Source organism: Cyprinus carpio, chromosome B3 (assembly GCF_018340385.1).
Source record: "Cyprinus carpio isolate SPL01 chromosome B3, ASM1834038v1, whole genome shotgun sequence".
Taxonomy (NCBI): Eukaryota; Metazoa; Chordata; class Actinopteri; order Cypriniformes; family Cyprinidae; genus Cyprinus; species Cyprinus carpio.
In genome coordinates, this window is record NC_056599.1 from 34330060 (window position 1) to 34582449 (window position 252390).

Consider the following 252390-nt stretch of genomic DNA (forward strand, 5'->3'; position numbering starts at 1 on the left):
AGAAGACAATGCAGTGAGACTGTTCTTCAGGTTTTTTTTTTTTTTTATTTTTACTGTTTGCTTCGCAATGAGAGGAATAAGACATAATTCACCCCAATAAAGATGTGATGTGGTTGAGGACTTGAGATTTGGATTTTCTCAGAAAAAAAGAATGAAGCACTTTATTCAGCAGAGATCATAAACATGAGTAAGTCTCTTTTTATTTATTTATATACTTGTACTAGTTTTCACATAACATGTAAACATTTTACTAGTTAGACTTTTTCCAAACTATATTTCCTGACTAAATGTATAATAAAGTGAAACATCATGAAGTTTCAATAACAATATACACTACTATACCATTCAAAAGCTTGATGTAAATAATATAAATGTAACAAATAAATGTAACTGTAACAAATGTAACAAACAATGCTGTTCTTTTAATTTTTCCCCCTCCCAAAAAAACCTGAAAAAATATTCTCAGCTCTTTTCAACATTATTATTATTAATAATAATAATAATAATAATAATAATAATAATAATAAATATTCTCATAACAATAAATGTTTATTTTTTTTTTTTGTAGAAAATCAGATTGTTAAAAGGATTTCTGAAGGATTGTGTGACTGGAGTAATGATGCAAAAAATTCAGCTTTGAAAGTCAGCTTTGATTGTTCCTAATAAACTGTTTAACTGCACTCGCAAGTGGATATTAAATTGTGTTGTGAGATAATTAAATATATTCTAAATAAACTACAAACATAAAATTATATACATTTATTTTGTCCTCACATTCTTTCTTGTAACTCATCCCTCTCAGTGGCACAGCTGACTGAATGGCTCATTTATGCAGCTCATTATGCAGGCCTTTGTCTTCTCAGGTGTGAATCACAATTATATTCATGATAGTTGACGCCTACTCGCATATGACTTTTACCAACAAAAAGTGTCTTAGAAAATTTAAATCAATATATTGTTTTCTGTGAGTGAATAAACAAGATGATTTTCACATAATTTAGAAAGAAAAATTCTAGGTTACAAGCTCCAGTTCTCAAAAGTCCCGGGAACCAATGTTCTGTATGTGTTTTATGTTTTTTTTCAAGTGATTTAAGATTTTTAGTTTTACACTAACCACGCATAACATTTTTTTTCTCAAAAACACAATCATGTACATACATGCTGCTCACATATTATTATAGCCCAGTTTGTGCTGATTACAGTGAGATTAGACTTAAGCCATTTAGATATTTATAAGAAACTGAAAAAAGCACAAATGTCAGGGCATAACAAAACTTCTCCAGGCCCCAAAAATACCCTTAGACTCCAGAGGGTTAATTACTGTTTATGTTATTTTGTGTTTTGTGGCGAGAATAAAAGATTCTCCTTTCACTACTCTGCATTTGAGTCCTCTGTCTATCCCGCACCCTGACAGAATCTACTCACCAATAAATGGATTCAGCAGAGGAAACGGAGCTGCGCCGAGCTCTCCTGCAGCAGGGCTCTCTTCTGGGTCGACAGCAGGAGGAAATTGCTGATTCTCGTCGCGCCTACTCGGAGATCTTGCTCCAACTCAGCCAGCTAGTAGAATGGCTTGACCAGCTGCAGGCCAGCCCTTCAGCAGCCCAGGCTGTCCCAACCGCTCCGGGTCGTGAAGGAGCGGTTCCTCGCCACGCGGAACCGCGGCTTAATCCACCCGCTCCATACTCAGGTGAGCCCAACTCATGTTGGTCATTTCTGTCCCAATGCTCGCTGACTTTCACTCTCCAGCCTTCATGTTTCCCCACGGAGCAATCCCGGGTAGCGCTTGTCATCACTCTCTTGGTAGGTCAAGCGAGAGAGTGTAGGACGGCCATGTGGGACAGCAAGCACGACTGTTGTGTATCATTTGAGGCATTCTCGAAGGAGCTGTGCAAGGTGTTTGATTGCTCGGCATGTGGTATTGAGGCAGCACGAGCATTGTCGCTGCTTCAGCAGGGAGTGCAGTCTGGTTCCGGTTGCTACATTGAATTCTGCACGCTCGCCACATCCTGCGGCTGGAATGAGAAGGCTCTCTGGGATCACTTTCTCCATGGCCTGGCTGAGCACGTGAGGGAGGAGATCTATTCTCTGGAGCTGCCTTCTGGCTTGGATGAGCTTATCGACCTCGCCATTTGGGTCGACGACCAGATTGCCCTCCGTTCTCAGCACCGAAGAGAGGGGATTCGCCATGAACACGTCACCAGGGCTTCAGTATGTTTGGGGGAGCTATTTTCCAGGTTTCAGCATTAATCGACTCTGGAGCGAAGGGCGACTTCATGGATTCCAGATTGGCAGCACATCTGGGGATTTTGGCCATTGAGCTGGCCGAACCTATTTCTGCCAGGACCCTTTGTGGCACCCATCTCACTAATATTACTCACACCACCCAGTTTGTCACATTAACTTTGTCTGGTAATCATGCCGAGGAGATTAGATTTCTCCTTATTCACTCGCCCACCGCTCCAGTGGTGTTGGGTCACAACTGGTTAGTTAAACATAACACCCATATTGATTGGGCCCGCGGTTCTATTTTGGCTTGGAGCCCTTTCTGTTTAGCTCAGTGTTTGGGTGCTGCATTTTCCCCAGTCTTGTCTCATTCTGTGTTGCAGGAGGAGCTGGTCAACCTGGCGGATATACCGGAGGCTTACCGTGAGTTGAGAGCGGTTTTCAGTAAGTCCCGAGCTTCATCTCTGCCTCCGCACCGCCCGTACGACTGTGCGATTGACTGTGTTGCCTGGCACTGATTGACCTGTTGCCTGGCACTCCTCCACCTAAGGGGCGACTTTACTCTCTGTCTGGTCCGGAGAGGGAGGCCATGGAGAGGTATATACACGATTCTCTGGTAGCAAGCATTATCTGTCCCTCTTCCTTTCCAGCTGGGGCGGGGTTCATCTTCATGGAGAAGAAGGATGGATCGTTGCGCCCCTGTATTGACTATCGGGGGTTGAATGACATCAAGGTAAAGAATCGTTATCCTTTGCCGTTGATGTCATCAGCCTTCGAGCTCCTACAGGGGGCAACCATCTTTACGAAGTTGGACCTTCGCAGTGCTTATCACTTGGTTCGTATTAGGGAGGTAGACAAATGGAAGACCGCCTTTGATGTCATCGCCGTTGATTTTGAATATTTAGTTATGCCATTTGGGCTTTCCAGCTCCCCAAACGTCCCCAGACATGGTCTTTTGTTTTTGTTTACATTGCACATCGATCTTCTCCCAGAACGAGTGCGATCATGTCCAACTCCCAGGCGAGTGCTCCAGCAGCTGCTGGAGAATCATTAATTCGTCAAGTTGGAGAAGTGTGAGTTTCACGCACAGTCGGTTCCGTTCCTTGGTTTTATTCTCTCGCCTGAAAGTATCCGAATGGATCTCACCAAGGTTCAGTTGCTGATTGGCCCACCCCAGATAGTCGTAGAGCGGTCTATCGCTTTCTGGGGTTTGCCAATTTTTACATTCGGAACTTTAGCCAAATCGCCCTCTGACTGATCTCACCTCCACAAAGAAACAATTCTGTTGGTCGTCGCAGGACAGGCGGTTCATTCGGAACTTAAGCCAGATCACCCTTTTGGCCCATATTTTAACGACCCCTGACGCGTTTCGTCAGTTCATTGTGGAGGTGGATGCGTCTGAGGTGGGGGTTGGGGCAGTTTTGTCTCAAAGATCATCTTCGGACGAGAGAATACACCCCTGCGCCTTCTTTTCTCATCATTTAACCCCCGCGGAATGGAACTACGACATCAGGAATAGGGAGTCACTAGCTGTCAAGCTGGTGCTGGAGGAGTGGCGTCACTGGTTAGAGGGAGCAGGGTTTCCGTTTATCGTTTGGACTGATCATAAGAATCTCAAGTACATTCGCACCGCCAAGAGAATAAATTCAAGGCAGGCTCGCTGGGCATTATTTTTTGGACTTTTCAGGTTTACCATTTCTTATCACCCTGGCTCTAAGAATGGTAAACCTGACACGTTGACATGGGTTTTTGAGGCTGAGGCTAGTCCCACCCTCCCTGTTGCCATTCTGCAACCCGAACGGGTAGTGGCTGTGGTCGCCTGGGGGGGTGGAGTCCAAGGTCCGCACGGCACTACACGACGCTTCTGTTCCCACTTGATGCCCAGAGGGTCTGCTCTTCGTGCCTGAGTCAGTGGGGCCACTCTTCTAGTCTAGCTTGCCACCCTGGAGCGACTCGTACTTGTAGGTTAATCAAGCAGCAGTTTTGGTGGCCATCTTTGGTTTGGAATGCTCGACGGTTTGTGTCGGCCTGTCCGATTTGTGCTGCGGGCAAGGGATCCAATCGACCCCCAGCAGGGCTACTCCAGCTGTTGTCGGTCCCTTCGCGGTCCTGGTCACACATAGCGATGGACTTCGTTACTGGCTTGCCTACGTCTAGTGGCAAGACGGTAGTTCTCACTGTAGTGAACAGGTTCTCAAAGGCGGTCCATTTTAATCTTCTCCCCAAATTGCCTTCAGCGAGGGAGACAGCGACTATTGTCTTAGATCACGTTTTCCGTATTCATGGCCTCCCGGTGAACGTGGTTTCTGACAGGGGTCCCCAGTTTGTGTCTAGGTTTTGGACAGAGTTCTGTCGACAGCTGGGAGCACCTGCGAGCCTATCCTCCGGATATCACCCGAAGACTAATGGTCAGGCCGAGCGTGCCAACCAGGATTTGGTGAGTGTTCTGCACTGTGTGGCATCTGCTGAACCGTCATCTTGGAGTTCCAGGTTGACCATGGTTGAGTGTGCGCATAACTCCCTGCCGGTCTCGTCTATGGGTTTGTCTCCCTTCCAGTGCTGTTTAGGCTACCAGCCACCTGTATTCCCCTCTCAAGAATCTGATGCTATTGTTCCTTCCGCGCATGCATTTATTCAGAGATGCCTCCGTACATGGAGGATCGCCAGAGAAGCCCTCACTCAGACTGGCGAGAGGAACAAGGTGTCGGCAGACCATCACCATACTAAGCTCCCACTTTACGTGTGTGGTCAGAGAGACTAGGAGCCAGTCACAAAGTGTGGGGTGTAGTCCAAGTACAAGCAGATTTTGGGTGAGTTTGTGAGGGATGACCATATGGAAGGCGGATCTATAATCAATAAAGAGCATCCTGATATAAGTGTCCTTATCTTCCAGGTAAGAGAGGGAAATATGGAGGGCAGCAGCAATGGCATCTGAGGTGGACTTTTTGGGCCAGTATTCATACTGCAGTGGGTCCAATATGTCTGGCACCACTCTCTCAATAGTCTTCTAGGTAAGTGAGGTGAATTTTGCTGGCCTGTAGTCGTTCAGACAGGTTGTAGATGTTTTTTTTTCAGATTTTTTTTTTGAAGTATGTTTTTATTTGATATGAATTTATTTTTTATTTGATTTTAAATTTAATTTAATGCTTAAAGGTGCCACATAATGCAAAAAATCACTTCTATAAGGTGTCTGAACACAGTTGTGTGGCTGCAGTGTGTGAAAACATCCAGCCTATAATGGTAAAAATCCACCCACTCATTGTTTTATAATCACAATAGAAGCTAGTCCTGTTGGAAAATGAAATCTGCATCTCCATAAAGTTGGTCAGCAGCAGGAAGCATGAAGTGCTCTAAAACTTCCTGGTATACGGCTGCGTTGACCTTGGACCCTTAGAAAACACAGTGGACCAACACCAGCAGATGACATGGCACCCCAAACCATCACTGACTGTGGAAACTTTACATTGGACCTCAAGCAACGTGGATTGTATGCCTCTCCTGTCTTCCTCCAGACTCTGGGACCCTGATTTCCAAAGAAAATGCAAAATTTACTTTCATCAGAGAACATAACTTTGGACAACTCAGCAGCAGTCCAGTCCTTTTCTGATGCTGTCTGTTGTTCAAGAGTGGCTTGACACAAGGAATGCGACAACTGAAACCCATGTCTTGCATACGTCATTGCGTAGTGGTTCTTGAAACACTGACTCCAGCTCCAGTCCACTCTTTGTGAATCTCCCCCACATTTTTGAATGGGTTTTGTTCCACAATCCTCTCCAGGGTGCGGTTATCCCTATTGCTTGTAGACTTTTTTTATACCACATCTTTTCCTTCACTTCGCCTCTCTATTAATGTGCTTGGACACAGAGCTCTGTGAACAGCCAGCCTCTTTTTCAATGACCTTTTGTGTGCCCTTGTGTGTCATGGTTGTCTTTTGGACAACTGTCAAGTCAGCAGTCTTCCCCATGATTGTATAGCCTACAGAACTAGACTGAGAGACCATTTAAAGGCCTTTGCAGGTGTTTTGAGTTAATTAGCTGAGTTAGTTAGCTAGAGTGCGGCACCAGGTGTCTTCAATATTGAACCTTTTCACAATATTCTAATTTTCTGAGATACTGAATTTGAGATTTTCCTTAGTTGTCAGTTATAATCATCAAAATTAAAAGAAATAAACATTTGAAATATATCTGTCTGTCTGTTTCACTTTTTTAATGGAATTAGTGAAATCAACTTTTTGATGATAATCTAATTATATGAGCAGTACCTGTATGTATATATATCTGGTCTTCTGAAGTCACCTGACAGCTTTGTGTGAGGAAATAATAACTGGCAAAGAAGATTGGGACCCTCTGTGGAACCTATTTAAAGTCACAAGCCAACATCTACTGTTTTTTCAATACGCAAAAGTCATACACATCATTAGAAGCACATGTCAACAGTATCTTCACAAAGCTATATACGAATGCTGGTTTAATGGATACTGCTCTTGTGAATTACTGGCAAGACTTAACAAGAAATTTCCCAGCAGCATTAGCCTCGCGCTTGATAGGCAGCTCCAGCATGGTCTGGCAGGCTGAGATGACTGCAGTATGGAAGATAAAGGTTTATTGGAAGACATGAAGTTTCACATGGAATCATTGACTATTTGAAGTCAGATTTCAGAGCTACAGATTTTCTCTGCCTTGAGCTCCTCACACTATCATTTATTTATGTATCCATCCATTTTACCACTGCAGAGATCCAAGAACCCTATGTCACCTACAGAGTGCTGAAATAAACAACCTGCTACTGGCGTAACAGACAGACACATACAGACGGCAGTGAAAACATCAAGGGGCCAAATCTCTCATGATTCAATAGTTATGAAAACTGACAAAAACATATGTGTTTTAAAAAGAAGGCAAAACCTAATCTGTTTTCTAACAAATGCTCAAGTAATTATTCAAGACTTTTTCCTTCTTTTTTTCCTTTCACAAAGGCATCTTTCTTGTAATATGAATACGTCTCCCTTGGGTAGCTGCATAATTGGACCTAATGAAACATTCATACGGCAAATGGCATGTAGTATTTTAGAAATAGCGATGGAATACAGCACCAAAAATTGAGCAAAGTGCAAAGCTGGGAACATAATTGTCATTCAGTTCAGTAGATAGCATAAAGTCAAGCTAAGTGATTATCATTTGAGAAACTGACACATTTTGCATTTCAAAATAAGCAGGCCTGCAAACTATCTTGATTATTATGGACTGAGCAATATAAGTTGTTAACACTACTATTGATCCTCAAAGAACAATGGCTATTCAGAACACTTAAATTCCAGAAAAAGACTCTAACTTGTATTTTTATGAAGAGAAACACCTCTTATGTGTCTAAGAGTTGCATGAGTTTCTGTTCTCAGCAGGTTTCTTAGAGGATGCTGCTGATGGCAAAGCTGCAACTTCACCAACAGATATCCCAGAATGCCTCATGTTTTGCACGTAGCAGAAGTAAACAATGTACAGGTCCTTCTCAAAAAATTAGCATATTGTGAAAAAGTTCATTATTTTCCATAATGTAATGATAAAAATTAAACTTTCATATATTTTAGATTCATTGCACACCAACTGAAATATTTCAGTTCTTTTATTGTTTTAATACTGATGATTTTGGCATACAGTTCATGAAAACCCAAAATTAGCATATCATGAAAAGGTTCTCTAAACGAGCTATTAACCTAATCATCTGAATCAACTAATTAACTCTTAAACACCTGCAAAAGATTCCTGAGGCTTTTAAAAACTCCCAGCCTGGTTCATTACTCAAAACCGCAATCATGGGTAAGACTGCCGACCTGACTGCTGTCCAGAGGCCATCATTGACACCCTCAAGCGAGAGGGTAAGACACAGAAAGAAATTTCTGAACGAATAGGCTGTTCCCAGAGTGCTGTATCAAGGCACCCTCAGTGGGAAGTCTGTGGGAAGGAAAAAGTGTGGCAAAAAAACGCTGCTGCACACGAGAAGAGGTGACCGGACCCTGAGGAAGATTGTGGAGAAGGACCGATTCCAGACCTTGGGGGACCTGCGGAAGCAGTGGACTGAGTCTGGAGTAGAAACATCCAGAGCCACCGTGCACAGGCGTGTGCTTTTGAACCCAGAAACAGCGGCAGAAGCGGCTGACCTGGGCTATAGAGAAGCAGCACTGGACTGTTGCTCAGTGGTCCAAAGTACTTTTTTCGGATGAAAGCAAATTTTGCATTGTCATTTGGAAATCAAGGTGCCAGAGTCTGGGGAGGAAGACTGGGGAGAAAGGAAATGCCAAAATGCCTGAAGTCCAGTGTCAAGTACCCACAGTCAGTGATGGTCTGGGGTGCCATGTCATGCTGGTGTTGGTCCCACTGTGTTTTATCAAGGGCAGGGTCAATGCAGCTAGCCATCAGGAGATTTTGGAGCACTTCATGCTTCCATCTGCTGAAAAGCTTTATGGAGATGATTTAGTTTTTCAGCACGACCTGGCACCTGCTCACAGTGCCAAAACCACTGGTAAATGGTTTACTGACCATGGTATTACTGTGCTCAATTGGCCTGCCAACTCTCCTGACCTGAACCCCATAGAGAATCTGTGGGATATTGTGAAGAGAAAGTTGAGAAGACGCAAGACCCAACACTCTGGATGAGCTTAAGGCCGCTATCGAAGCATCCTGGGCCTTTTAACACCTCAGTAGTGCCACAGGCTGATTGCCTCCATGCCACGCCGCATTGAAGCAGTCATTTCTGCAAAAGGATTCCCGACCAGTATTGAGTGCATAACTGAACATAATTATTTGAAGGTTTGATTTTTTTTGTATTAAAAACACTTTTTCTTTTATTGGTCGGATGAAATATGCTAAATTTTGTGAGATAGGAAATTTGGGGTTTTCATGAGCTGTATGCCAAAATCATCAGTATTAAAACAAAAAAGACCTGAAAGATTTCAGTTGGTGTGCAATGAATCTAAAATATATGAAAGTTTAATTTTTATCATTACATTATGGAAAATAATGAACTTTTTCACAATATGCTAATTTTTTGAGAAGGACCTGTATATATATATATATTAGTGCTGGGCAACGATTAAAATTTTAATCGCGATTAATCACATTATTGTCTGTGATTAATCACAATTAATCACATTGCTATGCACAAAACTAATAATGCATTCAAAAGTAGTGTATTGTGCAGTTTATTTCATTTAAAGGTTGGCCTACTGCTATATGAACAAAAGTGTAATAACATTTGGTTTGCAAACACTTTAAACAAATAAAGTGCTTTTTACAGCAGTGTTCCTTTTACATAGTAGCAGTTAAAATATTTATTGTAGCCTAAATCTCAACTTATAACATTAATGTACTTAAATTAAATATAAAACAAGCCTTTTTTTCACTGCCAGGACATTAAAGTTTTTATAGAAAATATTTTATAGTTAGAAAAACAAGTTATGCTCAGAGTCCAGAGCCTCGATCATAACATTATAACAGGCACCTTCCTATTAGAGACCTGCATGATCGCACGATCCAACGCAGCAGAGTGCGGCATGGGACAACACTTGATGGGCGAGTGGAGACACGCGTGTGCGAGATGCGGGAGAATAATTAGGGTGTGCTCACACTAGGCAATCTTAACCATGCCGGAGCGCGTTTGACCCCCAAATCCTGGTTCGTTTGACTACAGTAGTGTGATCGTTCCGTTTAGCAGTCCCAGGTTCGGTTGGAAGAGTTGGGCAAGATCGCAGTTCAGTTATATATAGATCAGTGAGTGTGAGCACTAACCGCGCGGGAGTGCAGATCTTCTGAAACGCTGAATGATTGCGTGAATATTTCTGAGCGGCAAAAGCGATAGACCTTTAAAGCAATATATTGCAAGGGACGTGTGTTACCGCGTCCCATGACTCAAAATAATAAACCACAAAGTTAACAAAACGATTCACTTATTGAGCGAGAGCACTTTTCTGCTGTCTTCACGTGCTATGGGAATCTTCCTATTTCCAACTTATAAAGTCATGATTATGAGCTCGTTGCATTCTTTTCTGTAAAAAAACAGTGGACAGTGGTTTGTGACTGTTGATGCCTAATTTGATAGGGAACCTCCCCTCCTGTGACACACGATTTGTCTGTATGTGTATTCAGAGCCAGTGAGCAACGGACTTTCATAATAATAAAACTGTGTTAACGCGCGATAAAATAATTGTCAGCATTAATCAATTAATGTGTTAACGCGATAATAATGCGTTAACTTGCCCAGCCCAATAATATATATATATATATATATATATATATAAATAATACAATAATAATAAAATAATAAAATAATAATAGTATCATATCGTAGCTCTCTCTCTCTCTCGCTCGCTCTGATAATACAATAATAATAAAATATATATATATATATATATATATATATATATATATATATGTGTGTGTGAGTGTAGCCGCGGTTTCCTGGGTTCGCCTTGGGGAACAGTATACCAATGCCGCCATGCTGAAGGGAGTGAATGCCAGAAACCACGGTGAGCACTAAGTACTAACTATACTATTGCCATGGGAGTTGCACCAAAGGAAGCATTGATGGCTGTCAGTGACATTATCCTCTTCAGCCAAGGGCCTGAGCTGCATACCCTAAAAGAACTTACCTGTTAAGGGCTGGGCTAGGAAGCCCAAGCCTAGGGCAAAGCTCAAGGCTTGGAATCAGAAGAAAGGGATTCCTTTAAGGGGATACAGCCAGGTGTCTAAAAAAACCACACCAGACCCTGGCCTGCCACACAGGGGGCTACCACAGATTCTGAATAAACCTGCTCAAAGAACTGACTCAACAGATCTTTGGTAGCAACACCCTGCTCAGAAATGTATCATCCGAGATATATAAGTTGAGTGGAGCCCAAGGCAAGAACCGGGACCTAAGCTAACTCAGAGAAAGAGAACGAGGCTGACAGTGAGTGACCCTTACCATACTGGATATTAGAAAGTCCGCAGAATGCTTAGCGTGCACACTTACCACAATGTGGATTTTAGAAAGTGCACAGATGCTCATGTGGACTTATAGCATGGATTTAGAAACAAGGGGTAAATGAGGCTCTATTAAGCCAGCCTAGGGGCCCTATGTGACTGTAGCACGCTCAAAGAACTGATTCCGAAGCATCTGCTCACAGATGTCCTGAAGGGAGCGGCACACTTGCAAGAGGCCCTTCATGGTGAGGGAAGCACAGCTAGCTCACTTAACAAGCACCCTGCCAGGGTGGCAGGAGATGGCCCAGCCGCCTGGTATAATTGTTATACGGAGCTCATAACAGGCCCAGCTTCAAAAATAGAAGGGGAAGTTCATATGAACCCCCAAGATTATTGCTAAGCTCGACCCCAAGGAGAGTGCCTCAACAAGGAGGCGAAGAGAAGCCTAACAACCAGAGGCCACTATTAAATGAAGCTCAAATGACTCCAGCTCGACCGAAGCAACCAATAGCCCAGGGTAGATGACCTAACTCTCTAGTCAAGAGTCTGTCCAGGACTGGCAAGCTCAAAGGTACCCTCCCACAGTAAGGGGAGCACAGCCATGTCTGGGGAGCAGATGGATCACAAATGGGACATCAGAAATGGGATCCTGCAATAAGAGGATCCCACATTTCTAAGGGAATAACAGGGTCCCAACATAAAGGCAACAGACCAAGAAGGCGTCAGAGACAGGCCTAACACTTAGTTTGTTGCAGATGGGGTTCTCTGGAGCAGAGCTAGATTAAAATGGGTAACCCAGCAGGGCCCAATAAGGGACAGTCTACTGGTGCAGCTGGACATGATCTCATGCTCTCTATCTCGATAGAGAGCGTGGCTCCTGTATAACCAGACCCAATAGAATCTGAAGAAATAACAGGACCCAGTAACCATTCATAGGTATGGAGCTTCTCAGAGCAAAAGCATTCAACAGGGGTTTCCGCAGAAACACAAATCCCTCTTACCTCAGGGAACGCAGTGTACTCAAGCCCACTCTGTAGAGGGGTGATTACTGGTTCAACCATAAGGGCAGTGTGACAGGGAGGACCCGCAGACCCGACCATCTATGGAGCGTTGAGCTCCCCAACGCCTCAGCGAGAGGAGCTCTAGCTCAGTGAATGTGCATGATGGTTAAGGAATGACTCGGGAGACCCCTCAGGGTGATAAATGAGTAGCGCACCCTGGCCTGAGGATAGGGAGCATGCCATGAAGCAAGCACTCAAAAAAGTACTAGCCTGCAAGGTCCTGAGGTTGCAGCACTATACTGGGGACCTGATGCTGGGAGACATCCTTAGGAACCCAGGCTGCATGTCCAAGCTGAAGATAAGGGCTATCACAAGCCTGGATCCAGAACCAATGAGTGAAACCATCACTATAATTGGTCAACAGCAGGAGGTCCTGACTTAGTAGGCAGGTCAAACCTTAAAGTCAGAAAACAGAACAGGTCCGAGTAGCACTGCAGAGAAAGGCTAGCACTGAATACACAAGAACTAGCAATAGAGTAGATGAAAATGGATCATACCCACCAACCATGGCTCCCGTGCATGACTCAGGCTCATGGATCTAGGCTGGAGGTGAAGTCCGAAGAGCATTGGGGTCCGGACCATCAGTAGGTAGAGACTGTAATATAAGCACAAGAGGTTCCTACCTAACCTCAGTCAGGAGGAAAGTTTTTTATGGGAATTAAGGGGACGAAGATGATAGTAGATGTAATACCCTCAGAGGGAGGTGAGTAGGTGGCTCAGGTTTTACGAGAGCATCGAGAACCCCTAGTCTGGATCACCTCCCTGAAATCTTGCCTGACACCCTTAGACCCACTCCCCTTATGAGTCCTACCCGCAGGCAGGGGAGGTAGGGCTGCACGATATATTGCATGTGATTGTCATGCACATCTTGTCAGTAAAGCCGGTTCTGTGATTAATAATAAATCTCCATAACCTGCTTTCAGATGATGCGGCATTTAGTATACAGAACTATGCAATTCACGCTATATTTTCTGAAGTGGTTAGTATAAAAAGTTTGACAAAAAGTCTTCTGAGCCCACCTTTGATCCTTAGATCGAGAGGGGCCAGGACCCCTTTGATGTTTGGGCTCAGACCTGGACCTTCATGGAATGAAGGCTTTAAAGACAGCTGAGCATGTCTTGGCCTCCTTAAACTTCTCGAACACCATCTTGATGGAAGTGCCGAAAAGCTCAAAAGTGGGAACTGGCGCATCAAGAAGAAAGCCCCTCTCTTTCGACCCAGTATACGCCAGATTCACCCACAGATGTATCTCCGTAACCACTCCACTATGTAACTCAGCCACCTTATCAGGTGATAGACCCTGGCCTTAATCCAGGTCTTTCAGCAGATCAGCCTGATAAGCCTGAAGCACTGCCATGGTATGCAAGACTGCAGCCTGACCTGCTGCGTATGCCCTGCCATTCAAACGAGATATTCTGAAGGGGTTTGGATGGCAGGGAGGGAGCCTTAAGAGAAGATGTCTCCCCCATAGAGATATAGCAGGCCAGTGTATCTTCAACAGGGGACATTGCTTCATAACCATTCTCACACATCCACTCAATGTTGGCATAACTAGTATGCTGGAATCTGTGAATGTGGGACTAAGCTTTCTCGATCTTCACATGGAGATCGAAAAGGAATGGAAGGCTCACCTGAGCTGGAGGGCTATGGCTAGAAAGAAAACACTCATCGAGATGGGCTTGAGGCGTCACTCTCCTTGCCCGCTTCCATGGCAAAGTCAATCCATAACATCAAGCAGCTCATCATACGTGAGGCTGGAGGTTTGGGAGGACTCAGTCTCGACTTCTTCGTCCTTATCTGACATCTCCAGCTCAGCCTGGTTATGAGCCAGCAGATCACTAGCTGCTGGATCAGGTGATGTGAGAGAGATAGCATCGTCATTCAGCAGCTCATTCTCGTTCATGACTATTGAGCGTGAAAGGGATAGACACTTTTTCAACTCATCAGTCAGAACCATCTGCGATCCCCATAAGCTTATTTTCCTCCATGCCTCAGCAGCAGAGGTTCCTGAAACACGGGGAGCTGATGGTTGTCCCTCCTTCCTTGAATAGAGAGACAAACAAGAGTGGAGATTTTTCATAGAAAAAAGCTCACAGTGTACGCAAGTTGCCCCTTGAGGACACTGCGCGCATGCTCTTCACCCAGACAAAAGACACAAAGATTGTTTGTGTCATCAGGTGTCAAATAAGGAGGACATGGATCCACATGCTTCAAACAAAACAGTCCTTGAAGATGAAGAAGAGGATATCATGTTCTCCCAGTTCTCTTTTATACGTATGCTTCAGACACCAGTCACACTGAAGGCGTTCCCCAATGCGACCACTAGAGGACACAGTTTGAAGTTCCCTCGAAAGGGAACTATATTAGCGTCCATTGGTGGACGAAGTACACAAATCAAGTACTTGGATAAAGTTAGAGGTTCTTTTGATAGGGTATTATTTTAGTGTCAATTTTTTTTTCAATTTTACTCGAGTGAAAGTACAAAAGTACTTGATTTTTTACGTACTTAAGTAAGAAGTACCAATAGATGAATGTTTACTTTGCGGTTTTATATAGGTGACTTTTATCATTTAATTTTCTATTACCATTTTTATTTTTTATATAATCCTACTGCTCAAAATACCTCGGATTTTCCCAAAATAACCAATAAGGAAATAATGAATATAATAAGGAAAATATCATTAGATTTTCATAATGATTTTTTCCTTCTCAAACCTTGTCTATGGTGTAAAAACACCTCTGGCCAAATGCCCCCAGAGGTCATCACTTCCCACTTTGATAATTACTGTAGTTACCAATACCATGTTCTGAACATAACATCCTTTCTTTTTCCCTCAGATGTAATCTATCTAGGTGGTTGAATAAAAATATTTTAACTTTATTTTTTAAAAAAAAATTTAGCACCAGCAAGCTCGTAAGCTAGACAGTTAGCATAAGCTAACATTATTGACTTATTTTCAGCATGGTTATGAATAAACATTTATATTTGTCTGCTCGGCTACTTGATCCAGATACATAGGTAACTTAGGCTATATGTGCTGACAAACAATATACAAACAAAAGTCACATAGGGCTAAATGCATAGCATTTTAGTGAAACTGCTAATGTTACAGCTGCGGGGAAGATGAATGTGCATGAGTTATTTTATTTAATCTGTTATTTTAATGATATTTGACCTAAAACATATAAACTCTGATGTTAATGTGTCTGCATTCAAGAATTTCAGTGGGCTTAAACAGATCCCTTTACAGCAAATTTAGTTCACAAACAACTGATAGCTTTGATCTAAATGTGATTTTCAGTTACAATAATTAATCCTAAAATTCAACATTAGTAACTTACTTTTAATAGCATCAGACGCACGTGTGCTCACAAGATCTCCCGGTTCTTACTTGTGAATTCAATTCACTGGAGACTCGCACTAAATGGATCATTTGAATCAGTGAGTTGTCGACTCGAGAACAGTTGCGATCGGATCATTCCAATACGTGAATGAATCGTTTGGTGCGATTTGCTAACCGAAATAAAGGGTTCATTGAAAAGAATCAGTTCGTTCAAGAGCCACCGCTTCTGCGTCTTGGAGCACGTGATATATTATAAGGAGTAACTGTAGTTTCTGTAAAAAACATGTTTTACTAATGTGTCTCATTACAAGAGATTTGTACATTTGTGCATTGAAAATGTGTTGGAACAGTTCGAGAATGGAACCTGCAACCAGGGGCGCTTTAAGGGGAGGGAAGGTTAGGACGATTCCAAGGGCCCAGCGTTAGAGGGGGCCCCCGAAGGGGGGAAGCAATTTCTAACGAGGGGAATCCCCCCGCACTGTGTTTTTTTTTTTTTTACCGCCGAGAACACGGAATGTGATTTCTACGGAGGGGGACCCTAAAATATTAGAACCAACAGCATTGTGCATATAGTGTGATTGTGCTTCTGGTGATCCTTCAGAGTGTACCAGCTCTAGGTCCTTTCTGGTCCTTTCTAGGTAGTTCATTTTTTGTCCTTTCTAGGTCCTTTATATATATAAAAATATACAACATGTATAAACATAATAATATATACAACTTATAAATCCTCATAAAATATCAACTTTGAAATGGTGATATATTTTTTAATGAAATATTTTCAATTTACAGTTCAATAACAGTGGGGTTGTAAACAAAGTGCACAACACTATTCATTAAACACTTATTTAATGTATTCAAATGAAAGTTTACAATATTAACAAATTATTCACAAGCAGTGTTTTTAGAGCCCCCAGCTACACTGTTTACATCAGAACCCTAGCTAAACATTGTATTTAGTAAAACAAGTAAAATCAAATTAAGTACATTTTTATTAAACTAAGTAAAATCACAACCTATCACAAAAGGTCAATGAATCTCTACCAGAAGGGACAATGCAATGTAGCAGATGAATAATTCCTTACCAATTTGCCAATAATTAGCTGTATCCTTGATGACTCTACGAGGGAAAAGAAGAAACAGTTTACTGAAAAGTTCTTAAAAAGCAGGATTTCATTTTATACCATTTCTTTAAACCAGTGGTTCTCAAACTTTTTATACCAACCACTTCAAAAAATATTTGGCTCTCTAAGTACCACCATAATGTACAAGGTTAAATTTGAGATTATTTGTTGGCCTAACTATTCAGCTACAGCTCTGCAGTTCAAAAATTACGCAGTTTTATTCCTAATAAGAATATTTATTGTTGTCAGCCACTTTAACATTGTAAATACACAGTTTGAATATTAACACTTTACTGTGCTTACAGGTAAATTAAAAAAACTTAAATAAAGATTATATTAAAATGTGTTATAACAAAAGTTACATAACTGTACTGTAATGTAAAAAAAAAAAACCTTAAAGACTAAATTAAAATGTATTAATATTAATTTATATTTAATTTTGTAATTCCTCTGCATACCACTAGAGGGAGCCTGAGTACCACTAGTGCTACTCGTACAGCACTTTAAGAATCACTGCTTTAAACAATCTTAATTCATTTAAATGGTACCGACATTTGCAATTATATATTTCAGAAAACATGAACAGAGTATGTTATCTTTGAGACTATAAGATTTATATCTTATGTATATATATATAAAACACACCTAATGCATGTGATTCATAAAAGGAAAATGTGGAAAAATCTCTAAAAGACAGACATAAACACATAATTTACCAGCAACACAACATCAAATGAGCATCTAACTTGAGCATCTGTGACAAAGCAATACAAAAATACACAAAGAGGTATTTATCTTCTGCAGGTTACATGTCCTTTACACATTTGTAAACTCTGGTAACGTTATACTTTACTATTTTCTAAAGATAATAAAGATAGCGATTTTCTTACCTCATTTTGCCAGTATGTTTGCAGGACCTTGCAGAACACTGACCCTTCTTGTATTCAATTTAGTGTTTGTCCTACATTGACGTCACGACTTAAATTTGCTCAAAAAAATTATGTTTGCAGGATTATTAATAAATTAATAAATAAAATGGCAAATATAAAATAATTTGGGACTGACCGAGCAGTTACAATGAGCAGCAGCTCACAGTCAGCCACCTCACTCACAGAAATATGATAATAACGGTCATATCTTCAAATTTAGAAAAGCGCGAAACCTTTTGATTGTACAGTTTCCTGGATGACAGCCAGATTAACCAATCATGATCAAAGCAATAAAGTAAAACAACCAATAGGAATTGTTTCAGTGTGATAACAAAGCGAAATGTATTTAGTTTTATTGTTGTTAATGATGATAATATTTAACATATACCTTTAGATTTTAGAGTAGGTTTCATGATCAAATTATTGTAAAATGCTATTAAAATAATAATACAAATAAAAATTTAATATTAATAATTTAAAATGCAGAATTTATTTTGTATGCTGTTGAAGACATTAAGGTGATTCAACATATAGATCTTTAAAAAAAAAAAACTGATTTACAAGTGTTTTTGTTTACCTTTTTCAACCATTTAGCATTAAACATTTTTCAACGTTGTTTCAATGTTGAAATAACAACTGTCATTATTTCAACCATATTTCAACATCGAAGGTTGGTCATGTGCCAGCTGTTTTTCAACCGTTCAGCATTAAACGTTGTATGTTGATTCAACGTTAAATCAACAACTGACCTTATTTCAACCATATTTCAACGATGAAGGTCGGTCATGTGCTGGCTGGGATGCTTTGGAATGTAGTGAAGTAAAAGTAAAAGTTACTCAAAATAAAACTACTCCAATAAAGTACAGATACTTGAAAAATGTACTTAAGTACTGTAGCGAAGTAAAACTATTTTGTTACTGTCCACCACTGTTAGCGTCCACACTAGTGGATGATATCGTCTGTTTATTGTCAGCACATTTTTTATCTAACCCCTTAAATTCTCTAGCTTGTGACAGCAGGATTGATTATGATTGGCTGTCAATATCGTTCATCAGCTGGAAAGTGAAAGTGATTCCAATGATATTGTTTCTCTGTGCCTTTATCGTTATAGCAGTGGTGTGGACTGTTATTATTTAATGTTGAGAATGAGTTTTACAATCATATCTTTATGTTATCTTCATAGTTAGGCTATTGTTCCTAGTGTGAACGGGCCTTCAGAAAATGAGAATATCGTAGCTTGATCTTTTCCCCAATGGAATTAGACATGGTTTCTCAGGAATGGGAATATGCTGGTTTTAAGATAGAGCAAATCAAACATTTTCCTCACACAACATAGAAAAAACTCCATTGCAAATTGGTTTCACCTTGGCTGAATCTACAGTAGCTACTTACAAAATTCATACTAAGAGGTCCTTTGGGAAATCCAGTTCTGTCCAAATAGGATGTCAGTGATTGCGCTATGTTGTTATTTCCCACAACACTTCTCCTGGTTTATTCTGACCTTTGTTGAGTACTGTAACTCAGATTTCCTCATGGAGTGCAGATTGTCTGCTACACTTTCATAGATATAGAGAAGCAAAAAATCTCCAGATACATGGATCTCCACATTGTGAAATAGAGTTTACCTCTAGTCTTGTTTGAATGGGTAACCTGCATTAATATAACAGATGTGAAATGTCCAATGTTAATAACTGAAACTCAAACATGGTTTGGAAACCTGTGATTTATATTTTATCTAATGGATATTTTATAACTTTGTTCTCACTATGTAAAATGACTGACATTCTACAAAATCTTGTGATCTTTCGACAATTTTTTATTTATTTTTTCTTATAAAACATATTATTTATATATGAATAAATTTATATAATAACTTGTCCTTTCTAAGCAGAAATAATAGACAAACACACTCATGCAAACTCAGAGAAATTTAGAATTTGTTGGCATGTTTAGTAGACAGTTGGTGCCCTGGACATAAATAGCATGTTGTTTACTTATTTTTTAACAATACAGAAGCAACAGTGTTTGTTTATTCATGGACATAACTGTGTATATCAGGCCATAAATCCATAAAAACTATGCATGGGTACTTGCTTGAAGTTGCCACCCCTCATAGTCCTTATGCCACTTCTTTGTCAACCCAATAATCATTTCCCAGATCCACCACTGCACTCAACACATTTTTGCGAGATTCTCTCTCTTCTCAATAAATTATTAATTCTAGTGTTGAATAGAATCATGAAAGAGAATACCACAGAGAGATTTGGGAAGGACAAAACTAGCAACATAACAATGCTCTCTTATTCCTATTTCACACATGTCCTTCTTGATATAATTTGTGTCAAACCCCAGTTAAAAACCAGACAAAATGGCTCAAAACCAGTTACATAAAAAGGGTAAAGATTAATGGGTATAATGTTAGTAGACCTTCCTGTTGCAGAATTACAAGACCGCTTGCCCTTTTTCAATGGTTAAGGCACAAAACAAATGAACTGTCATTACGAGCAAAATGACATTTGGGAAATCAATGCAAAGGCCTTTTAGTAAAACGCTCAAGATTTCTTTCCCTGTTTAGAAAGCTGTCGTTATGGAAGTGGCAGCAGTGGATCGATATGAAATAACAATACTGACAGAGGCCATAAACCAAACTGCCATACTTCTACTCTTACTATTTCTGCAGTATATAGTATGTCTACAGTGCACAGTATATACTATAATCATTTTTTCTATATGAGTGGGTAATGTTCATCAAAAAGTTGAGTCCACTTGACCATCTATTTCCATTGTAATGAATGAATCACATCATGAGCTGTGATTATGACTCTGTGACGAGAGTGAGGCAGGGTCGAGAGTTGTGGGAATGGAGTGAGGAGTAAGTGATAATGCCCTACACCTGCGCCACTCACCGGTCTCGAGTCCCACAGAGGAGCTCTGGAAGGATAAAAGGAGGAGTGACTACAGTGTAAGACGAAAGAGGACCAGGGGCTGTTTCATAAAAGATGCTAAGAAAAGTGGGGATTAAAGTCCAAAACCTTACTTGAAATAACCTAACAAATCAATCGGGACTAAAGCAGTTTCATAAACGACAATTTAAGTTCATGCAATCTCACTAATTCAACCCAGGTTCAATGAGTCAGGATAATTTGATGTGCACGCTTATTATTTAGTAGCCCTTAATGTCGATCATGGATCAAATCGATCCAGGGATGGACTGGGAGTAAAAAACGGCCCTGGATTTTCTCCCAAATAGGCCCTATCTCACAATATTACACCGAACAATGTATTGCATTTATGGCAAATAACACTACAAAACCCACGGTGACCCTGCTGAAAAAAACAATAGAAACCATCACAAAAATTCTAATGGTTTCCACTACAAATACCATTACAAACATTACAAACCATCAACTTTTAATCATTAAAACCAATTAATGGTTTCCTGTAGTGTGTTTCGGGACATGTTCCATTACGATTTAGTTGTTTTAACAATAACAGTATATAACAACAATAACAGGCAACCAATTACCAGCAGAGATCAAAAGGGTCCATTACAATTTCCATTAAAACAAATACAATTTCCATTATAACCAGTAAAACAATTAAAAAATTCTATTGACGGTGTCTATTGTTGTTGTGTTTCAGCAGGGGAATGAAATAAATGTATTATTATATGAACTTAAATACTTGAAATCTACATAAAAAGAGCAGAAAGCAAAAATGTATATGACATAGGCTAATAATAAACATAAAATCCAGAAACCTGAAACTACAGAATTCTTCAATTTGAGTATTCATATGCCTGTGTGTGTGTTTGTGTTATGTTAATAGGAGCAATTACCTTATAGGCTGCATAGAGTACATGTACTCTATTTTCTAACTCAATATCTCATAAGTGTAACCCCTAGTAGAATCGCTGCTGTCTCTTTATGAATGAATGGAATATTCATGTCAGACAATGCAGAGTTATAAATAACATTGGACACAAGGACTAGGGGTGTCCTTGGATTTTACTATAGTGCTATAGGCTACGTTCTCTATAGCAAGAGAGGCGTGCAAAGGTAACCTAATGTAACCGTTCACTTTTTTTTCTTTTTGCTTCTCCCACCTGCGTTTATATTCACGTCTTTTGTTTGCCACCACGAGCCCTCTCTCCTTTGTGTCAGTTTCGGTTTATTATGAGCAAAAATAGATTGCATTAGCGCCCCTTTTTGTCAGCCGTCAACGTCACTTAATTTGACACCTTTTCTTTGATGATGAACCAGCAGGCAGAACATCCAGATAGCCAGTCCGGCCCTGAATCGATCCACCATGGCAAACCTTGAATATTTGTGCTGTTTAATGCATTTTAGACATTGTGTTTTTCTCAGTGCATAGCTAACATGTCACACAGGTGTATTTTTCATCTGTATGTTAGAAACTCATGCAAAATATCCATTTTGCTGTCAGGAGTGGGCGAGCGCTGCTGCGCGCATGCGTGCTAAACAGATGAACCGCAATAGAATAATAGCACAATAATTCTGAATAAAATATGTATTCTGCTAAAATATTTACAACATCCAATGGGGAGGGTGGGGACTCTGAAGGCCTCTAGGAGCAGGGTTACCAGACAAGAGTCCTCCAGAGCGGGCGCCATGGTGGATCTATCAGCTCCGGGAGCAAGGCGGAGTAGGGAACACAGGAGAACATGGTGGCACAGGCCCAGCCCCCGCCTGGAGCGAGGGGAAAAGATTTGATTTGGACCCACAATTGAGCGAACTCTTGCGCTGGAGCCGACACTGGAGTGAGTTCTGGGGCTGGGGAAGACAGGATTGTGGTATTGTTGTTATTTGGGAAAGGAGTTTGGAGAAATCTTTGGGGTGGGGTCTGAGGCTTTATCCTATTCTGTTCTCCTCTTCTGGATCGGGGGAAAGGCATGTGGAGCCATCACTGGAGCGAGCTCTGGGGCTGTAGCGGACACCCTTCTCCCCTTCCCAAGTCTCCTCTTCTGGAACGGGGGGAAAAGGCTTGTAGTCACCGGGCGGGAGTGCTGAATGTCCTGCGGGCTTGCCACTTTAACGTCCAGAGGGCTTGCCATATGAACATGCAATGGGCTTGGCCGGCGAACTTGACTCAGTGCGGCCGGGAAGCTTAACATCTGGGCAGCCAGTAGGCTGGTCTTTGGTCTGGAGTGAGCTGCGGCTGGCGGGTATGACAAGGGCAGCCTTCGTACCGCGGAGACACACAGAGGGGAAAAGAGCAAAACAAAAGACTGTTCAAAAACAAAAACAAAACATGGGAGAAGGGGTGCCACTTACTGTTTTTTTTTCAGCCGTTCTGTCACGTTACACACACGAGGAACACAGGAACGAAGGAGCAAGGAGACACAGAGTAAACAAATCAAAAGGGTTTTATTTACAAGGGCATGTAGGAGATCACAGGACTCGACACATCAGGATGACATTTAACAGCTGACCTAGACTCAGGGAAACACAGGGTTTAAATACAAGGGCAAAATAGGATAATTAATTAAACACAGCTGGAACCAGATAAACATAACGGGGGACAGGAACAGGAAACCCAAACAAGGCCATGGAAACCCACGGGGAACAAAACACATTTGTTGATATAAAAAAACACATATGTTGATATAATTTTTTTTTTTTTCACTTTCACTGGTTTTTATATTAATATGATAATGTTTAACGGGAAGTCTAAAGCAATTAGATTAAAAATATATATAATTTTAAAGTAAAGAAATCTAATAAGTAGTCATAATACATTACCTAAAATGAGTAACAGATTACATTACTAACTACAGTTTTCATTATGTAATCTGTAATCAGTATGGACTACAATTTACAATTTGGACTACAAAGTAATCTACCCAGCTGTAAAATGAAATAAATACTTTAATGTTATTTCTACTGAAACATCATTTTTAAATATATTTTAATTACTATTTGTAATGAAGAAGTTTACTCTTTTCAAGTAGCCTACACTACAAGGACACATTTAATACACTTTATTCTCGCAAGGGCCTAAACCACTCCATATTTAGTAAGGAGTAAATTTGTATTCCATTATAAAAAGGCTAGCTACATCACTAAACCCTTAAGAAATGCATGTGGATGTCTCTCACAAAATCTTTGTGACTAAAACATGTATCACCATCTGAGGATATTTCGTTCACATTTTTGGCGCTAAAATGACAGTAAACAACATGCATCATATTTGTTATTATCAGAATGTGAGTTACCAGTGATCGAGTGCTGTGACTGATAAGGTCAGAAATGAAAATGTGTTGAAACTTTCATCATGATGTGAACTGTGTAACAGACTGACAGCAAACAAAAAGCAATTACTGTCTAACAGGAATGGAAAAAAGCAGGATCAAAGCAACATTAAACTGACTGGATGACGTGAAATCTTCAGAAGAGTTTAGGGACGCCACTGCACAGATGGTTCCTACAGTACATGACAGCCTGTCATACACGCAAACATCACACAGCCTTTCAAATCACTCAGATAGAGGGAACAGCATTGTGATAGTGCACACAACAATTAAAATGTCATCCTTTACTCACTTTGATGTTTTTCTGTTGACTTTCTATTGTGAAAAATAAGATATTTTGTAGCTTGTGAAGCCGATCTTTTCCAAGCTGACAAAGTGGACAAATTATACATATTTTTTTGTACATTTCACTCTTTTACCTTTTACAAAGATACTGTATGGTTTCCGAAGTCTTGAAATATTGTAGGGTGACTAAACGTGCCATTTTCCCAGGAGACGTCATGGCCACGATTTCTATATTGCCTAAAATATCCACCTTTTGGCTTTGTTTGTGCTGTGCAGACCAATTTTTGTATGACAAAGTACTGTGAAGCTCTAGAGAGCAGAAGGCTTCTTGTGCTTTTGAATCGCTCTCACGGTACTTTGATGTCATACACCAATCGGTATGCTCAGTGCTGCTTCAAGTCGAACACTAATATGTACACGTATTTACATTGCTTTGACCGTTCTCTGTAGATCCCACCTTCTCACGCACCACGATTGGTCAATTATGTACAATGTCTGCATGTTATTGGTCAGACGATCATTACCTTCATTAAGTATAGTATGAAAACAGGAAACCAAAGCCAAAACCTGGATATTTTTGGCGATATAGAAATCCTGGCCAGGATGTGTTCTGGGAAAATGGCACGTTTGGTCACCCTACAATATTGTGCATAGTGCATTAACAGTTTTTGACTTTCAGATTATTAGCCAAGACCTTTAAGATCTACCATTATTGTGTTTTCATTCAAGGTGACAGCAGTAATAATAAACCAAACAGAGTAATGTTTGCTGGTACTTTCCAAAAATAAGGTTTTTAAATGTATTTATTTATTATTACAGACATAAATCTCATCCTTTTGTGGTTAAAATACACAATGCAAAATGTATTTATGGAATGCATTTACTGATTCGTTCATATATTTTATTTTATACATTTATTTATATTATGGTGGTTACTAGAATCAGCCTTCCTCAAAATTTGTGTCAAACACATTAATTCAAAACACCATCATGGTAAGACACAAAAGAAGTAATATAAAGCCCTAATATACGTAAATGATAAGAAGAAAGTTAAATAAGATGATGAAAAACTATCAAATGTGAGCTTTAAATTCAATAAATGTAAATTTATGATTTTCACTGTAAATTTTAAGATGACTTGCTCTTTTCCGATTTCAAAAAGTGTTTTTTTTTTTCATATAGAGAACTTACTGTTAACTAACTAATTAGCTATTTTATTTTTGATTTATTGTATTTTATAACAGTTTAAGTTAAACCATTTTAGTGTACATGTGAGAAATTATAAACACAAAAGAACTAGTAAAGAGTTAACATTTTATTCCTTTCTTTTTTATTATTGTCCAAAATGTAATATTTGCCCTTCATCCTGTGTCACAGTATCTACTAAGGTGGAAGTTAAAAATACTTTTTAAAGATGATATACCAGACATGTAGCCTGTGCATGTGTTTGAGTGAAGTTATGTGTGCAGGAGCTGAATTGGGCCTTCATTTAACAAATTTGTGCTTGTTTTTTTTTTTTTTTTTTCTTAATTGACAGTGATCCCTAGGGGATTTTTTTGTTGTTGTTTGTTTGTTTTGGGGTTCCCTTTCAGTCGATCACTCTCAACGTCACGTCGGTGACTGATGAATTGGGATCTCGATTCGAAGGACCAGTCTACTTTGAGTGTAAACTAAATGAGCCAATGCACATTGGCATGCAATTATTGCAATGCATACCAACTTTTTGCTTCGAAGCCGAGCGACAACATCATTCTGCTCCATCCAAGTGTCTTCAAGTGAGTTACGAGTTCACCGTGCTCTTGGAAGCTTCTGGTGTTGGCAGTATGGTGCTTCAGCGGTGGTTGTTCTGTGTCAAGTGGGTTGCGCTTCAGCACTAAAAGAGCATTTCCCTGAAAGAGCAATTTTCTCTAAAAGAGCTCCATGGGTGAGTCTTTTAAAAAATGCAGTTTCACCCGTGCGTTTCTGGATGCAGTCGTTACCTGGCGCCGGGTGATGGCCACGATTGCTGCCTCACGTGTCTGGGCACCCACACTGAGGTGGGTTTCGTGGATGACTCATGTTCCCATTGGGGCTCCAGGGGGCAGGAGTTCCGTTGCCTCTGCTGCAATCTAAAGCTTGTCCTGGCGGCTGCCAGACTAGAACTACTTCTGGCAGTAGCACAGGTGGTTTGAGGGCCACAATGGTGGTAAATATCCTGCGGGGATCCTTCCAATGAGTAAAAGGCGATCACTGCGTCGGCGGGAGAGCTCTCTGAGGAATATTTGGCTGTGCTGCCACCCTCTGGGACGGTGGCAATGCCTGAATCGGATCCAGAGATGACAGCTATGCTTTTCCGGGCTGCCGAGAAGGTAGGGCTCGAGTGGAAACCTCCACTGCGTCCCAAGCCTTCAAGGCTGGATGATTGGTTTCTTGGGGTGGCCTGCACTGGTGCCTTTCTTCCCAGAAGTGCATGAAGAGCTCACCAGGTCATGGACGGCACCTTTTACTGCCAGAAACCAGCCTGCTGGTTCCTCCTCCTTCACCACCGTCGAGGGTAGTGCAGCGAAGGGGTATTTGGCGATCCCCCCGGTGGATCAGTTCTACTGGCAAAGGATACGATAGAGCCGGTCCATCCAGCTATATGAGGATGGGGTTTTACAGCCCTTACTTCATTGTACCCAAGAAAGGTGGTGGGTTAAAACCCATCTTGAAACGGGCCCTTTATTGGTTACTATTCAAGTTAACACAGAAATGCATTTTTGGGGCGTTCGTCCCAAAGATTGGTTTGCAGCGATTGACCTGAAGGACACGTACTTCCATGTGTCCTTCCGTGCCACAGACCACTTCTGCAGTTTGCGTTCCAAGGATGGGCATATCAGTACAAGGTCCTGCCCTTTGGGCTGTCCCTGTCTCTCTGCGTCTTGCAAAAGTCGTGGAGGTGGCTCTCGGTCCCCTCAGACAGCAGGGTGTTCGCATCCTCAACTATCTCGACGATTGGCTTATACCAGTCTTGGGATCAGTTGTGCGAAAACAGGGACCTGGTGCTCCGGCACCTCAGCCTGTTGGGTCTTTGGATCAACTAGGGGAAAGAGCAAACTCTCTCAGATGCAGAGGATCTCTTTTCTCGGTATGGAGTTGGATTCGGTCAAACAGGCAACGTGCGCGGTCGGTGCTGACTTGCTTGAATTCACTCAAGAGCAGGACGGCAGTCCCACTGAAACTATATCAGAGGCTCCTGGCCATATAGCAGCTGCAGCATCACTTACACTGCTAGGGCTATTGCATATGAGTCCGCTTCAGCACTGGCTTCATGGCTGAGTCCCAAGGTTGGTGTGGAAATGCGGCACTCATCGGGTCCACACCGGCCTGTCGCCCAACCTTCACCCTGTGGTCAGATCTTACGTTTCTCTGGGCAGGAGTGCACCTGTAACAGGTCTCCAGGTATGCTGTGGTTTACATGGACACCTCCACCACCGGCTGGGAGGCCACGTACAATAGGCACGCAATGTCGGGGGTGTGGACGGGCCCCCATCTGCACTGGCATATCAATTGCCCAGAGTTGTTAGCAGTGATGAATAGAAATTAGAAAAAGTGATTAGAAAAGTGATTAGAAAAGTAAAAAAAAAAATCTTTTCTAAGTACCTTTTGTTTTTTGACATCATTCATATCTGTGGAATTAAACAATGGGTTAGATGTTTGTTCAAATTACCAACTCTGAGTAATAATAGTGATGCTTGACTTAATAAACACCATCAGTGAGGCTGAATCTTTAGGTCTATGTTGATTTATTACAAAAAAAAACAAAAAACAAATCAGGCTCATTCTCACCCAGAGAGAAATATAGAGACATATTTTACAAATGACATGAAAAATGGCCTATAATTGATCCTACTCTAATTATAATATATTATGCATGTGGCATCTTAATGTGAGGTATGAGACGTAAAAATATTCTCCATTATTTATGAGGTAAATTTCAGGATTCTGTAGCTGTGATCATCAGTGCTTTATGCATCTCTGTGTTCATCTCTATTCATTACTGAGCTCACTGATTGATGAGCAGCTCTTTATGAAAGGTTCGCAGAGTCGCTGAGGACACACAGAGAGACACTGTTAGGTTTTAAGATACTCAGGAGGATTTCATGTTAGAGCTAATAAAGCACAAAAAAGAGAAATTGTAACACAAGTATAGCAGCTGCATTTTCTCTTTCTAGTTTTCTTTGGAAATGGGAATCACAATACAGTTGTAGGAATGAAAGTTCTTGCCTTACAGTTAAATGGCATACTCAGTTAAAGGGCTCAATTAAATTTTCCTTGATATTTTGATATATCAATGTACTATAAAAACCCCATGTAAGTTTCAGAACTCAAAACTTTCTTGTTAGTTCAAAAACAGCTTTTATTGAAACCAAGCTGAAAATGACTTGTTTTTGAAATTCTCACATCATGACACCATATTGCGATGAAAGACTACCTTTGCAGAAGAAAATCAATGGCTACTTCTACATTATTGCCTCTTAAGCCCCGCTTACTGATTTACACACATAGTAGGAAGAGAAGAAATACTAGAGAGATGCAAACACAGGATTACTGCATCAACAAAACCATAGATATCTTCCAAGAATTACAAGACACTTTATAGTGTGAGTAGGGGCACCTTAAAGAGCAGGTTATATGGGTTTTCAAAAAATATCTCTTTTGCAGTTTGTAAGGTAGCTATCCTTCAATGTAAACAGTCTGCAAAGTTGTTAATCAAAAAACTGCATGATAGATAAAGATATTGTCTCTCAAAAGAAAAAGTCGACTCGCCTTAAAGAATCGCCTTAACGAGTCATTATATTTTCGAATATTCTGCCTGTTACTGATATACGTCACTGCGTAATACATTAGCATAATATCCGCCTGCCTACGAAATACTCTCTGTGTTGAGAAGATGCTGTGCTCAATGATACCACAGCAATACAATTCTAACCTTTTGTTGTGCTCGTCATTTTACAGAGGACTGCTTTTCTTATCTTGCCTTTTATCTTCGTTGACTTCTTTATTTGGATCAACAAGCTTCTCTGAACCACAACCTGTAAGTACGATTCATACATTATGTGTACATTTTCAACTGAGTGCTAAAAATATCTAGTTTTTCATTTGATGTATACCTAGTGCAGCTTTAAGTTTCCAGGTAAAGCACAATATTACTATTTTACTGAAATAGTTCTGATGATTTGCTGTGAGCCCACTATTTCCTAAGAATGTGTCGATTAATGTAGACTATCGTTGTTCCAATTACTTCGTTTAATGATAAAGAATCTAGTGTAGCGCACAGACTTTATAATCATTGTGAAAGTGACGTTTATGTAGTTATAGGAGTGATAGACCCGGTAGAGAAAGACGAGTTAGTTAGGCCAGTGCGCATGTCATACATCTGTTCTGTAATTTGTCTGGTTCAGGCCTGATACGCTACACTTTTGTCTGTTGTTCTTCAGACATTACAGTAGACATATTTTGGATTTCAAACTGTATTGTTTCATCAGTTAGTCATGTTAGCACTCGGCTAATGTATCCACCATTACTGTTTTGTTAAGTGTTTACAGTTTAGCAGCTTAACTTTAGCTGTGGGCACAATTCGCTTGCATAAGTGTTAAAATGTTTTATGTCATTATTTTAAGAACGGATTGGAGCACTATATTATTGTTTTATGAAAAGGTGCATGCTTGGGTTGCCAGGTTGTCACAACAAAACCTGCCCAATTGCTACCCAAAACTAGCCCATTCGTGTTTTGAGGCAGGTCCCCCTTTAAAAAATTGCGTTCTGGGGTGTAAAATACACGCTTTCAGTTGGGGTTCCCCTGTTAAATTTGCATTCCAATGCCTAAATATGACATTATTGGGGTCACTACAACCCGCAACATCAAAAACAACCACGGACTTGACAACACAGATGGTAGCACTCGCTTACTTGCTCAATCGCTACTCTTTGTGCCAATCACAACAGACTTGGCCAACTGACAAATTAGAGCAGAGTAGGCTTATGGAAGGGAGGGGTTTACAGACATTTCACTCAGAACTGAATCGAACGAACCGTTTCGAAATCATGGACAAATGACTCTATGTATAAATTTATATTCTGTGAAAATCAGTGTTTTCTGACCTTAGATACATTTAAACCTGTTGTAGGGGACTCCAACACAATATTAGGACACTTTAAAAAACCATCTGACCTGCTCTTAAAGATAACCAGAGGCCCCTGGGCTACAGCATTACGACAGACCCCCTACTCTAGATTATTATTATTATTATTACCATTTTAGCTTTCTGACAATTATCTATGTTGAATTTAGACTTTTTTTCTTGTTGATACTGAATGCCAGTTAAAATATACTACAAAATTCTGCGCAAAATGTGAATATAAGTGAATATGCAAATTCAATCTTTGCCAGAAGGTGTTGCTTGTGGAACAGCAGCATTATAGAGGTTACATAAAGTAAACACTATGTTATCACAGGCATTATGCGGAGGTAATATGAAAAGAAAATGCCTTCAAAACTTTCCTGGCAGAAATGTTTTACAGGTATTACAGGTGTTTTACAGGGAGTTTACTGCTATGATTTGAAAATTATAAATTACACAAAAAATTCATTGTTCATTATCAGTAGATTTAACCTATCTCTTGGCAAGCTGGCATGCCTGGCAATTGTTGAGCGTCTGTAAGCTCAGATTTTGTGGTGTTCCACACTGTCTGCACTAGTTGGGCCCATCTTCGACTTTTTGCCCGACTGAGCATGTTGGCGTCAGGCAGTCGGTAAGAGAGATCTCTTTGATTGGCTGTTTAGCTTAGTGAACCAGTGTACGAGAATAAGTGATGAAAGCAATGACAACTTCAAGAGGGGACACGGAACAGACCCTTCTAACTTTACATTTTCATTTTCAAGTATTCAGTAAGCAAATTTTTTCATGCCATTTGTCTTGAATGAAGAAAGTGAAGACGAAGTGATCGACATGATTCATATTCAAAATGGTAAGCAAGAACTGTTTTGTCTACAGTTTGCATATCCATAGTCCTAGTTTTGCTTCCCATTTTAAATAACAAATATAGACTACTGCCATCTGTGCGTATGGAGTTATTTTCTCTTGCACAGGAGCAGAACATACATGCTAGTTGGTCATTGACTGTGTCTTTGAGGTGTGTTAAAGAGCAACTTTTTGGCCCAGATGCATACAACATTAAGGCGACAACACAGTTGGCTTTGTTTGTCTCTAGTACTTTGATGTCAATTTGGTGTGTCACGGCCTTTAAATGCTAAACGGTGCACAATTTATTGGCTCACATGTTCAGCAGGTGACTGTGAGGAGAGCACCTCCTCTCTGCAGAAGATCATTTGTCAGTTTGGAGAGTTTCTCTGGGATTCTCCTCCAGGGATACTTGAAATGCCAAATCCAAAGCCGCTGGTGTTTGTTAGCAGATGCTTCAGCAGAGAATGTGTAAACCACCAAAGACCTGCTGCTAAACTGGCTTCTGATATTTCATTATGAATTCTGGGATAGTTTCACCCATCCACATCTTTCATCTAGACACTTGAGAAAATGGAAAAAAAAGGGCACAAACGCATCACAATATCATGCAGGGCTCTGTTAAAATTCATTTCTGAGTGCTGTATTATATTCGAACCCTTCCATTTTGATAAAAGGCATGAGTAATATGAACAGGAATGATCTCAAAAGTGGGGGACACATTATAAATCTCATCAGCCTCTCTAAAATAAACATTGTAAATCTCATCACTTTACAAATGCCTAGCTTTTATGGATACATTTATATGGGATATCAATTGAAAGTTTAAAAAGTATTACAGTAAATTGAGCATTTCAGTAATATTTCAGTTAGGTCTAAAACATTGTTCCGTTAATGTTAAAAAATAACAATGCGAGGGATGCCAATTTAATACAGATAATTACAGTCACAAAAAGTACACAAAAAAAGTAGTAAAATTAATGTTTCATTAAAATATATGGTAACACTTTAGTTTAGGGACCAGTTTTCCCTCTTAAATAGCTGGTTATTAGCATGCATATTACTAACATAATGGCCGTTTATTGGTACTTATAAATCATATGTTCATGCCTTTTTCTGCATAAACATTTTTTTTTTTTATACTACCACATACTTAAAGTTAACAACTACCTTACTAACTATAAATAAGCAGCAAATTAGGAGTTTATTGAGGTAAAAGTAAGTTAACAGTGAGAATTGTACCTTCAAATAAAGTGTGATCAAATTAATAAATAAAAATATTTTTTACTTACCAGGAGCTGACTGCAGAGAATGAGTAAGGTACTATCTGTCAGTGGGGACTAGAGTAATGGCTGCTGAAAATTCAGATTTTTTTGGCAAATTGTAAAAACATATTCACAATATTACTGTTTTTAATTGCATTTTGGTTAAATAGAATGAAGCTTGTTATGTGATATTTGGCTATGATGTGCTGAAAAGTAGATATTGATACTCTTCGCACTGTGATCATGCAAAACAAATCTAATTAAAATACACCAATTATCCCCCAACAAAGTGTGTGTGTAAGCAGGGAAGTTTAGTAAGGCCTACAAGTGCACATATAATGGTTGCTGCACCGCTGAGTGCTACCATGGTTACATCAATTCATTACATGTGTGTTTGTTTGTCCATACGTCTCATTTCCTGTCCTCGCCCCCCATCCGAGACAAGCTCAGCAGAGTGATGTGACTTATGAACGTGTATGTGGAGCGTGTATCTGCTCTCTTCATCTGCTGGATGCATTACAGATAAGAAACACACATACTGCTACACAAGACTTATAACCGCGGGGAAGAGTCCGACACACAGCAGGGCGCTTACTGGAGTGTGCTGCTCTCTGTTTATTATCTCACTCTCTCTGTCTCTGTCAAACTAAACACACACACATTGTAGAAAAGCTTGTTTCAGCAAAGAGGTCCGAATGCAGATTACACTGCGTAAGACTGCTGATTACTCCACAAAAACAGAGAGATGTCAGCACTGCAAAAACAGCAAAGGCAGTTTGTGAATTGTTTTTGCCCTGGTCAACTCTGGAAGAAATAATTTCTTTTTGCTGTCATCTTGAATATATGTCTGTGGAATACAACTACACTTTAAGCAAATGTTACAGTGATATTACAGGAATGTTTCAGGTTCAGAAAATTAAAACAATCGCATTATCGCTGAAAACTATTTAAACTGTGGTTACAGTAATGAAGTAACAATGTAAGTAAACTGGATCAACATGGCAATGGCTGCTTCCAAGACATCATCTACTTTTGAATAAGCACTTACTTTGCAACTGTTTCAAAGAGTATTTCCTATGTAGTATACATGTGTGTAGTATGAATGTAATCTAGTCCTACTGTACTACATTCATCATGTTGTCATTGTAAGTTGCATCACTTCTCTGCCATTCACAACATCTCTCTGTGTTTTTCCTTCACTGTGCCTGTGTGAAAACTGAACCGAAAAACCCAACTGAAACCATGGCGACATGGCATGTGGTTTGGACGGAAGTGATGGAGGCTCCAAAGTTCTGGGTTCAGGGGTCTCACATGTTTATTTAGCTCGTATTGGGTAAGCAGTCAAGATACACTTTTTGAATCTGGTGATGCGTTACTATTTCAGTAGATGTGTAATAGTGTCCCTTACTGTATAAAAAATTAAAACATACACTAGATTGTTGGAACATTTCATCAGTGGTGAGGAAGGAGTCAAAGTACTTGCATTGTTCAGTATCAATGTTTTTATCATTTGAGCTAGTACTTGCATTTTTATGTTTTTATGTTTTTATCTTTTTGGCTTTGTGTTTTTTTGTGATGGGACTCCTACTACAGATCAACTTCTGGTTATGAATCTACCAGGTTTACCAGTGATATGTTGTCATGACATTAAAGTAATACATGAATCTGTATAATTTTGCACAGTCAGTGTTTGTAGTACAAGCAGTGAGAATAGTGTATTGAAAATTTAAAGAATGATGCACTTAATTACACTGAAAACTAGTCAGTATCTGGTGTGACCACCATTTGCCTCACGTAGTGCAACACATCTCCTTCACAAAGACTTGATCAGGTTGTTGATTGTGGCCTGTGGAATGTTGGACCACTCCTCTTCAATGGCTGTGCGAAGTTGCTGGATATTGACAGAAACTGGAACACGCTGTTGTATACGCCGATCCAGAGCATCCCAAACATGCTCAATGGGTGACATGTCCAGTGAGTATGCTAGCCATGCAAGAACTGGGATGTTTTCAGCTTCTAGGAATTATGTACAGATCCTTGCAACATTGGCCCATGCATTATCATGCGGCAACATGAGGTGATGGTCATGGATGAATGGCACAACAATGGGCCTCAGGATCTTGTCACTGTATCTCTGCATTCAAAATGCCATCAATAAAATGCACCTGTGTTCGTTGTCCATAACATATGCCTGCCCATACCATAACCCCACCACCACCATGGGCCACTTGATCCACAACGTTGACATCAGCAAACCGCTCACCCACACGACGCCATACACGCTGTCTGCCATCTGCCCTGTACAGTGAAAACCAGGATTCATCCGTGAAGAGAACACCTCTCCAAAGTGCCAGACACCATCGAATGTGAGCATTTGCCCACTCAAGTCAATTTCAACGACGAACTGCAGTCAGGTCGAGACCCCGATGAGGACAATGAGCATGCAGATGAGCTTCCCTGAGATGGTTTCTGACAGATTGTGCAGAAATTCTTTGGTTATGCAAACCGATTGTTGCAGCAGCTTTCCAGGTGGCTGGTCTCAGATGATTTTGCAGGTGAAGATGCTGAATGTGGAGGTCCTGGGCTGGTGTGGTCACACGTGGTCTACGGTTGTGTACTGCCAAAAACTCTGAAACGTCTTTGGAGACAGCTTATGGTAGAGAAATGAACATTCAATTCACGGACAACAGCTCTGGTGGACATTCCTGCAGTTAGCATGCCAATTGCACGCTCCCTCAAAACTTGCGACATCTGTGGCATTGTGCTGTGTGATAAAACTGCACATTTTAGAGTGGCCTTTTATTGTGGCCAGCCTAAGGCATACCTGTGCAATAATCATGCTGTCTAATCAGCATCTTGGTACCACACCTGTGAGATGGATGGATTATCTCGGCAAAGGAGAATTACTCACTAACACAGATTTAGACAGACAAAATATTTGAGAGAAATAGGTTTTTTGGGTACATACATTTGTAAATTTGTTAGATATTTTTTTAGATCTTTGTTAATGTGGTGAAAAATGGGGTGTTGAGTTTAGTGTTTTGTTTATTGTTTTGTTCAAAAACAATGTCTACAGTATTGCATGACAAACCGCCATCTAAATGTCATACACTTGACTGAACCAATGAGTACAAAGTGTGTAGTTTAAATGCACAGTATCTCATTTATAACTGTGTTCTTTCCTTTTTTTAACTGCAGGACTTTTTTTAATGAAAACAGTGAAGGTTTGTGAAATCAGTGGGTTCCAGTGCTGTTTGGACGTTCGTCATATCTTTATTTGTGCTCCACAAAAGAAAGAAAATCATACAGGTTTGATACTACATGATGACAGAATTCTCCCTTTTGACTGAACTATCTCTTTAACCATGGCAAAATCACTGTGTCCTCACCAGTCATGGTGCAATAAAGTTACAAGCAGCATAACATTTTATTGACCGCTTGGTTTCTATTTCAGTTGTGTCATGCTGGGTAGCCATGAATTCTAATTGGTCTAGCATCCTGTTCCTCATAACTGTAAATTAAACTTCTAATATGTCCTGGCTGTGATTGTAATTGTACCGTGCATCATTTTATAGACAGTTAATACAGTGTATTGGAGCATCTACCAATCTATGCTAACTGTCAAAGCTAACATGAGTTTCCACAAATTTTAAAGTTTAGTCTTGGATAAAGTGATTGAATCCTGTGAAGAAGTGGAAAAAGACACCAGCGGGATGTTCAAAATTAGTTTTGAAGGTGACATTTTGTTGGTGCAGGGTAAAAGTCACGAGAGATATGTTTTCTGACGAGAGTGTTTTGGAACAGGTCACTTGTGAATAATAAATTCAGGAGAAATTGTTTGTAGTTGTATTAATGTGCCTGAAGCAGTGTGGCAGAACAGCTTTTCCATCTCTGTGGTCCATAATCGACCGAGAGCCGACCAGAGTTACCTGAGCCCAGATGACCTTGTGCTGAGTGTGTTCAAAGCGCACCAGAGTAGAGCTGATAAGAGACCAATTTCCCATCCCCTGCTCGCTCCATCAATCATGTGTCATTGTGTGTGTGTGTGTGTGCATTCAGTCTCAAAGCTCTCACAAACACCATCTTCATCACCAACAAATAAGCAGAAAAAGGTAGACAATGTAAGTGACCCATGCACTATCCCATGAGTAAAGCTCAAAGCTTGCTATTTTGGTATAATATGTAACAAATATAAAGTGTATGTGAAATGGGAGACAGTGGGAAAAGAGGAAAATAGTCCAACCAGACATGAGCCTTATGTGATCATTTACTCGCCCCTCTGCTGTAGGTGTCTGTAGGATCATGTATGGAGCATCAAGATGCGGTGCACCAATTCTGACCACAATAATACAGAATACAGAGTGAGACATTAGAAGTCAGGATGAATTAGAACTTAAATACTATTGGTCCCACTTTATATTAAGTGGCCTTAACTATGATGTATTTACATAATAATAATAATAATAATAATAATAAATAAATGCATACATTAATTCATTAAATAAAATTAAAATTAGTATAATGTACTTATTGTGTTCATACTGTATTGCAAAATACTTTTGCTGCCTTTGATGTAGAATACAGATTTATGGATAAGGTTAGGGATAGGTTTGGTGGTAAGGGTAGGTTTTAAGGGTGTTTAAGTTGTAATGGATGGGTCAGCAGTATAAATATAAATGTAATTACAGAAATGAATTACAGATGTAATTACATCCATGTATTTTTTAAAAATGTAAGTACATTGTAAAAACGTATTTACACAAGAAGTACATTGTATCAGATGATTACTTATAATGTAAGTACATAGTAGCTGAGGCTACCTAATACAAAGTGGGACCAAACTATTCTGTATTGAAATTTGCATGTCATGTATTTAAACATATCTATGATTACACATTTGTAATAAGTTGCAATTTACTAGATTTAAGATATATTATAACATGAACATAATTGAATAACATACTACAGTTAAACTTATAATCAAGTACTTTTCATGATATTTAGTATGTTAGTCAACACATCAAAATAAGTATGCTTAAAATATTATTAAATCAATTGTTTAAAATGTGCTTGGAAGCAAAAACCTTAATTTAGACATTATTATTAAAAAAAAAAAACATTTAAGTGTACATAAGTGAGTTGAGAAATATAGTCATGAATGTGTCTCTCATTAAGTACACAATATTATATAATATTAGGTTACACTTTATTTTAAGGTGTCCTTGCTACAGTACATTTCAGTACTGAGTAACTGTCACAATCTGCTTACTGTGAGGAGACGAAGGACCAGGGTGACATAGGAGAATGCAGGAGAGTTACCATCATAACAGTCTTTATTTATCCACAGGAACAAGCGTAGCACAGGGGGTAGATGTATAAGGGTGACATAGGAGAATGGTATTTGTTTTTCCACTGGTAAAAGTGTTTATTTATCCACAGGCAGGGGGTAGATGTATAAGACCACATGCTAGATTTTATTTTTTCTTAAATAACTGTATACTGGAACTAAACAAGTATAATCATAGGGACACAGCTGAAACAAATGAATCAAAAAGAGTAAGAAAGTGGGTAAAATGGGGCACATAGGGAGAAAAACACATAATGCAGGTACACAGGGCTGACAGTAATATTATTAACTATATGTACTTATTATATGGTTAGGATTTGGCTTAGGTTTGCTTGCATGCAATTTTGCATAATTTATTGTTATTAGAATAGAAAGTACTTGTAATGTTTAACAAGGACACCAATAGAGTGTTACCCAATATTATATTATCTGCATTGCATTTTTTCTCCAATATATTTTTAAATATATTATATTATCTGCATTGCATTTTTTCTCCAATATATTTTTAAATATACTTTTTGATTTAAAGTATGTCCCATTTTATAAAAAAATGCCTTAATTTCTTTTGCAGGGTATTTATAACAAAAAGAATATATCAGAAGTTTTTTCCATTTTATATTTTTAAATATAATTTTTTGTTTAATTTATTTCATATTTAGTATTTTTTCCCCAATATATTATCCATTTATTGTGTTCATATTATCTTGCTCTGGGAGATATATTACTAAACATTTTATATTACTAAATCGGGTAAGGGTCAAACTGTCCATTTCTTCGATTACTTGGACAGGGATATGGGTAAGGTTAGGGACAGGTTTGGTGGTATGGGTAGGTTTAAACGTGAGTTAAGGTGTAATGGATGGACCACAAGTGTAACTATAAATGTAATTACAGAAATCAATTACACATGTAAATACATGCAGGTAAGTACAATGTAAAAATGTGTGTGCACAGTGAGTACATTGTACCTAATATAAAGTGGGACCTTCTATTGTTATTAACAGTCATGGAAAGCTTCTAAAAAAAGAGAGAACATTTAAATGAACATAACATTTTAATTTAGTATATAAAATGATTTTAATATAAAATCTACAAGTTTCTGTGTATGTATTTACATACTGTATGTGTGAGTGTTTGCATGTGGAGAGTGTGAGAGAGAGAAAGTGTGCTTTTCCTTTCATTTCTGCTGAAAATATGTTCAGAGCCCATGAATTCCCTGTTCATACACCATGTACTCTTTCTTCTGTGTGGAAGTGTGATAGAGGTTATTATCTGGATAACATCCTCCGGGTCTCATTAGCACAACACACTACTGTACGGCAGCTCTGATATGAATTCTGTATGACAACATAACGTTCTCCTACTGTGTCCTACATTTTTGATTTCAGCAGCTCTGTAATTTTTCTTTGGTTTTCCCTGTATAGTTCAGCCAAAACAGATCTATGGAAGCGCAGAAAACATGAGGTGGAATAATAGCATTAAAAATTCAATTAATTTTGAACATTGTGTTTTAACACATTATAATGCACAGTGGTGTATAAAATACCTAAAAGCCATACTTAAGTAAAAGTACAGATATCTTACCAGAAAATGACTTTGGTAGAAGTTGAAGTCACCGTTTAGAATATTACTTGAGTAAAATTCTTAAAGTGTAAGATATTTATTGTAAGTATGTTTATTCTTAAACATACTTAAGTATTGAAAGTAAAAGTACAAGTAAATGCAAAATGGAAAAGAAGCAAATAAATATATATAAAAATGTTCATTCACAGCTTGAGTAGCAAGATTGTGTTCAGTTTTAACTCTGTCTTCCATTTTGTATTTTTGGGTAAGAATAAGAAGCACTTTATCTGGTACTTGGTGTCTTTTATTCCAACATAAGAAAACATTTCTGGAATCTGCATCTGAAATAGCATTTAGATGTATTTACACAGTTATGTATCTCAGAGAGGACATGGATGCATTTAAACTGTCGTAAATTGTTGAATACTGATATTTGAAATAATTTAAAACATGAAAGAAATAGTCAAGATGTGAAATTAAAACTGCCAGTAGGTGACAGCAAGTGACTGTCAATGAGTGAGTTGTTGAAATTCAACTGATTCATTCAAACAGCTGATTCATTCAGAAACAAAGCTTTTGTCTGTGTTAATGGGTGAATCACTGAATCATTTATTCAACCGGTTTGTTCAAAAAGCTGATTCATTCGATAAGTAAACACCAAACACAACGTTCTGAGGTGTGCAATTATTTTCTGGGAAAAGCACGGTTAACATAGTTCCAGGCAGCTCTCCTGACCACATTTCAGTTCCATATCACTTTGCATAGTAAAACTGTAATAACGGAAATTACAGGACTAACAAAAACAACAACATGACAGACGATTTTCCGAAAGTAAATACACATGACAACAGCACTTACCATATCATCGCAGACGATGCTGATGCACACACCAGACTCGACTAGAGTGGAATATGAATCATCTGCAGTTGTGTGCACACTTGTTTGCACATGAGCATGAGTCTAACTTACCAACACCAGACCACTGATTCATCAAACCTGCTTTCCTTCAGTCTGTGTTCTTCTGACTTCTGACTGTTTTGCAGTAAGTAACGAATATGCTTCGGGGAAATGTATTGGAGTAAAAGTATACATTTTAATTAGGAAATGTAGTGGAGTAAAAGTTGGCTGAAACATAAAAACTCAAGTAAACTAAAGATACTCCCAAAAAATTCTTAAGTACTGTAATGAAGTATTATAACTTTGTTACATTACACCACTGATACTGTACATATATTGACAGTTCTCCCTCTCTCTCACAAACACACACACACATACATTCTGTTTTGTGTGAATTTTCAAGGGGTTGCTGGTCTGACCACTGTAATGAAGATGAACCCGTGTCCTATGTATTTTCAAACAGCATTTCAGTACTATAAGAGTCAGATCATGGTCCCACAGGCCCTAGTAATCAGCTAGTAATCCTCTGAGTGGCCCCAGGGACCCTAGTGGTCGGTGCAGAGGATATAACCATAGCAACAATACGCTGAATGACTGCTTTCCTTTAGGATCTGAATTGGACAGAACATTGATAGAAGCGCGGTGTTAGAGCTCCTGATATCAGAGCCTGCGGTACAGATATTTCTGTCTGTCACAGTCTTGCTCTCTTACTCTCTTTCAGTGTCTCTCCGGGTCCATGAGCACAAGCTTCATCACACCTGTAATTCGTCTTCCTGTCCAGAGGGTAATGAAAATGAGAGGGTCACCGGTAATGAAATGTCAGTGAAACACAAGCTCCCTCAGCTGTACAGAGCCTCATTCAACGGGAGTAGTGCATAAATGACGGCGCAAAAGTAATGCAAGATGGTGTGTGACTGTAGCTGTGTTCCAATTCCAACTATGTTCACTATTAAGCATGGGATATCATACTAAAAATGACTGACAGAGATAAATGTTATTTGGTTTATTTAGAATGTACAGGATTAATAGTCTAGAATTAAACCTGAAAATAATAATAATAATAATAATAATACCTGCAACAGTATAATAAGAAAACTTGTATATGATGTACACTTATTGTGTTATGTTTATTAAGTATTGCACATCATTTGTTTAAATTACCATTAATCATGGTTCCCAGTCAAATATATATTATAGTTGATTTAGCTTTTGTTTATGATGAAATTAAAAGCCAGAAAATATATATCGTCATATATATGTCATAATGGATAGTCATTTCATGTATCAGAATTAGGCTAACTATTTGCTCACACACAAGCAGATCCGTTTCCTATCGGGAGATGGGTTCAGTCTTTGCATTTACAAATTCCGCCATGTAAATAGCGAATTCCCCATGGCGTGAGCACAACTGGCTCTTAACCCTCTGGAGTCTAAGGGTATTTTTGGGGCCTGGAGAAGTTTTGTCATGCCCTGACATTTGTGCTTTTTTCAGTTTCTTATAAATATCTAAATGGCTAAAGTCTAATCTCACTGTAATCAGCAGACACTGGGCTATAATAATATGTGAGCAGCATGTATGTACATGATTGTGTTTTTGAGAAAAAAAAAATGTTATGCGTGGTTAGTGAAAAACTAAAAATGTTAAATCACTTGAATAAGGCAATAAAACACATATAGAAAATTGGTTCCCAGGAATTTTGAGAAACTGGAGCTTGTAGCCTAGAATTTTTTTTTTCTAAATGATGTGAAAATCATCTTGTTTACTCACTTACAGAAAACAATATATTGATTTAAATTTTCTAAGACACTTTTTTGTTGGTAAAAGTCATATGCGAGTAGGCGTCAACTATCATGAATTCACACCTGAGAAGACAAAGGCCTGCATAATGAGCTGCATAATGAGCCATTCAGTCAGCTGTGTCACTGAGAGGGATGAGTTACAAGAAAGAATGTGAGGACAAAATAAATGTATATAATTTTATGTTTGTAGTTTATTTAGAATATATTTAATTATCCCACAACATAATTTAATATTCACTTGTGAGTGCAGTTAAACAGTTTTATTAGGAACAATCAAAGCTGACTTTCAAACTGAATTTTTTGCATCATTACTCCAGTCACACAATCCTTCAGAAATCCTTTTAACAATCTTATTTTCTACTAAAAAAACATTTATTGTTATTATTATCATTATTATTATTATTATTATTATTAATGTTGAAAAGAGCTGAGAATATTTTTTTTTAGGTTTTTTAGGGGGGATAAATTGAAAGAACAGCAATGATTGTTACATTTGTTACAGTTACATTTATTGTTACATTTATATTATGTACATCAAGCTTTTGAATGGTATAGTAGTGTATATTGTTATTGAAACTTCATATATTTCACTTGATTATACAGGAATTTTAGTCAGGAATTATAGTTTGGAAAAAGTCTTTGGAAAAAGTCTAACTAGTAAAATGTTTACACGTTATGTGAAAACTAGTACAAGTATATAAATAAATAAAAAGAGACTTACTCATGTTTATGATCTCTGCTGAATAAAGTGCTTCATTCTTTTTTCTGAGGAAATCCAAATCTCAAATCCTCAACCACATCACATCTTTTTTGGGGTGAATTATGTCTTATTCCTCTCATCGCGATACAAACAGTAAAATAAAAAAAACTTGAAGAACAATCTCGCTGCGTTGTCTTCTGTTGTGTGGGCGTATTCAAAAGCCGCGCGCTTCAGTGAAACATTTGAATCTCAAAAAGCGCGCTCGGCGCGGGGGCGTGGTCGCATTAGAAGATAATGAAGGAAGACGTGAAAAACGGACATCGGGTTGTTTTCATATGGATTTATTTATCAAAGAAAATTTGTTTTCAGCAGCACTCGTTTAGTTTAAAAGTAGACATGTCAGGCTTTCTATAGATATCTCTCTCATGTCTCTTCGTTGAGTATTCACTGAGTTACAGTTCATTTTAATGACGCATTTGTATCTGAAGATCAGCGCAGACAAAGGCTGCAGACAGCACTCCTTGTTTGTTATCTTTTATTTATAAGTGCACAAAGTTTTGTTGTTATGATGTCTGTATACACAAAAAAAGTAGACCCTTTACAGATTCGATTGATGTATTGCTCTTCTCTGTACGATCAAAACTGAAAGTGTAATTTAAGTTCTTTTCGGGGTTATCAGGAGAAAATACCCCAAAACGCGTATACGCGTTAATCGACTCCAGAGGGTTAAAGGGAATCACCTTCGTTCATCTTCGGAACACAAATTAAGATATTTTTTTATGAAAGCCAAGAGCTTTCTGACCATCCATAGACAGCAATGCAACTGAAATGTTCCCAGACCCAGAAACGTAGCGTCATCGGTAAAATAGTTGATGTGACATCAGTGGTTCAACTGTAATTTTACAAAGCAATGAGGAACAAACAAACAAACAAAAAAACTTTATTCAACAATTCTTCTCCTTCATGTCACCCTAGGGTGCCATCATCTAGTGTATTACGACACATATGCGTATGTTCCTTTGCACGTAGACAAGTCTTAGTGCATACATGCTCTACGTAAGCAGCATCATGCACATGCATTGTTTTACGCTTGATAATGGTGGAAGATGTGATTTGGAGGAGAAGATTTGTTGAATAAAGTCATTATTTTTGTTTTCTTTGCATTCAGGAAGAATTCTTGCTGCTTTATAAAATAACGGTTGAACCCCTTATGTCACATGGACTGTTTTTTCGATGTCCTTACTACCTTTCTGGGCCTTGAATGTGTCAGTAGCATTGCTGTCTGTGGAGAGTCAGAGAGATCTCAGCTTTTGTAAGGAGTGAAATTATTTCCTTATGAAATTAATTCTTTGTGAAGACACACATTCAGGAACTCTCACAATGCAAATGCAAATGCAACAAGACAATGGGCTTTGATCTCCTCGTGGAGCCAAACAAACAGATAGGAAGATCTGGAAGAAAGACCATTTGCTCTTTGGTACCTTCACCCATCCTTCCCCCCAGGGCACATGGTCCAGGCAACTAAAAGTTGTTACGCTCACATAAAACATTTACTATATCTTCAGGATTCATGATTGTAAACTTTTCATGTTTGGTGTCATTTTAAAAGGTCTCTGTTCGATTGGTAAAATGGTCTCAATTTCATAGTAGTCATGTATATTATGAGAAAGATTGAAAACTTTTGTAGAATTGTGTTCTGCTGAGGAGGGGGGGTGTCCCCCTTTAGGGGTCTTTGTTAATGTTTATCTCCAGCCAGGTGTGACCCTGATGTGATCACGGGAACCTAAAGAACCAAAAGGTATTTTATGTTTTTACAACTGATTTGAAGATTTCTTTGTTGTCTGGTCTGAGTATTTGAGGGAAGTGACAAAACACTACTGGGCAATTCTGTAGCCAGAAAGCCTGTAGTGTGGAGTGTATTTCATATGCTCCATACTATGTATCTTCCTGAAGTCAGGTATACTATTATTTATTCAAAAATTTAATTGTGTTAAACACATTGTGCCTACAGAGCAAACTGTATAGTTGTTTGTGCTACTACATGTACACATTGGCTAGTTAAGTTTATTCTCTAAAACACCTGAGTGCTTTGCTATGCATTTTAGACCATGTGTCTTAAATTAGTATAACTGTTATATGTGTGACTATGTTAAATTTGTGTGCTTCCTGCGTGGATCACTTGGCCTTTCCCCATATGGCTACAGTGTCTTTGTGCAAAAGCAAAGTTGCAACACAACTACAATGTGATTTACAATTACACTATCCTTTCTAGATTGGCTTCTAATTGTTTTCGTTATGTAATTGACATGATACAATTTTACCTGACTGATAATAAATTGTTATATTTGATTTATTCTGCATTATTCTTAATTCATTATTACTAGTAGATTAAAGTGAAGGTATTACCTCAAATCTGTGTTCAGGATTGTACATATGAAAGGTTTAATAGATGGACCATAGGGCACATCAATTGAGTCCATTTTGATTTCTGACTATCACTGTGTTAAATAAGTTGCAGTTTTCATAAATATATAAAAACGTCTAAGGTTACGTATGTAACCCTGGTTCCTCGAAGGAACGAGACGCTGCGTCGGAGACTCTTTGGGGAACGCCTCCAACGTGATGTCTCTGAATCATGTGTGTAATCAGTCCAATGGATGGGGGAGACATCATAGGCGGGTGACCTCAGAGACCAGGAAGCATAAAAGCACGAGCGGCGAAGCCGGTATCCAGCCTCAAAGGATGAAGCAAGCGCTGGCCAGAGATGCCGATGTGTGGCACTGCGACGCAGCGTCTCGTTCCTTCGAGGAACCAGGGTTACATACGTAACCTTAGACGTTCCTCTTCAGGAACTCAAGCTGCGTCTGAGACGCTTTGGGGAACGAGAATGCCCACACCACTAGACTTACAAATCTCTGCCTAGTGTGGGAAACTGCACAGCTATGGCGAGAGAACAGAAGAGACTGGAGTGGCTCGCATGTCAAGGCCGTAAAACCTCACAAAGGTCAAGGGCTTGGACCAACCCGCAGCATCGCAGATGTCCAGCATAGAGACACCTGCTAGGAAGGCCTTGGAGGCCGCCACACCTCTAGTGGAGTGAGCCTTGACCCCCAAGGGGAAGGGGAGGCCAGAGGACTCATAGGCATCTCAGAGGACTCATAGACTCATTTGGCATCTACTAACCACCGACTGAGGGTCTGTTTAGTAGCTGGAAGACCTCTCTTAGGGGGACCATAGCAAACAAACAACTGGTCCGCCCTTCTCCACAGGGCAGCTCTGGGGAAGTATGTGTCCAGTGCTCGCACTGGACACATACGATTAAGCTTCTGCTGGTCTGGCTCCCTAAAGGGAGGAGGACTGAAGGCCTGGAGTATGACAGGCCATGGTGTAGAGGAGGGGACCTTGGGGACATACCCCTCTCGAGGGTAAAGAAAAGCTTTGGCCAGACCGGGCGCAAAATCAATGTAGGACGGGGCCACGGAAAGGGCCTGTAGGTCCCCAACTCTCTTGAGAGAAGATATCGCTAGCAAGAAAACAGTCTTTATAGTAAGGCGATCAGAAATCTCCTCAATTGGCTCGAATGGAGGATTACAGAGAGCTTCTAGCACCACAGCCAGGTCCCATGTGGGGAGACGAGATCGTAGCGGAGGCCTCAGCCTCAGCGCACCGCGGAGGAAACGTGTAACCAGGGGGTGTCTGCCCACTGACTGGCCACCGAGAGGGGCGTGGTAGGCCGCAATGGCGCCACGTAGACCTTCAAGGTGGAGTGGGTCAACCCTACGGAGAATCGGGCCTGCAGGAACTCCAGCACTGTACCAATCAGGCAGTTAACTGGGTCGAGCTGGCGGTCTCTGCAGCAAGAAGTGAAGTGCTTCCACTTCAAGGCGTACAGTTTCCTCGTTGAGGGAGCTCTGGATTGGAGGATGGTCTCAACAACCTCGGTTGAGAGACCAGAAGCTACGAGTTGTGCCCCCTCAGAGGCCACACCCATAACTTCCACAGCTCCGGGCGGGGATGGACAATAGTGCCCTCCGGCCTGTGAGAGGAGATCTATCCTGACGGGAATCTCCCATGGAGAGCCGTCAAGAAGGGAAATCAGGTCCAAGAACCATACTCGGCCCGGCCAGAACGGGGCTACCAGTAGCAGCCGGACCCCGTCCCGGCGCACTCTCGCCAGAACTCCTGGGAGCAGAACGATCGGGGGAAAGGTGTACAGACGAAGCCTCGGCCACGTCTGTACAATGGCGTCCAGCCCCAGTGGAGCTGGATGAGTCAACGAGAACCAGAGGGGACAGTGCGATGTACGAGTCGCAAACAGGCCCACCTGAGCCTGGCCAAAAACGGTGTGAAGCTACCATTCCCCGGGCCTCGGCCCCTGCCTCGACAGGATGTCTGCTCCCAAATTGAGATGCCCAGGAATGTGAACTGCTCTCAGCGAGAGAAGTTCGTCCTGGGACCACACAAGGTAGCAGCCGGACCCCGTGTTGGAGCGGTGTGAGAGCAGACCTCCTTGGTGGTTGATGTAAGAGACTACCGCTGTGTTGTCGGTGCGCACCAACACATGGTGACCTCTTAGGTCTGGGAGAAAATGTTGTAGTGCTCGAAGCACGGCCAGCATCTCCAGGCAGTTTATGTGCCATGTCAGATGGCGACCACTCCACAGACCGCGGGCAGGGTGGCCACTCATTACCGCACCCCAGCCAGTGAGGGATGCGTCCGTCGCTAGCGTCACGCGGCGACAAGGAGCTCCCAGCACCGGGCCCTGAGACAAGAACCAAGGTTTCCTCTACATGTCCAAGGCACGTAGGCAGCGCCGCGTGACCTTGATCATGCGAAGTGGGTTTCCCCTCGGGGAGAACCCCTTGGTCTTGAGCCACCACTGTAGGGGTCTCATGTACAGCAGGGCAATAGGTATCACGTTGGACGCAGCTGCCATCAGACCCAGAAGTTTTTGAAACTGCTTGACAGTGAGTGACCGGCCTTCTCTCACTCTCGCGACTGTGGCGAGGATCGACTCAATCCGAGCAGGTGACATATGTGCCTGCATCGTGGTCGAATCCCACACCATGCCCAAATAAGTGGTCCTCTGTAATGGAGAAAGCACACTTGTCTTGGCGTTTAGTCTTAACCCCAGCTCTTTCATATGGGCGATAACGACATCTCGATGCCGAACCGCCTCCTGCTCTGACTGAGCTAAAATCAACCAATCGTCAATATAGTTTAGTATGCGGATGCCCTGGAGTCGCAGAGGAGCTGCATCCACACACTTCGTGAAAGTGCAGGGTGAGAGTGCAAGGCCAAAGGGAAGAACCCACTATTGGTACGCTTTTCCCCCAAAAGTGAACCTCAGGAGCTTCCTGTGATTGGGAAGGATGTAGACATGGAAGCATACGTCTTTTAGAAAGGTCGTGACAAACCAGTCCTCGGACCTGATCTGAGACATGACCTGTTTGAGAGTGAGCATCCTGAACTTCAACCGCTTGACTGAGTGGTTCAACAGACGCAGATCTAAAATGGGACGCAACCCTCCATCCTTCTTTGGAACTATGAAGTACCGGCTGTAGAACCCGGACCCTCTGTTGTGAGGAGGGACCACCTTGATGGCCTCCTTCCTCAGGAGAGTGAGCACTTCCTGTTCCATAACCAGAGCCTGCTCGGGGCCCACCAGGATGGGAGTAATCCCGTTGAACCGAGGCGGAGGAGAACCAAACTGGATTCTGTAGCCTCTTTCTACAGTGTGCAGGACCCATTGAGACACATTTGGCAGTAGTTTTTCCATGCTGCTAAATGATCTACTAAGGGAATCAGTCTCTCAAGACTGACCTCTGGTGTAATCAGAACAGCTAGTTCGGTGCCCTGTAACGGCGGACCGGCAGGAGATGGCCGAACTAACTGTTCTAGAGACCTCGGCGGAGAGACCGCTGCGCCCTGTAACTCCGGCAGGGTTGGCAGACCGATCTCCTGAGGGCACTGAGGCGAGACAGACACCGTGTAATGCGGTGTGACCCGCTGCACCACAGAGGGGACTGCCCTCATAAGCCCCGGGCCAGTGGCGTCAGGGCTTATTGGCCGAGGACCTCTTAGTCTTAAGTACGGTCCACAGATCCGGCTTAGACTTAGAAGCCCCCGACCCAGAGCGTCGTCTGGACCCACGACTCTGCCTAGCTAGGGGAGCACGTGAGGCGACGCTCTGTTTCTGTGCCTCCCTGTATGAGGAGCTGGTACTCGGTGGAGGCTCCAGATTTAGAGAGCGACGCGGGAGGAACCGCTGGAACCCTTTAATGACGATGCCGCGCTGGGAGACAGATAGCTCGCGAGCGTCTGTTCAACCTGGGGCATCGCCTTATAACCACGCTCATTCATCCCAGCTACGTTGCCATAGTGATCAGAAATGGGGACGAAGAGGTGGGCCGAGAATGGTTTTCCCCACGATTTACACACCTCGGCGTGTAAATCGGGAAAAAAAGGCAGAGAGTCACGGGTTCTTGAATACGCATTAAACCTTTGACCAGGCCGCTGGATTCCACTTTTTGGGCCGGCGGGTGGAACCTTACACTTTCATTAAAAATATCTTAATTTGTACCCTGAAGATGAACAAGGGTCTTATTGGTTTGGAACGGCGTGAGGGCAAGTGACAGAATTTTATGACAGAATTTGTATTTTGGGTGAACTATCCCTTTAACATTTGTTGAAAGAAAATATTAGGGCTGCCCTCGATTAAGGATTTTTCTTGTCGACTAGTAATCGTTCATTTTAAGTATTAGATGACTAATCACACGTTTATTAATAAACCATTTAAATCATTATAACAAGCCTTTAATTGCCTACATAGCCTAATAAGCGCTCAAGCACACACATAAAGCTTGCCACAACGCACCAGCAGAGGTAATGATTATGAATGTGTCAGTGAAAAATAGTGAGGAGATTACATTAACATTTTAATAATTTGATCAACTAGTGCTTTCTTTGTTTTCAGCTTCAGAGATGAAGTCGGTGACACTGACTCTTCATCTTTGCAGTAGTGATGCACCTGTATGCGTTTTTCATATGGATTAGATAATCTGAAAATATTTGTTTTCCTTTTAAATTGGTTCATTTGAAAGTAGACATTTCACTCTCTCTATATATATTTTTAATGTCTGTAAGGCAAACATAAACACAGAGTTTTATACTCAAGTTCACAGACCGAAACTTCCTGAGATCTGTTTACTCATTATTTTACAAAAGCACGGTATTGTGAGAGCACACGAATAAACACAAAGTCTTTACAGATTCTAAAGATGTATTACTTTTATCTGTATGACCAAAAATATGGAGTATTTTAAGAGCAAGTGGCACCTCAATCTGTCCTGCAGTGAGCGCGCTACTCTTTACACTCCGACAGACTCTTAAATAGTGCACATTTCTGTAGGTTAACATTAGATTGAGCGACCACGTAAAGTTGCTAATACTTACATATTTCAGATGATAAGCCATATTTGATGTCGATGAATGATAGGCGAGCGTTTGAATGTCCGACCCGATGTACTGCATTACCAAAGACTAACCCTTAACGATTTGTTAGTCACAGACTGCATGACTTCACCTGTGAATTTTTTTTCTTCTGCGACTAAGGATTAATACATTTTTTTTTTGTATTTTTTCAGTGTATGATGCTCCCTATACGTCAAATTCACATGGCACTAACATATGATTGGAATGTATATTTTATGAAACATGACAGTGTTTATCAAAAGCTGTCCTCTAAAAACACAAACACACACAAAAAATTAATTCCCTAGAGGAGAGATTGATGATAAATTAGATTTATTGTGGTTTGACAGGTAGCATCAGTGTTTCATGTATTTGCTGTGAATCTGTGCTCTGCTTTGACACTGACAGCACACAGCCAGCGGGAATAAAGATGAGAATAGAGGGACAGCAGCTGCTGTGGAGGAGAGAGTATCATAAACCTCTCCACCAGCTGGAGAACAGACATCTGCCTATTCCCTACAGTGAAAACACATGAAATATGCAGTAAAGAGGGAAAGCCAATCAGAGCGTGCTGCATTAGTGAAATCAGTGGAGTACAGTGACACACCTATCAACTGATAATGGCTGGACACTGCATATTAACATGTCTTGAGTTTTGCAGAATTCTTTTTTCATAATTTGCTTTTTCTTGTTACTTGGGATGCAATCAGATAATCACATAACATGCATAAACTGTGATGTTACAGTTGTCTCGAACAAAAAATGCAGCATTTTTGTATTTGATTGTAGACAGTCCTTAAAGCTACTGTATGTGTGTGTAGCACTATATGACGCATTAACTACTTTGAGTGAGTACATAATGACAGTTTAAGTTTTTGTGTGAGCGATCCATTTAAACTGCATTCAACTAGCATTCACAAAGCTTAACATTTCCCTAAAATGCATGAAAATCTAACAGATTATGAAGAGAAAATAATAAAAAAGATTGAAAACTTTAAAGAGCACCTATTATGCATCTTTTTACAAGATGTAATATAAGTCTCAGGTGTCCCCATAATGTGTCTATGAAGTTTCAGGTCAAAATAGCTCAGAAATCATTTACTATATAATTCTGAAAATGCCTATTTTGAGTTGAAGCAGAAACACACTGTTTTCTGAGTGCACATATCTGAAAGAACATGCACAGAAAGCGGCTGTCACACTGCATGTGAATACTTAACCTAATAACCCACACCAGGATGCTGGCGCACTGAAATGCTCTTTGTTTGCCGTTCATGTCTTATTGCGCTTAAACGGTCAAATTCACTTACGTTTACGTTAAAATCACAGATAAGCTACAAAAAAGTTGGTTATGTCTGTGAAGGTAAACAGCTGGGAAAGAAATTACATGTTTATATTAGATAAATTATGTATTAAGTGGCAGCAGCGTAATATATATTCCCTATCTGTCGGTCACTACGAGTTACGTCGTGACGACATTAGGGGTCGTACTTGAGAGCCTGGATCCTCTCTGATTAAGAGAAAATGCAAATGAAATATGGCTAGTGGATTTTGCATGCTGAGCCACTCCCTGTGCATACGGGTATAAATAGGCGACAGGTGCATCCACTCATCAGATTTTTGCTTAGGAGCAGAATGGATGAAGAAATCTCAACATTCATCAGGCGATTTTTCTCATAAACTGGAAGAAAAGGCTGTTATTGGTGCCATTATGACACTTTCAGCGGCGTCCTTGTTAACTCAGTGATTCCCCTGGGTGTTTCATCTAAAAGAGCAGTTTCTGATCACAGTCTTTTTAAAGATGCTGCTCCGGCCGTGTCCTCTTGGGTGTAGTCGTTACCTGGCTTCTACTGATGGCCACGATTGTTGTCTTCAGTGTCTGGGCATCCAGCACGCTGAGGATGTGTTCGTGGATAGTCCATGCGCTCACTGTGAGTGTATGTCCATGACAGCGCTGCGATTGCACCTATCTCTCCTCAAAGGGAGCGGAGGGGCACCTTCTGTCACCACCCGTCCCGGTTTCTCTGCCATTAGCAGAAGACTGCCAGCTGGTGCTTTGGGTGATCTGAGGGTCACAGTGAGAGCTTCTCTGCCGGGTTCGTCCCTGCGGATCTCTCACTCCTTCCATAATGACTGTCCCATCTGGTTTCCCAGTGATTCATCTGAGCCATCTCGCGGCGGTCTCAGCTTTTCATTGGCAGGCCGAGGGAAGATCAGATGTCGATCACAGCATCGAGGCATGGGCTGTCATCTTCCGGGGATGAAGATTCATTGGGGCTGCCCCCCTTGGGTGTTGTCGCCACCAACAAATCGGACCCGGAACTGATGGCCATGCTTTCCCGGGCCTCCGTGAGTATTGGGCTGGAGGTTTGCACACTGCCAAGTCCTGAACCCTCACGGCTGGATGATTGGTTCCTCGGCGCGGGCCGTGGCTCACGACCACGCCTGCCCTGGTTCCTTTCTTTCCAGACGTGCATGAGAAGCTGACAAAGTCGTGGATGGCCCCTTTTTCGGCCAGAAGCCGCTCGTCTCCCTCTTCCATCCTCAACACCCTCAATGGCGCAGCAGCTAGGGGTTATGTAGACATTTCCCAGGTGGAGAGAGTGGTTGCAGTCCACTTGTGCCCACAAAATACCACCACTCGGAGGAAACGTCCATGTCTCCCCTCGCTGCTAAAGCCTACAGCGCTGCAGGTCAAGATGCCTCTGCCGTGCATGTCATAGCGATCCTGCAATTCCACCAAGCCGAGGCACTCAAAGACATGCACAAGGGTGACACCAACCCAGGTTTGATGCAGGAGCTGGGCTCGGTGACCAACTTTGCACTCCGGGCGACGAAGGTCACACCGTGGTTCCTAGGGAAGGCGATGTCCACACTTGTGGCCCAAGAGCACCATCTATGGTTCGACCTGGCAGAGATGAGGGACGTTGACAAAGTTCACTTTCTTGACACCACCATCTCCCAGGCTGGGCTATTTGCCAACACTGTCGAGGACTTTGCCAAGCAGTTCTCTTCAGTGCAGCAACAGACTGAGGCGATCCAGCACATCCTGCCCCAGTGTGATCCTCTAGCTGCCACTGCTCCGCCATGGGCCACGCCTGCCCGTCACCGAAGGTACCCTTCTGTGCACTTTAGAGTTGCTCGGTCCCATGCTGAGACCCCATCGAGGCCAGCGCATTGAGCCTCACACAGGAGTGTGGTGCCCCCCGTGTCACAAACAGGCCCTAAGTCCTCAAAGAAGATGACGAAGCGGCCCTGACATGGATAGCCCAGATGGACCCTATAAAGTGTTCCCTCTCTGTGAATCTGTGTTTTCCCTTTGACAGACCATTCTGTCAGGCTCTGCTGGCAAAGGTTCCTCCCTTTTCTCAGGTAGGACTGGCCTCCATAGCGCCCTTCTCCAGAAGGGTTGCTCCCCCATCATTACTGCCAAGCTGTAAACAAAAAACAGGAAAGGTGTGAAGCACTTTTAACAAAGGTTGAAACCCCTTCTTTTAAGAAATTATTTTCTATCGCAGGAACGGCGGCATGGCTGTTTCCAGCAGTGTACTCACCTTTGATCCCTTCAGATGCCAAGGTCAACGAATTTGCACTGGGGCACTGGGAAGGTTACGACCATTGCGTAGCACCTGTCTGACAAACTGCGGCTTTTCAACACTTGCAATGCAATGGGGTTGTGACTGTAACAGTGTGGTGCTTGAGGGAATGCATGAAGATGAAGGAGATAACAATATACAGTCTTCAATAATCCACAGAAGGGTAATCCACAGAGAGAAGGCAGTAACCACAAACATACGAATGTAAGACCGGAAAAAGAAACACTGAACTAAATACCCAACTTATATGGGAAGGATAATGAGGATAATTACTTGACACACCTAAACATAATGACACAATTGAGGGGAGACAGAAACTAGGTCAAGGAACACGAGGGATGAAATGAAAACAAACACAAAAGTCGATAACTGTGACAGTCCCCCCACGTCTCAGAGGGTGCGTCCTCACACCATGGAGACAAAGGGAGAGATGGAGGAGGGCTTAGGAGTGGATGTGGGATGGTGATGGGAAAAGCAAAGGGCTGGCAGGCAGACCAGACAGGTGGAGGTTTCAGCGGAGTACGGACGTCCCGGAGGAGGATGACAAACAGAGTCCAGGGAGGTGACAATGGAGGGAGGAGCCAGGGAGATGACATGAGGGAACTGGAGCAGGAGGAGTAGCCAGGTGGGACCCAGGCCACTGCCATGATAGTGGCCCATGGTGGAGCCGACGGAGGGAGGAGCCATGGTGGAGGAAGGGCTGACAACTCCAGGGGGCCGACTGAAGGTGGCGGAGCAGGTGGTGGAGGAGCCCAAGGTGGAGACAGAGAGCCGATGAGCCAGGACGACACTGAGTATCTGGAGGGCCGCGTTGGAGCTGGAGGGAAGGAGGAGCCTGACAGAGCCTGAGGGATAGCAGGATGAGGTGGAGCCAGAGGAGTGGAGTTCCGAGGCGGTGGATGGTCGACAACTGACCAAGGTGGAGCCAGAGGGATGATGAAGCCTGGTGGAGCTGGTGGACTGACGGGCCATGGTGGAGACGAGGGAGCCAGGAGCCACGGTGGAGCCGCTGGGTCAAAAGCCAAGGCGGAGTCAGGGACTCAGAGGCTGGAGGAGGAGACGAGGGATCCACCAACCATGACGCCGACTGAGACTGGCAGACCCATGGCGATCCCACCGCACAGATGGTGGGCTGATGGTAAGCAAAGGGGCAGACAGGAAACAGCAACAAAGTGGCAGATAATGGCAGGGCTGAGGCAGCAGTGATAATATGAGGCAGGAAAGGAAGGGTGGGTGGGGATCTGTGAGTGTCCACATATAAATTCATGTTAAAGTCAATAGATTCCACAGAGTTCAGCGGCAGCTCACCCTCAGCGTTGGTGCAGTGGGCAGGGCTTTCCTCCAAGCCCTCGTGCTCCCTTGCATCTGCCACCAGCTCACGCTCATTGCCGGCTCTTGCACCTGGTCAGATGGGACGATGGCTCGTCGGTCGCAGTGGGCTCTGGTTCTCTGCTGCGGTGGGCTCTGGCTTAAGCTCCATGCAGCAGGGTGATGGTTTGCTGGGCTCAGGGTCTGGATTGGGACTGGTGAGATGCTCCTCGATGGGGCCGATGGTCAAAGACGATTTGTTGCTCACCTGCACCCACTCCACAAAGGTGGCGAATGATTCCCGAAGTCCACCTCTGGACAACCGTGCTCTGCACTCCTCATTGAGGCTCGCCGGGAAGAACGTGCAGAGGCTGCTGTCCGGGTTGCTGCAATTGGTTGGCAATCTCCCTGAAGATCGCTGAGTGGACATTGAGAGGCATCTCCCCCTTCAAATAATCCATACATAAAATAAAAACTGACCAGGGCTCCAAACTGCGACTAAAACAGTCGCATTTGTGACCATAAATATTAATTTGCAAGTGACGTTTTTGCTGAGGTCGCCACTGGCGACTACCCGCCGAAAGCTCCTCAGGATTTAACCGCTAAAAAAGTTTTCTCAGGCGGATGATTTGCTTCATTCTAGCAGTGCCCCTTCTGTGATAAAACGAACTCGGGCCGAAGGTTAATACACACAACTACACCGAGTGTGGAACTGCCGCGTGTAGAACAGCTTTCAGCCGAGATCGGCCCATAGAGAAAAAGCCGTCTGTCAGCCAGAAGTGTTTTGTAGAGTCGGCGTGGATCTGGCCCATTATCTTCTCACCGATGCCAAGACTGAACCGACAGAGACGCATTTCAGCCAGAATCAGCTCGAGTGTTATTGCTATCTGGTTATATATTTACATGTTACAACTTAAAAATTTGAATGTAATGCCTTTTTTCCTAATTTTTTTGCGATCAAATCTTTTGTTATGTTTACGTATTAAACTGAGACGATGCGCATTAAAGTTTTAGTGGAAAAAGAGAGTTTCAAACAGTCCTCATCTCTGCCGCACATCAGTGCTGACGCACACAGTCTGATAAACGCAGCTCCGCTGTGCAGCAAGAGAGAAATGACGGAGACGTAAGAAGTGAAACTGCAGAAAATACAGCGCAACTTGAACAAACTAGAACAGGTAAAGCTGTCAGCTGTGTGGATATTGGCAATATCGTTAACAATTCTCGTTTATAATAATTACTAATATGGCTTCTTCTAAACAAGATCTTGGTCTCTGTTCTTTAAATGCGTGAACTTCATTATTTGAAGTGCAACTTCCGTCCAGTAATCGCAAAAAGCTCTGTGCTTTGTAACTTTTTAATAAAAAGTACCAGCTTTAAAATTATTTCGAATTCATAACGAAATTCAAACAATACAGTTTTGGCGCTCCTTAATGCGGCAGGCGTGGTCGCTTTAGTGCCTCAGTTCAAGGGCAAGTTGAGCCATTTAATCTTTCTCTTTACTACTGTAGTACATAATGAACATGAAATTAACATCAAAAGGTAGGCTATTTTATAAGAGAGCCTACAGTACAACTTATTGAAATGTCTCATGTAGGAGGAGCCCAAGCTACACTCAGTGGCCAAGTGATGCTTATGCTCCATGATACTGGTACAGATTCTGTGTAATGAACAATTCTTTGTGACTGTAGATTTCAAGCTGGAAAAGACATTTAGTTCCCACTTTAAGTGAACCTTAGTTCCCAGGTCATCTACAAGATGGATTAAAATGCTGATAAAGTCAAGAAAAGATGATACATAAACACATGACAGTATTATTAAAATGTTAAAATGTAAATAAATAAATAATAATAATCGTAAAATAAATAAAACACGTTTATTCTGTGGCACCTAAAAAAATTATTTGGCTCCTAAGTTTTTTTCTTATATGAGCCAATGGCTCCTTACTCGATTTTTTTGTTTGGAGCCCTGCTGACAAATAATGAAAAAGAAAAAAGAAATGGAGAGAAGGGGCATTGTTAATTTAACTTTTAAGGTCCGATCTTCTGTCACAGTGTGGTGCTTGAGGGAACGCACAGAGACAAAGGAGATAACAATATACAGTCTTTAATAATCCACAGAGGGGTAATCCACAGAGAGAAGGCAGAAACCACATGCATACGAACGTAAGACCGGACAAATAATCACCTAACTGAATACAACTTATATGGGAAGGATAATGGTGCTTTAATAATCATTAAAGCACCATTTAATAATCATTAAAGCACCAATGAGGATAATGACTTGACACACCTGAACATAGTGACACAATTAAGGAGAGACAGAAACTAGGAATGGTCCATAACTGTGACAGTGACGGGGTTCAGGTTGTGGCACTTTCCATAGACCCCTAATGTCATCACGACATAACTTGTAGTGACCGACAGATAGGGAATGTCTTGGTTACGTATGTAACCCTAATTCCCTGATGGAGGGAACAAAGACGTTATGACCCCACGCCACAACCTCGAACTATCACTGGTTGCCAGGGATGAGTTCTCGGCTCCTCAGCATAAAACCTGATGAGTGGATGCACCTGTCTCCTATTTATATCTGTATGCACGGAGTGGCTTAGTATGCAAAATACACTAGCCAAACACTTGTTGTTTTCTCTTAATCAGAGAGGATTCAGGCTCCCAAGTACGACTCTTAATGTTGTCACAACATAACGTCTCCATTCCCTCAATCAGGGAATGAGGGTTATGTATGTAACTGAGACGTTATCTATACTGCTGTCTACACTGTTAAAATGATCCAACCAATAAAATAAAAACAGAAAATCACTCATGGCTCTTGACTAAATAACTTTCATAGCTTCAATAAAAAGAAATATTTTATTTGAATGTTGTTTTTAAATGTTCTTGCGTGAAGATAAACATAGCGGATTGTGTTCGGCTCACTCAAGGCAGGGTCTCTGCTAATATTTCATTGTCCGTCAACAGTCATGGACAGGGGGTGTAAAAACTCTTTCTCTGAGACACTGCTTATTATTTATGGGGATTAAAAACAGAGCAGGTGAATTTTTATCATTATAGGTTGGTTGTGCACACACTGCTAACACATATTTAAAACAACATGTGAAAGTGAATTTTGCATAATAGGTACCCTTTAAGGCTTTTACTGATGGATTTGGTCACTTGATACTTTCACTTGGTCATCACTGAGTCTGAGATTCATCCCTCTGGCCATTCGTAATGAAAACACATGTACAAAGGAACACTTTGTCAAGGGCTGATTGAATGTGTGTGTCTCTTAAACACTGTGTGATCAGGAGATTGAAGGGAAGAATAAAAAGGTCCAAAGTACAGGTGCATCCTAAGGGTCCTCTCTTTTTTTTATGAATTCACATCTTGAAAGTTTGAGTTTTCTGTTCATGGTGCTGAAAGACCCAGTCAGGAACACTTGTTACTATCAGGGATCAAATTGGAGGCTAAAAGAAATGGGTTTTCCAGTAGCTGATGCAAATATGATGGTGAGATAAAGCTGATATATGCTGTATATATCTATATCAAACTTGTGAAATCATTAGAAAGAGAATGAATTTGAAAAATATTCACTAATATCTTAGCAAGCAAATTAATTGGATCTGAAGCATTCTAAAAACCAGAGACACAAAAAAACCTTGGGTATTTTAATATTTTATAAACCAGCTGTTACCAGCCACAGACAACATGAGTTCATGAATATTTAAAACAAAAACCAATGGTATGGGTGTCATTTATCAAATTATCTTATGAAGGGTGAATGACATAATGAAGACATGCTAATATTGCTGTTGTATCAGTGGCAAAGCATTACAAAATTCTATATTTAAATTAATTTAAAAATTTTAAAAAGTCTACCTCAAAGTTCCTATGATATTCTGGTGCCCAGGCATGGCTTTCATCTCTTTCAGTCTTAAATTTATATATATATATATTGTATATATATATTGTCATCTGTTTATCATCTGCCAAGTACAATAGCACATTTCTAGGTCAGTTATTCTTTAATAACACAACTTGAAGACTTTACCGAAAAATAATCTCAACTCTGTATCTTGAAGCCTGATTTTGTTATATCTATCATTTCAGAAAACTGCAGTAAAGATGATCAAGTTAAGTGTTATTGTTTAGTGAGGAAAATTGATTTAACGGGTCTCGCTCCTCCCTCTAACTTCCACCTCGAGGAGGTCCCACAACACCCCAATGAACGGACAGACAACCAAGATTAAAATTTAACAATTTTAATTATTTAAAAGTTTGGGGAAAGGGGAGGGGGAAACTTTAAAACTACTAATGACTCGTACTATTCTTCTGTCCACAGATACGGATTCCAGTCCTCAATAACACTCCTCTTCAGCCCTTGCTCGACACACTCCACTTCAGCCCTCAATTTCCAGCCGACTCCACTCCAGGTAAGTTTAAGGCAAGAGCCAGGCAGTTGACGTACAGGGATTTTCTGGCTCTAGGGGAGGGGGGGATGGACTTCAAGACCCAAGGCTGAGCTGTTAGCACGCAGGGGTTCTAGCTCTCAGATAAGTACAGAATTCAATACACAAGTGGGTATTCACAGGGCTGGGCTGTTAACGTGCTGGGGTTCTAGCTCTCAGGTAAATACAGAATTCAATACACAGGTGAGTATTCGCAGGGCTGGGCTGTTAGCGTGCAGGGGTTCTAGCTCTCAGGTAAGCACAAAGTTCAATACACAGATGAGTATTCACAGGGCTGGGCTGTTAGCGTGCAGGGGTTCCAGCTCTCAGGTAAGCACAAAGTTCAATACACAGGTGAGTATTCACAGGGCTGGGCTGTTAGCGTGCAGGGGTCCTAGCTCTCAGGTAAGCACAAAGTTCGATACACAGGTGAGTATTCACAGGGCTTGGCTGTTAGCGTGAAGGGGTTCTAGCTCTCAGGTAAATACAGAATTCCATACACAGGTGAGTATTCACAGGGCTGGGCTGTTAGCGTGCAAGGGTTCTAGCTCTCAGGTAAGCACAAAGTTCAATACACAGGTGAGTATTCACAGGGCTGGGCTGTTAGCGTGCAAGGGTTCTAGCTCTCAGGTAAGCACAAAGTTCAATACACAGGTGAGTATTAACAGGACTGGGCTGTTAGCGTGCAGGGGTTCTAGCTCTCAGGTAAGCATAAAAGTTCAATACACAGGTGAGTATTCACAGGGCTAGGCTGTTAACATGCTACTCACCACTGAAGATATTCAGAGGTCGGTGTTCCCAGCGGATACGGGTTTTGGTCGATGACTGACGGCTGGTGGGCCTTACAGATGAAACTGCGAACAACACTGGGCTTCCCACCCAGCTTGGCAAGGGGACACACGGGGAAGGATCGGCTGCTGTCCTTCGCTTCCCTCCTCGAAGAGACCGCACAGACGACACGCACAAGGCCGGTGGTTGCTAACAAGGCCAATGACACAACGTCACGTGGATGAAAAGGTAAGACTTTGATTTGAAAGCTTACAGAGATCGCTGTGTGGGCGACGTCATCCAAACCTCCTCCAGAGGCGCCTCCAACACGTCCAAGCTCCAGCTTACTTAAAGTAAAGGCTGTGGTTGCCACCAATACACTGCTCCTCTCTGTCAGGCCTCTTCCTACGGCCGGGGACACAGCCACAGACAAACACCACACACACCACAAAGGCACTACAATTCTTCTCGTGTGTACACTTCAATACAGCAGCACTCACCGCACTCCACACACTCAGTGAAAGAAGATCCGTGGTGTAGTCCCGTTTCGGGCTCTGAGTCCTGGCGGGGCGTGTCAGATGGACAGAGGCAGGGGGCAAACCACAGCAGGCGTATATATCGTACACCGGAGCCTCTCCAACCTTCCCAGCGATCTCCAACACAAGGCACTACTATCAACACTGAGTAAACACACAAGCACTGAAGATTATTAGATCAGTACAAGAGAGGGGGAGGGGGGGTGAATTACCCACTGCTACGGAGAAAATATGCAGTCGGAACCCTTTCTTAAAGGCAGTTAGTCTCCCTCCACATCCATCATCCACTCTCCACAATATACAAGGAATGTTCATAAAGTCTTCACCCACCAGTACACAGTGTTATCCTCTCCCAATACGAGTTCAGTGATCTCCTTCACTCAGGGGCCTTCCAAAATTAGGATCGCTCCTTCAACTCAATCCACAATAAGATGTAAACACAACATACAAAAGGTTGATAACTTAACTTCCTCCGTACTTCCAATCTCCCTTTTCCTTGGGTTCTCCGTTACAGCCCGTAAATCACAACATCCACGCCACACCAGCCACTTTCCGTATCGTGTGGAACACCGCGAAACAAACTCCTGCTCTGCTGTTCATAAGCCAACCCCTTTTATATCTCTGCTTCCTTCCCGATCCTCCAATCGATATCCGACACGTCCTCTTCCCACACCTGACGTGTATCTTGGATAATTCCCTGCCTTGGGCCAACCGGAACCGAACTCGTGTTTCACTTAAATTAGTCCGGGCGGAAATATTTCCCACACTTTAGTTCCGCCCGGAGAAAAAAAAGTTCCGCTCGGATTAGTCACCCGGTGACATTATCATTTCAGAAAACTGCAGTAAAGATGATCAAGTCCAGCTGTCCTTACTATATAGCTTTTGAAGGGCGCTTTGCCGCCAAATTTTAAATGTTTCACTGAACAGATCACTTAGATTCTCAATAGTTCTAGTGGGCTGATCGCTCTTAATGTACATGAATGAATGAGAATGTTTAGAGTGCATAGAGGGCGTTTGAAACACAGTGAGAGTAAATTAAATTTGATGAGTTGTGAGCCTGAAGTGCTTTATTGGCATCTAAACACACAAGTGACTGGCTGGCTTATGACGAATGGACTGAGATAAATTCCATTTCTGGAAGGCTGATGTAGCCTAAAAAATGTGCAGCTAGCACTGTTTATTTCTATGTGTCGCTTTAGTGATTTTTGACAGTGGTGTCATTGGCTGTTTGCTTTTAAACAATATACCAATTTAATGTTGCAGTCTATTTACATTAGGGTTCAAAACATCGGATCAGTAGCCCATTACAGCACTTTCACATCAATGTCATTCTGATCAGAGTCATATTGCATTATTAATTTGGTAACACTTTACAATAAGGTCCTGATAAGATCCCCCAAGAATCTGAAATTAGCACTACAAATCTTTATAAAATATATTCTGACTTTAAATTCTGATTGGATAAGCCATGCTCTAAACCACTGGAAAATGCTGATTAACTCAAAGAGTTCTACAATACCTGGCTAAATTAGCATTCCCATTCATTTCAATGGCAGTTGCTTGGCTGGCACAGGACCCCTCAGAATTAAGTGACCTGCATGCTGCTATCTTTGCTCATGAGCAGTGCTGGGGAAAGTTATTTTTAAAAGTAATGCATTACAATATTGTGTTAGTCCCTAAAAAAAAAAAAAAAAAAAAAAAGTAACTGATTGTGTTACTTAGTTATTTTTTTATGGAGAGTAATGTGTTACATTACTTTTGTGTTACTTTTTCTCACTTGGGCTGGGCTTGCTTAATGTTATATATATATATATATATATATATATATATATATATATATATATATATATATATATATATATATATATATATATATATATAAAGGTTCTATTTTCGGCAAATGTAAAAACCCTTTCATACACAAAGTGAAATGAATAAGCCTCAGCCTGAAGAAAATGTAAAAATGTACAGTAGAGGGCGCAGCTCAAACAAACCTTTAAGCTGTGCTGCCATTCTTGATTGCATCAAGAATAGGAAGCAGGAGAAGACAGTTCAACACTCTTCAGCAATTAAAAATAAAATAAATAAAATAAAATAAAAAAAATTATTATGATTATCTAAATTTATTTTGGCATGTTAAAATGGCTGAATTGGATCATCGAAGGTCAGCTGCAAAGACATTAGTTAATAAAATGGGATTAAATACATAAAAATGTGTTATTTAACATATTTACCCAATTATTTTAGGTTTCCGAGTTTGTATTTCAATGTTTTTTATTCTTTTTGAGGAATACTGGATCTGTTTTTGTCATGAATGTGACAAATATTTTTATTGTAGTTCTTACTGTAGTTCTAGATTAAATCACATTTTATCTAGAACTACAGTAAGCATCATGTTAACACAGCGCACACAACACCTCTGCACTTACTCCTGGTTTTTCTCAACATGGGGACAGGAGAGTTGTCAGTCAATAAACGGGAAAACAAAGTAAAATTGACTAGTTTTCTTGGAAAAAGTAATCTGATTACGTAACTCGCGTTACTTGTAATACACTGCCCCCAACACTGCTCATAAGCACTTAGTTTTGCCTGAGCCATAAATGTCATGTGACCAATCACCTCTGTGCCTGGAGGAATATGAAAATGCTGATTGTTTGATGACGCCACAAGAACATCAAGCTCTTCACTAATGACGTCAAACACGGCAGACTGAGAAAAACATGTCAGTTTCACTCTTTGCCTTCCAAAATATAATTAACTATTTGTGATGTATGTTGCTTGCAATCATGTCTCTACTCCAAAAGCTTCATTAACTACAGCTATTTGGGTCTGTCATTATTGGGGTTTGTGTTCCAAAGACAGGCTGCAGGTTATCAAGTCCAGACATTTTGTACCCTGCAGACTGAAGAAAACCTCATGTTCCTTATTTTTCTCTCATCTGAGCTGTTGTTTTAAAGAGACAATTATATAGAGAAATGAGGAGCACTTAATAGCATCAATCAATGCATGCTGTATGCCTGTTTTGTTAGGCAAGACACTCATCTTGTTGTTGTTCACAATCTCTGCATCTTGAAGTAGCCCTGAAACAATATGGATTCCGCAGCACCTGAAAGTTTTGTACACTGCTGTCCTTATTCTGTAGTTGTACTGCTGTACTCTGAAACTGTGGGTCTCGGAAATAGAGAACTATTGATTTTCTTTTCTTTTTTTTAAAAGCAGATCCTCAGTATCTTAAACTGTACAGAGAGAGGCTTTCATTAATGGCGATCTGTCAGACTCTCTGCTGGATATGAAGTGTGTCATCCAGAGGTGTGGGCTACACTGCTAATAGTCCTCTGGGTTCTCAGAGTTCAGAAATGATGGGAATGAAACTAGCAGAAACCATCAGCTGGGCCAAGAGACACGTATAGTTTGAAAATGCTTGACTTCCTTAGACCTTGTTCATAACTCTCATTATTGAATAATTATTCTCATTAGATTCTCATTACTGTTAATACTGAAACATCCTCTCTAGACACAATGGTAGCGTAAGCAATGTGTAAATCAGCATACACTAAAGGGAATTGAGGAGAGTGGGGTAAAATGAGTCACCATGTAATCTAGCAAATTGTGCATTTGTTTTTTTTTTTTTTGTTTTTGTCTATTTTTTGTATTTAGTATGTAGTATGTCAAATTCAAAACAAATAATCAATTACAATTTTTTTTTTTCACTACATTCAAATACAACATCTTATTTAATTACTATAAAGAATATACTCTTTTTTTCCCTTTAAACATGCGTTAAATTAATGTGCAAAGAAGACTTGAGGCCATACATTTGTGAAACGTTCTTCCTTTTTTAATTTAAAATGTAACTCACATATCCAATCAGTGGAATTGTGTTCCACTAAAAGCACTTACACAAAAACACGCTGCATACAGAAGGACCCAGTTCGTCATATCTCAGATCGGATAATCCGAGTAAACTGGTGGAAATCCATCGGATGGCGCTCTTGATGCCTTTTAGCGTGTGCACTGGGAGCTGTCCACGGCTCTGAAACTACAGAGGAGCGGTTTAAGCTTTTAGACGCTTCCTCTGGAGCAGCTGAACTGCATTCATGTTCATAGTTAACCACAGAGACAATTGTCTTCTCAAAGAAGGTGAAAGTGACGACTCACATCACAGAAAACGGCAGTCGTGCCGGTGAATTGGTCCAGTGTCGTCGCGCGCTGCGCAGGGAGTTCTGGTGTTTATTCCCCTCACGAGCTTCATTGATACTTCACTAAATGTACGGAGATGGACCTACTCTGGATTACTTCTGACGCTATTTGGAAACTATCATGAATAGTTCAACATCACCAACTGAATGACCTGCTGATTATTTCGCTCAGTAATCTTCGGATGCCTTGCAACTTCATCAGAGAGCGTACAGTCAGAATTAGGGCTGTTACTTTAAACTCGCATATTAAGAAACACAAATAATTCAAGTAAATTATGCGTTATATAGTTCGTATGTTGATAAACAGTCGTCGCGAAAAATGACTGCTGTAAATAGCGAGTGTATAACTATGACGAGAAGATGCCTGCTGACGTTCAAACCGTTCAGGTAAGATTTGACATAATCTACTGTAAGACATTTATGTTCAAATTATTGAAGAAATTGACAGTACACCATTCAGACAAACCTCGAATTGGCACTCTAGCGTTTGACCACTGTGACTGAGGTCTTCGTTTTGTGTCTGTGGTCAACCATCAAGTCCTTACAAAAAAAAAAAATAAAAAAAAAAAAAAAAAAAAAATGAAATAAATAAATAAATAAATGTAAAATCTTATTAGATTAATGTAAGATCTCAATACAGTACAACAACGTTAAGAATACTACTGTTAAGTTTCTTTTTGATGGCGTAGTATAACTAATATTTTTATTGTAAAGTAGGCTAATAGTTAAAAAAATGGCCACAATGCTATTATTATTATTATTTATTTATTTTATTTATTTTTTTGTAAAGAATAGTTCGCTAATAAAACAAACTTGACCTATTTAAATGTCTTTATCGAAGTTCTCAGGTTCTCTTAATTGAACAAAGCTGAAAATCTGAAATTTGTCAAACTGCCTTCGCTCACAGAAAAGTGTATCTAAAAAGAAAGAGAAATTACTGTCTTACTGTAAATAACATGGTGGTGGAGGTGGTACTATTCTCGGTTCTTGAGAGGGTTTCATTGATTGTGTCAGGAGACTTTCAGGCAAGGATGTGAGGATGGTGTAAGAACTGAGTCTTGTTGATGAGCTTTCGCGCTGTTTCTCGCAGTGGCGGGAATCCAGCAGCGCGAAGATGTGGGTCATTCTGTTCTGCAGTAGCCTACCTGAGCTCTGCAACTTAGAAAAAATAAATAAATAAATAATAACAATTGCTTGTGTTGTACTTTAAGCAAGCCTTTTCTATGAAAGGGTTGCAGATATTACAGAAATATGCCCTGCAAACTTATTTAAGACACATCTTTACACAATGGAAATAAAATGAAAAATGTCTTACATGATAAAAATAAGAGTTCATAATACTAATTGATGTTTACTGTTACTTTGCCACCAAACATGACGTCACTTTATAGAGAATGACGTCGGCTGGGACTAGTAAAAGTAGAGAATACTGTTTGATTTTTCTTTTTCTGCTGCCCAGTGAACACTACATATCTCAGACTTTGATCTACTGTAATATTCCAATATTTGTCTTCTGCAAGCTAAAATAGAAACAACTAATTATTACTTACCCCTAAATATTCTAGTAATCAAACTTCATTTTCAATAATGATGTTGGCATTCTGTAATACCACTTATTAATTTTAATTAAATTTTAATTCAAAACAGAAAACAAACAGTCCAAAAATATAGACCTAATCCCTACCCCAAACCTAACCCTACATAATTTATTCGTAAAATCAGAGAGAAATTATAGTTGAATAGAAGGGTGTAGAAGCATCTAACCCAGATTTCTTGAAAACGTATCCCTCAATTCTGATTGGTTGATTGGAATGTTGTTCCAGAATTAACAAGGATGTTGATCCAGGAACATGTTGTACTTGGTGAAATCATGTTCACCATAGGTTAACCTGACAAAAGATGTGATTTATCCTTAGTTTATGATGATATGAATTGCATACAGCAATGAAAAGCACACTTAATTTTTAGTGGGCTTCTTAAAAATGTACAAGGCCACTCATGATGACTTTATGCTTTTATTACAGTTTGAGAAGCATGAATAATGTTTTTAATTTTGCCTTTATTAAAATATCTGTAGTGCAAATGTGAATTTGCCTTATGGATACATAAAACTCTAGTTTTATGTAAACTGAGAAGTCAGTGACGTTTAAAGAAACAGTACACCCCAAAATTCTGCCATTGTTATGAGCCTATTCTGTCAATGCATTCCATTCCAAAAAAATTATACAGTTGTTTTTATGCAGTAATCTTCCATACAATGACAGTGTCCATGTCTGGGAAGCTCCAAATTGATAAAACACCTTTAAATACCATAGTAGTCCACATGACTCCATAAGTCTTCTAAAATCATATAATAGCTTTGTCTGAAGAACAGACCAACATTTAATTAATTATTATCAAAATAAGCATATAAATTCTGCTGCAACTTGGTCAGCGCACCAGTAATAGTGTCCTGCAAGGATGATGCATTTTTGTAGGCAAAACCTAGAAACGAGTCAGCATTTCAGCACTTCAGTCCCATCATCCTCAGTGGGTTTTTGAATGGTCTGTGGTTAACACAAGCACAAAATATATCAGTAATACCTACTTGTAATTTTTTTAAAAGCTTTTACTTGTCTTGAAAAAGGCAGTTGCAGTCAAGTGTCTAAATGGGACTACAGAGGTTGTCAGGGACATTAAAGGTCATCATGGCAAACAGTAAAATTCATCTCATTAGTACGTAAGCCTCGAACTTGTCACAGTCTACTTTTACAGTTGCGTTGCATTTATAATGATGATCTTCCAAACTATTCTAACTTAAACTTTCAAGGGAAATATGTTATTTCTTTCTTTACTTATTTTTTAATACTTTAAAGACTAAATGAGTTGTAAGAAGCTTAAAGGAATAGTTTGCCCAAAAATTAACTCACCCTCAGGCCATCCATGATGTAAATAAGTTTGTTTCCTCATCTGAACAGATTTGGAGAAATGTAGAATTACATCATTTGCTCATCAGTGGATCCTCTGCAGTGAATGGGTGCCGCCAGAATAAAGTAAGGCTGTGCGTCTGTAAGAGGCAAATCCATCATTATGGCATTTTGACTTAAAAGCACTGCATGTCCATAATCCATAATAATGCTTCCTACAGTGAAAAAAAATAAAATAAATAAAACAAAAAATAAAAAACAAAAACCTTCCCTGTTGTCCTCTAACATCAAACCCACCAACATCATTGTTTTAAATGGTTTTGGACTACTTTTGTTTGATCTGTGCATATTTATTGTATAAGCTGGAAGCAACTGCTTGAATATAAAAATATCTTATTTGTTTTCCAACTTCAGGGTTTGCATACAAAAATGTGTCATCATTGGAGCCCTCTATTAGTCTGATGGAGCGAAACATTATTGAGTTAATTGAATTAATAATTTTTTGCTCTGTTTGTTATACGGACATATTGTATGATGGAATATTTGGAATAGAGGGAATGAGTCACTTCGACCACGTTTAGTGTTTTTTATTTATGTATTTATGTATTTACATTTAAACTTAGCAGATGTGGTCACTGTGTACTACACTTTCATAAAAAACGCCTGTTTGAATATTTATTTATTTATTTTTTATGAAAAAATAAAAAGTGAACAGGTTTGCAACAGCAAGGTGAGTAAACAATGACAAAGCTTTAATTTTCCTCCAAAGGATAATAACTTCTTCTAACAGTTATACTTCTTCTCATAGTGGTTTCTCGTCATTGTCTGGGTTTTTTCTTGTTCCACCCCAATACATTCATACATCTATCTGTTTGTCTGTTGCAGGATATTTGTGGCGGGGATTGGTTTCTTCAGTCTGTGCTTCTTAATGACCTCTCTGGGGGGGCAGTTCTCGGCCAAGCGACTGGGTGATTCCCCATTCAGCATCCGAACTGAAGGTACATTAATAACTGGCAGCTCTGTACGTCTACCTGTGCTGACCGTATGCATGTCTAATTCATCCGGTGGCATTTAGAGAGCGTCATTTTATGGGATTTTTAATGGGGGTAATGAAGGGTTTTGCGCTGGCCTTTGACAGGCTTGATTATCCAGGGGTCAGTGTGCTGTGAATAGCATCTCTGGCTGCAGAAGTTCCCATTTGTCAGCAGTCATCAATTTTTATGCGTTTGAAAATAGATCACCCCAGAGGCTAGAGGTCTCGTTCACTGCAAATCCCAAGAAGAACCTGTCTATAAGAAAGATTCACCCAAAAATGAACATTCTGTCTTCATTTACTCACTCATCAAAGTTTATGAAAGAAGGATGGCTAAAATATAAAGATTTCGCAGCACAGTTTCTGTGTAGCCTGGCTGGGATTGTCTTCTCTGTAAAGGATACATGCGATACTGACTTTATTTAGTGGAAAAAAGAAGGTATCTCAGAAGGCAGCATAATTATGCTGTCTGCCTTTTGTGAAAGCTTTCATGTTGGGAGCGCACCTATAGTGCTTTAAAATTCTGCCTACATGGGCTCACCGCAGAGGTTTTGGAACAGAGCCAATATGTTTAATATTCAGTTCCTTTTTTAGTTTCAACACCGCTGTGCCCAACAGGAAATGGTGTACCCAAATGTGGCAAATAGCCATCTTAAGAGTTCCACTCGGTTGCTGGAAAATTGGAAAACTGCTTCATAGTGTAACCCCAGTAAAAAGCTGAAGATGATGGATTAGTGTTCTGTAATGTTGTGGGAGAGGTCACATGGAAGAAAGAGGGGAGAGAAAGAGAGGGAGAGAGAGAGAGAGAAAGCACAGTCTGATTAATTAACCACTCCCAGGCTGAAGCCTTGAGAAAGTATCTGGCTCTCGCTCATTAAACACTGCCTGCTGATCAGCCAGAGATGGACGTCACTGTGTTTTGGGATTCCAGTGCTGACATAGATGTTAGGGTTACATTAAAATGAATTACAGTTACAAATCACTAATTATGTCAAACTAATTACCTTTGAATTACTTAAAATATAAACAGTGTCCAAATTTGAATCTATCTATCTATCTACCCACCCACCTACCTACCTATCTACCTAACGGTGTTTTTCAAGCAGAATATGGTTTGCACTGTACTATTTATTTATTTATTTATTTATTTATTTATTTATTTATTTATTTATTTATTGTTATTACTATTATTATTTTATTTTTTTTATTTATTTTTTTTACAAAAAAAAAAAAAGCTAATAAAGTCTGTATTTATTTAATGAAAATACAGACAAAACTGTAATATTGTTAAATATTATTAAAAACCAAAATAACTGTTTTCCATTTTTAACTTTAAAATGTTATTTTAATCCTGCGATGAAAAGCTGAATTTTCATCAGCCATAACTCCGGTCTTTAGTGTCACATGATACTTCAAAAATCATTCTGATATGCTGATTTATTATCAATGTTGGAAACAGTTATTGCTGCTTAATATTTTTTAGAAACTTTTTCAGGATTTTTCGATGAATAAAAAGTGAAAAAGAACAGCATTTTTTTTAAAATATAAATCTTTTCTAAAATAAATTTTTACTATCGCTTTTTTATCAATTAAACATATACTTGCTGAATAAAAATATATGTATAAAAAGTATATAAAGGAATAACAAATAAATAAATAAAAATACTGCCCCCAAACTTTTGAACAGTAGTTAAAGAAGATTTCTGTTTTGAATAAATGCTGTTCTTTGTGTATCATGACACCTGACAACATAACAGCATTATACTCTGTTATTCTAAAATCCAGTAGTATACATGTAATCTCAATGGGAGCTGTTTTCTTTCGGTTCCTGAAAAAAAAAAAAAAAACTGCTGATTCACTAATCCTCTTCCACATAAGAGATCCTCCAGCTTTTACACCCTCACTCTGACCATGTTCTATCTTGAGTAATACCATGCAGCATATGTTCTGGGATTATGCCTCTAATGGATACTAATGGCTATTCTAAGAGAGGTTTGTTATTATACATTTTTAATGAAAGCTTGTGTGTGGGTTGATGCAGGGAGCACTTTGTCTGTTTTAAACAGAAGACATGTGTTAGTTAAGCAGTAAACACAGGATGCCAACTGGGTTTCAATATATCATAGCATTCATGGGACAGCATGTAATAACATTCAATATACAGTATCCCCTCACTGGACACACTCTCAGCCATTACTGTTTAAACTAAAAATATAACTCATATCATATATAACTAGATCTATATATCCATCTATAATATAGCTACCTGCAATATAGTTTGAAATTGCAGTTTTGCATGCTTCATTATTACTGCCGGAAATATAAGGATTCTTGTTACTATTCCACTTATTTAATGTTTCCATTAAAGGTTTAACAATCAGTCAATACAATTTGTTATCACTGCCTCACACATATATCCCTATTATTATTCTTACCATAAAACACAAATTGATTAGGGGTAAAATATCTGAACTTATCTTTTCTATGCAATGAAACTGTATAATGATATACAGCCAAGCTCAAAATCAAACAAACAACACAAAGAAAAGCAGGACTTATGCACTACTATATGTTCTGATATTATATTGTCTGATAGCTTTGCGTCACTCACATTTCATCTGTACCATGTTTTTCAGACTTACCACATTAAATACAATAACTTATTCCATTAAGTCCGGAAATGAATAAGAACTGATGATAGCACGGGTAGATCTTTGGTCGATCAATCATTGGTCGTGAGAAATTTGAATATTCAAACTATTTATTCATTTTCTACTCTTAAATAAATAAATAAATAAATAATAGTTCAGTTTGACCTTATTTTTACATGGCTTTGAGCTCTTTTACCAAACTGTGTTGCACAGAATTTGTACCGAACACTCTGCATCCAAAATTCAGTGCTGTACCAGGTGGGCTATCAAGCAAGTTTACTACATTACATTGAAAAAAAAGCAATGCATACACAGCTGATTATGTCATGCAAATGTTGAACAATATCAATTTACAAATCATGCACTATGGTAAAATAGTTTGGAGTTAATAACATAGAATTGTACAAGGAACCATTAACTGATCATCTACCATGTAACCATAAAGAATAAAAGTTGTTGATAACTGCAGCAAATTGTAGGTATAGGTACATTTTTTCGAGAAAAAAAATGGTGAAACGCTGTTTAATTCATCAACATTCCTAACCTCCTAATTTGAATTCAACATCCTTGCATTCATATTTACAGTAAGTAGCAATTCTGCATCTTGTTTGCTGGCTCTATTTTATCCTGAATGTTGCTCAACTCTGTTAGCCGAGTCTCCTGTGTGTTTCATTTGGTGTTTGGTTGCCAGTGGCATATACATCTGTGTATTGCAGGGCTTTGACATAGCATCCTCTAGGAAGGGCTTTAGATTTCAGTTGGAATTGTCCCTGTGCTCCATCACACTCCGGCAGATATCTGCACTGCTCTAAGATGAAAACCAGTGCTTCTTCTTCCTTTAGACAGTCAATGCAGGGTTTACAGACTATGGCCTTTGACAGTTGTGGCATACAGGCAGAGCAGGAGATGAAAACATAGATTCTATTAAAAGCCTATATCTTCTTCTTTATAAGAGAGGTCTTTTTTTATTGTCTTGTATATGCAGTGGGGTCCAAATGTCTAAAACCACATAAAGAAGAGGTATTTTTTAATTGTATTGTATATGCTGTTGTCATATATATGTTTTTAAACTTTTAATGTAGAGAGAAAATTTTAATTGTTTTAAAAAAGATAAAAGAGACAAGTCATGATGTAAAATGAATTAAAAACAAAGTTCTGCACTATTTCTGGGTCAAATGACAAATCAAATGACTGCTGCAAAATCAATAAAACTTTTTTTTTTTGCCTAATATTATTGTTTTTTAATTAAACAAATTAAATGAATTGATACTGAAATGGTCTACATATAGACAGAATATAGACACTGATATAATTATCCCCAGTCCTCTTAGCACAGGATGTGCCCTAGTTCATTGTTTTTTTATTATTTTTATCCATGCACTGTTGTGTATTTATAATGCTAAATGAGGGTCTAATGGGAACAGAGAATGTGTTCTTCACACACACACACACACACACACACACACACACACACACACACACACACCACACACACACACACACACACACACACACACACACACACACACACACACACTCAAGGAGTCTGCTGTTGGGTTCTTGGGGTGAAATTAACTCTGTAAATATTTGCTTCAGCACATTTCTGAAGACTTCTCTGTAATTAAAACACAAATTCACTGCAGATTAGATCAAACATTTTGGAGTAGACCTTAAAGTCAACATGAAATGCAGTTCACAACCCATTTTAATTCTCTAAACGGAGGTATTTCCTTAGTGAAACAAGATAGTCAATGAGGAAGAAAAAAAAAAGTAGTGCTTGTCTTGATTTTCTCCACTGGGAGTTGATTGGGTCTTGAGAATTATTACATACTAGACTGGAGACAGGTGGCTGGAGTGAAAGAACGACTTGTGAGTGTAGATAAATGAGCCATTGAAATGAATGTTAACAGGTAGCTTTCCAGGTATAATTGACACCTTTTTGTTTTCCAAATAGCAACATCATGTAAACAATATTAGATTAGATTTCATGTTGATTTTAAAATATGTGTGTGTTTATACCTCTTTGCATATGTATGCCTTCAAGCCAACTCATGCTAAATATCTTAGACAGATGTGGGCACACATTGCATTTGGAGCTAGTGATTTTGGAGCTGTGAGTTTGACCTGCTGCTTTACAGAAGCCCTCAGGTCATTTTACAGCTAGTGAATCATCAGAAAACTGATGCGGTTTCATGGCAAAATCTCTTGTCTTCTATCACATACACCCACAGTTGCTGTCAGACAGAGTCGAGCAAAAGAGCTCCTGAATTTCAGACTGACTCACTAGACGTAATCCGTGTTTGTTTTCTTCACATTTAACACCAACACACCTGGGGGAAAATAGATGGAATTACTATATGTAGTCAGTGCTTGAATTGTAAAGGGGGAAAATAAAAGATCCTCCTTGTTTGCATATAAGGACAAAAATATTGTGACTCACCTCTTAATTAATTCAGGTTCTTAATTAATTCAAGTGACACTTATATGTCAAAAGATCAAGGGAATTTTGGTTTCTCAGTTCATGAACATTAAGAGATGTGTATTTTGCACAAGTAGTACTCCAAATAAAGTTTTATTGTAATTTTTAATATCAGTAAGTCTCAAGCAATATGTCAGTAAATATGTTAATAGATTTGAACTATACTTAGTTTATTGTTATTATACTTAGCTTATTTAATTTTTATTTTTATGAGAAAATTCTTATTTATTCCAATTACCATCATGTGGATAATGTGACAAATGTCTATGTCCAATAATGATGTGCCACAAAGCACTGTTAGTTGTGCAGAAAGATCTTGCATTCATCTGACATCTCCAACAGTGAGAGGTGGATGAGCTGACTAAATCATTCTAGATCAGCGTTTTTTCCAATCCTTGTTTTGGAGTGGCCCAGCACTGCAAATTTTAGTTGTCATCATTATCTGACACACCTGAATACATTTACCAGCCCATTAGTGGAGAAGTAAACTGGGTAGATATTTGTGATTATTTTGTATATGTATATAGTAGGCCCAGACTTTATGTATCTATTTCATCAGCTATGATTGTCATATATTACATTTGAATGGTTCCCAGTGTTTTTACACTTTTACTGTGTTACCAAACTGTGGTCCGCCACTGAGAAAACATAAACTTTAAAAAATGGAGCATACTCATTAAAACGGAATCTACTATACAACATGTTGACAGAACTAGACTGAGTTTACAAAGTTCAAGGCTTTGACTTGTTAAAAGCTATTCAAGTATTTTAAATACAATGTGAAAAAAAGTGAGCAGATTCCTCTTGGGACCTTTCATGACAAAAATAAATAAATAAATAAAAATTATGTGCTGTTTTATAGTCTGAGATACTGTTGCATGAATTCACCTTTCGGTCAGACTGTGCTGGTAATTCTCAGTTTTCTGGATGTATTTTTAGCTCAGAGAGACAAGCTGATTTCTTGGTCCAACTCCATTAAAATCCTGAAAATCCATTAGGCCTCACAAAAATGTGGTTTGACCAAGATAAGACATAAAATGACTCAGCTCTGACAGGATGCAAACATATTAATGATGATTTGATGTGCTCTTGACAGGCAATTAATTTATACACCCTTTCCAAAGACATTCTGACTTAGTTCACAGTGGGTGTGATGGCTGGGTGTACAAAACTTCTTTTTTTATTATTTTTTGTTTTTTGTTATATGGTGGTCATCTTAATGGAGGTGGAGCAAATATTGCAAATATTACACACAATGTAGTCAATATTTTGTAATTACTTTTATGTATTAAATATATATATAATATGTATGTATATATATATATATATATATATATATATATATATATATATATATATATATATATATATATATAAATTTAAAAAAAATAATAATAATAATAACAAAAAAAACAAAGGGGGCATAGTAAAAATGACTGATGACCATACTCAATTCACATGACATTAATTGTCAGTAGCCTACAGGTTTTGCTTTTTTCAGGGAGATTAAGGACATTATTGAAATTCAAAATTAATTGATTTAGGCCATTACTGATGTCTTGTGTCTTATAGATTATAGTTATAGTAAGTCTTGGGGGCAGTTGCATAAACACAGCCCAGTTTAAGATTGTGTCATAAGAGCTAGTCTAACCAACTAGTTAGTCACTAGTTGTCACTAGTAATTAATCACTTTTTAGATTAAAATTAGAGGTTTTTATGTAACTGACCTACATAAAATATGTCTAATTTGAAATATGTATAATTAGGAATGTGATAAAAAAATAGATGACTAACCAAGATGACTAAGCAGTTTATGCAACCAGCCGCTATCTATCTATGAACTTTTATTTATGTAGGTTTTTATTAAAGACAGTAGGATTGTCACAATTCTGTTAGGTTGGACTCTCAGTTTGCTTTCTTTTCCTGTTGTCATGGTTATTGATTTGATTTTGTCATTAGGTTGAGCTGGGTCTTACTAATTATCCTTGTTTGGTCTGTTTATTTCAATTGGTTCAGTCTGTTCAGTCTGTGCAGTTTGAGTTTGTCGGGTTATAGTTAAAAGGGTTACTCCACCGCAAAATGAAAATTTTGTCATTAATCACTTACCCCCATGTCGTTCCAAACCCGTAAAAGCTTTGGTCGTCTTCGGAACACAATTAAAGATATTTTGGATGAAAACCAGTAGGCTTGAGACTGTACCATAGACTGCCAAGTAAGTAACAGTGTCAAGGTCCAGGGAAGTATGAAAATCATCGTAACGTTATGAAGCGACAAGAACACAGAGGAGAGGAATTGTTGAATAAAGTCATTATTTTTGTTTTCTTCATGTACAAAAAGTATTCTTGTCGCTTCATAACGTTATGGTTGAATCACTGATGGCAGATGGACTATTCTAACGATGATTTTCATACTTTCCTGGACCTTGACACTGTTATTTATTTGGCAGTCTATGGGACAGTCACAAGCCTCCCGGTTTTCATCTAAAATATACTAAATTGTGTTCCGAAGATGAACAAAGCTTTTACAGGTTTGGAACGACATGGGGGTAAGTGATTAATGACAAAATTTTCATTTTGGGATGGAGTATCCCTTTAACATTTATGTGTATGTGTCACCAGCCTTCCCTTTCTGGATAACCTGTGTGGATTTATTAAAGACTGTAAGCCTTCATCTTCGTGTGTGCGTGTTCGTCGACAGACTGTTACAAGTGAGATTTTTTGAATAAATCTCTTGATGATTAAGTGAGTGACTCATAAAACCAAGAAGATCAATAAGCATGATTTATTAAAGACTGTAAGCCTAATTTTTTGCTGAGACTCAATGAATCAATTTTGTGTTCATTGTGTTGTATGTATTTGGAAAAGATTGCTTATAAAATACTCTTAATGTATTGAAAAAGATAGACAAAATGCTTGTTTTTTTTTTTTTTTTTCACAAAAAATCGAGTGTTGAGTAATTGTTCTAGGTCAATGTGTGATGTCAACAAGAAAATTATTGTTTGGGTTCTGAAGTCAAACATTCTCATTAAGAGAGGAACAATATAAAACTTTAAGAATGCTGCAGCTTTTTAATGTGAATTTCAGACAAATTTAGTTTTAGCTTTTAAATTTCAGTTTCCATTCTTGCCCCTTTTTCTATTTTTTGCTGATTGAATTTACAAAACTGTGTTTCCCAAAATAGTCATTAGTTCCACTTAACTCCATTGGTAACAACGGAACTGTTGGTAATAGTTGATCTTTGGGAGAATAGTTGCTTTTTGGTTAATTCACAGATTTGACTTATATTTTTATGTTTATTTTTTTTTATTGTTTTTTATAGTTTTATAATTTATAATTTTTATTTTTTCTTATTTTAAGGTTTTTGAGGTCAACTCAAAGGCAATCAACATCTAAGCGAATAACGACTCACATTTTGCTGTTTATCACAAAAATTTCATAACAAATTGGAGTATACTGCACAAGTCATATTGAATACAAACTTAATACTGTACTTTCATGCTGCTTTTGCTTTTTATGAATCTTTGACAAATCAGACCCCATTGAGTTTGGAAGGGTGAAGTAATCATTTAAAGCCAAACCCACACTTGTGATACTAGGAGTGCATCTATGATAACTAAAATGTTTTCAGTAGCTTGTAAAACAGAGCTTTTGTTTTCCTACATTTGAATGAGATATTGGGATGGTGGCACGATGAGAGCCACTCACGTTCTTCTGTATGGCAGTGGTCATCGTTTAAAGCCATGAGAGCAGTGAAGTGTGTGATGAAGAGTCATTCCCTCTCTCTCTTGGTTTCTGTGGAAATATATTCCTGCACTCAGCTCTAATATTCTTAATCGTTCCACAGCTCTTTTCCCTTTTCTGTCACATGCTTTCTAATCCCTCCCGCAAGCCTATTTACTCCGATTTCATATCCCTGAGTGAGCTTTTGCTAATTAAAGCACACACACACACACACACACACACACACACACACACACACACGCACACACACACACACGCGCGTGACATAAATTAAATCTGCTCTCATCCCTGAGCTGTTGTGAGACACAGAGGAGACACAGTAAGACAAGACAGAGTGTGTCTGTGCTATTAGATTGTGAGTGTGAAGTGTGGAGCAGGTGAAAAAAACAGGATATGTTTATTGATCTTTATTTATATAATTTTCTCATCACAGAATGCTGAAAGCAAGGTATTAAATTTTCAAGAGAAAATTGAGAATTCATTATTTTTTAATTCTATCCTGCATGTACCTTCTTATTTATTTATTTTTTTCTCAAGTGACTTCATCCAGTGGCACTATATGCAAAGCTCGTTTTAATTTCACTGATATGGCACTTCACTTGGTAGGGAAGGACTTCAGTAGTTTTTGTTTTGACATGCCGAATATATCCACACCTGCACTCATAAGGTGGGCATTCACTGCGACTAATCATCATCACTAATGTTCGTTGGAGAGGTAAGGCAAAGAATTTTGATTCTTGTTTGTTTATTTTTTAAGAATTTTATCCAAACTACCTGCAGTTTGCATTCACTTAATGAGAATACATTATAAAACACTTGAATATCACACACACCTGCTTCGGTTAATCCATAGACTGGCATGTGTGGGTGTGCTTTCTAGCTACATTGTTAACAATGCCATACTTTTATTGCTCATATTTATAGTTGAGGTAGTTATCAACCGTCTTGCAAAAGTAGCAGCTACCTTGTTGTCTTCAATCCTCTTCTTACAGGGCCACTGTACTGCAGAATTTAGCTTCAAGCATAATTATACACATCTGAGCCAAAGTAATCAATGTCTTCAGACTCTCTATGTAGAAACTTCTAGGCAAGTGTGTTGGTGCTGGTTGGAGCTAAAATTTGCAGGACACTCCAGAAGCAGTATTGGACACCACTGACAGTAAACATACCATCAACTGCCAAGAAAACCCTAGCGACCACTTTGAACACCTAGAAACTGCTAGGCACACTCTAGCTTCTACTACTTTTAACATCTTATAAACCACCTATAACACCTTAGCATTAGCAACCACACAATCTTAATCGCAAACAGAAAAGTTAATCAACCATCCAGAACACCATAAGAACCACTAGCAAAACTTGGCTATAATATTATTTTGCAAATAATCTAAAATTGCAAAAATTACAAAAGCATGTTTTAGCAAACTTCAGTTTGCTAGATCAAACAATTCTAAATCCATGTCCCAACATTCTGCATATGTGGGTTTCTATGAAGAGAATGCGACTTTATTCTTCTGCCAATTAGTGATAACACATCTGTCTGTTCTGCAGGAGGAAGCCACTAACTAACACTGCTGGAAACATTTCTTCCAGCTTTTCAGAACAGAAGATTCTCAACTCTTAGAAGGCAGATGCACTGTATTGATCCCTGAGGAGAAGTTCAGGAGTAATGAGCAGTCTTAGCAGAGGATGAAGGATCTGTTGACCTCTAGGTGTTGTGCCCAGTATGCATCTACTGCCTCACTCAGCCTAAACTCAGCCCAGATGGGACTGAAACCCACAATCCTTGGTTCAGATGGCTTATGTCTTATGCACTAAGCCAACGGGGCTTACAGCATGCTACAATACCAAGCCACAGTCAATCACAGTGGTGCACTTTTCCATATTCAGGAGCTTGCAGCCAGCAGTGAATGTTTACCCAACAGCCTGCACTGACTCAGAGTGTTTACCTATCAGCGTGCTGCTTGAAGCTTATCTTGGAGTCTCCAAAAGATGCAATAGACTCTGAGTTCGCTGAAGGTTGTGTTAAGTGTTATCACAACTGTGAAAGTTGTATTAAGTGTTGCCATTGGCTTCCCTTACGAAGTATTACATGTGCAACTTGGTACTTTATTATTCGTGAACAAAAGAATACCTTTAACGTGTGGCAAAAGGGGAGAATCGTGGAAAACAGGATTACTCTGCACACTGCCTGGCCAAAAAAAATAAATAAAAAGGATCTAAATAAGAAAATACTGCAGAGTTTAGGATGCAAAACTGATGTGTACCCATGTCCATATTCCAGGATGAAAATGTCAAGATCCACCAGGCTGAATTTGTAAAACAGTGGTTCAGTGAACATGAGTAATCATTTTCTTGTATGAATTGGCCACCACAGAGTCCTGGGCTTAACCTCATTGAGAGTCTTTAGGATGTGCTGGATGTGACTTCACAGAGTGGTTCGATTCTCCTATTGTTAATACAAGATCTTGGCCAAAAATTAATGCAGCTCTTGATGGAAATAAATTTGGTGAAGTCGCATGATGTTGTCGATACTATGCCACAATGAAAGCTAAATGCAGTCTAATTAAATATTTGTCTCTACTCAAAAACCTAATTTAGATTTACAAATCGTCACAGTATTGTCATCACGACCATGAGCACATCCAGCATAAACCAATACAGATTAGTGCTGGTCTAGCTGGTGGACCAGCATTGTCGTGCAGTTCTCAAGCAAAACAGAGCTGGTTTGAGCTCTTGCCATGGTAGGAACTAGCAAACTACAATCAGCTTCCATGCTGGTCAGAGTTTGCAAAAGATACCTTATGCTGACCAGCAATGCTGGGTTTTTCAGCAGGCATATGACAATTCAGTATCCAGAAACTTGGCCTAGTCTGTTATAAACTAAAGCCCCTTCCCAAATACCATCCTCATCCCTTGTGTTACCACAATTTATTGACTAAAATGATACAAAGGTTGTTGGGTTGTAGACCCAACATAGCACAATCCCATAGTCTCATTTATGGATCTACACTAGTCTCCACAATAGGTTTAGACTGGTCGGTCAAGGATTTATTGGTTTGTTCAACTGTAATGGTCAGAGTCAGGATGGAAAATGGTCATGGAAATCTTGACTGTAAATCTGTAAATATTTTGTGATAGAGAATACTATTATTCTATTAATATAGTATTACTGTATTACTTAAACCCATTCACCCACACATAACATGTATAATGGCCTTAAGGATTTCTAACACAGACACCTGCATACATGCATACACTAGATCCTTCCAAGATCCGGCTCCAGTCAGCAGTATACAGCCGCATGTGGGTGTCATGAATCACTCTATCAGCCCTCGCCGTTTAACAAATAGGGGATTTTCAGTAAGCTAATAAATACATCAGGAAGCTGAGGCGGCATACGTTAGTGGGATTAGTAGGCACACGCTTTTCACATCGTTCACTGATCCAGAGCTTTGAAAATGGTGTCTGCATTAAAGTCAACCTTAGAAGAGCACAAAGATCAAATGTATCGCTTAAGGTTCAGAAGGGTTTTGGGAAACAGGGATAATGATTTTACATCTCAGCTGGGATTATACTGTGGTATAGTGAACATACTTTGAAATGTGTACTACTGTAATTCCTATAGACACTTTTTGCCAATCTGGAGACTAGTTTCATTGGATAAAACATGGAACAAGGCCTTAATGAATTTGCATGCTGCTAAGCTTGTTTATGCTGGTTGTAGTGCTGCTAGTAGACCAGCACAGACATGATCTTTAGTTGGTCAAGAAGGGGTCAGAATCTGTTTTTAAGTCAAGACATAGTTTAAGAAGATCTGAATGTCTTAGACCATGTAAATATGCTTTCCTTTAGGGTGAATGAAGACTGCTGGATAAAGTACTGAAAGCGGCACTTAAGTAAAAGTACAGATGCCTTACTAGAAAATGACTTTGGTAGAAGCTGAAGTCACTGTTTAGAATGTTACTTGAGTAAAGTCTTAAAGTATGTGATATTTATTGCACTCATGTATGAAAATTATTTTTATTTATTTTTTTAAATCAAAAGTAAAAAGCACAAGTAAATGCAAAATGGAAAAGAATCAAATAAACATATTTAAAAGATATTTATACACAGTTTGGGTAGCATTATTCAAAAAGTTTAGTTTTAACCCTTTCCTTTATTTTGTATCTTTGGGTAAGAATAAGAAACTCTTCATCTGGTAGCTATTTTTTTCTTTCATTCCAACATATAAAAACATTTCTGGAATCTGCATCTGCAGTGGCATTTAGATGTATTTACAGTTTAATGTAGCTCATTGGGGACAATGGGTGTATTTAACCTGCAGTTACAAATGCATAAATAATGCTTCATTTTAAACATAAAACCGCCTGTGGGTGAAAGCAAGTGACTGTTAATGAGTGAGTCATTGAGATTCAAAGGATTCATTCAAACGGCTGATTCATTCCGGAACAAAGCATTTGTCTATGTTAATAAGTAAGTCACTGAATCATTCATTCAACCGATTCATTAAAAAAGCTGATTCATTCAGTAAGGAAACAGTGTCCATTGCTCAGAGATGCAAAACCGTGTACCATGTAAATAAATACTTGAATTTACTAAAAAAAAATTAAGGTAAGTGGTTACAATGAATTTATTTTAGCTACAATTAAATAAACAAATTTAGTTGACTAACTTTTAACATAGTATCACTTTTTTCAGTGAAGGTGTTCTTCTGACTTTATTTTTTTAGTAAGTACCGAATATGGTTCAAGTAACTGTATCAGAGTAAAAGTTAACATTTTATTTGAGAAATGTAGTGAAGTAAAGGTCAAAGTTGACGGAAATATAAAACTCAAGTAAAGTACAGATACTCCCTAAATACTTAAGTACTGTAATGAAGTATTATTACTGCGTTACATTGCACCACTGCTGGTTTCATGTTAGTGTTTTGCAAAGCTCTGTAAAACACTCAAAATGTTCTCTGGTCCAGAGACATGATAGAACAGATTGGATCGTGTTCACAAATTGGCACGGACCAAAAAATGTAGCCCCAGTGTGGTAGTAGTTGAATCTAATCTCAGGTTCAAGTAAGGACAGATGCCAAATGCTCTTCAGTCCATGAAAGACTAAGGCCCTGTCCACACGGAGACGCGTTTAGTTGTAAACGCATACATTTTGTATCGTATAGGCATTTCGTCCACACGGATCCGGCATTTTGGGATAGTGAAAAATTAGCATTTTCGTGTGGACAGCGAATCTGTATATTTTCTGAAACGATGACGTCATCAGCCCATGTCTCGCCCCTAGTCAGACACCGCTACGTCACGTAACAGCAACAAAAACATGAACAAACACTGAACGATCGTCTCCGTTTTTAGTGTATCTCCTATCTGTATATTTTCTACGTTTTTTTAGACGGGAGGGGGGGGGGGGGTGGGGGGGGGTATCTGGGGGGCTTGGTAAAAGCTCTGGCTTCATGTTGACGTAGCCTAAGACTGAAAATACATGCTTGGACTCATGGCGGATTCCAGTCAACAGTACAACAACACTAGCTGGCTGACCTGGTTTCATTTGGAAGTAGAATAAGTCTGGATGGCTGCGTTTTGTGTGGACATAAGTTTTCTAAAACTTCAAGAAGGTAGATCTACCTTTTTGAGACATATGACTTCTCATCAGATTAAAAACCCAATAACCACCACGTATCATGTAATATACGTATAAGCAAATGCTGGTGATTTTCTCATGGACAGTAATGACTGAACTGTGCTAACGTTTTTGGTATCTGGAAAGTTCTGACTGTATAATAGGGTTGATTAACCCTCTGGGGTAAGAGGTGAACACAAAAGGAAAAGTTTTTTTGAATTTTTTTTCTTATAATTTTGTTGTGCATCTTATTGTTGTTAGATTTTATGAGATTAAGGAATGACGTAAAGAAATATTCTTTAACCCACTACATGGCCTCTGTCAAAAATCTCAAAGTAATTTTGTGTTAACCCTCAATATAGTGTATACAATCCAGACTTTGAAGTATAAAATATGGCATATGAATGGTACTTGTTTTATCAACCCAAATATTTTGAAAGTATAAAATTGCATGTTGGAATATGGATGTTACTTGTTTTTCAAAATTTTTTTTAATTTTTTACTTTATTTTCTCTGTGATGTGTTCTGTGTTTTATTCATGATTTGAATTTGAATTAATGGTAGTGGTAGGCTTAAGATAGTATTAGTAAGAATAAGAGTTGCAGATGGGTTTTGAAGTATGCATCTGAGCAGGCTTTCTCAGTTAATATTTCTTCTGGGGAAAAATAAATAAATAATCCAAACTATGGTTAGTTTTCTGTTCTTAATTTGCCACCACAATGGTTGATTTCTGCTTGTCTAGCTAGTCTGGTTATGGTTTTGAGCAGCTTAACACCATCTAAACATAATTCAACCAGCAAAGTCCAGCAGTATGCTGTTTTTTTTTTTTTTTTTTTTCAGTTTTTCAAGGGCATTGTACACAACCTTTTAAAGATAACTTTATGAAGCTATATTATTAAGTGGAGTAATGCAAAGTCAAAGTAATCATTAAGTAATTATGCTGCTAACACTTACATTAAAATGTAAACAGTAAGTGAAAAGGGGCTCTGAGGTTTAATTTATAATGTCTCACTTATTACTTACACAAAATGTACTCATCATCGCTGCTTGCTTAAGTAATAAACAAGAGTTCAGTTTAGAGCTAAGAGCTTCTAGTTTTAATCCCTGCAGAACACGTGCCTGCTAGAACTGACAGTGTCTCTAAATTTTCTGTTTATATATATATATATATATATGTGTGTGTGTGTGTGTGTGTGTGTGTGTGTGTGTGTGTGTGTGTGTGTGTGTGAAGAGTTTAGTTCCAAAACGCAATGAACCCATTTTGATTAATTTAAGTAAAAATGTGTTTTCTTTACCAAGAAAGTGGCAAGATGAAAACAACTATTTTCTGTTTTAGACTTTCACATAGCATCTTCAGGTTATGTGGACTTTCGATATATATATATATATATATATATATTTATATATATATATATATATATATATATAATATATATATATATATATAATAATTTTCTATACTCTTGACAGTAAATGAATTCACCCAGCATCCTAGTTTTCATCATTTACTTTGTACTTTGTGATCAACAAACAAGGAATGCACGATAAATCGCATGTGATTGTCATGTGCATCTCTTCAGTAAAGCCGGTCCCGTGATTAATATATATATATATATATATATATATATATATATATATTTTATATAGATATATATAATATATATAAGCAATAAATCCATGAAACTTTTTTTTCTCAAAATGCAATAAATCCACTGAATCAGTATGAAAGTTATTTTTCATATTGAAACTGATGAAAATACACAACAAGTTGATCCACATATCTTATTTATACTAATCTTATATACAGACACTAGACTAAAAATACATTCATCAGTCATCGCTTCCAAAATGAATTCAACGGGTCATCTTGTTAATTCTATAAATTAATTACCGCAATAAAATAAAATTTCATCACGAACAAGAATATGAACAACATCACATTAGACCACAGAAATTCCAAAATGACATTTCCTTTACATTCAACTTCCAAAAGTGCATTCATCTTTGCCATGTTACAGTACATTCATTTAGTTGACTAGTCTTATGTGCTATATTAACAAAAGCATTAATTGCATTATTAAAAACACTAACACTGACGCAATATCGTATTCATAATTGAATGTGATTCATCTATTGAACACGATATAGCGTAGCTTGTCAATGATACATGGCTCTGTGTATTAAATGCATCTGAATAATTTCCATCTGAAAGCACGTGATGGAGATTTACCGGTACTATTAATCACAGAACCGGCTTTACTGAAGAGATGCACATGACAATCACATGCGATTTATCGTGCATCCCTTGTTTGTTGATCACAAAGTACAAAGTAGATGATGAAAACTAGGATGCTGGGTGAATTCATTTACTGTCTAGAGTGCGCCATTTACTGTCTAGAGTGCGTGGAATGGTGCGCTGTGAATAGTTGAGAGGATATATCGCATTCTGCAAAAAAAGGAGACTGGCGTTTGTCGTGGTTTGGAAAAAAGGGAGAAAACATGACCTAATAACTCTGTGGATATCGCAGTTTGCGTAAAATTAAAAATCGACTTTTCAATACCCACCAGATACAATACTGATTTTGCCGGAAACTCCGTTTTTTTTTTTTAATGGTGTTTAAGCGTTTGGAACCAAACTCTTCACACACACACACACACACACACCAACACACACACACACACACACACATATATCTTATATATATATAGATATATTATCAAACTCTTCACATATATATTAAATTGAAAGACATTGAAACAAATCCAGTGTTCTTTTACTTCAGTTAAAATACAGAAAAGTGTTTCAGATGTTTGTCTGATCATCCTCAACTAGCGCCCTGCAGGCTAAATCCAACCCATTATGCAGTTTTACACATCTTCCAATTGATTTGGATGAAATCGCTATGGGGCCTGATAAATGAGAGTACTCTCTGCACAAAATCCAGTGAGGTCAAAAGCACTCAGTGGTCATTTAATTAGCAGACCAAAGTATCTGGACCAGAATGCTTTTAAACTCTTGCTGGACATAGTTCAAAAACTGTAGATTACCATATATTACCTATCATTGTTTTGACACACATATTTGACGTTTGATATGAAATTATAACTGCTTTCGAGCCAGACCTTGTTAAGAAATTTTTGTTTGTTAAATAAGGATGGGTCACAATAGTTATATTATAACTCCTTTTTAGGATGAATTTGTTGTTGGATTTTTGTTTGTTATTCAGTCTATATTCTAATTGCATATTATTGATTGTTCTATGAACAATTCATCCATGCATTTTTTTTTCTCGTAATTAAAATTTTCATAACTCGATCTACTGGTGACATTTGTTGCATTTCTCCAATTATTTTGGATAAACACTGTTCCTTTCTTACTACTGACAACAAGTGTCCCATGTTGTATGCGTCTTAATGCCCATTCGCTTTCAAATAACCACGTAAGCTGACTAATTATACAGGCTTCCTAATTTCCAATCACTATAGCTGACCTAGTATCCATATAATCAATGGGTTCCAGTGGACCCCAACATTCTTTTCTTTCAAATATGTTAATTTGTGTTCCACACAAGACAGAAATGCATGCAGGTTTGAAACAACACGAGGGTGAGTAAACAATCACAGATTTATGCTTTGGTGAACATGTCACTTACAATGAAAGTGCACAAATCCAACTCTGAGAAGTGTTGACCCCAAAATAATGTAGGTGGAGATGCCTTCATATGGGTAAAAGAAAGTTTTGAAAGAACTTGGCTATAATGTTCTTATAGCCTACATCATTAGAAAGATGCATTCACTTCAGGATGATCTCAACAGCGAGTGGGAACAGAGAATGTCAGAGCGGAGAGTTCTGAAGGCCTACTGACCTCACAGTTGTAGATGTGTTCTGTTTAATTGGCCAGATGAGAGGCATCCACTCACTTGCACCAGCCTTGTGGGAAACAGACGGCAGGAGTTCGGAAAGCTCTGAAATTAAACTTGACTGCCAGCCTAATTGGTCCCCTTCCTGTATTGTGCTGTTTGTGTCCTTTCTCCAGATATGAGACTTGAAGTCAGTGGCCTCACCACTCATGGTCTGGAGAAAGAGAGAGAGCCTGTGCTAATGAGACGCTTTTGAAATGTTGTTGAATAAAACCCTCAGCCTGTTGTTTGTATTATGAGCAAATACAACTAATATGCCAACGAATTTGCGTTCAGTCTCCATTTAGGCTCTTTGTTTTGCCATGACTTCGTTTTTGAGCCTTTCTCAGCAGTGAGTGCATGCAGCCCTAGAGTATATTTATCTCCGTATTGTGTTTTTCCTCTGTTGAAAATGGCTGGGTCAGGCATAAATTTTTTTTATTGATTGGTTGTTGTTTGTCTGCATGGGGACTCGTGTACCTGTGGTGTCAACTGTTCTTCCATCATTTATCCTTGTGTCATTCCAAACCTTTCTTTCATTTTGTAGAACACAAAAGATGTTTACAAATTCATGGCACACTAATCTTCCCTATACAATGAAAAGTGAAGTCGGAATGGGTCTGCTGAGCTTTTAAAATGACAAAAAGGTTTAGGTTCAAATTTAAGGTATCATTGAAGCTTACTGAAAAAGCAGTGTTGTGCAAGTTTATACTTTTATTCAGCAAAGATGTATAAGCTTATCAAGTGGAAATAACTTACTACTCATAACTACTTACACATGCATATTATTTCCAATAAACTCTATTCAAAATAACCCTGAAAAAAAATGTTTCCTCAAAAATATTAAGCAACACAACTGGTTTAATTATTGATAATAAAAAATGTTTAAGAAATTAGCTTCCTACCACTGATGAACACTCTCAGCAGCTCTTAAATCTTATTAATGTTCTCATATGTCCAATTATTTGTATTACTATTTATGGTAAGTAGTGCCTTTAGGTTGAGATACAAGTCATAATGGGGTCAGATTTGAATTATGACTTGTCAGATGTTAAAACACACTGAAATTAAAACAACATAAAATAGCCTGTATAAAGCATAGACTCCATTTTCACCATATCTCAAACAGTCTAAAAGTCTATCTGTCCACAAAAACTGATAAACCAAAACCCTTCAAGCCAGTCTCTGGGAAGGTAAGCACACAAACAGGGAAATGCACACAGTCAAGAGTATCAGTGATCCCCCACCCCCCACCCCACCACAGCAATCATTGTGTTTGGTGAAAGCCATTTTGATTGCCATGCTGCTCTTGGTGCATTTCCTAGTTTCCTGTCATGTGATTGTTCAGTTAAAATAAATGCATGCTCAACATGGGTTGGTACAGTACACCAAAGTTAGGGTTGCCAACTTCAGAAAAGGAAAATAATCCCTTTTTAATTAAATATATTATATATTATATATTGTAATATACAGTATATATTACATTTTTGGAGCTTTGGTGAACTGTCTTTTGTTCTGTTTTCACATGGCAGGTACATTGTGTATATTAGACATACACAAAAATACATATACAAAATCCAAACCAAGTCCTATATACGTAAAAATGATAATTAAATATAAAGTAGTTAAAACATATATTATGTGGCAGTGTTGCGATGCAGCAATTTTTTGATACATTTCTCCAAAATATATCCTTTTGCGTTACATGAAAGAATGTGATACTGGTTTAAAATGAGTAAATTATATTTATTTTTTGAGTTAACTATCCCTTTCTTTAACTCTCCTTGATCTTTTCAGCAAGGTCTGTAAGCATAACATGTTGCTTGTTTTATCTGTCTGAACTGGCATGTCCTCATTGTTTTGTGTGACAGTGTTGGGAGGTCTGGAGTCACGTGGGGTCCTGAGAAAGATCAGCGATATGTTGGAGATAATCATGAAGAGGATCGACACCCTATCAAAAATGAGCAACAGCAGCGAGTCCCACAGACTGGAGGAGTTGAGCTCTGCTCTCCACAGGTGCAGCTTCACATTCATGATTACACACAGCAGCAGTGACATTCTTCAAGTCAGGTGTCACTTGCTGCCTTCAAGTCATGTAGGGATAATCGTATTTACGAGATGAATGCACACGAATGGTGCCACAATGTTTTAATTTCCAGTTATCTCTATGTTTATCTTTGTGCGTTAGCGCATGGTTCAACTGAAAATGAAGTTCATCATGGCTTGAGGACAAATGAATCAAGTCTGTGAAACTAAAATGTAACCAAATGAGGTTTTGGATCTGCTAATAAACAAAGTTTTAATTTTAAGAATTTAACTCGATACACTACATTGATTTGTTTCTATTTTTACAGGTGTTTTTTTTTTTTCAAGAGCTCTTTCGCTGTGTGAAAACTGGTTTGCATATATTTTGTGTATGTGATGAGGAATAGTGATAAGTCTCGCCAGGAAACATTAGCATAGCTGCTGGATAATGAAGCAACTAGCCAGCATGACCAAAACACATCTATCATCATTTGCTGTGGCTGCATGAGAATGAAATCTAATACAGAAAGAAACATAAACTGAGAAAATATAGAGATTACTCTTGACCCTCACGAAAATGCTCAGTGCATCCATTTTATTCCAGCCACAGCACTTGAACACCCATCACACCACAGTGACAAGTTCAGAGTTTGCAAGTGGGAAGTTCCCAATAGGTCTTGAAGGCAGCAGCTGTCTGAACGTTTCAGACACAGTCAACTTCTTGCCGATGAGTTAGTTAAGACACTCAGAGTTTTCAGCTGTCTCCATGGAAACAGATGCCTGTCACATCAGAAGTTCAAACGGGCGCTGGTGACATGGCTTTACTTTGTGATTTCTCCAGACATCAAAAAATCTTACAGGATAAAAACACCCACTCACCTCAGCTCTACAATCTTTGATGCGGATTAAAGTATGATGTCAACTTTCGATTTCTTCTGTTTCGCTGAAAAGTAATCAATGGAAGTGATAGTTTAAAGCTGAAGTATTCCATTCTTGCACTGGTGTCACCGATGGAACTGCAAAAATAATTCAACTGTCAAAGTATTGATGCTTACGCATATGAAACCTGGTAAATTACCGTAAATTTTTTTGGTAAATAGACAAATGCTTTACTTTTTTTTTACCGCTAAAATACCATTCACACATCAGTACCAAAATACCAATAAACTCCATGATGTCAGTCAACAGAAATTACCTTTAAATGCTTCAGCGCTTTCTTCATCTGCACGGATGAGGAGAAGCGCTTTAGTTTCATCTGTCCAACTTGACAACATTTTTTTGAATTCTGAGTGACAGGCATGAGGGAATGATTTCACAGAACAAATTTTTGCTTGAAAAAGAGAGAGAAAGAGAGAGACACTACACCACAATATTCAGTGCAGAGCCAGTAGCTGTGTTTTCATCCACCTATTTCTGTGCACATTTTGGAATTTCGCATAAAAAAAAAAAAACCTTTGTGCACACATTTGAGTAGGATAAACTTTTTATCCGATAAGGAAAAATGTGCATAAACTACGATGGAAACACATTTACCAAATAAATTCCTCCATGCGCATCGAAAAAGTCATGTAACTTTGCACTATGAGATGGGATAACGGACTAGCAGCAGACCGATCTCTTTCACAGCATCTATATGTCGTTATGGTCATTCTGAAATGCCTGAGCAAAGTCTGTCGTCAAAGTATTTCTGTATAACTGTCTTCACGACTGTGTTCCCAAACAGCTGCATCCACCTCCGAAAGCATTGACAGCATTTATTGTGTTATGTCTGCTCGCTCTAGGGTGCAAGTAATTTATATCATACATGAAAATTATTATATTCAGTGGCTTCTCCTATATTCTTCTCGTATATTCCTATATTCATTCGCAAGTAAACATTTGTGTTAACTTATTGAGTCTTTGTAGTTTGTGTTATTGCAATACATGCTCATATACCAGTAATCTAATGTTCCGTTCATTATAACAGAAATTTACTGGTAATGTTACAACTTCTCATCCTGGAAAATTGCCATAACTCATTTACTGGCATTTTTCACAAGGTCCTGTTCCCACATGATTTCTAACTGGAAATTTACTAGTAATTTTCCATTAAAGGAGTATGTGTTACAGTTTTGGTTTGGTCAAGTATATTAGCATCGCAAATATACACACAATGCTTTTATTGTTATTTTTCATTTGTTATGTGGCAATTTAAGTTTTGTTTTTTTAAAGTTTAGGTTGTTAGTTTTGACTTTTATAAAAGTTAAGTTGAGTATAAAACATATTGATATAACAAACCCTTTCAGTCAAACACTCTCGACGCCACGTCGGTGACCAACGAAAATGGGGATATCGCTTCGATAGACCAAGGACTCGAGTGTAAATTAAACGAGCCAATGCACATTGGCATGCAATTATTGCATCCAGCTGACCGCTGATCACAGCGTGAGTATAATAAGGCAGCACAGGTGCAATGCATACCAGCTTTTCCGGCAGGGAGCCCCGAGGGTTAGTATCGTTTTGCTCAAACTGTGTCTGCTGTGAACTACGAGTTCAGCACACTCTAGTGGAAGCCCAGTGAACACAACCCGAGACGGTGCTTCAGCTAACTCCGTTTCTGCGTCGAGTGGCTTGCACACTTCAAGGCTGCATTACCCCCTGTCGTGGTTGCAAGCGGGCCAAACCCCCTGTGCACCTCAGCACTAAAAGAGCATTTCCTAAAGATGGCAAATTTCTCTAAAAGAGCTTCATGGGTGCATCTTTGTAAAGACGACGGATCGTCCTTATAAGGATGCCGTTTCATGGTCACGATTGCTGCCTCACGTGTCTGGGCAAACACGCTGAGGTAGCTTTTGTGGATGAGTCATGTTCCCACTGCGGGAAGATGACCATCTCGGAGCTGAGAACCAGGCTCCGCTACCTTCAAAAAAGGGGGCGGAGTCCCATTGCCGCGATCTGGGGCCTCGTTCTGCCTCGACCCGACAGCATGAGAACCACTTCCAGCAGTAGCATGGGCGGTTTGAGGATTACAGTGGTGGCAAACCCCGCAGGCAACCAACCCTCTGGGGACCATCACTCCTCAAAGCCTGAATTGGATCCGGAGATGACAGCTATGCTTTCCCGGGCCACCGAGAGGGTAGGGCTCGAGTGGAAATCTCCACCGCGTCCTGAGCCCTCGAGGCAGGATGATTGGTTTCTCAAGGTGGCTCGCGCTGGTTCTCAGCGCCCCAACCCGGTGCCTTTCTTCCCGGAAGTGCATGACGAGCTCATCAGGTCGTGGATGGCACCTTTTACTGCCAGAAACCGGCTGGTGGGCTCCTCCTCCCTCACCACCTTCGATGGCAAGAGGCCCCGGGACGGGTGACCCAGAGAGGTAGCCACTTTCTGGGGGATGGTGAAAGCACCTCTCCCTCCCCTGGAGGAGGGCCAGGTGGAGAATCTGGAAGATCTCGGCGAGAGAGCGGTTTTCTCTATCTCTGGGGTCCCAGGAGGGCACGGATCCTGTTGCGGCGCGGCCTTGGCGGACCTCTTGTGCATCCTCCTCCTTTGCCAGATGGCAGCAGCGGGCGGTTTGAGAGCGTCAACGAAGGCCCTACTCACACACCCTCTGCCAACCTGTGGAACCAGTTGAGCCTTGCACCCCAAAAGTCACACCCCTCTCCAGCCCCGCTCACAGCCGCCCAGTTGGGTCAAAGGGTTCACAATTCTTAAAGCCCCCTGCGGGTACTGCTCATTCTGTTGGTCCCGCTTGTATGGTTTCTAAGCAAACCTGGTCAGCGCTACCCAGCCCGTCTCGCTGGCTTTGCAGACCATCAACCTCGGCTATGCGACTCAGTTCGCCCGCCGTCCCCTCAAATTCACTACAGTGAAGATTGTCCCGATCCCCCCTGTTGGTGGGTAGAGATCGCAGTCCTACTGGCGAACGGACGCGATACAAGCCGGTCCCTCCAGCCGATATGAGGATGGGGGTTTTACAGCCCTTACTTCATTGTATCCAAGATAGGCAGGGGTTAAGACCAATCTTGGATCTGTGAGTTTTGAACCGGTTCCTTCAGGCTAGCTACGTTAGAGATGTTGATGAATAAAGCGCATTTCGGGTGCCATCCGTCCCCGAGACCGGTTTGCAGCGATCGACCTGAAGGATGCGTTTAATGGGGTATTGACTGTGTGCAATGACCTTTTCTGTGGTTTTCGTCACAGCTGGGCAATGATCAGTACAAGGATCCTGGTAATGTGGTGTCATTGCCTCCCCCGTGTCTTCACGACCGTGGGGAAGGTGGACTTTTGTAGTGGTCAATATCTAGACACAACCCATGATACTAACACAATCTTGGGAGTTAGTTGTGCAAGCACCAGGGACCTGGTCTCTGGCACCTCAGCCTGGTGGGCCTTTGTTTTCAACTTGGGTTACTGAGCAAAACTAAAGTTCCTTAGAGTATAAAATGGAGGTTAATAACAGTTCCTTTCCGTCCCCCACTCTACACCACGTCGGTGACCGACGAAAATGGGAAAATCGCTTCGATAGACCCATCTACAGCCTTGTACATTCAACTGAGCCAAAGCACATTTCATTGCAAACTTGCATCCTGCTTGCATGGCCTCCATTAACAGCTTGGGGATAATAAGGATTTTCGGTCGACGATGCATACCTAGAGTTTTCCCGCTTCGGAGCTCTGACGTTAGTAATCCTGCCTTAAGATGCTACATAGACTAGACACAAAGCTTCAGGGACCTCAGACCAGCTCTTTGTCTGTCACGGAGGCTCGGCAGAAGGGAAATGCCATCTCTAAGCAGAGTTTGGCGAGACTGGATTGTGGAGCCATAACCCTGGCTTATCAGGCACCGGTGTGGCCCTGCCCATTCAGGCTGCAAGGTTGCAAGTAGAAGTGTTGCATACTCCTGGGCGCTGGCTCGTGGTGCCTTGCTCACAGAATTTTTAAGAGCTGTGGGCTGCATTTCCTAACAAGTTTGCAAATTTCTATAGCTTCGTTCAGAGACGGTATCCTCCCCCTTCTGAACCCCAAATGGGTAGTGGCAGCGGAGCCCCGGTTAGTGTCGCTACCTTCTAAAAAGGGGGGCAGAGTGTCCGTATCTAGGCTCATTTCTGTTGAGATCCTCGATAAACACCTAGGCAGCTGGACACGGTGGAACATACGGCACCAGGCCTTCAGTGATGGAATCTGTGAGAACCATGGAACCCTCTGGGTTCCATATTGAGACCAAAGCGGTACTCGTATGCGTATAGATGACGGTATAGCTTTAGAACCCGTGTTTCCCCGGCAGAGGGTTCTGCCTTTGAAAGAGGGTTTGAATCACCTCGAATTTCTCCATATTGTTTTGGTTTCTAAATGGATGCTATATGTGTATTTGCAACCCGATGACCTCCTTCGGGAAGGATGGGGACGAGCGCAGCGTCCCCAGGCCACGTCCCTTTCGCCATGGTTGCTGTACCACGCTGAGCTGGTGGGTCTCGGCTCTGCTCCTCAGCGAAAAGCTGGCAAGCATTGCACCTGGTGCCTTATTAGACTCACGCCGTGATCAGCGGCATGCTGGATGCAATAATTGCATGCCAATGTGCATTGGCTCGTTTAGTTTACACTCGAAGTAGATCGGACGAGATCGAGAGCGTTTTATCCCATTCTGGGTCCCACCGACGTGGCGTCTCCATTCCCTCCTTTAGGGAACGAGGGTTACCATATGTAACCAAGACGATTTCAGTAGCCAGCATCTGTAGCCATATCTGACTCAAATTCAAGTTTTGTAGACTGAACACCATGAAATCAGATGAAATGAGTTATTAAGAACAACAATATGGTTAAAATCCCATTAAAAACAGGTTTTTGGACATTTGTCTCAATCTGAATAATATAAGATCCAATACTGATTTATTTATTTATTTTTGTCGATGTAGTATGTACTGTATGTACTGTAGTGTCATATATAATGTACAGTCTACAGTCATGCCAGATCTCATTTTTGTTCACTCTTTCACCATGTAGTGAACTATGTGCCGTTTGCTATATAGTAAATAGTGAATGACTTGACATGTTCGTGAAGATGTAAAATACAGCAATGCCTCAAGAGCGCTGTACTTTGTGTTGTTGCAGAAGAAAGTTTCTGGGCAACATATTATTTCCAAAGTAATTATAACAGAAACTAACGTAGATATAACGGATATTGACTACACCGTCTGAACAAACGGCTCCAATGTCAACACTCACGAAATACAGTAGAGATTGAATTGGGTGTAGTATCAGCAAAGCCTTAGAACTTCTGTTTTTGAAATGTGTCTGTTGGACTGAAAAATCACAACTGACGTTTTTTCTAAAGTTGATTTGATTGGTGTGGATGAAAGACCACAGGAGGTAAAAAGCTCTGACAGTATCTAAAAAAAGAAATCTCCGCAGTGCAGATATTGCGGAAGTCAAACATGCATGTGACAGCTCCGCCTGAACACTTTATTGTCTTTGGGTGTGAAGTCAGATAGGTCAGGGTTCAGATGGCGTGTTTTTCTGAGCGTTCAGCTTTGTGCCGTGCGGAGGTGACATTTATTGGAAGTGACAGAGTTGCTCACAGAGGGGGGCTGTTTGCTTCACCGTGTTGCTGATGTAGCTGCAGGGCACGGGGTTGCAGGCGGTTCATGTGAGCTGTATTATAAAGAAATCAAGCTCTTGGTGTGAAACAAAGATGACAATGCATCCCTTAAGCTTGCTGAAAGACATTTTTTCTCTCTCTGAAAGAGATTTTTCAAGTCACTTGAGATACCTGAAATAAAACCTATTGAGGTTTTATTGAAATACTTTTAGATGCAAGTGAAAAATATACTCAAAAATAACTAGAATTGTACAAAGCTTGAAAAGTACAGTGGGTACAGAGACAACAGTGACAGGTTTTTTTTTTTTTTTTTTTTGAATTAGTTTTTGTTTTTAGGATTTTGTACTTAAAAGTTATAGTGCAAAGTAAATTGAAGTAAACTAGGAACTAGTTTGAATTGTACTTAAGCAAATGCATAAGCATTTGAACTCTGGTATGTGTACAGTCACAGTTCTTGCTTACATTGAAACAAAGAGTTCTTTGGATTATTCTCTACTTCAAGATTCTCATTGCGGCTTGAGTGCTATGTGCTATCTATCTATCTGTCTGTCGGTCAGTCGGTCGGCCGGTCAGTCTGTCTGTCTGCCTGTGTCTGTCTGTCTGTCTATCTTTACTTGAGTACTGAACATCTGAACTTGAAAATTTTTGATTATTTGACCATTCTGTCTTTTTTTATTCTTTAAGGGCTAATATATTGCCAAATATTTTAATCATTTATTTGGTTGTAAATGCAGATAATTCTACTGTAATTTGGCCATTTTCAGTGTCTATCAACAGTCTTACACATTTTTGTATTCAAATATTAGTAAACTGACTTTCAGATATTAGTAAATTGACTGTTGGGTAATTGTTCTAAAATAATGAAAATAATTTAAGCATGCTGTATTGCACATAATTGTGCCATTATTGCTGGACAACAGTTGTTCAGATGCTTGATAATACTAAATACTTTAGTACTGGAGTACTCAACCAATACCTGCAATTCTGTTAAGGCTCATTTCAGCCTTGTCTTTCAGCATTATGGGGCAGTGAAGCATAATGGATAAAGATCTGAGCTAAAAACTCAAGTGTTCAAACTCAGGGATAGGTGATTCTTCTGTAGCATTACTGTGTATCCCATCACTAACTGTTCATTCATAACTTTGCACAAATTATTTATACTTAACGCCAAGGTATAGGTGATTTGGTAAAAAAAAAAAAAAAAAAAATCTTTTTATTATTGTTATGCTGTTTTAAAGTCTCTTCACATCCCCATAGCAATCACTAAGTTAAGTGGTCTAAATATCTAGATTATAATATATATAATCTGTTGAAGGCCTATAACCATAAAATGTTCACCCAATCATATCCCTCAGTCCGAGGGCTATGATAGGCTGTCCTTCCTGCCTGTCATCGTATGTATTTGCATATCTTGTGCAGACATGATATGTCATCAGCGCATTCATTATTCAGACCGAGTGAGAATGGAAGGCGTTATTATTGTAATATTATACATGCTGTATTGTAATGTTTTCTCACTGGTGAATAAGACATGAGGTAATCTGACAGTGTTGCATTCAGTCCTCCACCAACGCTGTCTCTCATCGTGTCTCTGTTATCCTCTGGTCTGCCGGATCGCGTTCATGTGTTTTGGAGGTGTGGCTTTGGAGAGTGATTTGCAGGGAGGTTGGGATCTTATGCTTTCAAACCCTACCTTTAAATACTGAAATGTTTTTTGATTGTGTTACGATCACTAGCTGGTGTGCCCATGAACTCCATTAGCCATGAGCCCGGACTCACTTGCTTTTGTTCTCTGGGCACCATTTCCCATGTGTTACTTGCCTCTCATGTGATCTTGTCATGTGCTACCCTTGTCTGTGGTTCCTTGGATGCATGTGTCATGTTCTGATTGGTTCCTTGGGTCTAGTATAAAAGTTGCTCACACACACCCAAGATCGCTGATTATTGAATAATTTACCCCTTAGTTTACCTGTGTTTTTTTTATCCTTGTTCTGTTTCCTAGTTTTTTTTTTTTTATTGATTGCTGCCTGCCCTGACCTTTGCCTGTTTGTGGATTACTCTTTTGCCTCTGCCTTAGATTATACTGTTTGCTGGTGCTCGACCCTGCCTGTTTTCACTCCAACTCTGCTGTCATCCTCCCCACGTAACAGATTGTTTCACACTTTTTGTGGATTATTTTTTACTTTAATAACTTAAAATGTGACCCTGGACCACAAAACCAATTTTTTTTTTTTTTTTTTTGAGACTTGAGACTTATACATCATCTGAAATCTGAATAAATATGCTTTGATTTATGTATGGTTTGTTAGGATAGGACAATATTTGGCTGAGATACAACTATTTCAAAATCTGGAATCTGGAAAAACAAAATATTAAGAAAACCACCTTTAAAGTTGTACAAATGAGTATTATAATTGGAGTGGTTAGTAATTTTTTTTTAGTGGGCTTGGTTACTGTTTATTTTAATTGGAATTTAATTGTGTGTATTTACATCCAAAAATAAGTGCAATGTACTCATTGTGTTTTTTTTTTATGTGGGATACAAGTAAGGTTAGGGACAGGTTTGGTGGTATGTGTGGGTTAAAGGGTGGGTTAAGGTGTAAGGGATGGGTCAGTGGTGTAATTATAAATGTAATTATATAAATTAATTAAATATGTAATTACATGCAGGGTTTTTATGTAAGTGCAATGTAAAACATACGTATTTAATTAATTCTCAAAAAATTAGCATATTGTGAAAAAAGTTCATTATTTTCCATAATGTAATGATAAAAATTAAACTTTCATATATTTTATATTCATTGCACACCAACTGAAATATTTCAGGTCTTTTATTGTTTTTAATACTGATGATTTTGGCATACAGCTCATGAAAACCCAAAATTCCTATCTCAAAAAATTTGCATATTTCATCCGACCAATAAAAGAAAAGTGTTTTTAATACAAAAAAGTCAACCTTTAAATAATTATGTTCAGTTATGCACTCAATACTTGGTCGGGAATCCTTTTGCAGAAATGACTGCTTCAATGCGGCGTGGCATGGAGGAAATCAGCCTGTGGCACTGCTGAGGTGTTATGGATGGCCAGGATGCTTCGATAGTGGCCTTAAGCTCATCCAGAGTGTTGGGTCTTGCGTCTCTCAACTTTCTCTTCACAATATCCCACAGATTCTCTATGGGGTTCAGGTCAGGAGAGTTGGCAGGCCAATTGAGCACAGTAATACCATGGTCAGTAAACCATTTACCAGTGGTTTTGGCACTGTGAGCAGGTGCCAGGTCGTGCTGAAAAACGAAATCTTCATCTCCATAAAGCTTTTCAGCAGATGGAAGCATGAAGTGCTCCAAAATCTCCTGATAGCTAGCTGCATTGACCCTGCCCTTGATAAAACACAGTGGACCAACACCAGCAGCTGACATGGCACCCCAGACCATCACTGACTGTGGGTATTTGACACTGGACTTCAGGCATTTTGGCATTTCCTTCTCCCCAGTCTTCCTCCAGACTCTGGCACCTTGATTTCCGAATGACATGCAAAATTTGCTTTCATCCGAAAAAAAGTACTTTGGACCACTGAGCAACAGTCCAGTGCTGCTTCTCTGTAGCCCAGGTCAGGCGCTTCTGCCGCTGTTTCTGGAAAAAAGCACACGCCTGTGCACGGTGGCTCTGGATGTTTCTACTCCAGACTCAGTCCACTGCTTCCGCAGGTCCCCCAAGGTCTGGAATCGGTCCTTCTCCACAGTCTTCCTCAGGGTCCGGTCACCTCTTCTCGTTGTGCAGCGTTTTTTTGCCACACTTTTCCTTCCCACAGACTTCCCACTGAGGTGCCTTGATACAGCACTCTGGGAACAGCCTATTCGTTCAGAAATTTCTTTCTGTGTCTTACCCCTCTCGCTTGAGGGTGTCAATGATGGCCTTCTGGACAGCAGTCAGGTCGGCAGTCTTACCCATGATTGCGGTTTTGAGTAATGAACCAGGCTGGGAGTTTTTTAAAAGCCTCAGGAATCTTTTGCAGGTGTTTAGAGTTAATTAGTTGATTCAGATGATTAGGTTAATAGCTCGTTTAGAGAACCTTTTCATGATATGCTAATTTTTTGAGATAGGAATTTTGGGTTTTCATGAGCTGTATGCCAAAATCATCAGTATTAAAACAATAAAAGACCTGAAATATTTCAGTTGGTGTGCAATGAATCTAAAATATATGAAAGTTTAATTTTTATCATTACATTATGGAAAATAATGAACTTTTTCACAATAAGATAATTTTTTGAGAAGGACCTGTATGTACACAATAAGTGCATTGTACCAAATTATTATTATTATTATTATTATTATTATTATTATTATTATTTAAATGTAAGTACATAGTAGTTATGGCCACTTAATATAAACTGAGACCCTAATCAAAAATTATGTTTTGATATATTTAGGGTAGGGGATTTACAAAATATCTTCATGGAACATGATCTTTACTTAATATCCTAATGATGTTTGGCAAGAAAAAAAATATATAATTTTGACCTATACAATTAATTTTTGGCTATTGCTACAAATATACCCATGCTACTCATATTATTCTTATAATCAATACATAATGACATTTGAAATACATTTGAAAATATTGAACACATGGTTAAAACTTTCCAAAGCTGTTTTAATGTTACATTTAAATAGCAAAACAGTGCAAACTCTTTGTTTTAATAAAAATCAACCCTCGGGACAATTAAATGATGCAAAGTTTCCTTTCATTTTAACCCAGCTTTTTAATCTTTTAGATAATTTTTATGCTGTCAACATCAAGGGAATTAAGTTGCTACCGACTTAATTGCTCTACCATGTTTTTTCTCTCAGGGCCAAGCCTAAACATGCCGCATGTCATTTTCATTATCTCTCTACATGAATGGTGTCAGTGCAGAAGCATCGCTATTTTATGCTCCAAGCATATTTCAAACAATTAGCATGTCCAATGGGTAATCATACCATTCAAGGATGTTGCAGTTCAGTTCAACAATAAATAGAAAGACTTGCTTCAGTAGAGGCGCTTCAGACTCTTGTTTCTTCTCAAGGCTGTTGTATGTGTAGGTGCATTTTAATTTAAATTAGACACACACAATCATCCATTAATAATTTCTCATATCCATTAGGCAAAGGTACTGTAAGGTTTGCTCCATTTCCATATTGCATATTTAAAACCAACTTTTCTCATCCTCATGTTGTTCTAAACTCTTATTTTCTTCTATGGAACTCAAAATGAGATGTTAGGCAAAATGTCTGATCTGATTCTTTCCTAAAAACAGAAGAGTATCATTAAAGTAGCCCAGCCTCATTTCTGGTGAACTGTTTCTTTAACCCTAACAAACTAATAGCCCTGTTTCCTCACATCATTTTGCTCTCTTACTCCTGTTCACTTTTCCAGATTCCAGCCGGTGGGTCTGGTGGAGCGAATCCAGGCCATCGCACAGAATGTGTCTGACATGGCTATACGAATGGAGCAGATTTTGAAGAAGACTAACATCCCCGCCAGAGGTGAATCTATCATTTATGTTTGGGTGGCAAGGACTGAACATTTCCTTGTTGCAAAGGATATTGTAGGATTTAGATATAACCAAATAGGAATTAGCAATCAGTTGGAGGCTAATACTTAAGCATCCTGCTTTTTTACAGAGTAACTAAAGGTCTCATATTACTCTCCTCTTGAGTTTCAGAAGAGATTGATCAATGATATTTCAAACTATTTGCCAAGATACCTAAATCTCCAATCAGAAAGCTTATGAGCTGTGATAGCCATATGTATTTTATATTTCCCAATTCTTCCATTATTTATAATTAACTAACTAGTGTTTCATTGTGTCTAAACTCAAATTAAGTATAATTAAGTCTGTAAGGTCCTTGAAGAGCTACACATAACACACAAGATTGAATAACTCAACAAAAACTCTAAATTTAGTCTCTTAGTCAGCCAAAATCATTCAAATGCACTGTTAGACATGAAGAGGTCTGGGCTTGGATCCATTATTTTTTTTATTTTATTTTTTTCGGGACAGCATATTCACTCTTTATTATTTAATGCACCTTGATTGGACTCGATTGCTATAATGCCAGTCATCTCTTGCCGCTATTTGTACAGCAAGTGCCTCTGTAGGGTTTGATATCTCTAAAGTTTGCCAACAGTGTTTGGTGGAATTCCAGCAGGTTTTTAGCAAGCATATGTGCAAGCTGTGTGGGAGGTTTATTTAAACTATTTATGTAAGACAAACAGAATTCTTACTTCTGCTCTGCCATTTGAGTAAAATGCTTAAGGATTCTGTGCATACTCAGCTTTAATTGTGTTTTAATGACTTTTTTCACTTTTCCAATTGCAGTTTCTTTTGTTCTAAAGTCAAACATCATGTTCTTAGTTTCCAGTGACTGTGCCTGTTCTCAATGAAAATATGCTAACGTGACACAATCCCAAACAATAAAATGTTTTTGAGGACACGTTCACACTATTAACTAACTATAACTACAACTTTTGCCTCAATAAACTTCTAATTTGCTGCTTATTAACAGTTAGTTTGGTAGTTGTTAAGTTTAGGTATGGGGTAGGGTTAAGGGATCTAATATGTGCTTTACCAGTACTAATAAACACCTGATATGCTAGTGATAAGCATGCTAATAAGAAACCAGTTAATAGTGAAAATGGGTCTCTCAATGTATTACTATGCATTTTTTTTTAAATCAAAAATACTGTACTATAATTGGTAATATTGTGAAGCGTTATTAGAAATGTTTTTGATTTGAATATATGGTAATGATTTAGTATAGGGACCAATTCTCACTATTAACTAGTTGCTTATTAGCATGCCTATTATTAACATATTTGCTGTTTATTAGTACTTATAAAACACATATTCTGCATGACCATATTCTGCATCCCTAATCTTACCCAATACCTCAACTCAACATCTAACTTACTAACTTTTAATAAGCCACAAATTAGGAGTTTATTGAGGCAAAACTCATAGTTAATGGACTGCTAATAGCAAGGATTGGACCTTAAAATAAAGTGTAAACGAAAATATTTAAAAATGTAATGTATTCCTGTGATGGTAAAGCTGAATTTTCAGCGACATTATTCCAGTCTTCAGTGTCATGTGGTCCTTCAGAAATCATTCTAATATGCTGATTTACTGCTCAACAAACTTTGCCTATTATTATCAATGTTGACAAATTATTGAGCAGTGAAAAAAAAAAAAAAACTGTTTTCAACACTAATATTAATAAGAATGATTATTAAGCACCAATAATAACTGATTATAACTGAATACCACACTTAACACTTAAAACCATGTTTTAGCTGGTGAAAATACTAGTGTTCAAATCATTTTGGCCACCACTGTATTTTTAAAGATATCTGCAACTGCAAACAAAATAGATTTCAATAGGCATTTATAAACTTGAAAGTTTAAGGAATAAAAAGTGCAGGATGTGGGAGTGAATCTCTTAAATCAATGTTCCATGTGTGTACAGAACACATGGAGTCACTGGATGTGTTCTGTTTGGAAAGTTCAAGGGTGTTTTTCGGCTGCTTAGTATCTTTTCATAATCAAGCAGAATAGCCCATAATTCCTTTCTCTGTGAGCACGCCTGATGGATCAGAAGTAGCCTGTTGTACAAAGAACAACCTCTTTCTTCGTTAATTAGGCTGACTGGGACCGGCTACCAGTGAGAGATGGGAGTTTATTAATCAAGGCAAGGGGATGTTTGCAATTTTCTGTTCCCTTTTTCTACCCAACTGAACATAAAGCAGTACAGAGCTCTTAACAAAGGCCAGAGCAAGCATCACGCACACAACTAAGAGTTACGAGGGCAAGAGGCCACTTTCATAATGCTTAATAAAGCAAGCTTAAAGAAAGTTGAGGAAATGGAAGAAGATACAGAGGGCTTTTTCCAAAGCCTCATTAAAACAGAAAGAATTTGGATCCCACTGGTGTTCCACAATAAGGATACTGTACTGTGGAAGAGTGCTGTCAAACTGTGACTGCCTGTCCTTTTTATCTACAGGGCAAGATGGAGTTACAGGCCAGTGCGAAGTCCCGAAGGATCCCAGGTACCCGGATTGCGCTAGTAAAGTGGATGTGAGTTGACAGAGATTTTTTTTTTTCTTAGACTCCTTTATGTCTGGTCTTTTTATTTCTTGGTTACCTTAGATAAAAGGAAATTGGTGGAGGCAAACACTGGCACCAGACAAATGGAGTGTTTTCACAGCTGTTTCATTGATTGATGATGTTGTTGTTTTATTTTTAGATGATGTCTCTTTCCTTTGTTTGTTTGAGTACAGTTTGTCCTCTCTCTCTCTTTTTTTTCTTCCCTTTTCTAGAATCAGACCATGCCAGACACTTTACCAAAACGTGCTCAGCTTTTAAGCCAAGTATAACCAGGGTTTGAATTGAGGAGGGTGGGGTGGCATCCCCCTGGTGGAAAAAAATGACAAAAAGCATTCCCTCGTGAAACCACCACCCCCTAACCATCCCCTTTAGATGAATAATGTTGTGTTTTATGTAAAATTTATCATGTAAATTTCTCTATTTATGATAATTCACAAACTATTTAATGACAATTGGGCAATCAGAACTCGGTACAGTAACAAGCTGCTACAAGCTGAAGCAAGTTTCCGTCATTTTTTGTGCAAAATGGTTCAAGCGCAACTTCTGAAGTTCTTTAAAAAGAAGACAACAGAAGGTATGATTTTTCCTTGATTAGAATTTGAAGACATTCCCCTGACATAAGAGACGATAGGAGAGCTGACTAATGTCACGACTTTGCAAAAAAAAAAAAAAAAAACACATCTTGAGAGTCCAGAAGCAGTAATTGTGCGATGAAGCCCATTAGAATGCAGTTAGAATGCCCTTATAATAAAAATACCAATGTATGAGTTTTTATGTTTTTATATTCATTGCACACGCAATATACTTTTCTGAATATCAGCACATAAATATGCAATTTTTTTTCAACAACAGTGTAGAGCAAGCTGTGTTTCATTCCTTGAATGAATCTGTTTTTGAACGAATCATGTGAGCCAGTGATTCAACAGTCCATTCACTTGTTTAGTTTCTAATAGAATCAGCCGTTTTGAACGAATCATTTGTTTTGAATGATTCAATAAATAATTTATTAAAACAGGGATTTTCTGCCACCTACGGGTGGTTTTATTGTCATCTTTATTTAGCCATGACAGGCCTAAACCAGCAAAGGTGCCAGCACAAAAACACATTCAGCAAAATATTGTTTAATTAGCAGTATTGACTCAAATTCCTCCATTTCAAGCCCCAGAAGAAAAGAAGGGGAAAAAAAAGCTTAAAAATAATAGTTTGTTTAATAAGGCAAATTTTTCATTAAATAAAACCCCTTTTAGACAAATGTTGTAATAATTGTGTAAAATTAGCTACGGGACAAACCCCAGACAACCCAACGCATGCTTTCAAAGCTAGGCTGTTTCTCAATTCCAAGAACGCAAAGAACTGACTTGCGTTCTCGTGGAGACCGGTCTTGCTAAGCTTCCTTGGAAGAACGAACTCGGAAGGATGCGAGAACACACCATTACGAGTATTGAGATGTGCTGCGTTCTTGCTTAACGGACCGCATAATCACAGCATAAGCAGCGGCCAATGAACCATAAATATAACATAACATTACAAACAAATTTCATAACTTATTAAAACATTTATACTATTATAGATATTATTTACATATAATTGTATAACGTTTTTATTTTACAGTGTTATTTGTTGTAACTATGACTATGTTAAGATTCATTTTATTGTGCCAATAGAAAATACTGCAGACTTTCTCCAGGTCTCATATCTTTATTAAAATTAAGTAAAACAAACGATAAATGTTTATTTTTAAGAGCCGTCAAGCATTTGCGAGAGCGAGTTTAAAGCTTACAGGCTTCCGTACACCGGCGGCGCGCAGCGTCTTCTGTGATTTCTAACGGCTCGATTCTATCAAAGTATGCACTCGATGCATCCTCGATATCAAGAACACATCCGGACACTTCCATGCGTCCTCTGTACTTGCGTTCTTGAGAATTGGAATTGAACTTCGACGGTTAATGATGACGTATAGCGAGAACACAAGGACGCAAGATCGCTAAAGAACGCATATTGAGAAACAGCCCTAGCTTGCTATTGCTAGCCTCTCCAAAATCACCCATGCTACCTTTGAGACACCAAATAAAAAGTTAATTCAACATTGAGATCTCTGGGTTGCTTAATTTTATATTTCTAGCAGAATAATGAGAAATGTATTGTGAATATTGGATACATCAACTGCAATCTGGGTTGCATTTATGATGACTAAGGTGATTTTAGATGGAGTTTAGTCTTATGGTCCTTTCACTCCAATGTGGATATTCAGTACAAAAATCCCATCCCATATCAGAGCTTTTGGTGGCACTAATGTGCTGAAACTGGCATTGAAGACAAAGCACTTGAAACTGTTGTTGTCTTTGTACTTCACGCTTTTAAGCGCAAGCCTGAAAATTACTTATAAAATAAAATGGTAGCAGTTCATGAGCTCTTTAGTCTTCATGAACTACATACTGTATGTAAGTTGTGGTAAACAAGTTGTTTACATAAACTACTCAGCAATCATTCACACGTTTGCCCTGTGTAAGACATTAATCTTTTTCTGTCTCTATTTTGCACATATTTACACTTACCTGCATGGACATTCTTCTAGCACACATTTTACATTTGCATATTTTCCCCATTGCATTAAGTGAGTTTTTATGAAACAAAATCTTGGGCTGTCAAAAGTTTAAAATAATTATGATGCATTTAATGATTTGTATTGTAGTTAATGCATACAGGGGGGATTTATTAAGAATGAATTGCTCCCACTGAAAGCTGTTTATTTGCATGTGATGTCAGCCCTGCTTTAGCCCCTGATTCACTAAATTAATTATGCAGATCAGGCAACAGCTCAAAAAAGCCCTGAAAATCTGTGTTGAGTGCATTTTACACAGTGCAGATCTCACAACTGCCTCAGAGTGCTGTATTGCTATATTATGGAGGCAGAACACCACATCCAGACATGTTTTTGTTGAAACTGTTTTTGTTGTTGTTTTTTGAATAGGAATCTTTTGTAAACATTATAAATATTTGTACTTTCACTGATTATTCACTTTTCATTAAAAGTTATATTGCGATTCATCAGTCAAATAAGAAACAGGTTCTAGGGCTGAAATACAGTGCACGGAAGTGCAACTGTTTGCTGCATTCACTTTACCTTACAAAGTTCCACAAAAAAAAAAAAAAAAAAATGCAAGAATTTGTTTGGCAATTCATTATACTTACATTCATTACTCTTATACTACTACTAAAATGTATGACCACAATGTGCAGATACAGATAAGAAACCATAAAGGAGTATTTTTCAGCAGCAGTGTCCAGTAATAACAGTTTCAATATTTCTCGAAATGAATGCAAACACTGAAGTTTATGAAACAATAATTAAATAATACATCAAATAGTCTTTGTGGACTTTATCTCACTTTATTTACTGATGTTTTTGCTGCTAACCTTCACTAATTAAATTCAACCATACAAAAAATGCAAAACACTTTGTGTTTTTCTTCACATTTGGTGTGAAAGGACTGTTAGAATTGTACACTCTGTTTAGTCAGTCACTCAAGTCTGAATTGATTTAGATAAGTATGACGCCATCATTATTCTTGTGAAGTGGCTGTTGTATGGATGAGAGTTTCTGTAAGGTCAAATGTTTGTTCAGCAGTCCCATTCCAGACAAATCCTGAAAGTACCTAAATCAATCTAATCTTTGCTTGCAAAGCATATACTTTTATTTTTATTTTTTAATCAGCTGGGTATGAAAGCACTTAGAGTTCAGTTTGCTATGCTCTTGTAAAGGTTTGCTGAGGCATTGAGGTGAAGACTGAACTCAGCATATATAAGACCCTTAGACCTGAACTGACTCGACCTTTTTCGTTAAAGATCACCACGCTCTTTATCAGGCCCCAATGCTGGTAGAACAATGTCAAGGTTCCCATGCAGGGAAATGCACTATATGGACAAAATTATTGGACACCTCACCATTACACTATGAGGGATTGTTGCATATTCTAAATACATTAATACTGTAAACAGTAAACACAATATTGTTAGTGGTAAACAAAAAGAGCATGACAAATCATGTTTGGCAGTTGTACTTTTTATGTGTGCTGAAAAAATTGTAAGCCATGAAAGAGGAAATGATAAGAGCTTGAGGTATACAGTTTTATGTTTTAGTGCCATGTCACATTGATTTCATGTTGCATTTTACTTGGCTGGTTAGTAAACATGGGTTATAACAACAAACACTGTGCAATGATCATGCTGAATTTCTGACACTGTCAGAAAATCATCGTAGGCTGTCTTTGGTCACAAGACTGTGTCTTTGGACCTCTCTAACTGTACGACAAAGGAACCCCGATCACAGAAATCGCCACGATTGTTCATGATGCCAAAATTGTGCATTATGTCTCTGGTGTTTGTATACTGAAGCATCAAGATTTCCCTTCACTGGAAGTAAGCGGCCTAACCCCTGAAAAACAGCCCCATGACATTATCCCTATTACTGCAAAATGTACATTTGGTACAACGGGCAGGTAACATTCTCCAGGCAAATGTCAAAAACCCAGACTCGCCATGGTGATTCATCATGCCACAGAATATGTTTCCACTGCTCCAGAATCCAGTGCTGGCATGCTTTACACCAGGGGTGTCCAGACCTGTACTTGGAGATCCACTGTCCTGCAGAGTTTAGCTGAAACCCTAATTAAGCACACCTGAATAAGCAAATCAAGGTCCTCTGTCTCACTAGAAACTTATAGGCAAGTGTGTTAGTGCGGGTTGGGGCTAAAATCTGCAGGACTTTGGCCTTCCAGGAGCAGGAGTGGACACCACTGCTTTACACAATCCATCCAATGCTTGGCATTATACTTGGTGATGTGAGGCTTGCATGATAACAAACCGGAAGGCAAAAAAAAAAAATTATAAATGAAAACTGTTCATTTGATGGTTCTTATTGCACTCTGTTCAGGTATCACTCCTCTGTCCTCTCAGTGAAATGTCAAATTAGTGACAACTTTTAACTGTTACTCATCTCTTAATTTTCTAGTGGATGAGAGCCAGGTGGACATCGGACCCTTGCTACTCCTTTTATGGAGTAGATGGCTCAGACTGCTCTTTCCTCATCTACCTTAGTGAAGTCGAGTGGTTCTGCCCCCCACTGGCCTGGAGGAATCAAAGCAGTCACCCCACAACAAGCAGCCTGCCAAAAAGACAGGTGAGTTCCCGAAAGAGTCAATAATCACTTCACTGAATTAATTGGAACAGAGAGATATAGGAGTTAGTGAAGTGTGATTATGGCTGAGATCGCATGGCTCTTTTCCAAAACCCAATAAGTTGTCTACATAGGCAGTATTGAAGGTATCTTTTACCAGAAAGGCAATCCTAGAACAAACAAGTTGTTACCTATACACCTTTCCAAATCAGGTTTAATTATAGTCAGAATTCTGACTTAGTAGGCTGTAGAAAGCAAGGCAACTTAGTGAGTTATAGAACAGAGACACTATGTGAGCTAAGTGTGTTCACCTGGTTAGTTACTCTCACAGTGTGTTATTTCAAGTGAGAGAGTTCCAGCTGTTTAACTGTTATTCACAATGCCTCTAAGCCCGGATATGACTGAAATTAGATATAATTTTATTCATTTTTTCCCCTAAGGCATAAAATACTGTATCGTTTTCCTGCCTAGCAAAATTACCTCTGTAAATTCCACACAGCTATTACCAGTATGCGTCTGAACTATTTTAGAAATACGCCACAATCGCTTATTTTAAAATGACAGTTCTTTCATTTGCAAAACCCTGATTAACCTCGACTTCATGTCCACATACCACTTACAGTCAATTCATTTAGGTTGTGTTTAATTACATGCTTTTGAGCATTTGAGAACGAATCACTGGATTTTACAGGTTTTATATTCGAAAAGATATTCAGAGTTTAGTAGCAAGTCATTTGATAGCAATATACTAGATTGGCAGAACAACATATTACTCTATACCCTTGTGAAAAGAAGTGTACATATTTGTATTGAATGTCCACTTGTAGTGTACTTCAAATCTTAAAAGTATGTTTAAAAAAAGTAGCATACTGTAACCTAATATTAAAGGGATACTCCACCCCAAAATGAAAATTTTGTCATTAACCACTTACCCCCATGTCGTTCCAAACCTGCAAAAGCTTTGTTCATCTTCAGAACACAATTTATGATATTTTGGATGAAAACCGGGAGGTTTGTGACTGTCCCATAGACTGCCAAGTAAAATACACTGTCAAGGTCCAGAAAAGTATGAAAGACATCGTCAGAATAGTCCATCTGCCATCAGAGGTTCAACCAAACAGTTATGAAGCGACGAGAATACTTTTTGTACATGAAGAAAACAAAAATAATGACTTTATTCAACAATTCCTCTCCTCTGTGTCTCTCCGCATCACCGTAGAAGCCATTTTGGAGAACATCCGCTGACCGCAAGCAGCTTCCGCTCTTCTGTTTCAGCCGTGCTGCACAGATGCGCAGTTTTCATTCAAATCAAAGCGTAAATACACATAGAAAAATTATCCTTGTGTCGTGGCTGACACAGAATAGCGTAAGCTGATTGCGTTCAGTGGATATTCTCCAAAATGGTGCTACGGTGATGCTGAGAGACACAGAGGAGACGAATTGTTGAATAAAGTTGCTTTTTTTGTTTTCTTCGTGTACAAAAAGTATTGTTGTCACTTCATAACGTTACGGTTGAACCACTGATGGCAGATGGACTATTCTGATGATGTCTTTCATACTTTTCTGGACCTTGATAGTGTAATTTACTTGGCAGTTAATGGGACAGTTACAAGCCTCATGGTTTTCATCCAAAATGGCTTAAATTGTGTTCCGAAGATGAACAAAGCTTTTACGGGTTTGGTACGACATGGGGGTGAGTGATTAATGACAAAATTTTAATTTTGGGGTGGAGTAACCCTTTAATGAAATAAAAGGGCACTTAATGTGAAAATACTTCATTTTAATTTTAATTGTAGTGTGTAACTCAGTATTGCGGTTTTATGTATATTTATAAATATATTTATATAATTAAATGCAGTAAATTGCAACTTCATTATTGCAAATGTGTAATTACAATTATATTTAATATGCAGTTGCGTCTGAAAATATAATGTTCAGTTCACACATCTTTTAAAGTAGGCTATATTATTTCCATAATAAGTATTATTTTTAAAAGTAGAGTATACTAAAGTGTACTTCTAAGGTATAATAGTACTTATGAATAAATTTGTTTTGTCAGTGCAATGTCCGCACTTATTACTTTTTTAGGGACACAAATTCAACCTATACACTTCTTTGCCTGTTTTCTCTAACTTTATCTCTTTCTATAGGCATATTTCCGCTCAGATCTGTCTCTACTGTTGGAGAGGGTCGGTTCGGGCAAAGAATCTTTAAGCTTCATGAGGAGGCGTATGCGCAGATTGGCTGCGCAGTGGGCTGCAGCTGCACGTAGACTTGACGAGCGACTGCGCAGTCAGTACAGAGTGCAGAAGAGGGTGAGCTGTCACCAAGATTTTTTTTTTTTTTTTTTTGAAATTTTGTAGAAGGTTGTGGTTTTGTGAAAGGTTGTAGAAGAAAAACATAGCCATATTTGATTTGGATGGTATTAACATAAAAAATAGGTCTGCAAAACACACATTTACGTAACCTTCTCTGAAAAAAAAAAGAAGAAAAAAAAATGTTTGAATAGGAACATTTATTATAGAAAAACAACAACAAAAAATGATTAGTGGTAATGTTTGTACCGTTCGGTTTTTCACAAATCATATAAAAATAAGCCTTTACAGACTGATTATTTTCATTTCCTGTCCTAGAGCCAAGCCTGAATGAAAAACTGTGGATTAAATTAAATCAGTCTCACATTGAGATACAGATCAGATACACACTCTTGGTTCTGTCACTTAGAGAAGTGGTTTTCTGTGAAGAGGTTGACTGTGACCATGAAAAAGCTGTTTACTGTAGGTGAAGTCTGCTGCTTATGAGTTTGACTGGTAATTGTAGGATAATTGCAGGTGCTTGTGAATATGTTTGTAGTGGCTGGTTGTACAGATTTCCCATGTGGTAGTTTTTAATTACGGACTGTTTCTCTGTCGATTCGTCTTTGTTCATGCTTTTACAACATTTATTTTGGTTGGTGCACCTTTGATGTCCCTATTGAGTCATTTAACATTCTGTAAAAGCCAGTTTTGTTTGAATCTGCCTACAGCTATTAATGGATATAGATTACCAGATGACTGTGTTTTCCATGTGTAGGATGAGAATCTTAAGGAATCTAATTATTTTGGCTTAGAATCAATTCCACTTAATGATCTTGGATCCTTAATGACTCCACAAACTATTATATTGTATTCCATAAACTACAGAATTTAGTACTAAAATAAAATATTTAGTATCAAAGCAGTATTTTGTTTAATAAAGATGTCTAAATCATTACCTAAATGTAAATTTAATGTATATATATATATATATATATATATATATATATATATATACACAATTTACAATTTATTACAACAAAACTATTTTTAATGTACAGTGTGCTGTATCTTGTCCAACCAAATTATGGTAACAATTTACAATAAGGTTTCATTTTTCAACGTTATGTAATGCATTACCTAACATAGACTAACAATGTGCATATGTTAGTTAATAATAATAATAATAATAATAATAATAATAATAATAATAATAATAATAATAACATCTTCAAATTAGTTAAAATAGTGCATTAACTAATGCCAACAGATACAACTTTGTTGTTAAATATAAATAGTAAATGTTTTAAAATTGAGATTAACCTAGGTTAATTTAATGTATGTAAGTTCATGTAACTTATGTTGTTAACTAATTTTAACAAATGAAACCTTATTATACCTAAATGATTAATTATTAAATATGTTTTATATGATTATTAATAATCACAATAATAATAATAATAATAATAATAAAAATAATAATAATAAAGGGTAATTTAATAATTTATTAATACTTAATAGTTAGTAATCATATATTAATAATAAAGTATACTTATAATAATTTTAATTCTTTAAAGCACAGACTAGTACTGTCCCTGTCAATCAAAATAAAATTATGCAACAAATAAAATTAATTAATGGCAAAAATTGATATATGTTATTTATTAATGAAAACATTATGTTTTAGACAGAGAGGGAAAATAAAGTTCCTGAAGCAGCTCACCAAAAACAGTATTGATCATGTACTTGGCCTCTATTCCCATCTATCACTTTATCAGCAATTCATTTTCATTGAAAGTGATTTTATTGGAAAACCACAGATAGAGAAATTGAGTCCATGTCTGGACTCCAATATTCTATGATATTCCATCATTCAGCTTCAGTAGAAAAAAAAATTCACTCTTCTGTTAGCTCACTATCTCCAAACATCATTTGTCTGTAATTTAATTGATAAAAATGTGATAAATATTGTTTTAAATACATATTCTAAAGCAATGGCAGAAAAACAATAGACATGTGACTGTTAGGGTAGTTTGTGATGCTGAAATAGTGTCAGTTCGTGTCTTGTTTCAAAGAAAGTGTCATTTGTAGTATATCAGCATGCTAAGAAATGTTACACACAAATATTTCAGAGGTGTCAGTCTGTCATCATCTCAGGGGAGGCCATGCAACTCTTTCATACTTTTGCACCATGTAAACAATTCTTGTGAATGGCTAAAAAAAAAAAAAAAAACACCTAGGATGAGACGATGAGCTTCATGATTCATTCTGAAATACCTTGAAATATTTGAGTTGCATTACTCATTTAAGCTACATTCAGTGACATTCACTCAATAAACCCTCTAGATGAAAATAGTAGTACATCTGTAAGTTCAGTAAATGAACTGCTTTCCCCATTAAAACTATAAATACACTATCATTGTCTTTATACACACACACACACACACACACACACACACACTAAAGCATCTGGTAGGTGAAAAGATTCTTTGCTTATGGATACTCAGTTCAGCTTTTTCAGTCAAACATTTGAACAGTAAAGACTATGTGATTAAATACTAACTATCCACAGGAAAACAATGCCCTGGTTTATTCAGGCCTCTGAATCTTTTAGCACAGCCTCTGATATTACAGAATTATACAATTCAATATCACATGGCTGGTATACGTATGCTAAGACAGTATATTGAGGGATGAATATGTAGACATAAGAATAAATGAAGAGAAAGAAAACAAACAGCAAAAGTTAGCCACAGTCTGCTGCCGATTAGTGCTGATCCATTAACACTAGAACTACCAAGGCAGTCATTTTGACCGTTTTTAAATTTTGAAATGTAATAACTTTGTTGAAATAAAACCCATATAACTATAATACCCTGACTTTTCCTAAATGTGTGCATATTTTATTATAACGTTGCTATTTTATAAAAATTATTTATTTCTACCTTGAATGGGCAAAGCGGTCAAATTGACCGTTCGCATTACAAACGGCGTATAATTTCTGCTTTTGTGACTTTTTCCCACGGTTGAAGATGCACGTCACTGTTGCCTAGCAACTTTTGTTCTAGTTGTTTTTATATTATATTGTAAAATTCCCATTCGTAAAAAAGCGGGGTGGACAAGTGCTGTCATTCAATTTGCCACGATTCCAGGTATGTTAGGCTGGAAGACTATAGCCTGGCTGTTATCAATAATAGCCTACTTCAATGTTATGACAAAATAGCCATAATAATAATAATAATAATAATAATAATAATAATAATAATAATGGCTATTATTATTTTTATCCTAGTGTAATGCTATATCTAATGCGTATAGGCAAATTTTAGCCCCGACAAAACTATTAATGTGATTTTTTTTTTTTTCTTTCCCCAAGGTGACAATGTTTATTATTACCTATACTATCATAACAGATCCATTTATTCATGGATCATGATTCCAGTGGTGGCTGCATAGAAATGTTTGCGATTCATGTGATCCAAACATTTCAAATAACTCCAGAGCGTTGTAAAGTACAAAAGTAAAATGTGTTGAAAAAAGACGTATGTAATCATTCCTGAAATTCACATTCAAAAATGATTTATCTACAGAAATATTCTGCTTCAGTTCATATTTGTTTGCATTTAGACTTCCAAATACAACATTTTCACTGCTGTGAAAAACTTTTGCTCTCCCGCTTGCCGGACACAAAGCGAGGCACGCACCTTCGGGAGTGGTCTATGTAGCTCTTACACAATTAAATATGACATAAAATACCGTATATTTTGGGTAATGACGTCATAAAATATGACGACAGACATTCAAAGCTTCATTGTTAAACCTCAAAAGAAGCTTAGAATCTAAATTTAATATGACAAAAGTGCCATTCAGTTCAGTCTAGTATGAATGGTCAGAATGACCGCTATGGCCATTCTAGTAGTTAATAGAATTCCGGGTAGTTCTAGTGTTAAACCTTTCGGTGACTTGCCCTCAATTAAACATTAAGGTGGGTGACTGCATAATTTTCATTTCTTCACATTCAGTGACATGTCTTGTGTGGCCAAACAAAAATGACAAGGCAACAATAATGTGGCTTCAACTGAAAATATGCTGTACTGTTCTTATGTTTCTGCCTCCTAAAAATCACTTTAGTTTGTAGCAGTCCTCATTTAGCCATTTTAACTTGAAGTGTTGGCTAAATTAATAAATGTTAATGTTTTGACTGGAAACGTCACTAGTGCACTTGATCATTCATGAGGAGCCCTTCAGTCAGAACTCAATCTAGCACTCTACTTCACAGCCAACTTTGCAATTCACCACCATTCAATAAGACTCATCAATGACAGAACCCTCCTGCTGCCAATAGATATGCATACAAAGTATACTGGTGCTGCATGAATAGGCATACATAAATCCCGTAACAGACCTAGACAAGTGTAGGCGGAGGATTAGAGAGATATTCATCCCCAAATATGGTGATACCTTTACAAAGCATTCTTTATAAAATATAAAGACACTATAGAATATTCTTATACAAAAAAAAAAAGAAAGAAATTATACTATGAAGAGTAATATTATAATGGCAACAAAATTTAATAAATGTTTTCAAAAAGAAATCACTGACTTTTATATCGATATTAAACTAAAAACTTTAAATGTTTTAACTGGAAATTTATATATATTTATATATTTTATATTATATTTATTTTATATTTTATATTTATTTATATTATATTTATATATGTCATGAATGATGTATAGAAAGCACCACAAAATCATGAAATAGTAATATTTCCTGTGAACATGAAATTAAAAAAGCATTATACACATTTTAACCTTCGAGAGGAGTTTGACATTTGAAAAAAAAAAAAATAAAAATACAAAAAACACACACACACACACACACACACATATATATATATATATATATATATATATATATATTAGTGCTGTCAAATGATTAATTGTTATTAATCACATCCAAAAAAGTTTTTGTTTACATAATATATCTGTGTATACTGTGTATATGTATTATGTACATATAAATACAAACACATGCATGTATATATTTAAGAAAAATTTTATGTTTTTCTATGAAATATATTTTTATATAATATAAAATAGAGGCATATAAATATATAAATGTATATACATGTAAATATTTTCTAAATATATATTGTATGTGTGTGTATTTAGATTTACATAATATACAGTGCACAGTAATCATACATATATTATGTAAACAAAGACTTTTATTTTGGATGCGATGAATATATAAATGTCGAATGACATATATATATATATATATATATATATATATATATATATATATATATACAACATATAACTATACTATATATATATATACAACAACAAACTATAGCATGCATGTTGCATTATATGTCTTGCTTCACTAGCTGGCTATCGTTGCTACATTCAGTGTATCGGAGCAGTTGTATTGAGATTGATGTTAGTCCTAAAAAACTATCCATTCTTGTGGTCTCGCCTTCCCCTTACCTACATCTCTGCACAAGCTCATACTTCATTTGGAGTTTTTTTTTTTTTCTTTTGCTGTAGTATTCATACAGACTTCTGTAAGAACACAACTTTAACGTAATCTTTCATTTTTTTTGGAGGGTCGTATCTATTCTTTATATCTGAAAGAGATTGAAATACTAAAGTAAATTTGTACTGCTTTCAGGAATAAACACTTAGCAGTATATGTTTTTTATTCTTTCATATATGTAGACTGAGTACAGATATTCATCTGAAATTTAGAAAACATATTCCTTTTAGTCAAAAGGGCAAGTGTTATCAACTTTGTGTGGTGACTGGAAGAACTGTAAATCCACATAATAAAGATTTTTTTGACCATGCCTTTATACTTAAAAGCCCTGATTATTTACATTTACATTAACATTTAATCATATAGCAGACACTTTTATCCAAAGCGACTTACAAATGAGAACAATAGAAGCAATCAGACCAGCGAGAGAACAACAACAGTATACAAGTGCCATGACAAGTCTCAGTTAGTCTAGCACAGAACACGTAGCTATGTTTTTTCAAGAATACAATAGAATAGAAAAGAAAAGAAAAAAAAAAGGTAACTCCTAGTATTAGTTGGTCAAGTGCTGGCAAAAAAGGTGAGAAAATGAGTAAAGACTCAGCTGTTCGAAATGAGATTGGGAGGTCATTCCACTAGCTGGGCACAGTCCAGGAAAAGGTCCGTGAGAGTGATTTTGAACCTGTTTGGGATGGCACCACAAGACACCATTGGAGGGTGCACAAGTTTGAACTAGTGAGTTGAGGTATATTGGTGCCACGCCAGTGGTCGTCTTGTAGACAAGCAATTTATTTATGTATTTATTTATTGCCATTATACTTAAAAGGCCTGATTTTTATTTTTATTTGCCACTGGTCCGCTTTGTATCTTCTATATCAGACATTTCCTCAGAGACTGAGTGAAATGATTCACAATAAAATAAAATAAAATTAAATTAAATAAAATTAAGTTAAATAATAAAACAAAACAAAACAGTTTGGTACACAAGTAAAATAACACCTCTGAAATATCAGTAGGTTTACAGTTTCAATTTACAGTGTGGTGTAAGTTGCACAACATAGCTTAATGCTTTGAAAAATAAAATATAATGTTTAAATATATTAATTCTTTTAAAATTTAAGTATTAGATAATAAAATATAAAATTTTATTATAGAAAAATTTTTTATTAATATAATGTGAAGTGTTTTTAAAACTTAACTTAAATTGTGTTGTGATACAAAAATAATGTGATGTGTAATGTTTTATTTCCTATCTTTGTTTAAGAATCACATGTTAGGTAAAAAATCCTAAACTTTGTCTGAATGCTGTAAGTCTTTGGATAAAAGTTGGTAAATGCATAAATGTAAATCCTAACTTTGTCTGGCTGAGTCTTTATCTAGTTGGTATGTACTTGTATTAGTGTTGTTGATAGTCAAAACTGCTACTTGTTTTAATTAATTTATCCCACTGGAAACAAATTGCTGATTTTGGCTAATTTAGTAGGTTATCGTTCTGTGCTTACAGATGTTTAGTATAATGTGCACAGTAGACATACTATTCTGCAGAAATAGTTTTATGAGTAATAAAGTAATATGCTATTCTAAACCTCTTTCCCCCCTCCTTTCAGATCCTGGTGCATGTGGGCTTTCTGACAGAGGAATCCGGTGATGTGTTCAGTCCAAAAGTGCTGAAGGGTGGCCCGCTCGGAGAGATGGTTCAATGGGCAGACATCCTGACCACCCTTCATGTGCTGGGACATAACCTCAAGATATCACTCTCAGTCAAAGAACTGCAGGGGTGAGTCTCTTGATAATGCTCTTACTTTATTAATATTAAGAAGCCAAACATTTGCTTTGGTACTATTTATGATCTGATGACCTGTGCAGATGAGTGCTTCAGTTGTATTGTTTTGACAGTGACATTGAAATGTGATCAAATATATGTAGAAATCAGAAACTCTTGTTTTTACCGACAACGGTGGCCATCAAGTGAACTTCAGCCAACAACTTAACAACCCTAACCCTAACCTTAACCTAACCCTACTATACTTTGCAAGTTTTATTTTATTTGGATTTTTTGCCTAAGGCACAGAGTAACCTAGAAACAACAAATGCAAATTTAAATTCCTACATACAGTACTAAGAGTGTGTTTCAGCACTACGGACAGCTCCCATATGCATACAACAGTCTGATTGTGTTTGCACGAGTTACATGCGAAATATCCTTGAAAGATTTTAAAGCACTTAATTTGTACTTGTCTTCAATGCTGTAGTTTTTTATTAGAGCTGAAGAGAAGGCTATTATGAAATACCCTAGGGGTGACACCTGCTTGGATGTGAGCATGTAATCAGTCTGACTTTGTCAAACTGTTGACGAGAAGGTGGTATGTGTACAAAGTAAACTGTTAAATCATGTATATGAGCTTGGAACCAAATAAACGTTGTGGTGAAGGCTTTGATAAATTGCAGGAAGAAAAATGGCAACGTCGAACACTGAACTTTACTGTCTCTGGATGCTCCTAGAGAATTTAAATTAGTTGAAAAACTGGAGCACCATGACAACAGGTTTCTGTCTCGCTTCAGGTTGGACAACAACCCGTTTGACCTTCTCCTGAGAAATGCAGTAAAAAAAATTTCTTTCTCTTTTTTTTTTTTTTTTTTTTTTTTTTTTTTGCAACAGAAATGTGAACATTTACATGGAAAGCATACAAAAAAAAAATCACTTTCTATAGTGCTGAAAAAAAAAAAAATCTCATATTAGTTAAGTAAAGTATAATATACAGCCAGCCATCATCACAAGTACAAATTTAAAGTGAGATCAGGATCTTGTATCAACCTGAATGTGTTTATTTTGCTACTTTACTAATGATTGTACATTAAACATATGGTAGGCTATGCAGTTATACTGTAGCAATTACAGACTATAAAGACTATATCAGTGGTGTAAAGTATTGGAGTAAATTTAGTGAAAATGTTGTTGTTGTGCTTTTGGCTACTTTGAATCAAAGGTATTAGCAACTTTTACTCTCTAGTGGACTGCACTTTTGAATATGTATATGTACTCTTTAATACATTTGTAATGAGTAATGCAATTAGTCCTTACATTTTGCATGACACCTAACTTTTTCTCCAGAGGTTTATTTCAGCTATGTGAAACCGCGATCTACACAACTTTGAAGGTCCTATGTCTGTGTGTTTTGCTCTCACACACTTACACTTATCAACAAGGCTACTTCATACAAATGTGAATGCATTAGCTGGTAGTTGTGAATCGCAGGTGTTTCATATATGGGATGAGGACATGGCTGAGGCCTTTTTGAAGGATATTGGTTTACTTATGCAGTTTTTAAATACTTGAGCTTAAGTGAGACTTCAGTGTTTGTAGATGTTTAAGAGGCTTTTGTGTCAACCTTGATTTATTGCAATTTTGAGGCGTTCAGTTTTATATTGACTTTAGAAAATATATATGGGATTGCTCTTCTATTAAACCAGCTATTTCTTGTTCTTTACTGGCATTTCTCTTAGGTATTGAGGACTAGTGCATCTTTGAGCCTATTCAGTATGAGTAAAATACTTAAGTACTGGTAAAATCAGATACTATAAGACTTTTACTCAAGTTGTGTTTAAATTGGTGACTTGTAAATTGTAACAGAGTCATTTTTACTGTACTTGTACTCAAGTATGGATTTCAGGTACTCTTTAAACCTCTGGACTATATGTTTTTTGTTGTTGTTGTTGTTGTTGTTGTTGTTGTTTGGGGGGTAATGTGGACTAATGATTTATCCGTTAAAGCTCCAGTGTCAAGAATATCAATCAAACAGAACAAAATCACATTTCAGTTTTTTATGCAGCCTTGCCCTCAGTGCCCTCCACTAATATTGGCACCCTTGGTAAACATGAGCAAAGGCGGCTGTGAAAATAAATCTGCGTTGTTTATCCTTTTGATCTTTTATTCAAAACATTCTCAAAATTCTAACCAAGCATTAAAGTAAAACAATTGAAAGTTAAGAAATCTCACAATGAAATAAACATTTTTATTTTCTCCAATGCATGTTGGCACCCTTAGAAATTCTTATGAGCAAAATATTTCTGAAGAATATTTCCCATTCATCTTTATATTTTTAGCACACCAGGGTGACTATGATCATGATTCCCCAGCCATGACTTCCTGTTCCACACAACCTGTCCTCCAACTAATAAGCTCGTATAGGTCGTTTGTCCAAATCCCTGAAATACGACCCATCAGAGCATATACTACAATTGAGCCCCTATCGGCAAAAGGTCGTTTTCATATTAATGTTTTGTACTCTTTTATTTGCACTGTGATTTGTGTTTCGTGTAGCTCAGTTGGTAGATTATTGCATTATACCTTGATATGCAATCATGCTATCATGGGTTTGATCCCAGAGGACGGACGTGCAGGTAAAATGTATATGCTCAATAAATCATAATTTAGCATGATTTCTGTGAGGGTTAGGTTTAGGGGGTGGGGTTAGGTGTGGTCATTCGAATGAATAAGCCACCTAGTAAAATATGTACGAATTACTGTGAGATCGGTGTAAAAAGTCCACACATTGCATTTAAATAAACGTGCGTTTTGATTGGTAATGATGTTATACGTCATTTCATAACGACAGACGCGACGCGATACTGTCATTATTTTTATGCCCGCTAGAGGACGCTTAACTTTAAGATGTAAATATAGGTCGTAATAAGGTGCTTGCACAAACGACCTATATGGTCGTTTTTTGTTGGAGGACAGGCTCATTCCACAAGATAATAAATATGAGTATATGTATAATGTACCTGTACAGTCAGGTCCACATATATTTGGACACAGGCACAATTTTTACTATTTTAGGCAAAACATATTCAAGTAGTTACAGTTATATAAATATGGAATTAAAGTGCACACTCTAAACTTTAATTTGTGGGGGGACCATAAGTAATTCAAGGTACCATAAGTAATTGGACAGTTGACTCAAAAGCTGTTTCATGGATAGATGTGGGTCATTTTTTCATTATTTCTACATCAGTTAAGCAGATAAAAGGTCTGGAGTTGATTCTAAGTGTGCCATTTGCATTTAGAAGCTGTTTCTGTGAACCAACATCATGCGGTCAAATGATCTTTCCATACAGGTGAAAAAGATAATTGTTAGGCTTCAAAAATAAAACAAATCCATCAGAGAGATAGCAGGAACATTAAGAGTGGCCAAATCAACAGTTTGGTACATTCTGAGAAAAAAAGAATGCACTGATGAGCTCAGCAACATAAATAGGCCTGGACAGTCACGGAGGACAACAGTGATGGACGATCAGAGAATACTCTCCATGGTAAAGAAAAACCCTTTCACCACATCCAGCCAAGAGAAGAACACTCTCCAGGAGGTAGACGTGCCACTGTCAAAGTCTACAATCAAGAGAAGACTACAGAGAGCAAATACAGAGGGTTCACCACAAGGTGCAAACAAGGCCAGAATAGACTTTGCCAAAAAACATCTAAAAAAGACAGACCACTTCTGGAAAAGCATTCTTTGGATGGCTGAAATTAAGATCAACCTGTACCAGATTGATGGGAAGAAAAAAGGCTTCCAGTGGCACTGGGTTACTGGTGTTTAGTGACATTAACCATTAGAATTCTGAAGTGTATAGGAATAAACTCTCTGCCCAGATTCAGTCAAATACAGCAAAGTTGATTGGGCAGCGCTTCATAGTACAAGTGGACGATGAACCTAAACATACAGCAAAAGCAATCCAGGAGAATAGAGATTTGAATCTCTAAGTTGAATATTCTGTAAAGGCCAAGTCAGTCTCCTGAGCTCAACCCGACTGGGCATGCATGGCACTTGCTGAAGACAAAACTAAAGGCAGAAAGACCCACAAACAAACAACAGCTGTAGTCAGCTGCAGTAAAGGCCTGGCAAAGCATCACAAAGGAGGAAACCCAGTCTCTGGTGATGTCCATGAGTTCCAGACTTAAGGAAGTTGCCTGCAAAGTATTCTCAACAAAATATTAAAAATTAACATTTTATTTATGATTACATTTATTTGTCCAATTACATCTGAGCCCCTAAAAACAGTGGCGTCTGTGTATAAAAAGGGTTGTAATTCCTAAGCATTTTATGTTATATTTTCGTTCAACCCCTTGAATTAAAGCTTAAAGTCTGCACTTCAATCACATCTTGATTGTATCATTTCAAATCCATTGTAGTGGTGTATAAAGCCAAAAGCATAAAAACTCAGTCAGAGTCTGAATACTTTTGGACCTGACTGTATATGTACAATGTATATGTATATGTACTGTATATGCTCTTTATACAGAAATTTGACTAATTTTCCCCCTCATTTTGAAAGCATGGCGGTTTCTTTGGACATTAGGAGGATTTAAAGACAAAATTAGTGAGTCAAAACCACGAGTACAATACCACAAGCTGCAAAGTGGGACCTGTCATTGCAAATTGTCTAGTTATCATTGGATGTGCTTCAAAGGACAGCAAACAGGGTCAAAGTTGAAATTGTTTGAATGCCATGTTACAATGCTTGGCTGACAACATGGCACTGGAGGTAATGTTGTAATTCATGGTTTGCTCAACAGTTTAATGTAGACGTGACTTGTGAAAAGACCTTTACAGATAGCCCTTCAATACACTAAAAGATAACGCCATTCTCACTTCACCTTTCAAAGTTCAGCTTTTGGTTTTTGCCAATCTTGTTAACTGTCAGGCCTGAATGAAATGTGTGAAAATTGCCTTTACAGTTTTTGTGTTTAACTTGAAGACATTCTTCTTTAATCTGTTTTGTCAGAAGATGTGAGGCTGCTGAAGTTAATGCTCTTGCTGATTCATATCTCTGACAGACTTCAATATGTTGCTTTGAAGTTGGATGAAATGCAATTTCAATAGTCTTTTCATGAGAAAGAAAAATGAATTCCTTTATTGTGATCTGATATGTCTATAAATTGGCCTGTGAAATAGTGAACCGTCTATATGAGAGCAAAAACACTAATGTACTTTATACGTTCTTCGCAGTGTCTAGTAAAATCACTCTAGGAAACTGGTTGTGTTTGTCTGTTGCTCAAGATTGCTCTGCTCAGATTCGCTCAAGAAAATTATTTCTACAAATAAATGGCTCCTCATCTCTTGGATTTGCCAACAAACAAACCCCTAAGCTTAGCAGGGACCTGAGCCATATCTATAGGGACCAAAATATCACAGGCTGTTTTCCAAAACCCAGTAAGTCTTCTAAGGCAACCTCCAAATTAAAATAGAACAGTGCTAAATCCAAGCCATTTCAAAAGAGTTTGTCGTTAGCATGCTATGATGCAGTTCTAAATTCCCTTTTAATGAATGTCAGTTGACTTGACGAATATATTTGCAATGACTATTTTTAGCATGCAAGAGGAATTCCTTTGTATTTGAATGGGGAAATACTGATCTCAATAACTCACATTTAAATAACAAATCAGCAATAAAATCTGATATGAATGGTCCCATAATGTTGTTTCTTATGCTCAAATAACATAAAAAAATGAGAAATGGAGCTTATAACAGAAGCTGCAGTGATGCATTGACTTTAAAAATTGGTGACTGCCAGTTTTATTTAGAAGGCGGGACTTATTCTGACATATTGCACATTGCAGCTTCTCTCAGCTTCATAGTACTATGAGTGAACAGTCATGGTATATACAGTCTTTGGTGATACTCTACATTGATAACACATTAAGTTTGTCTATATGTGTGTATTTTTATTTGGAAGATATATATTTTTAGAGGAATTGCTCAGCTGCGGTACATCTCTAAAATGTTTAGACAGAAAAAGCGTTTTTTTTTGTTTTTTTTTCTTCATGATTTTGAATAAATGTAAAACAGCTATACTAAAGATGTTTGCCAAGTTTTTGTATGCAACAAATGCTTTCCGAAAGAAGTTCTCTTGTAGACTTGTGTGCTACCTGGTTATTAAACATAACAAATAGATAGCATACAAATATTAGGTTAAGTTGTGATTTTTTTTTTTTTTAATTAGACTGAACTGTGTATGTATATTTGGTTATTAAACATAACAAATAGATAGCATACAAATATTAGGTTAAGATAGGGGAATTCTTCTACTTTTTCCAGCATTTTTTTATTTTTTTATTTATTTATTTTATTTTTTTTTATTTATTTTATTTATTTATTTATTCATTTATTTATTTTTGAGAAGACAGCATACTACAGCATACTATACTCTTCAGTATAAAACAGAGCCATATAGACTTTTGGCATAGGCTCTTTTAAACTGGGCCAGTAAGAAACCGCCTAGTACATCCTAGCAACTGCATAGTAACATCTTACTACCAACCCAGAACACCCTAGCAATCACCCCATCACCTCTATATTTGTTCACAGCAGAATAGTCTAGAATTAGTCCTGATTGTAGCACAGAATCTTCTGACTCTCTGAACTGTTCAGACACACACTCAACCTCACTGATGAGTCTCACTAATGTGGCACACTCTGATTGGCTTTCCCTCTTCACTGCAGAATTCATTTGTTTTCTCTGTAGGGAATAGGCAGATGTCTGTTCTCCAGCTGTTGGAGAGGTTTATGATACTCTCTCCTCCACAGCAGCTGCTGTCCCTCTATTCTCATCTTTATTCCCGCTGGCTGTGTGCTGTCAGTGTCAAAGCAGAGCACAAATTCACAGCAAATACATGAAACACTGATGCTTCCTGTCAAAAGCCTATAGCACATGCTACACGACAGAAGCTTGTCGTCCTTTCATGTTTTAAAATGTCATGAAACTCCCCGATTCAGCACAGGTCAGTTCTCACCACAGATATGAAAATGTAAAAATGCATGAAGCTGTGGAGTGAAGGGAGGAGAAGATATTATTTTATAACCTCTGTTATTGTCTTATTACATTTCAACAGAGATAAAAGTGTTAACATTTGCAAATGCATGCTGCAAATCACAGTTGTACACAGAAAATGCACAGGTATATATTTTTGTAAGCTCGCAGTAAATTACAGACACAGATAATTTTGAATTAGTAATTGTAGTATTGCTATACTATTGCATATATATATTTCATCTTTTATTTATTTTATCAATTGTATTTTCATTATAATTTCAAATATAAATTAATTGAATTTTAATTTCATTTAATTATTTTTTTCAACTTCATAATATCAGATTAATTGTATTTTATTTTCAGTCGCAAACAGTAACAGAACACGATGCATGCTGTGATGAACTCCACAGATATATATGCTAAACATTTACAAATGTTATGCACATTACCCCATACTATTACATTAGTTGTTCTTTTTTTAGTCCTTATTTTAAAGTTAGTAAAAAAGTTGCAAAACGTAAAACATTTAAGTAAATTTGAATGTTATATGATTTTTCCAAAAAAAAAAAAAAGTGGTGTATTATATACTTTTTGTAAGCTTATATTACACACATATACAGATCATTTTGTATCATTAATTTTATGCACAAATAAATGCAGAGCTGTTTGCATTTGTCCTCTGCTTCTGAATATATAGAAATGTGCTTTTGCATTTTTAATGACTTATAAATAACATTTTTATAGAGAATTGTTAAATAACTGTCATTGTGCAATGATTTCTAAATGTAATGGTGCTAATCTGTGAACATGTTGACAGTAAGGATGGATAGTGTTTGTAATGCTGTGTTTATCAACGTCAGATTGCACCATGTATCAAACGAGCAGCAGTCCACCTCTCCATAAATCTAGAAACTCTCCAATAATAAATTATTATTACACAAGCATTTCAAAAGTGTCAGTTGTTGACTGAAAGCCTGTCTCTCTGTCAGCTTTAAGGAAGAGCACTATATTTTTGCACCATGCAAGCCAACATTTGTGACCTATGTGTAGTATAAAGTATTTGAAGTACCTGTCAAAGGAAATGGTCACGTGAAGTCATTAATAATTATAAGATAGTCTTCTCGTAGGATGAAGCAATAGAGCCTCACGAATAATTATAAGACACTAATGACATATACAAAGACACACTATATACATCCTGTGATGTTGACTCAGTGTGCATTTCAAACCCAGAAGACAAGAAAGAATTCTGGGAAATTATTTTTTAAGATTTTTTTTAATTTTTGAAGTAATTGTTTAATTATTTTTTTATTTATTTTCTAATGAAAGTTGGATGTTATTAGTGACTGGTGATGCAATGTGGGCATGTTTAGAAATGCAACAAAATTACTCTATGCAAATGAGCAGTGAGGCAATGCAGCAACTACCAATAGGATCTGAAGACATTAAAGCTCATGCGATCTATCATGTGATAGTTAAGTGCTGGCACAATAAGTTCTTATTATTGTGAGCGATTCCCGTGTTATGATTTGTCTCTGCCCACATGTAGCGCTATATTAAAAAGAAATAATTATAAAATAAACTAAGACAGTGTTATTTTAGGCCCTGTTTAGACTAGTGCATTTTTGTTTTAGAACTGTGTTTTAAAATTAAAACAATCCTTGTCTACACTGGCATTTTCACTGCATTTAAGAAATAATCTCCGTCCACACTACACAACCGAAAACGCATGTCACATGACCATTCATGCAGGTACAACAGTGTACAATTGTTTACACGGTCATCAAGGATATGCAGAGTGAATGTGGACAGCCACACCATCTTTTTCATTTTGGTCCATTTACACTTAAATGAAACCCCAGGGTTTTTAAACTAAAATGGGGTCTGCAGCATTTTTGAAAGCCTCCATTTTCGAGGTTCGAGTAGTGTAAATGACAGAAATAACCGTAGCAAAAGTTATGCATTTTAAAACAAAAATGCACTAGTGTAAACAGGGCCTTAGTGTTGTTTATATACTGTAACAATATTTATTTTATCTGTTGTATTTAGCTTTAATATAGGTTTTTGTTGTTGTTGTTGTTGTTGTTTTAATTTAATCTTAGTTAACCCCCTGAGGTCTAAGGGGGGTTTGGGGGCTTGGAGAAGTTTTGAAATGCCCTGACTTTTGTGCTTTTTTCAGTTGCTTATAAACATATACATGGCTAAGTACAAACTCAGTACAAACTAGGCTACAATAATATGTAAATAACATGTATGTACATGATTGTGTTTTTGAGAAATAAAATGTTTATGTGTGGTTAGTGATAAAGTAAAATTTTGAAGTCACTGAAATAAGGTCGTGTGAAATAATTCCTAATTCTAGTAGCCCACGCAATTCCGCGAACACATCGCTAACTTTTGTTGTCTTCAGGAGCCATTTGTTTGAGTGTGCATGAGAAGGCTTTAGCTCATTGTAACATTGCATTCTGCAGATATCTGTGTTCTTTGCTTGGTTAATGGAATATCCCTCCTCTTTGGCTTGGTTCTCCATTTTTCCAGAGTTATGTTAGTAGCCCCAGGTGTCAGTGGCTTGCCCCCTCTCTTACCAGGTGAACCAGCATGCATTGTAACTGAGTGGGTATTCCGTTCCCCATAGTGTCTGTTAGAGGACGCTGTGTGAGTTCCCTAGAAGAGGAACGTCTCGGGTTATGCATGTAACCATGGTTCCCAGAGAGGGAATGAGACTCTGAATCCCCTCGCCATTCCTAGGGCTTGCCTGTTTTCATGTCTCCTTCAGTCAACCAAGTACAGAAAGTGCCCTTTTATACTTCTGGGCACCTGCCTCTTATGTAAAGGGCTATGTGGGCCAATGGGATTGGAATTATTCATACATGCTTCAGAAACTAGTTCTTCTGGTGGCAGTCCTCATAGTGTCCGCCACAGGATGCTGCGTCACGTTCCCTCTCAGGGAACCATGGTTAATTGTGTTACATGATTACAACCTGAGACATTTTTCATCAAATGTTTATGTTTTATTTTATTACAGATTTATATTAATTAATATAGTTAAAATAAAGCAATAAGCCCAAAGAAGCCATGGTTTACAGTGCATTTATAACAGCTAAGGGGCACTGTTAGGCACGACACGAAGCAGAGTTACAAAAAATAAGCTAAATGTTTTGTATTACTTTTTAAATATATATGTCTATTTTGCTTTTATTACTTTTAGCAGTATTAGTAGTAATCTAATTTTAGTCTTTTTAGTACTTCAGTTAGTTGCCAGAGCAAAATGTCAAATTTTCATTTAAATTTTCGTTTTTTTCAAATGTTTCAAAAGTTTCTGGTATTTTTTATTTATTTTTTACTAAATTATTAATTTATGAAGTATTACAATATATTTTATATATAGCAAGAAAACTGATAGTCAAATTTAAATGACACTTTAAAATAAAATATTTTCAGAATCCCTGCCCAGTTGTGCATTAACAATAGGGCATCTAGCAGTATAACTATAATTCAGTACAGCCACTTGCTAACCTCCAACAATACAATAGCTGTGTATGTGAACATCCCATCAGTGGTTTGATGGGAATGTATTACAGCCATCATTGTGTGAATGACGTAGAGTCCAGGACATCTGTGGAGAATGGGTTCAGTGAGAGGAAGGGCAGCACACAGCTTGCAGATACAGTTTGTCACACAAGCTGTAAAGCCGTGTGCTACAGGACGCCAGAGGTAAGAAAATAAACATAGACAGCTGTCACGTCCCATAAGGGATCTCCTGTACAACAGACTGGTAATTATTCAGCATCAGTATATCTAGAGAGAAACAAAATTAAGATTAATGCAGTGTTAATATTGTCTGTTACATTTCATTCTGTTGTTGAAGCAGTGTCTATCTGATCTTTCTCCTTGTTAACACCCATCCTCCTGTCATACTCAAGGGAAAATGAGCCGGTGGAAGGAATAAATGGGGTCTCTCCTGCTGTGAGAGGACAGCAGTTTAAAAACTGTCATTCAGTTCACTTTGAATTAGAGGAGCATATGTCTGCAGCACAGCACTGCGGCATCATCAGCTGTGCTTCTCAAATCACCACTGTCTTTCACTCTGAGGAATGTTAATGATGTGCATAATTTAAAGGAATAGCTCAGCCAGAGATAAAAATTCAGTCATCATTTACTCATCCTCACCCAAACCTGCATGACTTTCTTTCTTCCGTGGAATCAAAAGAAAAATATATAGAAAAGATAAGCAACATTCAAAAATCCTAGGGTTGGTAAGATTTGATGAAAGGAGTTTATTATGCTCAACAAGACTGCTTTTATTTGATACAAAAAAACAGTATCATTGTGAAATATTATTACAATTTCATATAACTGTTTTAATAATCTTAATATACGTTCAGATGTAATTCCTGTGATGCAAAGCATCATGGATTTTCAGCATCATTATCAGTCTTCGTTGTCACATTTTCCTTCAGAAATCATTCTAATATCCTAATTTTCTAAATTTCTTATTATGAACTGTTGCACTGCTTAATATTTATCTATTTATTTATTTAACCCTTTATTTTTTTTGTTTTCCCCTGGATACTTCAAAAGATATTCAATATTGGCATATTTTGTCATTTTAATCATGTTAATGTCTCGGGTAAATAACAGTATTACAAATTAATGTATTAAGTATTAACATTTTTTATAAATAAAAGTATAAAAGTATAAATAATTTTTTGCTGCCTTTTTTCAGAGTTTGATATCCCCAATCTCCATTTACATTGTATGAAAAAGAGCAGCAAAGATAGTCATCATTGTGTTGCTGTAGCAAGAAAGCCATGTGAGTTTGAAATGACTTAAGGGTGAAAAAATTATGAAAGAATTTTCTTTTCTGAGCAAACTATCCCTTCTAAGAACAGGATTTACCTCATTCACTATATACTGTATGTATCAAAGAAATCCCTAACCATCACCCCTCTTTTATATATTATGATCGGCACTGAACATAAGGCCTGACTTTCTCCACGGGTCTCAGATCAGACAGTTGTGATTTGTGTTTATACCTCCTGAAGTCGTAACATTCAGGGCCCTTATTATTTTACCTTAGTGAGTATTAAAGGTATCAGCCTATGTTGCACAGATCTTCCCTTCAGTTTTTCTTTGAATGCACTCTCAAACCCTAAAGAGTTTTTTTCTTTTTTTTTTTTTTAATGCCACGGGGGACTTACTGTCTTTCTGTTTCTCTCCATCGCTTTACTTTTGTTCAGCTGCTTTGAAGCTCTATCTGGAGCAGCCACAGCACTGAGTTTGAAAGCACCGTTAGGTGCCTAATCAAGATAACGTTGATGTGATACACTTTAGAAATTCACTGAGACACATGAGACCTTTTATGGACACAAAGCATGTTGTTAAATTATCAGTTGCCTGTAAGCGAATGAACACTGTCTTACCACAAAATTATGTATTACAGTACTTGGAAGACAAATCTGTGCCCTGAGGTACAAATAATGGATTTCCATTACTGAAGCTACTCAGTAATATATTCAGCAAATGAACAGTTCATATGTGCTGCTGATGGCACATAAGGTGCTGAAGATATCAGTTATTACTAGAACAGTCTTATTGCATTCCTGCTTACAGACCTGATTCATTTCACAACGAAATGCTTTAAAGGGGTCATGTTATGTCTGTTCAAACAGCTTCTTCACAATAAGCAACATCATTTTGCAGTGGTTTGCTGGTTTGGTTCTACTTTCTTAACAGTGGACTCTTCAGAAGCACATGGCAGAGTGGAAGGTGCTACATACACAGTCAGAAACAGGGTTTTATCATCAACGATATGTACATGTTTTATTTACATGCTTCATTTCCAGATGAAAGGATTATCACTCTGATTAAGCTCAATCAGTTGGCAGGAAAATCTGTCAAACAGGAAAATTTGATTTCTCATAGTGTGACCCCTTTAGTGGTTTTTCAGACATTGGAGGCGTAAGATATTTCATTCACTAATATAAAATAAGATTTAAATATGACAGGTTTTGTGGAAAACTTTCTCATTTTTGTGCCAATAGCTCCTGATATGTACTCTGATCTTTAGCTAATTAGAATGAATTAAATCAGTTTTATTTAATTACATACAATAGTTTACTGTTCATTGAACTTATCAAAGTAATCAAGGTTATTGAGTTGCAGAAAAAAAGATAATTATAGTGCTGTAAGTTCAGGTAAGGGTTTGGTTATCCATGCTTGTTAAAAAGAGTGTGGATATTAACCCGCAGTGCAATATGACCTGAGCTTAAAAAAAAAATAAAAAAAAAATAAATAAATGTTTTTTTCATAAGTCCTTATGTAAGATCAGATCCTATTTCAAGGACCATTAATGCATTAATTCCAAAGTATAGGCCTATAACTATAGCAGATTGGGAAAGCTCTGGTAAATGACAAATTTCTGAGTCATATTGCCATATTGGAATTGTCCAGTCCATAGCCCTTCCTGATAGCATGTGATTAATGTGATTTTGATTCTTTAGCTGCAAATCTGTTTGCAAATCTGCTAATCCAAGCTGCACTAAACCCTCTATATCACTTTCCCACTACATCAAGTTATCACAGTTTTCTGGAAATGAGTCTGGTGTTACTGTTCAAGGGTCAACAACAAGATTTTTTTTCTTATATTTAAAAAAAATATTTATTATTATTATTATTATCTTTCTCTGTGTCATTATTATTATTATTAGATATATTTATTGTTATTTTTATATTTTATTTGTTCTTACCTGCCCATTTCACATTTTACTGGCATAAATATCAGAAATTAACCTAAGAAGGTTTCAATTTCTTTATAACCACTTGTTTTTAAAACCAAATAAAACACTCTGATGCATGAATTAAAAAAATAAATAAATAAATAAATAAATAAATAATTTAAAAAAAAAGCTTAAGAATATAATCACACACAATCTTGTTGTTGTGGTTTCAATTACATATTTTGAGAGAGTTACTAAAACTTTCATCAACCATTCAATTTATGTTGAAGACAGTAAAATTATGTAGAATTAACTCCATGGTGGTCTGTCCACTTCGATTATGACTTAAACTTGGAAACTATGTGCAAATGGAAGTGGAAATATGGAATATCGAAACTCACAAAGCGATCTTTGCCTTTTCTGAGCTTCTGACCACTGTTCAAGGTGAAATCATAATGAAAGGGCCCCCTGGTGGTGAGTGAGCAATGAGATTAATATTTTATGAACATTTTACATTTAATGTATTCATTAACTAGGAAGAAAAAAAATAAAATAAAATAATGTGCCTCACTGTAGTACAAAATAATTGCAATAACATTTAAAGTGTTTTTTTTTTTTGTTTTTTTTACTGGAGATGGCAAGCAAACTCAGCTTCCTGAGAATAAAGCACGGTGTCTTATCAAGATTGTGTCAACCTGATAGTCTTAAACACAACAGGGTCAGTTAATCTGAATCCTAAAGTATTTATTCTGTAGTGAACCACACTTGCTCCACTGCAGTGCTTTAGGAAAGTTCTAGATACCTTTTAAAGCCAAACAAATATTATAAATTGTAAAAGGATTAATATTGTTATAAGATTACAATGATTTCCATTCACTCTCTAAAGCAAATGTGTGTCCTTGGGGGCTTTTTTTTTAATGCAGCATTCATTTGCTCAGAGATTTTTCAGAAGAAAGAAAATAAGATTGGGATTTCTGTCTGTGCCTGTCTCACGTCTCTAGGTGTCTGATTCATTTGAGTGCGGTGAGCCGACACTAACAGACAAATCTCTTCCATATGACACAAATCGCTGGTCACACGGAGTGCTTCATTACTTTCCTGCCGTTTTTCAATCTGAACCCCAGTGGCCTTATGTGAAGCCCTAATATCTGACAAGAATGGAAGGCTTTGGCTATATTTATAGACTCAGGGTCAAAATGAAGTGGTACGTTCCCTATACAACCTCTCCTCAGGCTTTCTTTCATATCAGGAGAGATATTAGTGTGGCTCTATTGAATTGGAACTGTGCGAGACCTGTGTACTCAGTAGTGTATACTCAGAACATGAACTGCTCCCTGTAAATGTGCGTCTGCATCCAGTTTGGACAATCTTTCTCCCAGTGTGAGTCTGATCCTACCACATGCATCTGAAAAAAAAAGATTAAAGGGCCTAACACTGAACCTTGCAGTACTCCCTAGGAACTGATATTGAATCTGTGGCTGGAGACACGAGTCTCATAAGCAGGTGAATATTTTTAACACACATTTTGCACTGTCCGCAATGCGTGCGCACCACACACACACACACACACACACACAAACACACACACACACACACAAACACACATTTGGTCTCCATGTTTTTTGGGGACAATCCATAAACTTAATGGTTTTTACACTGTATAAATTTTATTTTCTATCCCCTTGCCCTAACCCTTCGCCTAAATCTACCATAAACACAAAACATTCTTAATTTTCAGATTTTCAAAAACCTTTCAAAAGGACAAGGATTTTGTACATAGCCATCTTTGTGGGGAAGTTTTATCCCCATAGCATAGGGTTATACCCGAACTACACACTCTCACACACACTAAATAACTGTGAAATGACTGACATGTAAGGTGTGACTGAAAAGTAATGCATGAGGCAAATGACTTCTTCAAATTATGTTCAGATAATAGTTCAGATATGAATAGATACAAATAGCATTTTGTTTACACTAAGTAAAAATATTGATAAATGCTTTTCACACAAAGAGATAAAAACAGTATGTTGTTTGTACGAAAGGTGAAATATCTGCGCAATGATGACCGCAATTTCCACCAGTGTATTTAAAATATACCTAAATATAAAGAGAATATATTGTAGGGCGTCAGCTGGATGTAATAATTCAGTGCAATTAATTATGATAAAAAATAATTATAATGCAAGAAAGTAATAATAGCAGAAAAAATAATGCAGTTCATCATGTATCCTGACACATATTTAAATGACAGTTTTTTTTTTTTTTCAACTGCTTACATTTTCAAAATGTTGCCTCTTTTTCAAATTTTGCACACCAATCCAATAATTGAACACACATAATGCAAAATGCATCTCTTGCAAAATGAAACACTGCATTTGATATATCACAAACACATCTCAAAAGCAAATATTTGCAAACACCTTTGCCATAATATGAATTTCTGTTATAATTTGGGGGGTTAACATAGAGAATTGTGTGTTGTGTTTGCAAAAAGTGTTTTATGAATTTTATGAATGAGTGTATGGTTTTGCAGATTTGGTGTGTGGTTCTGGTGTTTGAGTGTCAGGTTTCAGAAATTGTAAAGATTTTGTGCATAACTAAACCCTCTATATCACTTTCCCACTACATCACATTATCACAGTTTTCTGGAAATGAGTCTGGTATTACTGTTCAAGGGTCAACAACAAGATTTTTTAGTTGAAAAAAAAAAAAACTGTAAAAATACAGAATTATTTCAGCATCAGAGAAATTATATTGCAGTACAACCTTGATGTTGGTTTTTGAGTTTTGTGAGTTGGTGAGTTCAGCCTCTTAGATTAAAAATAATTTATTAAGAATTATTTATTCTGTTCAAATCTGAAATGTAATTTAACAACAGGATGCCAAATAAATAAATACTTATTCAGTATTCCTTCCTCAAAATGTAAAAATAATCATAAACAGATTTGTTGCAGAACTGGAATTTACAGGATGTCGGTCACTCTCGACGCCACGTCGGTGACCGACGAAAAAATGGGATATCGCTTCGATAGACCAATCTACTTCGAGTGTAAACTAAACGAGCCAATGCACATTGGCATGCAATTATTGCATCCAGCTGCCGCTGATCACAGCGTGCAATGCATACCAGCTTTTCGCTTCGGAGCCGAGCGTTAGTATCGTTCTGCTCAACTGTGTCTGCTGTGAACTACGAGTTCAGCACGCTCTCGGAAGCTTCGTGTGTTGGTGAGACGGCGCTTCAGCGATGGTCGTTCCAGCGTCGAGTGGATTGTACACTTCAGGCTGCACTACCCCCTGTCGTGTTGCAAGCGGCCAATTCCCCTGTGCGCCTCAGCACTAAAAGAGCATTTCCTAAAGAGCAAATTTCTCTAAAAGAGCTTCATGGGTGCGTCTTTGTAAAGACGACGGATCGTCCTTATAAGGATGCCGTATCACCCGTGCGTTTCTGGGTGCGGTCGTTACCTGGCAACGGGTGATGGTCACGATTGCTGCCTCACGTGTCTGGGCAAACACGCTGAGGTAGCTTTCGTGGATGAGTCATTTTCTCTCTGCGGGAAGATGACCGTCTCGGAGCTGCGAACCAGGCTCTGCTTCCCTCAAAAAAGGGGGCGGAGTCCCGTTGCCGCTGCCGCGATTTGGGGCTCGTTCTGGCGGCCGACAGACGAAAACCATTTCCAGCAGTAGCACGGGTGGTTTGAGGATTATAGTGGTGGCAAACCCCGCAGGGAACCAACCCTCTGGGGACCATCACTCCTCTTGCATCTCCGATCCAGAGGAGTAACCCACGGAACGCGCTGGGCCCTCTTCAAAGAGCGTACCAGTGGTATCCAGTGGGCCTCCCCCTGACCAGATGTCGATCTCAGCATCGGAGGGAGAGCTGTCAGATGAAGATTCAGCTGTGCTGCTGCCCTCTGGGACGGTGGCGGAGCCTGAATTGGATCCGGAGATGACAGCTATGCTTTCCCGGGCCGCCGAGAGGGTAGGGCTCGAGTGGAAATCTCCACCGCGTCCCGAGCCCTCGAGGCAGGATGATTGGTTTCTCAAGGTGGCGCGTGCTGGTTTTCAGCACCCCACCCTGGTGCCTTTCTTCCCGGAAGTGCATGACGAGCTCACCAGGTCGTGGATGGCACCTTTTACTGCCAGAAACTGGCTGGTGGGCTCCTCCTCCCTCACCACCCTCGATGGCAGTGCAGCGAAGGGGTATTCGGTGATTCCCCCAGTGGAGCGGGGCGGTAGCGATGCAAGTGTGTCCTAAGTCTGCCTCCTGCTGGCGGGGAGACCCGGTGCTTCTTTCCCGGGCCTATAGGCATTCGTCTGGTCTAACCGGCGGTGCCTATATGGCTTGCGGGGAAGCTGCTTCTGCCTTACACGCTGTGGCGTTACTGCAGGTGCACCAGGCCAAGGCACTGAAGGACCTGCACGAGGGTGGTTACGATCCAGAAGTTCTGAAAACTCGGAACCGCCACTGGCCTCGCGCTCCGAGCGACGAAGGTCACCGTGCATTCTCTGGGTCGTGCGATGTCCACGCTTGTGGTCCAGGAGCGCCATCTCTGGCTGAGTCTGGTTGAAATGAGGGACGCCGACAAAGATCAGTTCCTTAATACCTGTGTCCCAGACTGGCCTCTTCGGTGACGTGGTCGAGAACCTGGCCCAGCAGTTCTTGGCTGCACGGGAGCAGACTGAGGCGGTCCAACCTTCTGCCCGGCGGGCAGCTGCTGCCTCCACCCGTCCGCCGGTTGCAACGCCCCAGCCTGCTCGTCACTGAGGGCGGCCCCCTGCGTCCACCCGCTCCCGCGCCGCATCCGCAGCAGCCTCCAGCAAGTGGCGCCGTAGAGCTGGGCATAGGCAGGCCGCCCCACCCGTCCTGGCCCCCGTCAAACCTGGCGGTGAGCGGAAGAGCAAGAGGCCCCGGGACGGGTGGCCCAGAGAGAGGTAGCCGCTTTCTGGGGGATGGTGAAAGCACCTCTCCCTCCCCTGGAGGAGGGCCAGGGGAGAATCTGGAAATCTCGACGAGAGAGCGGTTTTCTGTCTCTGGGTCCCAGGAGGGCACGGAGAGTTGCGGACGGCCAAACACCGGACCTCACTCATCCTCTTCCTTCGCCAGATGGCAGCAGCGGGCGGTTCGAGAGTGTCAACAAAGGCCGTACTCACGCACCCTCTGCCAACCCGTGGAACCAGGTGAGCCCTGCACCCCACACTCGCACCACACTCAGGCCTGCTCACAAGCCGCCCGAGATGGGTCCCTGTGTTCCACCTCGCTGCCCCACTGCGGGTACGGCTGTGGTTCCGCTGGTCCCGCTTGTACGGTTTCTAAGCGCCTGGTCAGCGCTACCCAGCCCGTCTCGCTGGCTCCTGTGGATCATCAGCCTCGGCTATGCGATTCAGTTCGCCCGGCGTCCCCCCAAGTTCAGCGGTATCCGCTTCACTACAGTGAAAGCGTCCGATGCCCCTGTTCTGCGGGAAGAGATCGCAGTCTTACTGGCGAAAGACGCGATAGAGCCGGTCCCTCCAGCCGATATGAGGACGGGGTTTTACAGCCCCTACTTCATTGTACCCAAGAAAGGCGGTGGGTTACGACCGATCTTGGATCTGCGAGTTTTGAACCGGGCCCTTCATCGGCTACCGTTCAAGATGTTGACGCAGAAACGCATCTTCGGGTGCGTCCGTCCCCGAGATTGGTTTGCAGCGATCGACCTGAAGGACGCGTACTTTCATGTGTCGATCCTTCCGCGCCACAGACCTTTTCTGCGGTTTGCGTCTGAAGGGACAGGCATATCAGTACAAGGTCCTGCCCTTCGGGCTGTCCCTGTCTCCCCGTGTCTTCACGAAAATCACGGAGGCGGCTCTTGTTCCCCTCAGAGAGCAGGGGTGTTCGGATTCTCAACTATCTAGACGATTGGCTGATACTAGCACAATCTCGGGATCAGTTGTGCGAACACAGGGACCTGGTGCTCCGGCACCTCAGCCTGTTGGGCCTTCGGGTCAACTGGGAAAAGAGCAAACTCTTGCCAACGCAGAGGATCTCTTTTCTCGGTATGGAGTTGGATTCGGTCGAACAGACAGCACGCCTCATAGAGGAACTTGCTCGGTCGGTGCTAGCCTGCTTGAATACATTCAAGAGCAGGACAGCGGTCCCACTGAAACTCTTTCAGAGGCTCCTGGGGCATATGGCGGCCGCAGCGGCACTTACACCGCTCGGCCTGTTACATATGAGACCGCTCCAGCACTGGCTTTATGGCCGAGTCCCGAGGTGGGCGTGGAAGCGCGGCACTCACCGGGTCCAAGTTACACCGGCCTGTCGCCAAACCCTCACCCCGTGGTCAGATCTTGCGTTTCTCAGGGCAGGGGTGCCCCTAGAGCAGATCTCCAGGCATGCTGTGGTTTACACGGATGCCTCCACCACTGGCTGGGGGGCCACGTACAACGGGCATGCAGTCTCAGGGGTTTGGACGGGCCCGCAGCTGCAGTGGCACATCAGTTGCCTAGAGTTGTTAGCAGTGCACCTTGCCTTGAACCGTCTCAAAGGTCACTTACGAGGCAAGCATGTGCTGGTCCGAACGGACAACACAGCGACCGTTGCGTACATTAACCGACAAGGTGGTCTGCGCTCCCGTCGCATGTCACAACTCGCCCGCCACCTCCTCCTTTGGAGTCAGAAGGTTCTGAGGTCTCTTCGTGCCATTCACATTCCAGGCCTGTTCAACCGTACAGCCGACGAGCTGTCTCGAGCAATGCTCCCAGGAGAATGGCGACTCCATCCCCTGATGGTCCAGCTGATTTGGAGACGGTTCGGAGCCGCTCAGGTAGACCTGTTTGCTTCTCCAGAGACCGCTCACTGCCAGTTGTTCTACTCCCTGACCGAGGGAACTCTCGGCAGGGATGCACTGGCACACAGCTGGCAGCGGGGCCTACGCAAGTATGCGTTTCCCCCAGTGAGCCTTCTTGCACAGACACTGTGCAAAGTCCGGGAGGACAAGGAGCAAGTCTTGCTAGTGGCGCCATATTGGCCCACGCGGACCTGGTTCCCCGAACTAGTGCTACTCGCGACAGCCCCTCCTTGGCCGATTCCTCTGAGGAAGGATCTACTGACTCAGAGACGGGGCACCATTTGGCACCCGCGTCCAGACCTTTGGAAACTCCATGTCTGGTCCCTGGATGGGACGCGGAGGTTCTAGGTGACCTGCCCCAGGAGGTAGTGAACACCATCACTTTGGCAAGAGCACCGTCTACGAGACACGCTTACGCCTTGAAGTGGAACCTGTTCGTCGAGTGGTGTTCTTCTCGCCGAGAAGACCCCCGAAGATGCCCGATTGCGGTTGTGCTTTCCTTTCTGCAGCAAGGGCTGGAGCGAAGGCTGTCTCCCTCCACCCTCAAAGTCCAGGTTGCCGCTATTGCTGCGTACCATGACCCCGTGAATGGGAAGTCTTTAGGTAAGCATGACCTCGTCATCAGGTTCCTTAGAGGGGCCGGGAGGTTAAATCCTTCCCGGCCCCCCTCCATACCCTCTTGGGACCTGACTCTGGTACTGAAATCACTACAGCAGGGCCCATTCGAGCCTTTGCATTCAGTCGAGCCAAAGTTTCTTTCATTGAAAACTCTGCTCCTGCTTGCACTGGCCTCTATCAAGAGGGTAGGGGACCTGCATGCATTTTCGGTCGACGATTCGTGCCTAGAGTTTGGGCCGGCTGACTCCCAGGTAATCCTGAGGCCCGGCTATGTGCCCAAGGTTCCCACTACACCCTTTTAAGACCAAGTGGTGAACCTGCAAGCACTGCCCCTGGAGGAGGCAGACCCAGCCCTAGCTTTGCTCTGTCCCGTCCGAGCATTGAGATGCTACGTGGACCGGACACAAAGCTTCAGGACCTCAGACCAGCTCTTTGTCTGTTACGGAGGCCGGCAGAAGGGGAATGCCGTCTCTAAGCAGAGGATGGCCCGCTGGATTTTGGATGCCATAGCCCTGGGTTATCAGGCACAGGGTGTGCCCTGCCCGTTCAGGTTGTGAGCTCACTCAACGAGAAGTGTGGCATCCTCCTGGGCGCTGGCTCGTGGCACCTCGCTGACAGATATTTGTAGAGCTGCGGGCTGGGCGACCCCTAACACGTTCGCTAGGTTCTATAGCCTTCGTGTAGAGCCGGTATCCTCCTGTGTTCTCACCTCAAACGGGTAGTGGCAAAGAGAGGCCCCGGTTAGTGTCGGCTTGCTAAAACTGCTCCAGAGTGTCCGTACTGTAGACCCTGTTGAGATCCTCCATCACCCTAGGCAGCTGGACGCGGCGGAACGTCCGGCGCCAGGCCTTCATGATGAATCCGTGAGAGCCATGGAAGGCTGGGTTCCATATTGAGACCTAAGCGGTACTCGTATGCGTATAGTCCACGGTATAGCCTTAGAGCCCGTGTTTCCCCGGCAGACTTCTGCCTTTCCAGGAGGGTTTTAATCACCTCAAATTTTTCCATATACACCTAAACGGATGCTATATGTGTATTTGCTCCCGAGACCTCCTTCGGGAAGGATGGAGCCTCCGCAGCGTCCCTGTTCCAAGTGGAACGGGTACGTTTTCCCAGTGTTATCCAGTCTCACCCAGTGAGGTAGTGCTTTGACAATGGTGAGTGGAGCTACTTGTTCCGAGCCCCGGCCTACACCTAATAGGGGCGCAGGCGGCTCGCACAGGGCACTGGAAGGGGCAGCACCCATGGCGCTTTGGTAGGGATCCCATTTTCGTCGGTCACCGACGTGGCGTCGAGAGTGACCGACTGAAAGGGAACGTCTCGGTTACGTATGGTAACCCTCGTTCCCTGAAGGAGGGAACGGAGACGCCACGTCCCGTCGCCATGGTTGCTGTACCACCGCTGAGCCGCCGGGTCTCCGGCTCGGCTCCTCAGCGAAAAGCTGGTATGCATTGCACCTGCTGCCTTATTATACTCACGCTGTGATCAGCGGCAGCTGGATGCAATAATTGCATGCCAATGTGCATTGGCTCGTTTAGCTTTTACACTCGAAGTAGATTGGTCTATCGAAGCGATATCCCATTTTCGTCGGTCACCGACGTGGCGTCTCCGTTCCCTCCTTCAGGGAACGAGGGTTACCATACGTAACCGAGACGTTATTTCCCTCCTTCAGGGAAAGATCCAGAATCATTAAATTCCTAACTTTTTGTTGTGTGTGTGTATGTGTGTGTGTGTGTGTGTGTGTGTGTGTGTGTGTGTGTGTGTGTGTGTGTGTGTGTGTGTGTGTGTGTGTGTGTGTGTGTGTGTGTGTGTGCAGTATTAATTTTTACCACTGCTCACACTTTATGCTACATAACTGCAAATTTAAACCCTTTGATTGCTCAACACGTTCATACTGGAATTTGCATACATCTAATTAAAGCCTCTAGCAGTGTTATGTTAATGAAACTGCAGTCTGCTAAATACAGACTTGTGCTCTTGCATTACAGCATATTCATTCTCACTGTGTGATACACTACCACTTCTCTTGATTTCCAGCCCGTCACAATTGTTATTCTATTCATAAATGCTCCGCCTTCTAATCTGCGTAATCTGTTGCATTTGTTACAAAAACACATTTGAGATGTAATAAAGACCTGTCCTGCTGTGATTGTGCTTAGAAAATCACATACTGTGACATAGGAAATGAGGCTGTTTTTTTTTTTTTTTTTTTGTCTTCTTTTATTTTTTATTTATTTATTTATTTTATTTTTTGTGCACAGAGTTTTTGTAGAGAACGTGAACAGCACCAGGGGTGTTTATCTTTGCATTTTTGGAGAGAATAAAATAAAAGAGAGTGTGGGTTTTGTTTCCACATAATTTAAGAGTTAGGAGTTGCGACAGCTTTAGAGTCAAGTTCATTTATAATTGGGGTAAGCTGGAAGCAGACGGACCGTTTTGAAGCAGTGAGGCTTGAAATGAATGGAAAGAAATGTGGGCATTTTAATTTTTAATCGGTCCACTTCTAAAGCAGCCGAAACCAAACAGTGTGGCAATTGGCAGAGATGCTAAGATGTGGCCTAATTTAAGAGGTATCAAAAGTGCCTGCTCACATTGTTTAATAGACTATGAGACCGAAAAGTTTTTGGGAATTTATTAATGCAATAGTCTTATCCACAGGCCATCTACAATCCTTTCACTGACCACTTGATGCATATTGCACATTCAAGAGCTGGACGAAATGTTAAGTTTCAAACTGATTGGTAGAATGTGGAACTCATGGGATTTGAGGGAAGGCAGCAGTCATGCTTACATGGTTGAATGAGCATTTTTGAAGAATAATCTCCAAGTATATTGCCAACTATTCAAATGTACACAACTACCAGAATAGTTTGAGTGTGTGTAGGGAGACCAGCTTGATTAATGTTCATTACTTCATGGGAGTGGACAGTCACTGCTCAGCTGGTTTGCCACGATTTCATTTCCAGAGTGAAAGCGAGCTCCCTGATTGAATTTTTTGGACAATTAACTCACAATTAAAGATGTCTGAATGTCACTGCAGTACAAGTCTCATCTGTGCTCATATGCTGCAGGATCGTTTCTCTTCACTTACTTCACTTTCGTTTGTCATTGTTGCTCACTGTATTTAAATCAGCAGGGCCCAGTCATAGTTTTTATATTAATTATCATAAATTAAAACTTGATTGATAATTAATATTTTTTTTGGCCCAGTATTAGTTTTTATTTTAATTTTGGCTTTAATGCCTTATTCTGCATGACCATGTTTTAGATCCCTTAATCCTGTTAATCCCGCATACTTAAATTTAACAACTACCTTACTAACTATTAATAAACAGCAAATTAGGAGTTTATTAAGGGAAAGCTCATAGTTAAAAGTGAATATGTGTTCCTTATTCATAACTCTATGGCTATAAACTAAATCCCTCAAAAGCTACTGTCGCAGGGGCAATAGTTGGAATAAAATAATGGATTAACTGAATAGCATCAATAAACTGTTAACATATAAAATAATGTCCCCCTTTACATTTTAAGAGAGGGAACATAATGTGCACAGATTACTTTATTAACAGCTTTTCAACATGAATCTGACCTAAACTGTGTGCAATGATCCTTGTTGTGCAAGTCAAATAAAATCAATCATAAGAAATAAATGGCTTCACCTGCAGTTTTTTCAAATGTAGCTCATTCTATCAGATTTTAAAGCTGGAACTATGTGTTTATAACGAAAGCTTTGGTAATGGCTCAGTCTGTAGAACAAGTTGTCTTATAGATTTTATTATTTAGCTAGTGTTTTACAAGACATCCGTTCTTCCTTGAAATAAAATACTGCAGCAAGATAAATCTCTCACAAGGAATCAGAACAGCGGGGCTCTATCTGATTTTAACTGTGTGAGGATATTTGCTCTGTAAAGACTTGTATTGTTTTGTATGTCTGTGTGTTTCATAGCTCAAAAGACTCAGTGTCTCACAGTTCACAGTTTTAAGTATCACACGAAGATGTTTCTCCTTAAATTCATGAGAAACATAAATAGAAACCTTACTGTTGTCAGCTGTTGTTATACAGTATGCAAACAGCACTTAACAAGCTTTGTGGATTATGGAATTCAGATCTTATAGGTATGTGTTAAAAAAATGTCTGTCGTTTCTGTTTAATATATTTGAAATTATACATAAAAATGGACACAGTAAAGATGCATACTGTATTTTTTATTGTTGAATATCCTATCACCTGGAAAAACAATGATGTCCTAATGGAGTTTCATGTTGACTTAAGGCAGACATCTCCATTTACTCTTCATCTGTTTGCTATTTTGGAGATGACATTAGTGATTTTTCATTCCTTTGGGTTTGTGTGAGGTAGTGTTGAGCATGTGGTGTTTTCACTGAGGTGTAGATGTCATCTTTGGACGTTAGTTGTAAATGGAGCATAAACGTGATGTTTTGTGTTGTATTTCTGTGTGCCGCTCACTGTGACAGCATGTGTGTCTGTCAATTGTCACATTTGCTGAGCTCCAGTGACCTGTGGAAACACAGCTCACACTTGGCTCACAGTCATTTCTCTTTTTAGAAAGGCAGGCAGTTTTAGTTCACTCTGTTTGTGAGGAAAGCATGGAAACCGTGACAGCATTATGTGGGGAAAATTAAATTTTTTAGCCTCAGAAACTCTCCAGCTGCTACCAAATGTGAGCCAGAACTTTCATAAAATATTGGTTGAGATATCTCAAACCACAGAAAAAAAAAAAAAAAAAAAAAAACTACCTGTGGCAGCATTGAGCAAAATTATATTATATTACTTATTGCAATTTTTTGGTGATGCTTTTAAGGTGAAATGACCAGTGAGAGGCTTTAAAAGTGCATTCAGTTTATCTAAAACAAATTAACATGGATCTGGCAATGTTTTGTCACATTAGTGCTGTACCCTGGTCGCATAAAATGTACCACCTATAGTAAACCTGGCGCTATAACTGATAATGTTAACAAAAGCAAACATGAGATAAAAACACATATGCTGAAGCATCAGTGCAATTTTAGCTTGCTACAAGTGTGTGAGCTTTTTGATTCTCATGCATGCTCAGTATAACAAGTGCGATGCTGTACCAGGTGGGGTACTGAGCAAGTTTACAACGTGAGAAAAGCCGTACATATGTAGCTGGTTATGTAATGTAAATGTCAAAATGTATCAGGTTACAAATACTACACTATGGTAAAAGTGATTTGGAATCATAAATGATATTTTCATCTGTCAGTGCACACATTAATGGTCTTTGATCATGTGAACCAATTGTTGGTCAATTAGTTTGCTATATTGTATATTAAAAGTAAATTTCCATTTAGTTTACATTATCTTGTATATTTCGTTGGTAAATATCATGTGCATGCTTAAATTTATGTTTAATAAGAAAACAAAGCAGCACGCTGAGCTGTCTTTTAGCAGATGCTAGCTAAACCTGTACACAAACACTACTGAGCTAATGATATTTTATATCCACTGAACTTAATCCTCACAGGAACTGTATTTGCATTTTTAAATATTTAGTATGTTTATTAAACTTTTTTTCCTCACGGGGGCCATTGGCTGGTCCACACAAAGGAGCTGATTTCAACTTTTATATACTTTTGGGGTCATTTGGTCTGCACAAAGTAGATTAAACCTGTACACACACATCAACATCACTATTTTTATTGCAACTAACAGTATTAAGTTGAAGTTTGAGGAAACAATTTTCAAACTGTGCCTTGCCAAGCTACTCAAACAGGAAATTAACACAGAAATAATTAACTTTATTGATATAATCTTATTAGAGCAGCAGGGTATATAGAGTTTCAAAAGTTGCTGTTCCCATGGAAACATTAATGGTTCTCAATGTGACTGCCTACTGCCATGAATTTTGATTGACAAGTCTCATGCAGTATAGTATAGTACTATAGTATACACTGTATGCAAGTATTTTGCAATACGTATTGCCTACAGTGTTGGGGAATAACTCGTTACAAATCATGTGATTTAATTACAAAATAAATGTTACTTACCTTTTGCTATTATTATTATTCAGTGGTGGAAAAGCGCTTCCATACATGTTTCATCTGTAAGCTTGTCTGTTTTTTTTTTGTTTGTTTTTTGTTTTTTGTTTTTTTTACACCTATAGAGAAAATGAATGTGAAAGATAGTTCCAGAAGCAAGGCTGCTGAGAAAGTGGGTGGTCACTGTATAGCTGTTGTGCTCTTTGTTTCTGCAGAATGTCTTGTTATTGTGTGTTCACCAGCTCTTGCTGGCTGCACTGTTCTTTGTTCTGTTCTATACTGTAGCCATTGCTGATTTAAGAGGGAGCAGTTATCCTGCACACACATGAGATGTGGTAATGCCTGGTATTTACATGTCAGTACTACATACAGATGTAAATAGGATCCAAAATATTTTTTCTGATCCCTAAACCATTATTAAAGTTCAGTAAATCCATGTGATAACATTGTATTTGCAGTGTAAGTGCTAATGTGTCCTGATACTGTGTCCCACACTTTTGGAAAAATGTGTGCTAAATAGTGTTGAATATTCTCTTTCAGTGTGCTTCAAATCTTAAAAGTATATAAAACTGTATTTGCAGATCATATAATATTATTGAAATAAAAGCCACTTGAGTGTTTTTAAAGAGAGCACACTTTCATGTTTCTTAGTGAAATTCTTTCATCTTTTATTCACTCTCATGTTGTTCAAAATCTATAAGACTTTGGTGAATCTTTGAAACACAAATTAAGATATTTTTACATAAATCTGAGAGGCTGTTGTCTCTCCATTGAAAGTCCAGGTAACCAAAACTTAGAAGATCCAAAAGCGCCATAAAGACATAAAAAAAGGATCAATTTGAATGAATTTATAATTGAATAAAAGGTGAAATTAAGTCTTTTCATTATATAAAAAAAGTGATTCTCTCCACAAGACTTGGATTAAACCATTGAATTCACATGGATTAATTTAAGAAGTCTTTTCAGCTTTTTGGATCGTGGATCTTTTAAGTTCATCTACACATATTACAGTATGTCAGCTTTGCAAACCAATTTGAATGAGTCACTTTGGACCCAGTAACCTGGCTTATGCAAGAGACCACCTCACTTATAGAGCTGACCTTTACAGAACCAAAGATTTGCAGACCAGGATCAAAAAAAAAAAAAAAAAAAAAAAAACCTTTACCTGTGCCTGAGGATTTGCATAAATGAACTGAGCATTGGTTAAGAAAAAAGGTCTTTCCAGTATTGTCTATTAAACCCTGGGTGTTACGGTTAAAGGCACTCGCATTTTGACATTTCAGATCGAAATAAGATCTAAAACCTTCAGTGTTCGGAAATGAATTTTAACGGAGCCCAACCTGTATGAGATTGTGATGCGTTTATTGCTCTTTTTCCATTTTCTGTAGATGAAAGATGTGGGTGGCTGAAACCAGCCCAGAATTCATAATGAAATATCAGAAGCCAGTTTAGCAGCAGGTCTTTGGTGGTTTACACATTCTCTGCTGAAGCATCTGCTCACAAACACCAGCGGCTTTGGATTTGGCAGTTCAAGTATCCCTGGAGGAGAATCCCAGAGAAACTCTCCCAAGTGACAAATGATTTCCTGCAAAGAGGAGGTGCTCTCCTCACAGTCACCTGCTGTGTGTGCGAGTGTGTGTGATCTAGATGATGAGTCACACTAAATTTAACCCTGAAGCCTCATGTTTGGTGTCCCCTAAATTGTTTATTTTATTTTATTTTATTTTATTTTATTTTATTTTATTTTATTTTATTTTATTTTATTTAAGAAATGCCTAAATGAAGAACTGACCATTTTGCACACTTTTTAAAATAGTATTTTTTTTTTTTTTTGGAAATAATATACTTTAAAGAAAAAATTATAATAATATTTTTCCCCCAGACACCTCATTACATGTATTTTACAATTAAATAAAAAACATTAGAGAAAACAAGTTCAACTAATATTAAAATGCAATTAGTTGCACCATTTTCGTGACCATTTTCTTGATATGTTATTTAATTATTACTTTTGTTGTCTGAAATATGGTTAAAGTTCACTGTCACATGTACTGTTTAGCATATATATTAAAAAAATATATATATATTTTAATTTAATTTCTATTGAAACATGTCATGCATTTCTATATTTTTGTAATTACACATTTGTAATGATGAAGTTGCAGTTTAATACATTTAAAACATTAACATTAAATGTAATATAAAATATCACACTACAGTGTAAAATAATCAAGTACTTAATAATCAAGCAAGCATACTTTAAAGCAGACAAAAAACATTATTAAAACATAATGATTTAAAATATACGTTAAATGTTTTAGTTTGACATTATTACAAAGTCGGTCATAAAAGTGTTTGCTCTTTAATTACACATAAGCATCTGTTTTGCATTAAAGGGATACTCCAACCCAAAATGAAAATTTTGTCATTAATCAATTACCCCCATATCGTTCCAAACCCGTAAAAGCTCAGTTCTTCTCCAGAACACAATTTAAGGTATTTTGGATGAAAACCAGGAGGCCTGTGACTGTCCCATAGACTGCCAAGTAAATAACAGTGTCAAGGTCCAGAAGAGGTATGAAAGTCGTCATCAGAATACTCCATCTGCCATCAGACATGCAATCTGGGTTATATCAAGCGACGGGAACACTTTTTTTATAACAAAAATAATGACTTTATTCAACAATTCCTTTCAACAGTCTCCTCTGTGTACGCAGCATACGGTGATATGAAGAGACACAGAGGAGACTGTTGAAAGGAATTGTTGAATAAAGTCATTTTTGTTTTCTTCATATAACCCAGATTGCACGTCTGATGGCAGATGGAGTATTCTGACGACGACTTTCATACCTTTTATGGACCTTACACTGTTATTTACTTGGACGTCTATTGGACAATCTCAGGCCTCCTGGTTTTCATCCAAAATATCTTAAATTGAGTTCTGAAGATGAACTGAGCTTTTACGGGTTTGGAACGATATGGGGGTATGTGATTAATGACAAAATTTTCATTTTGGGGTGGAGTATTCTTTTAATAATATATTTTCTGCAAATATTACATTTTGAATTGCTGTGTATGTTTTTATGTGTTATAATCCACAAGGATGCACTGTTTTATTTCAAATCATTGTCTTGCATGTCATGCTGCAAAAGGGTTAAACGTGTACATGCAAGAAATCCTGAAATTAATGCACAAAATGTAAATGAAATCCACAGAATCACTCAGAGATCTATATTGTATCACAGCAAGTAAATATGAGTTGTTATACATAAAAAAGCAGAGGAATGAAATGTACTCGCAATGCCGAGGTTGATTAGTGCCCTTAAATTTTCCAATGAAACTTGCACCACTGCTTTAGTGTGTAAAAGCTTGTTCTCTCTTCACTTTTAGGTCACTTGGCGTACCTCCAGGTAGAGGAAGCTGTCCTCTGATTGGCCCGTTGCCCTTTGACCTCATCTATACAGACTACCACGGCCTGCAGCAGATGAAACAGCACATGGGCCTTTCCTTTAGACAGCACAGGTCAGTTTGAGCCTCTCTTATAAAAACTGAGCTTCTGAACCTCTGGCTTCTAACCATAAAGACATTTCTTTGTGTAACTTTTTGAAAAGTTACAAAATTTTCATTTTGGCTTTCATAAGGGCTTTAAGCTGCTGTGTCATATGCTTTATAATGGATTTTGAGTCTTTACTGACTTGGTCCTGGCAGCAATCTCACTGTGAGTTCTCAGTCTCTTCCATCAGTGAGTTCAATAATGAATAGAGATGAACTCAGATACATAAAACACTGATGAGTACAGCATAATACTTCAGAAATTTTCTTCATAAATAATGGATAATATTTGTGTCTCATCGCTCACACCAAGACCGCCACATGCATAATGTATTAAAATTATTGGAAGATCAATTAGGGACCATTTCTCATTTGTCAGCTGTAAAATACAGTATGTCTCTGTATTTCAGTCTGGGAGAGAATAAGACTGATTTGTCTTTTGTGTAATAAATCAACCCTGTAGGGTTCAGTCTCATTTTTTATTGCACTGCAGTGTTTACAGCAGTCCAAGTCTGAATGCCATTGCTCTTTCCAAGTGTCACGAAATGAGAAATATAATTTAATAATCATCACATTGCTATTTTCATACAATTACAAAAACTCTATACTTGTGTGCTAAATAAGACACTTAACTGCAATACAATAGAAATATAGATAACATTGTTTCAAACAGAATGTAGCAGAATTTTAGAGTGTTTTTTGACCTACTTAAAAGGACATAAGCATAACTTTAAATGTAATTACAAAATGAATTTGTAAAAAAAAAGTGTACATTGTAATAATATCAAATACATTAAAGTACAATTTAATTTGTTCTGTTTAAAATCAGTACATCTCTTAAGTTTAACTTATCACATTTAATATGCATTATTATATATTATGCATTTTTCAGTTAATTGTAAATAACATTCAGTTAGGTGTCTGAAAACATTACATTCAGTTTGCACTGAAATACATTCTTTTAAATAACATTACATTTAGTCATTTAACAAACGCTTGTATCTAAAGTGATTTACAAATGAGGACAATAGAAGCAATCAAAACCAACAAAAGAGCAAAGATATGTAAGTGCTGTGACAAGTCTCAGTTAGTCCAATACAGGTTGCAAGGTTTTTTATATAGTAAATGAAAAGAAAGCAAGTAGATAGAATAGAAAAAAAGGGGAACGCTAGTGTTAGAGGGTCTTTTTTATGTAAAAATAAAACAAGTCAAAATAATAGAAAAAGAATAGAGAATTCTAGTGTTAGAGGGTCTTTTTTAAAAATAAAAATAAAACAAAAAAAGAATAGAAATAGAAAAGAGAGAATAGAGTGTCAGAGTTAATTAAATTACTTCCATAACAAGTACTCTTTTTAAAAGTATGCTAATGTACAACTTAACATATAGTGTCATATAGTGTGTGATTCCCCTACCCCTCAGGAAATTATGGTATTTTAAAATATTTTCAGATTTTAGGAGTCATGAGGTGTAGTCTGATAATGTGATTACTAAGAATATCTACTGTATATTCGGTCATATATCATTGCATATTTAATCCCATTACTGAGATTGATATCTAAAATGGAAACAGATTTAATGACTTCCATTTCACTGTGTTCCTCACACAAAGATATCGCATGGCCTCAGAAGACTTGGAAATTAAAAGCACCACAGCGGTAGTCCATTTGACTTGTGTATTGCTAGTCAAATGATCTACCGCTGTGGTGCTTTTCATTTTGGAGCCTGTCAGCCCCTGGTTACCATTTACTTTCATATTATGAAAAATATAGAGCAGTTTGAACAATCAGCAAAACATCTCCACATGTGTTGCATGGAAAAAAACAAAGCCACAGAGGTTATTGTCTTTAATGGGGAAATTAATGGAAAGCATTCTGCTAATGTGTATAATCACATTTAAAAGACGAACATTGTTTAGTTTGGTGGAATGGGATGTGTGAGCATATAAGCTGGTCTGTGCTTCACCACACAACAACAATAGCAATGGCAACAGCAACAACAAACAACAACAACAACACCAACAAATAAAAAAATAAACACAATTGAGAGTACAGTGATAAAAGCACTTTTGTTTCTCTGTCTAGGTGCCACATTCGTGTGATTGATACCTTCGGCACGGAGCCAGCATACAATAATGAGGAGTATGCCACACTGCATGGATACAGGACCAACTGGGGCTACTGGAACCTCAACTGCAAACAATACATGACCATGTTCCGTAAGTCAATGACCGCTTATTACTGGCTGGAGCTGCATCATGACACGATTGTCTTGTAAGAGCTGCCTCACAGCAGAATTTGGCTTTGGCTCATATTTGAAATTTTGGTATCGCTTTAGATAAGGGAACACGTAATCACTATTAGCTAAGTCTAATTTGCTGTTTATTGATAGAAATTAAGGTAGGTCTTGAGGTAGTTATGTTAAGGTATTGGATAGGGTTAAAGGGTCTTAGAATAGTTTAGTGACACTTATTTTTGTGTGTGTGCCAGATACACACTGCTGTATTAATTTCTATGTAATGTGCTACATAGTAACACAGATACGAAAGTTTGGTTAGACTTAATTTTAAGATTTCCATGTTACAGTGTAATTGTACATTTAAGTGTTGAGGGTAACACTTTATTTTAAGGTGTCCTTGTTATGCATATTACATGTACTTACTATCATAATAACAATTAATTAGCAATATAATTGCATAATTACATGCAAGTAACCCTAATCCTAACCCTAGCCATATAGTAAACGCATGTAGTTAATTGATATTACTCAGTACTTAAATGTATAATTACACTGCAACAAGGACACCTTAAAATAAAGTGTAACTGCCCTGAGGAATATTAATTAACAACATTTAAATCTTACAGGTACTATAGGATTAGTGTTAGGAATAGGGTTTGCTTTATTGGTAGTTGCATATAATTATACAGTTATTAAGTGCATGAAACATGTAACATAGACAGCATGAAATTAAGTGTTACCAAAACTATTGTGTCTACCAAGTATAGTTTAGTTATCTATTTATTATTGGTAGCTTGTACTGTGGCTAACTTCTTTATGAAAGGGCTGAGTATTTTGTAGCTTCTCTGATGCATTTATCAGGCTGTCTTTTAGTAATCACAGCACAGTAAAGGAGAACAGTGAGCAGGACTGGGTGAGTGTTTTGTGTTTGGTAGCAGATGCTATAGGCGCAGAGCATCTGTAAGCAGGAAAAGAGCAGCAGCTGTTGTCAGAGCTGGAGAGTGTTTGTATCTGTGCAGCATGTGCACAAATCTGCATCTCCACACTCCGAGGCACTGCTCCTCATTTCAGTATATTAATACAACACGAGATTGGCCCAGATTCAGAATTTAACAATTTGTTCCCTTTCAGATCGTGAGTGTGAATTTGAATTGTATTGGCCGGACGCCCCACAGGATGACGAATTTGAATTCATATCGGAATGAGAGAAATTCAACATAAATATCTCTATTTTTTTCCTCAAACAATTAGATTGTTTTTACCGTACATGCCTTTATATTCAGCAAACAAACTGAAATGATTCTGTTTGCTGCTTCTCTTTGCAACATGCAAAATGAATGCAATGGTCTCATTGCATTGATCTTGTAAAGTTCTGTATTTATGAAGTTAGAAATACACTTTTTGTTTTCTCTGCAGCACACACTCCTGATAACTCATTCATGGGTTTTGTGACCGAGGAACTAAACCAGACTGAACGATTCAATATAAAGAGGGACAAAGTCAACAACATGGCTGTGGTTTATGGCAAAGAAGCCAGTATGTGGAAGGTAAGAACGCACACAACCAATAACAGCTTGTCAAAGCAGTGCTTTTCCCAATGGTTAACAGAAACAGCAGAATTAGCAGAATTTTGACACTTTTCTACAGTATGTACCACCAGCCTTGCTCAGCATTCAAAAGCACTGTGGCTTCGCTGCTGTAGACTTGCTTTCAGTCTGTGTAACTGTCAGAACATACAGAGATTGATTGCCTGGCTCCTATCATGGCTTGTTGGGCACACTGATTGCGCTAAAGTGGCGTTTGGATGTGCTGACAGCAAATAACATCAGGCTGCTTTAACACGCTTCAAAGAAGGATGAAAGCAAACATTCTGCAGCATCGAGAGAGACAGGCTGTGAACATCGCTGGAGGAAACTGCGCCCACCCGTCCCCCAACAAAATAAATAAATAAATAAATAAACCTTGACAAGAAGCAGACTTTAATCAGAAAGTGTGTTCAAACTGCCGGGCGTTTGGGAGCAGAGATTGCTTTTGATGTGAGTAAAATGTACCCCGGGAGCCGCGAAAAGCTCCTTGTCTTTGAAGAATGAAGTCTCCACGTTTAACCTGACTGTTTTCACTGCCATTTTTAACGTTGTGTTCTTCAGTGCCGTGTTATTGTGTCTCTATGCTGCTTGAGGTGTGAATTGTCGTGTATGTTTTGTTTGACAGGTTGCTATTTAAAAGCTATCTGTGCTATGGAGTCCCTAAACACTGACAGTTCCCTCCGGGCCCAACGGCAGCCCACTCGCTCTCATTGTGCATGTGTCACTCAGCCCAGTGCTACAACTGTGCGCTTAGAGATTGGAAAGACAATCATCGCCCCTTTGTCCGCCGGTTTTCCCCCTTCTAATTTATTTTTTGGTCTCTTGTCGACCGTCTTGGCTCACTTACAGCTCCAAGTCAGAGCGTGACAATCATTTCATCAGTTTATGGGTAAAAAGGGTTCTCACGGTCACTGGAAAACCCGAAAGTACCAAAGACTTATTGCCACTTGACCTGGAAAAGTCTTGGAAATTACTAAAATGCTAAAGTAACTTACAGTAAATATACATCTTTAGTAGTTTAGCTCTAAACCTTTTCTTCTACTTTTCTGAAAACAATTTCTTTTATATATATATATATATAACATGAAAAGCAGCAATCACTGGTCAAAATCATAAATAAAAAGAATCAAACATACAAGCCAAAATTGTTATTTCAGGTCCAACATAAAGCAGCAAATCATAAATAAACAAATACTTTGGTATAAACATAACATAATCTGAAAGTCATGGGAATGCAACTATTATTACTTACTAAAATATATAAAATATAATGAGTGTGAGTCTGTTCATCTTTAAGTATTTGCACTTCTTTTCAAAAGACTGCATCTATTTGTACAGTAAATAAATTTATATTCTGAAATATTATTACTTTTTTCTATTTTAATATATTATTCCAGTATTCAGTGTCACATGATTCTTTAAAAATCTTAAGAAACATTTCTTAATTTTGTCAATGTTGAAAACATTTATGTCGGAGGATTTATTATTATTATTATTATTATTATTATTATTTTAAGATTCTTTGATGAGACGAAAGTTCAGAATACTTAAAACATCAACATTGTAAATGTCTTTTCTGTTGTTTTGATCAATTTAATTTCTTTGGTAAAAAAAAAAATTTAATTAAATAAATAAATAAATTCCTACTGACCCCAAACATTTAAATGGTAATATATGTACAGTTATGATTTTCTAAATGTCTAGGTAGAAGCTCAACTGATGTGTGTGTGTGTGTGTGTGTGTGTGTGTGTGTGTGTGTGTGTGTGTGTGTGTGTGTGTGACACTTTAGTATGACATTAATTGATTGATTGATTGATTGATTGATTGACTGACTGACTGTGACTGTGACTGACTGTGACTGACTGACTGTGTGATTGATTGATTGATTGATTGGTAAACTGACTGACTGACTGACTGACTGACTGACTGTTTAGTATGACATTAATTAATTGATTTATTTATTTATTTATTTATTTATTGGTTATTTAGTTAGATATTAGTTAATATATTTAAGATAATATGTAAGATATTATTAAGATATTACAATCATCCAAAAGTTATGCATTTTACTACCTAATTGTAGCACTTGAGGTTTTGTGTACCATGTTGTTAAATAGCATATGTGTCAAGAAAGGGAGAGTGTCCTTTATTTGCCTAGAAAACAAAGTGAGTCTCTTTTATTTTCTTCTGCTAAGGTTGGTAATCCTCATTCTGCCAAAAAGAGTCAGAAAAGCCCACCCCCAAGACTCTATTATATTCTGGGCTCAGCTCCCTTCTTCAGTGCAAATCTATGGGATTTGTTCACCCAGTTTATCGTACCTAAGCTGAAAATTGTGTGATCACTCAAGTTGCAGGATTTGGGGATTCGGCAGTGTGGCGTGTGTTACACACTGAAGTTTTATACTTAGGACTAGAGGTTTTGAATAACTTAGTAAGCACTAATGAGTTGTTTTACAGCTCAGTGTCAATAAATAGATAGATTGAGGAGCTAGTTTTACATTGCAAACTTTGTAGTATGCCTGCACAAGCAAATGCATGATTTTTATTTTATTTTTAAGAAGAAGATTCGATTTAGATTCTGAAAGCGGTGCTGGAATAAATCATTTAAGTCAACCTGTTTCATATAAATGAACTTGCTGACTCACAAATAAGCTTTAATTTGTTTAATTTAGATTGATTGATTGTTCCAGTTTTCTATAATGATGTTTCATCCTCAGTCCTGTTTAACTAACATTTGCATCCAGAGTTCGATACGGAGATGTCATTAAGGTAGTGCCGCTTTTCCGAAGACAGACAGAAATCTTTAATGCGAACCTTAACGAGGCCCTACATTGATTTTCTGAATGCCACTCCATTGTTTGAAACAGCATGTTGTCTGTTACGCTTATTCTTTTATTGTACATTCATTAATGCAAAGAGGAGAAGCAATTTTGATTTACCCAAGAATGATTCGGTTATAAATGTCCAGAAGATAAACCCTGAACTGTTGCAGTCATTTTGTTTTAAGAACTACTGTATGCTATTTGTTAAAGCATGCATGAGAGAGCAAAGAGAACAAACTGGTTCTTTTGGAAAAGAGCCAAATGTGTTTTTATTCTCAAGAGGAGGCGTTTGTCTCCAAAACTCTTAATGGTGTGATATAAGAAATTAGGTGTTACACTTGCCTGAGGAGATGTATGAATTATTAAAGAAGTAATGATTTAAATTAGTAAATAATTCATACCCCTATTTTACTGCACATCTAGGAGAACTTTCATTATTTTCCAGAGAACATGGTGTGTGATGAGGTGAAAATAGAAACATCAAAAATAGGGATGTCAAACTTCTGGGCAAGGGTCAGATTGGAAAAATGCCACCTGTTAATTCCTTTTTTGTTTTTTGGGTTAAATGCATACAAAAATGGGAAATCTAAATGTCCAGAATCAGCTTTATGCTGATTAAATAACCAATATTAGAGTAAAATAAATTCCTAACACATAATTTAGCGGTTCAGTGCTTCCAAATATACATGTACCTATGAATATTGCTGGGCAATATAAATTAAACAGCAACATTCTTGAGAAAGAAATACTGTATACTACTAACTTGATTCTTAATAAGCCACCACGGAGAAATTGCATGTTTCTCAGTCATCAAATCTGTATTAATGTATGAAATGTAATAATCTCTGAGTGGAGACAATTGTGAAATTGACTTTAGTCATGACTAATTAAAGATGTGAGTTATAAGATGAAGTACTTTCAATATATCTTGCCAGCATAATAAATGGATGCTGATTTGTTTTGGCATTTTTACATTTTACTAATATTCTTATTTGAATCACCTTGTGAGCCAGACTCTTTTACGTGAATAAAACTAGTATTTGTGGTCAATGGCCTTGCTGGTTCTGATGTCATTTAAAATTCGGTGGGTAAATATTTCTTTAAGTCACTACCATTTGTATATTTTTTGTAATCAGAATTGTGCAGCTACTGTGGTCAAATATGCGCAGAAACCATGCAAAAATGCACATGCATATGCACACACAAAGACAGGGAAATGAAGTGTTGTGCTCTGTTGAGCTCTTTATTGAAAGACAACAGGAGTGAATTATTGCTGCAGGGGTTCTGGCTACATCAAGATCAGACTCTTTGTTTTTGTCAAAGGTAAAAGCATTAAACACTTTCCCTGAAATACTAATTTAAAGCTGTACTGGTTCTGCTGTTGCGTTGTAATTGTACGCAGAGGTGAGCAAGTTTCACAGCTCTCATCTGTAGCCTGTGCTTTTGTGTATGCGCTGTCCATGGTGCTGATCTCGAGTCAGACATGAAACTATCCACTCTTTAATGCACAATTTGTATTCATTTCATATACTGGTGGCTAGAAAACTATTCATTTAGCTGGTTGTGAGAAGTCGACAAACTTTCTTTTCTTTTTCCAAAATTATTTCAACTGCATTATGACATAGTAATTACAATTTATGAACTCATAAATAGGGACCTCATATGGGACTCATAAATAGGAGGCATCAAGAGACACACTAGTCTTTCTCATCTGCTTCTTGCCTTCTATACTCCTGCAGGGTGAGGAGAAGCTGCTGACCATCTTACACCGTTACATGGACATCCACGGGACAGTGTACTATGAGGCCCAGCGGCCCCCAGAGGTGCCCGCATTTGTCAGGAACCACGGTTTACTGCCCCAACAGGAGCTACAGCAGCTTCTGAGGAAGGCTAAGGTGCTGTTAGCATGATGGACTTTTACATTTAAGCGATAATGCAGTTAAAGTGACTTTTCAGTGTTTAGTAACTGGCATAATTAATGGTCAGATACATGGTATAAGGATTGAGTGCTGCTTTTGTTCAATGGTTTTGATTGGAAATTTATACATGGTAAAAAAAAAAAATGTATAATGTATTTTCCCCCAGTGATACAGATGTAGACTGTGATATGTTTGCACAATGAAGGTGTTTAATTATGAACATCCAATTTTGGCATACAAATGCACATTAACAGTCTAAAATGGTACTACAAAACCACACTTAGTACACATATAATTCACAAAACTATAACTTTCCCACACAAATGCAGTCAGTTTGACATGTGAATAATATGTAATCATGTAATGCATAAAAAAGTAACTGTGATTTGAGTATGTGCATATTATCAAATTGCAATTATACTTTTTTTTTTTCGGTATATGATTAAATGTTTTTTGTGTGTTTGTAATATTTTCTAGGACTGTTAAAATATACATTAAGTTAATATATATTTTTTAAAATATTTAATAAATTAATGTGTTAAAAATAGCTCATGCCCCCTGACCTTTATGCAAATTCCATTTTAAGAGATTTTTCTACCAGTAGAGCAATTACTGCTTGTACACTTATACTTTCCCCATCAGATATTCATACATGTTATTAACAGTGTTTTGATTAATGATAATATGTAGTAATTTGATTAAACTTGCTAACAGTCCTGAACATTCATTTTTTTTTCAGCTGTTCTTGTTGTTTTTTTTTTTTTATTATGGTGGTGCCGCTTTTTTGGAGGTAGTAGATGGTTGTGTGTTCCTGCAGCCAAAGTTCAGCCCCCCTCACAGCTCCCTCAACCATGAGTTCTTCAGAGGGAAGCCCACGTCCAGAGAGGTAAGCGCAGTCTGCTCACTGTATCCATCCTCAATTCAAAGAGTGGCCATTATGCAAAAAAAAAGTCAAAGAAAGTCAAACAACTTTAATTAGTCCAACTTATTTATTTATTTATTTATTTGTTTATTACAAAATATAATTGTATTATATCATTCATTTTGATTTTCTTTAAAATATGTGTTTATTCCTGATATTTATTTCTGGACACGTTTCTCCAAACTAAAAGTTTAGAACTCCTAAAAGCCATCTATACAATCTATTCACTTCTGAATGGCACACAGTTCTGCTGTTCATATAATCGTGCTTTTCAGATCTTCAAAGCTGTGAACTGTGAAAATGAACTGGAGCTGATGAACCGGTGAAGTGCACTCATGATAGATAGCACGCATGTGTTCTTCTTCTCATCAGGTGTCATCTCAGCACCCATACACTGAACAGTACATCGGCAAACCCCACGTCATAACAGTAGACTTCAACAACTCTCAAGAATTCGAGACAGCTGTTCAAGATATTCTCAAAGAGAAGGTAAACTAGTTTTCTTTGTTACAGTTCTGTTGCAGTCAGTGTAACACAGGCTGTTGCGTGGATATATATAGATATGTGGAATGTCCATGTTTATTGATTGATTGATTGATTGATTGTCTTGCAATGTATATACAGTCACCCAGAAATGTCTAATTGTTGGAAGAGAAAGAGTTAGAGATGCTTTCAACTTTAATTGTATAAATCTCTTATGGGTGCCAATTAATCACCATAACTTTACCATGCGGTGTTTTTAAGTTGGTTTAGTATTCATTTCTGACTTTGGTTGGCTTCTCTGAGCAGAAATGTCCCGTAGTTATGGGAACCCATACAGTACCTTTCAAAAGTTTGAAATTGCTATGAAGGTTTTTTTTGTTTGTTTGTTTTTTTTCATCAACAGTGCAAAAATTGGGTAAGTAAACAAAGACGGAAACATGTTTTTGAATGTAGAGAACAAAGGTTTTCAGTTGTAGAGATGCACAAAATATCAGTCAGTCTCATTTTGGTTTGAGTTTCGACATTTCAGTGATTCGTCATCAAATTATAATCTTTGTCAGTGCTTTCAAAAATGGTCAGCAGCAAACAAAATCATATTATTAGCAATTTGTGTACACTGTGATAATATGTTTGTTCCCTCAAAAGACCTGCTGGAAATAATTTTGCTGTGTGTTGCTTAAATAAAAAAATTAAATAATTATAATTAAAAAATATATATATATATATACCAACTCTAGCCTTGCCAGGTAAATTTGTCTATTCAGTCAAGGAATAGTTCACAAATGCCAAATAATAATAAAAAAAAATGTGTTTGTTGCATAAGTTGAAGTTTGTTGCAAAAATATCTCAAGTTTCTGCCTGTGTCTTTTGTCATTTGTCCGTTTGCACAGGTGGAGCCCTTTATACCGTATGAGTACACTTGTGAGGGCATGCTGGAGAGAGTGAACGCTTACATTCAACATCAGGTACGTAGGCATTTCAAGCACAATACTATTGAAGAACAAATATAAACAGATAGTTAAGGAGAAATTGATCTATTAAAGTTTCCATTTGCCTTAATGTCATTTGCTAACAACTTCCAGAAATATCCAGAAATACACAATTTGAATTCTGTCATATTTAATAATGGATTATCAGTTCTGGTCTATTTTTTGAGCCAATTACACAAGCCAAAAATGTCATGTGACTAATCACTCTGGAGCCACAGAAACCTGAATTGATGAGAAAAACAAGCCCAACAACATGCAGAGATAGACTCTGTGAAAAGTATTTCAATCAGCAGGGTTGCCAGGTACCAGAAAAGAAATTCCACCCCAAAGTCAACTCAAAACTCACCCAAAGGGAATAAAAAATAAGCCTTTTTTATCCTCTCCTATTTAATTGACAGCTGCAGGATTCCCATAAGATAAATGTTTCAAATATATCTGTCACAATGTAATAAACTGACATGGCCATCCATATCAAGTCAAATTTAGGCTATATATAGTGCTTTTCACAATGCAGATCATTTTAAAGCAGATTTAGAAAATGGTGATGTTAATGCTTATTATTAAAGACATATACAGTATTTGTATGCCTTATATATGCATTTAGCATATTATAGTTGTAGCAGATTATTATTATTATTTTATCTGATAAGAATTTTTTTGCCTTAAAATGTGTATTTTGAGTGCACTTCCCCCCAATTCTTTTAACACACTGTACTGTAGAATGCACACATCTTAATACAATAAATGAAAAACTATTTTCTGATCTCAGTCAAGACTTTTCACATCCTCTTGTTTTGTCTGCACACAAGCTTCAATGTACAATCAATTTACAATGTCAATCTCAATTAGCCTGCTAGTGGGCAAAACTCTCATAACTTCTAGATTGTTCAGGTATTCCTGAACACAGGATCAACACAGATTAGTAAAAGGATGTATTTTTTTTCATATAGATAGAAGAGAAGGTTTTTGGCAGCTGTGGTACATTATATAAGTAGCCCAAAAAAAAGGCAACCCTGCATTTTCAAAATAAGCTTAATTGTTTGGGAAAACTGCGACCCTGGCAACACTGTCATGCAGGGACCTTTAATATTCACACTTCTCTTTTTGCTGTATAATATTTAGGACAGATAGTGTGTGAATTGAGAGCGGTGCAAGTCTATGATCTTTGTTACACACACATGCACACGTAGACAAAAATGTAAGAGAATAAGTGTAAGCATATTTTTGCTTATGATGTATATGCTGAGCATGCAAGTCAGTTGCCTCGAGGATTGAATGTGAGCACATAAAGTGAAACGCACACCTTTGAGAACCTGAACATGCTGAATGCTTTGTTCCACACCTTCAACACTCACTCCCACCTTTTTGAGCTCAAACTCGAAAATAACATCCAGAAACTAAAACGACTCCTTTGAATTACAGGCATAATTGTGTCTCCTTTAAAGAAGACCCTTAGGAGTATTCATTTTTATTAGTTAATTCAACAATAGTTAATTAAAGGGGGAAATGTTAAATAGAGGTTAAAAAGAAATAATGATTATTGTAAATGCGATCCATTTATTGCCATATGACACTGTTAAAAGTATATGATACAGCTTTTTTGAGGTAAGCAAGCACCAAGAAAGATAATTATAAAGATAACTATATTAGCATCTAAACCAATGCATGATAACATTTGGTGTATAAGAAGTGCACACTGCTGTTTTGTCAACTGTGACAATGTGTGGAAATGCCTTATGTCTGGTTAGTATTAAAAGCCTTTCTATTGTTAGTTTTATTTTATTTTATTTTTCAACAAAATAATGGGAATGTAATATTAAATTAAAAAGAAACAAACAAAAATTACATTATGTTAATTATCAAGAAAATGTCAGTCCAATTTTTAATGGTCCTAAAAATATGCCTCATTTGCGGTTTCATTTCATCTTTTTTTTTTGACTTAAACATGCTATTGTGAGAATTTATCCTGACTAAATTGATAGTGTGTGAACCATGTCAAAATTGTTGTAAAATAGCAGTTTACATTATTTAAAGGTGCTGTATGTTAGTTTTTGACTCTGCTGAAGCATAAAAATTTCATAATATATTTGCAGATATTTAAGAAACATGCTAAGTTAACATACTTGTTTATCTGAAAAACAATGCTACAGTCAGTTATTCTTCTTTGAAAATGTACGTTCCGGGCCGGAATGTCTGTCTTTGTTTGGGTCTGTGTAACCCACCCACTGCCAGTTTACCCAATTGTATTTCGGCACCCCGGGTTGCCAGTTGGCGAAAAACACAGCCTATTACATTTCATTCATCGTCATATGTGCTCATTCCTGTTGGTGTCGTCAATCTGGCAATCTGCGTATGCATTAAGTATGAGGAGGAGGGGCCAGGTGAAAAAAACACTCTCCAATATTTTGAATTTGGACTGCAATACCTAGTTCAACCACTAGTTGTCAATTCTACATATAGCACCTTTAAATTCTCTATCAGTGACAAGTTACTATAAGGCTCTCTTACAAAGATGTTTTCAGTCATAGTCACATTCAATGTGTGTTTTTGCAGGATTTTTGTCACCACAGCAGTCCATTCCCTACAGCCAATGAATCCAGATCATGGCCTGGGAATCCACCCAGTCCTTTCCTCCAGCTGCCCAACTCCACAGCTTTGATCTGGGCTCCGAACATCACTGCTCCGGCCTGCTGGCCGCCCCTCAGCGCCCTCCGGCTCTTCCTGTCTCCAGAGGCCTCGTCCTGTGTGAAAACCTGCCAGGATGCCGGTCTAATCTGCGAGCCATCTTACTTTCCTTTCATCAACAGTATGGAGGCCTTCAATGGGTAAGAGACAAATGGCATTTCTGGATTGTGTGCATTTTGCCACAAATGTGTTTGTTGTTTTATTTATGTATTTATTCATTAACAGCCATTATTGCAGTTAATATGAAGTTATGACACTCATTTGTTTGGGGACACTTTATGTAAAACCTGTAAATACTGTATGATACATTATAATGCACAATGTAATCCTTGTTTAACATTATAATGTGCACATATTCATATTTACACCTTTAAAAAGTATAATACAGTATAATACATGAAATTAAATGAAATTTACTTTGATATGTGGTCAGTTAATATGAGTTATTCAACAGAAATTATGCATCAATTATGAATTGTCTGTTGGTAGATTTTGACAAATACTTTTGTAAATTGGCCAAGTAGATGAAGGGAATTTTTATTTTTTTATTTTTTGTGCTTTATGTACTCAACAAGTGTATATGTAAAGCCGTGTCCCTTTTGTGTTTTTCATGCACTTTTTTTGCTTCAGATATATATATATATATATATATATATATATATATATATATATATATATATATATGTATATATATATTTATATATTCATGTAACCAAGGCCGCTGTAAAAATGAGCAGTCATTGTTCTCTATTAACTGTGCTGGATTGCATTTTTTTCCCCTTTTCTCATCTGCGGTACCTTGAAACAGATAAATCGTGTGAATGTGTATTTTTCAGGCTAAACGCTCAGTGCGAGTCCTTAGAAGCGGAGAAGAACCACGTGTTTCCAGCCGTACATGTGGACAGGAGAGAGTGTTTCCAGCAAAAGGAGCCGCTGCTGTTCAGTTGCGCTGGAGTCAGCGCCAAACACCAGCGGCTTTGTCCGTGTAGAGACTACCTCTACGGCCAGGTGGCGCTATGCAGGGACTGCCTTTGAGCTTTCACCAGAGACCTCCGGAGATGTCTGTGGTAAACTGAGGCCAGTCCTGGAAGGTCAAACAAGTCCCCAGAACACCGGTCTCAGCAGGTTCATGGGAATTGTTGGACTGAGAAGTGTCCTCACTCTTGGTTACTTTGATCCAAACCTAAACTTTGCCTCCATGTGAGCTAGTGAGGGTAAGTGAGATGGTAACCTGATGTTATGAGGTTTACCATCTATGGAGTCCCTCTGAAAGAGCTCGGCTGGTGGCGGTTTCAAGGGTGGACGACGTGAGCAGGAAGCAAATGCAAAATACTGTTTTGAGTTTGGAGCTCCTTTGTGATGCAGGTCAGACTCTAGAAGCTGTAGCTTTGGGAATGTTGAAAGTGACAGAACTGTACATGAATTTTAAAGTCAACATGAAAGATTATAGAGTGCTGCAGGGATGATGTATTTTCGTAGGCCAGAACCCAGAAACAAGATGCATCAGCAATTCCATCCTGACGTCAATGGGTTTTTTAAACAATTTTTTTTCTGTTAAATACATGATAAAGGTCTGTGTTTAACACAAACTCAAGATAATTTAATTTTTTTGAAAGTTGTTTTATTCAACAACTTAAAATACATCATACCCACTTGTAATTTTCAATAAAAGTGATGCAACCTTCCAGGTTGGCCTACAAAAATACATCATCATTGCAGTGCTTTTTACACAACCCATTTTAATGTGTTATATTTTGGAGAATCTTGAGATCTTAGCAAAAGGCATTATGATTTGATCAAATAAGAGTTTCACAGAAGCATAGGGTGAGACATGATTCCATCCATCAGGATCTGACTGGATTGTGAGAAGTGGCTGTAACATACCAGGATAAAGTCACATAATCATTTTTTGTAAACCAGTTAAGCGCAAACCCTGTGCCACAGCCAAATTAAATAAACTAAATCACACATTCATCTCTAAAGAAAAGTTCAGACCTAATGGATTCAGTTCAGAGTTCAGAAGACTTATGGATCTTATTGTGACAAATAGTGCTGCTATCTATCCAGATGTTCTGCCAGCGCTATACTGAGGTTAACGTTTAGATTAGGTTTAATGATTGACACAGCCAGTAAAATAGTTAAAAACTGCTATAAGGATGTATGATCACACAAATGTGTCAGAGCTGAGTTTGAAGTGGTTTGCAAAGAAATAATTTCCATTTGAAGCACCTCTGGTACAGTATGTATTTTTTGAGGAGGCTTTTTGACTAGATTCACCTGCATTTACTACAACAGTATTCTGAAACAGCCTGAATAATATCTATTTGGCTACTAGTTAACACAAACCCTTTAAGACACATTGATGTAGCTTTGCATTAGAGTTTCAAGAAGGAACATTTTTTGTGATGTATGTTTGTGTAGGAGAAGAAAAAGTAACTTAGGAAATGATGTATTAGTTGTAGTTTCTATGCAACTTTTTTTCTTTATGGTTTCTGTTGGGTACATTTTTTGTATAGGCATTCAATACACTTTTTAAAGGTAACATTACAGATTGGCAATTTATACAATTAAATATAAGTATATTCATTGTTTAAGTTAAAACATGGTGGTTTGTCACAATAATCACTATGCATAAATGCAAAATAGATAAATGGATTTAAAGGGTAAAGGTGAAACATGTCATCCAGTCATAATTTTTTATCACTGAATGCTTTGAATTCACAAAACTAACTCACTCAATCAATCAATCAATCAATCAATCAGAAAGCTTGCAATGTGCTGCCTAACAGACCTCACAGACTTTTGACACCAAACCAATAAAATCTTACTCATGTTGGTATTATTTTGATAATTTGTAACATGTCCATGACAGTTAAACTGAATGCAGAAGAATTCTTGTATCTGAACCTGAAGGGTTAACTAGTACCAGCCTAGGTGGAGCGAGTTATTACATTTTGATGAAAGTTTACAGATAATGTTTTCTTAAGAATAGCATGTACTATAAGACCAGCTGTGCATATTATGTAATTAGGGTCAGTTTTGGTTTCCTGTTGACTTCTAAGTTCATATGGAATAAAATTATCTGCTGTGAAAAAAAAAAAAAAAAACACTCTGCTTGCAGAGAACAGATGTGAAATATTTATGGATTTACTGAAAAATACATTGTGTAAATATGTGCATTTTACATATTTCATATGTACTATTGTTTGTACAAAATAAAATCTACTTTTAAAATGGGTGTATTTACATTTTCAGCTGCTCCAGTTGGGATGAAAATTAATACGGGATGTTTCATAAGTGTACAACTTCAGATAGCTTTGGGACTATTGACTTTAGAGAGTGTGCGAGTGTGTTTGTGTGTGTGTGTGTGTGTGTGTGTCTTTCTAAAGCTGTTGAATCAGATATGTGCGATATTCATTGTTTGCTCCTGTATCATGCAGAGCTGGCGTTCTCAAAGCAGGAGGAATTCTGGGATATCTGACAGTGATGATGCAGCTTTGCCAGCAGCGGCATCATCTGAGAAACCTGCTGAGAATAGAAATTCATGCTGGCTCTGAGACACAGAAGAACTGCTCTGTTCTTCAAAGCTTTTCTTAAAAAAAAAAATAATAATAATAATAAATTGGCAGTGCAGTATATCCTTGGAGTGTAACTCCGGTCCCCTGTCTAGATATTTCACTTTTGGGATAACACGGGAGAAGGGGCTCATAGTTTTATTAAAGTTCATTTGAAAAAAAAAAAAAAAAAAGGAAAGAAAGAAATACATATTTTCAAACTTCTCAAGATATAAGCTACTGCAAATTAGAAACAATTCATCTTGTTAAAAAAAGCTACACTATAAACTCCTGACAAAACTATATCACAGCATCACAGCTATTTAAAGGAACACAATATCATATTGTTTGTAATATGTTTATATATATATATAGTTATATATATATAACTATAGGAAAATGTTTTATTATTATTATTTTTATTAATGATTAATTTATATATTTTGTCAGTGTTAATCTAAAATGAAAATAATGAGGATCTCAATTTATGTGACAGTGACAGAGTCAAATCAAAGTTTTGTTAATAAATATACATATGAATTTACCAGCAATGGTAACAGTACATCATTATATGTTAACAAAAGTGGCATGTAGCCTACTTAAAAAAAATTTGAAAAAAAATGAAAAAACCCTTCTGCTGAAAAAAGTCGAGTTTGTTGAAAGAATTGAACAGAGTTTCATCATGATTCATATGATCTTCCGTGAGGCATCTTTCAGTCTTTCTATGAGTTACAGACTAAATTAAGCTCATAAATTTATCAGCCACCCCCTCAACACTTCTGTCTCTATCCATCTCTCATTCCTGATTCCACATGTCAATTTCTGTTCAGTTCTGCCTTAAAGGGGTCATATGACGTTGCTAAAAATAATTTTTTTGTGTGTATTTTTTTTTTTGTGTTTTTTTTGTGTGGTTTAGTGTTTTTATAAGGTTTTAGTTTCAATATAATGTTTATTTTTGTTTTTATTTTCATCCCCGCCTTCTGAAATGCGTCAAATTTTGCAAAGCTCAAGTCAGTCTGTTGCTGTAGTGTGTCAGCAGGAAATGTCAGTTTACATTTTCCAAACATTCATTTTGCCATTTATTGTAACAATCCACTGAGACTTTTGTCTGAAAACAGCCAATGCTCCATACAGAGATCTGATCTCATCATCATCCAGTCTGTCTGGAATGACATGAAGAAAAGAAAAAAAAAAAAACGAGACAGACTAAGACTATTCGGACAGTACATACTGTATATAGCCAAGACCATTGAACCAAGACCTTTATTTTTCAGTGAGATTTTTCACAATTCTCAGCAGGTATACTTGGCTGTGGCGTTTTGCACTCAGCTGATACCTCTGTATTTCTCAAAGAGACATAGAAAAAACAGGCATATGTAAAGGAGAATGAGACCTGCGTGTCTGCAGAGAACAGAGAACAGTTCCAGCCATAGACTCAAAACTTCAAAAGCTTCCAGGAAAGCTTTGAAATCCATGGCCTTCAGAGATTTCACACACAAAACACTGCAGCAGGTTCAAATGTCTTATGCTGAACTGTGTTCAGAGGAAATGCCCTTTTGCAGTTACGGCTTTACAGCAAGTTCTTTATATGCAGTTGTGGTAAACTTATACATTATAGTTCTGTGGTTTGAGTTTTCTACTCTTTCACTGCCAGTCCTCACATAATATTCCATCTCTTCAACTTTGCTAATTTACCTAGTATCTCAGCAATCGAAATATTACAGTACGTTACATTAGTCCAGGTCATCCTCTAGTGGGTCCATTATAGCCTTCTACTCACTATTTACCCTTGATATTAAGCGACAGCCCTGCATTAAACTAAAAAATAGACATCAAATCATACAACATTTCATCAACACTGCTCTCAATATTAAAATAACAAACAAAACTTTCTATTAGGCTCTGAATTTTTAAAATGATCAGCATATTATGTGATGATTTTGTTTTGAATATTGTATTTAGTTTATGTATGTTTTGTAAAGTTCGTTTGCACAGTCCATTTACCAAAAAATCTAAACTCTCTGGAACTATTTAATTCTGACGGATATATCGTTTTGTTTTTATAGTGATGCTTCCATCTACTATGAGATATGAGCTGGGTGATACAGCTAATTCAAAGACATTGCAATGATATTTAATATATGTTAATTTGTCCTCTGAAAAGATGTTTCTTTTCCAAGTATGTTCAATACCGATCTTTATAACAATCAATACGTTTTTAACACTGTTTTTTACTAAATGAACCTCAAGCCCGCAAGACTATGACTGCACCCATTCACAAGGTTTTTTTTTGGTGCTGCTAGAGCTGGGCTTCTGTATTTTTTTAAAACAATTTTTGGATGTCTGAGGTTTAGTAGATTAAAACAGTTCAACAATAATTTTCAAGTGAATTTTCATATTCCAATGTTTCATAAAAAGATGTTCCTGGGCTAAGCCCTGAATATCCAGTGACTCTACAACCGCCTGTTTCTCAGTGTTGGATTAAGCAGAAAGCTACAGGTAACAGATTGGCGAGGTTTAATCTGCTAAACACAAATCTCTGACCTTTAGAGGACACCCTTTTCTGAATCAGCAGGGGAGGCAGCTTTAGTGCTTTTTAATATTTTTAGAGGTCGTTATTGTCAGATCAGCCTGCATGGGCTTTCTGTCTAGTGGCATAATCAGCAAACACCACCAGTGAAGCAAAGACTGCTAATTACCCCTGCAGTCTCTGGCCTATTTAAACAAATAGATCTATTTTGCTTTTTGTAGCCGAATGTAAAGTAAGACACTTTCTGATAATGTTTGTAGAGTTTGTAGAACAACAAAGGCAAGAAATGTATTACTTTGATATTGGAAATATGTATTATTGTCAATAGTGTGTCATTTTCTTTAAACAGAATCTTTATTTCTTTGTTGTGATTTTGGGATAAAAGCTGAGCCTGTTTTATAATGGCTGTTGTGAGATTCAGTCTGTTGTCTTGATCAATATGATGAGTGATCTCTCAGACAGACACATGTAGGCACACTGAATAATAGTGTCTGCTGCTCCCTGAGCACTGTCCAGACTGCTGTAACACTCAAAGAGCCAAACCATTATTAGTATTGAAGAGTTGCCTTATTAAACACAGTGCTGAAAAAGAGGTGAATAAGTTCACAATACAGTGACACAATACAGCTATGGGGCTTATTAACCTTATCATTATTACTTGTGGTCTCTAGAACTAACTCTACAACACACCCACCAGTTCAAAAATCCACTTTCCTCTTTTTCATTTATTGTCTCACATTAAGGCTCTGCACATTGCAGTATAGCCACTATTTTAAATGTACTGTATTTCATTTATTTGCTACCCCATTTCACATTTAGTTAAATCCTTAAGAAATGTTGCTAAGTTGACCATTTAAACTGAGCAACATAGTGCTGCCAAGACAGGATTTTAATATTTGACTCAAAAGTGACAGTAACACAAGTTTTAGTCTTAATGCTGACTTGAAATTGGACGAAAGGTTCTCAGCAACTTTTTAATCTATTGGAACTAAAATTGGTATGCTTCATTAGCAGATTGATCTGTAGGTACCTGCCAAATTTGGTGAGAGCACCACCTACAGGTCAGTTTGAATTGTTTGTCTTTTTTAGTAATGCCATATTTACAGGATCTAATTAATTTTCTGTATGCCATTTATAATTTGCTTGTTTCATTACTTTTACGTATCTGCACTGCATTTGGTATGGATTATTGACATTATATCCTGAAGATACCTGAAAAGTTTGAAGATAGCACCTCCCAGCACTCCAAAGATAGAAGGCTTTTTATCAAATAATTTATACCTTTCGAAAATATTGTCCCAATGTTGTTGTTTTTTTTTTTTTTATTTTTTTTTTGTTAATGATTATTACAATATTTTATTTTTTATTATTTTTATTTTTTTTTTTCTGTCTTTTTTTTGTATTTATAGTAAATATAACTTGTCCACCAATTTGACATATGTAAATAGGCCTATACATACTCCTCCCACAAATTTTGTCTAATTTTGTCCAAAACTGACTTGACAAAATTGACTGATACAGACCAATGGTATTACAATATATGGCAGAAATGGGGACATCAAATATGGCAGTTCTACTAAAAAAATGTCCAAAATTTGGAAAATGTCACTGCCTGGTCTTTAATTGAAACTTCAAGAAACATTTCCTAAGGGCCTGTTCCAATACCCACATTTGCAGTCTTGGCCTGACTCAGCGTATCCCATCATTTATCATCTTCAGGAACGCACGTGACCTGAATTTCCACATTGTCAAGGAAAACTTTCCACTGCAAGTTAAATTAATTCTACTGGTGCAGAGATGAAAGTATTTTGTAAAATGTTGTGTCCCACTGGGTAACCAAACGTTTCTCACACACTTGGAGTCTTCACACCCACACAGAAACTGATGGTGCGCTTGTGGATGTTAACTTTGATCCAGTTTCCAGCAGTAAACCTTGCATATGAAATGTAATTACAGTTTTAGAGAATAAGAATGCTAAAATGGGTTGAAGTTTCTTTTGCGAGCAGGTCCTTTGGTTGGTCAAAACAAACACCACACGATTAAGTGGCAGTAGTCTGTTGTATGGTCTTTCCTATGAGTTGTCACATTACATAATATTTCATTTCGAATGCACAGTAATAAATTAATAAACAGGGACATTTCTAGGGACAGTTCCAACTGGATACAAGCCATCAAACCAGGACTGTCCACAGAGAATGGGTCTTCATGCTGGTAACTTCTGCAGTGATGCATTCATCTGTCAGAAAGTAGCAGAGCAAGTTCAGAATAAGCTATTTTTTGCAGCTTAGTTAATAAATGCTCTTTTTAAAATGGAAAGCTTTGAGTTCTGAATGTTACAGTATGTTTTCATAGTACATGAAACTCTTTTTTCTTAAAAGATCAAGGAAAATTTGTCTCAGAATATATGATATGAAGAAAAACATGATCCCTTTAAAACCTGAAAGATGAAGAAGCATTGTAAACATGTGGAGCCAACTTCAGACTGGATTATTACTGCACACTTTATGATCTTCATCCTCATAGATTTCAAAGCAATTTCCAGAGGGCTTTTAGAATGACAAACACTCCAGAGACCATTAAAAAAAACCATACAGCTCTGCCAGACAGTTAATAATAATGCCTATTAAAAGCACACATTTCACAGACTTAAAAAAAGGAAAAAAAAAAGAAAATCTTTTTAATATGATGTTTTCAAGAGGAAAAGCACAAAAACTCAAAAATCCCACTCACTACTTTTCTACATTTTTATTTGTGAATGATTTATCAATATTATACCTCTTTTAAATATACATTAATGTACATTTCAAAACTGAAATACTACTTTTACATTTAAGCGCACAAATTACTACTGAGTTATATACAGTATATTGTTTTCCCCGGGTTCCATACGATTGAATCAAACTCCAGTTGGCATCGTTCCAAAAGCAGGAAATTAATTTAGTAAATGGGACACAAACCAAAGGAGAGGCATTCACTGAATCCCAAATCAAATATACCGAGCTCAAGACTGAGTGGCCGCACAGAGGCCATCCAAGAGTATAAACTCATAGCAGCCGCAATAGAAGTGTAGGGTCCCATCTGGAGGGAATGAGCTATGCTTCTCAATAATTTGGAGGCTTTGGTGTTGTGATGTGTTATTGGGCCCTAATACGGTCTGACATAACCTTAAAAGCTGCCTTGACAGGCCACAGACTGATAGTGACACATAGTCCCATCTTCACATTTTAGCAGTCCGCTGGTATAAGAGGGAGTTAAAATGATGAATAAATCAATGGATGAGAGTAGATCTGAGCTGCATTTTAAAGTACACTGCCACAGTCATAATAAATCACTTAGATGGAAATAAACATCTTTATTGATGAACTGTACACTCAAAAAAAAAAAAGCCAATTTGGGTCATTTTTGCAATCCAGTGCTCAGGGTTGTTTTGACAGTTGTGTTGGGTTAAATGTTTGACTCATCAAAATGTACTGTTTTCTATTGCTTAAAAAATAGCTATACTGCTGGGTTAAAATGTTGAAATAAACCCAAAATGGGTTGTAAATTAAAATCATTTTAATTCATTCATACTGATTATGAAGTATTATCAACCCAAACTGGATCAAATCAACCCAGCTTCCTTACTCTGCATTCGGAACTTTGTGTTTGGGTTAAAAAAAAAAAAAAAAAAACTTTTTGATTAGTTGTGAGTGGATAAGTGCGTAATTTATTAGACCAGAAACATAACAGATAAGTACACAAAAGGTCACAAGCATTTAAAAAACATTTAGACTTTATCTAATGTGTTTAATGAGATTCTCTTTAAACTTTTGTTCTGCTGTGACAAGTGATCTGAAAAGGAAAACTGGCTGTAGAAGAAGAGTTTAAACTAATGCACCCCTGGCAATAGCAAGAATGAACTTGTGTTGCATTATGAATTGATACATTTCGAGCACAACAACACATACAATTAAGCTTTTGTAGCTCCCTTAATCATTTGTGTTCACATACTTGCGAGGAGTATTCTTTTACTGTTGTGATGACTGCAGTCATCTGATGTGAATTCTGGGTTCCAGTCAGCTCATTTCTTTCTAATAGGAAGAATGCAATGAAACACCACATGAAATGGGACAACTCTGATTGTGCAAAATGTGTGATACCACATTCATTGTAAGCAAATAAAATGCATCACTGAATCGAAGTTCCTACATTCCATGATAATAAAACCTGCAAACATTTGCATGAGCAGGTGTTTAAAAGATGGTAAATGGTCCTCTCTGATGATAATCGTACACCTGCAGAACAAATGCTAGCACTGCAAAGCAACATTTATGTTCTGCAGCTTGGTTAATGGGTGAATTCTGTGCTGACAATCGAAAACCAAACGACAGCATTGCCAGGCAGTGAAACACCGTTATAGTCAAAAGTATTCCAATTCCGACTTTGAACTGAATGCCCTCTTTGTCATCTGGCAGATTTGTGTACTAGTGGCAGCTGTTTAATACAATAGCTACATAGCTAATAATACTGGTTTCACATATTATTCCTTTCTCTCTTTTTTTTTCAGGAAAATGCAACATGAACAGAACCCCACTTGCATTTGTGAACCCCAACTTCACATTGATAGTCTATCTATCTATCTATCTATCTATCTATCTATCTATCTATCTATCTATCTATCTATCTATCTATCTATCTATCTATCTATCTATCTATCTATCTATCTATCTATCTATCTATCTATCTATCTATCTAATTAGTCTTGTTTCACCTTTTCTTTAGGATGCTAAGGAAACATGGCACTGCTTTCCCAGTTCTCCCCTACACAAGAAGTGGCATACATTAAAAAAAAAAAACCCTGTGGTTTGAGATTTCCATTTCCTCAGAGAATGTCATGCCATCGAGAAACTAGGATGACCAGAAAAATCCTCCAGTCAAGTCTGTGATTTGCTTTCATCTTGTGCCACTATCTCAGCTGGGTGCTGGTAAATCTGCTCAAGCCAGATGACCTCAAGCTAACATTATGCTCAGGTCCTGCACACATTTCAGCATAAGGCAAAAGATGAAGGTTCTCCTGTCATTGGTAGCATAAGATGAATGCTAAATTCATGAGGCAGGAGAGGTGCAGAAAGTGAGTCGAAAACATAAAAATTCACTAGTAATAAAAACATGATCTGTAATCTTCACTGGCCAAATACTCCCACTGCCTTATGTAATGTGCCTAGCAAAAGACTGCAAACATGCTGATAAATGTTTATCTGTGTAATCAAGCATGTTGGGCTACATCATATTATGCCTGCAGAATGTGAATTTAAGGTGACAGTGTAATACTTCATTACATTTAAAGAGATAGCTCATCCAAGAATGAATATTCTGTCATCGTTTACTCACTCACAAGCTGTTCCAAATCTATATTCTATCTATAATTTCATTCTTCTGCCAAATATATTTTGAAGAATGTTGGTAACCAAACATTTGCTTGTCGCCATCGACTTCCATAGTATTTTTTTTTTCATATGGAAGTCAATGGGGACCATCAGCTGTATGGATACCCACATTTTTCAAAATATCTTCTTTCGTGTTCAACAGAAGAAATAAACTCATACAGGTTTGAAACAACTTGAGGCCGAGTATAAATGATGACTGAATTTCAATTTGTGGTTGAACTAGAGTACTGAGCATATATACTTGTATTCAGAAAGCTAGAGAGATTTTTTTCAGATGTTAGAGGTGCACCTGTGTGTCTGTTCTTTCTAAAATATTTTCATTTCCACCCCATCTCACAAAAGACGCAATTTTGGCAAAACAAGCAGTGTGAACAAACATTGCTCTCTTTTGACTCTCTGTCTCTATTTTCCATTTATCTAGTTCTCTCTGTCTCTTTGGCGTTCTTTCCCCTGTGTGACAATGAATGTGTGTTTTCAGCCCTAATTGGTTAAGGGTCTGAAGTGAAATTGGCTCGTTCACTGTCCTCTCTCAGTGGAGGGAGACTGGGCGACTCTCAGCAGAGTAAATTGTGCATGGAGGGATTGTAATTGGGCTGTTAGGGCTGGAGCATTCTATAATAGCACACAACTCAGATGGTCATGCTGTGTACAAACATCGCTGGATAAATGATTCTTTTCAATCACACTGAGACGTCACAATGAATTATTTCAGCCACCATTCAGGAGCATGTTGTGTAGAATTTACTTTCACTAGCTGGACTGGTCTATACAAACAGAAGAAAAAAAAATAATTCTTTCTACCTGGGTAAAAAATTTCCACCAGTCGATGTGTTCACAGTAGTCTGACACTGTAAAACACTGTTCATTTTGTTTAACAAAAGTGTTAAATGTTCATATTAAATTGAAACAGATATAATAGACATAAATAAAACTCATTTAATATCCATGCAGTTTCAGTCTGTGACCGACTATACAGAAATGCCATTTTGAGTATTTTCGCAGTCAAGTAGTCTAATATTAAAAATAAATAAATAAAAAATAATAACTTTTCAATTTCATTCTCATTTTTACATTTGTGAAAAATAAATGTGAAAATGTGTCAGACATATTCAATTGCATATTTTTAACAAAATTGTATAATTTCCTTAGTAGTAAAAATAAAATTAGCAGTAACAATAAAATAATGCAACTACTGTCACACACATGGACGTTGGGTTTTCATTCCCCATGTGCTCTGTGTGACCTAGTTTTTCCCTCATGTTTGATTGTGTCATTTGGTTCAGGTGTGTGTCAATAATTATCTTCATTTGCTTTGGTATTTATAGTGTAGGCTATCCTGTTATTCCTCGTCCAGTATTATTTATGTTGCTGTGCTATGTGACTCCAGCCTGTCTGCCTTGTATTATCCTCTGTTTGGAGGTATTAAAGATTATTGAACTACATCTTTTTCATCTTCGTTGTGCGTGTTTGTTAGACCACGTTACATGACAGAATACCGGACCAACAAAGAAAAGTAAATGGCGCCTATAACCCCCATTTTGTTTGTTAGTTTTTTGAAAGTTTTTCTTTTTTTCCCCTTCATGGATATCGCCGACAAATTCATCTCCCTAGCCCATCGAGACCTTCCCTTATTGGAGTATATACAGTTGAGTTCAACCAGGTCACTGTTCTAATGTTTTTAGATTTTTTTTTTTTTTACTCACTGTTCTGGATCGGGGCTAATCACTATCGCCCTGTCGACGTCCCTGACACTACTGGACTGAGCTGAAGGGAGGCAATTATTGGGTGTCTGGAGATCGAGACCCCAACCCTCCATCCAGAACTACTCCAGACCCAGAGCCCAGCCCACCATCACCCCACTGTGCGGAGCCAAAGCCCGAGCCCACCATGGACAGAGAGCCCATGCCACGCCATGATCAATGGGCCATCGCCGAGGAGAGCGACAGAGCTGGAGATCGTCCCGGAGCCTGAGCCTCTCGGAGCGTATGATCAGGTGTGTGTGCTGGCAACAGTGCTCACCATGAGGGAGATAGCTCGGTCCTCTGCACCATGGCTGAGGGTGAGCCGAGCTCAGTGGACTCTAACTTGGATTTATATGCGAACATGCACTGTGTGCCATCATCTTCTGTCTGTCCCGAACCAACAACGGAGGTCGTGTTTGAACAATCTTCCTGCGCTGATGAGTCTTTCTGTTATTGGATTTTTATGTTGAGTTAACTGTCTATCTACCCTGAGTTATCTGATTGTGTGATATCAACCACGGAGGTCATTCCCCTGTCACCATCATGTTGTGGTGTGTGTGTGGACAGTACACACCGTTCATAAGCCCCCTGATCATCCTGAACTCACACCCAGCCTCCCTCTCCCACCAGCTCTGCACCAGTCCTCACAAACACTGTCTCCTGGCAGCCCCTCTGCTCATCCTCAGCCCACCATCTGTGCAATGGGATTGCAGGGGGTCTGCCAGTCTCCTTTGGCATTGTGGCTGGAGGATCCCTTGTCTCCGCCTCCAGCCTATGAGTCCTGGACTCCTCCTCAGCCCTTCGACCCACTAGCTCCACCATGGCTCCTAGCTCCCTCCTAGGAGCTCCACTGGGCTTCCTTGTCCCCCAGGATCCACCTTAGACAGTCGTCAACCATCCGCCACCTCGGGACTCCAATCCTCTGGCTTCGCCTCATCCCTCTGTCCCTCCGGCTTTGTGAGGCTCCACCTTCCCTCTGGAACCACCTTGGTCCTCTGTTGCTCCAGCTCCATCTGGAGCCATCTGCTATGCCTTGGCCCTTCGGATCCACCCTGTCGCCCTGGCTCATCGGCTCTCCGTCTCCACCTCGGGCTCTACCATCACCTGCTCCGCCACCGTCGGTCAGCCCCCTGGAGTCAGCAGCCCTTTCTCCATCATGGCTCCTCCCTCAGTCGGCTCCACAGTGGTTCACCTTCAAGCTGCGGCATGGGTCCCAACCCTAAACCTACCCTTACAGAAAACCTGTTTGCATTATCACACTTTCAGATAAACATCATTTACTATTTTGTATTTATATATATATGTGTGTGGGGACCACAGGCCAGTCCCCACAATATCAAAAATTTCAGGTTTTACTGTCCTTAATGTTGCAAAATCACACACACACACACACACACACACACACACACACACACATACACACACACACACACGCACATTGAGGAAACCATTTTTATAATAAAAATATTTTTTATAATATAAAACTTTCCTTTAAACTTGGTTGGATCTAACATATGCATTAATAAAAAATAAAAAAAATGTTGTGCTCAGCTTACATAGAGATGGATTTGGAGGGAAAAATGCCACCAATTGAACACATACAAGCAATCACACGCAGTTTTACTTGGCATAATCTAAATGAGGACATTTCATAGACCTTCATTGTTTTTATATTCAGTTAGTTATAAATACTATAACCAAACCCTAACCCTGCTTTTTTACAAATGTAATATCCCCAAAAGAAAGTTTTAGAATATTTTGTCAGGTTTAGCTCAATTGTGGGTACATAGTTGTCTCTAAAATACTGTTAAGTAGGTACACACACCTCACAATAAAGGCTATAACATAATTTCACATTCAGTAGAACAAGTGAAAAAGAAAAAAAAAACAGCCTGCTGTTTTGAAAATCATCACAGAGGTCGCAGGGACATACAGATGCGGTAAAATTTCTCATATCACTGTGCACATACTTTCCTACATAAAAGCACATTCTTATGTGGTGGGATGCATCTCTAATAAGAACCAAATATAACAAGTAGAATCAAAATATTGCTACACTTTGATGCACACGGCATCAACTCTCATTCCCTCAATGTCAGTATCCACAGTGCCGCCCTGCGCATTTAGTCATAATAGCAAGAATTAGATGGGAAACTGTATGGTCAAAAGTATATGTACATATAGACTGGGTGCTTTTTTTCAGCGCAGTCCCATTTTTTGTCCACTCTCAATTTACCATTTTGCTGGACAGTACCACACTAAAAGTCACACTGTATACATGATTGTATGCAGCTATTAGTTGTAACAGCCAATTACATTATACATTTGAATGAATTAGGACGGTGTTTACATACTTTTGACTTAATGAATCTCATTGGTGGCTACAGTGGCCAGTGCTCTAAAGAAAATCAATCTGTGATTACTCGTGCCACCAGCCAATCAGATTGGAGCTGCCAAAGCTAAGTGTAAATCAGACAAACAGTGAACAGACTGTGGACGTACTGTAACATCTGAGATTCAGTTATTCTGTTTATTCTGTTGTAGTTGAATCTAATTAAATTTGTGTTCAACGTTTCCCCTATTACCTATCCATATTTTAAAGTAATATGAATATTCATACTTGAATATGACCAAAGAACAGATGGTGTACAAGCAAAAAAAAAAAAAAAAAGTACCCAGGTTTGGTTGTGAACCATTTACGCTGACCGCAGGTTTGAGATTTGGTTGGTTGGTCCTAAAAGGGAATCCATGGACCTTTTTTTGGAGAAAATTAGGGGTCTAATGGTACATTGTTTGGTCCTTATAAACTTAGCAGATGTAGGCTTAATGAATATGGGGCATTTTCTGGAATAGTTAGCCTGTCTGCACAGCAGTTATATTATGGGTAAACACAATCTTGCTGCTAAGTACAAAAATACTCCAAATTTTCCTGCAATGTATATAGTAAGCCGCATTTAGAGAATAGGAGCTTGGTCAAGGTCATCCAGGATTGTATTACAGCATGTTTGTTATTAGATGGTTCATTGCTATCAATAAACTCTTTGCACAGATCTTCTCCGTTGTATGTATTCACCCAGCGTATCCACATAATGACTCTCTGTCATTCAACCCATCATCACAAAATGAGGGGAATGGATCCTTTTTCATTTTATATGAGCTAATTAATTTCTCCACTACACTTTCCAACGTGCTTGACTGTGTCTAGGATCGTGGCCAAGGACCTTGACCTTGCAGCTGCTGGAAATTTAATGGGTTGTGAATAGCTTTCGGCCGCTGCTCTGATGGGTGTCAAACTACCGTTAAACAATGTTAATGATACGCTGGATATGATTCAGTGCCATGAAGGTCAAGGCTCATGTCATGATCTGGCCACATTACTGTTATTTTGAGCTTTAATTGTCAAACTGTGACAAAACCTTTTGTTTTGAATTCTTTGATATGTGTACTTGTGTTTGAAGCAGTGAATATATAAGATTGAGGTGTTAGCAAATCCTTGCAACACCACAATTATAGATCAACACTCTCTTGAAATAAATATTAACATAACAACATATTTAGCCTTCAAGAATTGCTCAAGTAAACAATCAATTTTAAGTAAATAATCAGTAACAAAATAAACAAAAAAGCTATTTACCTGCAATATAACACATTAAAATAAATAATAATATTATAAAAATAATAAAGGCACAACGTGTGTAAATTATTCAGATAAACATTCAGAAACTGTAAAGTAAATACAAAACTAAGTTATAACATTACAGTTAATGTGGCTTATGATTGGTTGTTGTGTGTTCACATTCACTTCGGACAGTGTGTTTAGATTAATATCGCACAAATATTTTGACTTTCCTAGTTGTTGGAGATGGTGGAGATAACTTTGTGTGTGCATAAAACAAGGCAGAGAAAAAGCATTATTATGTGCAGACTGTCACCTGACCTGACACTGCAGTCTAGCTGGAGGCCATTCATTCTGACGACCTTCAGGGCAACAAAAGAGCAAGAGAGTGATTCCTCATAAAGTCAGCAAACCAAAATAAAAAACTAAATCTCAGTGGGTCTTCTTCACCTTTTATAACAGGTGCCGATGACTAACAGCTCACAACTCAATGAGTTTTTGACACCATCATGCAAGGAAACAAAACTAATTGATTCTGTTGTCATAAGGACAACCATATATTTGTAATGAAAACCATGCCATTGGCAGGTGTGGGAAACTGAAGCCTGCTCAAAGATATAGCTGTAGGCAGATGTTCTTGTATCTAGTGTAGAGAATCTTTTCAGATCCATGCAGAGCTTTGTGTTTGAGGTCTTTGCTAATGTGACATGCTGCCCACAGCCCAATGCTTTTGACGTTTGACTTGGGCTGAACAAAACAGCAGAGTTCAGTGTTAAACAGTGCCAGATGGCCTAGAGCAAAACAACACACAAATGTTTGCTACAAAAATCTGTGACATGATCCCTTGGGGAGAAAGTTTTTGGGGCACAATCAAAGTATGTAGCCGAGTTCTTTATTCTTGCCCACTCACTCTTATGATTTATTGAGCAAGGCTGAGGAAAAATACATTTTGGTGGAGAATGTTGAGACATTACAGTCTTAAGCAGAGGGAAACCTTCTCAGATTCTTTTTTTTAGGAAACTAAGGGCCACTCTTCATGTTTTTAACACGCTTACTGGATGTCATTTGAGATGCAAGTAAATTATTGGCAACTGACCATATCAGTTCTGACTAAATTAAGTGCTCAGATGCTTTTGTGATTCAGTCATTTTGATTTTAGCTCACTGGCATGTGTTTTTATTGCATCTGTTGCAAAAAAAAAAAAAAAAAATCATACTAAAATGTCACACACTATTACACACAAGTTAATTAAGGGTCTACGTAGACAAATTATACTAGAGATGACTAATTACACTGGAGAATTGTGACAAAAAAAAAATAAAAAAAATAACTTAAGTGCTTCATATTTTAGACATTTTAATTAATACAACAGAAAATCCAGTAAAAAATAAAAAATAACTAGAGATGGTTGATTACAATTGAGTTTTGTGAAAAGGGGAAGTGTTGTTAATGAGTAATTTACAGAAAAGGGGCAACAAAAGAAATGAGCCATGGTTCAAACAAATAAATAATGATAATCATTAAAAAAAAAACAAAAAAAAAACATAGTTATTGTAGTTAACTACAACCATGGTAATCACAAATTAACCATGGTTATGCTACACTAACCATAGTTTAACCATGGTATTTATAGTAAAACTGCAGTCATACAAATAGTAATCAGTAGATCTATAGGTGCTATTTTTGTGTTTGTAGACCGTTCTATGGACAGCGTTACAACCAGTGTTCATATCATTGACAGACCCTACTCAAATTCAGAAATAATCCTAAAACTGCACTGCAAGATGACCTGCTGAAGAGCCTACGCGCTCTTGGCTTTCTACGGAGACCAGGCCCCCAATCCCCATCATTGCCTGATCCACAACCAGTTCAGGGACGGCAACGACACTCTGCGTATGTGGCAAGGCATCCAAACCATCACCAACTACAGGCCAACACCACCTGCCTGTAACATTGATGCTTCCCTCCCAGATGTACTGTATGATTTCTACACATGTTTTGAGGCACAGAATGACACCATTGCGAGGAAGTTCATGCCCCCTCCCGACGATCAGATACTGTGTTTCTCCACAGATGATGTGAGGAAGACCCATGAAAAGCTGCGGGACCAGACAACATACCGGGGAAAGTGCTCAGAGGATGTGCAGACCAGCTGGCTGATGTCTTCACTGACATCTTTAAGACATCCATGCACAGCACCATCGTCCCAGCGTGCCTCAAGGCTACCACCATCATCCCTGTGCCAAAGAAGTCCACAGTGTCCAGCCTCAACGACTACAGACCCGTTGCACTCACACCCATCATCATGAAGTGCTTTGAGAGGCTGGTCATGAAGCACATCAAGAACCTGCTGCCCCCCACACTGGACCCACTACAGTTTGCATGCCGCAGCATAAATGGTTGCCCACTGCTCTGGGTGTGTGTTCATGGTGTGTGTGTGTTCACTGCTGTGTGTGTGCACTTTGGATGGGTTAAAAGCAGAGCATGAATTCCGAGTATGGGTCACCATACATGGCTGTATGTCACGTCACTTTCACTGTCACTTTATATATATATATATATATATATATATATATATATATATATATACTGTATATATATATATATATATATATATATATATATATATAATATATATATATATATATACTGTATATTATATATATATATATTATATATATAAATATATATATATATATATATATGTATATGTATATAAGTATGTATATGTTTCATTCAGGCATGCACACACACACTTTATGTAGTCTGTAGTCTGTACTTTGTTTTATGTTCAACTTTTACTTTTACTTTCTTCTTTCCAGGTTTATTATTATGTTTGATTATTTAAGATAATTTAATTATGTATAGTCTTTTGCACAGTACAATGTGAGTTTTGTAGTTAATGTTGTCTTATGTAGCACCATGGTCCTGGAGAAATGCTGCTTCGTTTCACTGTGTACAAGCTGTATAGAGCTGAAATTATAATAAAGCCTCTCTGACTCTGACTCTCTGCAGATATTCTTCAGTATGAAATGATTGCACAAACTAAATTTGACAGTAAGAGGCTTAATTTATGGTTGTGTTTGGAACATACAATACATTTAAGTTACATAACACAACATATCAATGTGTTTAAAATGATCAGCAGATTCCAATCATTATGCTAATGGCTAAAAATGATAATAAATAAATAAATAATAATACATTTTGCGACTGTGGTCATTAGGTGCATTTGTATTCTAGCAATTAAAAAAAGCTGAAGAGATGCTGGGAAAGACAAATCCACTTGTAAAAAAAAAAAAAAAATGACTAATGAGGGGAAAATAACTATGTGCACCTTTACAAACTGAGGGACAAATGACTTTCTGTGGTAATCATTAACGTTATGCCACAAATGCTGTCAATAGAGCTCGACCTGTATTGAACACATTCATTTAATAAGTCACAATGACTCACTGTCTGCAGAGCTTGAACCACAGCAACTTTCTGATTATTAGCCTCAATCATGACACCACCCCACCGTAAAATAAATTGTCATTCTTCACACATCCATAAAATGAATATACATATACGTGCACTGGAGACAGAGCTAGATATCTTTCCCTTGTGAAATTGTTAAATGGGTCAGCAAAGGGTGTAGCTTTACAGAAGTCTGATTAGCATGAATTTGCATCAATGAGTGATGAGCTAAAAGGAAATGTTCATCTTGCTGTCTTTAAAGGGGATTTTAGTGTCATGAATTAAGCCAACAAATCCATATTTTATGATTCCTTTTGGTGGCTGCATAAAAAACATGTAAAAGCATGTATAATGCTTTATCTGCTGTATGCAGACTGTTAGCCGTATAATTTATGTGAATTGCTTTTGCATGGTTACATCTATGGTGTATCCATGGTTAATTAACGCTTATGTTCTGTTGAAATTGACATTACTGTCTAAAAATAATTTTTCACTGCTTAAAAATAAGTGATAATTTTCCCCTTTAAATTGTTTTATTATGTTCATCTGATCTAAGCAAAAACTAGTTTTAACTATGTCTTCTATCACAAATCATTAAGCATTTTTATGAAATGTGACTGGCATCTAATAATCTAACAAAAATGCATTGTTTAAAAATACAATAAAAGAAATTAAAATAAACAACGGACATTTGTAGCATGTGTGCACTAGAGAATCTTCAAAGAACAGTATGGTAATGTCTCCGTTAATGAAAAAGTTTACCCAAAAGTGAAAATTGAAAGTGAAAGTCAGCACCTGCCTGTATTTGAGAATAAAAAAGCATATCAAGGAACACTAAATTAATAAGTGTGGCTCCTGATGATAAATTGAGGTCTTATGAAGTGAAACGATCGATTTTTGCAATAATCTGCACTGAGCTGAATTCCTTATTTCGTTCGCATATTCACACAAGACGTACGGTATATGTCATTATATTACAAAAGCATCAAACAATAATGTGAAATGTGGACGCTTTATATATAAACTGAGTAAACTGGTCTTCATCAACTAATCTTTTTACATAAACAATCAGAAACAATAAAAACTTTAATTTGGCCCCTTCATTCCAATGCTTGGTTCACGTATGTGCATATCACCCACTCATCAGTTTTCAGTCCGAGTCTGATTTGGTGAACTGTTTCAACTTGCTTGAATCATCAAGGACCATGATTTCAGCTGAACAATCTTCTTTACTGCTCTGCTGAGTTTTTGTACTAATAATCTGAGAACATCATCAAAGATCAGATGACTCTGAACAAACATTCTTTTAAAGTCACTGAAGGAATGTTTTTTTGTAGCTTTGAGAGAACCTTGCCAGAACATTAGATAAAAAGCGTTCCCTGATAGCTAGCTTTAGTTTTTTTTTTTTTTTAATGTATTAAAATTATCCTCAATCTATTAACAACACCAAACAGAACATGAAGGTTAAACCCTGATACTTGATACCTGTTTATACATCTTTATGAGTGCATACACATGCACTAAGGCGTCAGGATTAAAATCTGGATGAGAAAAAAAAACTGAGCTGATGTTGCATTTCCAGCACGTTCTTATGTTTTCCACAGAGACAAAACCCACATTTTTGAAGAAAGGCTATTTATGTTTGCTGTATTTGGCACTAACAGTGTTTCTTATCACTGTTTAGAGTGTGACTGAATTCTCCATGCACCAATTATGATTGCTCAGATACACTCCCAGCCGGCTAAAGGCACAGAGCCAGCGCAACTGGGAGAATTAGACTGTGTCTGTGTGAAGTATACTCCACCAGTTTCATATAGTGAACAGGGTGAACAGCATTCATAATGCTTCATTTTGGCATAAACAGCAGTGAAGTTGGGTGCCTTCCAAACAGCAATTGCTTAGATGGTCCTGCAAAAACACAACAACATGACCTAATTTCAACATTCTCACCCAGTTCCATACTATACTTCTTCCCAGGGGAGCAAATATTCATCACAAACTTAAACCCATTTGTGTGGAATAAAGGGATATAGCAAAGGTCACCTTCCTTGCGTACTGCATGCTAAAGCTAGTGTGCCACTTACAAATTTCCCACTTGCACAATTTTTCCATTTTCATTCATAGCTTGGCAGAGATCAGCCGTATTGACATGTAAGATTATCCACAACCCAACAAAAATTATCTGGACCAAACATTTTCCTCTACAAAGGCACATATCACAGATGCTACAGCTAGACACCAATTGTCATTCATGATGATTCTGTAACCAATGTTTATTCATTAGACTTGTTTATGGTCCAGTGGTACTCCAGCATCACATTTGTACTTTCATCATATCTAAGCTCTTGTTCCACATGTAATTCAGCCCTCTGGTTTTGAAAGTGTTTTTGCAAATGATACAACAGTAGCAATGGCAAAAACTTACCATTACATTCAATTCACATACAAGTTCCAGCTGAACATGAACACTAGTAACAGTAAAACACCATGAACTTTTATTCCTTTTCACTCAAATTATGGTTACAAGAAAATATTATCAATTAATACACATTACTATTATGAGTTTTACCATAGTGTGTGATTTTTAACCTAATGCTTTTTGATGTTTGCATCACATAACCAGTTCTAAATGTACTTGGTACAAGTACCTTCAATACCATGACTTAGGTGCCCTTGAGCAAGGCATCGAACCCCCAACTGCTCCCCAGGCGCCGCAGCATAAAATGGCTGGCCACTGCTCCGGGTGTGTGTTCACAGTGTGTGTGTGTGTTCAACTTTGTGTGCACTTCGGATGGGTTAAATGCAGAGCACGAATTCTGAGTATGGGTCACCATACTTGGCTGAATGTCACGTCACTAAATGTATGGCTTCTCTGACATAGTGTGTGTTCACTGCTGTGTGTGTGCACTTTGGATGGGTTAAATGCAGAGCACGAATTCTGAGTATGGGTCACCATACTTGGCTGTATGTCACGTCACTTCACTTTACTTTTTTTTTAGTAAACTTGCTCGGTACCCCACCTGGTACAGCATTACACTGTGATGTAAAAGAGCTTGGGTACAAGTATCATGAAACACGAGTTACAGTAAAAGAATGCAAAGACTTGTAAACTCTTGTCTGAGTCACAATGGCAGTTTGCTCAATTCAGCATGTTTTAATTGGCATTGGGGCCATCAGTGTGAGCGAGAACTCTGATTGGATGTTCGACACAAACAGAAGGCTTTTCTAATGTTACATTATCTTACCCAAGCATTCCAATACGCAAATATATTCAAAACAACATTAGTTTCTTAAAATTAACAAAGTTATCAATATAACTTATATAACTTTTTTGTATATCTACATATATCTCTTTTTCAGTTTCTCAGTATGAATGATGAATACTGATTCCTGTTGATTCAGACAGCTAATTGCTTATACACTGGCACAGAACGCACATGCTAGTTCCTCTTCAGGAACTCGAGCTGCGTCGGAGACGCTCTGGGGCACTGCGACGCAGCGTCTCGTTCCTTCAAGGAACCAGGGTTACATATGTAACCTTAGACGTTCCTCTTCAGGAACTCGAGCTGTGTCGCAGTGCCCCAGAGCGTCTCCGACGCAGCGTCTCGTTCCTTCGAGGAACCAGGGTTACATACGTAACCTTAGATTGCTTATACACTGGCACAGAAGGCACATGCTAGTTTGCATTTTTCACTTTTTTTTGTGCAGTGTGTTCAGCAGTTTTTTTTTTTTTGTTTTTTCTTTTTTTGTTTGAGGTTAGTTTGGTGTGTCCCAACCTTTAGCGCTACTCACTGGAGATTTCATTTTCAAACTGAAATACATTCAACAATATAACAAAACATTTCCAGTTTTATGTCAATCTGTTTTAAACTGGATGTGCTTTTATTACCTCTCATTTGAGAAAGTGTTGCAAAACATGCAAGAAAGATGATATGATTTTGAAGAAATGTCACCACAGGCATGGTTCTCCAATGTGCCTGGGTTGAGTAATAGTGTAAAAGTTTTTTTTTTTTTAGTTTAAAATTAGTTTAATGGCCATTCAATGCAACTGAAAATACTTTTTAAGTTTAACAGATTTTAGATCGGCATGAAATGAAAATGGCCCAGCAGCAGCTTTGCTTTACAATGGGCTGTTCTCATCTGTCGTCTAGACTTTGTGTCACATTAAAGCAGAGGGTGTGTGTTTGCTTGTTCATACTGATAAGACACACTGCTGTTCCACCGGTGTCACTCTGATCATTCTATCCCTCCATCCAAAATGAGGCTGAGAAATCAGAGTGACAGGATTAATTGGATAGATTTAAAGTTTGAGAGTGGATTACAATTATTGATTATTTCTCTTTAAAACAACATTGCAGGTTTTCCTCTGGTTTAATAGTTTCAAGCAAACAAATACTGGCATTTGCCACATGAGTTCAAGTACAGCATGTGCTGCTGAAAGCTATTTCGGGTGACGCTGAAGACATTGAAGGCTTTTTATTTATTGATCTTTATTCTGAGAAAGTCTTGTTTATAAAATGCCTCTATAATACTTCCAGCTCATAAAAGCAACCGCTGCAGTGAACCCCCTAGAGATCTTACTATGGCACATCTCAGCAAAGCAGACAATCCAGTGAAGAGATATTAGCAAATAGCCTCATGTGTCTATGTGACTTATTGCTGATAGTTTTACAATACTTACCTCATAATGTTATTTGATAGACTTAACCTGCTGGCATGTAAGTGTGTATCTGTAAATGTTTGTGCATTTACTTATTCAATAAATAAACTAATAATAAAAAAATACATTACCAATTAAAGGTACATTAAAGGTCATTTTCTCATAATTTATTGTGTAACATCCAACATTGTGACCAAACATGAATACAAAAATATAGACTTTAGAATATATAACTAGAATATAGACTAGTTTCATAGTGGTTCAAAGTATTTAAAATTCTGAAAACCTGAAACAGGGACGCCACTATGGTTTCAATATATTGATTGGTTCCCCCTTGGCAGAAACCGTGAAATTGCATTGCAGGAGAAATGCCGTTCGGGCACCCTCTCCCTCACTGGGCCCTTGGAATCGTTCTAACCTTGCACACATTATGGCGCTCCTGTCCTGAAATTTCATTTACAGAAACTAGGAGTCTCGGGTCTTCAAATATTATTAAGCACAAAAACACGTCTTGGAGTCAAAATGGCTGAGAACTACTTTCACATGTTCCCAAATCTGTCTTGTGTTTGACCTTTTATGTTTTAAATTATTAAGCACAAAAACACGTCTTGGAGTCAAAATGGCTGAGAACTACTTTCACATCAGGTTTAAATGCATCTAAGGTCAGAAAACATTGTAATTTTCTCAGAATATACATTTAATATTAGAGTCATTTGCCAATGATTAGGAAATGATTAGTTTCAAGGAAGTTCTGAGCAAGCCCCTCCCTTCCTCAACCCTACTCTGCTCTGATTGGTCAGCTGGCCAAGCCTGTTGTGATTGGCACAGAGAGGAATCCTTGAGCCAGTTAGCCAGTGCTACCATTGACAAAGCACCTTTACATAAAACAATAATATAGTCAATCCGTTCTTATAATGACATAAAATACAAAAACACTTATGCAAGCGAATCGTGCCCACAGCTAAAGTCTAGCTGCTAAACTGTGAACACTTAAAACAATAATGGATATGTTAGCCAAGTGCTAACGTGACTAACTGATGAAACAATACAGTTTGTAAACCAAAATATGTCTACTGTAATGTTTGAAGAACGACAGACAAAAGACACTCTGTCTTAACTTTTAATCAGAACGCAGAACAGTTGTATCAGAGGAGCACCAGCCGTACTCACTCATCTCTCCCGCATTAACCCTGTAACTGCCGGTGCAGCACAATAAACAACAATGCAGAACAATGTCAGTCTACAATTATCGACATATTCATAGGTTCACAGCGAATTATCAGAACTACTTCAGTAAGACAGTAATATCGTGCTTTACCTGGAAACCTAAAGCTGCACTAGGTATACATCACATATTGGCACAAAAAAAAATTATATTTTGAGCACTCAATTGAAAATGTACACCTAACGTATCAATCATACTACTTACAGGTCATGGTTCAGAGAGCTTGTTAGTCCAAATTAAGAAGATTAGAAGCCAACGAAGATAAAAGCCCAGATTAGAGAAGCAGTTCTTGATAAAATGACAAGCACACAACAAAAGGCTCGAATTGTATTTCTGTGGTATCCTTGAACACCGCGTCTTCTCAACATGATGTAAACGCACTAATAGCAAAAGTGTTTGTGGGCAGATCTGTTCGTATTTCGCGGGCAGGCAGGGATTGTCACGACACGCACACAAACAGGTAGATCCAATTGCAGTATGTTTTATTAGGATAATCCAAATCTCATGGTCAGCCAGGCAAAGGTCACAATCCAGGTAAGCAGTCCAGAGAAACAAGAAACATACACAACATCCGAGAACCACGACAAACCAGGGTGACATTCAACAAGGACTCCGTGACAATGACAGAACAACCGGGGTATTTATACACAAGGAAATGACAATGCTAACGGGGAATTGGCTGAGTGCAATGATTGATAACCACGGACAGCTGAGTGCAATGAGCAGTGATGAAACAGACAAGACTATGGGAAATGCAGTTCTAAAGTGGAGTGACGATAAGGGGAAGTGAGACCTCTAGTGGCCACCCAGGGAGACACAGAACAGACACTGTGACACTGAGACAAGCCTCTAAGGAGCAGCTTCCAGATGCTCCTCAGAACAAAATAACCAAAAAACAAAGAGACCAGGAGGGAGGTGGACTGGTGGAGGCAGAACAGGGGGAGGGATGGCGGGCCAGGCCGCTGTAGGGGAACTGGGACCGGCAGTGATGGCTCCCCTGGTAGCCCAGGTGGCTCGGTCAGATCAGGGGGCCATGGTGGACCCGAAAGTTCAGGGGACCACGAGGGACCAGGCAGTTCAGGTGGCCACGGTGGACCCGAAAGTTCAGGGGACCACGAGGGGCCAGGCAGTTCAGGTGGCCACGGTGGATCAGTCCATTCTCGTTGTGCAGACGGCCAGGGAGGAATTCGCCATTTGAGTGGGCCCGAACGGAACCTGCCAATCGGGGAGCCAGTAAGGAGCAGGCTGTGGCGATGGCCAGGTCACGGCATTGGGAACGGCATCGGCCTCAGACAAGGGCACCGCCTCGGGAACGGCCTTGGACACGGGTATCGCCTCCGGAACCATCTCGGGCCCCGCATCGGCCTCCGGAACGGCATCGGGTACCGCCTCGGGAATGGCCTCAGGAACGGCATCGGACAAGGACACCGCCTCGGGAACGGTCTCAGGAACGGCCTCAGGAATGGCCTCAGGAACGGCGTTGGACAAGGACCCCGCCTCGGGGAACGACCTTGGCATCGGGCACCGCCTCGGGAATGGCATCGGACAAGGACACCGCCTCGGGAACGACCTCGGCATCGGGTACCGCCTCGGGAATGGCCTCAGGAACGGCATCGGACAAGGACACCGCCTCGGGAACGACCTCGGCATCGGGCACCGCCTCGGGAATGGTCTCGGCATCGGGCACCGCCTCGGGAACGGCCTTGGACAAGGACACCGCCTCGGAACGACCTCGGCCTGCGCATCGGGCACCGCCTCGGCCTCCGGAACAGCATTGGGCACCGCTTCGGCATCGGGCACAGCCTCGGGCACCGCCTCGACCTGCGGAACAGCATCGGTCACCGCCTCGGCATCGGGCACAGCCTCGGTATCGGAAACAACATCGGGCACCGCCTCGACCTCCGGAACAGCCTCGGTCTCGGGCATTACATCGGGAACCGTCTCTGGCACCGCATCGGGCACCGCCTCGGCATCGGGCACCGCCTCGGGCACCGCCTCGGCATCGGGCACCGCCTCGGGCACCGCCTCGGCATCGGACATTGCATCGGGAACCGCCTCGGCCACCGCATCGGGCACCGCCTCGGCATCGGGCACAGCCTCGGCATCAGACATAGCCTCGGGGACCGCCTCGGGCACCGCCTCGGCATCGGGCACCGCCTCGGCCACCGCATCGGGAACCGCCTCTGCATCGGGCACCGCCTCGGCATCGGGCACCGCCTCGGGCACCGCCTCGGCATCGGGCACCGCCTCGGCATCGGGCACCGCCTCGGCATCGGACATTGCATCGGGAACCGCCTCGGGCACCGCCTCGGCATCGGGCACCGCCTCGGCATCGGGACATGGCATCGGGCACCGCCTCGGCCACCGCATCGGGCACCGCCTCGGCATCGGGCACCGCATCGGCCACCGCCTCGGCATCGGCCACCGCATCGGGCACCGGCCACCGCATCGGGCACCGCCTCGGCATCGGGCACCGCCTCGGCATCGGGCACCGCCTCGGCATCGGGCATTGCATCGGGAACCGCCTCGGGCACCGCCTCGGCATCGGGAACCGCCTCGGGCACCGCCTCGGCATCGGGGACCGCCTCGGGCACCGCCTCGGCATCGGGGACCGCCTCGGGCACCGCCTCGGCATCGGGGACCGCCTCGGCATCGGACATTGCATCGGGAACCACCTCGGGCACCGCCTCGGCATCGGGCACCGCCTCGGCATCGGGCACCGCCTCGGCATCGGACATTGCATCGGGAACCACCTCGGGCACCGCCTCGGCATCGGGGACCGCCTCGGCATCGGGCACCGCCTCGGCAACGGGCACCGCCACGGCATCGGACATTGCATCGGGAACCGCCTCGGGCACCGCCTCGGCATCGGGCACCGCCTCGGCATGGGCACCGCCTCGGTATCGGAAACAAACATCGGGCACCGCCTCGACCTCCGGAACAGCCTCGGTCTCGGGCCATTACATCGGGCACCGCCTCGGCATCGGGCACCGCCTCGGCATCGGGCACCGCCTCGGGCACCGCCCTGGCATCGGGGACCGCCTCGGCATCGGGCACCGCCTCGGGCACCGCCTCGGCATCGGGCACCGCCTCGGGCACCGCCTCGGCCTCGTGCATAGCATCGGGAACCGCTTCTGTCTCGGCCACCTTCTCGGCATCGGGCACCGCCTCGGGAACGGCCTCGGCATCGGGCACCGCCTCGGGAACCTTGGACACCTCCACCTGGACGACCGCGGCCTGCTCGGGAACGTCCTCCTGGACGGCAGCGGCCTGCTCGGGAACGTCCTCCTGGACGGCAGCGGCCTGCTCGGGAACGTCCTCCTGGACGGCAGCGGCCTGCTCGGGAACGTCCTCCGGGCTTTGAGGAACGGCTGACGCCTGTCTCCTCCTCCTGCGGCCTCTATGATGACGTGCCGGTGGCTCCTTGACGGAAGACTCAGGCGTTGAGTCAACCATCTTGTCTGCCAACACAGGTGTAGATTCGACCCTCCTGTGCAGTGGTGCTGGGCTGGTGGTCATCTCGTGCTGTGGTGCTGGGCTGGCGGCCATCTTGTGCTGTGGCGCTGGGCTGGCGGCCATCTTGTGCTGTGGTGCTGAACTGGCGGGCCATCTTTGTGCTGTGGCGCCGGGCTGGCGGCCATCTTGTGCTGTGGCGCTTGGGTTGGCGGCCATCTTGTGCTGTGGCGCTGGGCTGGCGGCCCTCTTCTCTGGAGACACAGGTGTGGTCGAAGTATCCCATTGAGCACGATGGGTTGAATCTAAAATCTACTGGTCTGTGGCCCTCCAGTTTCACACCTGTGCTTTAAGCCCTTGTTTTCCTGTGTTTCATTGTGAGTTGTCAGAAATTTGTGTGTTCTGAGTTCCTGTTCCTTGTTCCCTAGTTTTCTGTTCTTGTTCAGTTTGTTTATCATTTAAACAGCTGTGCTTACATCCTCACCTCTTGTCTTGATCACAGCAGTCTCACAACTCAGTGCTGTAAGGCACAAATAGTCTTTGCGCTTAACATGCGATCCAAGATGGCGCCGCTGATGGTTGACTCTGTGACGGGCTCCGCAGTTGTTTTTATGTTTTTTGTTAGTTTGTCCTGTCTTTAGTTATATCCCTGCAATCAGTTTCACCAGAGACAAATTGCTGGACATTCAGCAGTACACACCACCCAATATATCACCGGTTTTTAGCTTTTCTGATGTTTTGCTGGACATTGTAGTTGGCGGTGCAGCTGCGCTGATCAAACACTTTAGGATACACAGCCGGCGTGCTCATGAAGCTCAGACAGCACTGATTTTGAACACCGTTGCCTAGCATCCATCTGGCGAACCTTTTATGTTTAACAGATGGAATGGTAATGAATCCTTCTGCTCTCCCAGATAAACAAGGATTTTGCAAACTTTGCTGCTCTGTGTTTCACAGAAACCTGGCTGAATGACACCATGCCAGACAGCATGGTACATTTGCTGGGCTTTCAGCAGATCATGATGCAGAATCAATGGGGAAATCGCGTGGCGGCAGGATATGCTTTTACATCAATGAAAGGTGGTATACAGATTTAACTGTGCTAAAGAAGATGTGCTGTCCCGATCTGGAAGCGCTCTTCATTAACTGTAAGCCTTTCTACTCACCGCGGGAGTTTTGCTCGTTCATTCTCATGAGTGTTTATATTCCTCCACAAGCACACGTGAGCCTGGCTTTGCAAAAACTTGCTGATCAGATCACAGAGACAGAGCAACAACACCCTTTTTAAAAAAAATAATAATAATTTTTTTTGGGCAATCTCTCCCGAGAACTGCCAAAATACAGACAGCATGTTACATGTCCCACCAGAGATAGTAATATACTGGATCACTGTTACCCAGCAATATGAATGCTTTGGGGCTCTCTGATCACTGTTTGGTTCATCTTATAGCGAGCTACAGGCAGAAACTGAAATCAGCTAAACTTGTATTAAGGACTGTAAAAAGATGAACTAATGAAACAGAGCAGGTTTTACAAGCCTGTTTCAACCTCACTGATTGGACTGTTTTTGAAGCTGCTGCAAACAATCTGGGCTGCGTTTCCCAAAAGCATTGTGAGCTTAAGTACATCGCACACCCATTGAAACCAATGGAGCTAAGATCAACATAAGCTTACGATGCTTTTGGGAAACGCAGCCCTGGATGAGCTCACAGAGATTGTAACATTTTATATCAGTTTCTGTGAAGATATGTGCATCAGGTCAGGTCTTCCAGAAGCAGAAGAGGAAAAAAGTACCAGGCCCAGATTGTGTTACACCAGCCTGTCTTAAATCCTGTGCTGTCCAGCTGGCCCCCATCTTCACACAAATCTTCAACAGATCACTGCAGCTGTGCAAAGTCCCTTCAAATGCTCCACCATCATCTCCATCCCAAAGAAATCCAATATTACAGGACTAAATGACATCTGTGGTCATGAAGTCATTTGAAAAACTGGTGCTGGCCCACCTGAAGGACATTACTGGACCCCATGCAATTTGCTTAATGAGCAAACAGGTCTGTGGATGATACAGTCAGTATGGGAATGCATTTTGTTCTGCAACATCTAAACAGACCAAGGACAAGGAGGATCATGTTTGTGGACTTCAGCTCGGCTTTTAACACTATCATCCCAAACCTCCTGCCCAAACTAACTTAGCTCTCCGTGCCCCACCTCCGTCTGTCAGTGGATCACCAGCTTCCTGACATACAGGCAGCAGGTAGTGAGGCTGAGAAAAGTGAGGCTAAGAGTCTGCTTCCAGACAGGAGATTAAAGAGCTGGATGTCTGATGCAGTCTTTACAACCTGGAGCTTCACAATGGGAATGGGACATTCACAATGACTCCACTGCTAAAAAGGCCCAGCAGAGGTTTTATTTCTTTCGCCAACTGAGGAAGTTCAACCTGCCATAGGAGCTTCTGAAACAGTTCTACTCTGCCATCACTGAATCTGTCCTCTGCACTTCAATAACTGTCTGGTTCAGCATAGCTACCAAAACTGACCTCAGAAGACTACATTGGATAGTCTGGACTGCTGAGGAATTTATTGGTACAACCCTCCCTACTCTCTAAGAACTATACTTATCCAGAGTGAGCAAAAGGGCTGACAAAATTACTCTGGACCCCTCACATCTAGCACACTCCCTCTTTGAACTGTTGCCATCTGGTAAATTATTCTGGGCACTGTGTGGCAGAACAGCCAGACACAGGAACAGTTTCTTCCCTCAGACAGTCCTTCCCATAAAAACTTGACAATAATTGTGGAACACACAACACTATTTATACACTTATACACTTATTTATCTAACACAAATACTTTGTTTATATTTAGAATTTGCACATAATGTATCTGTACATACAAAACTGTCTATTGTAATATACCTGTACATACAATTGTCAATTTGTATATTGTTATTCCCTATTTACTTGTTCATTTTATCATTATTATTATTATTATTATTATTATTATTATTATTATTATTATCTGTGTTTTTGTCCTGTCACTGTCATTCTGTTGCACTGTGAAAGCTTCTGTCACGAAAACAAATTCCTCGTATGTGTAAACACACCTGGCAATAAAGCTGATTCTGATTCTGATTTACCTTATTCCATATTCCTGAGACTTGCATAAAAATATCCTCTCCAGTGAATTTGCACATATGATATGATGTACCCTAAGGGTTTTCAAACCTGTCCAGTAGGTATGTTAAATGAGGGGGACATTCAAATTGTGCACTGCAGGAGGGCCTCCAGGATGTGTTTGAAAACCCCAAGCAGTGCTTCTCAAAGCTCTCCTGGAGCCCCTGCACATTTTGGATGACATGGATGTCACACACAATTCGTGCAGTCTCGTCTAATGAGCTGGTGAGTTGAATCAGGTGTGTTAAAATGAGGGAGACATCCTAAATGTGCAGTGGTGGGGGTCTCCAGGACAGCTTTCAGAAACACTGTCCTATAGCACACTGCTAAAAATAGATCCCCTAACTGCTCTATATGCTAATGCGCTTCTAAATGTTGACAGATTAACTTTTATCAGATAAAGGCATTTAACATTTAAATGGTTTTGGTCAGGGAAAATGAAACAAAATTATTAATGACTCAAGCTTCAACTCATTTTTAAAGTTGTGATTACTAATGTTGTAATGTCATGTTCAACTGCTTTGCTGTTGGAGAGAAAAGGCAATAATAATATAATTATATAATAATTAGCTTCCATTCACTTCCAGTCTACTTCTCTGTTGCATTATGAGGTAATGATTAACTCCAAAGTTCCCAGTCATGATTGCAATGTCCAATCAATAATTTTGTTCAATCAAATGCTGTTAAGAATGAAAATGGTAGCACTTTATTTTACAGTTCTGTTTCTCATGTACATAATATGTACAGTGTCGTAAAAAGGTTTTTGCCCCCTTCCGTTTTTTTTTTTTTTTTTTTTTTTGCATATTTGTCACACTTAAAAAGATCAGATCATCAAACAGATTTTAATATTACACAACGATAATGCAAGTAAATACAAAATGTAGTTTTTAATGATGATTTTATTTATTAAGAGAAAAAAGCTGTCCAAACCTACCTCACCCTATGTGAAAAAATTAATTGCCCCCTCCTGTTAAATCATAAAAGATCTGTGATTAACCACATTATTTTTTAAATCTGAGTTAAATTTCACAAGCCACACCCAGGCCTGATTACTGCCAGACCTGTTGAATCAAGAAATCTCTTATTAAATAGAACCTCTCTGACAAAGTGAACCATGCTTAACGGGCAACTCATCATGCCACAAAATAAAGAAATTTAAGAACAGATGAGAAGCAAAATAGTTGACATGTATCAGTCTGGAAGGGGTTATAAAGCCATTTCTAAGGTTTTGGGCCTCCAGCGAACCATGGTCAGAGCCATTATCCACAAATGAGGAAAACTTGGAACAGTGGTAAACCTTCCCAGGAGTGGCCGGCCTACCAAAATTACTCTAAGATCGCAATGATGACTCATCCAGGAGGTCATAAAAGAACCCAGAAAAACATCTAAAGAACTGCAGGCCTCACTTGCCTCAATTAAGGTCAGTGTTCATGATTCAAAAATAAGAAAGTGGAAAAGAAAAAAAAAAGTGACTGTGACATACAGCCAAGTATGGTGACCAATACTTAGAATTCGTGCTCTGCATTTAACCCATCCAAAGTGCACACACACAGCAGTGAACACACACACACCGTGAACACACACCCGGAGCAGTGGACAGCCATTTATGCTGCGGCGCCCGGGAGCAGTTGGGGGTTTGGTGCCTTGCTCAAGGGCATCTCAGTAGTGGTATTGCCAGCCCAAGACTCGAACCCACAACCTTAGGGTTAGGACTCAAACTCTCTAACCATTAGGCCATGACTTCCCAAAGAGACTGAGACTGAGACAAGAAAGTGACTGGGCAAAAATAGCATCCATGGGAGAGTTCCAAGGCAAAAGCCATTGTTGACCAAAAAGAACTCAAAGGCTCATCTCACATTTGCCAAAAAAATATCTTGATTATCCCCAAGACTTTTAGGCAAATATTCTGTGGACTTTTGGGAAGGTGTGTGTCCCGTTACATCTGGCATAAAACCAACACAGCATTTCATGAAAAGAACATCATACCAACAGTCAAATATGGTGGTGGTAGTGTGATGGTCTGGGGCTGCTTTGCAGCTTCAGGATCTGAGCCATGAATTCTGCACTTCAGTAAAATCCTGAAGGAGAATGTCCGGGAGTCAGTCTGTGACCTCAAGCTCAAGTGCTCTTGAGATATGCAGCAGGACAATGATCCCCAAACACACCAGCAAGTCCACCTCTGAATGGCTGAAGAAAAACAAAATTAAGGATTTCAAAAAAAAAGAAAAAAAAAGACTTAAATCTGATTGAGAAGCTGAGATGCGGTGGTATGGCCTTAAACAGTCCATTCATGCTCGAAAACCCTCCAATGTGGCTGAATTAAAACAATTCTGCAAAAAACAGTGAGACACAATTCCTCCACAGCAATGTGTAAGACTCCTTGCCAGTTATCGCAAATGTTTGATTGCTGTTGTTGCTACAAAGGGTGGCACAACCAGTTATTAGGTTTAGGGAGCAATTACTATTTCACATAGGGCCAGGCAGATTTGGAGCTTTTTAATAAATAAAATCATTATTTAAAAACTGCATTTTGTATTTACTTGGGTTATCTTTGTGTAATATTAAAAATTGTCTGATGATCTGAATCATTTAAGTGTGACAAACATGCAAAAATAAATAAATAAATAAATAAATAAAATAAAATAAAAAACAAGAAGGGGCCAAAAACAGTTTCACAGCACTGACCTTATTAATGTATTTACAATAACTAGGCAGTAACTAGGTACTAACCCTGAACCTACCCCTACCCCATTTAGTTACCTTATATTACCAGTATTTCCTTAGGTATAGTACTATTTAAGTACACTGTATTTACATGTAAGTACACATACTGTAAAATAAAGTGCAACCATGAAAATGTCCCTCACCCTTCAAATAACCAGTTATGTTTCATAGCTGTGACTTTTACATAACATGGATAAGCTCTTTGGTGTACTGCTGAAAATTAGGTACTCAAAAGGAATTTTTAACAGCTAGGAGAACCAATTAGGAACCTCAAAATAATCTTAAAATACTCCAATTCCACTACAAGAGTCTTTAGAACATTGGAAAAGTTCAATGGATGTTAAAGGTTCATAAAGGAAACACGGAGTGAACAAAGTTTTTGTTTACAAAACATATAATGGGAAACATATCCTCACAGGACAGAAAATGATGCTTGCCTCAGTTTCACAGGGTATTTAATGTAAGTAACAGTAATTTGCAGTGATACTGTGCACAAACATTTGAACTTCAATAGGTTTCTGTTCAGATAAACAGATGGAGAAGATAATGCATATGTAATGTGTTGCTTTTATCAGCCTTAATTATTTTGGAAAGCTCAAAAGATCCAACATCCAGGACTGTTTTAGATCTCGCTTTTTTTCTTCTGAACAATTACTAATCAGACTGAAGCTGTAATTCGTTATGGGCCATAGCGCTCGCAAGTAGAGTGAAGTGCATTCTTAGACTAAGCTTAATCTGTATCAAGCAAATAAAGCCGTTGTCTCATTAAAAAGAGTGACATTACCAAAAACAAATGGCAATGAGCAGCATGTCCAATGAGAAAACCTCTATTGTATGTAAACACCCCCCAAAATTGGTGTTTCTCTTTTTCGGACTACTACTGCAGCCGACTAATTGCAAGTAACAAATAATGGTTTTATCAAGCTGTGATTTAAACTTATAGCTATTGCCTATTCGAATATTAGGACAAGCCAGACACAGAATGAGGAGGAGACAGACAACTTGTAGAACAGAGAAATAACAAAGCACAGTATGATAGTTATACAGAATTAAGTCTAGCCTTTCAGCCAAAAGAGCCAGTCACATAATTGATAAAGACCTTGTTTTTTCACGCTAGAACAGTGCATCTCAAACCTGCATATTTAGGATGTCTCGCTCATCTAGCACACCTGATTCAACTCACCAGCTCATTGATACAGACAAAAAAAAAAAAAAGATGTTATCTGCATTTTTCTTGTTCAAGAAGCAGTTTCATACATCACAATATGGAAGAAAAGACCATTGCAACTTGCATTTCATGCTGACTTTAACCTTTTTGACTCCAAGGCCCACCACTGTCCAAAGCAAAATGTAGGATAACATATTTTTGTTATATTGACATAACTGCTTGCTTTCAACTTTTATTTATTTATTTATTTATTTATTTATTTATTTATTTATTTATTTATTTATTTATTTATTTATATTTGCAGTAATTAGGAGTGGCAATATATTAAAATAATTAAATAAAATAATTATAATTATAAATAATTAATTAATTTCATAATTCCAAGCAGTGTTATTTTTTGTATTTTAGTGTTGTTTTTAATTTTATGTTTTAATTTTTTAATTTAGTTTTAATTTTGTCATTCTTTTTAGATTTTTTTTTATGTTTAAACAGTTTTTAATTATTATTTTAGTTCTAATTAAATGCATTTGTTAGTACGTCAAGTTAAAGTTATTTGTATTTATTTATTTGTTTGTTTTACTTCACTCTAATAACCCAAGTGTTTCAAGAACATATTATACCTCAGGGTTCACTTTTTATGACCAATTAATTTGCATGATGTTTCCAATCGTTCTTGATTATGGGGCATTTTTAATTACAATCAATTTCTGCCAATAGTTTAGACCATATTTTAAAACATTGTAGTGCTTGACATAAACAGGGAAATTATATTAATTTGTTCATATTAATTCCATTTGGAAATCACACTTTAAAAATTCCCTCTAATAAATTTTGTGAACCCTGGGTCTTAAATACAAATGGCATATGTTGAAAAAAAAAATAAATAAAAAAATAAAACAAGCAATGTGTGAATGTTTAGCAGTTTTACCTTGTTTGAAAGCTTATTTTGTTTTATTGTAAACATTTAATACATTTTTAATTCAATAAAATCTTTCAATTTATTGTTGGAATTTCTTCCAAAAATTTGTTTTGCATCCCATAGCCTTTACTGACATTAATTCACATCAATACACATTGCACAATACATATTCACATAAAAAAGGCGTGATAATACACATCCATCTGCAGTGCAAATACTTAAGTACCTTACAGTCCTCAGAATTCTGCAGCCTACTTAGATCCCCTATTCTGATTAATTAATTTTACTGACAGATTGATATTCCTCATACAAAATATGGGAAGGGTCAGACATAATTTTACCTGCCAAGGACAATATTATTATTATTATTATTATTATTGTACAACTCAAAGCATTTGACCCACAATCGTAGAACAGTTAGATATCAATCTTGCCAGTCGAGCTTTGCGTTGAAAAGAGAGACACCTATACCATGCACATATTCCATATTATATTGATTAAACAAAAAAAACATGAGCAAAATCCATTTGTTTGCTCCAAAAGACCTTAGTCTCCTGAGGGAATAAATACGCTGTTGTACTTTGAAACAAACATACTCTATTATGTGCACTCCATGATAAAGCAGCGTCCAAATAGACACCCAAGTATTTATATGCAGACACTATTTCAATCAGTGTATTATGTATAGTCACTTGTGTTTGCTGCATGTTCTCTGGAAGTCCAAAGATAATTTCCTTTGTCTTCTTTTTATTTATAACTAGTAAATTTCTTTCACATCACTCTACTAATCTATCTGTACAATACTGATGCATACTGAAATCATCTTCAATTCCCAATAGAGACAATAGCACTGTGTCATCTGAGAACTTAAATATGCATGTATTTAAATTGTCAGATTTACAATCATCTGTATACAAAGTAAAAAGAAAAGGTGAACTCACACACCCTTGAGGCACTCCTGAATAAGTAACTTTGGAATTCGAATATGTCTGAATAACTCTAACTATCTGTGTTCTACCTATCAAAAATGAATAATACCAATGAATCAAATAAGGATTTACTTTTATTTCAATCATTTTTGTCAACAGAAGCTCTGGCTGTATTGTATTGAACTCAGAAGTCCAAAAAGAGGGCCCGAGCTATAGTTTAAGGCTTATCCGGATGTTTCAGTTTTAAATGATAAAATGATTAATGATTAATGTTGAGTATTTAGTTTTTGTTTTTTTTTTATATGAAAACTGACTAGTTTATAATCTACTGACTTTAGGAGTTGTTTTACCATTATTTTCTCTTAAGTTTTCACAATAATAGGAGTTAAGGCTATGGGCCGAAAATCACCTAATTTCTCTGCCCCAGATTTCTATGGAAGAGGTATTACATGTGAAGTCTTCCACATATCAGGGATAGTGTGAGTATCTAGGGACCTCTGAAAAATAGGCTACCATACAGGTGCAAGCTCATCTGCAAATTTTTTTCAGAATGAATGCACTAAGATTATATGGTCCTGCAGCCTTCCTCTGGTTTAATTGTTTAAAAGTACTCCTCATCTGTTTAATTGTAAGATCAATTCTGTCTGACCACTCTGGTCTGACCGAATTAATAATACTCATACTCTGATCTAAAATATTCCCCTTATCACACCTGGAGAAAAATGTATTCAGTTGATTTGCAAACTCAATCTCATTATCTACTACTAATGACTTCTGTGTAGTTGATAATCCAGTCATCGATTACTTTTAAAAGCCTTTTCCAGTTTTGACCTATATGCCATCTTTGCCTCACGTATTTTCCCCTTTAACTTCTTTTCTAGAAACTTTATTTGTTTTGTATCCTTCTTCTTAAAAGCAATATTTCTCAAATCCATCACATGCTTAACATCTTTAGTTATATACATCTTATTAATTGGATAGATTTTTATCTCCTTAGTTGGTATCACCGATTGCACACTAAAATCTATATAGTCTGTTATTACTGTGGATATTTCATTTAGGGAGCCATGATAAAACACCTCCCACATAGTACAATAAAAGCATGCTTTAAGTTGCTCAGTGTTGTCAGAACACAAAACTCTGATCACCTTTTTCCTCAGGTTTACTGGTTTTCATCTTGGATTTATAATTTGGTACAAGATGGTACAAGTACATTATGATCATAACTTGCAATTGGTGGTCTTATCCTCGACCAGGATGTGCACTATCCACATTTGCAAAATATTTATCCAGTAGATTACTCTTTCTTGTTTGCCCCTTCACATATTTTTTGCACATTTTGCAGCCCCCTTGAAAGTTTTCCACGGCATCCTAGTTGAGAACCACTTTGTCCTGATTTAAGCTAAAGAACAAATGATGATATTTCAATTTGCGATACAGTTTTTGTCATATTTTGCTGGTGATTTGAAATATCATTTTAAAATGTAAGCTTAGAACCAACAATTCTGGTCTTGCCATATTCAAACAGATTGGACCTCTATTTGCATATCCATTTCCTAGATAGACAGCTGCCTGGAGATGTTGTAAGGATGGAAGTACCCAGTCTTTGCTCAGGGGCATTCAGTTCCTTTTAACTCAGTTACCTGAGCTGTAAATGCCATTTGACTAATTACTCTAAAGCTGCAGGAAAATGATGTTATGACAGCAACACAATAATACAGTCTCAGACCCTTACAGTAATTATCCTGAGCTGCAATGTTTGTGTTTTTTTGTTGTTGTTGTTGTTGTTGTTTTAATGAGTTGATGCAGAGGTGACCAGGGGTGCGTTTCCCGTACAACGACATAACTCGCTGACTAACTACCATAGTACGATGCATTGTTTGTGGAAAAGAACTAGCTAGTCAGGACTGTATCCCGAAACCATGGTACCTGTGTCGCAGATCCATCATTTAAACCATGTTGGTTTGAGCTGTAGATATTCTTCTTCTTTAATCTAATGGCTGACTCGTGCCATGAGCACATACCGCCATCTACAGTAATTTGGTTTTATTTTCTCTTTTCTTCGACTCGAATTCAATAGCCTACCCTTTTGAAATGACGTTACGTAGGAGTGGAGTAATAACGCATCATTAATTTGTTCTGCAATAAATTACATACTGTATACACACACAGAGTTAAAAATGTGCTCTTTTCTGATCCCAATGTCTATAATTTCACAATTTCATATAAATATTAATATTGATAAATAAGCACAGTTGAAAAAAAAAATATGGGTTTATAAAAATCTGTGACTGTCACTATTGTGGACACCTGTTGCTTTATAGAGCACATTTTGCTCTATAATTTTTCTTATTAAAATCTCCTTGCCATTCAGCCATGTATTAATGAAAATGACACGAAAACCCCAATTTTAAAACCATGAAGTGCAGTTCTTTTGGAGGAGGTGGAAAATAATAAAGTCCAGCTATTTTCAAATCTGAAAAACAGCATTACAAATGTTGACAAAAATAAAATCTGGGCAGAAATCACTCAAAAAAATAAATGCTGCTGACTATGGGTACAAATGAAGCCCAGGAGAAGTCAGGAATAAATGGTGGGAATTTTAAAATCTGGCCAGAAATCACTCAAAAAATAAATGGTGGTAAGCAAACAAGACTGGTAGGGGTATCACTTCAGTTCCTCCTCTCACTACAGAGGAAGAGAAAGTTTTGGCCATCCTGGGGCCTGAAGCATTGGAAAATCCTTGGAGGTATAGATGCATCAACCAGGCCTTTGCCTTATAAAGTTCAGGCTTTCAACATCAGGCCACCTCCACCCTGTGCCTCTAACATAAGGCCCTCTCCAGTCTGGCCCTTCAACATCAGGCCTTCTCCAGTCTGGGACTTCAAAATCACCAAAGGGTCCTGGTCTATTGCTCTCTTCCTCTGATTCACCTCCGTCTGAGGCCCCCTCGTGTGCTGAGCAATGTCTTCTGACACAGAAGGTGACGCAGAAGTCAGGCAGTGTATATAAATGCCTGCATAGGGACACATTTTACCCCCTTTATCAGAATCAGAAAGAGCTTTATTTCTAAGCCCTGTGGTAAATGAGCCCTTGTACATTTGCAGGAAGGGCTATCCAGCCATTAATGTTCAAACAGTGTCTGATCACCAGGGGATGTTCAGTGACATTGTGGCAAAATGGCCTGGAAGCACACATGACTCTTTTGTGTGGGCCAATTCTGCAGTTTGCCAGGTGGCTGAAGAGGGTGGCTTTGGTGATAACTGGCTGCTGGGAGACAGTGGATATTCTCTTCACCCATACCACCTCCTGACAGACTTAAATGAACACTTGCATACATACATTCACACACACACACACACACACACACACACACATTTGTAGAGAGTATTCTATATTCTAATTCTGTAAAAACAACAAAATTGCTCACTTATTTATACCTTTTGTTACTTTATTTGGGTACATTCATTTTCTATAAAAATACTGTGATTTGAGTGTTAACATTTAATATGTGAAAACCTCTAACATACTGTTTTACCAATATTGTTATATGATAAATATGTCTTTAGGAATGTTTTAACAAAGATAACTCACTTGACGAACTAACCTTTTCTTCGCACAAACGAAACGAAGACTGTGTTCCAATCTGTATGATTACTGCTTTCAGAGGGCACTTTGAAGGGAGAATAATTGCGAGGGTCATGCTGCTATATAGTTTCAAACTAAATTTGTAATAATACTAAAAAAATATATTTAAAGGCGAATTAGGTAATAAACTTAAACCACAACTTTAAGTCTTCCAAATCACTCAAAGTGGATGGTGAAATCTTCAAAAGTAATAGGGCATAGGGTCGATAACTCTGAATAGAACACATCCCAGGTGTGGTGCAATCAATGACGTCGACACAGCAAACTAACGACGACCTATGCCTCTAACCACAGGTGAAGAGCTGTCATTCTAACAACACAAGTTTGCAATGCAGTCTGCGAATGTTTGTTTGAACTATGGTTTCAGGAAACACCGAATCGTTGAACTATGTTGGCAACAACGGAACTTGCGACCATAGTTGGCGAACAATGCTTTTGGGAAGCGCACCCCAGGCCTGCTCCTGAAAAATTTAGCTCCAACTTGCCCCAACAAGTCTAGCTAGATGTTTCTAGTAAGCCTAGACTATGGGAACCCTCATCCTGGGTCTTTAAAATGAAAGCTATTGAAAGAATAGCCTTGACTAGCTGTTTCAGACGGGGATGAGCTAAACTCTGTAGCATAGTGGCCCTCCAGGAGCAGGACTGGACACCACTGAGTTAATGAGTTGAATCAGATCTGTTTGTTTAGGATTGTGTTTCTCAACTCATGTCTTCAGGAATACTAGAAAGTTGTAGGCAGGTGAGTTTGACAGGCACTAGAGCTAAACTCTGCTGGAAATTAAAGAGCCACATTTGAGAATGCCTTTATTGGGAGGAGCTGCAAAAACAAGTTTCAGAAAAACTGTGCTAGTATTTTTTTTAGTATTGGGAGGGGCTAATGAGTATAGTCCTGCCTATGAAAAATATTATTTCCTTTTACAGTGATGTTACAATTTCTTGTGCAATCTGCCTTAGACCTTTAGGGAATTAATATTCTTGGTTTGACTGTAGATGAGAGAAACTACCTTTTCGAACCTCTCGACCATACAAAAGGTCAAAACTAATTTCTTTTCCTACCACCCTGTGATCATTCATTCTCAGTTATTATGTCGTAATGAAAGTCTAGCTTCCGTCTGGTGCTCATTTTTACTCCGGTAGATTCACTGTATGGGTCAATGCAAGCCCCATCCTTGTTTCATTAGAATTTGTAATCAGCAACATATTCATCATGATGATTGATGTGTTCAGTGTGGCAGGAGAATTTTTTTTTTTCCCCTCTCTCTCTTATTACTACTAAGCAATCTCCATCAATATGCCCCACACACAGGACCAGGCCATAAAATAATGACTAAATGACAATATGAGTTGACATTTACATCTGTTTTCACGAATCAATAGCGTTCATATATTCTAAGATCTAATTAAGCTTATATGTGCCTGTGTTGTGAGTTTAGTGTGAGTATGGAGACATTAGTTTCGCTGTAAGATTTATTTTGAATCATTTTAAAGGGATAGTTCACCCAAAATTACAATTACAAAAAAATTAAAAAGTCTTAATTTCTCTGTATTTTTGTCATTTCTATGCAATTGCAAGGAATTCAGAAGATCACCTTATGAAGATCACCTTATGTTAGTTAGTTAGTTAGTTAGTTAGTTAGTTAGTTACCTTCAAGGGTTGAGAAAGTACATTTTAAGTCTTAAAATGTATTTTAGGTGAATGCAAAATGTAACTTTTAAAATATGTAATGAATACATGGAAATCCAAATGTCACAGGCGTATGACATTTAAATGTTATCTGCTAGCAATCACATTATATACTACACAACAGTCATTGGCTCTTTGGCCTATGCTGATTCTGCAGCCAGTAAGTTTGCATGCTTAATTTTAAAACATAGTCTGGTTCAGTTCATTGTAAAGTGGTCTTGCAGTGTGCTATCAGAATTTCTCTGCAACCCTCCTCCCCAGCTCCACCTGTTTAGATCTAAATATAGGATTGATTTTAATAATATGTTTTAATATATATGTTGCCATTATTTGTGGATTTTTGTTGTATATTTTGAAAAGTATTTAAAATATATCTGAAAATATACAATAGCTTTGTGTGGGAAATTCAGTGAATTTTTGATCTGGTTTGAATGATCAACTCATGCATTGGACTGATCAGGGTCTCTACAATCAGTGGTCCAGTCACTGCAGTTAACAGTGCACTGAAGGGGAAGATTGTCAGTAAATATTGACTGAAAATTGACAGTAACTATTGTTATTGTATGGCCTTTGAAGACCTGGAATATAGTGCACTGCTTTCATATGAACTACACTCATGGTCATTTTTTGTAGGTTGAAAGCTTCAGTCCCTGTTCATTATTTTTGCGCCAAGCACAGTGTTCAGATTTTCTCCTTTTGTGCTCCAAAAAAGAAAGAAAGCCATACGGGTTTGGAACTAGGTGAGGGTGAGTAAATGATGACAGAACTATTCCTTTCATTTGTTCTACTATCCTATGAATACATAATCACATTAACTCAACAATTCTGTCTTTCTGCCCTCCTACACTGTCATAATTCTGAAGAGTTCTGAAAGCAGGGCTAATGTTTTCAGCCCTCTCAGAATAAAGATCTGTCTACATGTTAGTGCTAAAACATCAATAAAATAAATGGATCTGTCGCTCTGAATGCAAAGTTAGCAGCAATAGACACCTTTAAGGTTTATGTAAGAATTATTAGATTGCTGCCTGAACTGTATGCGACTGTGTGTTCCTCTCACAGAGAAACCCATGCAAAAGAATGATTTAAAACAGATAAATAAAGCCAAGCCCATGGGCGTCTTTCAGTGGCTCTAATAAAAGCTCAGTGTATAATTGAATTCATCAGGATTGCTCTCAGAGCAATAGGAGAAACTGTTTTTTAAAATGATGTTGATAGTGAGCGTTTGGGAGTGGCAGTGCCTGTGACAGATCACTGTACTTCAGTTCATGTGAAGGGTCCAAAATTAGCACTTGTAAAAGACATTTTAATTTTCCTGTTGAAACAAGAATTTTGGCCAGGACACTTTGAATGGCTCATCCCTTAAAAAAAAAAAAAAAAAAAAAAAAAAGGAAAGTGCAGACTTAATGTCCAATTTTTGGATTAATACATACACTTTCCCTGAAGGTCAGAAATGTTCGAGCCATTACTTTTTGGCCCTCTTGTGAAAAATTGGAAGTGGAAAGTGGACTGTGTTGTAACTAACTGGATTTCATCTGAATAAAAGACTGTAATGAGGCAGACTGTAATGTGTGCTGGAATCCGCATACAGTGAGTCCATAGAGTAAAGCTGTAATCCAGTATTACAGTCATTATAAAATGCAGTCCAGTGAACAATCCCAAAAAAATTATAAATAAACTCCTGCACAAAATCAAGAGAGCATAAGCAATATAATAATGGTAAAAGAACAAAAGTAAATGTATGATGACTAGGAAAACAGGTGATGGAAATTATGGTATAACAGTTTATTGCTCGTAAACTCATACACACAATTTCTAAAAGTTCAGTATCAAAATGATGATGATTATTTACTAAAGTATTGAGTCATAACAGCAGTATTCCTGAGATATTGCTGAACCTAATGAATATGCTGGAGTTATCAGTCTTGAAACACACTCTGCAGTCTACAATTATTGACTTATATGTTTAGAAAAGACTTTCATTATTCACTTTCTATTAGAAGCTCTTTATTGAAATTCATTTAAGAACTGAACTGGTTCTGTGAAGCTTATGTTGCATAGATGCCACAGAAAGCTGTGCATCCCTACAGAATTTGCTTTCAAGCTCATCGTGCTAAATGCAGTGTGTATTGGTCATAACCTAGAGATGAAAGGAGCCGTCGCAGCAGCCAACCAGCATCGACTGAGCGTGACAACAAACCTAGAGAGCTACTAACCGGATTGATATGGAGAGACAGTACTGTTGTACTCGGGCCGGTACTGCCAATTTAACTATGTGCCAAGAGAAACAGCAACACAGAGCTTCCCCTGCAGTCTTTGTCATTCAAATGTTCTTTACTCCCCATAACTCTCATCAAAGAATGTAGGAAAGATTAAGAATCGCTTTTAGCTAGTAAGCTCTAGTGACCTTGTTCACTTGAGATGGGAATCTTAGAATATGTTTCATATTTATTGCACTTAATGATTTTGATTTCTAAATAAATCCATTTTAGATCTTTTAGTTCTTGGAGAAAAGAAGATCCACTCATTTAGTCATCCATTGTGTGAGATGTTAGACTGATTCACACTAATACTTCACAGGCCCAAGTTCTATTTCTGGATGGATGGGAAAACCTCACAAACAACATTTGGTTCAAGCACTGTACAGTATTTGTTTAAAAATGGAAAAGGTTCTGAATAAGGAGTGGTTCTTTGTTCCCAACTCTATTATTCAAAAATTAATTCACTAAGGAGCTTAAGTCACTAAATATAGTAACAAGCCAGTGGACGTACTGCCTAAGGCAGGAATCTTTTGAGACCAAGGCAGAGTTCAAATGGAATTGGTCTAGAGACTGTCATCAGCCTTGAGTAGCATAAACCTGCTTGGTAGAGGTTGTAATGTGAATACATATTCATATTTATATTCATACTGGGCAAATGTTAATGAAAGCAATGGCCAATATCATAATGTACTAGCAGCAAAGCAACAGTATGTGTGGATAACCTCTCATTAGCAAAAGCCGTATCTATGGCTTTACAAGAAACAGATGCTGTTGGAAATGCAGCACAATCTGGGCTCATGTACACAGGTGACAAAGTTTGCAAAACTTGTCCTGTATAATCATTTGTACAGCGTTTTTTATAAAGTATTTTGTGAAACATCCTAGAAAAATCAGAACTGTTAGAAGATCCTGTTTTCAGACAGTGAATGTTGCTTCAGATGTACTTTAGACTTACATAGTGTTATTTATACAAGATTTTCAGTTAGAAACTAGAACAGGAAGGTTTTTCAAGACAAACTTTGGATGTTTTACAGTAGTTTGACATCTGAAGGTTGTATGACTTGTATGTCATTTAAATACTTGAAGAGAGATTTTAAGGCCTCGTTTATTTTTAATGTATTTATTGATGGTTATTTTTTGTTTTTTGTATATGTCTTTTTTTTTTTTGTGTGTGTTTTTATATTTTTTTTATTTTGTGACATATATGATTCATGTGTTTACACTTGCCATACCATCTGAAACATCGCATGACAATAATGTGACTTGTGCTGACAAAATGAGTCACAATGAGCAATAAAAAAAAAAAAAAATTAATTAATAATTTTGGGTCAGGGGGTGAAATTCTCCATTAAAAGACCTTCAAAATGATTTATGATTGGTTGGAATCGGACAAAAAATGACTGAGTCACACCCATTTGAAGTCGATAGTGGAGTCCTCCATCTTTTCTTATTATTAATTACTATATTAATAATCACAATACAGCTATTTTTTTATTTAATCTTTGCTATTATAAATGTGACCAGATGCAAAAAAATAATAATAATGTTACACATTAGATGTTTTCTCCCAACAGTTCCCCAAGCGTTCACTCGACAGAGCAGATTATGTTTGCGTGAATTCTTAAATACTGTAATTCTGTATATGTGTGTATTTATCGGGATCGCACCGTCAGAAGTGGCGTTATATGCACGCAATTCGGATGACAGTCAGCGCAAGAAGTGAGCGGAGAAATTGTAATCCTCTCAGAAAATGTACAAATAAATACAAATTTTATAAAAAATTTTTTGCCTGTAACTCAAAATAGCCTGTGCAAATTTACACTCATTTTGCCAGCACGGGTCACATATGACGTTGTTAAACCCAAAAGAAAAACTGCAGTGCTTTACAAATATAGGACAGGATGAGCTAAATAAACTTATCACTGTATCGCTCTTATTAAAGAAACCAAACTTATCACTGTATCTAAACCCTGTATGTTTATACCTGTAGCAGAAGAACCGCTTCTCAGTATTATTCACTCGTTATCTTTAGGTCACATCCCAAAACCATTCAAACTAGCCTCTTATTAAGAAACCACAAATAGATCCTAGTGAACTGGCAAATTACAGACCCATTTCCAATCTTCCGTTTATGTCTACAATTTTAGAAAAAGTTGTGTCTTCTTTGTGTTGGAATTTGGTTTTTTTTTTTTTTTGAAATTTTGTTTATATTATCTCGTGGCCTCAAGATAAGTAACGTCGTGGCCTACAAGATACTAACTCGTGGCCTCAAGATACTAACTCGTGGCCTCAAGATAAGTCACAAGTACTGGGCTGGGAATAACGGAAATAACACATAAATCGTAAGCCTGCCTCACGTTTTAGATACTAACTCGTGGCCTCCGGGGACAGATACTAACTCGTGGCCTCAAGATACAAGTAACTTGTGGCCTCAAGATACTAACTCGTGGCCTCAAGATAAGTAAACTCATGGCCTCAAGATAACAAACTCGTGGCCTCAAGATAGTAACTCGTGGCCTCAAGATAGTAATAATTTTTTTTTGTTTTTTTTTTTTGACAAAGTGGGACCAGAGGGGCTCTGTATCTTCTTAATCCAAAAAAAAAAAAAAAAAAAAAAAAAAAAAAAAACAGATCTCTATGAAGAATTTCAGTCAGGTTTCAGGCCCCACCATTGCACAGAAACTGTATTTTTGTTAAAATTACAAATCACTTGTTTCTTCTGTCAGACCAAGGCTGCATCTCATTGCTAGTTTTACTTGATCTTAGTGCTGCGTTCGACACCATAGATCACGACATACTCATAGATAGATTACAAAACTATACAGGTATCCAAGGGCAGGCTTTAAGATGGTTTAGATCCTACCTGTCCGATCGCTACCACTTTGTTTATTTAAATAGTGTGTCATCTCAATTATCACCAGTAAAGTATGGAGGGCCACAAAGATCTGTCCTAGGTCCTCTGCTATTTTCAATATACATGTTGCTCCTTGGTAATATTATTAGAAAATATGGGATTCGTTGTCACTGTTATGCTGATGATACTCGACTATATACAGGTATCTCAAAAAGAGCAGATGAAACTTCAAAATTATCTAAGCTAATAGACTGTGTTAAAAATGTAAAAGATGGATGACCAATAATTTTCTCCTATTAAATTTGGATAAGAAAGGGATATTACTTATTGAATCAAAAAACAGTACACAGAATCTCTAGGATTACAATTTCCAACTAGACGGATGTACTGTTACTTCTTCTACAGTCAAAAATCTGGGGGTTATATTAGATAGCAACTTGTCTTTTGAAAAACATTTCCCATGTTACAAAAACAGCATTCTTCCATCGTAGTAACACTGCCAAGCTACGAAACATGTTACCTGTTCCTGATGCAGAGGCTAGTTCTAGACTGGGCTATTGTAATGCAATGCTAGGTGGTTGTCCTGCATCCTCAATAAACAAGCTACAGGTAGTTCAAAATGCAGTGGCTGGAGTCCTTACCAGGTCAAGAAAATATGATCATATTTTCAGTCTCTGCACTGGCTACCTATTAAGTTCCATATCAGTTACAAAATATTATTACTTACCTATAAGGCCCTTTATGGATTAGCTCATGCGTACCTAACTAGTCTTCTACCACGCTACAATCCATCATGGTCTAAGGTCGCAAAACTCTGGACTTTTGGTAGTACCTAGGATAGCAAAGTCCACTAAAGGAGGTAGATTTTTTTTCGCATTTGGCTTCCAAACTCTGGAATAGCCTACCTTATAATGTTCAGGGTTGAGACACGCTCTCTGTTTAAATCTAAAGACACATCTCTTTGGCCAAGCATTCAAATAATGCATCTCATAATCTTGTACTGCAGTTATATCTGATCAAATGCACATTATTATGCTTTAGCTTGGGTTAAACTAATAAATTTTACTTGGCTGGAACAGCAGCTACCCTAATTATGTCTCTATTTGTTTCTCTGTTTTTGCCATGGGATTGACATCCCGTGGTAACTAGGATTTACACAAGCTCCAGTCTGGATCCAGAACACCTGAGAAGGGATGATGCAAATCCCTCAGAGGACCTCAGATGATGCCAACCCTGAAATGCAGAACTACCAAATATCGATATAATTTTGATTGCAACATATAATAATTGCTGTTAATATTGTTCATTGTCTGTTTGACTACATCTTTAATCGATTTTTTCCATACATTTCTGCCATATGTACATTAACTGACAGTCACCACTGATAAGCTACCACTAAATATATTGAAGAAACGTAATTTTCTGTAAAGTTGCTTTGCGACAATTTGTATCGTGAAAAGCGCTATACAAATAAACTTGACTTATGAATTGCCATGAGAGTGTTGGTTTGAATTGGTGTAAGATAGATGGTTGCTAGTCTTTCCAGCAACTTCAACTTCAAAATCAATGCTACTTTTAAAACAATGGACTAATTGGATGCATTTGGAACACGTATCTAAAGAAAAGTGAAAAAAAAAAAAAAGTGGTGTGCAATACAGCCAAGTATGGTGACCCATACTCAGAATTCGTGCTCTGCATTTAACCCATCCAAAGTGCACACACACAGCAGTGAACACACACACACCGTGAGCACACACCTGGAGCAGTGGGCAGCCATTTATGCTGCGGCGCCTGGGGAGCAGTTGGGGGTTCGGTGCCGTGCTCAAGGGCACCTCAGTCGTGGTATTGCCGACCCGAGATTCAAACCCACAACCTTAGGGTTAGGAATCAAACTCTCTAACCACTAGGCCACGACTTCTCCCATCTTTAGTAAACTAAGTGTGTACATTGCCAGGTTTCCACAATAACAGTATTAACTTTGTTAAGCCAGCATATAATGTTTTTAAATGCTGGATATTGACATGCCTAATTCATGGAACATTTTCATCCTGACCTTTTTCTCCCTAGTATTCACAGCTGTGTTCTTCCCCTTGATTAGCGCTAATGCGATGATTGAGAGTAATTGAATGTTTCCTTTGTTCCTCATCTCCACTGAGTTCAAGGCCAAACACATCATTAGGGGCACAGCTCTCCTGCCATGCCATTGCTATAATTTTCTCTTTTTCCTCTCAGAAACCTTGACATTTTGCACCAGATTTGATGTCATTGATGCATTTTGCATTAGAAACCGTGAATATGCCAAAAGGAAAATAAAAATTTAAGAGCTGCAGTGGCGGGATTTTTTTTCATTCTTCTTTTTTTTTTCTGTGAATAAAGTCTGGGATACACCCTTTTTGCAGAGATTACTGGCAAATTTTCGGTCCGATTTCCAGTCTGGGTGTATAAACACTATTTGCCTAAAGTCAAATCCTGTCTGTGGATTCAGATGACTGTGGAGTCAATCACATAAGGTTTTTAGCTTCGGACAGAGAATCTGGAGAATATTAAATACGTTTGATATTTTGAGTTTTTAAAATGCATTTTGTTTCCATTTGACATGCATCTTCTAGCAACATGGTGCTTGTTTCTGCATGAGTCTGTTCTGTTCACAACAACTAGTTTTTCTTCACTCATTTAGTGTATGATGCTTTTTCTCTGTAACCATTTACAAAGTCAGAAAGAGTATGCCCAGGTAAAAAAAAAAAAAAAAAAGGTTTTAAAACTTTTTTTTTTAAATTCGAAATGGACAGTTTTCTTGTTGAGATTATAATGTTACTTAGAGGTTAAAAGTGTTTATTACAGTGTTTTACTAACTCTGATTTCACCCAAAATATGTTTTTGAAAGTTTATTATTATTTTTATTACTTTTTTTTTTTACTTTTTTTTTTTTTTTTATCATTCTAAGAATCTTGTTGTGATTAGAACTTTATATGAAGGTTACAAAGAAGTTTCTTAAAAGGTTTATCAAGTACAAATATAATATAATAAATATATAATAAGGGAATTCTGAAAAATTTTGTTCTAAGAAAGCATCAAGTAACGTGCATCAAGTACAAATAAAATTAAGGACATTTAGAAAATGTTGATCTCTGATTTTCTCTCAACATTGTGAGCGTACATTAAATTTTAGTAATACAAATATAATAATGTTTCATAAACATTACTTTAAGAATGTTTTGTCCTAACATTTATTTAACAAGTTGAAGCCTAGTTTTAAAAATCTGTTCAGATTTGAAGCTTTGTGTAGTACATTCCAGTCTGATCTTATATTTCACTCTGTTCCTCGTACAAAGTAATCATACAACTTCAAAAGACTGAAATGATTTTATTTTCTAAGCTGTCAGGTCACATTTGGCAGGAAATTCCAAGCTTGCTTTGTCATGTTTGTAAAAGGTCTGGCATGTGTGGGTACTGGTTGTAGCTTGTTACAAAAATAATTAGCGTTGTTATATAGAATCCAAACTATAGTCAACTAGCTAGCATATAACTAGCATTTTTTAACTCAGACAGTTCAAAATAACAACCCTCTTTGACTTCTGGGAATTACCCAATGTCAAAACAAAGAAAATGAGAAACAGTCTGTGTGATAAGAATATCTGGTCCACAGCAGCAGGTATTATTTCTCATGTATGCTTTGCTGGAAGATCTTCTAACAGTCAGATCTTGGTGCAGCATGATTTGCTTTGATATGGTGTTTATCAGTAACCATTATTCCTCAAACTGTCAGATTCATCCATGCAAAAGAGCAGTGCCAAAACACATCTGTCATAAAAAACTACTCTGCAAGTTACATACAGTTTGATCTTTCTACCACAGATGGCGATGGAGAGGCCAAAGTTCTGTAGTGCAACCACAGCAAAATCTTTACATGTATCGTGTTCAGTGTCATTTGTGTGATACATAAAGCCCTTAAACTGATATAATGTGATAAAGTTCCTCAGTAGAGAACACAACTGCAAGTATAAAAACATACAGATAAATAAAGATGTCCAGTTGTCCTAAATGTCCTAAATGCACATTTTCACCCAAGTACACAGTCTGCAGAGATCTGCTAGATACAGTTATCTCAGTCTTTTAGCAGCTGCTTTCTTACTCAAAAAGATTTATAACTTATAGGACATTTTCTTGGAGGAACTCTGGTAAAGTGCCTTTCTCAAGGACACCAAGGCGATAAGCGATATCAGACTTTCCAGTTTGCGTATCATTCCTACAAATCAATAAACTTTAGGTTATACTAGACAAAACTTTTAAACACTATTCCCCAACCCTTACTTAATGTTGCCTTAGAATGCTTATGTTGAAGTTTTCATTAAGTTTTACTTTGATATACACTGTAGTAAGTTCCACATATATCATACTCCTTAGATTTTATTCTTGTTTCATTAATAAATACTGCAAATGGCTCTCTTGTACACATTCTCAATATTGCAGTCTTACATTAATAAGGCTGATAGTGGCAAAACCTTTACCATTCATAACACTAAGAATATTTATCCAAAAAGATTAGCATATTTCAGTGTGATTATGTGCCTGTAAGTATATTCATTCAAATCTCTGCCTAGGCAATACTTGAATGCCTCGTGTAAATATAGTCTTTAGTCATGGGCACTGTGAAAATAATAATAATAATAAAAATAAAAAATGGGCACTGTGAAAATAATTTTTATAATGAAAATAAAAAATTTTTTTTTTTTTTTTTAAATATTATCTGGGAAACTGAAGAATTTCAGTGTTTTTTTGTGTGTATGTAAAGAGTCAAGCTTTTCAAGCCCATTTTGAAAACAGGCTACAGCAACAGTGTTCAATAATGGATTTGAATGATTTGAATTGCAATGAACTGCAGTAACAGAGAAAATAAATAAATAAATAAATAAACCGCCAAAAGTTGGAGTCCTTGAAAGTTGTTCACCGAAGTTTCAGTTATCTGTGGATGCAAATAAAGCTGATATTAAGGGCACAGGTGTGTGAAAGAAATTAAATTTTAATTAAACTGAATTAAACTTTAATTTGAACTGAATTAATAAATAAAAAAACTATTAAATAATAAAAAAATATTCAGTTTTTAACCGTCAGTAGTAAGCTAATATAAACAGATCTCAGAGAGAGAGAGAGAGAGAGAGAGAGAGAGAGAGAGAGAGAGAGAGAGAGAGAGAGAGAGAGAGAGAGAGAGAGCAAAAAATAAATAAAAATAAAATACTCTCACCTATAAACCTATGGAAAACCAAACCTAGGGCAACCTTCTGACTGACACAACATGTCATGCTAACCAAAGCATTTTGGTCATAGATTTTACATTTTAAAGAACATTAACATTAAAATGTAAAATTCAAGTAATTGAAAAGCATTTGCTTTCATTAATTTGGTTACCTACCACATTTGAAATCTATTAATTAGATCTATCTATTAAGGCAATATATGACACATACAGAACATCGAACATTGTGACAGCAGATGAGTTGTGGATCAAAGATTTTAAAGAGATGATGGACATACCAAAATGTGGGAAGATAAAAAAGACAATTAGTGAACCACTGTCCTGGTGTTGACCCAAGGATGGTTCCATCCAGACTGATTAATTATACAAATAAAAATAAAAATCTACACACATGGAAGATTGTAGATGCTAAACCAGTTAGTGGGCTTCACCCTCATTACTTTCATCTCAATCACAATATAGGTGGACTAATAAATAAATGATGCAATCTAAAATCAAATTACCTGAAAACTGCAGCTGTGGTGAGCCATCTTCCCTTACCAGTCACTAAAAATGCTAATTAAAGCTTAAGTGTTAAGTATTATACTTTTCTCTGATCAGTATCTTTGCATATCTGGAGGGTGCTGGATAACAAATTGATAACAAGTTGATTTAGTCTGTCAGTCGACCATTGAGCATCTGTTAGCTAAGTGTGTTCTGTCAGTCGACCATTGAGCATCTGTTAGCTAAGTGTGTTCTGCACAGTCGGCACTAGTTGGCATTTGTGCATATACTGTAGAATCAGCATTGGTGAGAGACATCACTCTGATTGGTTGATGGTGAGTTGCAGAAGAAGAAAAACAGCATTCCATGTGGTGAGTGGAGAACAAGTGATCAGCATGAATCATATTCAAAATTGTAAGAAAGTGCTATTTTGTTCTTTCTGAATGCTGAATACATACTATTGCCATCTGCTGTGAGAAAGTGTTATTTTGTTGTTTCTTATTGATGATTGTATGATATTGCTATCTGCTGGTATGGTGAGTTATTTGCAGTCACTCAGGTCCACAGCCTTAAGACCATCAGTGAACAGACTGCGGGTGGTCCATAGATGTGCCATCTCAGGATTCATCTATGTGTTGATGAGAAGCTTTAAGGCAGTGATCCTAGAGCCCTTCTGAGACCGACAGCTCACTCTGCCCCACTTCAGTCGTTCATCTGAATCAATGTATGAATCTTCTCCAGCTTGATGTACTGTATTAAGGACACTGAGCTCAACATGCTTTAAATATATATGCTAAGTGAAAGAAATGCCAGATCCCCTTATTCACGCACCAAAGCTGACGCTGAAGATCTGCACTGAATGACAGCTTTGCTATTTTAAAGTACAATGAGAAGCTTTTTCATGACCCCTCAGGGATACTGGCCTATTCTCTCTGTACCAATAAAACTGTGCTCACTGAGCCATAACCAAACCTTATCTGAGTCACATCAAAACATTGTGAAGCCCAGTGGATGACTGTGTTAAATTCCCAAACTGACCCTTCTTTCAACCCATACCCCTATTTAAGCAAATCATAGACCCTGTTGAGCTGTATGTCAGCCTCATCATTTATTTATTAGCTTGCTGAACACCCTCCATGCATTAAGCTACGAGTGTATGTTTAGACTGAAAAAGTGGATTTATTACACCAACATGCAGCTGAGCCAATATGCCCACAAACAGGATCCCAGTCCATGGTAAGCCAAATACATGATTTGTTTTGAGATGACAGTAAAGGTGGTCATCTGCATTTAAATTTGTAAATATATGCAATTGTTAATTTTGTTACATATTAATGCTATCATAATAACCTTTGGTTACATTGTTCATTAGTTTGTCCATGTTTATGTGTAATTTTTAGTTTTAGTTGTGATTTGTGTTAATTGTTGTAAATTTGGTAGGGTTAGGATAAAGGTTTGGTTTAGGGTTATTTGAATGTAATTAATTATGCAGAGTTTATTGTTATTACAAAAGTAAGTACATGTAACATGTGTAACATGGACACCTTAAAGTGTTACCACAGCCTTTGCTCTTGATAAATTCAAATCTTTATAAGAGAAATGTTAAAATTTATTTATTTATTATTTTCCCAACAAAAGTTAATGGCTAATAAAAACTAATCACATATTAGTTACATATTCTTGTTAAATATTGTGTATTATTATTATTGGTAGTAGTAGTATGGTATAACAAAAAGTATAATAGTATAACAGTTTTGTTGAGTTACAACACAGGACATTTTATAAGCTAGGACATGTACCATTTTTTCATTGTCAAGTTGTAATATATTGTTTTAAAAACGTATTGACCTTGACAGTCTGTTTTACATTTCTACATTTTGTAGGTTGTACCATTACTGTATTAGTCACACCACTTTACTTTTATTTGGCAAACTATTTATTTATTTATTTATTTATTTATTTATTTATTTATTTATCCAATATCAAAAAGCAGTTACACAGTTTTGTTCAAATATTATTTCAATAATATCATTGAAATAATGAGGCTTTATGGAAATCTACTTAATAAATTTGCATTCAGGCTTTTTTACATTACAATATCAGGCCACTCTGATATTTTCTATTATGTTTACATATACATATTATTATGAATGAATAATAAAGAAAATAGTTTTTTATTATTATTATTATTATTCATTAACCAATTAAACAAGTTCATTGTACGTTTCATGATGTATGAAGTGACCAATGTATGTATGAATGTATAAAGTGAGCAAACTACAGCTGATCTGCAGAGTAAAATTGCTATTAAACTGCTATGCTGGACGTAGTTTCTTTGACAAGCGATCATATTAAAGAACTAAAACAGTCAAGGTTTCTAGTCATTTCAGACAGAAAGGCAGCTTTTGATACCACTATCTGCAGATCACCACATAGCTGAATTTACAGTACTATATATCATGGCACTCTGTCTGTTAATAAAACGTACAAAGACATTTATGGACCAACCATTGTTAACTTATTTACTACCATTATTACAATTTTTTTAGGCAAACCCAGATTTAGCATTTGGTCAAGCATCTAAACATTTGTTCAAGCATCTGTCAGTGATATGGAATACCTAGATCAGTAGTTCTCAACTCCAGTACTGGGGACCCACTGCTCTGCACATTTTGTATGCCTTCCTTATTTAACACACCTGATTGAGATCATCAGCTTGTTAGGAGAGACTCCATGAACTGAACTAAGTGCTTCAGATAAGAGAGGCATACAAAATGTGCAGAACAGTGGAGCTGTGAACCCTTGACCTAGAAGACTCATTCATCTGATCATCAGAACCTCCATTTAAGAAATTTCTATGTTTGGGGCTGAGCTTGCGGTTGAGTTCATAATCATCACAGCCAGCTGTCATTACATCAACTAAAACAGAACAATTTTTTTTTTGTTGTTAGCTTAATGGTCATTGAATTTGTGTTAGTGTGTGTGGTTGGTGTGATTGTTGTTGTTAATTGGTTTGCATGTATTTTATGCATGAGCATATGCTTGGATGCCAGCTAACCTCGGGTGACATATTGTACAGTACCTGTGAATCAACAGCCATCAAAAGGGAAATATAATGGGCTGGTCATGTGGGCAAACACCTGTTCACTATCAGGGATTAAGAGGAGAGGACAAAAGCAGCATCGGTGACTAAATGGTTTGATCCCTCACAGGGCACTTGTAGTATATGGAGCAGGACTGCTAAATGCTCCCACAATAACTTGCAGAGTTAATCCCCACATCTGTGAGGAACTAATTTTCTTAATTCTTAAGAAAACGGAGGCAGAGTGCATCATAATGTATAATTTCCACCATAGGTCGTCAACCCTGCTCCTGGAGACCCACTGTCCTGCAAAGTTTATCTAAAACCCTAATCGAACACCCCTGAACCAGCTAATCAAGGTTTTCAGGATAACTTGAAAAATCAGAGGCCAGGTGAGCTGAAGCAGGTTGAAAATAAAATTTGCAGGACAGTTGGTCCCCAGCAGCAGGGTAGAACACCTAAGATTTTCATTATTATGATGGATAGTATGAATGATAAGACACTGCATAATTTGTACATTGTACAGTAAATTAATTTCCACATATTAAAAACGCAGCGGTTGTTTGCAATTAGATGCTATTTATACTGTGAAAATAGCATATTTGGATTATATGGATTATGGATTATATTAACACTATGTTAAAATAGGAGTATTTTTTAACGATATGCTATTTACACTAAGTGCAAATAGCTATAGATTATATTAACACTGTTAAAATAGATTACTTATTGCAAATACTGGCAATTATCTGAACCTCAGTACTGTAATACATTATAAAACGGTATGCAATATTAACGTATTGAGTGTAAATTATAATTTTAATTCAAATTATTAAATGGATGCCACTGTAACAACGTTCATAAGTTGGGAAGAAGGAGGCGGGAACCGAAGAACATTTAAACAAAACTTTAATAATAAAATAAACACAAAATAGCACGACAGCCCCTCACGGACGACTGCCGAGCACAAACAGAAACAAAACACAAAATAAAATCCAGGCCTGGTCCTCTCTCGTCCTTCACTGTTGTTACTCCTCCTCTTCCGGAGCTCCTCTGTGGGACTCGAGACCATTTTCAATTACTCTACTGGCCTCGCTCCATTCCCACGGCTCTCGCCCCCACCCCACTCGTCACAACCACCTTATTGGGACAATAAAGCCCTCCCTACACCTAACCCTACCCGATACTCTATTTTCAACTTTTTTATTAGTTCCTTCATTTTTATTGAAAATAAATGCCTTTCCAATGTGATATGACATTTGAAAAGGGAGAAAAAAGTTTGGCAATAGGCAGATTCAAACTCGGGCCAATTGCGTCAAAGGGCACACACCTTACCATCTAAGCCACTGAAAGAAATGTTTAGTGGACATTTTTTGTAATGTTGACAAACCCAATCACACATGGGTGGAGTTAGAGCAAAGAGCCTCTGCCAACAAGGCAGACTATTTGCACTTAGTGTAAATAGACACTCCGTATTAAAAATGTCAGTCTTATGAAATCTTTACGAAGTCAGAGTAGCCTGTTCCAACCTATGATCAGTCAAGTAATCATGACTGATTAACTCCTGGTCTTGTACAATCTTAGAGTCATTCATTCTGATTTAAAATGTTAACTGATTAAATCTGTTGGGTTAATGATTCAATGACTCACTCATAATACTCAAAAGACACTCACTGCTTGCCATGGTTACCAACAGAAAGTCACTGAATACATCAGAATGGAATAAAAAGAACCAAGGCACCAGTTTCTAGCTTCTGAAGATCTTCTGATATGCATGGAAATTTGATAATAAATGTAATAAATATGATTTATAATATATGTGTGCTGACACTCAGTCCCTAATGCCCCAGATTGAAAAAAATCATTCCTTTTCGGACCAGGACCCATAGCCCTAAGCATAGCATAATTGTGTCTCTCTGTAAAACTGCACCATCACAATAATGTTACATTCACTAACGCAATATTGCAAGTATACAGTATTTCGATTTAAACCAAACATTATGTACCTCAGCAGCAGATCACTGAATGCTTTCCAAATGCACTGAAGGACACAAACTCTAAATTTGTTATGGCACATTGGACCAACTCAGCACCTACCCCCTTCCTCCCCCTAACTTGTACTTTTAATAAACATTCCTCACAGTAACTTTCACCTTCAAAATTTTGTTTGCGCCTCATCCTTCACCGAACTTCTACAAAGACTTATTCCCTCACAACCTGTACAGGCAGCATGAGTCAGTGTTTGCTGATGGGGAAACTTTAACTGCTGACTGAGAGTTCATAAGCATTAATGCAGGACGTTACCACTGTGATCAATAGCTGTGGATTGACACATTAATATCCTTGAGAGCTCACAGGCTTTTCAACAGAACTACTAAAAGAACTGTGAGTGTATTTTGATGTACAGAATCAGATATGCAATGTTTGATTTTATGTTCCTTCATCATTTACTCACCCTCATGTTGTTTATTTTTAACTACTTTAACTTCTGTGGAACATTAAGGTATTTTGCAGAATCTCTGTTTGCTATTTCCATAAGTGTCTTGATAAGATAAGATAATATTTTTTCAAATAAAATCAAGCGAGACAAATTAAAAGTAACTAGGAAAACAAAAGGAAAAAAAAAGTGAAAAAAAAAAGTGACGTGACATACTGCCATGTATGGTGACCCATATTCAGAATTTGTGCTCTGCATTTAACCCATCTAACTGCACACACACAGCAGTGAACACACACTGTGAACACACCCGGAGCAGTGGGCAGCCATTTATGCTGCGGTGCCCGGGGAGCAGTTGGGGGTTTGGTGCCTTGCTCAAGGGCACCTCAGTCATGGTAATGCCGGCCCGAGACTCAAACCCACAACCTTAGGGTTAGGAGTCAAACTCTCTAACCACTAGGCCACGACTTCCCCATGTCTGCTGAGTACCATTAAAAGTTTAATGCTGAAAATAACATACCTTCACCTACACTAAACCCTAGCTTAAACCTAAACGAAAGCATTAACAAAAGCATATGTCAGATAAAAACATATTTGCTTAAGCAACCATTAGCTTGCTTCTACAAGTCTTTGAGGTCTTTTATTGTGACTCTTGCTTCACAGGACTCGTACCTCAAGTGCAATGCTTTATCAGGTGGGCTTACAAGCAAGTTTACAACTTCAGAAAAGCCATACACCTGGAACTGATTATGTAAACATTAAAAAAAGTATTGGTTTACAAATCATGCATATGGTAAAATTGTTTATTGTGTAGTGTTTAAGTCACAACAGTATTGTGTGAAGAACCGTGTGAAAATAAGTGTTTATGTAAGGGATAATCAGTGGCTAGTCTCGAGTAGCCAGACCTTGGCTGAAGGTCTGGAATTCATGGCAGTTTTCATTGGTCAAGGCCCACCCATGAGGCCGTTTGACCAACATATCAAACAACCAATCACAGTTTGTTTCGTTCAGAGTCACATTTTGGGGCGTGGAAATGTCGCAACAATAACAATGTGTAAAAGTGTCGGACATATTTGAAAGATTCTATGCCATAAACTTTAAATATTTCACATACTTTTGAAACTCCAGTGTTTAGTTGATCCTGATAAGCACTCGTCGTCACAGCTGTATTAATGTCTCCCATTAAATAAAATGATCATGAAATCCTGAAAAATGTTGCAACCAACAGATGACAAACTTCGACACTCCTGATAGACACTAATAAGGTTCTGAAGTGTTTGTGTCCCATATGCATCAGACGTTTAGCCAACGGTCCGTGGGTGTGATGTCTGAGGCAGAGACTAATCAACGGCTAGCCGTGCATGAAAGGATTTTAAATGCACGACGTGGAGGCAAAGAACTTCTTGTCTCCGCGAAGTGCATTTAAAATCCTTTAATGCACAGCTAGCTGTTGATTACCCCGCTTATTCCATGTTCATTTGCCAAGTTATAGACAATGTAAAATTATTATTGCTCTTTGCAGCGCAATATTTTACTGAATTGGTAAAAATGACGTTATTTTCGTCAGTTACAGCACGTTAGCCCTAGCATTCTGCCCGCTTCAAATCAGAAACAGAGATGAAATAGTGCAGTAAGATCACATTTATTTGGATAAATTATAGCATCTATTTCAATTAATTATCGATCAAGAGAGAGAGAAAGAGATGACAGTGGTGTATACCTGCATGCTGTGTCTGCATGTCTCTCTCTACAAACATTTAGTTCAGAAACAGCCATTTTACCATCGTTGCTAAGGAATATAATGTAGCGTTCTAGTATCTAGGCTATTTTATTAATAAAAATCATGGGGAAACGTTGACAAGTTTTTGTGTGTGTGCAGTGCAATATGTGATCTCTCTCTCTCTCTCTCTGTGTGTATGTGTGTGTGTGTGCTAGTGATGTGTGTTGGTTAGTGTGCATCAATTAATATGGAACTGATTAAACTGACTTCACAGAGTACAGGTACATTTTGTAGTTTTGCAAAGAAAAAAAAAGTAAAAAGTCATTTTTTGATTGAGTGTGTATTGGAATTTTCAGTGTCTCCTTTACTTCCTTTATTAAATTTTCTGTTGTTGAGAAAAAATAACGCTCAAAACACGTCCTGTGCTGACTTCTGAAGACACCAAGGCTGTGTCTCCCGCCCCTGTTAGCGGTTAGCATGATGAAAACTACCCCTCCACATTAGCCTCTCCCCCTGGAGCTCTACCGGTAGATTCATTAACACATTAACACAGAGTCTGATTTAAATGGATCTGCTCTCATGGGCTAGAATCTATTAGAGCAGACAACCTCTGTCACATCTCTTCAGCATGTTATCTGGCTCTCATGACTCCAGACAAAAAGACAAGTGGCCTCCAGTAATGAAGAAACACTGTAACTCAGCAAGTCTGTGCAGTAGTCATACATTTATGCAAAGGAGCTGCGTTGACAGGACTTTTCCATTTTCAGAAAGCTGGGACTACTAGTCTAAACCCCAGTTGCAGCTTCGCTTCATTTCACTCTGGCAAAACAAATTCTTGTTTTCGCTGTTTGTGTTGATTGACTGGATGCCAGTAGTAAATTTATTGAGTGTTCAAATTATCCTAGAGGTTCCGGATGCCACTGGGGGGTGGGAAGTAAGTTTTTTGACATGCTTCCTGGGGCTTGAAAAAAAAAAAAAATAACAATAATCAATGATGGCCACATTGTGGTAACACATGAAGATGAAGATATTTATTTACAAGTTTTGGTCTGGTTTCCTGCATGGTTTTACAAGGGCTTTGGACTAGAACAGAAAACCACTATTGTCTAGTTTAAGCTATTTGTTTCATAAGGGTAGACTCCCTTGTGATAACATCCACACAAATAAGCAAAGCTTACTTTATGATGTTAATCTCTTTCTATTATAGAGGACTCATACTGTGGCAATGAGTTAATGAACACCAATGTAGTTCCACATGAACATTAGAAACTTAATTAATAGTAGGAGGTAAAACTTTCCCACAAACTCACAAGCTAGAAAATCTTATTTACTTCCCGGTGAGGTCCTGATGAGCAGCACTTTAAAGAAAGAGATTTCCTAATTAGATTCCCGGAACTACTCTAGAAGACTAAACACATTTTAAAATGTATGTAGTTGTATTCTTATATAAGCTGTATGTGACAGCTTCCGAAATGTATAGAGAATTGGTTGTTGTCATGTACATTTTATTATCAGAAGTGGTGCATTTATAGGAATTTGGGCTGTTTTAGGTTGTATAAATACCAAATGTTATATTTAATACATTACACAAATCCAACTAATTAAGGTAATATAATAATCCTGCTAATTAAGGTAATGTCACAGGTTCAACACAGAGTGTCGATTTATTTGAACACAAGTACATAAACCATAAATTTATTTGAACACAAGTACATAACATCTGTGAAAAATAGGATAAGGCTTTGACACCTTTAGAGATGAAATGAGGTTAAGAAGCATCTGATTTTAATCATAATATGCTTGACAGATTATTTATTTATTCATCCATTTCAGTTTATTATGTGGTTTTAAATTTAGATGAATTCATGCATTAAAAAGAACCCAGAACATGGAAATGTGACTTGGTGAAAAGAGAAGAGTGGAAAACTTCACTGGGACCAAACAGGAAAAGAAATGAACAAATCTTTCAGCAGAAATCTTTATAATTTGTGGCTATCAGTATGCAGGCTGAGAGACAGCGGATGACTCCATCACACACTCCACTGCCCCTTACAGCTCCACAATCAGCACTGTCATGCGGGTTAGTGTTTGTGAGGGCCTGTCAACCTGCCTCGATGCACATCACTGGCTTTCATCTGCATATAAAGGACAAGGGCAGCACTTCCTGATAATGGGAATAGCATACATTTGACTTCTGCCACCCACTGCAGCAGTACGGCATAGAAATGTTAATGGCTTCAACTCTAGAAAAGATCCTGAGGTCTAGGTCTACATACTTCATAATATTTTTATTTAAAAGGATCACCACTTGATTGTTTGTGTCATACAAAGTATCAAGGTTTGCAAGCAAGGTTGTTGGTAGATGCTACACCATCTGGCTCTAAAAAGTTGTATTTTTCCATTGATGACAATTTACAAGTATCCTTTTTTTAAAGACAAATATTACATTATAGTAGATGTTTTGGCAGTGGCTGATTTATTTTGTTTAATGATATTATACAGTGACTCATGATGTTTATCAGTGCTGATGCAGGTGAATCTTCCTAATTAATGCTTTACATGATTTGCTTAAAATGCACAGATGGAGAAAATTTCCATTACGGACATCAGCAGATCCCCAGCCCATTGCTTTCCATTCTGTTCAATCAAATTATTTTTGCAGACGCTCCAAGAGCTCACACACGCTGTCACTGACCAGTCTTCCATAACCAGAGCCAAATGTCAGCACTCCTCACCAAACAATGGCTTTGTAATTAATCACGTCAAAGGCGAGTCATTTATCAGTAGCTTCACATCACAACAATGCAAATGTTTCATCAAATCCTTGGAAAGTTCAGTGGATGTCTAATTTCTTTTCATTCCCATGGGTGCCTTGACCTTCTGATACATGGTGTTCATTATAGTGGAGGGACATTTATTCTGTAAATCATTTTAACTATTCATGGTGGAATATCACTTTAAAACCATGAATGTACTCCTGTGCCCTTCATAGGTGGATTTAGGATAACATAAAACTAAAATGGCTTCAACAGTTTACTTGCAAATGATCCATTAGTAATCGGATTCATGGCTTAACTTATCCAACTTGATATCCAAATCTGATAGACCTGAAATAATCTGAAAAATCAGTTAGTAAATTAATAAATAACACCTGAATGTGACTATTTTCTCAATAAGATTGAAAAATACCTTCCATGTCTGGTGTTCTATTGCTTACAAATATGGTAATTTACGTCAAACCGAATGAATGAGAATGAATATTTACTATATACTGTATTTGCTATAAAGCTCTACCGATATATCAGCTTTCTATTTAGATATGTAGTCAAGGCAAAAATGGCAATTACGCTCCGGTAACATTAGCACAGTGGCTTTCTCTAGTTCTGAACACGGCATGGGCTGAGGTTTTGTTCAGAATACACGTACTTTACATGTAAAAGAATATATGAAATGAATTACAAAGTTTCAGAATCTGAAATCAGATTGGATTTATTCAGATTGATTAAAGGGTGTCCTATTCTGAGTCTTGATTTGGTTTTTAGGGTGTACTAGAATAGGTTTTCATGCTTTATCTTTCCAAAAGCACTTTATTTTTTCACATATTTTACATTGTTGCAGCACCTCACTTCCTCACGTCTCAAACGTTCCGTTTAGCTAATGCTTTGATGAAACCCCTCTTTCTAAAATACGAAAGCTGCTCTGAGGCTGGCATGCTAACAAGAACACTGAAACATAAGTGTGTCTCTTGAGATCAGGAGAGTTAGGTTTAACCACACAGCTTTTACTAGATGGCCTCCGTTTCACTCATCCCCTAAACCTCACTCTCATCCGGGTCACGGCACCAATGTAACCACCTCACTTGCTCCAAGTGGTTTTCAAACCAGCATTTCTGGCATGTGAGGCGAGTGCACTAACAAGGCCACAAAAGACATGTCAGGCTATAGTGCACCTCTTGAGATCAGGGGAGTGAGGTTTACCCACACAGCTCTTACTAACTGGCCATGGCACCAATGTAACTCCTCTCGTTCTACCCACCTCACTCACTCTTAGCAGGATTCAAACCAGTGTTTACAGCATGGGAGGCATGTGTGCTAACAAAAATGCTAAAGATCGCACCCTCAAGCGATTTAAGTTTGAACTGGTCATGATCCGGAATTGACCCATATGTGCAAAAGAACAATAACAAATATAGAGGCCAGGTCAGTTTATGCATTCATGAGCTGCAGAACCAAGCAAACTCATAAACATATAATAAGGAATATGAGGAGAAAGAATTTAAATATTTATGATCCCTCAAGTTTTGCTTGTATATAGCTATAGAGTCCTATAACACTTTCCTCTCTGTCTACTTTAGCAGCCATCTTTCATGATTAACAAAAGACCAAAGAGCTACTGGTATGTCAAATTTTGGTATGCACAGAATTATAACAAATGTTGATCTAGAGTGACGTAGAGGTTTCATGAATTTCGATGTAACGGTTCAGACTGAGGTTACATTGTAAAACATTGCATTTGTGTGTGATTAAGTACCACATATGTGCGTTTCGTTGTGTGTACAGAACAGAACTTACTCTCAGTATTGTGATGACTGACACTGTTGTAATCATACCAGTATTTTAGCATCTTCAGTGGCTGGTATCTGCAATTATTGACCAAAGTAATACTACAGCAACAAAACACTCATTATGTTTGGCGATTTTAACTAAACCACCATCAACATGTCGTAATGTTTTCTTTGGAAGGTTGCTTGGCAGAGTGTGCTCATGAAGGGTTGCCATGTCCACTTATTATAGGCAAGACTTTTTAAGCTTTTTTTAAGTTTGTTATTTGAGCTTAGCTCCAGATTATGGAGTTTATATAGTCGGCAGGTCACAATATTTTGGTATATGGCTTATTACCAAGATAACTCGTTTGGATTTAAGTTTATTATGGGCTTGTTCTTCTTATTATCATTATGATTTTTTATTTATTTTTTAATTTTTTTAATTTTAACTAACACTCTTTAAGGAGCACTTCACAAATATGAAAATCTGTATATATATTTTTTAAACCTGTGTTATATTGTTTCTTTATGCAGCTATTTTCCACACAATTACAGTTCATAGACATCTGTGAATCTCCAAAAATGTTTAGTTTTATTGCTTTTTTACTGGCACTTACCACATTGAATGTCTAGATATTACAGTCTCTGCCATGTGCTTGAATCCAGTGTAACACAAGGGACACTGTCCTCCTGTTTAACAATACATTTTATCAATCTTTCAGAAAGCCAGACGAAAAAAAAAAAAAAAAAAAAAAACACTTTTCAGTAGTTTTCCAGGCACAGGTATTGAGTGTCTCAGGTGTATTCAGCAAAAAACTGAATTGTTTATGTTTTCATGCCCTGAAGAACATGTTTGAATTATTTTATTATTTTTGGTTTTGCTTTTATTTATTTATTTATTTATTTATTTTGTAGGCTACAGTGGTTGGGAAAAGAGACAAAACATTATGACTATTATATACACTAGCTCCCAATATACTTTAAAATGTAAAAAATTTACTTGTTATTGAAATATTAAATCAAGCCATTTATATTAGTCAATATCAGAAGTACACTTTTCAAAACAGAAGATTTCAAGGTTATTGTTGTTGTTGTTGTTGTTGTTTTAATAAATGAATAAATAAATACTATAGACACTGTTGTTCTGACCAGACAACCTGCAGTCTTCATCCAATCTTGACTAAGCTATATAAGGGCTAGTTCAGTTCAGTTTTTCATTGTTACAAATGCAGTGTTGTATTATTTTTGTTATTCAGAGTTTTGATTGCACTGATAAATCACTTCTTCAGGACACTATATTAAAAAAAATGCATGGCATAATTTACCATATATATGATGCATAATGTGCCAACACTATCAGAAATGCTCAATACTGAAGTTCACCACTGATCATGTGTAAATTATATATATAAAGTACATAAATAATAGAACACTAAGCATTCTTAAACCAGCACAAATAAATAAAAAACAATGAAAAAATCTGAAACCAAATCATATTTACAAATGTATGTATGAACATGCATATTAAACTCAGCAAACTACTTTGATTTTCCCAGAATGGCCATTAGTAGCCATTAGAAACATGAACCCAGAAGAAATTTGTGAGTTATGTCTGAGAAGAGAAAAAGACAATGAAAGAATCTCTTATGAATAAGACATACATTACTAATGAAATAGGGCAGAAAGCAAGATAAGAGAAAAACAAAGAGATGTAGCTGGAAGCATTTTATGTGCAAGTATCAAGATAAGCGATAAATGACCGTTTAATGAGCAAGAGCCAAGGGTTTTTTCCCCAAATCCCAGATCCCAAGATGACTTTCTGAGAATGGTTAATTCGCAAGCTTCTGTCACGCTCACTGATCCAGTACTAAAATTGACCGGTGCTTTACTTCAACAACACGCAGCAGTGATGAGTTCAGGGCAAATGCACAAACACACATAGCTTTCTGTTTGATTCTCCTGCCTTAATTTAGTCTCCTAAAACAACTATTCATTACTGACAATCTACTGTTTCCCAGATCACAGTGTGCTACAAGAAGTCTAAATAAGTCATGTCAGTTAAGAAACCCTCAGGGTTTAGCTTTCATATAAAGGAAAAAAAAATGAAAAATTCAATGGTTCTTTGCAGCAGATATAGGAATAATTCATCTAAAACTGAAAACTCTATTTGACACCTAAATATTCTTTCTTCTATGGAAAACACAAAATGAGATATTTTGCAGAATGTCTAAGCTGCTGTTTTTAATGACTATTGCTTGTCAAGACACCATTGAACTATATTCCATGTCATCTGTAGTCATATAATAGCTTTGTGTGAGGAACAGACTGAAATTTAAGTTGTTAACTACAAATCACAAAGGTTTAATTGCCTCATCTCATTATTACGTGTGTTTTCAAGCTTCTATTAGAAGATGTGGGCCTGTAAATAAGTTTTACCTATAGGCTACCTTATACCCAAGGGAAATTATTGTTATTGTTAATTACTAACAATTATTGGTATTACTATTAAGCACATAACAGTTATTTAATTAATGATAATTCTGACTGTTTAACAAACATGCCAGCTTAAAATATGTTGGTGGAAACAACACTCAAATACAGTTTGATAGCATAACCTCCTGCTAAAGGAGGTCCATACATTTAAAGCTGGTTTTAGGCCAAATGCAGCAAGACTTGGCTATTTTTAAAAGAAAATGTAAATAACAAGTGATGAATAAGCAACAATCCTGTGAAGTCAATTAACTCTATTTGATGGTCAGAATACAAAGGGAATCGTAATAAATGAGAAGAAATTGATATTTGTATCAGAAATCCTTCAATTGGCTGGCCATCATCCAGGGATTTCCCCTGCCTAGAAGGTCCCTAGAAGCACTTTGAAAGAAAGCTAAGGGGATGTTTGTATTAGAAATCAGAAAACTGACAACAATAACTGGTTATGAAGCACTTAATAAGTCAAAGCTGTCCAACGATTTTAGTCTGTTTTGAAAGATATCACCCTAATGATTAAAAAACATACATATTAATGTACATGTATATTAATTACATATTAATTACACATGCTATTACATATTAATAACATAAAAAAAACAATTCAAGCTCTTATTTTATCCTATTGTGGGTCTTAAAGAATTTGCAGCCTGAAGATATAGTAGACAAAATATCAAACGGGATTCTGTTAAAATCCTTATGATATAGGCTACATTAAAAAAAATAATAAGCTTATTTGCACTTGAAGTCAATTCTTTTTGTTGTCAGCCGGTGCACCGAGGACATAAAAACAGCAACAGTGTCATCTACTGGTTCATAAATGCCATTTTCAAATATCACACAATCTGCACTCATTTTCAGTGACACATCAGTGCACAGAGAATGAATATGAAGTAAATCACTATAATAAGGTAACACTTTAGAATACTGTTCTGGAACTACAAAGGAATAATTGAGTAACACCTCAATATGTTAATGCTTTAATAACTAGCTAGGATTAGGGTTAGGGTTAATAAGATTTAGGGTTAGGGTTAGAATTGGTTTTATCATTGCATAACTGGTTTGAGGGAAAAATCACCAAATGTCAATATTAAGAGGTTATCATGCTTTCTTTTCTTTTTTTTTTCTTTTTCTTTTTTTTTTTTTTTTTTTTTTACTTCAGAACAGTGGTGGCGAAGTCGGTCCTGGAGAGCCACAGCCCTGCAGAGTTTTACTTCAACCCTAATCAAACACACCTGAACAAGCTGATCAAGGTAGGTCTGAAGGGTTACTAGAGATGAGTTTTAGTTATGGTTAGAGCTGAACTGCAGGGCTGTGGCTGTCCAGGACCAGAGTTCGTCACCTCTGCTTTAGAACATGTTTCAAATAATTAGCAATTGCTTCTGAGGAATTTGGTAATACTTGAATCATTGCTAGTGGGTTACCATGATCTTTACTTTAGAATTCTAAATTATGCATTCTTCACATTAAATATAAATCTGTATATAGTAGTTCTTAGTAGTCTTCTGAGAAGTAAGAAAAAATTGTAGTTAAACTAGTGTACTACTTGCTGTTACTTATTACTTAATAATTTGTTAATCAGAGATGTTTGATAGTCGTGTTAATCAGAGATTAAATTGACCCTAACCCTAACTTTAACTAATTTATTGGCAGTAGACTATTTATTTATTTATTTTGACTTATTTCACAAGTCACTGTAAGCTTTTGTGGTTTTGTAAGGTTGTAATTCCTTTTGTTGGATTTGGTAACACTTGAGTCATTACGAGAGAGTCATCATGCTTTTAACTGTAGAATAGTGTTCCAAATATCTAGTAAATTTGTTAAAGGGATGTAGTAAAAATTCACTCATCATTTTACCATCCTAAACCTTACAAAAAACCTCAAATGCTTACAATGACTTCAGACATTACTTAGAAGTTATCGTGCCTTTCACTTTAGAAAACTGATCCAAATAATTAGTAACTGTTTCTAAATTACACGATGAATTTTGATTTAGATTATTGGTATAACAGTCATCACCACGAGTCAGGTTACAATGATCTTCACTTCAGAATTAATTATACATTAAGCATTACTCACATTAATTATGCAGCAGAGCATGCTATGATACTACGATTGTACTACAGCAAGATATGTTTATTCCACCTATGAACTCAGCCAGCTGATTTCACCAGAGGAGAACATTCCTTTCAAGTCACAAGCAAGTCTCAAGTCAAATTCCAAGTCATCAAAGAGTTGCAGTTAAGGAGATAATTAAGTGACTAATTAAATTATGATTGTGCATTAGTGATGAACAACTGCTGTTATTGAGAATTACAGAGGATCAGATGTTGATGTTTTATTGGTTAAAATGATGCCACCATCATGGAGATCAGTGTTTGCTTTAGTTGGGCTATTGACCCTTTTAGTAATTGTTGGTGTTTTGTTTGTTAGAATTTTGCTATGTTTATTTGGTTGAGTGTTTATTTTCTTTTTGAAATTAAAAAACAAAAATCAACGTGCTTTCCGTTTATTTAAGGTTGGTTATAGAAAACAAAAAAATTACCTGTTTTTTCCGATTTTTTTCAAATATGTTTATAGATGGAAATCGGACATTAAAATACACGTGTGAAAATCTTATAGTTCAATTTTTTGCAGATTGACTGTAGTGACAAGTCAGCTGGGTGGGCCGCGGGGCCTGTCAATCGTCATTCAAAAATGGCCAACAGCATGGAAATGTTCAGTTTTGTGACTTTTGTTGTCTTTAGAGGAGGCAAACGTGTTAAACTGAAAGAAGATGACGTGTGTGGACAAGATATGCAGGATTTTTCAGGTACTGTCATTGTTCAATGCATTATTGACATTTGTGGTGGGTCCTGCCGATGCTGTGAGGAATCATTCTTAAAGTCTTGGAGTTTTGATGCCAGAGGATAGACTTTATTATCAGAGATAATGAAGCCGAGAAAACTCAGCAGAGCAATCTATCAAATCTGTGTCTGTACACTCTTTTATACACTTTACAATAAGGTTCCATTAGTTAATGTTAGTTAATATATGAACTAACATGAACAAACAATGAACAATACATTTATTACAGTATTTATTAATATATGTTAATGTTAGTTAATGAAAATATAGTCATTTATTGTTAGTTCATGTTAATTCACAGTGCATTAACTAATGTAAACAATCACAACTTTTGATTTTAGTAATGCATTATAAATGTTGAAATTACCATTAACTAAGATTAATAAATGCTGTAGAAGTATTGTTCATGCTTAGTTCATGTTAACTAAAGTAGTTAACTAATGAACTATTGTTGTAAAGTGTTACCCAGTTTTTCCTCAAGGCGTGTTCAATATACATAGTCGTTATTTCTTATCCACTCTTTTACCTTTTTTGGCTGTGCCTCCAGTCTTCTATTACACTCTCAGAAATAAAGGTACAAAAGCTGTCAGTGGTGTGGTACCTTTTCAAAAGTTACACTTTTGTTCCTATTAGGTTCTAATATGTACACTTTAAGTACTAATGTGTACCTTTAAGGTACCAAAATGGACCCTTTAGGTACAAAAATGTACCTTTTGAAAAGGTACTGCCCCAGTGACAGCGTTTGTACCTTTATTTCTGAGAGTGTAGGAAGTAGACAGGTGTGGCCTCAACTTATGTTAAGGGAGATGAGGGTTATTTTTTATTTATTTTGTTTAATTTTTTTTTGGAGTGTGCTGTTTGAATATATTCTGGTTTTTTTTAATTTGTTCACATTACATTCTCATACAGGCCTTTACACACATGTAGATACATGATTATTATAGTAGATACATAAATGGTTATATTCACATTGATTATACTTGAACAATTCATGTTTTGACTAATACAAATCTTCCACACAGTTTTGCACGTTAAGGATATTGTGGTGTTGCTATGCACTATGCGCACACATTTCACAGCGATTTGGTTAGCTCGGTGACGTGATTCTACAGGTAGAATAGTAATGTTAATAATTAGCACAGTCGCATGTGACTCAATGACAGGTAGAATGAGTTGATGCTAGTTAATGTTGGTTAAAAGTAACTTATACTATTATTTTTTTTTGTGACTATGTGAATGGTAGTTTGAGTTAATGTAATTAGTTGTTTGTTATAAATTGTATGTTTTTAATGTTTAAATTGTCCCGTTTGACAGTGAAGTTACTATTAAGTAAGACATAGGCTTAAAAGGTGTTAGTTTGAAGTGTGTATAATTCTTTCAAGTTTGTTGAAATATTATATTTTTACATGTTCAGTAATGTTAATGGTGGAAACATGTTGTTTATGCTGTAACTGGATATGTTCTATCATGTAAACAAATCATGTATCATTACATCCAATTAAACAGGTCAATGGCAGTAGTCTGTACATTACAGATGATGCAAACACTGCAATATTCCCAGAGCCAACAGGACGATTTTGCACCATCAGTCTTTCACATCGCGGTCATTACGAGGTCCACGGAGATCCAGATCAAAGTCAGTCCCCTGCAAGTAGAGCCCTACACAGTGCAGGTGTTCCTTTTGCCGTCATGCACCGACCTTCATTTTCTGCTTCCACTGACACACCAGGAGCTTCACCTGGAACTCCACGAGCTGGTGGCCTGTTCCCAGCAAGATCGTTCCAAAGGTTACTTGTTAATTATGCAACTCGTCTCTGCTGCTAAAATTACATCCTATAATATATTTATATCATTTTAGACCCATAGGTGTGATTTTAAACTGTCTGATTAATCCCCAGGTCAATCCATATTGCTGAAATAGTGAATGAAAATTTAAGTACTTCAAGGACAGTGGTCATTCGCTTTTTGTAAGCTGATGCAGCTGTTGAAGGAATAACATCAAAGGTGAAGGATGCTTTAAGATTTCATGAGCCACTTATCCTCACAGACAGCCAAGGAAATGAAACTGACTCTGAGGCCACAAGAAGTGAGCTGTATGACCAGAAATGTCTAATTAGCAGATTCTAATTAACATTAATGTTGATTAAGAGAAATACAGAAACAAAATGCATGTCCTCTCACTCCTAAGGTTCCCATTACTGGAAACAGAACTTCAGAAAAATCTATGCCATCTCTGAACAAGACTTTGTGGAGTTCCAGAATGGAAGAAGAGCTAAAGTAAGGTAATACAACATTTTGAGCTTGAAATCATAGAGCCTGTGAACAAAATGGTCCAAATTTAGGCTCCATTGTGTGCTAGTGACTTTGAATGTTTTTTTCAAATATCAGTTCTTATGCATTATTATTATTTGTACTACATTTGATAGTCTGCTTTTTTGTTGTTGTTGTTGTCTTGACCATCCTTTCTTTACTGTCACTACATTTTAAGTCGAGGGTCTGGGCCGAATGAAGGATGCCTTTACCTGTCTTGTTTGTAAAGGTATGTGTAAGATATGTAGCAGTGGTTACTTGTGCAGTCAGTTAGTTCAGTTAATTGTTTTTCATATTTAAAGTAACTGCAATTTTCAGCATCAGTCATTTCTTTGTTTAAAACCTAACAGCTTTATTGTCAGAGCCCATGTCTGCCATATGTTGCGAGTCTCTAGTTGGATGCCGAACATGTGTGGAGCAGTGGCTGTTAAATGCAGATAACTGTCTGAAATGCAGAGCAGAAGAGTTCAACTCCAAGGTGCATCAGGTTACGGGTTTTTCTGATGTCCTGTCTTTCTTCAGTAAGATATAAATGAAATAAGTCATGCATCATTGTTTCAGTAAGGATGGGCGAACATGTTACCAGAAAGTTACAGAGGCTGCAAAGTTTTCATTTCAAGCAAACGGCTGTTAAATTCACTGATCAGTTCTCAAAAAAGTCGTAGTGTAATGTTGGTATGATAAGCTGCAACATCCTGTTTAATGTTTATGAGTAAAACACTAGTTGGCAAATGCAATTAAGTTTAAGGAAGTTAATGTTACATTATCTACATTCAATTTGATGAACTTAGTTTTTTAGGCAAAAGCTCAGTTTGTTTACATTTTACAGTACCATATTTATTTAACTTTTAGTTACAACACATTTTACAAGTCACTGCCTCATTTTTGAACTGTGCATAGCTGTAGCTGAATAATTAGGCCTACTACGCTACTGTATTTTAATGTTGGTCATTATGGTGGTACTTGGAGAGTCAAATATTTTCTGAGGCGGAACTTGGTATAAAAAGTTTGAGAATCACTGGTCTAAGCCATAGAACACCAAAATCAGAATAAAAAAAAATAAAAATTTTTTTTGAAAAAAATATATAAAAATGAAGAAACTGGTTGTTTTAATCAATATTTACAATATATTACAATAGAAATGTTTTCAAAGAATTTGCCAAATTAATTATTACATTACAAATCTAGGTTGTAACCACTTTTTTAATAATGTACTTTCAAGTCTTAATTATTAATTTTGAGATCTAGTTGTACTAGTAAAGTTATATATATATATATATATATATCAATTATAAATACTATTTTCTGAAACCAAAGATTCTGGAGGAGCGCTCTAGAATCTTTGCTTGAAACTATGAATGGTTACCATAACAACCAAGCAAACTAAGCTAGCCTACTCGTCAAAACATAGTAGTACCACAAACAGGTTGGCTTCTTTTTAGGTTGTTCCTCATATTTCCTTTGTAAGTATTAGGCTACATACAAAAAAATGCTTAAATGTGTGGCAACCGGGCTACACACACGCGCACACACACACACACACACACACACACACACACACACACATACACACAGGGGTAACATTATATGTTTAGTTTAAATATATACAAAAAACTGTAATGTTACCTCACATTATAGTAAATATGTCTGACTTAGAAATGGACTTAAGCTTTTTATTTAGTTTGAGTAGCCTTGAATTCATTTGTTGGCATTGTTTAAATACCTACTTCAGCAATATCATTGGCGACTTCAACTTCAAGTTGGCTGTCAGGGCAGAAGTCCCTGACAAGCCCCTGCTCAGCACACCATCGCCGCACATTTATCTCTGAAAAACCCTGTCTTGTGCCAAACTGCGTACATAATGCAGTGGAAATATCACCACAAGCCATTCTTTTTTTTTTCTGCAATAAAACCTGCACATTCCTGCAAAGACATGTTTCATAGACATGAACAGAGCAGTTAATCCAAGTCATACTACTCGATAGCTTCTGGCTCACTACAATCAATCTGCACAAAATTGAGCTACAAGGTTTTCACACGTTGGTCCGTGTATCTTTTGGTCATTCGATTTTTTGTTTAATTTTGTAAGTAGAAAAATGAAAAACAGCTCCTTTTTCGTTTTTTAATTTTTTGCAAAAAACGAAAAACAAGAATTCGGCTTAATTTTTTAGTTTTTCGTTCAGGGTTAGAAAAATGAATAAACAGCTTGAATATTCAATTTCTACACGTGGGCGGGAATTAAACTCCCCTTTCTGCTGATTGGTCAGACAAAAAAAAAAAAGATCAAACCATGCTGTCATCAGTCCTTCTGCAGTTCCGCACGGCAGAATACTAGTCCTCTGCTGCAGCAGCAGTTGTACAGATTCTTAAACTTTTTTATTGCAACTACATTTAATCTTTTTCTCATCCAAACAACCAGACAAATGAATGGCTCGACACAACCTGTTCTGTGGCAGAGCCTAGGACTTTCTTCTGTGAAGATATAAATTCTATGCTTTGCATCAGCTGGGCATGCCAGGGCAGGCTATATCCTACCTTGGTCCCCCAGTAAGTTTGTTTGTTTTATTAAGTAATTAATTATTATTATTATAAATATTATTAATTATTTCAAAATAAATATTTGAAACACTAATACAAAAAGGAAAGAATAATGCTTTGACTTGGGTATATTCAGAGCTGGGTAGATTACTTACAAATTGTAATCCGTTACTGATTCCAAATTACATGACAAAAAATGTAGTCAGTAACTAATCCACTACATTTCACGTTTTAGGTAATATAGTCAGATTACTTTTTGATTACTTTTGACCTAACTCGTTTATCACACTGATTTAAACAGGATAATCTTGTACCATAATGATGTAAAAATACAAATAGTGAGAAAATATATTCCTTTCATTGTAATTAACAACATGAAGTGCATTTAAACATTATATTACGTCAGGGTTTCCCAAATTGGGGTTCGTAAAGGAACTGCGGGGGGGTTGGGGGTAGAGTTTAATGAAAGGCTGAAAAGTAATTAAATCATAAAAATGTAAAATTAAAATAAATCATACACTTACTAAAAAAGATGAAATATTTTATGTTTACCTTCATTTGTTTGTGCCATATGACCATTCATCTATGTCAGAGGGTACTTTTTTTAACTTTAGTGTGTAATGTTGCTGTTTGAGCATAAAAAACATCTGCAAAGTTACGATGCTCAAAGTTTAATGCAAGGGAGATGTCTTGTCTTTTACAGAATTGCTGATTGACCACCCCTTTAAAGTAAATATGTTAGGTGAAAGAGGTTCAGAGGACAAAGAGTTTGAGAATGTCTGCAAATAAGAAATAATGAGAATTTGTGCATTTTAATGAGTTTGAAAAGACAAAAGCCTTTCAATAATACATAATAATACATGGTTAACCTACTGAGTGATCATTTAAATAAAAAATAATGCGTTCATCAGTAGTTGATGCAATGTTGAAACACTTCTTAAACCTGAAATTATTTTTGTAAACTCATTGGTCAAATGCTGTATAGCCACCGGATTAATGACGGATTAATGACGGATTGAATGTCCACAAACTGGAAGACTTTCTGAGTGTATATAAGCGGTAGACTATTTTAGAAAGGAACATTTAAAAAAAAAAAGAGGAATTAGAGAGAATCAATAAACGATGAATCATTTATTTCTATTGTGTGAATAATATGTAATCTATAAAAAAGTAACTGTAGTCTGATTTAGTCTGACACTTGTGCACTCGCACACAGGAATGTAACACAAGGTTTACATAAATGCAATTAATTGCCATTTGGTTTGTTTCTCACCAAACCTTACTGTATACCTTCAGAACGTTTGGAATATAGCATACGCCACGAGATGCATATTATTTTATGACAGATTTGCATCCGCTTCAAGAATGAAAAGTGAAAGTCACCGTTCTCTGCCATTAAATGGGTAAGTGCGAGCAGGACATTTTTGTGTGTCTGTTTCGGAAAAAAGAAGGTAGACCTAATAAGCCTTTAGAACAACATCTGACTAGTTACCCTAGTTAAATAAAACAGAAAAACGCGACTACTGTCAAGCACAGATCAGTATTGAAGTGCACAGGAAATATGCAGCAATCTAAACAGTTTATTTTATTTAATATTGAGAATTAGTTGATGTTCACCTGGATTTGTTCCTGAAGAGGGGAAATAATTTTAATAAGTTGTCATTTATAGTCATATGGTAAAATGTATATTTTTATTTGTGTACATTCAAAATGACTACAAAATGTCGTCCCGTTGAAAAATAAAGAAAACAACAGAATGCACAGCTTTAGCGCAAAACATGAACCAATACACAGCTAGTAGGCTGCTTGATGCGCCTATTTTCTAAGTCTACATTAAGGTTATTTGACGTTAAATGCATTATTTAAGTCATTTTAGAATAAATCACAGTATATATCATGATAAAAAGTGACTTTACAGTTTGGAAAATATGGTAGGCTATGAAATCCCCCCCAGCAGCAGCAGAGGACTAGTATTCTGCCGCGAGGAACTGCAGAAGAACTGGTGACAGTTTGATCTTTTTTTTTTTTTTTTTTTTTGTCTGACCAATCAGCAGAAAGGGGCGTTTAATTTCCACCCACGTGTAGAAATCGAATATTCAAGCTGTTTATTCATTTTTCTACCCCTGAAAGAAAAACTACAAATTAAGCCGAATTCTTGTTTTTCGTTTTTTGCAAAAAATTTAAAAACGAAAAAGGAGCCGTTTCTCATTTTTCTACTTTCAATATTAAACAAAAAATACAATGACCAAAAGATACACGGACCCACACGTGTATTTTAGTTTCCGATTTCCATATATAAACAAATTTAAAAAAATTGGACAATGGGTAATTTTTTCGTTTTTCGTTTTCTATAACCAACGCAAAGAAACGTAAAATGCGTCATTTTCCGATTTTTGTTCTCCTATTTCTAAATGATTGTTGGGAAACAGCTTGATTTCCTGATTTTTGTTTTCTAATTTCAAAAGGAAAATCTGTTGGCCGCCGAGTACACGAACCCAATTGTAATATTGTTTCACAGCAAACATTTGTGCATTGCTGAATTAAAAGCTTGAGGTAGCAGATTAGCTCACACTTTCTGCTTTTAAATTATTTGAATGAACATCATGAAATGGTCTGTCTTTAATTTACTGACTGACGTTCAGCTAATACAGAACTGCAAAAAAAAAGTCCTATTAAACAAATGCCACTGTAATGCTTAAATATTGGGGTAAAAAAGAACTGTATTAGCTTAGGCTTTTAGACATGAACACTTATCATACGATCCTCAACAGTGGTGACAATAATTATTCATGCTGCAGTGCATGATGGGAGTTTTTATTATGGTGTTACCCAATATGCATTGCAGCATGAAGAATTTTGTTGATTGTCACCATTGTTAAGATTCATATAATGGTTCTTGATGCCGGTATGTGTCTAAATAGTACAAGAGTTCAAAAATGTAAATGCATTTCATACAGTAGATTTAAAATGAATTCATAACTAGAAGAGCAACACCTTTTCTTGCATGCTGTAGTTTCACAGGGTTTATTATTCAAAACCTAAACATATGAATGAAAAAAAATAATTTTTAATAAAATCTCATCATATAAAAACAGCAAACATATAAAAACAGCTTTACGACACCACATACATTGCTACAGAGAGAGATGTAATGCAGGAAGTCAAGCGTCAAGAGCCCAACTAGAGCAAACACTGATCTCCATGATGGTGGCATCATTTTAACCAATAAAACATCAACATCTGATCCTCTGTAATTCTCAATAACAGCAGGTGTTCATCACTAATGTGCAATCATCATTTAATTAGTCACTTAATTATCTCATTAACTTTTACTCTTTGAGGACTTGCTTGTGACTTGAAAGGAATGACTTGGTTCTCCTCTGGTGAAATCAGCTGGCTGAGTTCATGGGTGGAATAAACATATGGCAGGACTTTTACTTTCTGACCCCTAGACTACCCACCTCTGATAATTATGAACCTGTAAATAGTAGTTATTAGTAGTCCTCTGGGAAGTATGAAATAGTAGATACTCAGTAGCTAATAGAACACTATCTCATTCAACTTTAATATTACTTCAATTAATGCTATTAATTACTAATTTGTAAATCAGAATTTCTTGTTACTAAATAGCAGCTACAAGAATGTTAATATCGCTTTGCTCCTATGTAGTTATCCATTAATCATGCAACAGTATTCCAAAATGCTACCCATAATCATAACAAAAAGACAATACCTCAACAAAAAAGCTGAAGCTGGCATGACAACCGAGCTTCTCTTACCTTTATATAGCCTGAACCGCTCTGCACAAAGACCAATCATAGGAGCTGCAAATGTCATTTGACTAATTAGCCATAAGAATCCACCTGAAACTCCTTCACTAAAGCTACTCTAGCCCTGTTCCAAATGGCACACTTGAAGCCAATTAGTTGCTACAGGGGCCATGCTAACACACTAAACACTGACATTTTATTCCTGATGGATAAAATAAAGTCCCACCATACATTCCATAGTGGTGGTGGTTGCTAGGTAGGTGGTAAGGAGGTTTCTAAAAGATTTCAAAAAGATAGACTGGTAAAGTATACATACAGTGTCAATTTATTAAACTTTTCCAACGCAGCCAGTCAGAATCATGAAAACTATCATTTGAAGTCCACCAGAAACAACCATCAGTGACTTTAAGGCTTATGACAGAAGTGACTGCCTTCACCTCACAGTGACTCGCATGAAGAATATTGCTCAATGTTTTGATGGTCTTGCTGTTTGCCTCTGATTTCAGCTCAGAATGAATTGAAAACACCCACTCATTCCTGCACTAGTGGACACATATAGTTGCAATCCATGGGCCTGGTATACGTATGACTTTGCCATTTTATTACTGAGATAGAAAGTACATTTACTTTTTTTTTCAGAGTAACTAATACTGCCATACTTTAACCACACATGTTTTCCCATGAGTGTGGGATTTCATAGGCATGCTATATGTAACACTGGATTCAGACATGCCTTGAGGTTCTCCTACTTCAGCATTTTTCAGGTTTTGGACGGAACAAAGAGCATCAAAGACATAACTTTAAAATAAAAGCTAACAAAGACCAATCTACTGTAACAAACCCAACATTGTTGGAATGATACCAAGCAGACTCAGCAGCATGGAGCAAAATAACCCAGGATTACATTTACACAGGAGTATGATCTGTCTTACTTCAGATTTTGCATGCTGTACAGAATAAATATAGATAAAAGGCATGTTGGAGTGAAAAATGAATTTAGAAGCATTCTATGCATGGGATGAAAATGCATTTCATCATGGATGTCTCCAAAATACCTGACTAAGTCATAGTGTTTGAGTGCCGTACTGCGAATATCTCCTCAGTGAAGTCATCAGTTATCAGTTCTGTGTCCTTAACTCTTAATTTTTAGTTGATGATTGTTAAAAAAAAAAAAGTATACTAAACATAACAATCAATTAAGGAACTTAATGTTTTTTTTTTTTTTTTAGTAAGTCAGAGAAGTATTTTTACAGAGCATTTTCTGACTGAGATAAGGTGCTAAAATTATTTTATCCAGCTGCGTTTTGTTGAGTTTTGGGTGTGTGTTTCTTTATCGGCTTGGAGCCAGATGAGTAAATCTCTGTAATATGAGCACGAGCACAATCTCTTCTCTATCCTGAATGTTTCTGGGTGCTTCCCACTTTGAGAGATTAGTTACATGATTGATGATTTATGTTCTTTGCCTTTATGAAGCAAAGGAGCAAGAAATGAACCCTTAAGGGCATGATGATATCACTCCCCCTTATGCAAACAACACTTTATACAGTCATATTGAAACATGCTTCAGTTCTGTAGGTATTTCATGAAGACCGTAAATGAACCACTGAATGTCGAAATATTGTATCATGGCTCTTCAGCCACTCCTCAGCATTATGTTCTGCATTGCCCCAGCATGCCAATACAGCACCCATGTCTGTCTGAAATATGTGTAGCACTTTAGGGAACATTATAACAAGCTGCTTAGTAGAATGCATTCTACTAGCATAATGGCTGTTTATTAGTACTTATAAAGCACATATTAACGCAAGACCATATTATAGATCCCTTATCCATACCCAATGCCTGAACATAACAGCTATCTTACTTACTGTCAATAAACAGCAAATTGGAAGTTTTTGAGAGAAAACTTAGTTAATAGTGAATATGTGTTCCCTAATCTAAAATGTTACCATTCCAGTGTACATGCTGTCTTAAAACATCTGCTAAAGTAATATTGAAAACATGTAAACTCAGAAGCCAAGACGATTTTGTGGAAGAGTTCCAAGAATTCAGCTTGGACCTTTTTGAGTTTCTCAACTTATTACACAAGAGGGAGCACAATACATTTCCCGGGAAACTGTACTTTTGCCTTTCGCAAAGTAAAAATCACATTATTGTAAATGTAGGAACATTCCAGATATAAGGAAAAGAAAGAAGGTGTTGGATGTTTGAAAGAATCTCTTGATAAGGAAAGAATAGGTACTTTTGAAATCTTGAAATAATCAGTAAGCCAAAGAGAAATACCCTGACATTGTTTAGTGCAAGAAGATAGAAAAGAAGGAGGAACTAAACCTGCTATAGTTACAGTGGGCAAGCACCTACATGCTGTCAGTGTGGAGAAAATTCCCCTATTCACAGTCAGAGACCGAGAACACTTTATGCTTCACTTTCACAGTCTCTTTCTTCTTCCACACAGCACACTTCCAGCTCTATTCTAAAAGGGAAGATGTTAGTCCTAATGTCGTTTTTAATTATTCTCTTGACATCAGACTATAGCAAAGGTAAGTAATTCAACTAATGGTTTTGTGTTTTTATTTGAAAAGTCTTGAATGTCTTTGATTTTCCCTACCTTTAACCCTCAAAATGAAGTTTTAGAGTTGTGAAAGGATTTTGATTTTTGTATGTCATATATGCACAGCAAAAAAGAAACATCCTCTCACATTCAACTGCTTTTATTTCCAGCAAACTTCTTAACATGTGTTTATAGCATGCAATAATTGTTCATGGTTCGTTGAATAAGCATGAACAAATGTAATTTAAACCCTTTCCATCGGTAAAGCTTATTTGGATTTAACGAAATTATCTTTCAAATACATTATGTATAGAGATGCATCAGCATATGCTAATATTGCTTTCTAATGCATACAGGTCAAATAGAGATGCATGCTTTTAACCACAAGACAGTGGACTGCAATGAGAGGACTGTCTTACAGTGCAACATCAGCTCATCAGAGCCATTGAACATTGTTAAAGTGTACTGGAAAAAACTAGAAGAGAAAGATTTTGAATGTGATCCAGCATCCAGCAACGACCCTCCAGGATTTGAGTGCAAATACACAGGGGAAGCAATGACATTAACCATCTCAAATCCCACACCAGCAAACATGGGCACATACTTTTGTTGTATAAAGACAGACTCCGGACATGACAAAAAACAAATTTATGTGTCTATAGGTCAGTATATCTACCCATTTAGCAAAGCTGTAAGCATGAAGCATATTTTAATAAATTAATTAATTAATTAATTAATTAATAAACTGTTGTATTTTTTTTTTTTACTTAAACTTATTATTATTATTATTATTATTATTATTATTATTATTATTATTATTATTATTATAGTTTAGAATGTACGTCAACTACTTATGTCGTATAGTTCATTTTAAAAATATTTAATACTTTGTTATTCAGAAGTTTTCATTTTATAGTGTAGGTGCAGCTATCAAGTTGAAATAAAATAATAAATAACATTTTCTTTGCATAGTGTATTAGACAAGTATTTTTTACATTTTTTTCTTTGTCATAAATCTATGTTTGTATAATAACTATTCCTGAAGAATTTTGTTTTACATTTAAAATTGGAGAATCTGATACCCTTGTGAAAAAGAAGTGCACGTTGTATTGAATGTGCACTTGTAGTGTACTTCATATCTTAAAAGTAACGAATTGTAAATTTAACTGTAGTGTGTTATTTCATATTACATTTAAAATCAATATATTTTCAATGTACTAAATTTCAACTTGTATAATTGCATTGCAACTATATTTAGGTACATGACCTGCAAATTTCAATAGAAATGGAATGAATAGAATTTTTAATCAAGCATAAATGCTTGTAAAAACATTCGTTAGTACTAACCATATTTAAAAGAAAATAGAAGTGATTATGAAATTACACATTAGGATGTATGTAAGTGGGTCAAAAACACACTATTAAGTTCAACAAATTGTATTTAATGTTTATGTGAAATATAGCACATTTTGATTTAATAGAAATTAATATGCAATTAAGTGTCCAAGAAAATAATAATATTATTTATATGTTGTATGACAAAAACAATGGATTCCTCCTTAGACCGTGAAAAAAAAAAACACAATAAGTTTTCTTATTCTAACATTTTCTGAGATTTTTTTTCTATAATAATTTGTCAATAATTCTTTATTACAAAATTTGGTTACACCATCCTGACTCCACAAATATAGTCACATTATCATGCAAATATCTAAAATATCAAAAGTAATCTTATTTACTTAAAATCGTTTAAGTCATTGTTTGTGTGAACTGCATATTTCATATATGTTTAAATAATTGTAAAGATCTTGAGCGTCACATCTTTCACTCTTATACCTTGTGTTTGTGACTGTATTTACACAGGACAATGCACTGGAGAATTCTCCAACCAGATGGCTGGACACAAACAAGTGGAGTGTAGCTTCAATGGTGTGTACCCAGAGGCCAAAATAAACTGGTATCATTATGACATGAACCTGACTTCCAACTCTACAACCACAAGCCTGGAGAACACTGATGGAACGTTCAACATCACAAGTGTCCTCAACATCCAGGACAATCACAAGAGATATAACTGCTCACTGTGGTCACTCAAATATGGACGACACAGTGATCAAGAGTTTGAAGTGGGAGATCAAGCTGAGTTCAGTCCTGTTAGCAGGATCAGCACACAACATTTTTTATCATGGACTCTTGTTTCATTGAGAGCCTGTTTGTCTTCATAATCTTCACATAATGACTCAACCCAACTATCCCAAGACCTGACGACAAAATCAAAGATCTGGGGGAGTTTCATAAATTGAATTTGCCAGATAAGCTGATCATCTATTCAATATTTGACCCACAACTTCATGACTTGTATTATTTAAGAAAACGCTCATATTAAAAACCCAAACTATTTCATACAGCATTTTGAAAATGCATTTATTCACATTCTTTATGCAAAATAATGTATGATCTCAAATTAATTGAAAGACTACACTGAATATACTGTAAAAAATGTGAAAAGCTTTGTCATTTTAGTGTCATTGAGATACATGTATAGTTTTTATAAAATAGTTTTTATTTTTACATTTTGCAATTTCGTTTTAATTTTTGTTCAAGTCTGTTTAACGTCAATTTGTTTTTGTCATTTTATTGTTTTTAATGTCTATATAGTTTTTTTTTTATTATTATTTTAGTTTCAGTTATTTTGATACGTCAATAAATGAAAATGAGAAATGTTTCCTTTCCTCTGTAAACTTTCAGGTAAAAAAAAAAAAAAAAAAAAAAAAAAATCACTTTCAAGCATCAGTTCTTCGATATGCTGTGCTGTTTAGCAATATAATTGATGTCTTTTTTCTTTTTCTTTTTTGAGTGAGTTGACTGTGTACTTAAGATTTGTCCCATTAAAAAAAAAAAAAAAAAAATCTGCTATTTGTTATGCTTTTGTTCCAATCATGACCAATTACTATTATTTTTATTATTTTACCTGATAAGTAAATAAATAAATAAAAACACTGTTTATACATGCACACTAACTAAATCTGACTATTCCTCTCTTTTTGTGATTTTCACTGATCCGTTTATGCAAATATATATATATATATATATATAAAATATTCCCCCTCAGAAATTTCATGCCGTTCTACTTGCAGGCACTAGGTGTCATACGCAGACTACACTAAATACATCACTGAGTCTAGCATAGTGGTTCTCAACTAGTTTTGCACACGGATTCCAGATTTGACATTGACAACCAAGACAGTACCAAACTTATTAATGTTCTGGATTTTGATGTCCAAAACAAAAATATGAGAATGTTTTTTTTTCTTTCCAAGAAGTATTTATTTCTGTACATTTCAATCAGAATGCAAAGTGAAATAAACCCTAATGTGCTAGATATTACACATGCTTGCATAAAACGTAATTGAACTATTTTGTGTAGCAACAAATTTGGGCCAAATCTGCCTATCATTTGCCACTTCTGCTTTGGTTCTGGATTTAACACCCTTGTGTAAAACTTCACTGGGTTATTCTGGGATAAGTTCTGTTTGACAATACAAGAAAATGACACATATTGAGCGTGTTTACAAGAGACAGAAACCAGCCTAATTCAGAATTGTTAGTTTCATTTTATACAGTATTTCAATAACCTTTGAAATTAATTCCCTGCTTGGAAAAAAAAAATAGAAACATCACAGAATTTGTAGTGGTTTTACCAGTTATAATGGGAATTGTATTGGTTTTAAAAGAAACTGTAATGGTCCCTGGTCTCTACTGGTAATTTGGCGCCTTCTATTGGTGGCTTGGTAAAACCACTAAAAAATATTAATATTGAGTAACTTACATTAAGACACTGCCAGTTGTTCAATCAACAAATTAGCTCCTCTCTGAGCAACATAAGCGCCTTTCGCACCGCTTTAGTTTCAGAACTAAATGTACAGTACTAAAGTACTGGGATGATTTTATGCAAACTATTTCCCAGTACGATTCAAAGGGTTGCAATCGCACCGACAGTGTGTACTAGGAAGTGATGTAAGCTGGTCAACATCAAAGTCATTTGTGTGCGGCGTTCAACAATGAAAACAAAGAAGAACAACGTTAACAACAGAAGGATGGAGGACACTGTGATCGAAGCTGTGTTTTTGTTGTGACTCACGGGTTTCACAATAATGCACATGCAATCTCGACGTATACGTAAAGAGATTGAAAGAACGAAAAGGAAGACTAAGATTCTCCAACAACAACTGGCAGTGCTACATTTGCTACAAGTGCCTGTTTTTTTTTTTTTTTTTTTTTTTTTACAGATCAGTTGAGTGAATGATTATATGACTGTATGTCTGTCTGAAACATGCAAACATGGGCAGGACTAATAAGCCTTTAGAAAGGTAGTTTAGCCAACCAAATCTGTTTACTAAAATTAATGTAATTTAGAATTATTGATTATAACATGATAATAACTTTACACCAGTTGAGAATGACTGAAACCATAGGATAGATGTCTCTTTACAGTTTAATGATGATTCAATACTTAACCAAGTATCAAAACAAATTATGTTTTCAGGCTTCTACTACAAGTCATAAGAAACCGCAGATGGTTTTGTAAAGCAGCTACCACAGACATCTCTTTTCTACACAATTGAATGACACCATATTGATTTATCCCATAACCCCCATTATCCATTAATCATAATGATCTTTCTATTGCTACATGTTAATATATAATGTAGCTTACAAAGCAAACAGAAACAGCACTCACAGGTTTCTATGTGAACCATCTTCACTGTAGCATTAAGGATAAATTTCATTTCATCAGAACTGGAGCTTATGTTACGGATAGTAGATTTATATCAAGAAGAAGATGGTCAGAGTAACTGCATGTACATATTTTTACCTTGAAATATCAGTCTCAAAATCAGTCTGATGCTGCACTGACTTTTAATGAGACAAATAGCTTCTGTTTATTTCCCATGTTTCATCTCAAACAGGTTTGTGTTTAGGTTTATGAAGCGGGTAAGACATTTTACGCATGCAACAAAAGCATGTGTATTGTTATCCACTGAAATTACAGCAGTGAATTTCACTCACTTGAATGTAGGGGGCACCAAAGTCGCCATTATGTTCCTTTTGGAATAATTTGACATTCTGAAAGACTCATTTGCTCTCAATTTTATAAAGAATAAAGAGAGATGGGTCTTTCTCAGGGGTGTAGTGTCCGGGTATGCAGGTTACGCAGGTGCATATGGGCAGACTGGGGGCCCACCGGGTCGAGGGGGAACTTTTAATTGAAACGAAGGAACGATTAGAGCCCTGAATGGGTTACGGGTTTGGAAAGACATGGGGGTAAGTGAATAATTACAAAATTTTCATTTTGCGATGGAGTATCCTTTTAATTTTAACATTTAACCTTGATAAATGTGCACTATTATATGCATATCCAATTGATTGTGCGGAGAGTGGGAGCTGAAGCACGATCTGCAGGACATGGATGTGCCAGTGTGATCACTTTTTTTTTTTAAGTGTGTAAACTTTAAATACGCTGCCATTTTTGCTCATACAGATAAGACTAATACATCATTCAGAACTGAAAAGGGTCTACTTTTATTTGTATGTACTCATAATATAAAAAAAAAAAACATTGTGGTTTTTGAAAATAAGGAAAACAAAGAGGATGCGCTTTCTGCCGTCTCGATCTTGAGCAGGAACACTTCACAAAAATGATCTGAAATTCAGTGAATACTTGCCTCACAGACATGATAAAGATATCTATAGAAAGCTTAAAATTACTACTTTAGATCAAAATAATTCAATCAAAAACAAAAACTATTTCATCATGTACCCCGTGAAGATGCATTTCTCTCTAAAGGTGTGTCCACTGAGGAGATGGCGAGTCAGGATTGTTAACTTTATCTTTGTGACATTGACTCAGAAAACACTAGTTTATTAATAAATAATTCAAATATCTCCTTACTATTTATTTACATATTTTTTTTTTCGTTTCCTTTTTTT

The 252390-nt window shown here is 38.0% G+C and overlaps 2 protein-coding genes and 1 long non-coding RNA gene across 3 annotated transcripts; 2 read left to right on the top strand and 1 right to left on the bottom strand.

The window, feature by feature from the left end:
* Window positions 1-59368: 59368 nt before the first annotated feature.
* Window positions 59369-61414, bottom strand: LOC122136595. Its single transcript, XR_006154258.1, has 2 exons — window positions 60341-61414; window positions 59369-59605 (listed from the first exon to the last, which is right to left on the bottom strand). It is a non-coding gene; the product is annotated as an uncharacterized LOC122136595 (long non-coding RNA).
* A 3378-nt stretch (window positions 61415-64792) lies between these two features.
* Window positions 64793-165848, top strand: LOC109054006 (alpha-1,6-mannosylglycoprotein 6-beta-N-acetylglucosaminyltransferase B-like). Its single transcript, XM_042720907.1, has 17 exons — window positions 64793-65460; window positions 68865-68977; window positions 89279-89423; window positions 101419-101528; window positions 104046-104119; window positions 109161-109328; window positions 111476-111640; window positions 118772-118941; window positions 149554-149685; window positions 151797-151930; window positions 153367-153497; window positions 158098-158253; window positions 159017-159163; window positions 159572-159688; window positions 160573-160647; window positions 163225-163496; window positions 164193-165848. The coding sequence occupies exons 1-17, from the start codon at window positions 65393-65395 to the stop codon at window positions 164389-164391; spliced, it is 2376 nt and encodes a 791-aa protein (XP_042576841.1). The 5' UTR covers window positions 64793-65392; the 3' UTR covers window positions 164392-165848.
* An 80363-nt stretch (window positions 165849-246211) lies between these two features.
* LOC109111285 (butyrophilin subfamily 1 member A1-like) lies at window positions 246212-249419 on the top strand. The gene is made up of 3 exons (XM_042720909.1): window positions 246212-246388; window positions 246756-247061; window positions 248263-249419. The coding sequence occupies exons 1-3, from the start codon at window positions 246334-246336 to the stop codon at window positions 248622-248624; spliced, it is 723 nt and encodes a 240-aa protein (XP_042576843.1). The 5' UTR covers window positions 246212-246333; the 3' UTR covers window positions 248625-249419.
* Window positions 249420-252390: the final 2971 nt, after the last annotated feature.

Coding starts and splice junctions, on each gene's coding strand:
- LOC109111285 (XM_042720909.1), top strand. CDS start 246,334: ATGTTAGTCCTAATGTCGTTTTTAATTATTCTCTTGACATCAGACTAT. Junction 246,389..246,755: donor GACATCAGACTATAGCAAAG/GTAAGTAATTCA, acceptor TAATGCATACAG/GTCAAATAGAGATGCATGCT. Junction 247,062..248,262: donor ACAAATTTATGTGTCTATAG/GTCAGTATATCT, acceptor GTATTTACACAG/GACAATGCACTGGAGAATTC.
- LOC109054006 (XM_042720907.1), top strand. CDS start 65,393: ATGACTGCTGTAAATAGCGAGTGTATAACTATGACGAGAAGATGCCTG. Junction 153,498..158,097: donor AAGAAGCCAGTATGTGGAAG/GTAAGAACGCAC, acceptor ATACTCCTGCAG/GGTGAGGAGAAGCTGCTGAC. Junction 160,648..163,224: donor ACGCTTACATTCAACATCAG/GTACGTAGGCAT, acceptor GTGTTTTTGCAG/GATTTTTGTCACCACAGCAG.